Here is a 288,358-nt window from a genome sequence, read left to right as displayed (position 1 = left end):
CGGGTACAAGTTAATTCCATGACTTCCCGAGAATTTGAGCTACAGAGGGGGACTAGACAGGGCAGCCCACTGTCCCCGCTTCTGTATACCCTGGCTCTGGAGCCACTGGCAGCGTGACTACGAAAGGACCCCCTGATCTGGGCATCCCCATCGGGGATGACTGGGAGGAACACATCTCACTTTATGCAGACGATAAACTATTATATGTTGAAAGACCCAGGCAATCAGTTAGCAGAGCACTGCAAATATTCTGGATATATAGAGACTATTCTGGATACTGCATCAATTGAAACAAGTTGTTGCTGTTTCCACTGGTGGGGGTGCCCCAGACCTGACCTCCAGGTGTAAAATACCTGCAGAAACGGCCTGCTTTAAATATATGGGAAATACACATTACCCGAGAAAAAGGGGTTAATGTCCTGAGCAATAAATGTCCAAAGTATTGAGAACAGTCCACAATTGTCGTTGTCACAGAATTCTACTGTTCTTTATTTTCATTTGATGCAGTTCAACAAAGATGTGGATTCTAGCCAACATGTGTTTTTCGTCTATTTGGAGTGTTCCCTTCTTTTCAAGCTAATGGGCCGTGCTGCGCTCTTCAAGATGATGACCCTTCCACGGCTGCTGTAATACAATACAGAACACATCATATGAGATACCCAGGCAATTTTTTCAGAAAATTGACCCTGAAGTGAAGGCACTTGTATGGAATGGGCGAGCGCCTCGCACAGCCCTACATAAACTATAAAAAGGAGTCTATGAGGGGAGACTAGCCATACCAGACGTCAGGTCCAACTACTGGGCCTCCCAGATGGTCTGTATTAACAACTGGATCTTCACTGATAGGTCAGAACCGGCACACGGGGTGGACAGGACAGCGATGGGACCTGGAGGCTACCACTCTCTCATATACAACAGTCCGAAACTGAAAGACCTGTCGCCCCAAAATAGAACAATGTTAAGAGTGTGGCAGCTAGCTACCAAATATCTGGGGTGGGAAGGGAGGCTAAATGGGGATGACCCCACTTTGGCAGAAGTGGGCCAACTCAAAGATTTTGAGAAGTGGAGATTACTGGGTATGGAAAAATTGGAGAATGTTTGGAGAGGACAAGAGTTTATCGCATACAAAAAGCTGCAAGAGAAATTTTAAATGAGGTAGGAAGAATGGCTAAGATACCTCCAATTGGGACATGCCCTGAGGCTCTATTTACGTGAAGGGGAGGCCCTAGTGGAGGCCTCTCCGTTAGAAGACAGGTTGCTCACAGACCCGTTAAGTGAAAAGTCAATCTCACTAATATAGCAAAAAATCCTTAACAACTCCCTTGACCCACTAACAGAATTAAGGACCACCTGGGAGCGCGACATAGGGAATATAGAGGATGAGGAATGGATCGATGCACTTCAAGGCCCCCAAGAAGTAGCAATCCGTACCAGATTCCGTCTGATCCAACTAAAGGTGCTTCATCAGGTTTACTACCCCAGGCAATTACTTCAAAGACTGGGCCAAGCAGAGTAGCCTCTGCCAAAGGGGCTGTGGACAAAAGGGGATCTTCCTACATATACTATGGGAATGCCCAAAAATACAAAGTTATTGGACCAAAATCAGGGATCCCATGGCCGGGGTGGCGGGAGTGGAAATCCCTCTAGGACACAAGTGGTTTGTGCTAAGGATTTCAGGAGATGAAGACTGGCCCAGATATATGAGAATATGGTTGACCCTGGCCTTGGTGGTAGTGAAGCGTAATATAGTAAAATATTGGGGAGCAGTACAGGCCCCCAAACTGTCAGAGTGGAAAACTGACCTGGACTGGTGCCAACAGGCAGAACAAACTATATACAAAGCCAAGGGATATTCACAGAAATGGGAAAAAATGTGGGGTCGTTGGCGGGCGTTTCGCAGTCTGTAGGCTGAGAGGAGGGAGGTGAGGGGGAGACTCTTTACCATATGTATAATAATGATCATGTTTTTATGAACCTTGTCCGTTTATCCTCCTGTAACCAAAGGAAAAACTCAGACATTTGTGTTCCATTATGTATCTGCCAAGTTTTTTTTACGGAACACAAAATAATAAAAAGAATTTCTTTTTTTTTTTAAATCCTTCTATGGTGAAGCCAGATTTTGAATTACAATTTTGAAAATGCCACTTTGCATTTTCCTGCCCTAGCCAATTATTGCTTGCAGCCCGTCTATGGGTTACATTCATGATGGTGTAGTTGGCAGTTGGTCGTTTTGTAATCCCCTAGACAGCCACACGCAATAGAGAGCCTAGGCGTGCCTCGATGGGCCATCATTGGAAGGATGGGAGGGCTGAGTTAGGCGCAGTAGAACTTGCACCTGAATAGGCTATGTCCTGCCTTCACACAAAGGAATGAATACCCCCTGTAGTTAGACTGGAGGCAGGAAACCTGAGCAGTTCAAAGGGAATCCTCTAGACGTTTCTCCCACTCCAAAGAAAGCACCAGGTATAAATATTGGACCTCAGACATCAACCCTTCAGTACCCCTCTGGATATTACAGAAGGAGGACTGCTGTGCTGCTTTGCTGCCAGCAAGACAGCCACTCTGCTGCCCTGCAACTCTGCCTGCTGAGGAAGAAGTTTGGATCTGCACCCTTCATTACAGGCTGAAGTGACTCCAAGGGTCAACCAGCTGCCCTCTGGTTCTGAGCTACAAGGACATTAGGTCTAGGCTCCCCTGCAACTGCCTAAGCTGACCTGCTGTCTGAACCTGCCAGAGCCCTGCTGGCCTATGCTAGAGAGATTTCCTGACCCCCAAATGACACCACTCAGGTCTGCACCCTTGGTGTGACCTCTGTTGAGCTCCCCTGAAGGTCTTGGGCTCTTCACAAATAGGGCAGTTCACAGCAAGATCTTGCTGCCCGTGCTTACCACCAATAAGAAGTTCAAGGGAACCAGACTCTTTGCGTTACAGCGACTGGTAACAACGCCCAGCAGAGCTCGTGGGGACCACCATTTTGAAGTCCAAGCAATGACCGTTGTGACGCTGACTGTAACTTTGCGATACAGCAACAACAGTCCACAATGCCCGGCCTGCCCTTTGGGATACATCAATGGCCATCCGTGTCGTTCTCCCTGCTCCATGCGGCCCTTACACTGTGAACGGAACTCTATCACCGGACTTTGAAGGTATATCTTTCAACGCGACTAACTTGGTCCCTGTTTTCGGCCTGAGTTCCATTGTGGTCAGCCTGAAATTGTGATTTTCTCCGGTCTTGCATGGCCCGATAGCCACGAGTGGCGCTTTGTGCTTTTAGGCGCATTACTTACCTGACATCTTTAAAACTGCAAATCTTCAGTTTTTGTTGCGTTTTCACTTTAGTTTGAAGTGTTACCTAAATACATTACACATTGTCTTTCAATTATGCTGAATGCTCTGCGTCAAGCTACAATAAGGTTGAGCACAGGTTTATTTGGGGTTGCTTGTAGCTTCACCCCAACAAAGATTGGGATTGCTGTTTGAGAAGGGTTTCACTCCACCCCCCAAACCTGTAATCCAATTTCTTACAGCTGGAAAGCAGTACATCCAGCGTGCATTGTAGGGGACTCCCCGCAATGCTCGGGCAGAGGTAGGGATCAGGAGAACTCAAAGGCCACAGTGACAGACTTGGTTTCTGAATCTGCAGACAGTGCTAGGTTACAAGTGTGAAGCTGTGCTTGTAAATGAGACATCAATACTTGCAGCATGGGGTGTGTGGCCACAGAAGACGATTTTGATTCCTAAAACCAGTTTCTCAGGATTGCCCTGCCCATCTGCTCCTCTTGCTTTCTTTAGGTTGCTCACGTAGAGTCTGCAGACAAGTCCAATGAGGAAAACAATACATGGTCACCACACCGGTTTTTTTCTCTCCTGCCTTTGGCATGGAGAAGAGAGATAATTGGTGTGCCTGATGCCACAAATTTATTGCATGGGCCTGGCAGGATTTTTTTCTTTCCAAGGCTGGAGTGCGGACTCTGGCAGGAAACCCTAAACATTTTGGGGAGCAAGGGGGGTATGGATGCTTCCCTCTCCCCCACCAAATATCATCATTGATGGAGAGTGGGGCCTACCAAGACAGGCCTGAGACCCATGTGCTCCTTTACAGAGGCCAAAACTCCAGAGGTCCAGAACAATCGCTTACAACCTAAAAATATCAGGTCACTTCCACATTTGTAGACAACGCCAGTTCTGATGCAGGATGAGGACTAAAAAAGAAAAGGAAGCTATTTAGCACGACCTAGACCTACCTGTTCTTGTAATTTAGGCAGTTCTAATTAAATACTTCAAAAAATTAAAGAATGCATCTTTCAGTAATGTTGTCTCGCAGAAGCTACAGGCTTGTAAATGCAGGATCATGAATACAACTGCATCAGAAACCTAAAGTGTGACAACTGATGAAGTGGAGGCAACTTAAGTTCAGTCATTAACCAATGTGAGATCTTTTGCTGAGTTGAGTGACCTTGAAGCCAGCGCCAGTCACTACTTTAATCAGAACTGCTGTGGATGGAGGAAGGCAGAGGTACAGCCACACTAATGTTGCTAATCTTATTCATTATAATCCAGCATCCAGTGAAATCAGAGTTCGAAGGAAGGGCGAGAAATGAAGGGCTGAACGCCGCCTGCTTTATCCATGACGTGTTAACCCAGAACACACCCACTCTTCTGTGATTGCAGAGCAGCGACCAATCAGTATTGTGTAGTGAAGAAGTCCACAACCAGCTCAATATAGGGAAAGGTGGAAGGAAGTTTATTTCAGTCTTAAAAGGCCCCTTAAAAATTATCAAACCTCTTCTGATTAGCCCAGATCTGATTTTAACCCAATCACTTACTCTCAGATTATCACTTACATCTGCCCTTGTCCTTTTTGTTTCAACATCATCATTCAACATTCACTTCTTCAACCATACTGGGACCAGATTTGTTCTCAGGAGTGACGTACAAATGTAGATTTCAGAGTAACATCATTACTTGTAGTAGGTTAGGTCCACACCATCTCTGAAAATATTGTGTCCATATCATGGCCATCTGCAAAAGCCATTTGTATATTTCCTTTAACCAATCTATTGTCCCGTCCCACAATTCCATTGGCTTTTAAACTGAAGTAGGATTGTGTCTAACACCACAAAATGAAATAAACGTTTGCATTTCACTGGCTGTGAGTTGGGTCCTATTATCAGTTATAATTACTCACTGAATCCCTTCTTCTGCAAATATTAATTGAAGGTTACGAATGGTCGCCATAGTAGTAACCGCTTTCATAAATCTCACAATCATCCATTTAGAATAAGTATCAAATACCACTAAGACAACCCTCAAATTATTCTGGAGTTCATTCATAGGTCCAATGAAATCCAAACACACTGTGTTCCACAGTTTCCCTGGATCAGCAATAGGACCAATATCTGACTGCACTCCAAGATTCAATTGTTTCTCACCTTCTTTGCAATCTTCCTACCTTTCCACCCATGATGTTACTTGATCCTCTAAGCCAGGCCACCAAAGTTCAGATTTATGCCTTTTCTTTGTCAAAGTTTGCCCTAGATGCCCTTCATGTGCTAGATTAATTAATCTTAGACATAGACAAACTGGGGGCATAAACCTCTCATCAATAATTTCTCACTACAAACCGTTAGTTCCTCTAAAATTTTAGCATATTGCCTCACAGGATGCAAAACAGTGCTCTCGCTCCTACTGCCCAATAAGACCAAACATACAACATAGCATCAGAATCCATTTCATTCACACAGTCAGTAGTAAACACTAGAGCACCCCAACTTGCTGCATTCTACACAGAGGCCACAGCACCCTCACTTTCAATAGCAGTAACTGACAGTCCATTCACTACCTTCCAACCGATTGACATATGGGCAAGACAATCAGCCTGGGTATTCCTCCACCCCCTGAATATATTCTGAATGCAACTGAGAGACCAGGCAGTCACTCTGAGCCCTCCAGGCTCCCCATAGTAGCAAACTTTTGACCAATGTTTTATGGCCCATATGCAGCAACAATTGTCTTCCCCAGAAGTAAGTTTGAAAACATTCCTCCGCACAACCTGCTCCTCCCATTCAATACCAGAATAGTTCCTTTCAGAACTTGTCTAAGACCTTGATGCGAATGGAATAGTTCTTTCCATTTTACCATGTAATTTGCTCAGAACTGTGCCTACATCAGTGGCACTAGCATCATCTGCGAGAACAGATTTAAATTTGGTGGCAAACGTAATTAAATTACCTGCATTACATATCATTTAAAAAAAAAAAAAAAATTTAAACCTTTTATTTAGCTTTTCTTCAAAGTACACTTCACCAAATACATTTAGAATTAATCAATTAGTGATACAGTAGGTCGTTTCTGAACTTCTCAATACAGTGTAATTACAACAATCATGAACATCATCTTCTTGGTCGGGCCATTGCAATTTCTATACTGTATGTGATCATTCATGCACGGCTGGTTCCACCCTCCCCTCAGTCCCTACGTCATATAGTTCTCAGTGTTAGATCCCATCCTCGCGGTAGCGCGTCCCCTCCCTCCCCTCTTGAACAACATAAGTCCTACACAATCGTAATATGCTACTTCGACTTCCACCCTCTTATGGACTGGTGTCTGGATCCGACAGGTCCGGTGGGGGATCACATATCTGCCCTCGGTGTTCGTTCCATTTTCCCCAGATCTTGGACCATTTCTTGGGGCAACCCCTATGTACATAAACAGCCCTTTCAGCAACCATAGCTGTGTCCATGTCCTTTTCCCATTGCGCCCGAGATGGGACCATCCCAGATCCCCACTTTCGAGCGATATTGCGTTTCGCCAGTGCTAGACCCAGTGTAGCCCACGTTTGCAATCCCCGGTTCATATCAGTTGGCGACCACATATTTAACAAACAACATCTAGGTTCTCTCTGCAGTTCCACCCCTGCTGCCTCGGAGATTTCTGACAGTACTTGGTCCCAGTATCTCTCTATCTTCGGACAGCCCCATAATATATGATAGAATGTGCCAGGGGAGCCACATCCGCGCATGCAATTCGGGTCTTGTGAGCGGCCCAATTTATGTAGAAGTGTACGGGAATAGTAAACTCTGTGCACTATTTTCAGTTGTATCAGTTTAAGCCGCGACGGAATGGAGGCCTCCCTGGCCGATGCTAGGGCATGTAACCAGTCTTCGTCCTCGATGTCTCCTATTTCCACCTCCCATTTGCTACGAAGCACTACTGTGGGGTCCGGGAGATTGTTGATCAGTTTCTGGTAGGTAAGTGAGATTGCCCTCTTGTCTATCTGGTCCGTAAGTAGTCTGTCTTCTAGGGGGGAAGATTCTGCAAGTGTCGTACCTGTCGGGATGGCGCTCTGTAGTGCGTGCGTGATTTGCATATATCTGTATTTCTCTGTCTGCCATTCCGTATTGCTCTTGAAGGACGGGGAAAGAGATAACAGCCCCCCTTTTCCACAGATCACCTATCTTAGAAATGCCAATAAGGTCCCATTGGCGGAAGCCCTTCGTGTTCCCTAGTGTGCCGAGACGGCACGTGTCCCAAAGGGGTGTGGCTAGTGTAAGTACACCGTCCCACCCTAGTGCTCTCTGCGCTGCGTGCCATAGTTTGACCGTGAGGGCCGTAGGGCCCGTCAATGTGTGGCGTCTTTTGTTGGAATATAGCGCCTTCAGTAATTGATCGTGGGGTAGTACCGCTCTGTCAAGACGAAAGGCCGGGTCCTGTTGTGGGGCATGTAGCCAACGGTTTACTACCATCAACTGTGCCGCCCAGTAGTATAGTTTCGTATTTGGCAGGGCAATACCCCCGTCATACCAAGAACGGGACAGTTTGGAGTGCGAGATGCGGGGAGGTTTTCCGTCCCACAGGAGCGAAGAGACCTCTGCGTTTATAGCTTTGAAGTATTGCAGTGGGACCGGGAACAGTGCGTTCTGTAGTGTGTATAGGAATCTGGGGAGTGCCAACATCTTAAAGAGTGCAGCCCTCCCCAGTAGTGTCAGCGGTAGAGATCACCAATGGGTAACGTCCGCTTTCAGCCTCAGTAGAGGTTTCTGCAGATTTTCTTCCATAAAAATCGATTCTTGAGGTGTTATGTAGATTCCTAGGTATTTGAACCCTCTGGTGACCGTTTGGATCTCACAGCCTGGTGGCAGTACGGGTGGGCCACCCCATAGGACATATAGCAAAGACTTCGTCCAATTAATGGTGTAGCCCGACACCTCACCATAGGCGGTGAGTATGTCCAGTAGGACAGCCAGGGATGCGGAAGGGGATGTCAGGTAGATTAAGACGTCGTCCGCATATAAGGAAATGCGGTCTTCCCAACCCGCCTCCCAGGCTATCCCCCTGATTTGAGTGTCCAGCCGTATTTTCACCGCTAGCGGCTCTAGAAGTAGCGCAAATAGGAGTGGGGAGAGCGGGCATCCCTGTCTTGTTCCACGCCCCAATGTTATTACTCGCGATGTTACAGACTCCTGTGGGCCAGCATAGAGGAGTCTGACCCATCCACAGAACCGTGGTCCAAACCCCAGTTTTTTTAACACCGCGAAGAGGAATGGCCACTCTACCAGGTCAAACGCCATTTTCGCATCAAGTGAGAGAACGGCTGCATCTTCTCGCAGTAGAGGTATACGGTGCATGACCCCGTGAATACGCCTCAGGTTAAGGGATGTGTTCCTTCCAGGCATGAAGCCGGATTGGTCCGGGTGAACCAGATTCGTGAGGTGGGGTTGTAAGCGGAGGGCTAGGATCTTCGCCAGGACTTTTGTATCAACATTCATCAGGGAGATTGGTCTATAAGAGGATGGTTGGTCAGGAGGTTTGCCCGGTTTGTGCACCGATATGATGGTAGCTAGCCTCTGGTCTGGTGTGAGTGTACCCTTTTCCATACCTTCATTATACATTGCAAGCATATGTGGAGTGAGCTGCTTAGACAGCGTTTTATAAAGTTCTACTGGTAGCCCGTTCGGACCAAGGGCCTTTCCGGTGTGCAGTGCTGCTAGGGCCTTCCCCAATTCCTCCCCTGTTAAGTCCTTCTCTAGTGCCTGTGTGTCCTCTGGAGCTAATGTGGTCATGGGAGTGTCTTGGAGGAATGTCGTACCGTCTTCCTCCGTCACCTCACTACGTGCGGCATATACAGTTTCATAGTGGGTGGCCAGTACTTCCACTATATGTGCGGGAGAGGTCGTGTGTGTGCCATCTGGGAGTTCCATCGTAGCAATCCATCGATTTGCTCTGTCCTTTCGCTCAAGCCATGCGAGCATTCTCCCCGTTTTATCCCCCAGTTCGTACACCCTGTGCAATGTGTCAGTAAGTCTCGTTTTGGTCATAGCTTCTGCGTACGCCCTGTATTCGTGCTTAGCCAGCCCAAGGGTGTGGGTGGTATCGTCAGTGGTGTCTAGGGCGTGTGCCCTCTCAGCAGTGTGTAAGGCAGTTTCTAAGGACTCTAGGGTTGCCCTCTGTTCCCGTTTGTGGTTAGTGATCGAGGATATGGCCTGCCCTCTAATCACCGACTTGTACGCCTCCCAAAGGGTTGAGGGGGAGTCCACAGAGTCAGGGTTTTCGTCGAAGTAGTGAGTGGTAGAGGTCGTAACGGTCTTCAGGATCGATCTATTTTTTAAATATCCCGGATAGATCGGGAATATTCTCTGCCGTCTCGCGGCCTGCACTGTGTAACTAAACTGTATGGGGGAATGGTCCGAGATCCCCCGGGGGAGGTGCTCTATCGCCGACACCCTCTCCGGTGGGACTGTCTGCGTTAGTATGTAGTCAATCCTAGAGAGACTATGCTAAGCTACGGTGCCGGCGTTGCGCTCCAGCGCTCGGATCTGGCCGTGTCTTCTCGCTCTGCACAGCACTTCCGCAAATGCCGGTGGCCGCCCAACGCGGAGGAGCCTGAGCGCAGCAGGTGGGAGGGGCGCCGCAACTGGTGTGCCGCGCAGGAGACAGCGTAGTCGGCGGTGGTGGTACGCTGCCGGGGAACTCTGTACTCGAGTCCCCGGTTCCAACCATCGAGTAGGCCCCACAGGTGCACACGGGGTATCTCCGCGAGGGAGGCTCGTAGAGAGTCGCCGCAAACAGCCGGGTGCACCGGAGCAGGTGGCGCTGCAGGTCAGACCGTTCAGACAGTGCAAGGAGTGCGGATGAATGTTCGGATCGTTTGAGGGAGGCTCGTTACTCACAGAGCTCGCTCAGTGTGCGGCCATCTTGGCTGTTGGCTAGCCACGCCCCCTACATATCATTTTTGATTTATTCAAAACATTTATGTTCATCAATCTACCCACATGTCCTTAGACATTCCATCTCTAAACTTAAATGTAAATGATATTCAATGAGACACATGAATGATCTCAACTAATCTTTGTCTGTTGTGGAAGGAGCCAGCTTGATTGCACTTAACAAAATTTCCTTAGGTTTCACTCCTTCAGCTGATCTGGTGTAACCGAGATAATCAAACTGTTCCACTAGAAAATAGCATTTGTGCTGACGGAAAGTAAGAACTGCATCTGAAAACCTATGCAATACTTGGTTTAGTACCAAATTATGTTGTTCAAAAATATCACCAAAAACTAAAATATCATCCTGGAAATAGACAATATTCTGCATCCCTTTGAAAATATCGGCCATCATCCCTTTAAACATATTGGCCGCTGAAGGTGAACCAAAGAGCATGAACCCGAATGTTCCTTCCATAGTGATAAAAGCAGCAAGTGGAGTAGAATAATCGTGTAGTCTAATCTGCTGATAATCATAATTTAAGTCCAATTTTTGAAAATATTTACTATCTTTTAAAGACAAAACAAGTTCATTGATTGGTTGAAATATCTGAGGTCTACACAGATTCTTAATCAACCATCAGAGTTCTCAGTAAGGACTACAAGTAAAACCCAAACTAGGTGCCTTTACGTTTTCAATTATGTCTTCCCTAAGCATCTCTTCCAACATTTTCTACACCATATCACATGCTACAATAGGTACCCTTCTCACTTTGTGCTATTTGGGAAAATGCTATGCACATACCCTTTCATGTATCCCAATTTCTTAGCGAAAACATTTCTTGCCCCATTTATGTCAGACATTTCCATGTTTTCAACAACTATTAGTTGATTATGCGCTCTTGAATGCATGACAATGTGTAGGTGCATCTATCCAAGGATGAGAGGACCATTTTTTGCCAAATACACCTTTGCTTGAATTTCCCTCTGCTCAAATATCATGGTAGCAGACATGTACCTTAAAATATGAATAGTCTCTCCTTGGTAACCACCTGGGCTGATGTCCTTGGGTAACAAAGTGATATTGGGCCATTGCCTACTGAATAATTTCTCTGGTAGGATCGCATACACAGACTCCGTGTACCATAAGCTTAACCTCCTTAGTAATTATCAAACATTTTGCTTTTGGCCTGCACATCTTTCCTTTGTCAACATGTTCATTGCCCACACTCAATATTACTAACTAATAACTGGCTCGCTGGCATGATCTTTGCCCACAGCACCAATTCTACTCTTAATGACTCACTGACATATGCATGAAAATTTCCTCTGCGACCACATTTTCTAAAATCCTTGATTATAGATATACAATTCCTAGACTCTGACCCATGGTAAGTGCTGCCACATCTATTGCATCAAGTGCTTCATTGCTTAAGTGGAGTACTACTACTTGAAGGTTTGTTGCTTGATTTCAGAATAGCATTAACATCAAAATTAACATGAATATTTGTCCCAACAGCTGTTATATCGTTGTTCGATATTTTTTTTCCCTCACTTCCTTCAAATAATATTCAGATTTCTCCACCACCTAGGCAATGTCATCGATATCCTTAAGAGTCTGTTTTTTCAGTGGCCACAGCAGCTCGTGCAACTTTTTGCTCTTCCACAGTGTAAAGAGCTAATCACAAATGAGTTAATCAGTCAAAGCTACAAGATGACTTTTCAGACTTTAAAGACCAGAGTCTCAAACTCATCAACCGACTCATTCTCATTTGGAGATTGGGTATAAAATATAGATCTTATCCTATAGGCCTTGTCCCAACCATGTTATCGATACCACTTGCGGGATGGATTCCAATATGATTTATTGGCAAGGTATGGACGCCTAGAGATGGAAAATATATGATAGCAAGTCATAACTCTCTACCTTTTGTAGGTTACCACTCCACTCCCAAGATACCTTGATATAAATGGACATTTGTTCATAATTTTCATCATTTGTTTTTTATTAAAAATTACAATTACAGTAAATCTAATTATATGAATTGATAATTATAAAAGTAATTATGATTATATGAAGTACACCAAGTAAAATGTATAAATGTTTTTTTTTTCCAGAGCTGGTGGTGAACCACTGTGCAGCATCATGAAGACTGAAACAAGCACATCCTGTCCCTCTGATCCCCAGTGTTCAATTCATTTGTGGTCAAATGTCCAACATGCAGTTACGCTGACGAGCCGAGCCAGCAGGACTACGTATCAAGGAAAACTTAGTGAAAGGCAGCTCAAGTAAGGAATCACATTCCACTGTTAGACATATCGAGAAATGTAGAAAGCAACACAGTTCCTAAAGTATTTTACCAGGGGAAATGCAGGAGCCTATTTACTATGAAGAGAGATTTACCGACTAGAAAGCGAAAAGCTGAAGCAAGTGTCTGTGATAATGCTGGAACGAGTGAGTGCATGTGTAAACCCTTAAACAAAAGAAAATCATTAAATGTAAACGTGTATGCTGAAGAATGTACATTTTGTGGAAAGATAAAATGCTACAAGGGAACATCAAAGCAAGATAAATTAAAAAAGGCCTTGGTGCTTAGAGTCGGCAAAAGGCTTTGAGAGTGTACAACCGTTAATTGTGATTTAAAGATCTTAGCAGTTTGTAGTAGGACATAGTGGCTGCAGAAGCCCATTATCATGCATCTTGTTATAGGAACTATACAAGGGTTCAAGCAAAGAAGGAAAATCATACATCTAGCATTCAAAAATATGAGAGAGGAAGGGATGTATGTCATTACATCGCATACTAATACCAGGCGTGCCATTACAACGCAGGTATTACTACGGGATGTCAATGACATCGCATGCCATTACATCGCATACTTTTACCACGAGTATGCCTTTACCACGCATGCCATTACAACTCAAAGGCATGCGTGGTAAAGCTATACTTGTGGTAAAAGTATGCAAGGTAAGTGACAACCCTATCCCTACACAACATACCCCTACACTACCCCTAACCCTAAAACACTACTACACTACAACACCACCCCCACCCCTACACTACCCTAAACCACTACAACACTACCCACACTACTCCCACCCATACACTACCCCTTACCCTAAAACACTACTACACTACAACACTACCCACACTACTCCCCCTTACACTAACCCAAACCCTTAAACACTATGACACTATGACACTACAACACTACCCACACTACTCCCACTCCTAAACTATCCTAAACCCTAAAACACTACTACACTACCAACACTACTCCCACCCCGACACTACCCTAAACCCTAAAACACTATAAAACTACCCACACTACTCCCATCCCTAAAACACTACTACACTACAAAACTACCCACACTAATCCCACCCCCACACTAGCCTAAACCCTAAAACACTACAACACTACCCACACTACTCCCACCCCTACACTAAACCCTAAAACACTATTACACTACCCACACTACTCCCAACCCTACACTACCCTAAACCCTAAAACACTACAACACTACCCAGACTACTCCCACCCCTGCACTACCCTAAACCCTAAAACACTACTACACTACAACACTACCCACACTACTTCCACCCCTACACTACCCTAAAACACTACTACACTACCGACACTACTCCCACCCCTAAACCCTAAAACAGTACTACACTATCCACATTACTCCCACCCCTACACTACCCTAAACCCTAAAATACTACAACACTACCCACACTACTGCCACCCCTAGACTACCCTAAACCACAACTACACTACCCAACCTACTACCACCCCTACACTACCCTAAGCCCTAAAACACTACCACACTACAACACTACCCAGACTACTCCCACCCCTGCACTACCCTAAACCCTAAAAGACTACAACACTACCCACACTACTCTCACCCCTACACTACCCTAAACCCTAAAACACTACTACACTACCCACACTACTCCCACCCCTAAACCCTAAAACACTACTACACTACAACACTACCCACACTACTCCCACCAGTACACTACCCTAAAGCAGTACTACACTACCCACACTACTCCCACCCCTACACTACCCTAAAACACTACTAAACTACAACACTACCCACACTACTCTCACCACTACAGTACCTTAAACCCTAAAACACTACTACAATATCCACATTACTCCCACCCCTACACTACCCTAAACCCTAAAACACTACAATACTACCCACACTACTCCCACCCCTACACTACCCTAAACCCTAAAACACTACTACACTACCCACACTACTCCCACCCCTAAACCCTAAAACACTACTACACTACAACACTACTCCCACCAGTACACTACCCTAAACCCTAAAACAGTACTACACTACCGTCCACTACTCCCACCCCTACACTACCCTAAACCCTAAAACACTACTACACTACAACACGGGACACACTACTCCCACCACTATCCTAAACCCTAATACACTACTACACTACCCCCACCCATACACTACCCCTAACACTAAAACACTACAACACTGCCCACACTACTCCCACCCCTACACTACCCCTAACCCTAAAACACATCTACACTACCCACACTACTCCCACCCCTAACCCTAAAACACTACCCACACTACTCCCACCCCTACACTACACTACCCTAAACCTCTACCCCCGCCCCAAGCACAATCAGCCATACCGCTTTCCTCGTGGTTCCAGCGTCGCCGTCTTTGCTCCCGGTTCCTGCATCCTGCGTCGTTAGAGGTCCACGTCGTTGTGAGGAAACAGCCTCAGTTTCCTAACAACGATGTGTATAGCCATTACATCGCATGCGTTGTAAAAGCGCATGCGATGTAATGGCATGCGTGGTTATCACCACGTGTTGTAACATCGCATGCGTTGTAACGTATGCAATGTAATTGCAACACGTGGTAAAAACCGCTTTGAAATGGCTGTTCCGCGAGAGGAAGCATATGATATGATGAACTATTTCGATACATTAGAAATGTGATTATTCCTATCAAAGAGGTAATACGTTTGATGACTCACTGAAAAGCTTGAAACCCTCATGACATGCATAGGAATACAAGGAATAGACGAATCAATCAATCACCACCATGGCCATATCATCCTTCATATCCAAACAATAAGAGAGAACAGGGTCAAAGTGTTACTCTTATACCCCTATATTAATTATATCAAACAACAAAAGAGTAACCAAACAATCAAAATAGTATTACCACTAGCCAAGCAGAAGGTAAAGCAAGGGGTTAGTAGGAGTCACTGTGAAAAAAGAACCCTCAGGCACCAACAGTGTCGGTGACCATTTTTCATCATTGGGTTCTAGTTGAAGGCAAGTGTATTAGTGCCCTAAGTGTTGATGAGTAAATTAAAACTAGGTATCTCTGAGCCCCAATCAAATTTTAATAAGGGACCAGTATTACCTAAAGATAAAAACAAAGTGAAAGTGGATACTAGATGGTTAAGTAAATTTGAACCACCGTGTCCTTAAAAAATCATCAAGTGGTCAACATGTTTCTGCTATCATGTGCTTGTTATGCACAGCATTCATCAGGACCATATATCTCCCAGCCCATAGTCCGCGCACCCTAAAGCGCAAACTCCAAGGCGTGAGAAGGAAACTTCTTTGTATACTACAACAACTCACAAAACTGTTGTGGATTTGAACTTCTTTCAGTTTATAAATCTCCAATTAGGAGAAAGTAGTGAGATTGCCTCATAGGCTCGTGGCAGGGGAAACCTTCACGCCAGTAAACTTTCAGTCCCGGCGACCGCCCGCAGGGTAACCTACTGCTTGCACATCCACGGCCCGAACGTATCATCCTTCAGACATTGATAAAGATTCCTTTACAGTGCCTGATTACCTAAAACATTTCCTATTAGGACGTCTCACAGGAGATTCAGCAAACACAATCATGAGAATACAACACTGTTCCCTCATAAATGGTTGATATTTGCCTGGAAGTGAAGAGTCCTTAACAAAGGTTGAAAAATAGACGTGTTCTCCCCTTCAGACTTATTTTACTTTGTCACCACCATAATATGAAGCACAAACACAGAAAATTACAAACAGTTATAAAAATCTTTAGGTGAATTCAATTGTTGGTACATATAGGAAAAGGGAAATTCACAAACAATAGGTGTGCACATCACCATGTAAGCTTGACAACTGTAGACAAGACAAGAGAACATAACTCAGCTCTGACACTTTTCCACGAATGGTGCATTCACGTTGTCCCACTAGACGCATTAAACATGAAACTCAGCAATCGCACATATACAGGAGTGCGGTTCACTGCCTGATCCATGATGGCTAGGCTGACCAACCGTCTGTAAATTTCACGGACCGTCCGTAAATTGGACCTCACGTCCGTTGTCCGTGAGGGTCCCTTTTACGGACGACTTTTGTCTGTAATTATGGCCTTGCAGGAAACAGCACTGCTCCCCTGCGAGAAGCCTCAGCCCCCTGATGGCGCCGCCTCGCACTCCTAGAGCACAAGAGCAGCCCCACCCCGCCCATTGTCATTTTATATGGGTCTGATGATTACAACATACAGAATGACAACGGGGCTGTCTTGGCTGTTGTGGTGGCCTCCTCAGTGTACAGCAGGGCATGCTGTAATAAGATAGATAAAAGGTAAAACGCCCATGCTGCAACGTGAGAATACAGTTAATATAAAGAAGCCTGTGAAACAAGTAAACATCAATATTATATTCAACAAAGCCATGGTTGCTGTTTTTTTATTTTAAGCAACTAACAACCATTGACAAAGCCAATGGCTTATTGCTGTAATGATACTTGCTGTATTATATATCTGGTACAATGACTGAAACAGCATAATCCAATCGGGCGGAACACTATGCGAAGCACAGATTTTGAGCCTAGGTGTTTTAACCCACGCCCTTAATTACATCGAACACCCCCTTTGAAGAGCACCTCCAGGTTGTTTTACCCCACTTAAAGTCCTGGAAACACCACCATGTCACAGTCACCTCACGTCCTGGCAGTTTACTTCATGCATGACTTATGACTTCTAAGTTTTCAGGTTGCCTATGTGCAGGGGCATAGTAAACCCTCAACCACCGCACCCCTTGCTTTCTGAACTATAGCAAAGCTGAAGTTCTTGATGGGCCTCCTCTCTCTCTGCAACTCTGCAGACAAAGGTTCCGCTCATAATGTGAAAAGGTGGGTGAGTAAATAAGTGAAGGAATGGGTGAATGGCTGGATGGATTAGTGAAAGGATGAAAGAAAGGGTGAATGGATAATGAAAAAGGATAGATGAGTGAGTGGAAGGATGGATGAGAGAAAAGCTAAATAGATGGATGTATGGGTGAAAGGGTGGATGAGAGTGAATGGGTGGATGGATGAGTGAAAGAATGGATGGATTGATGAATTGATAAGTGAAAGGGTGAATGGATGAGTGAAAGAGTGCATGTAAGGATTGATGAGTGAGTGAAAGGGGTAGACCGACAAAAGGATGGATAGATAAGTGAAGAAGTGAAAGGCTGGGTGGGTGGATGAGAGGGTGGGTGGATGAGAGGATGGATGAATAATAGGGTCAATAGATGGATTCATGAACGGATAAGTAGATGGGTGGGCGGAAGGATGGATAAGTGAAAGGGGGATGGAGAGAGAAAGGGAGAATGAATGACTGGAAGGACAAGTGACTGGGTGGATGGAGGAGTAAGTGAAAGAATGACTAGATGGGTGAAAAAGTAAATGGCTGGATGGATGAGTAAATAGATGGGTGGAAGAGTGGATGGATGAGTGTACAGATGGATGGGGTGAAAGGGTAGATAGATGAATACTGGATGGATGACTGAAAGGGTGGATGGAGGGATGGATGAGTGAAAGGGTGGATGGAAGGATACATGGTGGATAGGTTTGCAAATGGTTGAATATGTTAGGATATAGATGGTCACACCGATGGAAGAACAGAATGAATGGTGAAAGACTGAATGATAGATGAAAGAATTACACCTTGTAGCACCCATTATCTTAAGTAACATTTTCTATACATTGACTTTCACATTTATGTGAGTCATTGTCTCTATATAATGTGTGTGTGTGTGAGATGTATCGCACTCCAACACCCTGCCCTACATACTTGGAATGAGTAACACTATAAAGGAAATTAAATACACCTGAGCGACAGTCTATGTGAAGATGAGGGGCACCATTGGAGGGTGGTGACAAGGCCGGACTGGCCGGATCGGGGATTCGGTGTTTCCCTGGTAGGCTGGAAAGGGGGATGAGGCAGTTTAGTTACTGGGGGCCGGCACTGCAAAGTTCCTAGTATATCCAGAAGTTTTCAATCAACAATAAAAGCGGCCTCACTTATATTCAGGTGTGGTTCACCATTGTCTAATGACTAATGTACCTGCTGGAGCGAGATGCGAGTTTTGAATCGTCTAAGGTAGCAAGGTGCGTGCATACTGATAACCCGTGAAGTGCACGATTGTCTCTACCTAATATAAACTTATTTTGACTTGTACTTAAGTGGTTGTCTATTTACGTACTTCTATATTATTGCGCGAACTCCTCTGATGTGTTTTTAAAACTTACCTTTTGTCCCAAAGTTTTGTCCTGAATTTTGACCTCCTGTCCTGAATTTTAAAACTCACCATCCTGAATTTGCACCAATGCCAGTAAGTCACCCTAATGATGGCACCTGTGATGACATCGCACAGTCATGCACAACATGAACAGAACGATGCTGGGTAGGCTTTTGGCTAAAAGCCTACCCAGCTGGCTTTAGCCAGTTTCTTCTGAGCCGAAGAAACTGGCTAAATGGAATACTCTCCCTCTGAGATTTCAGGTGAAAACTCGAAAAGTGAAGGAGAGTATTCTTGGCCATTGGTTTGGTGAAGAGTTCAACCTCTAACAAGCCATTAGTATTTTTATTAGAGATATCTAAAAAGTCCACCTTGGTAGTACTAAAATAAGAGGTGAATTTAAGATTAGGATCACCTAGGTTGAGCCACTCTAAAAAATCCTCCAACACTTCAATCCACCCTTCCCAAATGAGAAGGATGTCATCAATGTAGCGGTACCAGCCCGCTACATTCTCATAGAAGGGGGCGATTTCATTCTCGATGTGCTTGGCTTCGAATTCACCAACATAGAGGCATGCCAGACTAGGGGCACAAGTGGCCCCCATGCTGGTCCCCTTAAGCTGCTTGAAATATTCTTTTTTTAAAAGAAAAACATTATTTGTAAGGATCAATTTTACACAGTCTACTATAAAGTCCCTATTGGCGCCTCCAAGGTCATAGGAGTCCAGGATATTATAGATAACATTCACTGTGTCCATCTGTGGTATGTTCGTGTAAAGAGACTCAATGTCAAGAGTAACCAGACACTGAGTCTCTTCACAAAAAGGACGGCCCTCAATAAGGGAGATGATATGTGCCGAGTCCCTAACATATGATTTAAGACCACAAACTATCGGCCTCAAAAAATGATCAACATATTTACTGACCGGCTCCAATAGGGAATCAATACTACTCACAATTGGCCTCATTGGTGGATCAGTGCTGTGCTTATGCACCTTGGGGAGGCCATAAATGGCTGGAACTTTAGACTCTAAGTTGTTAAGGAAGTTGAATTCATCCTCGCATATATAGCCAGCTTCTTTAGCATCAGTCAGGAGAGTCAGACATTCCCTGGCTATCTCATCAAGAGATGCAGCATTAGTGCGAGTATAATGTTCACTCACGTTTAACAAACTATACATCCTCCTCTCATAATCCGCGGTGTCGAACACCACCACTCCACCGCCTTTATCAGCAGGCTTTATGGTTAGAGAACAATCCTCCTTCAGTTTATTAATTGCTGCTCTCTCCTCCTTACTGATATTAAAGATGGTGGATTTCTTATCATTAGTTATGATCCTCTGAATACCACTTTCTACTGCTACCTCAAAGGATTCAATATTTTTGCCAACCATGCCCAATGTGGGTGTAAATAAGGTATTTGGCTTAAGTCCCGAGACATTCTCACGTGTCCTGCTTTCCCTATTCTCAAAAAACCTACGGAGTCTAACCTTCCTAAAGAAAGATCGAAGATTTTTTTCAAGTTGGAATTTATCTAGCCCAGTTGATGGTACAAAGCTAAACCCTTTTCCTAAGATCCCTACCTTAACCTCACTAAGGTCCCTATGTGATAGATTAATTACTGGTATTCCATTGGTTGCCAGTAACGTTTGTTCCTGGTCCTTATGTATTCCTGTTGAGGAGGGCCCCGGCTGTACTGTTGTTGTTGCGGTGGGCCCCGATTGTATTGGCCTCTCCCAGAGTTCCCATTGAATCTTTGACCTCTCCTCGGGCGGGACTCTAAAAAAGGCCCCTGATCTCGAATGTTGCTACCCTGATGATCATCCATCTAGTCAGCATCTTCCTCACTACTGGAGCCGGAAGATTCTGAGAAGGTAATCTGTTTCTTACCTCCTCTCGTTTACATCTGCTTATTTTGAGGCCTTTCCCAATTTCCTTCATATCTTTGTTGGTAGTAGTTTTCTTTAAGGTATAGGTAAATTTTCTCATCAGAAAAGCGTTCGATATCTTCTTTGAGTTTATTTGTTTTTTTGTTAAATAAATAGTCACTGTATCCCTCTACATCTCTATTGATATCTTCAAGCTTTTTCTTTGCCTCTTCTAATGCAGGACAATTTTATAATTCAATCTCCAACTTGTCAATAGCCTCTCTTTCAATAATAATCAGCTCTTGCGCTGTCTCAGTAATCAAGATTCAGAAAAGGGGGTGGTGATGGACAGAGCATCTGAATTAAGCAGAACACTCCTACCCAGTCAAAAGATCAGGGCTTGATCCATCACCGTTTTTTAGCTCACTGCACCATCCCAGTTCAGAACCTGGCTACATGCAAATTAGTCTGTCCCTGGCCCAGTGCATCATGGGAACAGGGCAGACCAAACTACCAAGCCAATTCTTTACTGGAAAGGAAACAAGCTTCAGGGGACCGGTTTCTGGCATTACAGCCGTCTTCGGCCCGGCTTGCTTGAATCCTGATGGTGCAGTGAGCAAGGGACTCACATCTGAGCATACCCTTCCACACTTGTGGTGGCCAAAACGAATCAAAAGGGGGTGGTGATGGACAGAGTATCTGAATTAAGCAGAACACTCCTACCCAGTCAAAAGATCGATTATGTATGTATAATTGAGTGGATAGTTGATCGGTAACGCTGAGCAGTCGCCTTTTGATGACGTTTTCACCGCCAGCATTGTTTCACCGTCAATGTATTTTAATGTACGCTTTTTTCGATCTACGGGAGCCGGTATAGTGGCTGCCGCTGCGGCTGTTTCAGCCAATGAATTCCCTACAACGTGAACGCCATCACGCTGATGACTCAGTGAGTGTGTCACGTGAGTCTTTGGTAGTTCTTTTTGTAAAAGAGCTATTTGTTCCCAGAGCAATTTCTGCTTTATTGGTGCATCTGTGTCATCTTTGTAACCGTTCTGAATCCATGTCTGCAAATCCTTGTTATATGCTTTGACGCAGTAATATGAATCTGACACTATAAGTGTCGGGAATTCGCGATCCGCATTATCCAGCGCCATTTTTAATGCTATTATTTCAGTTTGTAGTTCTGAATTAGTTTCTACTGAGTGTGATTTTGTTAATAGAGGTCTTAGTTTACCTCCGCGCCACACTTCTTTTGTAATCTCACATGTGGGGTTGTATGCATGTTCTCCCCAAACGGAGGGTTGAGCATGTCCGTCTGTATAGATTACACAGGCGTAATGTCGTAGAGGCAGAATGTCGATTGGCAGAGGATACGTCTTTTCATATTTTAGATTTTTTAATTCTTCTAGTTCTGGATCAAAGTAGTAGTATACTTTGTCCGTTGTGATTGAATTCACCCATTGTATCCATTCCGGATTCAATGTTGTTGTTGGTAAATTACACGGTGTTGTTAGTGACTCAAAGGCTGATTCTGCTGTTCTGACTGTGATATGTCTACCGTCAGCTATGTCTTTTTCTCTAGCTATTGCGGTTTGAACTGCACGAATGATTTTTTCTGTATTACTGAATTTCTGTTCAGCTTCTGTGTATAAGTGTGATTTGAATGCAATTGGTACCTTTTCTCCCTCATTTGAGGTTAGGTATGTGAATCCGCATCTCCCTGGGATGACTCGAATCACAAGATTGCGTGTGTTATCACGTGTTTCTAATTTTGTTTTAATTAGCATGTCTGTTTGTAAGGATCTCAAAATTTCTGTGTGTGTTTGAGTCCAATTGGATCTTTTAAAGTCTGGTTTAATTAGATCATAAAGGGGTTTGACCCTTTCTGCGTAATTTGCAATGTATGTTCTTCCGAAATTTAGGAAGCCTAGAATTGACTGTAGGTTTTTTAGTGTTTTAGGAGCTTGGATTACGGCACATTTCTCTAGGAAATTGTCAGCCAGGCTTTTACCTTCACTTGATAACTCATATCCTAAGAACAGGACTGTCAGATGGGCAATTCTAGACTTTTTAAAGTTGAATTTGTAACCCTCTGCTGCGAACCCAAGTATTATAGTGTTCACTCTTTTCAAGTGAGTATCCAAGTCATCATCTGTTAAGTAAATGTCATCGACATAAGATAATGCTTCATCATCATATAGTTGTAGTAATTCTGTTACTCTCGCTGAGAATACCCCCGGGCTGTTCTTGTACCCCTGGGCTAACCGACAGAATTTCTTTTGAGTGCCATTTACTGAGAATGCAGTTAAATATCTGCTCTCTGGTGCTATGTTTTGACAAAAGAATCCATTGGAGATGTCCAAGGTTGTTTTGTATTTTTTGCGCACTATGTTATTCATTAGTGCAGCACTGTGTGAGTTTTGCACTGCAAAGGTTTTGCAACATGTGTTAAGGTGTCGGTAATCCAAAACTAGACGATATGAATTGTCTGGTTTGGAGACCGGAAACAAAGGATTGTTCATTTGTGAGGTGCAAGTTTCAATCACCCCCTGGTATTCTAGCTGATCTAGTATTTCATTTACCTGTTTTTTAGCTTCTTGCTTAATTGGGTACTGCCTTTGTGTAGTAGGTTGTGATTTTAACTGGATTTTGTGAGGAGGAGAATCCTCATCCCATCCTACATGATTTTTATATAAAGCAGGTGCTAAGGCCACTGCCCACTTTCTAGCAAGTGTGTATTTTTTATGAATCGGGATTTGATTCGAGAAGGCAGGCATAATTACTTCTTCGCCATGAGGGCACTCCCTGACAAACTCTGGTGGCCAGTCTTTTTCAGCTAGAAGGATATCATAGCCCTTGGAGAGGTTATCCCAAAATAGTCCCCTTATTTTCCTAGTCTTATCTCCCTCTATACGTAATGTTATCTCGTATATCTTGTGGGGTTTGCTAACTCTGGTGTCTGCAGTTTCCACTTGAAGGTATTCATTCGTGTCCACTGTCTCCAGATGATTCATAAGGACTTTGCGAGCTATGCTCACTTCTGCTGCGCTGTCTAGCATTGTCTGAGCCCACTCTCCGTTTTTCAGTTGTGTCCTCAGTATTCTCGGCATTGTTAACTACCTTGATACTGGCTACCTTCTTTTTTGGAAATTTTAATTTCTTTTTTTGTTGAGCAGGTTCCTTGTCTTTGGACTTGGCGTGCTCTTCTCTTTGTTCTGATCGTCCTCTTCTTTCCGATTTCTGCGAGGAAGTCTGAAAAGATTGAGAGGGACGTGTATCAATGTCTTGATATCTATTAGGTTTTTTAATATTATCCCTATTTCTAAGGTTATATCTTTTCCCAGAGGGGTCACTCTGGGGTGACCTGTGTCTCTGGTTCGGAGATTTCTCCCTTCGCCTAGGAGGCCTTCCTCGGGACTGGAATTTCTTTTCTTTTGGATTGGATTGTTTGTTTCCATCCCAGTTCTTTTTTGGTGAATTATTATTAAAAAATATTTTTTCTGGACTTTCAGTCAGTTGCGGTTTTACTGGTATTCCACCTAAACTATCTCTACCTAGTTCTTCATAAGATTTTTCTATGATTCTGGCAATTTCAGCTGGTTGGTCTGCTAGATCTGTCTCTTTTAACCTCTGGCGGATCGCCACGTTTGCTGCTTCACCTTTTATATTGGCTAATAATATAGCCGAGACCTGCTTGAAGTCTTTCAGTAATTTCATACCAAGAGTTAAAGCTGGTTCTGGACCGTATTCATCTTGAATTTGTTTTAGCACATCTGGTATTACTGAAATGGATGGAACACCGTGCGTTTTTGTGTAGATTGAAGCAAAGACTGTACCCCAAGTGTCACAGTCCTCTATGTGTGGTGCGATTCCCATTGGGAGACATATAGTCAGAATCCTGTGTTTTTCTAGCGGGGTGGTGTCAGGAAACACCGCCTCTATTTGGGTGATTTTCTGTGCCAACCAGAATGGTATCTGTTCCCGTTTAGCCGGAACTTTACCTAGGCAGGATTGAATGTTCTGTGGTGTGATTTTATTTGTGTTCCCCTGGTGAGGGGTCAGCTGTGGAAGTTTAATCGCTGGCTGAATTGTTGAAGTCCGCATTACATACTGGACTAATTGTCTATGAATTTTTAGTAACTGTTTTAGCTGTATTAACAGCTCTCCTGTAGACATTCCTTCGATGTCTGGGTGTGGTGTGTATCCGGCTAAGACCGGCCACGTTGCTCCTGGTCTACCTAAAGGACCGAGCCTTGTAATGTGATTGTTATGTATTAGGGCGCCATCAAATAAGAGCAAATGCTCTTGGAATTTGAGTGGTACTTCCACCTCCTCGAAAGGAGTGTAAATGTCGGGTGGAACCTCTATTTTGTAATAGTGGAAGTACTTTGTTACAGCATTTGCTGCTGGAAAATGTATCCATGTATAGTATACCTCTGTCTGCCGATATTCGTGTGCCTCAATTACGAATATGACTGTGCCACCTCTAGGTGTCAGTCCATTTTCTATAAGTTTTAAGGTTATAGATTTCCTTTTGGCGACCGGGATGAGTATTATATCCCCGTCCGCATCTAGTGCTGCAGTATCAGCTGCTACTATTTCAGCTGCTAATCTAACTGCCTCTCTTTCTTCATCACTTTCTGACATTTTACTGTTAGAAAGGTTATTCTTTTTGTTTGCAGATCAGGTTTCTTATGGAACAAAGATTAGATGCACAATATTTTGGAACAGTGTATCCTTCAACGTTGACTAAACCAAGAACCTTACATAGGAGTTCCCTCCTGCGAGGTTTTGGAGGATATTACCTTTCACCCACTCCAGACGTCTTTGGAGTATTTGGGAAAAGGGGTCCGAGTGAGAAAGCACGACTGAGTTACTCTAAATGTCTTACGTTAGTTTTATCGCCCTTTCCAAACGCGTTGGGCGCCATGTAGTGTAGTTCCTATCTTCCCAATAGGCTCTGCGCATTGGAATAATACCTACAGCAGTAAAGGCCTAGGCCAGACGTTAACTAGGTCTACTACTGTCGATACTAGACTTAAGTTTTGGGTTTGCCAGCGTAGCTCAGAGTTCGCTAGAAACTTTCTCGAATGTTCAGGAAAGAATTAACTCCCCTGATTAGACAAGAAGGGATTTAGTTTCTGACAACCATAGAACATGACAACTTTGCTCTCCCCTAATCAAGAGTGTATCTCCAGAGTCGTGTGAGCACAAGGCAATTATTTTACTCAGTCAGTACGTGCATTCTTAGTCTCATCAGTTTGTAGAGAAAAGGAAGAGACGGGCGTGTTCAATAAAAAGGTGTTATTTATTGATCAGTCTCTTTTCTCGTACAAGAGAAATGGATCGATATTATTGCAATACTTATAGTTAAGTAAAGTGCATACATTAAAAGCAATAGTATAAAATAATACTGTAAAAACATTGATATGGTTTCTGAGCCATATGATGTTTAAAATGATTAAAATATATTTACATACACCTATACATTTGACTAAACGTACTCAACTGGTGTTTCTAAATACGCCTACCCCGTGTACCTGACCTAAGTCTAATGCGTGGGCGGGAATAGAAAGTTACAGTTTAAGTTAAGTTTGTTTTTGCCAAGTGAATAACTAAAGAATTCTCTGTGAGGGGTTATTCAGTTCTGTACCTGGAAGTTAGGATGAATGAGGAATGGTATCTCTTTCTCTGCTCTCGATATTCCAGGCTGCCTGCGAGGGCTGCCCGAAAGCGCCGGTGCTGGGTCTCTCGGTAGGAGATAGCAGCGCGTCTCTCAGCGCGTCAGGAAGGCTGGGCTGCTGCCAGCGGGGTCTGCTCTGCTTCTGGGCTTCGGCAAGTATGGCTGCTCCGTCTCGTCACCACGCGTGTGTTTGCATAGGGCAAGATCGGCAATATTTATACCTTAAAGGTGCCGAGATTGACGTAAGGATGGACATAGATACGTCAATAAAGATGTCATACGACTTGCTCGTTAGCACATTCTTTTACTGAAGTTCTCTGTGAAATCAAAACAATGGCCGCACGGATTTTCCAGGTTGTCATAGGTTTGATTTGTTATGAGAACGTCGTATGCCTTATCAGGGGCTGGAGGAATGTCGCTTGTCTAATTAGATCTCAAGCGTTATGACCTAATCAGATAACACGTTCCTGTGCCGTAGTGTGACTGCGCCAGATAACGGTATCTGCATCATGGGGGCTTTTCTTGCCTGATGGGCTGACTGTTAGTTAACTTGATAGTTAGTTTAACCAGAATAGGGTCAGGAATAGGGGGATCGATTCAGAACCTATAGGAATACATGACAACACGGTACCAAGAGGCAATTCCTCTGAGGACTGTCACTGCACCTGTAGTGGCTAGGGCCCTGATTGAGATGTTTACCCGAGTGGGTTTCCCCAAGGAGGTTGTGTCCGACAGGGGGACCGACTTCATGTCAGCGTACATGCGGGCTATGTGGAAGGAGTGTGGAGTTACCTACCGGTTTACCACTCCTTATCACCCCCAGGCCAATGGCCTGGTAGAAAGGTTCAACAAGACCTTTAAAGGCATGATAAGAAGTCTGCCTGAGAGCCTGCGGAGGAAATGGGACGTCCTCCTACCCTGTTTGCTATTTTCCTACAGGGAAGTGCCACAGAAAGGAGTGGGCTTCAGCCCCTTCGAGCTTCTGTATGGGCACCCTGTACGTGGACCTCTCAGCCTGGTGAAGGATGGATGGGAAAAGTCTCCCAGAAAGCCTCCCCAGGATGTGGTGAGCTACATGCTGGCCTTCCGGAGCCAAATGGCAAAGTTGTGGAAGCAAGCTTCTGACAACTTGGAAGCCAGTCAGGCAGTAATGAAAGAGTGGTATGACCACAACGCTCACCCGGTGGAGTTGGAGCCTGGCCAGAAAGTGTGGGTGATGGAACCTGGAGAGTTGAGCGCTCTCCAGGATCGCTGGACAGGCCTCTTTGAGGTGTTAGAGAAGAAGGGTAAGGCCACCTACCTGGTGGATCTTAAGACCCCTCGACAGCCCCTACGGGTGTTGCATGCTAATCGCCTCAAACCCCACCATGAGAGGCCCGAGGTCATCTTGATGATGGTGACTGATGGAGGAGAGGAAGCGGAAAGCGAACCTCTCCCAGACCTTTTTTCGTCTCAGGAAAAGGATGGGTCGGTGGATGGAGTGATTCTCTCCCCATCCCTAACTCCTGAGCAGCGGGAGGACTGCCGCCAGATATTGGAGCAGTACTCTACGTTGTTCTCCCTTGCCCCGGGAAGGACCCACCTGTGTACCCATGATGTGGACACAGGAGACAGCCCACCAGTGAAGTCAAACACCTACCGGCTGTCAGACAAGGTGAAGGCCAGCATCCACGGTGAGGTTACCAAGATGCTGGAGCTAGGAGTCACTGAACCTTCCAGTAGCCCCAGGTCCAGTCCGGTGGTTTTGGTACCAAACGCTGCTCCACCAGGCACCACTCCAGAACTAAGGTTCTGTGTGGATTACCGGGGACTGAACTCAGTGACCAAGACTGACGCTCATCCGATCCCTAGGGCGGATGAATTGATTGACCGGCTGGGAGCTGCCCAATACCTGAGTACTTTTAACCTTACTTCAGGGTACTGGCAGATCTCCCTTACAGATGGAGCAAAGGAAAGGCCAGCCTTCTCCACGCCTGAGGGACACTTCCAGTTCTGTGTGATGCCCTTTGGGCTCAAGAACGCCCCTGCCACTTTTCAGCGGCTGGTGAACCAGGTCCTCTCTGGAATGGAGGCATTCTCCGCTGCTTACCTGGATGACATTGCCGTCTTCAGCAGCAGTTGGGAGGATCATTTGCGTCACTTGCAAGCTGTTCTCCAGGCCCTGAAACAGACTGGCTTGACAATCAAGGCCAGTAAATGTCAGATTGGGCAGGGGTCGGTTGTGTACCTAGGCCACTTGGTGGGTAGGGGAGCAGTGCAGCCCCTCCAGGCAAAGATTGAGGCAATCATGGCCTGGGAACCCCCCCAAGACCCAGACTGAGGTTCGAGCCTTCCTGGGCCTCACAGGTTACTACCGTCGCTTTGTGAAGGGGTATGGCACTATTGTAGCGCCCCTCAAAGAGCTCACATCCAAGAAACAACCTCGACGGGTAGTCTGGACAGAGGCTTGTCAGCAAGCCTTTGTGAAATTGAAACAGGCAATGTGTGCAGCACCAGTCCTGAGGGCCCCAGACTTCTCCAAGGAGTTTATTGTCCAGACAGACGTATCAGAGCATGGCATTGGGGCAGTGTTATCGCAACTCAATGAAGAGGGTCTGGATCAGCCTGTAGTCTTCCTGTCCAGGAGACTGCTTCCCAGGGAACAGAAGTGGAGTGCAATTGAGCGGGAAGCTTTTGCAGTGGTATGGGCTCTGAAGAAGTTGTGGCCATACCTGTTTGGCTCGCACTTCCTGGTTCAGACCGACCACCGACCCCTCAGTTGGCTGATGCAAATGAAGGGGGAAAATCCCAAGCTGTTGAGATGGTCCATCTCCCTACAGGGAATGGACTTCCGGGTGGAACACCGGCCTGGAGTGGACCATGCCAATGCAGACGGTCTCTCTAGGTATTTCCGCCTTAGTGATGAGGACTCCCAAGGGGTTGGATAGCTCTCCCCACTTTCAGCTGGGTGGGACGCGTGTTAGACCTGTCTGTCCTTTGGGTAGTCCCTCCTAATTATTTATTTATTTTTGTCCCCTTTTTGCCCCTCAAACCTTTTTACTTTTTATGTCCACCGGATTTTTGAGGTATTGACCAAGGGATTAGGTGTTCTTTGCCCTCAGTCTTTTCTTGAGGCCTTGGTGCCTTCCTGACAAGATTTACTAGACCCACAAAATGGTCGCCATTAACTGCCATAACGGTCATCTCAAGACAGGACCCATAGGTTAGAATAGGGACCTTCCAGAACCTTCTGGTCCCTTCTGGACCTTCTGAGGCCAGCCTATAAAAGGTCAGCTGCGGAGCAGCCATTTTGTCTTTTCAGAGAGAGTCAGCTGGAGTACAGGCAGTAGCATAAGGCGGGGGTAGGACATCCAGAGGGTTGACCTCCCACTGTAGGGTTGCTTCCTTACTGCTTCACCACCCTTCTCCCCTTGTAGCTACTGACTTGACCCTGCCACGTTGTATTCCTGAAGACCCTGGGCGCCTGACCCGACCCAAAACCTAGAGTAAGGAATAGGAGTGGTGGAGGGAGACTGAACCGGAGGGTAGCCCAGTCTATTGCCCAGTGGGAAAGCCCTCATTGAGACTCTGGGAGTGTATGTCCAGGAAGAAGGAAGGTCCGAAGTTGAGGAGTCGAGTCTTGTGTCCTCCCCTTTCGGTTCTCTACTTGAACTGAGGGCCTAATTGCTCCACCCGGCAAATCAAACCCCCCCCCGTACCTGAGGTAAAAGACTGCCATGCTGAGAGTAGCGGTTCACACGGGAATGAAGACTGGGTCCAGGTGACTGGGGCAGTACCAGCAGGTGGTGTGGCCGTGAAGTGGAAGCAGCCCGATTACTGCCTGGGCCGGCGGAAGGTGTTTAAGGACATTGTGACAGGAAAGTACTTTCCAGGACTGCGCAGGCTCGGCGGAGCGAACGCTGGTCCTGGAGAGGGGCGGAGCGAGGAAAGGAGATCTGCCAGAGCTGAGCGGGCTCGGTCATGGAGCCACTGATCCCCTGCGCCTGCTCAGTAGTGCCGCTTCTTCCCAAGAGAGGCGGAGACAGCGCACGGAGAGGAAACGGGTGTGAGGCGATCATCGAATCTCCTCAATCTGTGCAGCCTTTTTCCCCCCCGGCACCGGCACTGTGACTGAGTAGCTGGTCCGGCGGGTGAGGTTGGGCAGAGGGCGGACAAATACCTGCAGGTTCCGCTGGTTCCCTCGGCGATCAGAGACTTTGGCCACCGTGGCCCAACACAAAGTAAGGAGCGAGTTGGGGGCAAGTCAAAGAGCGGGAATCTACCGACGGGGGGTCCCGAAGTGTGGTTCCTCCCCACTTTCCTAAATTAAGAAGTGGATAGTCAATCCAAGAGGCCTTTGAGACTTCTACAAGTGGCCCTAACATCCCAAGCGTATATGAAAGTTTCTAACGGCTGTGTTGATATATAACCCTTCTGTTACAGGGGAGGTGGAGAGAACCCTTGATAAAGTCAATGTGGGGTTAATAACCATTGTTCCTTGGTGCAGCAGGAGGAATAACCAGTAACACCCTCTCTAGGAAGCACAGAGGATGCTTGAACATACATAGTGGACAGACTGTGTTCTTTGAGAGCCCTTTTATTGGTTCCTATTGCATATAAACTGAGAAGTGACTGATCATCTCCAACATTAAGTAGAGTATAGCAGCAATGTTTAAGGTGTATTATTACTGTACTGACAAATAATATAAAGAAGTAGGAGAGTAAATCATTATTTTTATAAACCAGAACGTATTTTCCTACAAATTGTGGTGTAGTGTCATTTTTGTATGGAAGGATGCTGAGTTACTTCAGGGTGGAACGCAAGCTTAACACTTTTGCCTCTAGGATTTGACTGTCTTACCCTGGGCCAGGCTACCCTATGTGACTTGGCAACCTCAGGTCCAACAATCCCAAAAAGACATAAATAGCGGGAAAGATTTCATAAACTTACTATGCCGATATCACATATTCTTTTGGTGATATCAAGCCTTAAATGCTGCCACAGTTGGCCGGTGAGTATACAGCTACGTGCTCACGCCTTAAACTTCCTAGCACGTTCGTTACTAAAAGTAATTAAAACAGCGGGCCTTCTAATTGTTCAGACATCAACCTGCGTTACAAAGCCCCAACTGCTCGCTCTATTAGCCTTATGTACCTTTAAGATCCTTAGCACACTGGCAACAACATGGTCCCTGTTTCTCATTAGTATGGAGAGGACGCCATATCGTTATGCTGTGTATTTATACACATCCGCACATGCTACCCGAAAAAATTACTGTCACATTCATGTAAAAGAGCTAGGTTCTACGACCGAGATGCCCTTATAAATAAACCCACTAAAACATAGGAGCCCCCTAAAAAGGTGGTTTTTGTGAGCAAATTCTCTAGTGTGAGTAACCAAATAAAAACTGTTATCAATAGAAATTGGCACATTTTAAATCATGATGAGGTGACCATACTAGAAAAACCATTGTTTGCCTACAAAAAGAACAAGAATCTACGTGATCTTTTAGTTCATACATATAGGGATGAAGCCGGTGACATTCAGAGAACCATTGATAATGTTAAAGTTGTAGGCAATACGAGATGTGGTACCTGCAATATGTGCCCGCAATGTATTGTGGGTTCAGAAATTACACATAATGGAGTTACTCCAAAAAGCAGAACCCACAATAACTGTAGGAGCAAAGATATTATCTATTTGCTTATGTGCCCCTGTGGTCTAGCCTATGTGGGGGAGACGGGCAGAGAGGCCAGAACCAGATTTCAGGATCATCGCTCTGCGATTAAAACGAAGAAGCTTACTGCCTCTCAGGTGCCTCATTTTTTGGAACACAAACACGGAGAGAATGATTTCAGGTGGTTTGTTCTAGAGAAGGTCAAATTTGGGAAAAGGGGTGGGAATATACAGCTTGTACGGAAACGTCGGGAACAATGGTATATTTCCGTTCTTAATAATGTTAGGAAAGGACTTAACTCTAGGGAGGAATGGGAGCGCATCATTGGAGCTATCTGATGGGTTATGACTATTCACCTTAATTGTGTGGAAATGAAAAATGTCTCATTTGAGCAGCGCTGTCTTAAGCAGTGGTGGTTTCAGTATTGACATTTTTATATATAGGACTAGAATATTGCTTCTGAGTCAGTTCAATTTATAGGGCCATTTTGAACTACGATCTTTATATATATGTAATGTATTTGATTTATTGCGAACGTATTGTTCGGAATGTGATGACATATACGTGGAGATAGATATATATATTCCAACTAAGTCAGTCTTCGATGACTTTGATTCCATGAGCTACTAATTTTGCAGAGTTTTTCGCTTATTATATTTTTAATAGTAAGTTTTGAAGTGCATTCCTTAAACTCAGCGTTAGTTGCTGTCTGTAACGATAGATGTTCTTTGGCCGTTGTTAGCTATGTGGGTCAGTGTAACATTACCAAAGTAGTCTTTCTTTGATTTTTCCGCCATTATGTGGCAGTTCAGCACTCTAGTCGTTGTTTACGATAGAGAGCATGACGCACTTGAGTCTGATTTTTCCGCGCATGTGCGGATGTGTATAAATACACAGCATAACGATATGGCGTCCTCTCCATACGAATTAGAAACACGGACCATGTTGTTGCCAGTGTGCTAATGATCTTAAAGGTACGTAAGGCTAATAGAGCGAGCAGTTGGGGCTTTGTAACGCAGGTTGATGCCTGAACAATTAGACTGACCCGCTGTTTTAATTACTTTTAGTAACGAACGTGCTAGGAAGTTTAAGGCGTGAGCACGTAGCTGTATACTCACCGGCCGACTGTGGCAGCATTTAAGGCCTGATATCGCCAAAAGAATATGTGATATTGGCATAGTACGTTTATGACATCTTTCCTGCTATTTATGTCTTTTTGGGATATTTCTGACTCCTGCTGTAATTATATACTCTACTGTTGTATGCTCAGGGGTCCGTGTTCAGCGTATTCCATCTACAAGCAGATTTTGTACCGCAGCATCGGGAGACGGGTTCCCCGATTCTTGAGTGAACAATTTTTAAAGGTGCGTTTATCAAGGTTTACTCGTATCAGCTCTTTGAACTTTCAGATTTGGAGATAGAGTTATTAAAGGGGGCTCTATTACTAGTAAAGTCTATACCTGTTTTTTTAGAATTTTGCCGTTGCACGCAGACAGGGTCATGTCCCTGATTTGACCTGAAGAAATAAGAACAACATAGTGCGGAGGCGCCCTTTGATGAATGCGTGAATCTTAATATGATACTTCGTATAAGGTACGCTTCTGTTTTTAATCTTTGGGGTCTTTTGCTGATACGCATTTTGCGCTCAGCAGACTACGATTTTGACATAGAATAGATTTTGGGTATGTACCATTGGCCTTCTTTTGTGCAAACCACAGTGTATTAAACCTATGGTTATACTTTTCTTCATGGTAGGCGTGTTCACTAATGAGGCCACCAGTTGTCTGTTTTTAATGCCTGTCAATGTTTTTATTTAAACATTTCACTCCAATATACATAATACTGGGCTATTTCCTAAGCCTATTTTACCTTAAGGAAGGAAATGTTATATGAATACCAATTGTGATGATGAGATAACGCATATCACATTTATGTATATTAATGTTTGTTAAATTGTTTTTATGTGTTTTGAGATCTAATATGTGATCAATGTTTGTATAACATGGTATATCATTTAGTGGCTCTATGTGTGTTACAAATGTACTGTATAGGGATATGTAGTAATATTGAGGCTTTGCTGTAAGTGAATATAAGATGCATTAGTTATGTTGAGCAGACCATGAAAAACATTATATATATATATATATATATATATATATATATATATTTTTTTTTTTAATATTACAGATTTTAAGGGATGGTAATACATTTTCCTGAAGAAGGTGATGATATCTGTGTGGTTCACCAAAACGCGTCGATGCTTAAGGAGAAACACATTATAACTTGAGAGAAAACAATTTTGACGCAAAGCTGAATTGTGCTAATCATTTTTCTGTGTCTCCTTTTTTACTAATAGGAACAAAAAAAAATGTTTTCCTTATATTTCTGTCCCGTTGAAATGTATTCTATATGATTTAACTTTGTTATTTTGATGTATTATGATGTGTTTTTTCTGATATGTACCATATTGGTCTTTTTAATGTCTGCTATATCTAATAAATTTGTGATACGTATTTAGTATACTTAAAATGTTTGCATTGCCTTCTTTTGATTACTACATATATACCTATTGTATTGTGATTTGTAATTTGATGTGAGTAGTTTTACTCAGATTTATGTACCCAAGGGGACTTCTACTTTTTGACTTTTAATAGTCACTACATTAGGTTATCACAGAGTTACATTCATCCCAAATAAACCTTTCTTGTAGGCTTTTTCGTGAAGCGACATAGGTTTTATCCAAGAGAGTATGTTCCCAAATCTAGGCCCAAGTAGCACAGTGATCCTTAACCTACATTCGTCCTACCTTGCTCTGCATAATGGTTATAGTCAGGAACTTTTACCCAGTTATGTGCTGAATAAATTTCGATTGGCTTCCTTGAAACTATCCTGATTTATTATGCTTAAGGATTCTTAATATCATATCTTAATCCTCCGCACATACCAGGATTAACGTACTCTGTACAAAAGTCATCGCTATCTTCATCCTTGAGTGACAGGACTACTTTGCATAGTTACAATGTTTGATTTAGGCTCATTTACATAATCGTACTCACAACATATCGATTGTGGTAGAACCCCAAGGCTACCTTTTTGGTAAAAAAGAACCTCACCGTCACTAGGTAAGGGGAGGAGATGCTTCTATGCGGACACTGAGGACCAGCATGCTGAAGCTTCAACATGCAGGGATCTGACATCCCTTGCGGAGTGTCTGACCTGTGACTAAGACGGTCCTTCATTCTTTCCCAGCACGTAATGGGGTTGGCACTTTCCTAGGGGATTTTTAGCTTCACACCCTCATACATGCTAGGTACACTTAAGTAGGGTCCGCATCATAGGAGTACGCTCGATTACTGTTATGTTTTTATGCCTGCATATATTAACTGTTTTACAACCATGGTTGAACTGGATTTACTATTAACTCAATTGGTGCTTGTAATCTTTTCTATTTGCTTCTGTCTATTCATTGACACAGCGAACATGTTTTATACTAGAATGATGCTGGCTCCATAAATACTTATTGAAAATGTCCCCAATGTTTATTCTGAGTGTCTCTGGGAGAGTGAGTAAGCACAAATGACTGAGCGAAAAGTACTGTACTGTTTCCACGATCACTGAAGAATCAAGGGTTGTCATGTTCAGTGGTTGCCAGAAACTATTCACTCCTTGGTAGAGGTTTGGGAGCTCATAGTGGCACTGTGAACTATCTAGTCTATAGGCTAACATATCCTGTGGGGGAATCAGGAATTAGTCTAGAGACCAATCCCTTAGTTTACGTTATCTAAAAAAACACACATATCCTATATATTTTTAGGACTACATGACATGGCGCCCAAGGTAGGTTTGGTTCTTATTTAACGGGCAAATCTGAGTAGGTCAGTCGAGCTTTCTCAGAGACCCTACTCACATTTAACACCAGAGACATCTGGAGTGGGGAAGGAGAATCCGCTGCAGCTAAGTAGGTATATCCCATGTATTGGCTGTAGGTTTTCCAAGCTTGAAGGATTATAGTTCCCGAAACTGTGCAAAATGTTCTCTTTTCCTTACTACTTCCTTACACAATGTGAGTCACTGGAGACGGCGTTGCGGGTACAAGGGAAGACGAGCAGGAAGGTGCTCTTAACATTACAGACAATTTCCGATATGCAGTTATAGATTAATACAATATGGCCTCCTGGCAACGGGTGGTAGTGTTACCTTCGTGATAGAGGCACACAATGCTTTCCGGACAGAGGTATTCTATTCTTGGGTTAGATTCCCCACCTGCAGATGCACAAACACAGCTGTTTCATACTTACAAAGATGACACACCTGAAGAATACTCTCCATACATGGACGTAGAAGTCCTGTTAACTTACCAAGAATATATTAATTGGTTTAAAGGTACCCTCCCCCACACCACAACAAATGTGAGACTCGGTCTGCTCAGCAGAGGAGCGTCCTGGCCGGTCCTAGCTGCTTACACCGCACCAAAAATTAATGCACAGAAACCTTCACACAGTTCATAATGCGAACACTTATGATCCAACCTGCAAGGATGGCTCAAGCTGGTCAACCTCAAGTAAATACCACAAATATCAGCACAAAAACGCTAAACATGATTATGGGAAGAATGCCCACTAAACGTAAGCAAATGCTGTTCTGGAGAGCACACAAAATAGCACAGCTTGAAGCAATATTTTCTCATAAGGGCCAGCAGGAAAAACACAAAATACTAACAATTTGCTTGCGAATGGGGATAGCTCCCCAGATAAAGGACTGTACCACTTGGGGTACGGTCTTCACTGCCGTTTATACCAGAACTCATGGTACCCCCCCCCTCACAGCAGTTATACCAGATGTATTGAAACAAATACAGAATGAGTACGGGGCAGAACCTGCCCTGGACTTGGGGATGAAACTGATGGGTTATTTTGCCCAAATATCAGCAATTATGATAGGTAACATAAAATGGGAGGCAGCAGTGATGGCTATAAGCCAACACCTGAGTGAAGTCACTACTGCACAACATAAGCGAGAACTACCCAAGATTATCGAAGAAACCTATGCTTCAGTGGGGAGAGATAACTTGGGAGCAAGACTTGGGAAACCACAAATAACGAGTAATACTGAAAAGGGTAACTCAAAGCAAGCACTTGATTCTTGTAAAAGGAAATAGGATAAAAAACAATCATAAAATAATAAGCAGAATGCATCACAATCACTGGGCGAGTCTCCTCAACAGGAACACTCTGAAAAAAGATATAATCTTAGATACTGTGATAATATTAAAAAACCTGACCGGGCAGGATACTGATACACTTTCCTCTCATTCCTTTCAGAGTTTATCAAAAGACTCAGAGCGGGAAGGACAGTCAGAACAGAGACCAGAAGAGCGAATTAAGCTGAAAAAAGAGACACATCACACTTCGGACTATATTATCAAATAAGAAGATAAACCCAAAACTAAACCACAATTTAAAAAGAAGACAGTAGCTGACCTTAAAATAAGAAATGCCCAGACTACTGAGGACTCTGCTTCTGAATGGGGAATGGGCTTGGACGATGCTAGACAGCGCAGCAGAAGTAATAGTTCACTAAAAGCTGATGGAATTTCTGGTGAGAGCAACGTTGAATGAACATATATCACGATGGAGACACCCGATACAAGGGAAAGTGCCCCTCATCGCTTATACAAAATTACACTCCAAATAAGGGGGACATACACAGAAAAGTGAAAGGTCTCTTTTGGGAGAACTTGACATATGGTTACGATATTATCTTGGCTGAAAGAGATTGGCCACCTGAGGTTGCTATGGAGTGCCAAAAGGGGGAGATGTAATTTTACCAGCTTTTTCAGACCTCCTTCCAGTCACTTAAAAATTCATACGTGCAGGAGTGGGCGTTAGCACTAGCTCCGGCACTTTATCGCAATCATGTTGGGGGTTGCTGAGTCACCTCATCATGAAATACCATTAAAACCAACTTCTGAGGGGGCGTGGCTATCAGCCGATCAAGATGGCTGTGTAGTCCGAGAGCTCCGGAGACAACGCGGCCCTTCGCATTAATCAATAAGCTGATCCGGCACAAAGTATAACTCCGAGGGCAGTGACTGACGTCCAGGACCAGGCGGCGTTGACTGGGTGAAATCCGAACCCGATACGGAGCCGGGAACCGTCGTAAACAGAAAGCGGTGATTTGAGGCCTAACCCACTGCCGGGAACCGCGCCCTAAAGTACCTCGAGATCCGCGGCGGCAGAAGAGGTCTACCAGGCTACAACGGGACAGCACAACACGGCAACCCCAGAGCAGTTGGAGCAGGCGGTAATTATTGGCTCCTGACCGGAGCGTCGTAGCAGCGATCGCTAGGGGTGGGAGGGAAGGCTGGAACCCCCCAGACAATGCAACGAGGAGGGCGGACGCCGGAGACCCACCGGTTCCACTGCGCACGGCGGAGTGAATTCACAGCATATCCGGGGGAGTGTGGTGTTGCTGTCAGCGCACGACGATTGAGCTCCGGGCCCCCCGCCGTATCACCCCTCCTGCCGAAGGTGGGCAGACTGTGGCGCTTGCGGTGGGGCCCCTGTGTGCAGCACAGGGGTGAACAACAACCGGAGGCTGGTGAAGGAGGGGTGTGGACGCAGAGACAAGATAGCGGCGGCGGGGACGGGGATGAGCGCCCCAGCAACGGGGTGCCCGAGGCGGGGGGTGTGAGTGGATTGGTGCGGGTGGAAGGCCCGGTGTGGATTACAAGCCTAGGAAGGGGCAAAGAGTGACTGACACAAACTGCAAGCAACAAGCGCAACAAAACGACCGGCAGTAGATGTCCCAGTGGCGGTGAACATCGTTAGAAGTTGGGAACGGCCTCCCCTCAACCCCCCGTTAATAAAGGTTTCACCAATGATTGAGGTGTCCGGTGGTGGCACTGCTTGCGGCACAGATACGCAGCACTACGCTACAGTGGCGTAACCAGGACGGTGATATAGGGGAATCGGGCCAGCACTATACCAAGGCAGGCCAGCATATCTCAAGGCTGAACTCAGCGGCAGTCAATTACCAGGACCCATAGTAGTGCATGGCTCATCAATCGGTCTCCCCACGGAGCTATATATAGTGGCAGAAAGCACAACTGACAACTAGCGCACCCCAGGAAACTAGCGAATAATCATCTGTGGAGGGACTACAGGAGTAATCACCTGACAGGACTGACATGGCTGGAAGGGGGCCCAGAAATCAAACGACACAGTAGAAACTGGACAAGTATGCATTCGACAAAAATTTCCCGCCCCTGACGGAGAGTCGCCCTTCCACAGGAAAGACACCTGATAGCGATGGGACAAAGAAGGTGACACTAGAGGATATTATGAAAACGCTATCCAGTGTTCAAACGACGGTGGGAACAATATCGACAGACGTCTCACTACTGCGGGCGGACTTCCACAAAATGACTGAACGGATTAAGGAGGTAGAGATCGTTACCAAGTCACTAGTGGAGGACACGTCAGAACTGCAGACAGCAATGGCCCGCGTTCAAGCAGTGAACAAGCAGTTGCAAGAGAAATTGGACGATCAGGAAGGGCGCTCAAGAAGGAACAATGTGCGTATTCTTGGGGTTCCCGAGATCGAAGGCACCCAAGCAATGGACCTTTACGTGGAGGAACTGATCAAGGCAAGACTACAACCCAAAGGCCTGTCGAGTTTCTTCTCCGTGGAAAGAGCGCATAGGGTCCTCGGTGGCAAACCAAAACCCGGAGCTGCCCCGAGGCCAGTGTTGGCCAGACTGTTTAATTTTAGAGACAGAGACGTGATCCTACAAACGGCAAGAATTTCCCCACCAATCAGAATACATAACTCTACGATTGCCTTTTTTCCTGACTACACGGCCGAAGTCGCCCGTCGCAGAAGAAGTTTCATGGAGGTAAAAAAGGCGCTCAGAGCACAAGAACTACCCTACTCAATGTTGTTCCCAGTGCGGCTCAGAGTAGTAGCCGACGGAAAAACGTGTTTTTTTGAGACGCCAGAAGCGGCTTATGAATGGCTAGAAGGCTGGAGAACAGTGGGGGGCCCCCGTCGTGGAAGCAACAATCGTCAACGCTGGAAGGATGACGATCACCCCAGATCTCAAGCTTCACAACAAGAAGGCCTGGACCGTTCGCCGAGTGCAATGAGGGAAAAGACTGGACAAGGGTAGAGCCCCTGAATGTCCTGCTCCCGAGGGACTAACTGCTGCAGTAAACAATAAGGTCGAGTCGGACATGGACACTGGACTGAGGCGGGCCTAGGAGGGCAAGAAGGGCCGCAGTTCTCACGGACCTTTTACCCCGACAAGTAAGCACTATGGGTTGGGGATGGGTAGAGCACTCTGCTAAGTTTGGGAGGCGGGCGGTTGCAGGTCCGTTAAGCAGGGAGGCAGGGAGGGGGGTAGGGATGAAGAGTGAAGTTAATATTGTTTTGTTATGTAGGTTTAGAGTTGCTCTCGACAGGGTAGACACATTACATACTTGGATACTTGACGGATGCACTAATGTCCTAGCAAGGAGGCGATTCCGCTTCCTCCAGCAGGTCACTCATGGCACGGGATTCACAACTTGATCATACCGATGCACTGATGCAGGAAAATCTGGTGGCCACCTTACGAATAATAACTTGGAATGTAAGGGGACTAGGCGATAAAATAAAAAGAGGCCTAGTATTACAGGCTCTAAAGCGACATGGCCCAGCACTAGTGCTTTTGCAAGAAACACACCTCACGGGGACAGCATGTAAGGCTCTAGATAGATGGGCGTACAAAATGGCAGCACACTCCGAATTTTCTGCAGGTTCAAGGGGGACGGGCATACTAGTCAAGAAAACCTCCACATTTATAATATTATAGAGTAAGATAGGTGACCAGGGACGTTTTGCGGCGATACAGGGACAATGGGAGGGCAGGCTTCTGAATATAGTGTCGGTGTATATACCACCGGCACTTCAGTCGGTGGCACTGCCTGCACTGGTAGAATTCCTACTAGTGCCACCAGAAGGTGATCTTATTATAGGAGTGGATTTCAACGCGACTATAGACACGATGATAGACAGGCTCCCGGGCTCGACCACAGACAGACGAATCTTCACGGATACAGGGGTTTTTAGAGGCTACGGGATTGGTAGATGTCTGGAGGTCCATGTATCCCACAGCTTAACAGTACACGTACTACTCTGCAGTGCACAAGAGTTTATCATGAATAGATTACTTCCTGATGTTGGCTGCTAGACTGCAAAGCGTCGACGAGATAGAAATACGGCCCAGGGGCATCTCGGATCATTCCCCAGTATTACTGACGCTCTCTTGCCGAGAGAAATCTCGTAAGAGGCTATATCCTATCTACCCTGCCTATCTTAGGATTCCCAGCATTAGGAAGGAACTTAAAAACACTACTAAACATTACTTTGAGGAAAACACAGCATCAGTAGACTCACCGTCCATAGTATGGGAAGCATACAAGACAGTCCTTAGAGGTCAGGCAATTGCTTCGATCACTGGGTATAAACGGGCACAACAGAGAGAATTAGTTGAATTAGAATCAAATCTACAGGAAGGGAACACGACACACATGACAGACCCCTCTCCAGAAGCGACACACTCCCTGAATATATGTCAGCAACAATACAAGGACCACCTAAAAAATATAACTGTTGGCAACATTACGGCGACAAAACATAAAATTTACAAAGTGGGAGATAAGGCAGGCAAAATGTTGGCTTGGCTGGACAAAAGGGGGGAAGGCTCCAGGGGAATACTGCAATTACAGACACGGGAGGGAAGGCTCCAGAAACACCCTGCAGAGTGTAGCGTGGGGGTGTGGACAGGTTGGAGACTTTCTACCGGGGGAGTATGAACAGGCTGGAGACTTGTTTTGTGTAATGAGGGTTTTATTCTAATAAAGGTTTTGCGAGTCCTGAAAGTCAGCCTTTCTCTTGCAAAGTCTGCGCGGTCCGTGATGGCGTCCGTTCTGGCCGAGGATGACGAGGCCGTCCTCTTTCAGGAGATGGTGTGTATTCCTCCAAGAGCCAGTACTGTGGGTTATTCCTCTGTTTCCTGCTCCGGGTCAGCTCCGAAAAGAGAAACCAACAGAGGGATATCGTCAGTTTCACTATCTGGCATTGGTTGCACCACGGGGACCGAGTGAAAGTGAGGGAACACCAGTGCTACACAATCTTGCCGGTGCTCTGTGCTCTAGGAGAGAGTGAGGTAGGAGGGGGGGGAATAGGAGGATAGGATATGCGGGAAAGGAAAATGAAGGTGAGGACTATTTACACTATTACACACGGGCCCCCTTACCCCTGACCCAAGCTGCCCAATGCCGCCGTACCTGTGACAGCCACACTCCTCCCTCGGGAGTGTGGCACGGCGGTTCACCGGGTCGTTGGCCTCCTGGCTCTCCACCGTCTTCCGCTCTCTCTTCTCCGGTCTTTCCACGTCCTCCCCACTGCTCTCCATCCTCCTTGCTCCGATGCTAGTCTCCCGTCTTCCGCTCCCCTTCCTCCTGGGTGTAGACACACACCGAATAGAGGGCTTCCGGGCTTTTGTCCAGTCCGGGTCCTCCTTCGTCATGAGGGGGCGTGGTTCCGTCATCTCCGAAGGCCCAGTTAAAGGCGCCCTCCTGCATTTCACCTCCGGTGTCGGAAAGTAATGGACTGGCGTCCCAGTCAGACTGAGGGGAAGGAGGGGAGGGACAATCAGCAATCCACCACTTTACAGGGGTTTCCGTTCCCACCCCGTTACATCCCTCCCCCCCTGGCTTCTCCCGATCAGGGAGAACAGGAGTTCTGGACAGGTAGTCCGCGTTACCATTCTCCGATCCCTTTCTATGTACAACAGTGAAGGCATATGGCTGCAAGAAGAGGAACCATCGTAGCACTCTTGAGTTCTGGGACTTGTTCCTCTGCATCCATTGGAGGGGAGCATGGTCTGTATACAACATGAACGGCTGCCCCTCTAAATAGTATCTCAGTTTCTCTACAGACCAGTGAATCGCTAGGCACTCTTTTCTACTGTAGGATATTTGCGCTCCCTAGGGTGTAGCTTCCTACTGATGTACAGTATCGGGTGCTCTAACCCGTCCTCCCCCTCTTGAGACAACACCGCCCCTATCCCTGTGTCAGAGGCGTCTGTGGCTAGGGAGAACGGTTTCTCAAAGTCTGGGGGGATCAACACTGGGCTAGATGTGATTGCGTTCTTTAGAGTCTCAAACGCCCTTCTCGCTTCTTCTGGGGGTGGTTTTACGAGGGTGTTTTTGACATTCTTTTTCAGGAGGTCCGTCAAAGGCGAGGCTACGTTTGCGAAGTTCTCAATGAACCTCCTATAATAGCCGATGAGGCCTAAAAACGCCCTTAGGTCTCTTTTGGTGGAGGGGAAGGGGGTATTGGTTATAGCCCTGATCTTCTCCTCCTGTGGTGCTATTACCCCCTCGCCTAGCATAAAACCCAGATATTTGATTTTGGGAAAAGCAGCTCTTGATTTCTTTGCGTTTACGTGTAGTCCAGCTTGCTGTAGGGCTGTTAGGACTTTGGTTATGTGGTCCAAGTGTTCCCTCCATGTCGTACTAAAGATGACAATGTCGTCTAGATAGACTGAACTGTACGGGGTATTGGGGGCCAACACCTCAGTCATCAGCCTCTGGAAGGTTGCTGGGGCCCCATGGAGGACGAAAGGTAGGACGTTAAACTCGAACAGGCCATCTTCTGTAGCGAAAGCCGTCTTATGCTTATCCTTTTCTCTCAACGGTACCTGCCAGTAGCCCTTGGTCAGGTCCAATGTGGTAATGTATCGGGCCCCGCCTATTATTTCAATGAGTTCATCCACTCTTGGGATGGGGAAGGCATTGAACGTGGATATCTCGTTTAGGGCCCTGAAGTCCATACAAAACCTGGTGGACCCATCTGGTTTGGGGACCATTACAATAGGCGAGGACCAGTTACTCCTGGACGGCCTTATGACCCCAAGATCCAGCATGTCCCTTACTTCCTTTTTTACGTCTGCTCTTCTGGCAGCGGGTATTCTGTAGGCCCTCAGTTTTATCACCCTTCCCTCTTCAGTATCAATGCAGTGTTCTGCCATATGGGTGAGACCTGGAGTGTCAGAAAACATGTTGGAAAAGGGACGTAAGGAGTGTAGCAATTCTCCTTGTTCGACCTCGGACAACTCCGGGTTGATGGGGAGGAGCTTTAGTGTCGAGCCCTCACCCCGTGTTGGCAACACCAAGTGGGTTGTTTTTTGGGGGGGGCCTATCCATTTTTTTAACATGTTTATGTGAAATGTCTGTTGGCGACTAGGTGTGATCTGCATTTTATAGGTGGTCCTGCCTATGGTCTCTATGATTTTATACGGTCCCATCCATTCACTCCTGAACTTCTGCGTTGATGAAGGAAAGTACCAAGGCCCAGTCGCCTTTCTCCATAGTCCTCCACTTTTTTTCTTTGTCGTAATACTGTTTTTGTTTTTGTTTTTGCTGGGCTCGCTCTAGGTTTGAATAGGCTAGATCCCTAAGTTTACCCAACCTGGATTGTAACTGTTGTGTATATTCCAACAGCGATCTCGGATCGTTGGCTTCTTCCCGCTCCCAGGCTTCCTTGGTGATGTCCAGGAGGGATCGTGGCCGACGACCATAGAGAAGCTCAAATGGGGAGTATACTAAACTACTCTGCACCTGTGCTCGCAGGACGTATAGAGCCAGAGGCAGAAGCCTGTCCCACTCCTTGTTTTCGGCAGACATCTTTTTTTAGCGTGGTTTTTAGAGTCCTGTTGTATCGCTCTACCAACCCATCTGTTTGTGGGTGGTAGGCAGAGGTGCGTATATGTCGTAGGTCTAGGGTTTTACATACCTCCTTCATTAACCTCGAGACAAAGGGTGTCCCCTGGTCCGTGAGGATCTCCCGGGGAAAACCCACCCGTGAAAAAAGTTCTACCAACTTCTCTGCCACTTTCTTTGTAGTCGGGGAACTGAGTGCAAAGGCCTCGGGGAACCGGGTATTGTAGTCCACCACTACCAAGGCATAAGTATGTCCCCTTGGGGTACGTTGAAGGGGCCCGATTAGGTCCATTCCCACCCTTTCGAATGGGTTCCCTATTACGGGCAAAGGTTGGAGGGGAACTGCTGTTGGTCTACTCATGTTTTTCTTTTGACATACCTTACATTGTTTACAGTAAGTTTCGGCTTCTTTATATATACCGGGCCAAAAGAACAGTTTTACTATGTTGTGGGTTGTCTTCTCAGGCCCCGAATGACCGGCGGTCAAATGGGTGTGGGCATAAAAGAGGATTTGTTCCCTGAAGTCCTATGGCACCACCAGCTGAGGAGGATCACATGCTTTCCCTTCCCTATACAAGAGATCGTTGTCTATCCTAAAACGCGGATATGGAGTGTCCGGGTTGTCCTGAGCTATGTGAGCCGCTTCCCAGGCATTAAGAAGGGTAGGGTCATTGACCTGAGCACATTTAAAGCTACGATCTAAAACCCAGGGTTCTGTTGTCAGATAGGTACTCGGAGGTTGCTTTTCATTCTGTTCTTTTATCTCCCTCCTGAATAGCGACAAAAAGTCAGGGTTATCTACCCTAAGGATAAGGTCCTCTGGTAGTGAGTCCACTACCCCTACCCGTACCGTACAGGGACGCCTGCCTACAGGATGGAGGGTGAGATGGGCCACCGGGTATGGTTTTACGTCCCCGTGAACGCATCTAATGTATACCAAGACATTAGGACCCAGTTGGGACGAATGAACCAGTCTTTTCTGAATTACTGACTGCCTCCATCCTGAATCCAAGAGCGCCTTTACCCATCTGTTATTGACCAGAACCCTTACGTAGAAAGATGGCTCCATCTCTGCGGTGTACAGCACAGCCTTGGGGATGTATCCGACCTCCATGGGTTCTTTACTGCTTCTTTTCCGAGGGCAGAGACGCGCTATGCGTCCCCACTCCCCACACTCGAAGCACTGGGGGCCCTTCACTGGTGGCATAATGTCCATTTTGAGAGGTCTTGTCTTCATGGGTTCAGAAACAGGGTTGGTTTTCTTTTCTTGCCTAGCTACGGGAACAGGTTTGACTCCCTTGTCTGTTTCCCAAGGGAAGGTTCGTGGCTGAGCCCTAGCATAGTTGGACGCCATCTCAATGGCCTGAGCGGGGGTGAGGCCCGAGTGTTGCCTCAGCCACCGTTGAGTGCCCAAAGGCAGAGCCTCCATGAACTGCTCCAAGTAGATACTGGACATAATCTCTTCCTTACTGCGGCTTTCTGGTTTCAACCACTTATCAGCAGCCATTTTGAGACGCAGAAACAACGTTTTCGGGGTTTCCCCCCCCCCCGAGGTCCCTTTCTCCTTTCTGAACCGTAGCCTGTGAGCCTCTGCGTCTAGTCCCAAGTGGTCCAGTATCACCTCTTTAATATCAGGGTATGATGTGGTTCCTGCGTGGTTTGCTACTTGATACGCCGCTTGTGCTTCTGCAGACAATAGCGGAGCCAGAAAGAAGGGCCACTTTTCTTCTGGCCAACCACAGGCATGGGCTGTCCTTTCGATGTTGGTGAGAAAAGCATCAGGGTCTTCTCCCGGCACATACTTTTGGAGAGAGACCCCAGCAGGATGGGGTGAGTAATTCCTCCTTTCAACCGGCACTAGGATGCTGGGGCTCTGTACCACTTTTTGCAGGCCTTCTATCTGAGCTGTAATAGTATTCCTGAACAGAGTCCTATCGGCATCGGCAGTAGAAATTTGCTGGCTGATAGCCCACTCCAGCTTCTGTTGCCCCTCTATCAGGTGTTGAATTACCCGATCCATCTGGGGTTTCTGAATGGAACGGGCGGATCCCACTTCTGACACCAATTGTAGCGTGGGGGGTGTGGACAGGTTGGAGACTTTCTACCGGGGGAGTATGAACAGGCTGGAGACTTGTTTAGCGTAATGAGGGTTTTATTCTAATAAAGGTTTTGCGAGTCCTGAAAGTCAGCCTTTCTCTTGCAAAGTCTGCGCAGTCCGTGATGGCGTCCGTTCTGTCCGAGGATGACGAGGCCGTCCTCTTTCAGGAGATGGTTTGTATTCCTCCAAGAGCCAGTACTGTGGGTTATTCCTCGGTTTCCTGCTCCGGGTCAGCTCCGAAAAGAGAAACCAACAGAGGGATATCGTCAGTTTCACTATCTGGCATTGGTTGCACCACGGGGACCGAGTGAAAGTGAGGGAACACCAGTGCTACACAATCTTGCCGGTGCTCTGTGCTCTAGGAGAGAGTGAGGTAGGAGGGGGGGGAATAGGAGGATAGGATATGCGGGAAAGGAAAATGAAGGTGAGGACTATTTACACTATTACACATGGGCCCCCTTACCCCCGACCCAAGCTGCCCAACGCCGCCGTACCTGTGACAGCCACACTCCTCCCTCGGGAGTGTGGCACGGCGGTTCACCGGGTCGTTGGCCTCCTGGCTCTCCACCGTCTTCCGCTCTCTCTCCTCCGGTCTTCCCACGTCCTCTCCACTGCTCTCCGTTCTCCTTGCTTTGATGCTCGTCTCCCGTCTTCCTCCTGGGTGTAGACACACACCGTATAGAGGGCTTCCGGCTTTTGTCCAGTCCGGGTCCTCCTACGTCATGAGGGGGCGTGGTTCCGTCATCTCCAAAGGCCCAGTTAAAGACACCCTCCTGCATTTCACCTCCGGCTCCGGAAAGCAATGGACTGGTGTCCCAGTCAGACTGAGGGGAAGGAGGGGAGGGACAATCAGCGATCCACCACTTTACAAGGGTTTCCGTTCCCACCCCGTTACACAGAGATAGTACATACGCTGGCGGAATATTTTAGTGCGGTTTATAAAACCAAGTCAGACCTTATCGGAGACTGATGCAACGGAATCACTCAGATACATCGAAACACAGACGCTCACACCTGAAGCAGCCCTCGAATTAGAAGCAGACGTGACACAGGACGAAATTCATACGGCAATTCGTTCAGTTCAATCTGGAAAAGCCCTGGGCTCCAATGGGATCCCAATAGAATGGTACAAGCTTATGACCGAGACTATAAGTGCACCCCTGTTGGCAATGTATAATGACAGTTTGAAGAATGCGGTGCTCCCACTAGATCAAAGAATAGCGACAATAGTGGCGATTCCAAAACCAGGTAAACCCCCGACAGAGTGCAGTTCCTACCGCCCGATATCGTTATTGAATGCAGAAGCAAAAATCTTAGCTAAACTATTAGCGAATAGGTTAATGTCCCATCTCCCACAATTGATTCACCCGGACCAGTCGGGTTTCATGCCAAATAGGAACACTGCTCTAAATATCAGGCGCGTCCATGGAGTGCTCGCACGGGCTTCGAAGTTGTCGGAACCGGCGATGATATTATCGTTGGATGCGAAAATGGCATTTGACATGGTAAATTGGCAATATCTCTTTGCTGTACTGACTCATATGGGTTTCGACCCGAAATTTAAAGCTTGGATCTGATTACTGTATTCGGCACCACTGGCTCAGGTTACGGCTAACGGCCATATATCGCACACGATAGAACTGGCGAGGGGAATGCGCCAGGGGTGCCCACTGTCGCCGTTGCGGTTTGCAATAGTACTAGAGCCACTGGCGACGTTAATTAGGTCAACCCCACTGTTGAAGGGAATTAGCTGGGGAGGGGGATGGGAAGACCGTCTCTCACTCTATGCTGACGACATGTTAGTCTGTCTGATGAACCCAGATCACGGTATTCCAGAGCTCCTTAAATTGTGTGACACGCACGGGAAGGTATCGGGATATACGATAAACTGGTCCAAGTCAGTACTTTACACACTGCATGGACCAGAGCCCTCCCTCCCCGTGGAGTGCCCATTGGTGCTGACAGGTAACGCCTTTAAATACTTAGGTATTCACATTACTAAAGACGCAGCGGACTTCTTTGCGAAAAATCTGGTTCCACCTCTGGAACAATTGAAATGCGATGTCGCGCACTGGGCGTCGTTGCCCCTGACGCTTCTGGGGAGAGCAGCATTATACAAAATGATGGCGCTGCCGAGATTTCTCTACGCACTTGACAATGCGCCATATCCAATTCCACCCAGGTACTTTAAACAAATAGCAACACAAGTATCGACCCTGCTGTGGGGTGCCTGACCAGCACGTATAGCGCAGGTTAAGCTGCACCGAAGTTGGTATGACGGCGGGATAGCGCTACCAAACCTACAATTGTATTACTGGGCAGCGCAACTAAAAACCCTCAATCTATGGATACACGCTCCCCAAGATGATCCAGCATATAGGGCAGATAGGGTGCAGCTGGGCTCGAATAATATGCTAGCTGTGCTCTAAAACAGAGGACTTGCCTCGAAATTAGAGGGGCCCACAAAACAAACAGTTGCCATATGGTACATAGCACAGGCGAAGCTGGGGTGGAAAGTGGTGATAACTAATCTTACCCCACTTTGGGACACCAAGGCCCTGGGACAACTACGACGCAGTAGAGGTTTTACGCAGTGGGATAATATTGGTATCTCCACAGTGGGTGACTTATGGGATAAAGGCACGGTCCTTCCGTTTACCCAACTACAGCGACAATATGAATTAGGCCCAAATGAAACATATAGATATATACAAATTAGACATGCGTTGTTAACAGCACTTCCCCCAGATACAGAAGTACCGGAGGCCTCTCCATTAGAGGACCGTCTGCTCACTGACTTCATGCAAAAACGAGCAACGTCGCTCACATACCGAAAATTACTCAACAACCTGCCTGACCCTACAGCAACACTGCGGGAGAAGTGGGCGACAGAAATAGGAGACATGGACGACTCGAAATGATTGGAAGCATTGGCATCTCCTAGAGAGGTGGGAGTCTCAGCCAAGCTTAGACTAGTGCAGCTCAAGATAGTACATCGCATATACTACACTAGAACCACATTACATAAACTACAGAGAGCACATCATCCATACTGTCTTCGAGGATGTGGGGAGGAGGGTACCTTTCTTCACACTCTGTGGGAATGTCCAGCAATAGTAGACTACTGGAGACAGGTGTTACATACAATCTCACAAACATTGGAACTATCCCTTTTGCCAGAGCCACGCAAATGTCTCTTAAACATATGGGACCCTAACGATCTTACACGCCATGGACAGATCGGGGTCACACTGGGTTTCATGATTGCCAAAAGAGACATAGTGCAGAAATGGGGGGCAGTGGACCTACCAACGTTGGCGATGTGGTGTGGGAACATGGACCTCTCAATGATTACGGAACGAACAGTATATGCGAATAGGGGAAGCCCGCGTAAATGGAATAAAATCTGGGCGGCCTGAAATAGCTTCCGGGGAGACCTGTGTGACCTGCTGCCGGAATCTGTAGTAGAAAGCTCAGACGAGGAGATGGAGGGGGAATAGGATAGTGACGCAACTGCGAGAAATGATATAACTGTGTCCGGAAAAATGTGATATTAATATAATGGTAACAAATGTTTATCCAACGGTGTACAATGGTAGAAATGTACAATCACTGTTTAATTGCTGTCATGACTGTCGATGAGACGTTTGATTTAATAAAAACATTTAAGAAAAAAAAAAAAACTTCTACTCCGCAGAGGCAGTACCCTGTATATCATAACGCAAAGAAACAAGTCAGCGAGATCTTAGACCAACTTGAGTACCAGGGTGTGATTGAAAATTGCACCTCTTCCATGAATAATCCTTCGTTTGCCATTATGAAACTAGACAATTCATGCCATCTAGTTTTAGACTACAGGCATTTAAACACATGCACACAAACATTTGCAGTTCAAGATGCACACAGTGGCACATTAATGAATAACTTTGTGCACAAAAAATACAAAACATTGGATATCTGGATGTTTCTTCTGTCAAAATATAGCACCTGGAAGCGGATACTTGACAGCATTCTCGGCTCTAGTGTTGAAATTGGCATTATATATACACATAAGCGGCGTTCATTTGTGTTCACTGTACCCCTTGTTGTAAGCAGAACGGATATCGCTAAAACATTGACTGTGTTATCCCGCTAGCATAGACCCATGCACACACGTACACGACAGCCATTTTAGGTATCATGGTCTCCCAGTTTGCGATCGATCACCAGCGCCCCTTCCCTGACCCTGCAAGCTTCCCCCATGTACCCTGACTGCCCCCGCTCTCACACGCACAAGTCATGAGCCCTCCCCTCCCGCATGACTCTGTCTCTGAGAAATCGCACCCCGCGCCTGACCAAACCCCTCCTGTCCCTCCATGAATACCCCTCCTTTGATGACCTCTTCCTCTGAACCTAATTGTTTGCACGGACCGCTGGTCATCCCTTAGCCCGAGGATACAGTTTATTGCCCACTACTGTATGCACTCGCCTCTCTTGAAAGTAGCCACTATTGATCATGACCACCCCACCCCCTGAGATTCGATCAGGAGCACACATTCCAACGGAATCAACAGCACACTCAGCTGCATGACAGCCCCCTCCTATTGTGTGGAGGATAAGGGCCCCTACTGTAGCCACGTGTTGGAATATCTTCGTACTTTACAATGTCTTGATTGTAATGAAGGATGTGTGTGTGTCATAAACCTGTGTATAAAAGACGAAGCCTCAGAGAAACTTGTTAGAGCACCTCCCGAAGACACTATGCGAGTGTCCCAAATGACATGCTCTCCTCATGAGTAATAAACTCTGTTCTTGTTTTCCTACTTCCAGTGCCCGTCTCTTCATTTGGTAATTATTTATGATGGGAACGAAGAGTCGCCCTGCACCAGCAGCCTGGGCATCGGGTGCGATATGGGCTGACTTTTCTACAATTGGCGCCCAACGTGGGGCCCATCAGCGACATAAGGTCCGGTAAGAGAGGTCCAGATGATGGGGTGAACATCTAAATGATTGGAGTATACCTGCCTTGAGAGGGCCCTCGTCCGGCTGCCGATTGAATGAACTTCACCGATTCCGAACGGACCTCTCTCAAGTGACCTATTGTCCTGACTGGAATCCCACAGGACTGCTGCGGTAAAAACATGGAGAAAAGAGAACGATCGGGCGCTGGAAAAAAGGAAGGCGAAGAACTGTCCACATGGTCCGGTCCGGGTAAGGTCGTGACACACGACAAATTGCGAAATTGATTGATTGATTGTTTGAAAATACTAGTATTACTTATTGATTGTTTCTGAGAGATTCTCTATTTGCAAACAAGCACAGAGTCGCCATACTCTGTTTAGTCTTTGCAGATAGTGAAGGATAGGTAATGCAGACTTTTGTCCCCATTGTAATCCGTCATACCTATTTTTCTCCCCATTGATTGATTGATTGAATCGAGCATTGAATTGTTCGAAGTTGGTTCTCTTAAGGATCTTCTCTGTCTGCAAACGGGGAAGAATAGGAATATTCTCTCTCCCTTTACAGATAGTGAAGGGTAGGTAACGCAAACCTTTAACACGTCGTACCTATTTCATTCCTCATTGATTGATTGTTTGCCCGAACATTGACTGTTTGGAATTGGTTCTTTTTGGAGGTATTCTCTATTTACAAACAAGCACAGAGTCGCCATACTCTGTCTAGTCTTTGCAAGTAGTGAAGGGTAGGTAATGCGGACCTTTGTCCCCCATTGTAATATGTCATGCCTATCTACTCCCCACTGATTGATGCACCAGTCTCACCCGGACCATTTACTAGAGATAGGTCATCTGGCCCGACCAGAGAGCACCCCTAGTGAAAAGGACATATACAATAATAACAAAGTGATCACTGTATCCTGTTAACAGAAACTTTAGCATGAAACAACCTGGAAAGAAAGGAATAGGAAAACGAAAATCAGTAGGCCACTGATGAACTTTTATTAAATAACGAACAAGAAAACGATAACAATACTTAATGATAAAATCTATTATTGTCTTAGAAACAAGAAACGTTAGAAATAAGCCCGTAATAAGAAACCTGAGAACAGTAAGAGAAACCAAGCGTGGCATTGCAACGGCCACAAGGCAACGAGGTTTCATCGCCCCTCACTGCCCCAAACATGTCTGTCCCACCACCTGCCATGCCCAATAACGGCAAACTGGGAAAGATACAAAGCAACAGACATCCGCCCCATTCTGGAAACTTCCAAAGTGCAACAGGGTTGCGGCTACGCCCAGCCGGAAGCAACACATATAGGGCGGGTCCTGCTGCCAACAGTCGGCCGGAGATCATCACATAGGGTGTAGCCGAAGGAGAGGCCGAGGCCGAAGGGACCCGGCCAAGGGGACTGCTACGACAACCCTGGAGAGTTGCAGGGGGGGGAATGTCTATGTCCTCGACCCTCCCCTCTCTCTCCCAGTCTGGACCAGCATCCATGGAGGGCCTGGGAGTGGAGAGGCCACTGCACGAAAGGCCCAGGAGAGGCGTCACACACCAAGGCTTACCCCACCGGATGAACCAAGGAACCCGTTCCTGGGGCCAGGGCGAAGAGCGTCCGGCCGCCATCAATCGGAGGCCCGACCCGAAAACATGCCAGGCGCCACTTCTTTCTTTTTTCTTCCATAATGGCAGCAACAACACTGGGGGGGGGAATGTCTTGCACATGCCTCCGACCCCCCCCCTCGTCCTCATCGCCTGGTCCGGCCATAACAAATGTCAAGCGAGACGCCGTGGGGTGCACTGGGAGGGAGAGACGGTGCGAACAAGTCTCTCCCGCCTCCCCAGGTGGAGGTTTCCCAGCTGCACCCTCAGCTCTCCAGGCGCCCGGAAAAGGGTTCTTCCACTGTGGCGATGCTGCAACGCCTCGCCCGGCAGGGTGGAGCCCGTCCGCTCATTTGACCCCGCGATCGCCGGTAGCTGCCGAACTCTCAAAATGGCGATCGACCTGGCAAGAGCGGGCCCTGCATGAAGGAATGGCCCGGTCACTTGTTGACTCCACCATCATAGTTCTCCACGACCTTGAAGATTCTAGAGGAGCCACGGGAGTCCCCGACCCCCGCAGATACCCCCGATGGGGAATGACTGCCATGATTGCCCACGGAACAATGGAAATGTAGCCGCAGGACGTCGGCGCTTCCATGCTGTCGCCAGCCTCAGTTTGAATGACTAGAATCCTGCAGACTACAGTTCGGATCAGTTCCGGTGAAAGCACAGTATGACCCGGTAGGAACATTGTTGCCTCCCTCCCCTTTTGATTGATGGTTCAGACCACCGATCCTTTCTTTTGCCCTTTAACGGAACTTTTGGACTGCCAACAGAAGCTCTGGGCCAACCACGAGTTATTAGAAATTTAGACTATGCCTGGTTCTGCCTGACCACACCCAAAATGGCGCCGATGCAAATGAAACTTTCAACTCCTTGTTGTACCCCGATTGTTCAGCCCTGGTGTCATGAGATATGTATGAAGGTTTTTTTTAACCACATGAATTGATATAGGATGTGTACTAATTATATGCTCGGACAATTAATTGATTCAGGATGTGTACTGTCAGTTCGGGAAATGAATTGATATGGGATGGGTACTGGCTATATGTTCGGACAATGAATTGATATTGGGTGGGTACTGATTATGTGTTCAGACGGTAAATTGACATCAGATGGGTATTAATTGAACATTCGGACAATGAATTGTTGTTAAGTTTGGCGCATCATGATTATTGAAAGTTGGAAGCCCAACACTCATGACACTCGCTCACACTGAAGTCTCGACATGATTTTGTTGCACTTGTCGCACTTTTAGATTATGAAATAAACGACCACCGACTCCATTAAAGTTTTCCGCTAATAAGTATCCCCACATATAACAGTTCCAGCCTGCTCCGTGGCCGGCCCACGGGGTTGTAGGCCCATATTTATGCACCGACATTCTTATTAAAGATTTTCTGGAAAAAGCAAACGTAGTTGTCACGTGTGAATTAGTAAGTTTCGAATAAATGACCACTGTTTAAGGATTAAAAGGTATAGTGCGCAGAGATACTGCAAAAATGAATGGAACAGGTTTTTGTTGTATTTACTTTGCACATTTTTGTGCAGCCAAAAAGCAACTGCTAAAAATCCTGGTGTTCAGTCTATACTTTATATGCTACCTGTATCAGAAAAATTGTGCTAAAATGCCCCTAAGTCGCTCCAAAGGAGTGCCATCTGGCCTCCCTACATACGATCCGTAATACCACACTTGGGTGACCTATGCTATCCACCGGCTTCCGATAATCATCTCTCGCACACTAAAAGGTTCATCTGGGCTTAAATGCCGAATTGGCAAGAACTGCGTTCCGGGGAGATAGACCGCGTATGTAGTAAGTAAAAGCCTTTTCGGGTTTATGCGCACTGATGTATTCTTAAATGCTGCCCCCGCCCCCTTCTTTTTCCCTCTTTTCTGCAGGTCACTTTGGAACATCGGTTAAAAATACGAGAAAAAGAAAAATGGTGATCTAACGGACGAAGAGACGGGAAAAAGGCGTTCGATTATGGTGCACACGCACTCCGAATAATACAATCTAAACTAATGTGCGCACATGATTAAACCCTCCACAATTAAATAGGGAAAGTTAAGGAATATTTTGGGGTGAGGTACATTTAAAATCTACTGCATCCTTCTTCGCACCCTCCTAGACATGTAACTCCAAGCTGCCCCATTGTTCTCCAACTGACACCAACCGTTGTCTCAGCCTGGAAACGCATTTGCTAAAAAATGACTCGAATAAACCACCGTGAGCATTAGCCCGACCAGGTTAGTTCATGACCAATTGCCAAAGGCGTAAGTGTGTACAAACAAAACCACCAGTAAGGGCAGCCGACGGTTAAAAGAGAAGAAAAAGGTAAAAAGAGCTTAGGATGCTAAGAATGCACAGCATACAGAAAGGGATAATTTTGGCCAATAACTGTTTTATGTTTTGTCTTGGATTTTCGTACGTAATACATGTACTGTCTCCTCCGCCTGAGTTTGTGTATACGTGATGCATGGATCTACGTCATCCCTCTGTCTGTATTTCCGTAGTACTTAATCCCCGTTGTTCTGTGTGCACTGGATGGCCCATTATTGTACACGTCTCTCTCTCTCGCTCCATGCCATGCGTGTACAGAATGGACGATTTAGAGTGCGATCTCTCTCTCTCTCTCTCTCTCTCTCTCTCTCTAAAACCCCCCTGTTCCCTCTTTTCTTGTAATGGTAACGTTGTGCCCCTCCCGGCACAACACCTAATTGGGTTTCCTCGAACACAAAGGTGTTTGGAAAAATTGACAGGAACTAAAACGACTAACTTGCCATATTACTACCTCTCCTTTCTGCAAAACAATAGAACCCAAGTTGGTCATGAAAGAAAGGACGGGTCAGACGACTAACGTCCCCTAATCTGGCCTTTATAGAGGGACTATAACGTCAATGGCCTCCTGTTTCTCAGTTCGCTAAAAATGCAATTCCCAATGCACAGATTACTTCGCTCCTCTGCACTTAAGTGTGGATGTCCAGAGTACCCCACTTCTCCCGATCGATCCCAGCTCCCTGCCCAAAACGTCCCCGTTTCCCCCGATTAACCCCAGCTTCATGTCATCTACCCTCGAAAGCAAAATTGATGACCTTGATTAACGTTCACTCCCCAAGAAGAGCATGTTTTACGTCCACCCCCTCCTCCTTCTTCATGACGATAACGCCCCACTTACAAGAGTTAGCCGACCCCGAAGGGAGATGTAAGATTGTCGATACTTGGGTTAAAGGGAAGGGCGAGTCTCTACATAAGGACTCGACCTTGTGTTTGCTATAATACACTGTGTATAAAAGTCCAATTTCTCTCCACGTACGTCACGAATGAACGCCGAACAGGGTTATGAATTCCATAAGCAATACACTCCTACAGACTCCATAAATGACGACTTCTGACTGTGACCGATGAACTTATCCCCCACCTACATAGGATTGGGGACGGAATTGAGATGTATAAATGTCTTCTCCTGCCAGTTTTTCTAAAACTTGTGTTCTACCCATTCAAAGATATAATCACCGGAGGAGAGGAGCTGGACGTAACGCACAGCCTGGCCACAGATCATGGAGCACGTGTGACGACCAAAGATGGAGCCGCAGAGCAACGAGACGCGGGACGAGGCATAACTTTCAAACTCAGCAGATGGAGGAATGAAGGGCTGCCTTGAAGCCCTCGACTCGCTGACCCACTTGTGCCTGAAGTCCCCCGTCCCCTTTTGAGTCCGACTGTTGGGCTTGCCTGCTCATTGTCCTTTGCTCCCTTGGTCTCTTGGTGTGTTCGAAGATCTGGCCCCACTCCGCCCTCTCTTCCCTCGATTATCCAACAAACTTTTTCATATAAACTTTGACTATGGACTGGGATTTTGCCACGGAAAAAGAAAGACACGCAGGTGCCCAGCACGAGGCACCCCTAAGAAAATGAGTTAGGAAACAGGACTGTGATCTAACAGCAGAGGACTGATCGCACCCTGCAACGCGTAAGGATGATTCCGAGCTGGACTTATAGCTCCACCGCCGGTGCTCAAAAGCGCCAACGAAAAGAAAAAACGGACTAACAGAGTTTACCTGTGGTGGCTCGTCGTTGAAAAAGACATTTTCACTAAGACCCCCTTCCTGAACTTTCTCCCTCAATTCTTGTTGCTTTCAAAAAAATTTTTTGGTCACTTAAGTCCAAAAGTCTCATATAGCACTTTTTACTATATGTTGATGTCATTGAAAAGAAAGTCAGAACCTGAGTCTACAATATGTCGGAACGTTTTTCCTGATTGCCCTCGACTACGTGTTATGCCGATCTATGAATAACGCAGCGAATGTAAATTCATATGTACCATCTTCCGCCAATTGTATCGACTGCATATGGCTACACGCAATTTGCTAGCATTCGACGAACGTTATTTCATTGGCCACACATGACTATATGTACACTCCATCAGTTGGGGTAAACACAAATGTACTAGCTATGTTTAAAAGCGGCGACTGTTGAAATTGGCATTATATATACACATAAGCGGCGTTCATTTGTGTTCACTGTACCCCTTGTTGTAAGCAGAACGGATATCGCTAAAACATTGACTGTGTTATCCCGCTAGCATAGACCCATGCACACACGTACACGACAGCCATTTTAGGTATCATGGTCTCCCAGTTTGCGATCGATCACCAGCGCCCCTTCCCTGACCCTGCAAGCTTCCCCCATGTACCCTGACTGCCCCCGCTCTCACACGCACAAGTCATGAGCCCTCCCCTCCCGCATGACTCTGTCTCTGAGAATTCGCACCCCGCGCCTGACCAAACCCCTCCTGTCCCTCCATGAATACCCCTCCTTTGATGACCTCTTCCTCTGAACCTAATTGTTTGCACGGACCGCTGGTCATCCCTTAGCCCGAGGATACAGTTTATTGCTCACTACTGTATGCACTCGCCTCTCTTGAAAGTAGCCACTATTGATCATGACCACCCCACCCCCTGAGATTCGATCAGGAGCACACATTCCACCGGAATCAACAGCACACTCAGCTGCATGACAGCCCCCTCCTATTGTGTGGAGGATAAGGGCCCCTACTGTAGCCACGTGTTGGAATATCTTCGTACTTTACAATGTCTTGATTGTAATGAAGGATGTGTGTGTGTCATAAACCTGTGTATAAAAGACGAAGCCTCAGAGAAACTTGTTAGAGCACCTCCCGAAGACACTATGCAAGTGTCCCAAATGACATGCTCTCCTCATGAGTAATAAACTCTGTTCTTGTTTTCCTACTTCCAGTGCCCGTCTCTTCATTTGGTAATTATTTATGATGGGAACGAAGAGTCGCCCTGCACCAGCAGCCTGGGCATCGGGTGCGATATGGGCTGACTTTTCTACACTAGGCACTCAGTTACTTCAAACTAGATGATATTTATCTGACGGACGATGAGTTATTGGAACACTTGAACAGGGTGAAAAACATAATTCTGGGGTTCCCAAATGTAAGATACAAATTTAACATAATTGTTTTTTTTTTAAATTGCCCACTTCAATGCCCTATTTTTGGGATATGAGCTATCAAGTGAAAACAAAAAAGCCTGGCAGCTAATTTTTTAGGAAAGTGTGCGCTGCTCCAACCTCCAAAGACTCTGAAAGTTTTACAATCCATTTTAGGTTTCCTAAATGTTGGTAGAACATACATTTTGGATTACGTTTAAAGGGTTAAACCTTTCTATGACCTAATCAGACCTGATTTTTCAGTCCAACATTCGACACAGGAACACACAGAATTCTCTGTTTCGTACAAGCTGACATGATAGCTTCCAAACATTAACCACATGTGTCAATACCACTAATTTAGTGATCCGTGTATACTTACATCACCTTCAATGAAGGTGAAACGGTACACCTAGCATACAAATCGCACTTGTACACAAACGCTGAAATGCATTTTGCATCCATGGAAAAGATACTGACAGCAGTACAAACTGCTGTAGTGAGAGAAAGGTAATCCATTAAAGTAATGGGGTAACCCAAAAAGGTACTGGACCTGGGTTTCTTACGATATAGAAAAGTGGTCCAAGACCTCTATATTTTAGAATAGCTGAATTGATCAGTAACTTTTTTGAGTCAACAAATTTCAGGAGCATGTCACTCAAGATCAGCTCTATTCAAATAAATGTATTCTCGTTCTTCATAACAACAAAATGCGAAAAAGGCAACAGCAAACCTCATATCCAACCTGGAGAATTATTTAATGTCTCAAGGTCAACATGTTCATCATTGCAAACATTGATTTGAATTATATAACAAAAGTTACCCCAATTGGAGCGTGCAGATAGAAAAGGTATAGGTAAAAAAGTGTGTGCAATTTAAGGAGGAAAGGAATTCACAGAAAAAATATTGTGACATAAAATATTCGCAATAATTGATTAAATAACAGACGATAAATCAATTGACCGTACTGTTCAACCTGGCCAAGGTGAGACACATTTACTGAAGCTATTATTAAATGTTCATGACTCATCAGTGTCAAAATTGTCTGCACATCAATATACAGAAACAAAAAGTTGGTCCAGGTTTTTAACTAAATACGTCAATGTTTCGACTCGTCTTTACGGCCTGTCGGTCATTTAAACCTGAGCCATGCGAGTCTTCTTCAGGACGAAAAAGTGGGGGTAACCAGGGATCATGGATGACCCTACAAAACAAGAGATGATAGTTCTATAAACTGCTGCCGCAAAAACTTTATTTGATGAAGGTAAGACCCTACCAAGTATGGGTGGCTTACCCTTCCAGATGATGGGGGGTGGTGCTTATTCCCACGTTCCCAAGGCTTATTCTTTAGTCCTACAACAATAAATATTAAAATACATGTAGAAAAACTTTACTCTTAAACAGAAAAAGTCCATGGCTTACCCTTCCAGATGATGGGGGTGGTGCTTATTCCCACGTTCCCAAGGCTTATTCTTTAGTCCTACAACAATAAATATTAAAATACATGTAGAAAAACTTTACTCTTAAACAGAAAAAGTCCATTGATAAAAGGGGGGCACTCCAAAATCAATATTTACCAATTCATCAGAAGCGAGGAATTACTCCATAGAGAATTGATGTGGAATACGATAAACGCGATCTCAATAGCGAAAAAAGGGCGAGAGCACTGGAAAGAAAATTATATTTATCAGTGCCTGCAACAACCCGCAGTGATTATATTCGTATGATTATTGAAAAAATGGGGGTTCTAATATACCTTGTTTTAATCAGGATATCCTTGATGCTCAATCCCCAAAGTGTATTACGTGCATTTGAAGAAACACTGGTTCTGGCTGGAATCACTGACTGGGGGCCACTCTATGTTGCAGAGTCCTGCAAAATAATACAGAGACAAGGGAGCCTCTATTATACCCTCCATCTCTGTCTGCACAATATCTACAAGATCCGCACAACAATGCGTAGTACCTGTATTCAGAATTCAAGTCGGATGATTCTCCTCATTGTGCCTTAGTCACCAAACGTAGTGTGGACCATCTGTTCCACATTCTATATCTGAAAATACACTCGGAGCATAATCATGCAAGCCCTAAGCCTAAGTGTCACAAAATGAGCAATTACGCTTACCGAATGCCAGCGTTAAGCTCTCCTAACCGCCTGTGTGTATGCATACACACCGCAAAGAAGCCACCTCAATTAACGACCCACTTGGCTTCCGCATTGCAGGTAATAGAAATTCCCACTACTCGGTGGCAACATTCAATAGCCGATATCTGTATATTCGCCTAATGAATAGGTTGAAAGATTGTAGACACTTTTACACTAAATGAGCGAATTCAGAAATTAAGAATAATAAAAGCAAAGATTATGTCGGGAGTTCCATCTTAGTGCCATCTTAGATCGGGACTATATGGTTGAATGTAACGCTTGACGGACCCCCCGGGAAGACCAATTATATCGGGTTGTGGGTCATTGATTGAGCCTTTATGTAAATATGTAGATGTTTTTCTGAAGCCTATAGCTACATCCACGCCTACATATTTGCGTGATACAACTCACACAATTCAGCTGGTTGATGGACGAGTGTATGATCCGGAGACATGTCTTCTAGTAACCATGGACATTACGTCCTTGTATACTAACATCCCCCATCAAGCTGCTTTAGTTTGCATAGAAACCATTTTGAACCGCAGGCCGACCCCATAGAGGGTCCCAACGGAGTTTATCATACAACTCCTGACAGTAGCCATGACTCACAACTTTTTATGTTCTAAGGGATGCATTATGTGCAAACGAAGGGCGTGGCAATGGGGGCAAGTTTTGCCCCAAATTTGGCAATCATATTTATGAGTGAGTATGAACAGGACTATGTATTAAATCAGAATAACCCATACCAAAATCATATATCGTTATGGGCCAGGTACATCGACGATGTCCTTATGATTTGGGATGGAAACAAGGAGACCGTGGTCCAATTCCATGGGTGGCTTAATACATGCCTAGAAGATATTCAATTCACACTGGAATGCGATAACATCTTAATTAACTTCTTGGACATTCAAATTAAAGCTGACGCAGGCAGCCTCTATACAAGTTTATACAGAAAAAGTAGTGAACGAAATACCCTTCTTAGATACACAAGTCACCATCCCCTTAACCTAAGGGACAACCTGCCCTTTGGGCAATTCCTGAGGTTACGGCGGAATTGTACTAAGAAAGAAGATTTCTTTGATGAATCTTCACTACCAATTGCACGTTTGAGTGAACGAGGGTATCCAATACGTCTACTTAAGAAGGCCCGTAAACGGGCGTGGTACAACCACCGGGAACATCTGTTGAATGTACAACAAAAAACAAGTGGTGAAGAAAGATTGGTGTGTGTAACCACCTTCAATACAAAGAGTAATGTTATCAAAAAGGCTATAAATCGACATTGGCACTTAGTGAAGGAAGAAGTAGGTGGATTGGGACCTCCACTACATGCCTTCCGTAAGGGGAGAAACAGAGATCATCTAATAAAATCTCTTACCTTTTGTCCAGATAGAGCAACAAACCACACTATGGGGTCTCCCCCCAGTGATAGGCCACACGAAATGTAGCATATGTAAAGCATGCCCCTTGACTACAGAATGCCCCTCATTTACTCACAATGAGCAGACATATGTGTTGAAAGACCACAGTAACTGCAACACAACTGGGATTATTTATGCCATCTTGTGCCCCTGTGGGCTGATGTATGTAGGCCAGACGATACAGAGAGTTAAATGTCGTATCTTACAGCACACAAGCCGCATACGTTGCAGCACACCAGGTGCCCCCTTGGTCGAACACTTCACTACCTTCAAACATGAGGCCAATAGCTTAAGATGGTGGGTCATCGAGAAGGTAAAGGCCAATCCCAGAGGTGGGGACCTGAGTGGCATTCTAAGTAGAAGGGAATGTAAATGGATACACCGACTGGATACGGTGAACAAAGGATTAAACGAACTAGGGGAGCTTAATAGACAAGTGTCACTGTTGAGGGTATGATGAAATCCTGATTGATCACACTGATCCATGTCTTTGGTGATATAATATGACGGGTGCTCCATATTTGAGATGCACTTTTTTTTCGTGATGAAGAGAATACAGGTCAACCAGTAGCTTGGTAAAACTATACTAGAATATAGCATATTTTTTGACTGTTTAACAATTTTTCTGACTATTTATTTCAATTTGTTTTTTGTATAATGATTGTATATTTCCCAATGTAATTTGGTTTTGTTTAATGATTGTAGATCTCCAAGAAGAACTGTGAAATATATGTGTTGCTAAGTACTCGTGAATGTGATCCCAAAAGTAAGATACACAATTGGCCCGATAACGCTATATGATTAGCCCGGTATATGTTTATGTAATGACACTAAAATAGTGAGTAGATTGAATTGATATGGGCTACGAAGAAAAAGAGTATGATGTATGACCGGGTTTCATCAAATTACGCGGTCTCGCTTCAAAAGAAAAAAAAACCCAAGACGATGTTTATTCAAATAATAATGTGCCCTCTCCATTGGAATATTGTTTCCAATATGAATTAGGCGATCAAATATATATTGGCGATTGAATGTTGCACCCGAATAACTGGATACATTATGTGTGTCCTAAGTATTCGGGAGTGATTCTAAAGCGACATGGCGCCCTCATACATAACTGGTATGATAATACCATATGACTCTCCTTGAATATACTTTGGCGTTTTAATTTGATCCTTTTTGACCTTTTGAACTTATGGATTTTTTGAACTTCTGGATCAAATAATGTATAGACAAAAATGATGGGACTATAAATATAAGTAGAATAGTATGGGGATAAGGTTACATTCAACCATATAGTCCCGATCTAAGATGGCGGACCCGGAACTCCCGACATAATCTTTGTTTTTATTATTCTTAATTTCTGAATTTGCTCATTTAGTGTAAAAGTGTCTACAATCTTTCAACCTATTCATTAGGCGAATATACAGATATCGGCTATTGAATGTTGCCACCGAGTAGTGGGAACACTAGTCCGTTGTTTATTTCTATTACCGGCAATGCGGAAGCCAAGTGGGTCGTTAATTGAGGCGGCTTCTTTGCGGTGTGTATGCATACACACAGACGGTTTGGAGAGCTTAACGCTGGCATTCGGTAAGCGTAATTGCTCATTTTGTGACACTTAGGCTTAGGGTTTGCATGATTAGGCTCCGAGTGTAATGTCGTCTCGTTATTTTCAGATATAGAATGTGGAACAGATGGTCCACACTTCGTTTGGTGACTAAGGCACAATGAGGAGAATCATCCGACTTGAATTCTGAATACAGGTACTACGCATTGTTGTGCGGATCTTGTAGATATTGTGCAGACAGAGATGGAGGGTATAATAGAGGCTCCCTTGTCTCTGTATTATTTTGTGGGACTCCGCAACATTGAGTGGCCCCCAGTCAGTCATTCGAGCCAGAACCAGTGTTTCTTCAAATGCACGTAATACACTTTGGGGATTGAGCATCAAGGATATCCCGATTAAAACAAGGTATATTAGAACCCCCCTTTTTTCAATAATCATCATACGAATATAATCACTGCGGGTTGTTGCAGGCACTGATAGATATAATTTTCTTTCTAGTGCTCTCGCCCTTTTTTCGCTATAGAGATCGCGTTTATCGTATTCCACATCAATTCTCTACGGAGTAATTCCTCGCTTCTGATGAATTGGTAAATATTGATTTTGGAGTGCCCCCCTTTTATCAATGGACTTTTTCTGTTTAAGAGTAAAGTTTTTCTACATGTATTTTAATATTTATTGTTGTAGGCCTAAAGAATAAGCCTTGGGAACGTGGGAATAAGCACCACCCCCCATCATCTGGAAGGGTAAGCCACCCATACTTGGTAGGGTCTTACCTTCATCAAATAAAGTTTTTGCGGCAGCAGTTTATAGAACTATCATCTCTTGTTTTGTAGGGTCATCCATGATCCCTGGTTACCCCCACTTTTTCGTCCTGAAGAAGACTCGCATGGCTCAGGTTTAAATGACCGACAGGCCGTAAAGACGAGTCGAAACGTCGACGTATTTAGTTAAAAACCTGGACCAACTTTTTGTTTCTGTATATTGATGTGCAGACAATTTTGACACTGATGAGTCATGAACATTTAATAATAGCTTCAGTAAATGTGTCTCACCTTGGCCAGGTTGAACAGTACGGTCAATTGATTTATCGTCTGTAGTTTAATCAATTATTGCGAATATTTTATGTCGCAATATTTTTTCTGTGAATTCCTTTCCTCCTTAAATTGCACACACTTTTTTACCTATACCTTTTCTATCTGCACGCTCCAATTGGGGTAACTTTTGTTATATAATTCAAATCAATGTTTGCAATGATGAACATGTTGACCTTGAGACATTAAATAATTCTCCAGGTTGGATATGAGGTTTGCTGTTGCCTTTTTCGCATTTTGTTGTTATGAAGAACGAGAATACATTTATTTGAATGGAGCTGATCTCGAGTGACATGCTCCTGAAATTTGTTGATCAAAAAAGTTACTGATCAATTCAGCTATTATAAAATATAGAGGTCTTGGACCACTTTTCTATATCGTAGTGAGAGAAAGAGCATTAGTACAGGGGAAACATAATAGTCGTGACTCCAGTACCAACCTTAGAGGCTGTTACTAAAGCAAGTGTTCCAAATGCAAAAGCACTGCATCCACGATGGACACAATGGGATAATTCTCACTCCAACAGATGTGGATTACAGGTGGGATTCTATACTGAAAACACAAGCATTTGTGCAGCAAGAATATCCTCTCCCGAATGAAATCCTGCCTCTCGATCAGTATCAATGGATCATTTATACTGATGGATCTGCTGGGCCCACTACAGGATCTAAACAGCAACACTCAGCAGCTTGCACTATCGTTAATGGGCGCATGCATGACAGAAAGTTCAGACCTGGTAAAACGCACATGCAGTCCCTAGGGGACTGCACAGTGCAGCTGGCAGAACTAAAAGCCCTGATACTGGTACCACAAAATACGGGTCCGGAATTTCCAACTCCCATTGTGTGTGATTTGTTGTCATACAATGAATATCTTTACTATTGGGGCCAGAATGGGTTTATAGATACCAAAGGTTGCACAATAAAGCACAAGCTGCTTTGGGAACAGGTTGTAAAGCTGAAATAATGCTAGTCACAGGCTCATGTATTCACACATTGAGTTATCAGCGTGTTGGTGTGCATGTTGAAGGGAATTCATTGGCTGATAAAGCCACCTAGGTGACAATGCGAACTGCTGCCTTTGCTGCAATCACTCATTCTAGCATGAGGATAGACTGACAAATAAGACATCTGTAAATACCATGCACAACAGCACAGCCTTGCCAAAAGGTTTTCCACTCAAGTACTCCAACAAGTTAGATGCGCAAAACATTCCATATACTCAAATTCCAGGAGTGGGGGTTAGAGTAATACCAAACATGGATTGCAGGTTAGGATTCGTTCTAGCTGCGCAAGAGGGTCTGAGTTCAGCACACGCAGGTATCGCTACGACGGTTTCAGTACTAAAGCAGCGTTATTGGTGGCCAGGTCTTGCTAAACAGACCAAGCGTTTTGTCCTCAAGTGTGACATCTGTCAGCAGATTAAAGGTTCCACTGAAGCATGTCCAACGCAAACACCACTACTTATATCAGACAGACCTCTTGCATGTGTCTAGTTGGACCACTGCAGCCCCTTGCAATCTGGCGAGACTTACAAGCACATCTTGGTGGCAGTGGATTCATGCTCTAAATTCCTGTAGGGTTGGCCTCAGCTTTCGGCTGACGACAAAACTGTACTAAATAATTTGCAAGTCTTCATAGGGACAAGAGCAATTGGCACATTACATTCCAACCGTGGCCCTGCATTTAGCTCATGGGCTTAAAAAGTAGCCATGGGAAGTTTGGGTGTAGCATTGCGGTACTCCTCAGCTTATCATCCCAAGGGAAATTCGATCGTGGAGAGGAAGAACCAGGACTTAAAACCAATCCATAACAGCAAGGGTATTAGGCTCCGATGGCAGTTGGGTCGATCACCTATATGGGGTCCAGTGGGTACTTAACATGCCAAGAAAATCCCTTGGGGGCCGTACTCCATATGAAGTCCTGTTCAGGATAAGAATGTGGGTACCTGGGGGCGTGGCTAGCAGCCGGAAAGATTGCTGTGTGCTAGAGAGGCTCCGGCGAAGCGGGACCCTCCCGACAAAATCCGTACAATAATCCGATACCTAGCTGAGTTGTAGAACTCTCTGCGACGGCCGGTGACCTAGCGGCTGAACCTGCAGAAACACTGGAGCCAATCGGTTGCTCCATCCCGGAGCTTTGGAGGTGACGTGATTGCGGCCCGCAACGCATAGAAAGCCCGGACCTGGATTACTCCGAGGCCCGGGCAGAAGTGGCGAAGGGCGGAAGCAGAGGCAGCGGCTTCACTGCGGCCCGGACTAGGGCACCACTATCGACGCTGCGGACCTCCGGAGGGCTCAGGGTGTGCCCGCAGCACTGCAGCCTGATCGGGGCCCGCGGGGACCGCACGCAGTGCCCCCCCCCTACGGACCAACGAAGCAGCAGAGAACACTGGTGAGCGAGGGGGCCTGGTGGCGGTCACGGGGCTGTCGTGCGGCCTGACACCTGCAAGGACGAGGGGCGGATTCGAGACCTGCTGACCCCCCCCCCCCCCTCCCTTAAGATAAATCCGGTGGCGGGACTCCAGCTTGGCGGTGGCCCCGTGGTGCTCACAGCTCTGAGACTGACCTGGCCATAAGAATACCGTGCACACCCAGCGCGGCCTACATCAGCCCTGGGGCCCGACTCACCCCCACCCCCCCCACAGAAGCCAAAGGGGGAACAGCTGTTTTGCAGCTTTAAACCCGATTTCGACTGCGCGAGGTTGTCAGGCCCGCCCTTCCCATTGGCCTCGACAGTACTGTTGATTGCCGAGGAGTGCACCCCCCCCACAGATTCAAGAGGGGATACTGGGCACAGGGGTCACACAGGTCTATCCATCTACGTAGTGGACACGCAGCAAGGCCAGGTGCGACGCGACTCCCGAGAAGACCCCTAGACACATCTTGAGTGGCCATCATGTCTGGTAGGGTGGTCAGGAACCAAAACTCCCAGGCGCGTCTGGACAAGTACGCCTATTCGAAGGACTTTCCCCCGCTTCCGGCGGGGCAGGGAGCACCAGGGGGCGCCGCAGGGACAGATGCTGCCGCAAAAGTGACCCTGGAAGATATAATGGCGGCGCTTACCAACCTGCAGACCAAGGTGGGCTCTATATCCACTGACGTCTCCCTACTCAGGGCGGACTTTCAAAAAATCACGACTAGAAGAGTCACAGGAATTGAAAAGACGGGGAAAACCCTGACCACAGAAACTGCAGCCTTGCAAAAAACTGTAACTTGCCTAGAGGAAGAAAATAAAGTGTTATTCGACAAGCTGGATGGCAAGAAGGACAATCGCGACGCAATAACGTGCGCATCCTTGGCATTCCGGAAAGTGAGGGCTCGCAAGCGATGGACGTATATGTCGAGGACCTCATTAAAACGCGGCTGCAGCCTAAGGGACTATCCACTTTCTTTACCATAGAGCGGGCACACAGGGTGCCGGGTGGCAGAGCCAAGCCAGGTATGGCCCCACGGCCTGTGCTAGCCCGCCTGTTCAACTTTCAGGATCGCGACGTGATCCTCCAAACAGCACGAATCTCCCCACAAATTTGTGTGTTAAACTCAGCAATTTCATTCTTCCCAGACTATACGGCTGCGGTGTCCCGACTCCGTCACAGTTTCATTGAAGTGAAGAAGACGTTGAGGGCTCGGGAGGTGCCTTACTCGATGTTTTTCCCCGCTAGACTGAGAGTCGTGGGGGGGGGAAAGACTTGGTTTTTTGAGACACCGGGAGAAGCGTATAATTTGGCTCGAGGGATGGCGGACGGCGAGCAGCACCAAACGCAGAAACAAGGATCTCCACCGCAGGACTAACGATGAAGCGGCGAGCAGTCAAGACCTTTTTCAACAGGAAGATGACCCCTCGCAAAGAGTGGATGCAGAAGACTTGGGCAAGGGATGAACTGAGCCAGTAGGCGACGCACTTACAACACTTTTCCCCCACTAATTGAACATTTTGCTTATACCACTCTTGGACGCTGGGCTGGAGCAGACCCTAACGGGAATGGGAGGGTGTACCCTCGCATAGACCTCTCGCCCCCTTACACGCAAGTACATGTTCTGGATTGGGAAGAAGCACTCTGCTGAGTTGAGGTGGCGGGCAGTTGAAGGTCCGTTAGGCAGGGAGGCAGGGAGGTGGGGAGGTGGGTGGGCTCTGGGGTTTGGGTTCCTCTGTTTTTTTGTTTTTTGGTTGTAGTTTTGTTTCACGTTGACAAGGCAGCATGGTCTCTACAACTTAACTGGTTACGGCTTGCTATGGCACACTCGCTACCCCCATTTGCATCCAAAACCCCTGATGGCTACAGACACACTACACACTAATATCGATGGCAGGACCCCGATGAAGCCAGTGACGCCGCTTACACTAATGATGTGGAATGTGCACGGGCTGGGCGACAAAATTAAGCGTGGGTTGGTGTTTAGGTCACTAAAGCGACAGACCCCCACTCTGGCACTCTTACAAGGGACTCACCTCACAGGTTTGGCATGCAGGGCGATAGATAGATGGGGGTTCAAAATGATAGTCCACTCGGAATTCACCACTGGGTCAAGGGGCACAGGTATTTTACTCCGAAAGAACTCTCAGTTTTTAGTCCTACACACCAAACACGACGAACAGGGACGCTTTGCAGCGGTACATGGTCAATGGGAAGGCAGACTGCTTAAGGTGGTGTCGGTCTATATTCCTCCCGCTTTGCACACGGTGGCACTCCCGGCCCTTAGCGAATTTATCTTAGCTCTTCCGGAGGCAGACCTCATCGGAGGTGACTTTAATGCGGCAATGGATGTAGGGATGGACCGACACCCAGTGCGTCAGCAGCCGTCGGACATTTCCCGTCTACAGAGTTTTGCAGATGCGCTAGGCCTAATAGATGTGTGGAGACGACGGCACCCAGAAACCAAATAATACACTTTCCAATCCTCTGTTCACAACAGTCTCTCACGCATAGATTATTTTTTTACCTCGGAGTCCTGCCTACCACACATACCTGACGTAGCTATAGGACCTAGGGGTGTATCTAACCACTCACCGAAAGTTTTGACTTATGCCTCACAACACACCACCCGCAAACGACTGTATCCCATCTACCCCGGTTACTTGCATGTCCCTCTGGTGCGAAAGGAGTTACGCCGGACCACACAGCATTTCTTTACTGAAAACTGATCTACGCCGGACCACACAGCATTTCTTGACTGAAAACATAGCCTCAGTTACCTCCGCATCCACCCTCTGGAAGGCATACAAGACAGTATTGCGAGGGCAGGCCATAGCCGCGATCACGGGTCACAAGCGGTCCAAACACCAGGACCTGACGACTTTAGAGCACGAACTACAATTAGCAGACTCCGCACACTCCAATGACTCCACACCCGAAAGCACGCGCATTCTAGATTTGAAACAACAACATAGGGAATATCTTAGGCAAGAGACGAAGGCGTCCCTGACAGCGACTAGGCACAGGATATACGAATTGGGCGACAAAGCAGGAAAGCTACTGGCCTGGCTTGATAGGAAAGAACGCAGCTCCAGAACGATTGCATGTTTACAGACGGTGGAGGGCCAGATAGTATCAGAACCCAGCGCCATTGCACATACACTAGCAGAACATTTCCTGGCGGTGTACACCTCCTCCTCAGGTGCCACATTGGCGGACGCAGAGGAACTATTACAAACCATAGTGATGCCGAGCCTAGACTCGGAAGCTGTGGCAGAGTTGGAGTCGGATCTAACATCGGACGAAATAGGTGCGGCCATTAAATCCTTGCAGTCCGGAAAAGCATTAGGACCCAACGGAATTCCAGTGGAACTTTACAAGCGCTTCGCGGAATCCCTTGGCCCGCACCTACTGGCAATGTATAATGATAGTCATGAACAGGGTATGTTACCACTTGACCAGAGAACGGCCACGATCATGGTGATTCTTAAGCCCGGAAAGCCCCCTTCGGACTGCCACTCATATCGTCCCATCTCACTGCTCAATGTGGAAGCTAATATCCTTGCTAAATTGCTCGCTAATAGGCTGCAAGCTCACTTGCCCGAATTAATTCATCCGGATCAGTCCGGCTTTATGCCCCACAGAAACACTGTTCTCAACCTTCGATGTCTACATAATGTATTGGCTCGAGGCATTTACTAACTGAACCCTCAGCAGTCCTGTCGTTGGACGCACGAATGGCGTTCGATATGGTGGAGTGGGGATATCTCTTCTCGACGCTTCGGCGCTTAGGTTTCGGCCCGAACTTCTGTGCATGGGTCCGGCTCCTTTACACGGCTCCAGTGGCGCGTGTAGCGGCCAACGGTAACCTGTCAGAGACGATACCGCTGACGAGGGGGACCAGGCAGGGATGCCCCTTGTCTCCACTCCTGTTCGCATTGGTGTTGGAGCCCCTGGCGGCTAGGGTCAGGCAGGCCCAGTTAATGCGAGGTATACGTTGGACGGAGGACTGGGAGGACCGCATCTCCCTCTACGCTGATGATATCCTGATATATCTTACAGACCCGGAGAGCTCGTTGCCAGCGCTCCTTGAGATCTGCCGCACTTTCGGACCCATCTCCGGATATACAATCAATTGGTCTAAGTCGGTTCTCCACCCCTTGAATAGTCCAGTGCCTAGACTCCCCAGGGATTGTCCCTTAAAACTCGCACTGGACTCCTTTAAATACTTGGGCATTGTCGTTACAGCTGACCCGGCCGCATTCCACGACAACAATTTAGCCCCACCCTGGAGCGCGTGCGAAGGGATGTGGTCCATTGAGCAGCTCTGCCCCTGACATTACTGGGGAAAGCAGCATTATTTAAAATGATGGCCCTGCCTCGCTTCTTATATGCACTTGAAAATACACCCTTCCCAGTGTCATTGCGATATTTTAAACAGGTGGTGGCAATGGTGTCCACGCTACTTTGGGGTAACAAACCACCGCGTATTGCACAGACAAAGCTACATCGTAGCTGGTGTGATGGCGGTATAGCGCTCCCCAATGTCCAATTTAACTACTGGGCGGCTCATCTTAAGACCATTAACCAATGGCTACACGTCCCCCACACAGGCCCGGCTTTCATGGCCGATCGAGCGCAACTCGGGATGGACAATATGTTGGCGGCCCTATACAACCCAAAACGTGTGCAGTCACTAGAAGGCCCAACACGGCACACAGTCACATTATGGTACATAGCGCAGGCTCGTCTAGGGTGGAAAGGTGTCATTACCAAACTTACCCCACTCTGGGACTCGAAACAATTCGTCACACTTCGGAATAGTAAGGGATTCCGGCACTGGGATGCCATTGGTATCTCCACAGTGGGCGACCTCTGGGAAAGGGGAACAGTCATTCCCTTCGATAGACTGCAGCAACAGTACGAACTTGCACCCACTCAAACATTTCGCTACCTACAAATCCGCCACGCTCTCATGACACTCCTACCACAGGACACTGAGGTACCTGAGGCCTCCCCCCTGGAGGACAGACTCCTTACAGACTTCATGCAACAACGTGCCACATCACTCACGTACCGTAAGTTGCTCAACAACATCCCTGATCCCACGACATCCCTAAAAGGTAAATGGGTCGCGAATATTCAAGACATGGACGAGACAGAAGGGCAGGAGGCCCTGGCCTCGCCCCGAGAGGTGGGAATCCCAGCTAGACTCAGGTTGGTGCAACTAAAAATTCTTCACCATTCCTACCTCACTAGGCCTACACTTCATAAAATTGGCAGAACACAACACCCATACTGTTTACGCGGCTGCGGGGAGGAGGGTACCTTTTTCCATACGGTTTGGGACTATCCATTTATGGTGGATTATTGGCGCAAAGTCCTTCGTAAGATATCCCAGACCCTACACGTCTCTTTACTACCTGAGCCGAGGAGAGGCCTCCTTAACATGTGGGAACCAAATGATCTGACGAGACATGGTCAAACTTGGGCGACACTGGGCTTCATGGTTGCAAAACGTAACATAGCACAAAAATGGGGAGCCACTGACCGACCATTTTTGGAGTCTTGGTGTAAGGATATGGATGCCACAATGATCACGGAAAGAACAGTATATGTAAACAGAAATTGCCCTGGGAAGTGGACAAAGGTATGGGCGGCCTGGAACACTTATAGAGGGGACATATGCGAGCCTATTGCTAATATAGATCATGATGACTCTGATGATGACTCCGGAGATGATTAAGCGGGTGGGGTTTGGGTTGTTATATCTTAGATTATTAATACCTACCAGAAATGAGAATGTGCAAGGGTATAGTCATTGCCGGATTGTTGTATTGAAGATGATATGGGACCCTTTTATATATGAAGACAGCTGCTCCTTTTCATGTTGTAAAACCAATAAAAACATGTTTAAAAAAAAAAGAAAAAAAAAAAAGAATGTGGGTACCTGACCTCGATTGTGGCAGCACAGTGGCGGATGAAAAACCATTTAACATCAATGATAGTTTGGCTGTTTTACAGAAACTCAATGAATTCCGGGCATTACAAAGCAAAGTCCAAGTAAAACGCACCACCACTGGAGAAGTGAAAGCTGTTCCGACAAGACCTGCCTGGGTCCAAAATGTAGGGGACCTAGTCAAAGAAAAGATTGCGAACAAAAAAGATTTTGGGCCACTCATACAGAGCGCCTGTACCTGTCCTGGCTGTTGAAGGAACAAGAACAGTACTTCTTCTGCCTCTTGCCAGCTGTAAAGACAAGAGATTCTGCTCAATTGAGCTGATCAAACCACACTATGTGGCCGATATTCAACACTAGGCTGCGTGGGCTTTTGGGTAACAACTGATTTCCTCTCACTACCATTTAGGAAGTTCAGATGGAAAGATGAATAACTTTTGAAGGCTTCACTCTGAAAAGTGAAGGCGTTAACAACAACGGAATGCAACTTGTACCTGTTGAAATTGAACATCAAAGTACAAATGACACACGGATCTCCAATTCGGCCAAATACCGACATCTATGTGAATATGTCTTGAACATAGGCATTTGCCAGTTCCATGAAACCTGCTGAGCTACCAAAGATAGATCGAACTGCATTTGGCTACTTCACCAATTTTGACAATTTCTCTTCGGATCCAAGTGAACCTGAGTTAACGCCACCACCACTGTCTGTTCCCCACAAACAACAAATACGTTGTTTCTACCTTAGGCTGAAAAATACTTACTTTATTTCTCCCTAGCTACAGCTCTGGATTGCAATTGGTCTACTGTTCCTAGTCCTTTGGATTGGTATAGTGGCTGTCTTTTTCCTGCTCCTGAATTGACATTACTTTCCAGAACGCTCTGCAGTACAACGTGAACTTGGTTCTGAAACCGCATGCATCAGCACACCTTGAACAGAGAGGCTTCTCCTTAGTGAACATTACAGCAGTTTTAGTTCATGAAGGAATAGTTTGGAACAGAGTTTCTTATGATGTTTATGGTCCTACTGAACTTTTAATAATTCCAAATCAATTCAAAATTTCTCTTAATGAGATCACCTCTAGTACCAACTCTGAGGATTGGGATATGAAAACTGTGCATACTATACTATCTGATTTAGAACAGTCTGCTGCATTTTCAAATGATTAAGTGTAGGAGGATACTTCTAATTTTGGCAACATGTTCTGTTACCAACACTATGGTCACCATTTTTTACACAAAGCAAATATCCCACTTAATGTTTTCACTTACTATCAATGGCCCAACATCACCAATAGGTAGTTCAACAACATTTGCACAGAAGTTTGCTTATTTTTCTGGGTTTAACAGTTCAGACATGGCCTCTTATCACTATAGGCTTGCACCTACATCTGCAACAGAAAATATGCTTTCTAATACTAAGCTGATATACTCTTCTTCCTCCATTTCCCAACTGTCTTTACAGGTTTTCGACTTCTGGAGGGACACTATAGAGACATCTGTAAGGGGGATTAAAGATTGGCAAGCTGAGGGAACTGAGGCCCTGGTTAGAGCATGCCTCATACTACATCAAATGATTTTCCTGAAGAAGACCGTGCAACAGGCTTCCTGTCTTGGGCTAGCCAAGATTAAGGATTTGAACACACATCAGATTCCCTCACTTACACACTTTGAGGGATGGCAAAACTATACACCTCATATTGAGGATACATTAGATGCCATGGTGCATAACGGTTCTTACACTTTATCAGACCCCAATTGGAAGGGATTGTTGTAAATATTGACAGACACAAATAGGTGTCAGTCAAGATTTAAGGGTACCATAGAAGGCTATAGTATCTATATGCCTGATCAGTGCTATGTACAATTGGGAACACTCGGGGTGGTGACATCTTTCAGTGTTAGGAAGTTATGCCTAGAGTGGCTAAAGACCTAGACACTGTCCCAAGTAAAACAACACCCATCTCTTCTCTCAGATGACATGGATCTTAGGGATTTTTTGTTCGGTCCCCAGAAGCCACGTCAAAAGCGCTTCTTGTATGCGATTTACAATGAGCTATGGAAAATCTCTTAACAGGAGGCTGCTGAGAGACTACGTGAAATAGGTAAGGTTAACCTTGAAATGGCTTTGGTCGACAATGGTATGACCACACTGTTTTCTAAAATTGCGATTCTTAAAGGGTTTACTGAATAAAGAATCAAGATTTTATTAAAGACAAGGAGGCTAGCAGTAAGCATTATACTTGTATTCGCCACCTCTGAGCAGCAAGCATTAAAAGCTCAATAGAACTCAAAAACAACTCAATAACCAAAAGAATGTTGAGTTCCATGATTAGCATGTGAACTCCATCTTCCTCCTCTTTTCGTTTGCGCTTCTTCCTTTTTGTATCCAATCTTTATTCCTGGCCATCCTCTTAATTCTCTATAAAATCAAACATGTACTTTGTCCCCATATTTGTCCCAATTCTTTATTCTTAAAACACTCAACTTCATCATAATCACAACATATAATTTTTGAAATCCAACAATTACCACACCTCCCAAAAGGGCGTGTGGGAGGGATAATGCTAGCCTCCTTGTATTTAATAAAATCTTGATTCTTTATACAGTAAACCTTTTGAAATCGCAATTTTATGTCAAGACACGAGGCTAACATTATGCATGTTCAAAGCATTTATAAAACACATTTTGAAACATAATCTATCCATTTAAAATAAAATAAAACTTCCAGAAAGTCTCAATAGGGGACCAATCAGCGGCTTTCATAATATCTTTCAATCTTTCGCCTAGCATACACTTACTGGCCATTGCTCCTTTCGCTGGATGAGCCATAAACTTAGATGCATCCACACCTGCTTCTTTCATTGCACATTTAACCAATCTTGCACTACAAACTGCCTTTACAAACTAAATCAACACCTGTTCAACCCAGGCAGCTCTTTTCTACAACAATCTATTTTCATATTGCTTAAGGCAACTCACCACACACAACTTCAGATATTCATCAAACATGGGATAGAAGATAGAACCAGGCATGGTTTTAGTGTTCCTGCATATCTAGAAAAAAAACTACTTCATTTGGTTGATAAAACCGATGAGATAATTCCAACGCCTGCACATCTGCAACCCTCCGAAAATATATAATCACAACAAGGAAGCTAACTTCCAAGACAATTCTCTCGCCCCTAAATACTTATTGCTTGGCCACCATTAAAAAATCTTTAAGACTAAATCCACATCCCCTAAAGTCTTATACTTCGGATTCAGGAGTCTCCACAATCGGATAACTTACATCACTCTACACACTAAAGGACTTTTAACAACTGTAACACTTTGTATGAGAGAATATCCAGCAGACACAGCTGATCTGTAACAATTCACTGTCCATTAAGATATTACTCTTCCAAATAACTCGGCCAAAAGGTTTGCTACCTAAACATCATCAGCTTCCAAGGGATCAAAACCCCTTTCCATGAACCAACTAAGCCACACCGTCCATGCGCCTCTATACCTCTTTCTTGTACCAAGATTCTTTGAGTAATTGTACAGCTGTGCCTGAAAGTTCCTGGAATGCCCCTGAACACCTGATATCTTCCATACTAGAAGGTTGATAGAACCCAATTCTACCAACTGATGCTCTCCCTCTTCCACGTTCTTAAGAAGACCTTTGAAACATTCTTAAGAAGACCTTTGAAGGCCACCACCAAAAGATGCTCCTCCACTACTAATTCCAACACTGATGGAAACCGTAGTTGAGTTTTCCAAAAGGGAGTACCCAAAACAATTTAACATTTCTGCCTCCTCACCAGCACTAGAATCCTCTGGATCACGGAGAAAGGGGTGAAACTCATACCCCTTCAACCCTTTCCAATTCTGTAAAAAAGCATTCACTGCCATCGCCCCTGGATCCGGTCTCCAACTCACATACCTTGTTAACTGGTTGGTCAACCTTGAAGCAAACAGATCCTCTTCCAAAGGACCCCATCAACCTCTAATATTTTCTGAAAATCTTCTTCTTTCAGCTTCCAATTGCTGTAATCTCTCATGTACCTCGAATTCCAATCCGCTAATAGATTCTGTTTTCCCGGGAAATACGCCACCCTCAATTCTTTCTTTTGTTCTAAACAACACTCCCATATTTTCCTTCGCCAAATCCCCTAATCCCTTTGACCGTGTTCCTCCCAGTCTCTTTATGTATGCTACAGCAGTTATATTGTCAATCTTCCACAGCACAGACTTCCCTTGTAAGCCTGATTTGAAACTTCAAAGCAAACAAACCTTCTTTCATTTACAAACAAGTGAAAAGTTTTTCCTTCTCCAACGAAGTCCAAAGATTTCAGGTCTCCAGACCTAAACCAATTGCTACCCAACTTGAATTGCTCACATCTGTTTCCAATACAAAATCTGGAGCGATCCCAAAAATTGATCAGCCATTCCATGGAAATTGATGTCTTGTCTCCATTCCACACACTTTTCGCTAAGCCTGCAATTTTTAAACGTTGTAAGGTCCTGTAATGTAATGGCCCTGGAAAGATGGCCTGAATAGATGAAGATAGGAAGCCAATCACTTGTGCTAAATCTTTTAATTTCACCCTTTCTTTCCTCATTACCGATTGTACTTCCGGTTTTATCTTCTTCATCTTCTTCTCTGTAAGACATGACTGCCTTGATACAGTGTCTACTACAAATCCTAAAAATTCTAAACTACACAGTTCTCAATATTGACTTTTCCATATTCACCACAAATCCTAAACTCTCCAACAGTGCTTTCACCATAACCAATTGTTTTTTCTAATTCTATAATCTCCCGACTCATCAATATTATATTGAGAAAAATTATCATTCTTACTCCTCTCCCTTTTAGAAAACCAACTACCGGTCTCATCACCTTGTAAAACACCACGGGGCCGATTAAAACCCAAATGGTAAACTCTGAGACCGATTTAATTTACCTCTTCAACAAAACTGCAGAAACTGCGGACTCTTTTTTGCCACCCGGATTTGTGAAATATGCATCTTTTAGATCCATGTTCACCATTCAATCTTTCACTTGGAGTATATCTCGTAAAAGATGAATTCCTTCCTAAGAGGGGCTGATAACGTAACTCTCCAGAACTCGTCGTGGTAATCTTCTACCAGGCTTATTTGGGACACTCTTGATCTACACCTTAGCTCACACAAACCGCCATGAATCACACCAAACGTGTTAAACCAATTACCCCATGAGATCTGATTATTACGACAGGGTCCATTAGTTAAGACAGTTACCCCAGTCGTTCCGATCCCTGTGCTAGAACTCTTCCTGCTTTTCATTTGGTCACACCTCTTGTCACCATTAATCTGCTCAGTCGCCTTCATGCAACTACACTTGACGTTACATATTTTTAAAATGTGTTTAAATTGTGATTTATTGCTATACCAACTTGTACACTGATGTTATCTGCTTTGCCATTTTAGTTATTGTTTTCTTCTGTGTTTATTTTTGTATGTCTATTCCGTATGTCCTCCTGATGTATTGTATGTACTGCTTAATTTGGAAACAATCAACAAAAAACTTTTTTGGGGGGGGAAAAAAGATGAAATCCTTCCATCTTGAAAAGAGGATACGTCACATATGGATTCAAATCCTTAGGTTTATTACTGGTCTCCACCCTTTGTCCTTTTTCTCCACTAGGAACTAAGTGCTTAAAAAAACCCTCTTTCTTGTCCACTGTGTAATAACATTTTTTGCAACATCTGTAAAACTTCCTCTTGTACTATTTGCATTAGTTCTTCTTGTAAAACCAATTTGTGAGGTTTGTATACTTGAACCGGCTCTGTATTAAAATCTATTAAACAACCCTCTATAGTTCTTAGAACCCAAACAACTTGGGTAATTGTTTTGCACTATTCTGAAATACTTTAATCTTCCTCCTATGCCTGTCAGGATAGAAACAGAAAAAAATCTTCATACTCACACTGGTTCTGTCCTCGTCCTGTAATGTGACCCCTTCCTCTGTATGTATGGCCTGGTGACCTTCCCCTTTGTGGAAAGAATAATAACCATAGCCCTGGTAATAATATTGGGCTCTGTAGTTTGCACAACTGGTAGTTTGCCCTCCCCTACTAGCCTGCCCATAAAAACTATTGTTTGCAAGCACTCTCCTTATTGAAGTCTACGGCTTATCCAGGCTCGTGAAGGTACATACATAATTTGTTAAAGACTTCACCATCCCATCACCAAACAGTAAACCACAAGCATCCTCACTGGACTCTATTAGCTAAATCGCCTAGCTTAGGGTTTATGCACATAAGCACAGTTTTCCTTCTTTCTGCTAAAAGCCCTGCATTTGCATTTCCTAAAAGGCAAATGGCTCTCGGACATCATCCACGCACCAGACTCAAATCCAACTGTATATTCTTCATGTAAGCCTCTTTCACAGCATCAACAATTTTGGCCAAAGGTCCCAAAATAGCAAGCACTTTATCTGAAAATCGTTTTAGGGATTTTTCTAACCCCTTTTCTAGGATCCTTGCCCATATTAAACAGATAAGTTATTAGCTCTGGATCCAAATTTGGTGTCATAGAAACTTTTCCGTCAGTAATCGGTCTCAAGCATTCTGCCCGCATAACATTTCTCTCATCATTCTAGAACGGTTTATTTAATTTTGCCTTTATGTAAACCGAAACATGGTCTAAAGGCCACCAATCCTTCCCTCTAAAGTGTCTAATCTCTTTTGGACTAAAAAAAAGAACTATAGATTCTTTAATTTTTAACTCTACCACTAATTTCATTTTCATCCTCCAACCCATCCTTATATTCCAAATCAAGGATATATTCATCTATGTCCATGTTATCAGTATTGCTCCTATCCTCCGATGTGTTTCCTCCATTCTCAGTGTGAAGCTGACCTCTCTTTGCACCGCAACCGGAACCCTCGCTTTGAGAGCCACCTTTGACTCCACTCTGCGTTGCTTTAACTTCTAAAAATGCTTTTTCTTTGAACAACATATCCTTTCTGCGTCTCTCACTATTCTCATCTGAAACAGAGTAACATTCTACTTCATCTGTATTTTTCCTCTTGCCCATAGCCTAGACTTTTGGTTAACAGGAATATTACAGACCCTTTCAAGATCACAAGAGGGACCAGGCAGGACTGCCCACTCTCCCCTCTTCTTTTTTACTTTTACATCGAGCCATTTGCTCAACGGCTTAAGGAAGACTCTAATATTCAGCCTTTTAAGTATGGGGAGGGGGGAGGAAGGTAGCCCTGTACGCTGCTATTTTGGTTTTATCTGCTAACTTTCAGTCAGCCTTCCCAGTGGTCATCAGTTTGGCCCGAGAGTTTGGTTCGGTCTCCGGATATGAAATCAACACTTTGAAGACGGAGATCATGACCTGGAATCTTGTAGAGACCCAACATCAGAGCCAGCTTAATTCCAGAATGAGATATTTGGGAGTCCATGTGGTTTAGGGCATCACTAAAATCGCTGATACCAACATGGTTATAGTGGCAAGAGACTACCAGAGGCTAATGAGATCTTGGGCCCTACTTCCTATATTTATCTTAGGCAGAATCAATTTGATTAAGATGTCAATACTCCCGAAGATTACTTTTCTTTTAAACTGTATCCACCTGTATTTTGAAACAGCTATGATTGAGAAGTTGCAGAGCGAAATTAATTCATTTGTTTGGGCATCCAAGTCACCTAGGATTGCCTGGAAAAAGCTGAGGCGGAGAAGAGAAAAGGGAGTCTTAGCCTTACCAGATCTTCAGTTGCATGCCTGAGCTTTCCAACTCTCACACTCGGGCATTTTATTAAGAATGCCCATGAATACAGGTGCTGGAGGGATGTTTCTGGCTATGCTTAGGGAAGCCAAATTATCAGAAGAGGGTTTCTTGTTTAAATTTGGTGATTCCAATTTTTAAAAAAAGGTTACGCTGAAGGTTCTCCAGGGAGTGGCTAAAACTTGGGCTAAACGGAGGTGTTTGGTGGCGATTGAGTACTTTTCCAGCTTGGCCCCCTTTGGGATTCTCCAGGAGCTCCAGAGTGTTTAAAAGACATGTTGGCAAAACCTTTGAGAGACGCTGGGTTGACCGTTTGGGAAGACCTCCTCCCTGGAGGTACTCTTATTTCCTGGGAACATCTTGAACACAGAGTGGGAGCAGGCCTTTCCGGATTTAAATCATTTCAATTGGCAAGCTGAGTTCAATCCCACCCACAATTACATTGTAAGAACATAGTGGATTGTGGTAGTGTTTTAGAACGCCAGCTTGTAACAAAACCCCCAGGAAGGAAGGAAGTTTCTTTTTGGTACCAATCTCTGTTAGAGGAAGTAGATGGTGGAATTCAACCTAGCTTAGGAACAGTGGGGTGGCTCTCTACCTGCACAGGACTGTGTTCAACTATGGGTGAATTCTTGTAAGATCTTACACCAAGTTTTGAAACCAGCTTGGTTAAAAAGAAACCACATGTTTACCATTCACAGGGCCTACTTCACCCCTCATAAACTGCCAAAAATCAGCAAGAGGCCACCGGTGAGTTGCAAGAAATGTGGTCAGGTTGCTGCTACCAACATCCACTTGTTCAAGGAGTGTCCATCTCCAGCTGCCTTCTGGGGAAGTGTTGGCGATTTTTTTAACAAACACCTTGGGTTGCCCCATCAACATAGATTTACCCCTAATTATATTCGGCCCTGCAGAAAAAAGTTTCTGGCCCCGCGTGAGCTTTACTCTATGCTATCCTCCTAGCTAGGAGGCAAATTTGTATAACATGGACAGAATCAACTCCTCTCACCTTTTTAGACTAGCAGTCTTCAGTTTTGGCAGTTTCCAAAATGGATCTTGCCAGATCAGGAAGTAATAAGAGAGCATTTTGGATCCTTCTACAATTTAGATGGGGTGCAGAGTCGATGTAATGATCGGGGTTCCCTCTCCCCCCCACGAGTCCTATGATTTTTATTTTTGATTTTTTTTCGTAAATATGTTTTTATTGCAGGAATCAAATATAATCACATCATTGGCACCTGAGACGAAAATAAACCAGCATTGGTGGTATTGATCAGAACACTATACACGGCCATTCAGCCCACAACCCGGGGGTCGGGCGGCGGTTGCCACTTTTGTTTTTCTTTGCAGTGTTCATGTCCACCCTTTCGCCATGTAACATAGGTGGTATAAGGAAATTTCGTCTGCTTTCTTAAACACCCCCAACAAGTTCCCCACCCTCCCTTCGGTCAATTCCCCGCCCCAGAGGATTAAAGTGTCATTCAGCACTATGTATGACCCCACCGGTTGGTGGAAACGACTGTCATTCCTCTAACCCCCCACCCTCCACCCCTCTCGTCATCGGTAGGTCGTCTCGTGGTCGATTATCATGAAATGTAAGCTGTAATTCTCCAGCCTGGGTACAATCCAGGAGTAGTCTTTCAGTGGGGACCAGGCTGTTCCTCATCTGCACTGTCTGAGTCAGTATGTGTAGTATGGTCGCGCAGAGCCTGCACTAACGTCTCCCAGGCCTGCGCCGCCTCTAGGGCCCTCTCATCCTGTCGCCGCCTCGCCTGCTGGAATCTTAATGTGCTCTCACTCCCCGCCCACTTGAGAAGCTCACTGCGCCATTTATTGCCCGTCGGACCAACCCGCGCCTTCCAATGTCTAGTTAGTTTCCGTTTGGCCAGAAGTAATCCTAAATCTATAAATTTACTGGTGATTTTATTTTTAGAGGTGTGTGGAAACCAATGCAGGATCCCCACAGCCGCATCTATCTGCAATGATCTTCCCGTCACTGCGGTCAGCGTTTCATCCACCATCAACCAGTAGGATGTCAGCACAGGGCAGGACCACAACATATGGAGCAGGTCCGCTCCGTCCGTTCTACACCTAGGACAGGCTGCAGTCTCCAGGTCGAAATATTTCTGCAGTTTCTCCGGGGTTAGATAAGCTCTATGTAAGATATAGAAGTGGACCAATTGGAATCGGGCGCTCCGCGTTCCCTTCCAGGTCCGCTGCAGTAGCTGGGACCACGTGGACTCAGGATCTCCTTCCCTATATCAACCTCCCAACGGGCCTTGAGGACCGCCAAGGTGGTCAACCTCTCATCCACCATCCTGGAGTATAAACAGGACACTGCTTTGAGTGTCCCTGCGGACATCATGACATATTGACATGCCATCGACAGCTGCGGTTCCTCGTGTCCAGTTCTCCAGTGTGCCTGGAGTGCTCTAGTAATCGCCGCATGAAGTAAAAAGTCGCCTCGGGGGACGTCATAACGGTCCAGAAGTGCCTGAAAGGGCAGCAATGCTCCATCTTCGTAAAGGTCGCCTACAATCTGCACACCCAGTTCCTCCCAAACACCCAGTCGAGACCAGTCTCCACCATGGGGCAACGCAGTAAGCATCCCCAGCGGGATTTCTGGGGCATAAGGACGCGGTCTGCCCGGACTGCGGTGCAGTCGATTCCAGCATAACCGTATGGTGCGCTCCTCTTGCGTGAGGTCCTTCAACTCTAGCTTCTGTTGCAGTGCAATATACGATAGGACGTGCCTGGGTATTCCACTGCCTCTTGTTTCCTCCGGACCGCGGAATTCACGCGCCACCTCCTGAGTGTAACATTGCAGCTGGGCAGCCAAATAGTACGCCTCGAAATCAGGCGCTGCCAACCCTCCCTCTGCTCTCGGCCTCATCAAGGTCTTAAGCGCCACCCTGCGGCGGCCCGAGCCCCACAGGAACGCCACTATTGTGGAATCCAGGCCCCGAAAGATGGATCTGGGGATCCATACTGGTAGTGTCCTGAAGTAGTACAACAGTCGGGGTAGCGCCACCATCTTCAACAGTGCTATTCGCCCCGCCACTGAGAGAGGCAGGGTGGACCAGAAGGATATGCTACCCTTGAGCGCCCGGATGCCCCTGGAGATGTTACCCTCCAATACGTCCACAGGACGATGGTAAACATGCACCCCCAGGTATCTAAAACAAGCCGACTCCCATCTGATCGCCCTGTGTATGTCCGGCTGAGGGCTATCTCTGCGGACCGGAAACAAGCAGGTCTTAGTCCAATTCACCCGGAGCCCCAATATCTCCCCAAAAGTCGTGAGTACTGAATCTGCCCCAGTCAGGGCTGCTCCAGCGTCCTAGAGAAAAAGCAGCAGGTCATCAGCATACAGGGAGATATACTGGTGGCCCATCGGAGATTGCAACCCCCTGTAGTGGGCCCCCGTACGTATCGAGATAGCCAGCGGCTCCACCGCAAGGGCAAACAGCAAGGGGGATAATGAACAGCCCTGTCTTGTTCCCCGTTCCACCGGATATTGTTGGGATATCAGCGGGCCCGATTTCACCCTAGCTACCGCCGAGGCGTACAGCACTGTGGTCCATTTCAGGAATCCCTCCCCTAGACCGAATCGCTCAAGGACCCTATGGAGATAAATCCATTCTAGGCTGTCGAAGGCTTTCTCCAGGTCAACTGAGAGGATCATAGGATCGGAAGCGTCTGTATGATCTCCTTCCAACAATCTAAAGAGTCGACGGATGTTCATTGTGGTGTTGCGCTTGGGGATAAAGCCCGCCTGGTCAGAAAAAAATTAGGGACCCCATGTGTCCCAGCAGTCGGGCGGCCAGTACGCTGCTCAAAATCTTATAAATCGACCGTGAGCATCGAGAGCGGCCTGTAAGATGCAGGTTCCGCTACCTCCCGGTCCGGTTTAAGGAGAGGTATCACCAGGGCCTCTCGCATCGAACTCGGTAGGTGTCCTATAGATTTTGCCTCATTATAAACCCGCAGGAGTTTGGGGGCTAGAATATCTATGTACGTGGAATAAAACTCCACAGGTAGGCCGTCAAGGCCCGGCGTTTTATTACGTGCCATGCTCCTAATCGCGCATCTTATCTCACCTAGTTCCACATCACGTCCTAGATCTTTCGCCTGTTCCGAATCCAGTGTGGGAATCGGCAGATCCTTCAGGAAGGAGTCCATCGGGGAAGTGTCCGGCGGTAGCCGGCTGCAATACAACTCCCTGTAATAACTCCAGAAGCATTGAAGGATCTCAGGTTGAGTGTAAACTTCCTCATTCCCATCAGTCCTCATCCCCACAATGGGCGAGGTACGTCTCGTGGGGTTAGCAAGCCAAGCCAGTAGTGCACTCGACTTGTCACCCTCCGCCAGCGATCTAGTCAAGTATATCTTGTGGTCATAGCTGCGCAATCGTTCAACCTCTACAGCCACCGCCTCTTTTGCCGCCAGGATCTGCTGTTGGAGTTCTGGATGGCCAGGACGGGCGATCTCTAAGTCGCGGAGGTCTTGGTCAGCTCTGGCCAAGTCATCCAGAAGCACGCGGCGTACTCCAACGTTTTGCGTTATACAATAGCCTCTAACCACTACCTTGAAGGCGTCCCATTCTGTAGCCCTCTCTGTAGTCGTGCCCTCGTTTATCCCGAAGTAGCCCGAGATCTTGTCCTCTAGGTCCCCGCGAAACACCTGGTCTTCCAGCAGCTCGGGCCTCAATTTCCAGGTGGGCACACAAGGGGCGCACCGAAGCCAGCACAGGGTGATCAACAATGGATTGTGGTCGGAAATTGTTCTCGCCAGGTATTCCGACCGCATAGCCGAGGAAGCTACCTCAACCGATCCCAATAAACCGTCCAGTCGCACATGCAATTCATGCATGCCAGAAAAGTGGGAGTAATCTCGAGTGCGTGGGTGGTGCGCTCGCCAAATGTCCGACAGTCCCCACTTCGCCTGCCAGTTTAACCTACCTGTAGCAACCCGATTCGCCGGGGAGTCCGGGAGGGGTGGATGAGATCTAAGTTCACGTCGAGCACCGCATTGAAGTCACCCCCTAACAGGATGGGTCCCGAGAGGTACCGGGCTAAAGAGCCCGACAGCACATTGAGAAAGGCGAGCTGGTCCGTGTTTGGCACGTAAATGCAGCAAATATTCAACTCCCTTTCCCCTAATTTCCCTGCCAACGCGACGTACCTCCCCTCTGGATCTACAGTGTGGCTATTAACCTGCAGAGGTACCCCCGCCTTTATCCATATGAGCGCGCCCCTTGCGTAAGCTGAATAGGTAGTGCAGTATACCTGCCCACGCCATCTACGCTGCAGCGCAAGTCCCTCAGTTTTGTTGAGATGTGTTTCCTGTAGCAGCGCGATCTGTACTCCCCTACGCACTAGGTAAGCGTGGACCTTGTGTCGTCTGGTCATAGTGTGCAGATTTCAGATTTGACAAGTCAGCCATAGTCCCATGTCTCGTCCACCCGCCATACTGAACACATTACAGCTATGAAGAAGTACCCACTGAAACCCACTCCGATGACGAGTCCCCCCCTCAACAACAGTAAATCAACTTGTAAACATGAACCCCCTTCCCTCCCCCCCAGAACAGGTACCAAATAGTGCCATCTAGTCCCCATCCAAACTAATCTCTCCAAAACCTCCCTCCCTACTAACCTAACGGTGGTCACCGTAGGTGTGCCTTAAGGCCAATGTGGGGGCCTAGCGTCGACGCGGGGTCCCGCTGCTAGCCGCATCGCGGCCGAGCTCGATAACATCAGGGCTCATAAGAAGAATTCCCGCAACCCCTCCCACCGTCAGCGAGTAACCAATTCTCCCCCATAAGTCTCATCAGCCACATGTGCCCGTCCCCCCCCCCAGCAACCCAACCAGAACCGTCTCACCCTAAGGCATCATTGTTCGTCTAACAGGCCTTCTGCCGTCTCAGGGGTGACCTCCGGGAACTTCACACTGTCCGATTCAGATCCCTCGGTGTCCGAGCGGCCCCCGCTCTCTCCGGGCTCCGAAAGCCCAGCTCCATGGTCGTCCTGAGGGCCAGACATATTAGAGACCATCTCCAGCGCTCCCTGCCGCTCCGCCGCAGTCTCCATTGTGGAGGGGCGAGCAGTCCTGCCCCTTCGGTGCCTGAACCTCTTGGGTTTCCTCTGTATCATGTTCTCCATCGTGGGATGAGAGGAAGTTCCGAAGCCATCCTTGCCCGCCCTGTATAATTCAAGCCAATTACACACCTCATCCGGGGTCTCAAAGAACTTAGTGGAGTCGTCCACAATGATGCGGAGTCGTGCTGGGAATAGTAGGGAGTACTGGATGCCCTCGGCGCGGAGTTCTCGCTTGACGGCCAGGAAGGATGAGCGACGCCTCTGCGTCTCGTAGGTATAGTCCGGGAAAATGTTCACTCGGCTGTTGTCCACCTGATAAGGACCCTTCTGTCTGGCAGCCTGCAATAGGAGGTCTCTGTCGCGAAAATGGAGCAGCCGTGCCACCACTGGGCGTGGCGGGCGGCCCTGTTGTGGCGGCCTGGCCGGCACTCTGTGCGCCCGTTCCAGTGTGTAGAAGGGGGACAACCCCTCCGGTGCCACAGCCGTCCGTAGCCAATTTTCAAGGAACGTCACCATGTCCCCCCTTCAATTTTTTCCGGAAGGCCAACTATCCGAATGTTATTTCTCCTGTTGCGCCCCTCTGCATCCTCCGCCCACTTCTCCAGCGCTTCTATACGGGACAGAGCGTCTTTCATCGTTGCGTCCAAAGCTTTTTGCGCTAGTTCCAGGTGTCGCACCGACCCTTCGACCTCCTTCATTCTGTCGGAGAGCTTGCCATGATCCGCTCGGAGAAGGCCCAAGCCCGTCGCCACCTGAGCAATGTCTTCCCGAAGGGCCGATCTGGTCTCCGTGATGGCCAGTAGGATTTTATCGAGTTGTTCTTGAATAAGGGGGCTCCCTGGCCCCTCCGCGTGAAGGCGCTCCTCATTGTCCGGCGGCTCTGCGTCAGAGTGCCTCCCTTGGGCCCTCTTGGTTTCCCCATGATGGGCAGGGTTCACTGCACAGCCTCAGCAGGAGCGGGGGCGGTCGAGCCGGGGCCACCCTCAGTGCGTCGCGGCCCTCAGAATCAACGCCGCTCAGTTATCCGTTTCTCCGTGTTTCCCCGGCACCTTCCAAGACCAGCAGGGCTCCAAATGTCGACCAGGTCGGCCGTCCGAGTGCGGGCCAGTTCTGGGTCAAGATGGCGGACAGAGGGTCCTCACACCCAGAAACCCCTGTGCATAGGTGAGTTCCCCGGCTCCGTAGTAATGGCAGCACCGCCCCAGCTGAGCGTGGTGGCAGTTTCGAGGGCAGCGGGACCCCACCTCGCCTTGGGTCCGCCCTCTGCCACCCGGCTCACCTGAAAGACCCCACAGCCTTATGACGACGAAGCCAGCCCGCAGATCTCAGCAATGTTGGAGCGGCGGGCCCCTCCTCCAGGCACCCCCCCCGCAGCGGTCGCGCTGTCCGCTCCCCCTCCTCCAGCAAGTTTCTTCATGCAATGAGAGTCTTAGTGCAGGGTGCTCGGCAGCCACCTCCGGTTCCCTTCTGGGCGCTCTTCACTCCCTCAACACAGCGCCAGTCCATGCAGCACAATCACGGTGGAGGGGGGTGGGGGTGGGGGTGTCGCACCCTCCGTGCAGCACGCTCACCTCCGGTCCGGGCGTCAGGGTCCCCGCCGCGGCCTCCGCCTCACTGTCCGCTCGGCCGCGAGCAGGCTCCTCCGGCCCCTCCCCCACTCCAGTCCGATCAGCGTCTCCCGGCCACCGGTCGTCGGCGGCCCCCTCGGGGATCAGCAGGGAACAGGCCGCCGGAAGCCGCCCCAGCAGGGGATGAGTCACCTGGTTCTCCGGGGGCCTCAGGTCGTCCGCCTCTCCCGGGTCTCGGTCTGTCTCAGCTCCGGGGCCGCAGATGAGGAGCAGGCGCCATCTTGGAATGTTCCTCGGGACCTCGCTTCTCTTCTCTTCTCCGCCGGTTTCCCCAGTCCCGAGGCCGCCTCCGGTCTCGACTCACAGGAGGGGGAGCCCAGGGCACCGGGCGATCAATGTCAGGGTGCAGTTGTCCTCAGGACCCCTATCCAAACAGGATTAATGTGAGCTCGGCCGCGGAGCCGAGATGCTAGACGACCTCCGCCATCAGCGATCAAGCCACGACCCACGAGTCCTATGATTATGCCATTATCACTCTTCGGGCTAAGTTGGGAAGTGCCCGATATGGCAATTCTTCGACGAAAGTCATCTAGCTCCTAGAGCTTGGCAGAAGAGGGATCTCAGTGGTTCCTTCATTGATCCCCAAGATGTTCTGGTACTAGTAGGTGGGTCTACCTCTCCAATAGCCTACGCCTCTCAGCTGTCTGAGTGTGAGTACAGACATTTAGGGTGTGATTTGAAGCGACTTCGGAGGCGAATGAGAACAAAAAATAAATTAAAAAAACATGTATGCCGCATGATGGAAAAACAATGGTCCCATCTCCATGCGCTCACACTCTATCTCAATTCAGCTCGAGTATTCAGGTACGCCACGCGATGGAAAACAACGGATCCATCTACAAGTGCTGCTGCTCCTATGTTAGCCATAACGCATCCTAACTACAAAAAAAGATTGCTTTTTGTTATCACTACTTTTTATCAGATCTACAAATTACCTTAAAATACCTTCTTATTTTTCAAAATATCTTCAAACTATTATTTTCCGTAATACCAAGAATCACTTAGCTACTATATTCCACTCATACTAATTACTCACTTAAAAATCTAAAATATTTTCAACACATTGTATCCCAAACATACAACCATGAATTGAGTATCCAACAGTCTTCAACAATCAATCAGACATATTTTCTTAAAATACACATCTAAATTAAATAATTTGCATATACTTATCTGCTCAGCAACTAAAAGAGGAGGAAGATGGAGGTCACATGCTATTTATGGAAATGAACATTCTTTTGGTTATTGTAAAGTTTTTGAGTTCTATTAAGCTTTTAATGGTGCTGCTCAGAGGTGGTGAATAAAAGTATAATGCATAATGCTAGCCTCCTAGTCTTTAATAAAATCTAGATTCTTTATACAGTCAACCTTTTAGAATCGAAACTCTAGATGAGTGTGGTCATACCATTGCATTTCAATACGGTCTCAAATACCATCAGGTAGGCTGATGTGAAGCGCTAGGAGAAGGATATATACACATGTACTCGGAATTACTGTACAGATTTAGATGCAGGAATGGGGACACTGAAGTTTTTCTCAGCGGTTCAAACTGTGGCACAAGTTACTACTTGTGTAACGATATATCTGTAAAAGACATTAGTTAGTGATAGATTCCTTACCTCAGAATATTCCCCAGGCGTCAGACTGGAACCGGAAAGTTTTCTGCTTAGCAATACCCCTGCACGCCGGTAAGGGGCATCGTGCGGCTCCGCGTCCGTCACTGGCGACATAAGCGCCGAGATGACGTCACAGAAGCTACTTCGGCGCCACACATGCGCGCTGACATCAGTTCTGTAAACTACTTTCCGCGCCGAAATGCAGAGCCATGCAAGAGACTGACCATTGATGCATAAAACTAGGGACCTAAAAAGGATATGACCTTAACCCTAGTAATCAGTATGCAGAACAGGGAGGATGGGTGGGGGGGTAAGGAATCTATCACTAACTAATGTCTTTTACAGATATATCGTTACACAAGTAGTAACTTGTGCATCTGAAAGAGACACGTTAGTGATAGATTCCTTACCTTAGAATAGATACCCCAGCAATACTAACCCCGGTGCTGGGTCTGCGAACAGGATTACACCAAAAAGTCACGGAGCACAGAACGGCCAAAAAAGCAGTCTCTTCTGACCGGACTGTCAAGGCAGTAGTGTTTGGTAAACGTGTGCAGCGAGGCCCACGTAACTGCCTGACAAATGTCTTGCAAGGGAATGCCACGTCCCAAGGCAGTAGTGGCTGCATTCGCCCTGGTTGAATGGGCACGCAACCCCACAGGAGACTCCTTCTTGGCCAACGAGTAACAAGCTTTGTTGCACAGAACGTCCCACTGGGAAATGGTTTGTTTGTGCACAGCCCGACCTTTTTTGGCATCCACGTAGCCAACAAAGAGCTGATCATCCACCCAGAACCGTTATGTATGCTGCAGATAGAACACGTTTTTGGTCCAGACAGTGGAGCCTCTCCTCTTCCCTGGAAGGATGTAAAGACGGAAAGAAGGTGGGCAAAGTGATGGTCTGCTCGATGTGGAAGGGCGTGACAACCTTTGCAAAGAAAGACGGGTCCTCAAAACCACCTTGTCCAGATGAACGGAAAGGAAAGGAGGTTTAGAAGAAAGAGCCTGGAGCTCACTCACTCTTCTGGCAGAGGTGATAGCTACCAGGAAGGCCATCTTTAACTCCTTCGGTGCTTATGACGAGCTCAGTTCGTCATGAGGCACAGTGGAGCTGTGCTCATCATAACTGCCGCGGAACGCCCACGCTAATTCCTCGCCTGTGCGGGCTTCCACAGGAGTGGGCGGATTCATGACGAGCTCAGCTCGTCATGAGGACCATGCGCCACCCCCCTCCCACCCACGCCGCGGGGAAATTAGCCCAGCAGCGAAGGGGTTAAGGTGATAAGACGTAAGGGACAGTTATGAAGGGACTCAAAAGGAGCACACATCAGAAAAGTCAAGACAAGATTCAAGTCCCACTGAGGCATTATGAAGGGCACAGGTGGAAACGTATGGGTAATGCCTTTAAGGAAATGGTTAACAACCGGAGACTTAAAAAGAGAAGGCTGATCAGGAAGCCTCAGGAAGGAAGAAACCACAGAAAGATAACCTTTGATGGTGCCCAGAGCAGAGCCCTGCTGGGCCAAAGACAGAAGAAACAGAAGAACCTCAGAAAGAGGAGCCGAAAGGGGGTCTACAGCTTTTGCTGTGCACCATGCCATTAAACTATTCCATAGGCAGGCGTATACTGTTTTAGTGGAGGGACGCCTGGCTGCCAGAATGATATCACATACTTCGGAAGATCGAAAGATGTCAACTGCCGCCGCTCAATCTCCATGCATGGAGGTGGATGCTGGACAGGTTCGGGTGGGGGACCGTCCCCTGCTGCTGCGACAGAAGATCCTCCCGAAGAGGCTGACGGATCGGGGGAAATCAATGCTCATACTGAGTAGCTCGGGATACCAAACTCTTCTAGCCCAGTCCAGGGCCACAAGGATGACTTGGGCCCGGTCGCGCCTGATCATCTCCAGCACTCTGGGCAGAAGTGGTATAGGCGGAAAGGCGTACAATAGACAGCAGCTCCACTCGACGACGAAGAGCATCTCCGAGGGAGTGCCGCCTTGGAAATTCCAACACACAGAACTGATGACATTGCGCGTTCTCTTCGGTGGCGAATAGATCTAACAAAGGTTCTCCCCACTGCAGAAAGAGACCTTGCGCCACGCCAGAGTTCAGACGCCATTGGTGATCCACCATGCACCGGCAGCTGAGTTCGTCCGCGCTGGCGTTTAGAGAACCTGCCAGGTGTTGAACCACCAAGGTAATGCCTTGAAGTTCCAGCCATGTCCAGAGGCGCAGAGCCTCCTGACAAAGGGTCCAGGACCCCACCAGGCGCTGTTTGTTGAAATACTACATGGCGGCTGTGTTGTACGTGAACACCTGCACAACACTTCTCCGGACAGAGGGAAGGAATGCCTTCAGTGCAAGCTGGATCGCCCGCAGCTCCAGAAGGTTGACATGGAGCCAGGACTCAGTCGGAGACCAGAGGCCTCTAATCTCTGCCTCTCCCATGTGGCCACCCCTTCCCAGAAGGGACGCATTCGTCACCACTGTGTGCTCCGGTTGGGCAAGGGAAAGGGATCTTCTACTGACCCAATCGCGGTTCCTGAGCCACCAGTGCAACTGTCGTGCAGCGCCCTCCGAGATCTGGACGCGATCGGACAGGTTGCCCTGATGCTGTGCCCACTGGAACTTCAGGTCCCACTGCAGAGCCCGCATATGCCATTTGGCATGCGTCACCAGCAGGAGGCCATCTGGCCCAGAAGCCGGAGGGTCATCCTGACTGAAACTCAGGATAGAGGCTGGAAGAGCAGAATCATAGACTGAATATCCCGGACTCGCTGCTCAGGAGGATAAACCCGAAACAGCATTGAATCCAGAACCGCTCAGATGAAAGGGAGCTTCTGAGAGGGACTCAGGTGCGACTTTGGCACATTGATGGAGAACCCCAGCAAATGCAGGAGGCCGGGCGTAGTCTGGTGGTGGGAGACGACTGCCTGGGGAGAGCCCGCCTTCAACAGCCAGTCGTCGAGGTAGGGGAAGACTGACATCCCTGACCTGCGCAGATGAGCTGCGACCACCGTTATCACTTTTGTGAACACCGAGGGGTGCTTGTAAGGCCGAAGGGGAGCATGGCAAACTGAAGATGCTCCTGGCCTACCATGAACCGCAGGCAACGCCGGTGGGCCTGCAGGACAGGGATGTGAAAATAAGCATCCTGCAAGTTCAACGCTACCATCCAGTCTCCAGGGTCCAGGGCAGTCAGGACCTGAGCCAGAGTCAGCATCTTGAACTTCTCCTTCCGAAAGAAGCGATTGACGTCCCGGAGGTCCAAGATGGGGCGCAAGTTCCCCTTCTCCGGAACCAGAAAGTAGTGAGAATAACAACCACTCCCTACTTCCTGATCTGTAACGTACTCGATGGCCCCCTTGGCCAGGAGGGCCAAGACTTCCTGACGGAGAAGAGTCAAATGAGTCCCTGACATGCAGTGGTACCGAGGTGGCATGGCTGGAGGAGAGGACAGAAAAGGGAAAGAGTAACCTTGGCAGATTATGTGAAGCACCCTCTTGTCCAATGTGATTTCGCGCCAGTGACGGACCCTGCCTCCTACCGGCGTGGGGTGCCCCCTGAAGCTCGGATTAGGAAGGCTTGGAGGTGGAAACAGCGGGGGTAGAGGTAGACTGACCCGCTCGCTGGTTACCTGACCCTACGGAAGCCACATCCGCGGTCACGCTGAGGCAGGTTCTGCTCAGGCTTTGTGGAGGAGCGCGCCTGGGCGCTTTCACCCTGGCCACGAAAGGAACGAAACCCAGGCGTGGCAGGGCGCTTTGCGGAAAGACCCAAAGACTTTACCGTGGCCCATGAGTCTTTAAAGCGCTCCAGGGAATGGTCAGCCTCGTCGTCAAAGAGGTGAGAGCCATCAAAGGGCATGTCCATGAGCGAGCTCTGGACATCAAGTGAGAACCAGGTAGACCGCAACCAGGCATGGCACCGCAATGCCACAGTAGTTGAAATCGCCCGCCCAAGGAATCAGCCGTGTCCAGACCACACCTGATGGCAAACTTCGCCGCATCCTTGCCCTCCGCAATCGCTTGGGAAAGGACGGTCTGGACCTCTGCTACCGAATCCCACACAGCGTGGGAGTAACGGCCTAATAAGCAGGCGGTATTAACCGACCGCAACCCCAAGCTGGCCGAGGAGAACAACCTCTTGCCATATTGGTCCAGCTTCTTGTGAGTCCTTATCCGGCGGAACCGTGGGAAAGGCACGCTGCGACGTCGAAGCCTGAATGTCCAGGCTCTCAGGCGTGGGGTGAGTGGTCAAGAAGGCAGGTTCACCAGGCACCGGGCGATGATGCCTAGCGACGTTCTTACCCACCGGTGCCACGAGGCTAGCCGCAACCAAGTGCCCAAGAGGACTTCGGTAAGGGCCTCATTAAAAGGGAGCAGCGGTTCCAATGACTTAGACACCGTCTGGAGCAAATCCGTAAGGAGGTTGGTCTTAAGGGTCACCATAGGGAGGTCAAGATGGAGAGCTTCTGCAGCTCAACGCAGCACCATAGTGTAGGAAGGGCCCTCCTCCACAGTAAGCAGAGGGGAGGCAAACCCCCGGTCAGAAGACACATCAAGTTCACCCGCATTTTGAAGGTCATCCACCCAATCCTGCTCGGAGTCACACTGCTGCGCAAGGGGGTCCTCAAAGCAGTCAGTCCTCATCCGGCTCCAGAGTAGAAGGAGCCGGAGCCGCATCCCAATGTGGATCCCAGGTCGGAACAAAATGGTCTGAGAACCGGGGCAGGGGCGGGATAAACGGCACCCAGTGCAGCGCCTGTGGCGGCACTGGGGCCGGAGTCAAGGGCAGCGCTGGGGCCGGAGCCAGCAGTGCTGCACCTTGTGGCGCCAGGACCAGAGCAGAGCACGCTGGATCCAGTGGCTCCAGGGTCGGCCCCAGAGGCGGTGCCGCCGGGCCAACAGGATCTGGACACGGGACCTGCAGGCACGCCGGCAGGAGCCCGAGGCCTAAACAGGCGATCCATGGCAGCAAGAAACTCTTGCATCCGTTTGGGAGTCACCGACGGACCCGGGTATAGCAGGTAGGCCGCAGGACTCCCAGGCTCCGGAGGAGCTGCAGGGGCCGAGCCCCTGTCCCCCTCATCCACCTCCGAGGAGCGACGGGGGGGACGTTGGAGAGCGAACACGCTTCTTAGACTACTTCTTATGGCGTCGCTTACCGAAATCTGAAGGCTTAGAGCCCGAGGAGCGAGGCTCCGGTCCCTAGACCCGGAGCGGTGGTGAGAGAAGTGCCGGACCTCCAGCAACTTCAGGCACCACTCCTGCAAGGCCTTCGGAGCCATGGCATGGCAGTCCCGACAGTCCCGGGAGTCATGGTCAGTCTCCAGGCAGTAGAGGCAGACATCATGGGGGTCCGCCACCAACATATTACGGCGGCACGACCCACAAGACTTGAAGCCGGGCATCCCTACGTGCACCAGGAGACAAGAGGAGACAAAAGTCTCCAAAAAGCAGTCAAAAAATGACCGAGGTACGTGCTCAATCCGGATCTGCGCTTTCGGCGTGAAAAAAGAAAGAACTGCGCATGAGTGGCGTCTAAGTAGTCTCCGTGACGTCATCACGGCGCTCACATCGCCAGTGACAGACGAGAAGCCGCACGATGCCACCTACCGGCGCGCAGGGGTACTGCTAAGCAGAAAACTTTCCGGATCCAGTCGGACGCCTTGGGAATATTCTAAGGTAAGGAATCTATCAGTAATATGTCTCTTTCAGATAAAGTGCTTTGAGTGGGTCTTTAGTTTGCCAGGACATTTTGCTTCACAGGGCCTGTAATGCTTCGGTTGCAAACTTGTCCTGTTACTTGAAGGTTTCCCCAGCTGCCACGATTCATCCGCTGTTCGAGCTGCTCTTGCATTGAAGCTATTTGATGCTGAATGATCAAGGCTGTTGTGGGATGGTATCAGGCATCACATATCTGGTCACATTAGTTCCAGGGTTATTCATTGTATGCAAGTATTGTTTCCACCGGCCCACACAGTTAGGGACCCTTGACCCTGTTCTCCAGGCAGGTCGCTCCCCATGCCGCGCAGCTCCACCAGATTGCACCCTTGCTCCGTGACCTGCCGCCACTCCTGAGGATGTTCGAGGCCCGCCTCCAGCCGCAGGCTACCACCTGCGCCTCATCCCTGATGGCCAGTGGTAGGCCTTAGGTTTCCCTGTGCCCACTCGTTTTTCTGCCCGGGACCACTGTTTCCTGCACTGTATATTACTGCTTTGTGACCTCATTGCACTGCTTTTGTATTTCCTGTATTTGCTTCTGCCTTGTCCCCTGCCTTTGCCGGTGCTTGTTCCCCCTCCGTGCCCGCTCCCAGCTGATCCCTCTCCCCGCCCCCCCCCTTGGCTTTGTGACCTCATTGTACTGCTCTTTGAATCTCCTGTATTTGCCCCCATTGGTTTTGTGACCTCATTGTACTGCTTCTTGTATTTCTGGTATTTGCCTCTGCCTTTGCCTGTGCTTGTTCCCCCTCCGTGCCCGCTCCCCGCCGCTGCATCCCCTGCGGCCCCGCCCCCATTGGCCCTCTCCCCCCAACCAGCTGCTCGGCCCTCCCACCTCCCCTTCTTATGTCGGCCGCGCGCGCCAAAGGCAAGCCAGTCTGCGCCCGTACCACGCCCAGCGCCAGTACCCCTGTACCCCGAAGACACCCCCACACCGACTGCACTACGACGCCAGCACCCTCCACGCACTCAACCCCGGACGAGAACACGCCTGCTACCGGGCCACACCAAAGCGCACCCATGGACCCTTCTCCTGCCGGAACTGCAGCCTCACCAGCGTCCAGCCCACCAAACCAGCAAGAAAAGATCCCAACCACCTCCAGTGCATCCTCCTCAACACCCGCTCCGCTCGCAAACACGCCATCTAACTCTGGGACCTCCTCGACTCCACCACCCCGACGTCGCCTTCCTCCGGAGACCTGGCTGAACACCACCTCAGCACCAGACATCGCCATAGCCATCCCAGAAGGCTACAAGATCTCCCGCAGTGACCGCACCAACAGAGTGGGAGGGGGAATCGCCATCGTCGACACCTTCAACACCGCCGAGCACAGGCACTTCCAGATACACACCGACCCCAACCTTCGTCTACAGACCACCCAGACCACGACCACAGATCAGCGATTCCATCGCCGACCACATCAGCACCCACGCCCTCCTCTCTACGGACTACATCCTCCTCGGGGACCAGAACTTCCACCTCGAGGAAAACGACACCAACACCACCACCTTAATCAACAACCTTGGACTCAGACAGTTCGTAACACCCACCCATGCCGCTGGACACACAATTGACCCCATCTTCTCCGCAAGTCCCCACGTCTCCTCCAACCACACCAACAAACCCCACTGGACCGACCTCAGATGCGTCCACTTCACCTTCAGGAAACGCACCACCGCACCCAACAGATGCCTGCCGCTGCAAGGTCACCGTAGACCAAGTGACCACCACCCTCGCCCGGAGACCACCCACTGACCCCGAAACCGCCACTCTCAACCTTAGTGGATCAACGACTGCACCAACACACTCGCTCCGCTCAGGACCCCCACCGCCAACCACTCCAGCAAGAAAGCTTCCTGGTTCACCGAAGACCTCCAAAACTCCAGACGCACCTGCCAAAAACTGGAAAAGAACTGGCTCTGCAAACGTACACCAAACAGCTACACGGCCCACAAGAACGCCACCCGCAGACACCACCGGCTCATCAGGACCGCCAAGAGGGCCGCTTTCAAGGACCACCTAGACAACAACACACACAACAGCAAAGAGCTCTTCAACATCGTGAAGGAACTCTCCAACCCCAGCTCCAACACTAACGACATCCCCCCCCCCCCTCTCAGGACCTGTGAGACTCGCTGGCCAACTTCTTCTACCGCAAGATCGCAGACATCCACAACAGCTTCAACGCCACGACCCCCACATCCACCGCCGAGCCCACCACCACCCCTGCGACCACCATGCGCACCAGCCGCCTGATCACCTGGTCCAACGTCAGCGACGAAGACACCATCAAAACCATGAACTCCATCCACTCCGGATCCCCGTCTGACCCATGCCCACACCAAGTCTTCAACAAAGCCAGCACAGCCATCGCCCCCCATCTCCGGAAAACGATCAACATCTCCTTCGAGACAGCAACCTTCCCGGAAAGCTGGAAGCATGTCGAGATCAACGCCTTACTGAAGAAACCCAAGGCAGACCCCAAGGACCTCAAGAATTTCCGGCCCATCTCCCTGCAAAAGTCAGAGAAAATTGCCAACAAACAACTGACCCTATACCTCGAAGACAACATCCTGGACGCATCCCAGTCCGGCTTCCGCAGCAACCACAGCACCGAAACCACCCTCATCGCCGCCACCGACGACATCAGGACCCTAATGGACAAAGGAGAAACAGCCGCCCTCATCCTTCTGGACCTCTCAGCCGCCTTCGACACGGTCTGCCACCGCACCCTAACAGCTCGCCTCCACAACACCGGAATTCAAGAGGACGCCCTGGCCTGGACCACATCCTTCCTCTCCGGCAGAACCCAGAGCGTCCACCTCCCACCCTTCCGCTCCAAGACCACCGAGATCATCTGCGGGGTTCTGCAAGGATCCTCTCTCAGCCCAACGCTGTTCAATATCTACATGGCTCCACTCGTCCAAGTCGCCCGCCAGCACCGCCTCAACATCATCTCCTACGCCGACACCCAGCTGATCATCTCCCTCACTGAAGACCCTTTCACCGCCAAAGCAAACCTCCACAGGGGAACGAAGGCCGTCGCCGAATGGATGAAGGACAGCAGGCTGCAGCTGAATTCTGACAAGACAGAGGTACTCATCCTCGGCTCCACCCCCTCAGCCTAGGACGACTACTGGTGGCCTACCTCGCTGGGTACAGCCTTAGCACCCACCAACATTGCATGCAACCTGGGGGTCATCCTCGACTCCTCCCTCTCCATGACCAAGCAGGTCAACGCCGTCTCCACATCCTGCTTCAACACCTCCGAATGCTCCACAGGATCTTCAAGTAGATCCCCTCCGAAATGAGAAAAACAGTCACCCAGGCCCTGGTCACCAGCAGACTGGACTAAGGAAACGCCCCCTACGCAGGAACAACAACCAAGCTCCTGAGACTGCTGCAACGCATCCAGAACGCCTCAGCACGTCTGGTCCTCGACATCCCCCGACTTAGCCTCATCACCCCCCACCTGAGAGACCTACACTGGCTCCCCATCAACAAGAGGATTACCTTCAAACTCCTCATCCACGCACACAAAGCCCTACACAACGCCGGACCAGCATACCTCAACGGACAACTCAGCGTCTACACCCCCACCCGCACCCTCCGCTCAGCCAGCCTTGCCCTCACCACGGTCCCACGCATCCGGAAAACGACCAGCGGCAGCAGATCCTTCTCCCACCTCACCGCCAAGACCTGGAACACCCTCCCCACCAACCTTTGGCAAACCCAAGACCTGCTGACCTTCAGAAAACTTCTGAAGACCTGGCTCTTCGATCAGTAGGGCCTGGAGACCCTCACGGGTATGTAGTGCGCTTTACAAATTCCCTGATTGATTGATTAGGGAGGCAACGCTACAGTCTTCGTTGGTTGTTTCCTTTATACGGTTTGATTCTCTGAGCAGACAGAAAGCCATGTTTTTTCATAAAGATGTGGCCTTAACCTCAGCCCAAAAAACTTTTGATCTCCAGGTTGCAAGGTCTAGATCTGAGATACAGTCACTGGTCCATACAAACGTCCCGCTTTATTTCCGGGAAATGGTTTATGGTATCTTTAACATGTCTGATATGATGAGGATTGTGCACCTATTTAAACGTATAGGTTCTGGAATATTGAGTTATTTCAGACAATGTTTGGAGTCATTCCAGCATTCAAACACTCTGTATTGGGAAGCGTTTTAGGAGGGCTTCTGCTGGTCCTACTACTTGTAGTGGGCATCCAGGTTTTAATTTCCCGGCTTCCCAATGGACGTCCCAGTTCAAGAGATGGAAAAAAAAACCATTGCTAGTGCAATGTTGTGAACGCATGGTGCTTCAACTGGGCATACCTTGGCTTCGGGAGCTAAGCGAGCATTGGTTCCTATCCTTCGGATACTTCATTCACATTGTCATCACATATTACTATGGCCTCAACGTAATCTTAATCTAGTTCATCATCATAATGTTCGTCAATATCTTGTGTTCTTACAACATTTACGGAACGTTTCGAACTTTAGTTATTCCCTGTTTTGCACCATCTGGAAAAATGAGCTCGTTTTTTTCACATTTTAAACACGTAACTTTAGAAGTTGGGCACCTTTCAAAATCAGCAATGTGTTTGGGACTTCCACACCTGTAACATGAGTTTGTTCGTATATGGCTGACCTCTCTCCACAAATGGTTTAGAACGATTAGTGTTGTTTTGTTCAACTTTTTCTCCATTATTTACCACACTAACATTAGGAGTATCAACTTTATCTTTATGCTGCTCATTATTAAGCTCCTTAACATAACAGGATGTGTTTTCTATTCTTCTAGCAGTGTCTATGGTTTTTTTGTAAAGAAGGATTTTTAAGTTCCAGTAATCGTTCTTGGATTTTCATATTAGTACGATTGATAAATTGATCTCTAATAATCTCTTCATGCAAGTCTCTAAATTTGCATGTGGCAGCTAATGTTCTTAAAATTGTGACATAATGTTCGACACTTTCACCTGTCAGCTCTTGAAAAAAATGTGTGTCTACGACGATACTTGTTTTTTTACCGTAATTTTCTTCTAAAGCTTTTAAAGCTTCAACATATTCATCAATAGATGCATCATTAGAACTTGTTTCATTTCCCTCACAATCAGCTTCTAAAATAGCAAAAATAGCATGTAATGGTTTAGGTAGGTAGGGTTTTTTTTTTTAAACTTTTCTACCTTCTACATCTAAATTAGGTTTTAACAATGAGAGTTTGAGATGGTAAGAAAGCTTCTCCACCTATAGCCTCTAGGTAGGTTTAGAAAGATTCACACCAATCTTCACATACCATGGCAGGAACTCCAGGCCCTTGTAAAAATTTAGGTGGAGGCAACACAGACGATGTGGAATCCATTGATCATTAAATTATACTTGAACTTACTGTAACCCAATACAGCATCAACGTTATTACAAAATATATATATATATATATATATATATATATATATATATATATTTCTCACTCCTCCGCCAACCGACGAAAGTAATGGGCGCACTCGCAAAGAATTTCCACAGTTGATTTATTGTTTATATCTTTAGCATGAAAACAAACTAATGATCTACGCGTTTCAGTGCTCCTGGCACCTTGCTCACGATCACTTTGTTAACATTTTTTCATGATATTTAAACTAACCAATAACGATGGATGTTACCTCACATCCTGTTTTACTCAAGGCATTGTGGTATTCGTAGTTTTAATTAAAAAGAGTCTTTTTGGTGAAGTCAACCATTACGTGTTACATGGCGACAATCTCAGGTACCCCCTCATTAACTCATTAATTCATGAACATTTTGTCTGTTATTCTATTATATGTACATTTTAACTGTTTTTCTCCCTCTGTGAGGAGGTAAGAGTGTGGCTGTGTTGGGAGAGCGAAGCTGTGAAAAACGTGCAGATTGAAGTGCAAAGTCAGTTTTTGTGCCACGAAGTTACACATTGGGAATTAAAACAACGCGACTTTAAATTCATCACAGAAATGAAACGCGCGGAAGGTTCCTATTTGTTGAATGTATAACAGAACGGGCTCTGATTTTCCACGTGCCACGATAAAAATTCAATACTATATAGCAAGTTGAAAACAAAAATGGAACAAAGGGCAGCAAAAAGAGATGAAATGCTAACAACGATGTTTGTGAAGGGCAATGTTGAAAAAGACAAAGGTGACAAACAAACGAAATCTGACACCCCAAAATCGGATGTAAAAGGAAAATTGAGATTGTGGGAAAAACTAAGCCTCAAAGAGATAAATAAGTCCTGGGAATTCATAACATTACAGAAATACTTGGAAGTAAAAATGATACCAAGAGGATTGCGAATAATGTTGATGCCCAGCCATCAGGATACATCAAATGAACTCCTGGAGGAATGGGGAGAGTTCATTCTACATTCTTCTCTAGGACTGGTGGCAATTCTGGTGAAACATATACAAATCAGTTTAAATAAAATACAGGAGGAACTTAAGGAAATGGAAAAGGAAATTGCCTCATTAAAACTGAACAGTGAAATGATGAAATTTAAGGAAGAATTGGATAGCCAAATTGCAAAACATGAAGATACCGTGCGAGAGCGCAAACATAACAAATTCATAAGGGACACGGTGGACTATGAGGAGGGTTGCATTTTTACCTTCTCTAGAAAATATGATTTCTTCAAACAAATGTCCCCACAAAAACGAGGATCCAACCTATCGAGTAGTGCCTCCTCCTCATGCTCATTAATATCAACTGAAGGGAATGAAGGAGAACCAAGTACGTCCCTAAATACAGAAAGGATGCCTTTTTTAGGGGATATGCGCCTCGTGCTACAACAAAGACAGTGGGAACAGAGCCGGGGCGCACAAAATCAATCAAGGGGAAGAGGAAGAGGACGACGTTGGAACACAAACAGAATAATAATAATAATAATAATATGAAATTTATAATGCGCTCAGCTTACCCGGGGGCATCCCGGCGCAAAGACAAGAAGGGGCAACCGCAACAGATCAAACAACCGAGAAGATAGGCACGGAAACAAGGAGCATGCGCCAGAAGAAGTAATGGATGAATTACAAATCATAAATCTTTCAAAAAGAACTATCACCGAAACGGAAACTAAGCTTCTAAAACGAGGCATAAACTTCTGCCCAAAAAGGAAAATGAATATCGCTCAAGCAAGGATAGATCTATAGCTATATGTGAGAAAAATTAAACTAGCCAAGTTCTTTGAGGAAAATAAGAACAAAAACATCACGCCTAAAACCCAGGAAAATCAAGGAACCACAAACCTTTGTGTAAGAGATGCAGAGGCCTTCACCACACTTTTGAATCTGGATATAACAGAAGAAGACGAAATAACAGTGAGCCAAGCAATTACACAAAAGGGAGCGGGCATCAGCAAATTAAAACCAAAATCTAAATTCTATCCCCAGTTACCACCGGGAAATAAGGTAGATACCTTCCAAGAAGCAGTAATACAGGACCTATATAAAATCAAGGGATCCAACTATCAAGATAACTTGACCCAGGAAGAACGAAAAGCATTAGAAAACCTTTGCAATGATGATCAGATTGAAATAAAAATGGCCGATAAGGGCGGAAATATCGTGATCTGGGACAAAAGCTCATATATCATTGAGGCACACCGTCAATTGAAAGACACCAGATTTTACGAAAGACTAAAAACCAATCCAACTCAAGAAGTTAAATCAAAATTAGATGAGAAATTGAGACAATGGAAATTAAATAATCTCATTGACAGTGATGAAGAAAAATATCTTACCACCAGTCATCCAGTCACGGCAACAATATATTTCCTGCCAAAAGTGCATAAAGACCGCAACAAACCACCAGGCAGACCAATTCTATCTGCAAAGGGCTCTTTACTGGAACCAATCTCAAACTACATAGATCATTTCCTGAAACCACACGTAACGCAGTTAAGTTCCTACATTCAGGACACCAACGATCTTTTGAGACGTCTAGAAAACACACCATGGCAGGAAAATTATCAACTGATATCCATGGATGTTGTATCCCTTTATACAAAACGACATTGGAATAAAAGCATGCAACTATTTCCTGCAACAAAGAGACATCCAATATAAAAACCATAATCAAATGCTGCAAGACATGATGGAACTATGTCTATCACAAAACATTTTTCTATTCGGTGAAGAAATATACAGACAATGCAAAGGAACCGCGATGGGTTTTTCATTCAGTCCTAACTATGCCTGCCTCACAATGGGATATTGGGAAAAGGAAATAGCATGGGCCCCTGAACACGACCAATTCACAAGTAAGATCATGTGCTGGATAAGGTTTATAGACGACCTGTTGATAATTTGGGACGGTACTAAAGATGAATTCCAGGACTACTACAAAATCATGAATGCCAGTATGATAGGACTAACATTTACATACGAAATCAACAACACAGAGGTAACTTTCCTGGACACCCGCATCTATATCAAAAACAACCACATCCACACAACATTGCATAGAAAAGAGACGGCAACCAATGCAACACTGGAAGCAACCAGCGGCCACCAAGCCTCCCTTATATCCAGTATCCCATATGGAGAATTCCTCCGGATCAGAAGGATATGCAGTGAAGACACTGAATGCCAGGAACACAGCATCAAAACTAAACAAAGGTTCAAAAACCGCAAATACAATCAGGGAAACATTGAAAAATGTTGGAAAAGGGCAAATGACAAAACAAGAATGCTTGAAAAAAATGGTTGAAAATAATGATAAAACGGAACCTGAACCCATCCGATTCATCATGGATTATTCGGAAAACAGCAAAGATCTTGTGAGAATCATGAGAAAAAACTGGAAGATACTACATTTGGATGACACAGTAGGAAAAATAGTGGGCCCACACCCAGTTGTAACGTATAGAAGAGCACCAAACCTGAAAGACCAGCTGATTCACAGCCACTGTAAAACAAGCAAAAAGAAAGACTGGTTGAAAACTACAGGTTTTGTAAAATGTTACAACTGCAAAATGTGCCAAATTGCAAAACCAACAAAGGAGATACCATTGCCCAATAACAAAAAATGGCAAATACGACAACTGATCTCATGTACGACAGAATTTACAATCTATGGCATAGTGTGTCCTTGTCCTCTGATGTATGTGGGGAGCACTAAAGGTGAACTGAAAAAAAGAATAATGGAACATGTCAGAGCCACAACACATAAAGACAGAGCGAATGTGGTGGCAAAACATATGGAGCAGAAACACAACGGAGACTGGCTGAAACTGAAATTCTTTGGAATTGAAACGGTACCCAAGAACATACGCGGAGGAGATCGCGAGAAAATCATGCGCAAAAAAGAATCTCGCCACATACTAAACTTCAGAACCCTAAATCCTTATGGCCTGAATCAGTCGGAGGAGTTGTATATTCATCTCTTGTAATAGACGAAAATGAGCTTGTGAAGTTCAAATTACATCAAACAACTAAACCATCAAGAAAACAAATCCCACTGGAGGGATGTAATAGAATTATAAAATATACAAAGTAACAAGAGGCAGCAAAGATGAACATTTGTGGCTCGATCAAAGAGAATTATAAATGACTAATCCCACTAGAGGGAGAAAAACAGTTAAAATGTACATATAATAGAATAACAGACAAAATGTTCATGAATTAATGAGTTAATGAGGGGGTACCTGAGATTGTCGCCATGTAACACGTAATGGTTGACTTCACCAAAAAGACTCTTTTTAATTAAAACTATGAATACCACAATGCCTTGAGTAAAACAGGATGTGAGGTAACATCCATCGTTATTGGTTAGTTTAAATATCATGAAAAAATGTGAAAAAAGTGATCGTGAGCAAGGTGCCAGGAGCACTGAAACGCGTAGATCATTAGTTTGTTTTCATGCTAAAGATATAAACAATAAATCAACTGTGGAAATTCTTTGCGAGTGCGCCCATTACTTTCGTCGGTTGGCGGAGGAGTGAGAAATACTTAACGGCGAGGTTCCGCCGTAGGGCACGCACCCACATTGAGCGCTCGTAAGGCTGGGAAACCAGGAACCGGCGTGTGAAGATATATATATATATATATATATATATATCTCAAAAGGAAAGTTCCACAAAAACGCCGCACTCACTTTGGATGGTTAAACACAGGTTTATTTCACTCGAGTGAAATAAACCTGTGTTTAACCATCCAAAGTGAGTGCGGCGTTTTTGTGGAACTTTGCTTTTGACAAATCTTGCGGGCTTGTCTCTGCCTCGCCGCAGGGAACCAGCTAATTGCTGCTCCTCCCCGAAGGGACATTTGCTTCTTCACACACATATACATATGCATATACATATACATTTATATTAGCAGTAAAATGTCATTGTGATTTATAATCTCAAAAGTGTCAGTATTTAATAACAACAAAATAAAGAAGTGTTCACCGTTTGTGGTATTGTGCCTTACCTTTATTTCTATGGTATTATGTTAGAATTTAGATTACCTCATAAAGGTTCTTAGAGTGTAATGGTGTATAGGATTCTGGAGGGGTCTTTATTTATCACTTTAATAAAAGGTGTATTTTTGTATTTTCCGGTCTCCCTCTCGTCTTTACACCGTTGTCAACAGACTAAAATGTCAGTGTTATTTATAATCTCAAAGGTGTCAGTATTTCATAACACAATAAGAACATAAAAAAAAAAAAAAAAGAAGTGGTCAACCTTGTCAACATCGACAGTGGAGTACAAATCAGGCCATTTCAAATTGTGTAGAGTAGTTTCATGAATGTGCAGCAATGGTTTGTTTCACTACGCGTGTGCTCGGGCAGCAGCAGCAAATGAAGATTCATTTGCCTCAAGCTACCTCAGCACATCATGGTATCCATAATGATCACGTTACACTCTGCTCTAGCAAGATCAAGACGCAAATGGGATGACGCACACACCCACAGTGCACTTCGTCTTCAGTGCTACCAGCGTAATGAAGGACGGAGCAGAGGAAGATTCAGATCGGACACCACAAAGCACGGTAAGAATTCAGGAATCAGTGGCGATAATTTTAATGGTCAACAAGTAGCCAAACCGTTTCCTTTTCAGTTTCCAATTTCCTTGTTAACTTCAATTACGGACTTCAGATTAGTCCTCTGAAGCTTGGCACACAGGGATTTCAAACAGTTAGGCACACACAGATTATGAGCATGTCGAATACCAGCCAAAATAAAGAGTAGCACGCATCCACTTCAAAGAATAATTTAGTTTAAATGGTCGCATAAAACTGAAAGTCTAATTCTAGATCAAAATAATCAAACTTTACCACCAGCAATCGCGTAGGAGTCCACATACAAAAGACCTGTAGAATAAGAGTTGAAAGTTGCGACACGCCTCAGGGGTTGTTGATTTCCATAAAAACGGAGAAGAAAAAGAAAATTTCTTCTTGCTTGATATGACAGCCTCATCAATGAGATCCCATCCTCGTCACCCCTATTTAAGTTCACAGGAGGCATTATGGAGGCAATACATAGTTTAGTTGTAGGGTACAACCCCTGGGCACAGAGGTCCTTCTTCCCTCAGTAACTGCTGGTCTGCCCTGTGTCCCCTGGATTCTACAATCCAGAATCCAGTGAACATGTCATCCAGCAACAAGGTAACCAACGTACAGTTGCTAAGATACAACAAATGTAAGTAGGTTCAGCTCAACAACTCTACTGGAGAGAACCCGTATTGGTTATCGTTCGGTCTCTGGTGACAGCAAAAGGGGCCTCATAAAATTGTACCTCTGCAACGATACACAGTGATCACTGTGCAGCTTCTTGACTTTCAATGACTCAGATGTAGACCACAAAATACGATCAAACAGCCTCCCAATCTAGGTATTACTAGATTGAAAAAGTGAATGTTAATGCCAGACTGACAAACGTACATAAAGTAACCCTGACAAGCATACACACATTTTTTAAAAGTTTAATTTTTCCAATTTCAGGTCAGCCGAGTAGTACAAAAATACAATACAGTGAAAAGACCAGGATCCTTCAATGAGGCTACATTTGGGTCACTTGCTGTTAAAGTACAGTTATCTTTACAGATACTGAAGCTCAATGAAACACCAGCTGGAGTTAAGGTGCAGGAACAAAAGAGTCTATGGAACAAGGAAAACATTGAAAACATACACATAAATGCATGTACGGTATATATTTATATACTGTAACCATTTACCTTTCTTTGCAGGGTACTAATATGGCTTTAGAGCCTGCCTTTGGCTTGGGCCTTTAACGCTGGAGAAGTCCTTTAATGGCCGGCAGGGTCCACTACAGAGGGCTCTAAGGCTATCAGAACATTCCGCCCCTAGAGGGCAGAATGTTCTAATATGTCAAACAAAGGCTTCACAGAGCCCAAGGGTGTTGAAAACCCCTTGGGCTCCTTGAGGCTTTTGTTAAACATTGGAATGTTGATGCTCCGGGATTCTACAGCCATCCGAAGCTTTGAACACATTGTTTTCAAAGGAGCACTCGACAACCCAATGTTCTAATGCCATTCAGATGTATTAAAAATTCTGTATTGCTTAAAGAATATACACTTATATTAATGCTCGCTAATGTTTTCTCATAATACTAAAAACAACAAGTGCCAATTCTTGACCCTAATATGGAGAACATTTTTATGTACATTTGTGGCATTGGTTGTCAAAAGTGATCTGCTGCAACCCACATCTTTGTAATACATTGAAGGAAAATCCAAACTCGCCAAGGATCGAGTGCCTTCTACCGAGGCCTGTCACAGCACCCGCCAAGGGGAGACCAATTCTCAAAAACAGATGAGAAGCTGGGAGAGAAGTGGCAGGGAGCATGCTGTGTTTTTTCAATTAAACATCTCAGAACATACCTTTACTTATGAATGCCCAAATAAATGATATCTATACAGATAAGATATAAATGCCAAAACCTATGAAATCTTGGCAGACTAGCAATATATTACTTTCCTGTATTGAGGTTTTTCCAGTTTTTCATACTGTACAGTTTCCTTTTGTTTGTGTATGTTTACATCACCCTTCAAATGGTTACCCAGTATCGGAAACTAAAATACCTAGTATCTCCTTCACTTCTCAAAGCAAGCCTTGTGTATAGGTAAAGTATAGGCAGACTTCTGAATGGAAGTGCACCATCCTGCCATTATTAAAAAACAAAAAACAAGAGTAACCTTTATCTCACGTTGGTGCTGTTCTGCAGGGGAGAGAAGTCAGATCTTAAACAGACAAATGGTCATTGAAACATCAATGTAACAGGAAAGCAGAAAACACTAGCAACGTTGAGACAGTTCCCCCCCAAAAATCATGGTTCGGAAGAAATGGCAGTTCTTATATTTATTTTACTCCAGCTTCACTCCCAGATGACCAAACTCAATGCTGCAGTGACCAGTAACTCTAGATAAGTGGCACTCCGCTGTGGTACATTTTTTAAAGTGTAGAGTTGGATGCTGGGAAGCCGGCAGTGAGATAGTATGAAGAAATTGGTCTGCTCCAGTAAACACTGAACTCCAAAAACAGTCAAAGTAAACACATTTTCAAAACAATAAGTAACAATTTCATGTTGAAAGAAAGTAAATTAGTGTTAGATACAATCTTGGCAGAAAAGTTATTTCTGCTGTATTTTAAAGGGTTTAACATAGCAGTTGTTACTTAGCCCATTATCTCTCAATAATAAACTTCCACAGTCGCAATTCGGGGGTGTATGTGCATGAGGCGATGCCTTCAACACTTCTCCAGTTGGATAAGGTATTTAAAAAAAAAAGAAAAAAACAAAAAAAAGAAGGTAGTCATAACACTACTATAACTCGTCTTCAAGGTGCCTACGGAATTCGTCCCCAGTCAACTTCTCCTGCGCTTCCTTCATGCTGTGAACAACTGAAATACATATTTAAAAATGCTTTAAAGAATACAGCATCTGCAACAGAGGTTAGAACAAGTGGTCAAAAAATAAAGAGGTCACAGACAAGATGCCACTTCAGCAGGCAAACGGAAATTCTAAATAGAAACACGTGCAACTGAATATTTCACCCTGCTGGTTGCCCACTGTATGAACAGTGTGTAAGCCCTGCTATTTTGGTTCATAAATGCTCAAACTGGCAGTATTAAATGTGGCAGCACAACTTCTGAATTGCAGAAAGTTGCTGGCAGGCAATCATCCTTGGTTAGACTGTGAGGACCATTAGGTGGTTCCTAGTCGAGTTTGTTCATGTGTATCTCAAGATAGTAAACATGTTCTGTGGCACTGCAAGGTCAATAAGAATGATTTTTAGGCTAGGATTATCCATGTAAATGGTATGCAGATCTCACGGACTACCGCCTCGACTGCAACTCTTGGGTTGATCTTCTAAGCTCTAAGATACTTGAGCATAAGATCTGAGCCACAAATTAAGATGCTGAAACAAACTAAAATAACACAATCTTATATTTGGCACAATGCAGACTTTTCAACGGCTGAGATTATGCAAGCTAACGGGGTACACAATGGTAGACCTGACCACAAAACGAGCCAATTCAGTAGCAAAGCTTTGCTCACTCGTGACATCATTTAAGCGCACTTATGTCCTCTAAAGTTTTCACTGAGTCACTGCAGCCTCACCACACTACATGCTTGCTTGACAAGGCCAAGAAACCTCATCATGTTCTCCAGCCTCAAAAAAACAAAAACATTAGCAAACACATTGAAAGTTCAAAGTAAAGGACACAATAAGAAATGACACCAGTAAAAGTGAATTCTCAAAGGATCAACAAAATCACCATGAAATCTATGTGCGTATAAAATTGTGTGCTATTGTAGCATTCTCTACATTAAAGTCTCCACATGCAGAATAGAAATGCTGCCTTCCCTGTGCACACCATGTGTTCCCTTGTAGCATTGACATATAGACTAACAGCACCAGAGACAAACATGAAGCTTATCAAAAGGTAGGAAACAAACACACAAATGTGGAGTTTATGGATAAAATTGCCAAGAAAATATTTCACAGGACATGCAATACCTCTCCACACCTGACCTAATCAACCTTTGTAACTCCTACCTCCCCAAACCTCTGATGACTAATCCGCCCCCCCTTACTCCAACATCCCAGTTATCCTAGGCACAAATAGAGTCCCTGCCTCACCCAGTTCACCCAGACCTCCTTCACAACTCACCACCATGCACTCGCTTAAGCCCGTCAATGACAACCCAATTCTCCTTTCTTGCATGCTTGTCAACTTCAGATCGTCTGTCAGACATGCTACTGAATTATCAGAAACCATTCTCAGTGAGGCTATTGAAATCGCCTTCCTCACTGAAACCTGGCTTAATAACCACTCTACCTCCTGGCTACTCCATCATTAGACAAGACAGAAAAGGAGGTGGACTAGCAATAATTCATAAGACTGAATTTCAAGTCTCCCTTTTACAGAACAGGGTTCACCTAACTTTCTAATACCTTGGCATTGAACTCACGGTTAAGGGCTCCTCCCGGATTGGATTACATAACATCACCAACCACACCCCGGGTGAACCTCAACACGATCATCTCCGACACTGAGGCCTCCCTCTCCAACATCATCCCTATTAACTGGTCAGACCATCGCCTGTTTCTATTTAAAATCGCAACCAGTGCCTTTCCTCCCACTACTATAAATAATAACCCCATGAAGTGGATCAGAAACCTTAAACAAATACCTCCTGGAGAACTTGAGTATATAAACTATAAGCTCAACTTCCTCTCACTCCACTCTCCCAAAATGGTACCGAACAATTCAATAAGACCGTGACGTTCTGGACCAAGTTGCCCCCCCCTAAACAAAAGAGAAAAATTCAATCCAAATCATGGTTCATTCCTGAACATCGAAAGACGACAGCTTAGACTGGTAGAAAGAACATGGAGACAACACCCTTCTCACTCACACCTTGACCTCCTCAGATCTGCCAGACCTACTTATAAGAAACACATTTTTAATGAAAAGGCTTCCTCCGAGCACAACTTGATCGTGCCAAAAACAGGCCTAGAGAACTTTTTAACATTGTTAGAAAATAAACCTCATCAGCCCCTCTAGAGATGACGGTGTCAATCGCAAGATGTGAAGAAATTGCCAGTCTTCCTCTCAGAAAAAATTGTCAAAATGGACCAAACTTTCCCTCAAATCCAGTACCCGCTCAACCCCCAATTTGCCTCGGACTGCCATGGACATATCCTCGGGTTCAGCACCACCCCTACCACCTCATTCTATCAACCACCTACCCACTCCAACCTCACCCGTTACCATACCTCCTAATTTTCAAATGAAAAATAACGCCTCCTGGCATAATTTCCACCCCATGCTCGAAGTCTTTAATATCATAGCCAAACTAAAGCAGACTTCACACACTAAAGACCCTCTCCCCTAGTTCACAATCTTAACCACATCATTGCCCCTTACTGTACCAAAATCATTAATACCTTCCTCGCCACTGGATGTGTCCCTGACTCCCTCCAACTCTGACAAATCACACCCATTCCTAAAAACCTCACTCCTGACGCAAACGATCCAAACAATCTCTGCCCCATCTCTACCTCCCACTTCTTGCTAAAGCCCTTGAAAAATGTGCTTTGCTCCAATTGGACAATCACATAGGTAATTTCAACCTACTTGACTCCCTTCAATCTGGTTTCAGGAAAGGCTGCAGTACAGGAACCGCAATGTTGAACATTGTTGAAGACATCCACAAATCCCTTGATAAATGGAGAGGCTTGCCTTCTCATACTCATCGACCTCTGCAGCATTTGATAGAGTTAATCACTCTTCCTTACTTAATTCGTTTCAAACGCGCTTTGGCATTAATGGTGTGGTCCTCAAATGGTTCACCTCTTTCCTCCACCACAGAACACAACAAACCAAAATCAACACCTGCCTCTCTATCCCTACAACGGTCTCCTTGGGCGTACCCCAGGGCTCTATCCTCTCCCCTCTCCAACCTTTTTATGGAACCCCTCACCCTCATTCTGAAACAAGATGGAGTTAACTATCACCTCTACACTGACGACATTCAACTCTACTACAAAATTAAATTACACTCTGGTATTCTGCACTTAAACAATACCCTGAGTAAGATCCAATCCTGGTTCTACTCCAACCATCTTGAAGTGAACCCTAAAAAACATTAAATTATTCTCTTCTCATCAAAATATTTACAGCTCCCCATCAAAGACTGGATCAGGGATCTAAATGCCCTGAATTGCACACTCTCCCTATCTGATTCGGCATAATCCCTAGGTTTCACTCTTAATAAAAACCTGGATCCCAAAATCCATATAAAAAAACTCGGCCAAAGGTGTATTCATCACTCTCCATCACCTTAAGAAAATTAAACCCTTCATTCCTTCGGACGACTTCAAATCAGTTGTCCAATCTCTAGTTCTCTCGAAATTGGACTATGGCAACGCTATCCTCACGGGAACCCCATAAGTTCACCTGGCACCACATAGAGCTGTTCTCAACTTGGCGGCCAGACTCATCACTGATTGTAAACGATTTGACCACATCTCCCCAGCCCTCAAAGCCCTAAATTGGCTCCCCATCGAAGGAAGATGCTTTTACAAGACTGCATGAATCACGCACAAAGCTCTTCACCAACAAACGCCTCTATACCTAAGAAACAAACTCAATAAGGCGGGCTGTACCAGACTGATGAGGAGCACAAATTTGCTGCTCCTCGTCCCCCCACTTCATAAAATAAAACCCACCAAATCTCGCTCCTTCTCCGGGAACGCCCCGAAGATCTGTAATGCCCGCGTACTCTACCTGCGCTGTAACCCCTCCTACCTCAACTGTAAAAAAATTTAAAAAAAAAAAAAACAGACCTTAAACATCACCTGCTCTACTTATACTGGGGTCCTTAATCTCCAAATGGATTGTACGTTCCTCTTCTCCCTGCTGGGGTTTTTGTTAGTTTCTTTCCTATTGCTCTTTTCACTCACCCTCGGCTCATTTGATCCTCTCTTCTCGGACGCTAAATGCTACTTCCATGTATATTATTTTTATAAACATTACCCGCAAACCACCTGGAATTCCTAACCCCCCGTTTCTTAATATTTAATAGTACTAGCATGTTTTTATTATCCTAATAATCGCCTTTTTTTTTTTACCCATTTATAACCTTATATTGTTATGTATTTGCTTGCTTTATTTGTTATCCTGTACAACAGTCTTCTTCGATTTCCTCTGTTCATGTAAAGCGCTCTGATACCCCCGGGGTCTAGCCAGTGCTATATAAAACCTTTCAAATAAATAAATCTTGTGGCAGTAAAACGAAGACCTAAAACAAGTCTACTATGACCTAAAAGTGATAAACAAAACTGTTACTATTATTGCAAAAATGCTGATTATGTTTACATGCCTGGTTTTGCCCTACTTTAACCAGATAGCTTCTTCACTGCAGAAAAGCCAAACAATCACAGATTATAAAATGCATTTTATGGTTGCTCTATAGCATTAATTAAATAATTTCATCAAATAGGTGCAGCTGTGATGTTATCGGTGAAGTAAAGTATGAAGTTAAAAGTGATGATCTTGAGCATGGTAGAGATAAGGTTCCATAAAATGCCTTATAGGTCTAATAATCAGACTCTTGATGTTATAACAGTGTTGTTGTGGCCAACGTGGCTACGGAGGCGACCAAGATGGCCGCACCCGCTTAGAGCTCCGCCGATCAGGCAATTACACTGGCCCCGATCCTGCGATGTGAGAGCCTCTTCAGGGGTGTTTTCCAGTCTCCAAAGCTCGCGAGGCCCTGCTGCAGCGACCGATGCCGCCATAGCTGCAGAGACCATCTCCAGCCGCCGGCGGTGCCCGATACCAGCTGGGCCCGGTTCGGGCCTACATCCGCCATGTTGGTGTTGGCGAGTCCGCGCCCCTAGCCGCCCCCTTCCCCGGTCCTCCTCCCGGTTCCCGCCCGGCCTGCGGTCTGCTCGGGTGACCCGCCCGCTGCCTGCCGCTCCCCTACCCGGCCGCCGCCGCGTGTATTCTGGCCCTCGGGGCTGCCGTGAGCCGAGGCCTCGGGCGGGTGGGCTGGCCGGCCTCGCGCTCCGGTCTCCGGGGTAGTGTTGTGGGTCGTTAGTGGTGGTGCGGGTGGGGTCGGGGTTAGGGGGTGGTCGGTGCCTGGCTCTGCCCCCCCTTGGCGCCTGGTGGACGCTCCGCGACCGCCTGAAGGGTCGGAACTCCCTTGGGCCCTCCTCCTTTCCGGTCTGGGGCCTCGCTTGGTTCACCTTCGGCCCTGCCTGCCCAGATAAGCTGACTACTGCCTTCTCTGCTGGTTTCCCGTCTTTGCCATATGGATGGTCCTACCTGCTCCTCTTGCCTTACCGACCTGGCCGCTGCATGACTTGGCCGTCCGGTGTCCGGAGGCCTGCTGTCCACCTCCTCTCACCGCGTGCTGCCTCCTGAGAGCCTCCTGGATATCCTACCATTGCTCTGTTGGGGAATACTGGCCCAGTGTGCCGCGTTCTCACGTCTCCTTGTCTCGGATGCACTGGGGAGTCCCCTGATGACGCACTTTGGAATCCCATCATTTTGGCCACCTTCATAGCTGTTGCGACCATCCCGCCAAGATGGTCAAGAAAGACCCTCGACAGTCTAAGATCCAATTTGACAAGACCCCCGGGGCCATGGCGGTCCCTGCCGCGGGCACGACTGTGGAGGCTGCCCCTCCTGAGTCGCCTGGCTCAGGAGACCCTGGCCGCTGCCATGCTCGCCGAAATGAGGGCGGGATTCAAGGCCCTGGACACTCGATTTGATAATCTGGACAAAAAAACTTGCTGATGTGAGCTCCAAGATCCAGGGTCATGATCGCATGCTAGATAGGGTGTCAGATATTGAGGACGGGGCCTCCTCCTCTCTTAAACGGTATAGAAAGAATGGAAAAGATCCTTAAAGAGGTGGCTATAAAGAACGAGGATTTGGAGGCCAGGGGGCGCCGCAATAACATTCGTATTCTGGGCGTGCCGGAGACGACCGCTACTGGAAAAATTGATATATTTGTAGAGCAGCTCCTCTCCGATTTGTTCGGTAGGGAGTCCTTCACCCAGGGTTTCGTGGTTGAACGTGCACATCGATCCTTAGGCCCTCGCCCCAGACCGGGCTTGCCTCCCAGACCGATTGTGGCCAGACTTATGAACTTTAGAGACCGGGACACTGCTTTTCGAGAGGCCCGTGATAGGGGTGAACTCCAATGGCAAGGTAACATCTCCTTCTTCCCGGACTTCACTGCCATGGTCCAGGAGGCCCGACGCAAATATCAGAGTGTCAAGGCCATGCTCAGGAATCTGGGTCTTCGATATGGCATGCTCTATCCTGCGCGCCTCAAGGTGGACGTGGATGGCCATCCTAGAATCTTCGACGCGCCGAGTGCAGCCCAGGAGTTTTTCCGTGACTTTAAGAACAACTCCGGCTGGGCATCGAACAGTTCCTGGCCCACCTCCCCGCAGCACCAGGCTTCACAAAACAGCGTTGATCTCTTCTCTCCGACTGGGAATGGATGATAGCACTCTTTTTGCCTCGTTTCTTTTTTCCTTCGCTCTCTTCATTGAGCGCAGCACTATTATCTAGTTTGGGTTATTCGCATATGCTAGCATATGCTAACATATCCAGTTTTTTTTTTATATTTCATGGTTGGTTTGCCGGCCCGGCGTAGCGTCGCCATGCCCCATGGTGGACGCCTCCATGGTTTATTTTTTGGGTGTCGATGTAGGGATGTTCCTCTTATTGGTATTTGAGAGGTTGGGTGGAGGGGGGGGGGGGTTATTTTCTTTTTTATTGGATGCTTCAATTTGTCAGAGATGAGACTTGCTCTGTGTGTGGTGTGGCTTTTTTGCACTAATTTGTATTTTTCGATACAGCATAAATGGTACAGTTAGGAAATGTGCCCGGTCCTTCCGGGCTTTCGTTATTAACGTGGAATGTACGTGGGTTAACAATAACAGGAAACGTAGACAGGTGTTAAATTATGTTATGCGTCATCATGTTGATGTTCTTTTTATGTAGAAGACGCATTTGGCGGGTTCAGAGGGTGATTCGATGGCCTCTGCTTGGGGTCCACACAGATTTTTTTCTAATTATAGTTCTTACTCCAGGGGTGTAGCCATTCTGATACACAAAATAATCCAATTTGCACACTGTTTTATACACCGGGACCCTGAGGGCCGGTTTTTGATAGTAACAGGTTTATTGATGGGCCATAGGGTCTCCTTTGTATGTATTTATGGTCCGAACACCGACTCTCCTTCCTTTTATCACTCCCTATCGATTTAGCGGCAGACACTGGGCTTTTGATCGTTGGCGGGGATTTTAATCTCCTTTTGAATCATCCTAGAGACAGCCCGGCCTCTACACCTGACTCCAAGCCCCATTCCAGACTGGCCCTGCGTGAGATATGCACACATTACTTGTGGACGTCGAGGCTCATCTGAACGCACACCATCCTTCCTTCACACATTATTCAGGCTTCCACAACACATGGACGAGATTGGATTATTGGCTTGTCTCTCCCGAGGTGGCTGGTTGGCTGGAGGCTGTTCAGACTCTTCCACGCACTCTCTGATCATTCCCCGGTTCCACTTCAGCTTTCCATTCCCCGCGAGGGAGGGTATGAGAGACAGTGGCGCTTCCCTGGTCGGGTCTTATTAGACCCCGTCTTCTCCGAAGACATTAGGCAGGCAATAGCGGATTATTTTTAACTAACCACCGGTTCGGTCGACACCTATGCAGTGCTGTGGGAAGGTTTTAAGGCATATATTAGGGGGGTCTGCATCTCGAAACATGCCGGGGTACTTCGTGACTTTCACTCCACTCTGGACCGGGTTGAGGAAAAAATAGCAACACTGGATCGTGACATGCTTAGCTCTCCTTCTGATTCTCTGGCCGCGCGTCGGTTGGAGTTATGCGTCGAATTTCGGGACGCCGCCGAGAGGGAACTACTTTTCCTTACTAAACAATGCGTGGCTCGGCGGTATGGTGAGGGTGAGAGGCCGGGCCGGTTATTGGCCAAAACACTTCGTCCTCCCCGAAGCCCCACGTACATCATAGCTATGTCCGGAGTGGACGGCTCCCCAGTCCACTCAACCCCCGCGGTCTGCGACCTGTTCCTCACTTACTATAAAGACCTTTATACCTCTCGTCTCTCCGGGGACTTGGTGGGAAGAGGATTTATCCGAAGTGGCTTTGGTCTACCTCGAACGTTACATGCAGGAGTTCCTCCTGACCCCGATTACCTGGGACAGTATTGTGGAGGAGATAGATGCCCTCCGTGCCTATTCGGCTCCTGGGTTGGATGGCTTCTCTGCGGACTTTTACAAGGAATACAAGGACTTGTTGGTCCAGAGGTTGGTAGAGGTATATGCCGAGGCTCTTGAGGTGGGAGTCCTCCACCCAACATTGAGCGAAGCAGTAATTATATTGTTACCCAAACCAGGGAAAGATCCTATGCAATGCCGCTCGTACCGGCCGCTTTCCCTCTGAAACGACTATAAAATCCTGCCCAAAGTCATTACCATTACACTTTCTCTGTTGATGGAGTCCATTATTTCACCGGTGCAATCGGGCTTTGTCCCGCACAGATCCACCTCGCTTAACCTACGCACGCTGTTCACTGTTCTACATCGCATGGATCCCTCCGGCCTGCCGGCACCATTTTGTTGGACGCCAAAAAGGCCTTTGACTCTCTCGAGTGGCCTTTTTTTCTGTCGGTTATGCGCCGTATGGGCATGCCGGAATGTTTCGTGGCTACAGTGGCCCTTTTATATAATAAACCCATGGCCCGGCTACGCCTCTATGGCAACCTCTCCGACCCTTTCCCTTTATATCGTGGTACAAGGCAGGGATGCCTCCTATCCCCTCTCCTTTTTATTTTAGCCATGGACCCTCTAGCTCGACAGTTTCATGAGAAACATCTCCAGCGTGGCCTGCAGTTTCTTACGGGACCTCTGTTGCTTTCCATGTATGCGGACGATATGGTTCTATATGTCCGTCTGCCCCAAGACAATTTATCGCCGCTAATTCGAGAGATCATACGTTTTGGTAATTATTCTGGACTTCATATTAACTGGCAGAAGTGTTATATTTCCATTGACGCCCAGGACTGTGCCTTGGGCTTTTGAGTTTCCGTTAGAGTGGTGCACCGATTCCGTTAAGTATTTAGGCATCCATATTCACCTTGACACTGCCTCGGTCATTCGTCTCAACTATGGCACTGCGGTTGCTGCGCTGGAGACTCGGGTCACCCGGTGGCTACGCTTACCTTTGTCCATGGCGGGCAGAATTGCAATCATCAAAATGATCGTTTTGCCCCGGTTTTTATATTTGTTTAACAACATTCCTATTCCGTTGACCAAAGTCTTCTTTTCGCAACTTCGCTCTCACTTAATCCGTCTGGTATGGGGAGACAAGACCCCTCGAGTCAGCTGGAAGGTCTTGACTTTGCCCCCCGAGAGGGGTGGGCTGGGTGTACCAGATCTATATTTGTATTTTTTAGTGGCTCAATGCTGCTATGCATACGCCTGGTTCCATCCTGATGCCCGCATCCCCTATTTACGCCCGGAGTCTGATCTGGTCTTACCTAGACAATTACTCACGATCCTTCCTACAGGCTTCCCTAGGGACCCCCAGGACATTCAAACGGTTTCCACCACCTGCTGGGCTTGGATTAGATTGCGTAGACTGTTGGGTTTGGATCTATTGTATTCCCCTGCCCAACTCCTCTCGGTTTCCTATTACGGGCAAAGCTCTGGTAGTGCGCACACAGGCGAAATTTAATATTAGCACCATGTCAGGGGGTCCCTGCCTGCCACGAGTCCGATGCTGATTACTGTCCCTCTTCCTTTCCGCCTCGACGACTGCAGGACGACCACGCTCCCTTTAAGGCGGCTTGGGCTTCCCTGGAAGGCGGAGCATCCTCTCTGACGTCACCCCCATCTCGCCAATCGGATTGGACCCCAACGCTGATAGTGGGAGGCCGGGAGAGGACTGGCGCGAACGCGGCCGGAGAGGAGGAAGTGCCCCAGGAGTTCGTGTCCACGGAGGAAGATGTCGGAGCCGGATTGCTGTCCTCGGAGACAAGGGTAGAACCAGCCAGGAGGTCACCGCCGGAAAAGCCGGGAGGCCAACGTTTCCACGCTTCGCCCAGCCACACTTCAACCGGAGAAGTGTGGCTCCGCAAGGTACGGGCTAAAATACGGGGAGTGTTTTATTCCGAGGGAGGGACTGGCTAGAGGGCGGCTGGGCGGTCACGGAACGGGAGTGCATGACTGTAAGCGCTACCACCCTCACTAAAGAGAAAGTGCACCGAACGGTTGTGGTCCCGGGTGATTCCCTTCACGTCCTCCCTTTCCCCTCCTGCCATTTCTTCTTATGGTTCTCGCCAGTAACTCGGCGTATTCTTTCCTTTTCTTTTTGTCGAGGGGCTCCACAACTCAGAAGACCTTCTGCTGAACTCAACCACTGGAGTCTCGAAAAGAAGTCAGCCAGGATAAGACTGTCTTTGTTCTCGGAACCACAAGAGTTTGTTTTGTGTATTGGACCTCGGCCTTCATTCAATAAATCTCAAATAACTGCACCAGACGTCTCAGTTTTCCCTATACGTCATTGGTCCTACAAATCATAGTTCCTAACCCCCCCCTCCCCAGTCAAGCCTTACACACCACTGGTGACTTGTTCCCAGATGGGCACGTCTTCTCTCTGTCGGAAGAGGCCAGATTCAGTGATCGGTCATTCATGGACACTTTAATACCACCCGGTTGTGGTCGGCATTGCGGGCTACGTATTCCTCCTTCCCATTGGCGCCTGAGGAGCTCCCTCCTCTCTCTTTATTGATTCAAAGCCCAACTAACGCACATTTGATTTCCAAACTATATAAACAATGTTTAACACTCAAACCGATGCAAGTTTCTAGGATCCGTGCTGCTTGGGAGGGTGACTTGGGTGGGCCCATCTCGGATGATCAGTGGGCTTTCTGTTGCAGGGCCACATCCGACATCTCTTTAAACAGTCGACACAAACTGCTGCACTTCAAATTCCTTAGAAGGATGTATTTTACCCCGACACATACATACCATACTGACAACTCTAGGCCTCACCATTGCCGTAAATGCCTTGCCCCATTCGCGGTCTTCGCACACTTAACCTGGACCTGTCCTAAAATACACGACTATTGGCTGGATATTCACACCACCTTAGGAGACATATTATCGTTACCTCTCACTCCTTTACCTGAAATCGCACTCTTGGGGTTTGTATTAAAATTCCCCAAGACAGTACACCGCCTGCCGGCCTTGGGCTTCCTTCTGGCCAAACGTGAGATTGCACTGCTATGGGGTAGTAAACGTGCCCCGACATTCGTGCCTGGTTAAACAATATGGCGTTCTGCAGCATGAATAGCGAGGAATATAGCACGTTACTTCCTACCTCCTCCCGACCTGTCGATATATGGGGCCCATACAGAGAGTACATATCCCGATGCCAGCTTTTAAATGAATCTCCAACACAATCTGGCATTACCCCCTCAGGAATAGGATAAATCCCACTTTGTCGCATATAACGGTTATGACAATGGGGTATGCAGTATATGTATTTGGTTTATTGATTTTTTTGTCTCGGTCTTTGTTCCGAGATGTATAGATTTGTTTGTTCCACATGTCCATTTCACGCTGTTTATCATTAGTGTTGGTGCAGGAGTATCACACCTATCTGTCTTCAGTGTGGTCTATTGGCTATTTTGTGTTTTTTGGTATGATTGTAATGTTTTCCTTGATTCAATAATTTTTTTTATTTGACATTGCATGTACACACATCAGTTTCATGAATATTATTTGGTTTGATTTGTTTTCTGTTTCTTGTTTATGTAAAATGGAAAAAGAAAGGTTTAAAAAAAAAAAAGTTGGGTTTTGCACCTACAGCATCTGAAGAGTGAGAGTCAAGGAGGCAAAATATAAAAGTGAATCGTTATTAAACTATTGTGTCATTGACCTTTCTTTAAAATAAAAAAAGGACTTTTTGTACAATAATAAAAGAGCCAGTCTTAAAATAACAACAACTTGCTTGTGTGTTAGTAGAGAATGCTTGCATGCGAATTTGGTGATGACATCTTCTCAATCTCGTGGTGTAGAAACCATGCAAGATGTGCCAACGTGTACATTACTTTGATCTACTGTAGTTACTGAAGTGACAAAGACAACCACCTATTACACCACATACTCAACATACAATCCCCAAGGCATCCTCCTGTGGGTACTACAGACCTTGATCGGCACTGCTGTAGAAGTACTTGTAGTTCGGGTTCCCTTTGGTGTTGGTGATTTCCGGATGAATTACGCCACTGGGATCTGCAACATCAAGGAGACCCAATGAATGTCAGGTCCAATAAAATAAAGAAGACGCGCTGTACATGTTCACTTGTAGGGGATGCTCTACTCACCCATATAAAGGATTCTCGGTATGTAGCCTCCATCAGGACTAAAGGCCTCGTCCTTGGGTTCTTCTTCATCCTGCGGATCACAAGAAACATTGGTTCCCAGCACTGATAAAAATTTTAGACAGAATATTGACTGATCTGAAAGTACTTTAGACTCTGAAATGGCTGGAATCGTGCATACACTGCACACCACAAGTAAAATTGTGTCTTCACACTTTAAGTAGTAGCGGTTTCCATCAATCTAGCTCAGTGGCACATATTCCATTCATCTGAAAGAATTAAAAGATGCTGGGGAAAATCCATCCTGTGACATGCAGGCTACACACAGATTTCTGCAGCAGGCACTAAACCTAATGAGCTACACGATTACTAGACGGCATTTTCTACTACTACAATGGGACTAAGACTAGAAGTACACAGAAAATAGCCTCATTTACGGCTTTCCCTCCAATATCGGATTCTAGTCTTTAAATAGTATACTTAACAGTGTGCATCTCACAGCTAACTTAAGGGGAGGCGGCATGCGCAAGTCAATAAAACTTTAAAGATTTAAATCAAAGCTGAAATAGTTTTTTTGTCAAGTCACGGTTAAACCCAACTTTTGAAGATATAAAATTACAATCTGTTCTACAAATGAAATTATTCTGAGAATTAAGTATTTATCACCATGTCTGAAATCTAAATCTTTTTGGATCTTTTAATCTGAAACAGCAATCTGTAATTGATCCCAACAACCAAAACGTCATTATGTTGCAGTCGACAAAAAAAAATAACACTCCATTTCTATGATTTTATTTTTGTATCATTTTATTTTTCCCATTTCAATACAGACAAAAATCATAAAGACAGAAAAAACAATAGTAAATAAGATCAATCATCATACAATAAAACAATGGCAAAAATAAAGACAATCATCAGAAACGTTCCTCTCAAGAGTGTAAATAGTACTCTACCATGATGACAGGTCACTAAGAAAAACTATCAGTTCTTTCAATGCGTGACTTCACAATACACGCAATCTTCCATAGTTCAATAAGGTCTTCCTACCAATATCACTACTGCCTTTAGTAGTTACATCATATTTACCAACTTATGTATACAGGAACCAAGCAAGGTATTTATGTCTGTTGTGGCAATCGATGCTCCTCCACCAGTGGTAGTGTTACCGAGTGCTCTGTAGTTCGAGTCTCAATCTAAGTGGTATATAGGCTCCAAAAATTCTTCTGGGGAGAAGCTCACTAGGTTTCTGGTTGCGTGTTGCAACACAGCATATCTCTAGCCCAGTGTTTCAGTGTGGGCGGGGAGGGCCTCTGGACCAATGTATCTCCAATACTTTGTTGGCGACCAGTAGCAGCATGTCAACTAAGCGCCGAATGGGTTTCTGTATCTGTTTCAAATATCCCAGAAGTGCCAGTACCGGGTTTGGGTTTGTCTACCTGTGTTATCGTTTGGAGTTCTGCAAATATCTGTGTCTAGTAGTTTGCTATAGGTGGGCAGAGCCATGAGGCACATCATAGGTGGGCAGAGCCATGAGGCACATCTTAACAAGCATCTCGCTATCTTTGTGGAAAGCTCGGGATGTTTGGACTCCTCCCAGCATGGATTCAGGAGGGAACACAGCACCGAGTCAGCCCTCACCATCGTGCTTGATAAGATCCGCACGACAGTAGATGGGGGCCAGACCACCCTCCTGGTCCTGCTAGATCTAACAGCGGCCTTCGACACCCTCTCCCCCTCAGTGCTTACATCTCGCCTGAGGGAGGTGGGGGTGAGGGGGGCAGCCTTGGATCTTTTGACCTCCTTCCTCACTGGGAGGGAACAAAGAGTCAAGCTGGGAGAGTTCCTATCTCCATCCCGACCAGTGCTGTGTGGGGTCCCTCAAGGGTCGGCGCTTAGTCCGACCCTTTTCAACATCTATGTGACCCCACTAGCCAGATTAATAAGATCTTTCGGGATGGAGGTAGTTTCTTATGCAGACGACACCCAAATACTCGTCTCTCTCCCCCATTCTGATGTGCTTACCGCCTCCAAGTTTAGATCTTGTATGGAGGCGGTTGGTCACTGGATGATTCAGAACTCTCTCAAACTGAATGGGGAGAAGACTGAGGTGTTGGTGTTCGGGGGAAAAGAAAACATCTGGTCAGCCCATTGGTGGCCTGACTCACTAGGAATATGTCCCTCCCCCACAACTTCTGCTAAGAACCTCGGGGTGATGTTAGATCCAGCCCTTGATATGGGCGCTCAGGTAAGCAGAACTGTCTCCACCTGTTGGGGCTTGATTCACACCCTGCGAAGGATCAGGAAATATCTTTCCCTGCAGGCAAGAAAGCAAATTGCTGTTGCATTGATTGGCTCTCGTTTGGACTACTGCAATGCGCTGTATGCTGGGCTAAACCGGAGCCACCTGCAGCGCTTGCAGGTAGTCCAAAACGCTATAGCCAGATTTGTTCTGGATATTCCCAGACGCTCCTCAGCCACTGCGGCCAAGAAATCGCTGCATTGGTTACCGGTGGAATTCCGAATCCGGTTCAAAGTGCTATGTATGACCTACAGAGCCATCGCTAAAAATAGCGACACAGGTATCGGGTCTATTATTTCCCAGTATACCCCTGGTAGGAGCCTGCGTTCCTCCGGGAAATTGCTTCTTAAAGCCCCCCGTGTACGAAGAGCTAAATGGGGTGGCAGGGCTTTTTCCACGCTAGCCCCCAAATGGTGGAATGACCTTCCGCTTGATTTGAGATCCCTTCCATCTCTACAGAATTTCCGCAATGCTTTAAAAACTCACTTCTTTCGAGAAGCCTATATGTAAGGACGTCTGTTTCAATTTGATTGTATTGTTAGGCGCCTTGATACCTGCGGGTTATTGTTCATGCGCATTATAAATTTTTATCATATCATATCATGCTAGGTGCAGGAAATCAGCCTCAGGAGCTCCGCAGCGGTCACACTTTGGCACATCATATATAAAGGCACATATTTATAAAGGCATGTTCTAAATGCGGTTTAAAATTTTAAACTCTATGAGCCTATGTCGGCCATTGAGTGAGATAAGTTGAGTTGCTTCGCGGCAATAGCGCCACATGGCGTCATCTATGGTCAATTCCAAGTTCGCCTGCCATTCCAGTCTGGCTTTATTGTGTCGTTCTCTGTACAGCTCCTGTGTCTGAGAGTACAGCCTTGCAACTATGCGTTTAGGGGATGTTGCCTGTATCAATGCGGAGAATGAATGCACCTCCGGGGGCTCCAGCATCTAGTCTCCTAGCATCGCCTTTGCGCACTTCGGGCTTTGTAGTAATGATACGTAATTTAAGGCAAGGGCCGAAGTTCGCTCTCCAGAAAGTCTGTCCATTCCCTGCCCCTACCGTCACTGAAAAAGTCTCCTATCCTGTCCAGCCCTAAAGTGTGCAGCGCCGCTATCATTTCTGGGGAGGCTAGTGTCGGTAAATATTCGCACCAGGCTATAGGTGTTTTAGGGGGGAGTATAATATAGCAGCCGCTTGCCAATTTAATAGGTTGCGCCATGCATGAACCGTAGTGTTAATGGAGTCCAGGATGATGGTATTTCTGCTTGGCGGGTGGTGCAGAGCAGTCGCCAAATGGGCTGGAGCCTGTGAGATGCGTTCTATGTCCAAATTCGGTGGGGGGAGTCTGCTGATGCAGCCAAAAGTACGTAGCTTGGGCTGCCCGATATATAGGTCAAGATCTGGTGTACCCAACCCACCCATAGAGTAAGGCAAAAACCAGGAGTTTCCAGCTTGCGCGGGCTGTTTGTTGGCCCAGGCCAGTTTAATTAACAATGAAAGTAGATGTTTGAAGAACTGGGCTCGCAGGCCCACGGGTATAATAATAAAAAGGAAGCTGGGTAGGACAACCATTTTCATCAGTGATATTCTACCCAGTAGGGAGAAGGGTAGGCGTATCCAGCGTGCAATGTCATCTCCTAGTTTAGTAACAGCACGGCCATAGTTTTCATGGAAAACAAGGTCTGAATCGGTGTGTACCTGGATCCCTAAGTAGCGTACCGAGTCATCAGACCACTAACAGAAAGTTTAATTCCTCAGGGGTAGTCGCTGGAGTTCGGGGGAATATCACGGACTTAGTCTAGTTTATCCTCAGACCCGATAGTTCGCCAAAGAGTACTATTTCGCGCAGCACAGGGGATACATTAATGGCTGGATCCCTGATATACAGGAGCGTATCGTCTGCGTATGAGGACACAATGAGGTTGTAGCTCGGAAATCGTATCCCCCTATGGCAATGATACTCCCGCATTGCGCAGGCCAATTGCTCGGCCACCAGGGCATATAGCAGCGGTGACAAGGGGCAGCCCTGTCGGGTGCCCTTAGATATACCCAATGGGGCGGTGACCACGTCACCCACTCTCACCCTAGCAGTGTGATTCGTATAGAGTGAATTAGGCTAACAGACACTTCCCAACCCCATACGCTCCAGCGTCTGCATCATGAATCTCCATTCCATTGAAACAAATGCTTTTTCAGCATCTAAAAAGATTGCCGCCGCTTTAGTAGCAGGGGTACTGTGCTGTATAGCACCACAGACTGTGCGCAAATTAGAAGTAAGAGTGCGTCCCGGTATAAAACCCGCCTGTTCCATTCCCACCAAGGTTGGCATTAACGGGGCAAGTCTATTCGCCAGCACTTTGGCGAATATCTTCGTGTCGACATTCAACAGAGAAAGCGGGCGGTAAGAGGAGCAACTAGTTGGGGGGGTTTACTGGGCTTCAGTATAATCACTAGGAGCGCCTCTCTCATTGTGGGCGGCATCTGCCATTTCTTCGAAAGAAATGTTAGCAAATGCGGCACCAGCAGTTCCTGGAATTCTTTTTAGAACCCCACTGTAAGCTCTTCTTGTCCCGGCGCACTACCTGCACGCATTGCGGAAATAGCCGCTTTTATTTCCCATGTTTCCAGTGGGCTCATTAAATATACCCTATGATAATCTAGTAGCCAGGGCAATTTGATATATTCCAGATATTCAAATATATCAGTTTGTGTAGTATTGGACCTAGATTGGTAAAGATCAGCATAATACTCCCGAAAACGTTCTGCACTGCCAGCACCTCGCCAATATCTGTCGTCAATTCTATAGTGTGCGAGGTCACTCTACGACCTTTTATTAGATTGGTGAGAGCAGTACCTGGACATTTACACTCCCCATATACCCTTGCCGTTGCATATTTACCCAGAAGCTTTACTTCCCTATCTGCCTCATTGTGTGGTTTTTATCGTGGCTTGCAGATTGTGGTCATCATCAGTAATAGTCTCTCTTTCCAGACCTGCTAGCATTTGTTCTAATCGCTGCAACCGGTCTCGAATTGATCTGAGTACTCCAGAGTGGTTGGATATCGCTACACCCCGTGTATAGACCTTGAACGTCTCCCATAAAGTAGTGTAGTGTGGAACAGAGCCTATGTTTACCTCAAAGAAGGTTTCCATAGCCTCCAACATCTCCGCCCTAAAGAGCTCATCCAGTTATGCATAAGGAGGAAAGCACCAAGTAAACGGGGGGCTGGGTTGATCAAAGCAAGGTACAACCGGGAAGGGTCAGAGTAGGTTCGGGGGAACACCTCTACTTCTCTAATAGAGCTTTGTAGTGACCTGGATAGGAACCAGTAATCTATTCTGGTGTGTAGATTATGGGGTGCAGAGTAATGCGTGAAGCCGCCAACTAGGGGTGACCCTGAACGCCAGCCATCGAACATGTTTAATGCCGTGAGAGCATGCAGAATGGCCTCTGCAGCCTGTGAGCGGCGTCTTGATGGGCCTCCCGAGTGATCTCAGTCTGGGTGAAGTGTGAGGTTCAAGTCACCTCCCCCGCCCCCAAATCTGTGGTGTGCCAGGAAAATGTCTAGCTATATTCAGGAGATCTAAGTAAAATTGTGGGCAATCATGGTTGGGGCCATACACGTTTCTCAATAAATAATCTGCGCCTACCCCTCTACAACTGGACGCCACATATCAACAATTCGCATCTGTATGTAATTATTCGAGCACAAGTCTGGATGCGGGGTTTACCCATTTTCATTACGCCTCTGGCATGTGAGGTGAATCCTGCTGCGTGGAATGTTACCCAAATCCTGTTTACGTGTTGCGGGAGATCTGCCACTGGGAGATGCGTCTCCTAGAGGGCCACATCTACGTTGTGTCGTTTGAGGTAGGACATAACCTTCCTAGTCTTACGTTGGTCTTGGAGGCATCTAACATTCCAAGTCAGGAACCTCAGTTTAGTGTCCATTAACTACAGTTTTGTTATAGAATTCTGCAAGCATTGACTCCCCAATTTACATAGCTAATCCAGTCTACTGAGTGACAGGGTCATGGTGTATCCTTTGTGGCACGAGAACGCACCCTTTCGTCATAGAGGTACTTATGTGAGGAACAGAAATAGTGATAAAGAGCAAAATCGAAACAAAAATATACATACACACAGGGGCGGATGTTGCCTAGTCGCCGCAATGGAGCCATCCGCAACATTCCACATATAAATGAAGATAACTTTTGTTTTCATCTATGTCCTCTACCTTGTAAAAACGTGGAGTGAAACAGTATGCCTATACGTATTGCTTAAGAGTCACCCACAAATACTTCCCTAAGTATCCTACGCGGAGCGTCCTCCTCCCCATCTCAATATCCGTCACAGTTATCATACATTACAAATTGTCCCATTTTACTTGCGGTGTCAGACTTCTGCTCTCCATTTAGCTGCGCTCCAATATCGGGAGTTATAGAGCGCTGCAGCGCCCCTTGCATCGAGTCTCCGGCACAGCAAGAATATCTCAACACTAAGAGGAGTTTGGTATAGAGGGATAGGAACTAGCAGCCAGTGTTCAGGTCATTGTCCGCAAGGGAACTCCCTCTTGCTTCCGCCTCCGCCGCTTCATCCTGCTTCGATTCAGTTCTCGCCTTTTTGAGTAAGTCCTTTATTGCTTTTTGCAACTACTTCGGATCTATGAATATGCGTGCAGTTCCATTCATGTTGACCCTCAACTTGGCAGGATAGAGCACGGCGTACATTATGATGCGATCCCGGAGTTGTCTTTTGAGGGGGTTGAATTGGCGGCGTGCCTCTTGTACTCGCGCTGAGAAATCTGGATAGAGGGAGATGCCAGATACCTCGTATCTATGTTCTCCCAGGTCTCTGGTGCGTCTTAGCGCTGAGTCACAGTCCCGGTAATTCAGGAGTTTAGCTATCACCGGATGTGGTGGAGAACCCGGTGCAGTTCTCGGACCCCAGCGAGCGGTGGGCTCTTTTAACCACAAATATGTCCAAGAATCTTTCACGACCTAACAGAGATATCAGGAGTTTTTCGATGAATGGTTCTACATGGAGTAGTGTGGCTCACTGGTTAGAGGCGGCAGGCCTGAGAGCAGAAGTCAGCCTGGGACCAGGGTTCAATTCCCGACGCGGCAGGGTCATGGACCCTGGTCAGCGGACTCGATAATTCTCGCTTCGGTGCTTACTCTAATCAGGGGTTCCACTCGGCAACTCTGGGCATTAGCTTGCCTAATCTCCACAACGGCCCCACCAATTCCGGGGATGCCTGGCTCCACCTTGGGGACTCCCAGCAAGGGACCATCCCACAGGGAAAGCCAGGACGGGTTCCCCAGAGTTATACAGCGCCGGGACGCCCCGTTGCTGGGGCAGCTGTGCGCTTTACAAGTATATTACATTTACATTTCCCATCAGGGTAGTCTCCGGAAGGCGCGTTATGCGTAAATTCCTGTGGCGTGAGCGGGTCTCCAAATCCTCGGTCTTATCTTATAAGTCAGTGATAGTTTTGGCCATTTGCCTCTGTAGTTGGTACGTTTCAGTTTGGGCCTCTTCAACCTCCGTTATGCGTCTCTCCGCCATGTCTGTGCGCTCCGCCTGTTTGTCGAGCCTCTCGGTCATCCAGTCCATACAATAGACTAGTAAGTCTATTTTCCCGTCCATTGTCATCAGGCTTTTTTGGATAGTGGCGAACATTTGTTTCACATCTCCAGCCTCCTCTTCTGATACATTCGTTCTGGTGTCCGCAGACCTCACCCGATCCGTTTCTTTAGGTCTGGTGGCTTTAGAGTCAAAGGGTAGTTTGGTTTGTGTTTTGTCTACCCTTATCATGGTTCCAGCTATTTTTTCCATATTGAGGCTATGCAAGGTCCTATTCGCAGGGGAAGTAGTCGATGTGCCGCGGTAAAATCCCAATTATGTTCCATCAGCTAGCGAATTGGTCAGGGGTGATGTGCTCCTCTCATGTGTCGAGTAGGCGATGTAGGCTATGCCTCCTCTGCAGATGCCCGGGCCTGCAAAAAACAGCGAGCAGTTTGGTGTGCAATGGCTTTGTTGTGTTATCATGTGAATGCACAGGCAGGGCTTCTGTCTCTAAGGCCCCCCCTCTCCTCATGGGCGGTGTTCCGATTGGGAGCAGTATGGTGCTGATCTGCTGGCAACAACCAATGTGTGGGGCTCTCATGGGACGCAAGCACGCAGTGCACTGCAGTAGGGGACCCCACACCCCGTACTGCTTATCAATTAGGCCACAGTCCGTAATCCGCTCAGGACCACCGGGGCAGCTGCGCGCCCTTCCCCACTCACCAGCACCACACGTCCGGTGGAAGGACCAGCAGCTAGGCAGTATATATTCGCATCAGCCCCAATGCAATATGGTAGGCCGCAGTCCAGGAGCTTTCCAATCGGCGCACCCTTGAGCGCTAGTGCCCAGTCCCAGGGGCCCACCCGCAGTCAACCCGGAGTGGTCTCTATTCACACGTGGTCGCGGCCTTTAGGTAGAAGGTTACTGGCTCGTGTGAGGAGGGCAGCGTCCAGTATCCATGAGGGGGCCGGGTGGTCAAAGCACTCGATCCGCACTCCGCTGCAGCATGTGAAGGCCCAGTCCCGTAAGCAGCCCAGTCGCGACTGATTTACAGCCTCTCCGCTTCCGCCTCTGAATGCCGCTGCACGCGCCCCATGCAGGGGGACATTGGCAGGGCAGCCACATTAGTGGCCACTAGTCTTAGCCCCCCCCCCTGTCCAGGGTTTCGAAGGCGGCGCGGCGAGCCTCGTCTGCCCCTCCCCGGGGTCTCCATGACGCGCGGTCAGGGGAGGGCTTACCAGTGGGGGCGGGCCAGTTACTTAAACTCCGGCCGCCCCTACCTCTGCTCCCGCTTCTGTCCTGTTTGCTAATGTATTTCACCCCCGTGGTGTGGGGATGTGCAGGCCGCCCTTCTCCAGTCGCTGCACGGATTATCCGCCTCGCAAGCCTGTCATAAATAAATTTAACGTGGCCCACAATCTTGGCGCTGATTGGTGTTTACCGTATTACAGAGACCTGCCCGTTGCAGTTCTAATCATGTACTCACCCTTCTTTTTGCCCGGATTAGCGCGGATTGTACCCGAAGGTGTCAGAGCGCTTCACAGAGGGAACAGAACTGACCAGGAGAGCACGACGATTAACACATTACGCAAGCAGACGCTAAGCTACATGTAGCAAAGTGACATACGTGAGCAAACAGTTCAAGAGGTAGCGAACGGTGCAGTGTGGGTGGGAAAAGTGGCAGGCAGGTAAGTTTCAAATGAGTACAATGTACAAGTAGAGGGATATTAGTGCAATGCAGGGCAAACACTCAAACACAAGAACAAACGTAATTAAGGCAATGGTGGCACTGGGGCACGTACGGGAAGCAAAGACATTGTAAGGGGTAGCATACAGCGTGTTGCAAGAAGAAGTGACGTGTGCTTGTTACAATAGCGTACCATACACAAGTAGGACAATACTGCTACAATTGGCAGACTCTCCAACTACAAGTAACACACTGGGAAGACGCTTCTGTAGTCAAGGAGAATAGGATATTCTATGTTAAAAAGGTCTTCCTGAGAGGAGGAGGTGTTGATGAGAGGGATAGTAAGGAGACGAGTTAAGAAGTGACTCCAAATCACACACCCCTAAGTGCAATGGTCATTAGCAAACTCAGCATGTGCATATCTGACTTAGTTTCAAGACACCACACACCTGCAGCAGGTGCTGGCGGTATGCAAGTAGGTGCCCCACCAAACTCCTTATGAGAAGGTATTGTGGGCAAAATAGTTCTCGTAACTCAGGGTGCAAGTTACAAAAGGGTACAAAGTACAAGTAGAGGTACAATACTGCAATACACGGCAGGCAGTCAAACACACGGACATACGTTACATAGGCAATGGTGGCACCTGTGCAAGTACCAGTAGCAAGGACTATGGGAGAGGTAGCAAACAGTTTGTGACAAGAGAGGTTGCAGGTTACACAAAAGCGCCAAACACAGGTAGAAGGATAATACTGCAATACATGGCGGACACTAACCACAAGAGGTACAAGTGGGGAATAGTACTGCGATACATATCAGACTGCCAAACATAAGAACAAACGTTACGTACGCTATGGGGCCATTCGTGCAAGTGGCGAAACAAACACAATGTAAGAGGTAGCAAACAGTCTAGTACCAGAGAATAGTGACGGGTGCATGCCACTCAGAGTACCAACCTCAGGGTGAGGGATATCACTGCAACGAGGGGCAGACTATCGAACCACTGGAATACACTCGGAAAACACCTACAGAGGCAGGGAGATTAGAATTCTATTTGAAACGTCTTCCTCCAGATAATAAAGACCCACGTTAAATTCGGTAATGTGAAGGTAATGTTGACAAACCAGTTCACTGTCCCTGGGTCGGGGCGGACCGATTACACTCATGAATCGTGATAAAAGTTATGCCAGTGATTGAATACCTAGAACAAATTATGATGGTACTGGTGTTATATCCGCTGCTACTTGTGTGAGGATTCTGCTACACCTGCACAACATCACACATATTGGGCTTTTGGGGCACATGCTATATGTTCCACCTACATGGATGAGAGGTAACCACACATCTTCAGCATGGCCAACCATGACCTGTCTAGAGGGGTGGGTAGTGGGTACAACAAGACACCGCCATCTGTGAATGCTGCTAGGCGGCAAGGAGAGGAAGGATGTGTATGACTCATCACCCACTCCTTCTTGGTATACACTAACAGTGGTGTGGTGTGGCGCAGGGCATCGCACCCCAGGGCTCGGTCAGGAACAAGGTGACTCAGCAGCTATGGACCGCTATAAGGTGGCGTGGGACCGCCAGCCTAGGACAAGAATAAGGCGGAGGCTAGTTGTGCGGCTTAAATTTCCGAGTGTCCCACCAGCCAAATGCACCTTGTCATGACAAAGGTAGCGCAATAGGGGGTTCAGCAACCTAGCACTTCAAAGTTTCCAGGACCAACGGTCATGTGAAGAGGTGAGAGTGGCTAGCTGTATAAGATGGAGTGCAGTGCCCGTTAGGATGCCAGCAGCTAGGTCTGTGCTAGAAAGGGAGGCACGCGCGAACCCAGCTTAAGGGAAGCTGCCGCCCACCACTGAGCTAGTTTGGTTGGGAGCCGCAGCATGCGCTGGAACAGCTTGCGATAGCAACTTCAACAATCTTTGGGGGGAGGGGGGTAGTGTTCCCCCTCCCCACCAAATTGACCATACACTGGGGAGGCAGGACTTTACTTTCCTGGGTAGGGCGGCACCGCGGTAAGCAACGTGGTCCTCCTTGGGTACAACGAGCGGCAATGTTGTTGAGTGTTAGTAATGGAGCAATAACTAAGGTGCGCAGTGTTCGCGAACAATTACACAAGTGTGACAAGGTGGCCTTTGGTGGGGAGTGTTCCCCCTCCCCACCAAATTGACCATACACTGGGGAGGCAGGACTTCACTTTCCTGGGTAGGGCGGCACCGCGGTAAGCAACGTGGTCTTCCTTGGGTACAACGAGCGGCAATGTTGTTGAGTGTTAGTAATGGAGCAATAACTAAGGTGCGCAGTGTTCGCGAACAATTACACAAGTGTGACAAGGTGGCCTTTTACCCATCAGGTTGTCAGGTGTGCTGCGGGAACACTCACACGCTGCCAGGTTGGCATAGCGGGCAACGCACGGGGACTGGACCCAGGGTTTCACACGGATGCAGTTGTATGTGGGCTACCCCGGGACGGGATGGAAGAGCAGGCGAACAACAGCTCTCATTAGGACACCCCCTCCCATGTCCTGGTTACCCATGCAGGGGGCAAGGACTTAGTAACCATGGGGAGAAGGGCACTTCTACAGGCCATGCAAATTGATATAGCGGGCTATCAGCAATAATTGAGGCCATGCGAGCTTGTGTGGTCATAGATTGTTCCACGGAGGGAACGGCAGGGTGCCAGGTCCATAGCTGCGGTAGAGCATTCATGCAAAAGGGCTCTACGTGGCCACGCAGAGGTCACAGAAGGGGAAGGCTGGGGGTCACCAAGCAGGCTCTATTGCAGAGGCACTATTGCAGGCAGAGTGGAAGGCTATTATCAAAGGATGGCGTGCACTCGTCCTAAGTCGGGACGGATATGTCTCTCCTCGATATACGGATGCACGGGAAGCTGCGAGATGGAAGTAGGGAGCTCAGAGGTGGGGGGCTCTCATCGACGGTAGTCTCTGTCTCTGGGCCGGTCACTCCTCCACGCACTGCGCACACTCCCCGTGGGTGTGCCCTGCTGCCCGTTCCCGCCGCTGCTCGCAGCTGTGCCCCTGACCACGAGGCGTGGTCTCTGCTTCTGAAGCGCAGCGCCGCCTCTGCTGCCTGCGTGACCTTTTCTTTTCCTGCCTCTGCCTCTGCACTCTGGTCTGTCCCCCCTGTGTTGGGACTGCTTTCCCCCGCTTTGCCCAGCTTTTTTCTTCCTGCCAGTCTCTTGCCCAGTCCGCCGCTTTTCCCGCCGTTTTTACTCCCGCTGTGCCCCCGCCACATCCCCGCTCCCCGCCGCTGATCCCCTGCGGCCCCGCCCCCCTCCACCAGGAGCCTTCCCATTCGCCGCCCCGCTCCCGCCTCCCAGCTGCCCCTCCCTCGCTCCGCCCCCCCACTCTCCTCTTATGGCAGAGTGGCCAACGCGCAGCGTGCACGCGCAGCGGGCGCGCCGATTGTGCTCCGAAGGCGCGCCAAAGGTAAGCCCGTCTGCGCCCGTCCGCGCCCAGTGCCAGGAACCCTGGCCCTCGCAGACCCCAGCCCTCCCGCCGGACCTACGACGCCGCCACCATCAACGCACTCAACACCGGCCGAATCCCAGGCTGCTACCGAGCCACCCCGAAACGGACCCACGGACCCTTCAGCTGCCACGCCTGCAAGTTCACCTGCATCCGGACCTGCCCCGCACCAACACCCGCCAAGCCGAACCGCAGCAGCAACCACCTGAAGTGCATCCTCCTCAACACCCGTTCCGTCCACAGACACGCCATCGAACTCTGGAACCTCCTCGACACCACAGCTCCTGACGTCGCCTTCCTCACGGAAACCTGGATGAACGACTCCTCAGCGCCCGACATCGCCATCGCCATCCCAGAGGGCTACAAGATCATCCGAAGGGATCGCATCAACAACACAGGAGGAGGCATCGCCATCATCCACAGGGACACCATCCGCATCACGACCAACACCGACGACACCCTGACAACCGCCGAACACCTGCACTTCCAGATCCACACCGACCCGAAGACCACCCTCAGAGGCACCCTGATCTACCGACCCCCGGGACCACGCACACAATTCAGCGAGGACATCGCCGACTTCATCAGCCCGCAGGCCCTCCCCTCCGCTGACTACATCCTCCTGGGGGACATCAACTTCCACCTGGAGAACAACAACGACCGCAACACCATCACCCTGCTCGACAACCTAGCCAACCTCGGCCTCAAGCAGCTGGTGTCCACCCCCACCCACCTCGCCGGACACACACTCGACGCTGTCTTCTCATCCAGCAAAGACATCGCCTTCAGCCACGCCACCGGACTCCACTGGACGGACCACAGCTGCGTCCACTTCACCTTCAAAAGAACGACGATCCACCACCACCTGCAACAGGTTGCTCGAAGAAGCTGGAACAAGATCACAGCCGACCAGCTCGCCGCGTCCCTGAGCCAGCACCCTCCCTCCAGCTCAGCGAACCCCAGCCAGGCCGCCGACAACCTCACGAAGTGGATCAGCAACTGCGCGGACGAACTCGCCCCACTGAGGACCCCGCCCAGCAGACCCGGCAGCAAGAAGGCCCCATGGTTCACCGACGAACTCAAGAGCTCCAAGAAGAACTGCCGAGCCCTCGAGAAAGCCTGGAGAAGAGAACCAACACCGGACAACATGACCACCCTCAAGCTTGCCACCCGGAAGCACCACCAACTGATCCACGCCACCAAGAAAACTGCATTCAAGGACCGGCTGGACAACAACGCACACAACAGCAAGGAACTCTTCAACATCGTGAAAGAGCTCTCCAACCCCAACGCCGGAAACAACAACATCACCCCATCGCAAGACCTCTGCAACTCCCTCGCCTCCTACTTCCACAACAAGATCGCAGACATACACAACAGCTTCAGCACCCAACCGACGCACGCCACGACCGAACCACCGCCCCCCACCACCACCCTCCGCGCCTGGACTCCGATCAGCACCGATGACACCGTCCGCATGATGAACTCTATCCACTCCGGATCTCCAACTGACCCATGCCCTCACCACGTCTTCAACAAGGCCGACGCCGTCATCGCACCCCACCTGCGGGACATCATCAACACCTCCTTCGACACCGCCACCTTCCCGGAGAGCTGGAAGCACGCCGAACTCAGCGCCCTACTCAAGAAACCTACAGCGGACCCCACCGAACTCAAGAATTACCGCCCCATCTCGCTCCTCCCGTTTCCAGCCAAAGTCATCGAGAAGACCGTCAACAAACAGCTGGCCGCCTTCCTCGAGACGAATGGATCCCTCGACCCCTCCCAGTCTGGCTTCCGAGCCAACCACAGCACCGAGACCGCCCTCATCGCTGCCACCGATGACATCCGAGCCCTGATGGACAACGGAGAAACAGCGGCCCTCATCCTCCTAGACCTCTCCGCGGCTTTCGACACTGTCTGCCACCGCACCCTAGTGCAGCGCCTCAGCAACGTCGGAATCCAGGAGAAAGCACTGGAATGGATCATCTCCTTCCTCGACGGAAGAACACAGAGAGTCCGCCTACCACCGTACAAGTCAGAGGCCACCGAAGTCATCTGCGGCGTCCCTCAAGGATCCTCGCTGAGCCCCACCCTCTTCAACGTCTACATGAGCCCCCTCGCGGCCATCGCACGCCAGCACAACCTCAACATCATCTCCTACGCGGACGACACCCGGCTGATCCTCTCCCTGACCAACGACCCCGCCGCCGCCAGAGCCAACCTTCACGAAGGGATGAAAGACGTAGCCGAGTGGATGACGACCAGCCGCCTGAAACTGAACTCAGACAAGACGGAAGTCCTCATCCTGGGCTCCTCGCCCTCCGCCTGGGACGACTCCTGGTGGCCCCCCGCCCTGGGCACCGCACCCAAACCGACAGACCACGCACGCAACCTGGGCTTCATCCTGGACTCCTCCCTCTCCATGACCAGACAAGTCAACGCCGTCTCCTCGTCGTGCTTCAACATCCTGCGCATGCTACGGAAGATCTTCCGGTGGATCCCCACCGAGACCAGGAAGACGGTCACCCAGGCCCTCGTCACCAGCCGTCTGGACTACGGCAACGCCCTCTACGCCGGAACCACCGCCAAGCTCCAGAAGAGACTCCAGCGGATCCAGAACACCTCAGCCAGACTCATCCTCGACATCCCACGACACAGCCACATCTCCGGACATCTGAGAGACCTCCATTGGCTCCCCGTCAACAAAAGAATCACCTTCCGTCTCCTCACCCACGCACACAAAGCCCTTCACGATCAGGGCCCGAGCTACCTCAACAACCGCATCAACTTCTACGCTCCCAAACGCCACCTCCGATCAGCCAGTCACGCCCTCGCCGCCGTTCCCCGCATCCGAAGAGCGACAACAGGAGGAAGGTCCTTCTCCTACCTGGCCGCCAAGACCTGGAACTCCCTCCCGACCGACCTGCGCCTGACCCAAGACCACCTCTCCTTCAGGAAGAAGCTCAAGACCTGGCTGTTCGAGCAGTAGCAGCACCCCCCCCCCCTTCCCCAAGCGCCTTGAGACCCTCCGGGTAAGTAGTGCGCTCTACAAATGTCTTGATTGATTGATTGATTAGCCTCCTCCAGAGCTGTGGCGGAGTTACAGGGCGATCTGGAGGCAGACGGGTACAGTAAGGGTACCTCTGCGGCAGACTGGTACAGTAAGGGTACCTCTGCCTGGCACAGTAAGGGCGCCTGAGCCAAGGACCTGGAGCAGCAGGAGGTTCCGGGAAACCGCAACAGCGCCCCATTAGTCCTTCGCGCAGCCGGGGGCCTGAACAGACCGGGGGTGTGCCATACTGCTCCGCCCTGAAAGGGGGGTTGGGAGTATAAGATAAGGATCTACAAGGGCTGCACTGTCCGAGCGTCGACTCACCGTGCTGGCTGGCTCATTAGGCAGGCGGGACAGCGAGGATCGCCCGTAAGATAACCCATCAAACGTCATACGCTTGTTGTATGAAAATAAACCTGCAGCAGTTCTTACCCATAAGCAATGTGTCCAGTGTAATCATTATATGGGCAACATGTGTATGATATTGGGTGGGAGCGGATGACTGTGTGGGCACTATGGTCTTCAGGAGCGCTCTGGGATACTAATCATTCCCCGTTACAGGCCCAGGTGCTGCTTCTCCGTGGACTCTGCCCGCAGAGCACCGACTTCAGTTTGCAGGCAAGTCTTGTGCAAGGGATCGTAAAGTGTCTGACCGTGTCTTTCCACAAACCAGCGGCCAGGCCTCTCACGACAGCAAGTTCCGGGCCCACGGGAAGAGGGTAGCGCACACAGGATATAGGAATGGGCTGAACAGTCAGGACGCTCGCTTCACACTCTGCCGCGTCGCCGCAGCACGCAGAGGACAGGCCCTACAAGCAGCCCCGTCAAGGCTGTTCTGCAGTTTCTCGGCACCCTCCTAGCAATTTTCGGGGGCTCAGACCGTTCCCAGTCACTGGCCCAGTGGACTCAGCCCGCAATGCACAGACTCCGGGTCACAGGCAGGTCTTCAGTAAGGGATCGGAGGAAGTCTGGTCTTGTCTCTCTGCAGCTCCGCGTCAGGCCTCTCCTCTTGGCGCCGCTCTTGCGGTTGTTTCAGCAGACCCAGAGCATCTCAAATCACACCGCCGCCACCATGGAGCATTTCTCTGCCGGTTAGTGTACAGGATTGGCTTGATGTGGCGCGGATGGCTCGTGGAGCTCTCCTTCTACGCGGCCTTCTTGCTTCGCGGCAAGCTCCGCCCCCAGAAATGCAGTGTTAATAGCTTAAAATGTCAAACACATTTGTACAGATGTCACACAACATGATATTTTCACAGGGTGTCGGGACTCCGGGTGAACTGGGCTAAGACCTGCCTATTTCCGGTCCACAGTGATAGTCCGGACATTCACAGAGAAATCCGATGGGAGCCGGCTTGTTTTAAGTACCTGGGGGTACATGTTTACCATCGCCCTGCTGACACACTTGAGGGTAACATCTCCAGAGGCGTCCGAGCGCTCACGGGTAGCATGTCCTTTTGGTCCACCCTACCCCTTTCGGTAGCGGGACGAATAGCACTACTGAAGATGGTGGCACTACCCCGCCTACTGTACTACTTCCGGACACTCCCGATATGGATCCCTAGATCTAGCTTCCAGGGCCTAGACTCTATGATAGTGGCGTTCCTATGGGGCTCGGGCCGCCGCAGAGTGGCGCTCAGGACCTTATTGAGACCAAAGGCGGAAGGGGGGCAGGCGGCGCCCGACTTTGAGACGTATTATTTGGCTGCCCAGCTACAGACCTATACCCAGGAGGTGACGCGAGAGTTTCGGGGCCCGGAAGAATCACGGGGCAGTGGCATACCCAGACATGTCTTATCATATATTGCGCTGCAACAGAGGCTCGACTTGAGGGACCTCACACAGGAGGAACGCACCATACGCTCGTGCTGGAACAGAGTGCATCGCAAACTGGGAAGGCCGCGACCCTATGCCCCGGAGATCCCATTGGGAATGCTCACTGCATTGCCCCATGGCGGCGACTGGTCTCGACTGGGGGCTTGGGAAGAGGTAGGTATACAGACCATAGGTGACCTCTACGAGAACGGAGCGTTGCTGCCCTTCCAGGCGCTTCTGGACCGCTACGACGTCCCTCGAGGCGACTTCTTGCTCCACGCGGCGGTCACAAGGGCACTCCAGGCACACTGGAAAACTGGTCATGAGGAACCACAGCTGTCGGCAGCATGCCAGTACGTCATGATGTCCGCGGGGACGGTTAAAGCAGTGTCATGCTTATATTCCAGAATGATTGATGAGAGGCTGACCCCCCTAGCGGTTCTTAAGGCCCGATGGGAGGCTGACATAGGGAAGGAAATTCCAGAACCCACGTGGTCCCAGCTACTGCGGCGGGCCTGGAAGGGCACGCGCAGTGCCCGATTCCAATTGGTCCACTTCTATATATTGCATAGAGCTTATCTGACCCCGGAGAAATTACAGAAATATTTCGACCTGGAGTCGGCAGCCTGCCCTAGATGCAGGACAGCCGGAGCGGACCTTTTTCACATGCTGTGGTCCTGTTCTATGCTGACCTCCTACTGGTTGATTGTAGGAGACACGCTATCTGAAGTGACCGGAAGATCGTTGCAGATAGATGCGTCTGTAGGGATTCTACACTGGTTCCCACATACCCCTAAAACTAAACTTACTAGTAAATTTATCGATTTAGGATTGCTTCTGGCCAAACGAGAAATCACCAGACACTGGAAGGCGCGAGTTGGTCCAACAGGCACTAAGTGGCGCAATGAACTTCTCAAGTGGGCGGGGAGTGAGAGCACGTTGAGATACCAACAGGCGAGGCGACGACGAGATGAGAGGGCTCTAGAGGCGGCGCAAGCCTGGGAGATATTAGTGCAGGCCCTGCGCGACCATAACACACATACTGACTCAGACAGTACGGATGAGGGACAGCCTAGATCCCGATGACATGCTATTGGTGAATTAAACCCAATGAGGAGAACTACGTCTCTTATCACATACTATTCGACCATAAGATAGACTACCGATGACGAGAGGGGAGGGGGATAGAGGAAGGGGAGCGACATTCGCTTTCATCAAGCATCAGAGTTCGGTACCATAGCGAATGACAATTTAATCCTCTGGGGGGGGGGTAAGATTGTTTAAGGAAGGGAGGGTATTTCAATTGGGTTGTTTGGCAAAGCAGAGGAGACTTATCCCTACTACCTGATGTACCCTGCCAGAAGGGGGGGATATGCACTGCAAAAGACTGGCACACGCCGCCCGACCCCCGGGTTGTGGGCTGAATGGCCGTGTATAGAGTTCGTACCAGTGCCGCCGGCACTGCTTTACATCACTTACCAGGTGCCAATAATGTGATTTCATTTGTTTCCTGCAATCAAAACATATTTCCAAAAAAAAAACAAAAAAAAACATGATATTTTCACAGAACACACATATTAAACATTTACAGTGGGAAATTGAGGTTTTGGGGGTTTATTCAATGAATAGATATTTGCAACTTTGATGGTAGCTCCCTTCACTTCTCCAGGTTTGTGGCTATATTATTTAAAATGGCCTGAATTGTCATACTTTCTAGTAAATGTGATAGATTTGGGAATGGTTCCTTCTGTGCTATGAATGTGAATATTTCTTTGAAGAACAGTGTAGGAAACCGGCTATTTCTGGTAGGCTAAGGCTGATGCCAAAGCCAGGCAGAAACCACCATTCCAGTCAGGGCAAGGAAGTCACACGCCAAGATAACCCCTGCTCGCCCTCTAGGTAGCATGGCGCGGGCAGTCTAGGCTAAACTCGGAGGCGATGTGTAAAGCATTTGCTTCAGCGCACAACAGCAACAACATACTAGGTACACCACAAAAGAGACTCCACACAAGGTTATATTAAAATAACTTTTGTATTGTCAAAACATATCAGATAGAAATCACACATGTACATTGTGCCAACTGGCACGGCAATATTCACAAGGGATTATTTACAAGACCGGGCCACATGGGCCACTGTCTGAATCAACACTTTGCAGATATAGAAATACTTGTCAGAAATTAGAATAAAAGTATATAAACTTCACTGTAACACAAAGCAACAGTTATAGATCACACCCAGTAACTACTGGGAACAGGTAAGTACCACCTACGCAACCCTAAACCCTTAGGAGACTGTCACGCAGGGGACCAGGACCTCACTAGGACCACCTGTACTAAAAAGAACAACCACCTAAGTATCACACAGCATTTAGGGGTCTAAGAAAGAACACATTACCCATGATGTATGAAACACATTCAGAGGAGTAGTAAAGAAAAACACATAATGCATAAACCTACACATTCAGCGGGGTTAAGAATAAGGCACATGATGCAATAAAATACATTCAGGGGTGCAGCGCAAGAAGACACATGATGACTAAACATTCAGAGGTGCAGCGCAGGAGAAGAAAGACACATAATGCATAAAAACACATTCAGCGGGGTTAAGAATAAGGCACATGATGCAATAAAATACATTCAGGGGTGCAGCGCAAGAAGACACATGATGACTAAACATTCAGAGGTGCAGCGCAGGAAAAGAAAGACACATAATGCATAAAAACATTCAGAGGTGCCAGAGCAATACAATAGCGCAAGAATCACATGATGTCTAAAAACATTCAGGGGTGCAGGAATAACACATGATGCAAGAGAACACATTCAGAGGTGCAAGAACCATATAATTGCGCAAAGACTCACATAAGCCACCACCTGTGGCAGTCCCTAGGCCAACTGGCCTTGTTGGGGCTCAGACACCCTGAGTCTCAGTGTCAGGGTGCGCTGCCATGCAGCGCCAGTCTCAAAGTACAAAAAGCCTAAACGTGGCAGCTGCCCACGAAGTGCTGGGCAACTGTGTACCAGAAGCTGTGGCAGGGCTCTCAGTAGCCCCTAGAACAGATCTGCGCCACCTGAGCCACACAGGCTCTAAAACAAACACTGCGCACGTTGGAGCCACACAGGCCCTGGCCAACACGGGTCAAACGTTGGAGCCACACTGGCTCTAAAGCAACATGCCCCCTGGAGCCTCCCTGGACACGAGCTTCTCCCAGGCAGGAGGGGACGGGCACCGACAATATGCCCCGACGCCCCTACTTATCTAACATGGCCCCCAAGAGCCTCAACAGGCTCTGAACACGACTTAGGGCAGTTGGAGTCCCTCACGGGGGACTCGAGTCAAGAAAACGCCCTCCTGAGCCTCAACAGGCTCACCAAACAACATGCGGGCACGAGCCTCTCACAGGGCTCCAAGTAATATGCCCCGCGATCGTCGGGGCGGCCCTCTGCCAAGCGGGGCCGCCCAAAGCATCCTCGCTCCGTTGGAGTCCCTCACGGGGGACTCTGGCACAAATACTGCCCCCGGGTTGTGGGAGCCTCTACAGGCTCTGTGCGACGTTGGGGCGGCCCACTGCCATCGGGGGCCGCCCTGCATACACCAGCGTCTTAGGGCCGGTCAAACGCCCGCACCCCACTCACCGGTCTCCGGAGGCGGCGGCTGCACGCGGGGGCTCTCTGCTCCTGCCGCCGGAGCCCCGCCTGCTCCTCCAGACGGCAGCTCCTCCCGCCAGCCTCGATGTGGCGGCTTCCACTGGCGGCGGGGGAATCTCCGGTCTCCCTCTCCACACGGGAGACCGGCAACGACAACCCAGAGCTTCTCCCCAGACAGGGGGAAGCGGGAACAGCCCTCTCCCGGCCACCATGCGTCCTTCCTCTTCTTCGGCTCCACCACCACGTCACGCAGCTTCCAGGAGTCAGCCAACCACAGCGCGGCTCCTGGACCAGGCTCCCGTCCAAGGACCAATCAGAGCACGGCTCTCCTCGGGTCCCGGCCAATCCGGTCGCGGCCCCTTCGTGGTTGTTTTCTCCGCGGCAGATCGAGGTGGGCACTCGTAAATAATTAAATAAATACGGGCAAGAAGCCTCAGCGCGTCCAGCGCTATAAGTGAGCATAAAAGCGCTCCTAAGCGCTAGGAAGTCCAGAGAAAGCGCTCTCAACAGGAAAAGGCAGCCTCTCCATGCTGCCACGGTCCCAGAGCCTCCCAGGGGTAAAGCCAAGTCCCCTCCTCAGCCCAGGCAGGGCAGAGGGGTCCCCCAGGAGTCCAGGCATCCAGGAGCTGGGCAGCACCCACCCCTGGTCGATTCAACTCCAGAGAAAGAAGAACCTTTTGGAAGGGGCAGAGCCCCTTCTTATCCACAGAAAAAGCTTTGAAGTCTTTAGAAGTCTTTGTGTAGGCGAGCCCTAAGCTCTGGGAGTATCTGGTTTCCCTCGCCTGTCAGCCTCAGGTCAGAGGTGACAGGGGGCCATCGGGAGGGAGAGTCATCCAGGGTGGGCCGACAGACACAGCCTGGCACCACCAGAGCTCTTTCCACTCCCCCCTAACAGCAGATGGGGGGCCTTTCATCTACGGCTTGACTCAGACCCCCTCCTCCAGACAGTCCATCTACCAACAGGCCCAGGCATGCCTGGGCCAGGCCCATCAGCCAATCACGTGCTAGCAGACTCACTACACAATTATGCCAACTTCTAAAAGTGGCGCTTCTAGACTACACACAGCCATGCCACATACACCATTCTGCAGCATTCATTCTCACGAGTTCATACATATCAAACTCGCCCCTGCACTCCCCATGCATCAGGAATCTACCATGGGCATACATATTCCCCATTCATTCCTATGGGAGGGCAGGTCACTCACCATCCATACACAGAAAGCACACGCACTTTACACTGTACCACAGTGAAAAAGTGCGCAGAGGCCTACAATCACCAATCCAGGTTCCAAAAACAGGCTAGGAAAAAGCAAAAAGTCACGGGGTAAACCTGCCCAAAGGACCGGGTCCAACAAACAGTAATCCACTTTTCTGTTTGCCTTCCTACCAAAACCACGTTTAAACGCACATTTTTACATTATGTGGATTGAGCTATTGACATTGCTGTTGCAATGTGAAGTGCGTCAATCTCAAACCCATGCGAAATTCGGGTGCAAAGATCATCCCTCACAATCTGGCACTGAGTGGGCCCACTTGTGATGTTGCCTTCCAACTGGCACGGTTGTGGAATTCAGAGTGAGATTCTAAAACCCTTCAGCGTCTGGATACCCTCCTGGGTGACAAGCAGCACTCTACAAATCCACCTAACATCACATTGCAACCCAGTGAACTCCTTCCCACCAGGTTAAATTTGGTGAGGCTTTGAGACATTCTGAACTTGCAGCACTGGTAACGATGGACAACCAAATAGTGTTCACAGCTGGACAGATGAGTCATGTGGGGTAGCATTACTAAATCATGTCTTGCGCCATGATCCCCATAGGGCTGCTATATTATAGTGGTATTATTGCGATTCAGCTAAACATTAATTTCAAACGCTCTTTAGAAAGGTCCTCCCATGTTTGGTTCTCTGGGTGTTCTCAAGTTCAGGAGTTCTTGCAGGCACATCCCACACTAGTGCCAGACAAATAAAATCCGGTCCCGAGGACTCAAAAGGTTTTCTATGCAATCCGACTAATCTACTGAATATGGTGCTCTCTCTGTCCCTCCACCAGTACTAGGAGTGCCTCCCAGGGAGCAAAAGCTAGATACAGAATCAGACCACCACCCTGTACTACCAACTCTCAGCTGAGCACATTTAGCGGTTGGGATGGTGTATTTGATGAGCACATTAAAAAAAAATATGTTCATTTGTTTAAGGGACGCACTGCAAATTACTTCGTTGGCTACCCGGTTCAACTCTTACCTCCAAGTTAACCATGATAAAGTTGTGGGCTAGTTCTGAGATATCCTGGGATTCTGCAAATTTAGGTTTCAGTGCTAAGAGAAAAAGAATGAGAACACACATGAAAGACTAACCAAGTTTGCATTCAGGAATTGGTCACTACCAGATTAACAATGCACTGCAAGCTTTGAAGTATTAGAAGGGTATCAAAAGGGAGCACAATTGCCGCAAGAGCAAGGAACTTCTTGGTTACCGCGCTCTTACTCCAAGCAGCTCTAACACTACTTAACTTGCTGGTCGAGCAGACACTTACCTCTTATAGACGACCGGAAGTACCTTTCTGTATGGTGATTTTTTTAAGCAAACTATTTAATAGGAAGTGTTTGTTTGCAAAACGTAAAAATATGCATGCGTGGGTAAAAGTCTGTCTTGCCAGCTCCCAAATAAAGCAGACAGAAGTAAAAAAACTGAGGCAACACTGCAACAGACTTCCTAAGTTAAAAAGAGTTCACCTCCAGATACCAAAGGGTGGTGCTTCTCACCAGCACTGGAGTTCACATCTATGTCTGGCGCACTCAATCATTTTATACAGTAGTATACTACATGTAGATGATTCCTACCTGCTGCCTTTGTTCAAACGTTATGAGCTTACACTTCACTAACCACAGCAAATAGATAGACCTCCCACTACTAAGTGTAAGCTGAAGAAGCTTTTTTTTTTTTTCATCTCAGCAAGTGTGGCGTGGATAGCTAGTTAATCGTTTCAGGAACATTGCTGTTCATCATGTCTTGATGAACAAGTTATTTACCGTCAGTAATGCACTTTCTGGTAGAGACTATCTAGCCGCAGATTCCTCACCTTTTAAATATTACCTAGGTATCAGACTGAATTTGAATTTACAGAAATTTATAAAGCGCACATTTACCATGCGGTTTCTTGGCGCTGGGGGGGGGGGGGGGGGGGGGGGGGGGAAGGTGTAAACCCAGTGAACGGGGCGCAGGATTTAGGATGGGAAGGCTTGGTGAAAAAGATGGGTCTTGAGAGCCTTTCGGAACTCAATAGAGGAGGGGGCGGATCCAACAGCTTTGGGGAGAGCATTCCAAAAGGTGGGGGCAAGTACTGAGAATTTCAAGCCTCCCGACCTGCTTTTCTTAAAGCGGGATACAGAAAGGAGGGACTTAGTGGAAGAGCGTAGTTCTCTGCCAGGGCGGTAGACAGTAATGGCAGAGGAAATGAACGCGGGGGCGGACCCCGCTAGGGCCTGAAAGATTGTACAGCCCAGCTTGAAGAGGGCCCGTTCTTTAATAGGTAACCAGTGAAGTGATTTGAGGGTGGAAGTGATATGGGAAGATTTGGGTAGCCCGAAAATCAGGCAGGCCGCCTGATTTTGCACCAGTTGGAGGCGACGAAGGGCACTGGCGGGGACACCGTTCTATACAATATTCCCATAATCCAGGCACGATAGAACCATCGCCATCAAAATCAGTTTTAGTGCATAGGGAGAAAAGAAACGAGAAATTTTGCGGATAGTGCGAAGGGTAAAGAAACAGGAGGAGACTACAGAACTGATCTGGGCGTGAAGTGTGAGGTGTTGATCTAGAGTGATCCCAAGTGTTTTGGCGATGGTGAAGGTGAGGGTGGGGGACCTAGGGAAGGTGGCCAGAAGCTGGGGGACCAGGGGCTGCGACTGCCTCCGGTAAGAACCAATTCGGTCTTATCCGGGTTTAGTTTTAAATGATTAGAGTTCATCCAGTCCCTGATATACAGCATTACAGAGTGAATATTGTGGGCGGTGATAGGGGAGTGAGAAAGATTGAAGATGAGCTGGAGGTCGTCGGCGTAGTACACCGTGACCTCCATCTCTTGAAGTGCAGAAATAAGGGGGAGAATGTAGAGGTTAAACAATAAAGGGGAAAGGGAGGATCCCTGAGGGACACCGCACTGAACCTTACGTAAGGAGGCAGTGAAATCGGCCAGGCGAACTGCTGGAGTACGCTCGCTCAAGAAGGAACTGATCCAAACCAACATCAGGCCTCCTATGCCCGCCGCCCTGACACGGGAAAGAAGGATGGAATGGTCAACCGTGTCAAAAGCAGCAGACAGATCTAAAAGAATGAGGGCCTGATGGGTATTGGAGTCCAGTCCCTCTCGTAATTCGTCTAAGACCGAGACAACAAGCTTCTCAGTAGAATGTCGAGGCCGGAAACCTGCCTGACATGGTGCGAGGAGACCGCTATCCTCGACAAAGGAACTGAGCATCTTGGTGACATAGGACTCAAGGACTTTGCCCAGGAAAGGGAGAAGGGAAATGGGGCGGTAATTTAAAGGGGCAGAGGGATCTAATCCAGACTTTTTTAGAATGGGGATGATAGTGGCTGCTTTGTAAGTGGCGGGGACAATGCCCTGCCGGAGTGAGTCATTGAGAAGGGAGAGAGAGGGCATGTAACAATCTGAAAAGGCCCTACGCAGCACGTGGGCCGGACAGGGGTCAGTGGGAGAACCTGACTTGACCCGGGCTAATAGAGGGAGATAGGTTTCTTTAGTCAGTAGGGGTATTTGAGTCAAGTTGGACTGATTAGGTGACAGCGAGAAGTCACAGAAGGCAGGGGAAGTGGGGGTATGTTGGCCTTGATTAATGCGACTTTTTCAATGAAGAAATCATTGAGTAGGTCGCAGAAGGATTGGGACTGAGGGGTCCTGGAAGATGTCCTGTCAGAGGACGCCAACTCTTGAACTGAGGCAAAGATTTCTCTTGGTTGATTCTCAGCTGCAAGAATCCTGCCCGAGAAGTATTCGGTCTTGGCGGTAAGGATGGCTCTTTTGTATTCGTTAAAGACTGGATTTGGAACCTTTTTTGCACACCAGAAGGGAATGCCTTACCCCTCCACACTGATGCATTTCCGCTCCGGAAGGGACGAGTTCGGCCTATATAAAAGCCACTCCAGCATGCGGACATCAGTTGCTTTCGAGACTGTCTGCATCCCCAGAAGCAGTGTGTCGGAAAGTGTCCTTTTTGTATGGTCACCCCACTTTTTGCTCTAATTCGGATGGTTAAAACTCTGAAAGTGCATTGGAGCCTGCTGACCAGAGCCCAATGCACTCTCTCTTTAACAGATATATGTGAATTGTTAACCCCAATTGGTAAGGACTTAAACCCCCTTATAAGTCCCCAGTATATGGTACCAGTGGTACCCAGGGGATGGGTGCTAAAGCGATCACCAGGGCCTGAAGCACTGTTTATGCCACCCTGATTAACCCAAGTAATCCGATGACAGCAGGCCTGTCATTGAAGACTGCAGGAGCAGTACAAACTGCTCAAACTCGACTTTGCCCTCACCATGTTTGGCAAAGTCAATGCACTCTTTTTAATATATGCCAGTCACCCCCAAGGAAGGCCTCCTGAGCGCAGGGTGCATTATGTTAAAGGTGAGGATATATCAGTGCAAGCTTGTATGTCCCTATAATGCTTTTACCATTAAATGCTACTCTAAGTGATAGGTGATCCAAAAAAATAACATAGGCTGGCACCCGGGCGAACTCTAAGTCGCCAGCTCCATTATGGTACTGCCAAAATAGGTCTAGTTTGGTATCAAACATGCCTCCGCACCCCTTAGATGAATCTTGTGAAGAGGAGAATGTGGCATGCACCCAGGTGGCTACCTTAGAGGTTGCCCACCTGGTTGACCCAGCCTTCCTGCGCTCTGGCTGCCAGCCCGCAGCTGTTGCCACCAAGACATCAATCTTGACCCTCTGCCATGAGGTGTGAAGTCTCCCAGGAGTCAGAAACAATGGCCTAGACAGGAAGGTCGTCACACCTCCCTCACTGGCAGAATGCCTAATGAAGTGCCACATCAAGGCGGTGAGCTTCAAAGCCTTTCACTGGCTGTGATATGCAACCAAGCTGCCTCCCAAAGGAGAAAACAGCCTTCCTCCAGCATCCCCCTCCCCCCCCCCCCCAGCACACTTTGCTCCTGGACAGGTGGAAAATTAGGTATTCAGGAAGTGTACACCCGCAAAAGGCTGGCCACACTCTAGGGTGGGCTACCTGGTCTGTACAGCTGAGGAACACTTCTGCCATTTTTAAAAGTGATAGAATAAACGGTTCTGTGTAGACCATGTGACACTCTCCACCTGCCCCAATGTGGTCACCTCAATGGTGGATAAGCTGCATTTGCCACTTGCACCCACACCCCTAAATCTAGGATTTAAGGCCTACCCCCGACACCAGAATCTCAGTTCTGATCTGACTTGCAACAAAGGACACAAGAGGCCTGAATCTGCTACAGCAAGAGCTGCACAAGCCAAAGGCGTGATATTCTGCACCTGTGGAAATCCTTCATGGAGCCACACGATTGCGGCTCGTCTTGGACCAAAGCTTGGTTACCCCAGACAGAGGGACCCTTTTGAGAGCCAATGGCAACTCCAGATCACTGGACTAGTGTCACCAGTCCCTTGCACAACGCAGGAAAAAGCAATGTCCCGGAACCAAAGAGTCGCTGGATATCGGGCCCTCCGAGGGAATGGCCAAAAACAGATGGTCCAGTGCATTGTGGTAAACATAGTCCGGACCTCCAGCAAGGTTCAGGCTGCTAACGTTTTCTCCAGGAGCTTCATACAGAGAAACAACTCTGCTGATCTTACCACTGCCTAGGCTTGTTGGGTGCCAGTCCAGCAACCACCACCTTTACTCGATGCTGCACCTCGAGGGAACTCTGCAAAATCTTCACCCAAACATCAGCATTGGCTTCATAGTTGGCTTTTTCACCAGAACCATGAAAGCTGTAAAACCAGCTCCACAGCGGCTCCCGCTTCAGCACCATGGACAGCCAGGACAACTCTACACCAGGGCTTCTCGAGCCAGGTAAAATCAAACACTGTCAAGGCTTGGTCCTGGGACCAACATCACCTGTACCCTCTTTGGGTTCCACGCAACTCAACCTCCAAATGATCGATGGTCACTAGTGCTTTTTCCTATTGACCGCAATTAAAACATTTAGCAGTACTGTTTAGCATGGATTTCATTTTGCTTCTAAAATTCCATATCTCCGGTTATACTTATCCGATTGACTTCATTTTGGTGTCTAAAATTTATAGAAGTCTGCTTTAAGTTTATAAATTGGTGTTGGATTTGTTTTGAGTCGTGTCAATTACTGATCGCCCAGGTTGGCACTCTGAAATGCTTAACATATGTTCCTCTAGTAAAGCCTGAACGCTCTTTGCCACTCTACCCAGCCTAACCTGGATCACATGGGACTTAATATACAGAGCCCCAAAGCGAATTGGTAGACAGTGTACAGATTCCTAGACTTCGGATCCTATTAATGGACAGAGTCCAAACACAGAACGGGGAGGTTTGGAGGGTCAGTGAGGATTCTGCAGGTAGAGTCTCTACCAGAGACAGTGAATGTAAGAAACATACTCTTCCGATTGAGACTTCTAGTGCAGAGATTCCTCACCTTTTGAATAGACACCAAAGCAGTCTCTATTTGGAGGTGGGTCTTTGAGAGGAACCCAAACAAGAAAGTCCTGCAGGACCAAGCTGGCAAAATTCCCTATCCCGGCAAAGCTGAATGTCCAGACTATTGTCTTTTGTAATGGTATAGCGGGACGCACATGTAGCTGTCTTGTATGTGTCTAATAAAGGATCTCTGTGTGCTGAAGAGGTAGTAGCAGCTTTAGCCCTAGTTGATTCAGCATGCAGTCCTTGGGGAGACTGCTTTTTCGCCACAGCGTATTAAATCTTCATGCAGAGCACGATCCAGCAGGAGGTTTATGTACTGCTTAGCTTTCTCCCAGCAGAGACCCCCACAAAAAGCTGATCGACCAACTGGTGGTATTTGGTACAATCAATGTTATTCTATTTATTGAAACATCAATTACAGCTCATAACTTGACCAGTATCACGATGATTTATTTAATTTCGATACAGTGCTTTTCGATCACATAACAGCAGTGAATGCCCAGTAGATCTCTGAAACAATGGGTTACTCTCGCTAACATATGCCACAGCAGGTGCAGTGCATTTACGTTGGTGTCTCTGTCCTATCACCTTGTGGCCATCTGCGTACGCTTGGGGCACAGCCGTCTCAGAGGGGTGTCCCTTTGCTTGGAGCTTATATAGATCACTGTGCGCCATTCTTCCCTGGTTACTCTATATCTGGTTTGTTACTCCGTCCTCCTCTCCAGTCTCCTTATGGCAGTGTGATGGTTTGACGGACGTGGAATGGCGTCAAAAAGTTCACCAGTAAGGATGCCAGAGTTCACTGAACTAGTTTGTCAGGTAAGAAGGTCATAAGTGAATTAACAGAAAGAGCCTGAAGCCCACGCATTCACCATGCTAAGGTAATGGCATTGAGGAACACACTCTTTATGGTGCGGAGCCGTAAAGGACAGCTGTGAAGCAACTCGAACGGAATGCAAATCAGATAAGTCAGGACCAGATTAAGGTCCAACTGGAGCATCACAAAGGGAAAATATGCTGTAGCTCTTCCAAAAAACGCATCAAAACTGCTAATTTAAACAGGGAGGGCTGATCTGGCAACCGTAAGAGGAACGAAATAGAACCATTAACTGTGCCCAAAGTTAGGCCTTGCCAGGCAAGAGAGAGAACAAGCAGCACCAGAACCTATAATTAAGGGGGCAATCTGGCATGTACCGCACCAAACCACAATTTGGTCCAGACAAAAGATGTATACAGTTTTTGTCAGGATGCCTGGCTGCCAGAATGACATCCAGCGAGAGGTCGAAGGTGTTCAGCTGTCATCGCTCAATCTCCAAGCATGAATGCGGAGATTGCGAAGGGTCAGGTACATAACTTGGTCATGTTGCTAGAACAGCAGGTCCTCCTCGAAGGGCATATGCTGAAGCACAGAAGTTCAAGATACCATACTCTCCTTGCCCAATTCATAGCCACTAGGATGACATTAGGACCCCATTAGAGCCCAGTCTGACCTGATGATCTTTAGAACACGGGGCAGATGTGGCATTAGCTGAAAGGCATATAATGGAAAAGAACTCCTAGGCAACGGAACAGTTTAAAATATCACTCAATATTATTAAGTTTAATGAAACAGATCAAAAAATGCTCATATATTTCAAATTATTTAATAATCAAATGTTAAAATCATCTTCATGGTTTAAAAATATCCCCCAAAAAATGTATTCATAACCTAATTTCTTTTCATGAAAATACATAAACCAAAATGTGGCAATGGTAAGTCTTCAAGACAACCATTACCACGTTAAATAATTTGAAATATATCTGAGCATTTGTTGATCGGTTACATTAAACTTAATAATATTGAGTGATATTTTAAACTGTTCAGTTGCGTAGGAGTTCTTTTCCATTATAAATTTACCATGTCCTAAGAATTGTCTTACCAATTTTTCCAGGGGGTCCTTGTTTTTTTTACATCTATCAGCCGAAAGGCATACAGGAGTACAGAGTTCCACTCGATATGGAATCGGTCTTCAAGCGAGAAAATCCCACCTGCAGAAGTGTGGACATTGCGAGTTTTCTGCAGTGGTGAACAGCTCTAGCCAAAATTCTCCTGATTTGCGGAAGAGACCTTGGACCACCTTTGGGTCCAACAGCCACTCATGATCCTCGATCCTCTATGCACCAACGGCTGAGCTTATCCCCCAGGAATTCAATGATACTGCCAGGATTTTCACCACCAGGAAAATTCCTTGGCGGTCCAGCCATTTCCAGAGGTGCAAGGCCTCCTGACACATGGTCCATGACCCCACCACGCCCTTTTTGTTGCAGTAACAATTGGCGGAAGTATTCCCTGGGAGCACCGGTCCCAGCCTCCCTTTGTGAAATGGACGTCATGAAGGTTTTCAGCTCCCAGCAGATGGCCCTCCGCTCCAGAAGATTGTGTGTTGAGGTTTCAGGCCTCAACCGCCCTACGCAACACCACTGCATATGAAGCACCCTCCACCGTAGCCACGGTAGGCGGGGATAGCATGCCAAGGTCTGGGGAGGTTTCCAGACCACTGGCTTCACCCAACTCAGCTCTCCAGTTCGGTTTTTCCAACTGGTCAGACAGAGGGTCTACAGACCCCTCCCAATCCTCCTCATCCTCCTCTGGTAGCCATTCAGGGTGATAGGGAACACCAGGGGAAAACCATGGTACAAAAGTACCGGTTCGCACCGGTCCAGACGTCGGTCGACGCCGGTTCGGCTCTGTGTCCACATTGAGGGGGAGGCTGGGGCTGACGTCAGCTGGGGACACAACGGGCATCGAAGGATGTGTCACTGGATACGGAGGAGGTGTCACAAGGTCAACTGGCGCCGATCCGGATCCAGGCCTGGATCCCTGGGGGCCCTGCGGCGCTGGAACCGAAGCCGCCAGCATCAAAGGCCTAAAGCCCCAGCCGAGTTCGCAGGGCCCAAAGTCACGCCAGAGGAGTTGGGCTGCCCAAAGATCAAATGGAGGGCTTCGTAAAAACAACGAAGTTGGGCAGAGGTTGCCCCGGTCCCTGGGAAGGGAGGGAGGATTGGGGTCAACCCAACAGGCTCCGCGGGCAGAGTTGGATGACTACCTTCCTCTACCCAGGTCGCATCGCCTTCTTTTTGTGCTTCAACTTATCCAAAGACTTCGACAAGGAATGGTAGTGGTGATGACTCCGCGACCGGTCCCGCAACCTCCCTCTCAACCACAACATTGAGCGGCGCGGACTGCCGGGCCTCAAGAAGCTTTCGGGACGGCTCCCGAAAAGACTTCGGGTTCATGGCCTGGCAGTCAGAGCACGACTTTGGGTCGTGGTCACGCTCCAAACACCAAAGGCTCACAAGGTATGGGTACATTACCGACATCAATTTGTGACAGGAGCCGCAAGCCTTGAAGTCGGTTCGAGGAAGGGACAACCCTGGGCGCACCAGAACTCGTGAGGACTCGAAAAGACGTCGACAAAAAGAGTCTCAAAAAGTGACTCTCTGTACCGCTCTTTGAGGATCTGCGCTGGCTGGCGCGGAAAAAGAAAGAACTGAGGTCAGCGAACAGGGACGGATTCTAAGTAGATACCGCAACGTCATTCCGGCGACCACGATGACGACGAACGCGGACTCTACCGACGCTACCGACTAGCATGGGTACTGCTAAAAAAGTTCTCCAGCTCCAGTCGGACGCCTGGGGGTAATTCTAAGATGAGGAATCCATAACGAATTGTCTCTTTCAGATATATTTCAAAAGAGGTTTAACAAATAAATGTTTCCTAAATATTGGTTACAAAAACATGGTCTCATTGGTTGTAGAAGTTCTATTAACTTCAATGGTGCAATACATTTGTAGACTAGATTTACAACATGAACTTTCTCGGCTTCAATATGATGTGGTGTCGAATTTCAGCAAAGCAACAGGGCTGAAAGCAATAAAGTAATTTTGCCAGGTCTTCATGTACCACATCCCAGCAAAGCTGAAGCACTTGAGAGCAATTTTTGTTTTCTTTTAAAATACCCAATCCTGCTGGGAAAGAAAAGTCCCACAGGAAAATCCCACTGGAAAGTGCTGTATTAACTAAAAAAAAAAATAAAAAAAACAACACGTGGCTAAGGTAGGCTTCTGCTGGCCATCAAGAAATTTATTTATATGTGGATACACAAGAAAGCAAAGCACAGCACTGCAATTTGCCTTCTATCGTCATCAAAACACACAACACACGCCGTAACGCCCGACATGTGCTATGTTCTCCTGGTAACTGTTTTGGAGTTTCTGTGCCATTGGCAAATTTCTTTTTTGAGTATGGCACATGCAATGAGTTGTGTGTGTTTTTAATTGTGGCTTTTATTCCTGATAATTTCATTATTTTTTTATAATGCAATTAATTAACAACTCCTGTTGGGCACTGCCAAAGTTGGGTGCAGCACTTGTCCATAAGCCAGGCCCTGCATACAACCTGCCCACAGCCTTTGTCCATAGTGGTTAGGTGAAAGCCCTGATTCCAACCAGCCGCAGGCCTCGAACCACCTTAGTGCAAGGTCTCCGGTTGTGCATACCATGGGTTGGGGGCAGAACCTGTCCTTTGACTAATGCACAAGGGTTCGCCCATAGTGCTTGGTCTTAGGCCAGGCCCTTTTTTTGGGGGGGGGGGGGGGGGGGGGAATTTGCAAACCCTAACTAAGATCTGTGAATCCAAAGCCCCACCCTAAAGCTTGCCTTCGGATTTAAGTATGATTTCTGACTTGCGACTCTCCAACTCCTAAAAATGGCAGCTAGGTACCGTTTTAGGGCAGTGGATTCGTGACTTGGAAATTTGACAAGCGAATCCTGTAATTGTTTGCTTTTTTTTTTATTTAACCAAAGAAGGCCACTCCGAGTCCCTTCCTCTCTCACCTCCCCAGCCCAAAAACAATTTTCCTCCCACCCTCACTGTGGTCTGGGGGTTAGGATGTGCCTATATTCCCCCTTATAAGCCCTATTTATGGGTGCGTATTGTACTAAGAGTCCTGTAATGGCTGCTCAAAGAGAACTCTCTCTTGTGCCAGCCAAACCGATCTCTCGGATCTGCAGAACCAACTCTGGAACTGTTAATCCAAAAGGTACAACAGAATAAAATGCTTCCTCGTTCAGTCAGCTTCTTTGATTTTTTTGTATTTTTTTTTATTTCCCGACTGGCAAATTATTTACTAGTCGCCAATGGCTGAGCTATACAAAGTGTTAACCCTTTAGAACCCACACAGCAACTTTTTAAAATGCTAATATCTTTAAAACTTCTGAACTGATTAACAATAAACCAACAAAAGCAAGCTTGGTAAGTAAAGGTCTACTTTCATGTCAAATGTGGTGTAAATCCATTCATCTGTTCAGGCTGTGGATGTGAGCAACTTTTAATTTGGCAGCTCAATTGGCAAAACTCTTCTTCCCCCCCCACAGCCCCAACATATTTCTCCCGTGGACGGTCTTTCTTGCAATATGGCATGTCGTAACTTAGCTGACTAAGATAATAAATTGCCACATTTCGATAAAAGCCATTCATAGGCTATAAAGTTATAGACAAATTTTTAAAAAATGCATTTTTGGGGGGATTTGCAGTTGAACCATTACTACAGTGGTGACTGCAACTGTATAATTAAATTTGTCAAGCATGCGGTTGTGGTGTCACTCTGCGTGAAGCGGTGTGCTTCTGCAGGCTGCAGCTGATCAGCTCTAAATTCTTAGGTGGAAAGTGGTTGATCGTGGGTGCAAATAGAGGCAGACTGTAGTACATGTTATCTTTGGTAAGTGTATTGCTTTAATTCATTCTAGTGTTAGTATCGCTTTAATTTAATGTGCTCATTTGAATGTGCTTAATATTCTGTATTCTTTATGGGAGTTGGTTTGGAATGTAACTGGACAGTTTGTCCTGCTTGCTGACCTGATCAGATGTGCTCTATTTACCACCGGAATAAATCCACTTTTCAAGTATTTATTGGATCTTCACTTCTTTGAATACTACACAGACCTTGTGTCCTTCTCAACAGGAAGGTATTTCCGGGTATGTGATGCAAGCATTAAAAAAAAAACGAAGAAAGATTTTACATTTTTGCCAAGATCTATAACCCCGAGGGTCATCATTCTACCTTCCCCACCACTGAAGCAAAAGAAAAACATGTAATATAAGGAGAAAATATTTTGAAAGTTGGCTTTGTCTACATCTTTCAGCTCACTGGGTCCCTCTTATAGGTTCCTTGGTAATCAGTTGTAGTTTTTGAGCAACAGGAGGAAAGGAGTTACTGTCAACAGTCCTCTTTGACCGGAGTGCAGATTCTCAATGCAGAATATGCACCTCCTGCAGATGTCTCCAGAATGCAATGTAATTACACAAGAACGTGTAGCCACTGTGTAGACAGTTTCAGCAAACGTACAGAACATTGATGAGCAAACAATGTTATTCTACGCAAAACATTCTTCTAAAACCCTGTTAGTTCGGATAACTAATAATTCTGCTCAAGTTTTTTAATCTGCTGGAAAACAAGATCATCAGTCACACCCATGGTTTGTCAATATTTGGATTTTACATGTGACCAGAACGTCCCAATCGTAGAACAAGATGTAAAAACACAAGGTCCATCCGTCTCGTATACAAACTAGGAATGGCTGTAATTGCTATTCCATGAAAATGCATTTACAGCTGCTAACACGGGAGTAAAAGCAAGAAGCTCTTTAGTTAGGCCAGGCTTAAACACATCACGTATAATTCACAAAACAGAACGTACAAATGTGCCATAGGGCAAATTCACGAAAAAGAGCACACATGCAAAAAACAGTACATGTCTGCAACTTGTGTTTCACACTTGCATCTGTCAAAAGGGCAAAAATTGTTTGCCATGTGGCAAGTGCAGATTTCCAGAGCAGCTCTACTTCAATAAGGGATACAATGAAATCTGCACCTAAACCACATATGTTCTCCTAAAATAACCCTAAAACAATCGAAGACCTGGAGAAAATGTAGCGAACAGCAACACCCTTCCCTTACATAGAAAATAATGGACGCAGGGAATTATAATAAAAACCCATAGGAAATAATTTTGAAAATAAATAAATGTCTTTCGAGATATATAGATATATATATATCTATATATATCCATCCTAGTTTCATGTGTTTAATTTCGCTAATAACTTTGGCACCATTTGACGAATCCTCATGAAAATTTCAAAACTAGTTTGCCACTAACTTGAGCTGCTATATTGAACGTTTTGGGGTTACTCAAAGTGGCGCAGAGGGGGGAAAAAAGGGGGGTCCTTAAAATGCGTTTTCCCCATGCAATTTGCCACAGGGATTTTGAACAGGACTACAGTCCGAACGCAATTACACCAAATTTGGCAGAAAGCTAGATCTTGGTACAGAAAGATCTCTCTCTGTGATTGTGTGAATCTCTTCAGTAGACTGAGTTATTAAAGGGAAAAGAAATGTGTATATCTATGGATGTGGATCCACTGTGAGGGCTTTGCAGATCCAGAGGAAAATCAAGGCCTGATTTGCTGGCCACAACCTGGCTAGAAAGTTACGCCTGCCTTTTCAATTATCGGGGAAGGGTTGTGGTGTACGAAATTTGGACTGAAATGTAACAGTAGGGATCATAGTAGATGTTCCCTGACCTCATGGATGTAATATAGGGTTCTGGGAGGGACCCGGAAGGGAAGAAAATGCACCCAAACAGTGGTGTAGGAAGCGGGGTGCGGACCCCCGCTGGTGTCATCCCTGAGGGGGTGACAAAATGGCAAAAATATGTTTTAAACACATTTTTGCCATTTTTTCGAAGCCATGGTGACGGGAAAGTTTCTGCACCGGGTACCACCTGACCTTACTACGCCGCTGCACCCAAACAATTTTCCCCCCACATGCGTGGCTTTGTGGATCCTTTGGACGCTCAGTGCTCCCCGTGTAAAATCGTGGCAGATCCACAAATTCGGACTTCATTTTTTTATTTCACAAACACACTCAGTCACTCACCAACCCAATCACAAACCCATACAGCCACTCACAGATCCACACAATGACTCAAACATTCATACGCTCACACAATTAAGAATATGTTCTTGGAACATAAACGGCCTAGGGAATAAAGCAGACGACACTGAGCTTCTACTTTACATCCAGAAATTTGATATAATTGCCCTTCAAGAGACCTGGTCAGATCAACCATATCAAATACAGGGCTTTAAAGCATATCATCTACCAGCTACAAGAAACGCCAAATACGGCCACTTCAAAGGAGGCCAAACAATATACACCTCAATAAAGAGTATTAATGAAATAAAGAAAAAAGATGTCAAACAGTTAGGTAACAACAGCATAAAAACAATAGAGCTGACGGGAGGAGCCTAGCTCGAGGACGGAATGGCCGCCTTTTAGCTCGGCTCCGTCGGCCCTCCGGCTAACCTCGACTATCCTGCAACATATCCTGCACTGCTACGATACTTCAATACAGAATTTGAAATTTAAAGATCCACTCTTACTCACCGTCTGGTCCGGCGGTTCCTGTGTGCTGTGGGTCCGCAGCTGTGCCCTCGGTGAGATTGGGGCCTCCGGGCACCCGAGACGGGGACCTCGCCTGCGGGACCCGACCGGCGGAGAAGAGATTGCCGGCCCCGGCCGCGAATGTGAGCCACTGGTGGGAACCGTTATGCGTGTGCCCCGGAGATCCTGAACCGGCCCCGACGACTGGGCCGTGCGGCTGGAGGGGGACGAGATGTGTTGGGGGCTGACCGTGTGAAGGGGTCCCTTCGCCTTTGTCCTGTCCGGCGGCCCTGAACCCCGCGCCTGGCTCTCGCCTGTGGGGCCTGCCACTGTTCGGAGGGGACCCCCCCATCGGGCGCTCGCCCATCCTGTGCCGGTGAGGCCGTTGTTGGGAGCCTCCGGAGGTCTGTAAAGTCCTCCATTTGGGAACTGTTTGGGGGCCCACGGTGGAGTGTGGGGCGGCGAAACTCACAAGATGGCTACCGACAACGCGGGGGATGCTCCGCTCTGCATCGGCGCTCCTTACCGGCTGGACTGTGCGGAGGCCTGGGTGTGTACTCGAGCGCCCACGCCCGGAGAGGTCCTGGACGCCTTGATGTCATTGTACGCTGTCTTGGCCCCCGGTGCCTCTGCCGACCCCATGCGGCTCGCCGCCATTTTGGGCCGCCGCTCTTCCATGCACCCCTATCGTTCTGATGCCGCCATTGCTTCGCCCCCTTCGGCTGCGCCAGGAGTTGCTGTTGTTATTCTTCGGCCGACTGATGGGCCGGTGACTTTTGACCCTCTGCCTTCTCACCGCCTGGATTTCGAGGACTTCCACACGCCGCGGAGATCTGCTCCTTCCCGGGTACCTGGGACTTATGGTGGGCCGCTGTTTGATCCCGCTTCGTTGGATTCGAACTTTTGTCCTGGGGGGTACCTTTGTATTGTCGAATTGCGCATCTGGACTCCGGCTTGCCTTTGCTTGCCCTGTCGTTGCTACTACAATTGACTTGCTTTATTGACTTTTTGTATTCCCTCCGTACGAAGGCTCTCCCTGATTTATATCACTGCCGTGACTCTGGACAACATTACGATTATTTTGTGCTGGGTGGTCCGCTCCACATTCTCCTTTATTGGGTTGGCTTCGTGGTTAGGAAGGGTTTGGGGTGAGTTGTACGACATGATAGTTTGCTGGTTTACCTGCCCGTTGCACTGATGGATGTACTCCGTGATACGGTGAATCGTTACAATCTCTTCCTCCTCCCTGTGATTTTTGCTGTATGTGAAGATGTAGTATTGACTTGATGCTTATTCATTCGTTGGTCGGGGGAGGGTCGCGGCCAAATGTGTTTGCTCATATCCTCTAGCTCCTCCCACATTTATTTTTGTTTTGTATTTCCTCTCCTCCTCTTTTTGTCTTCTTTCTCTACTTTCTTTTTTCACTATATTTCGGGTTTCGGATTAGGGCGACAGGCACGCTGTTTGGAGGGTAGGCCGTAGCCTTCTGCAGGGGTGCGGGGTGGGACGGGTGGGTGGGGTCTTTTAGATGTTTTCTTTTGGTTCTATAGCCCTTTTCTATTCCTTTATAGCGGTGCCGCTTCTGTCCTCGCTTCTCAGGCATGAGTGGGTTGGGGTCTGTTGCTATGCCACTTTTATCGGTTTCGATGCTTCGTCGTGACTGCCATGCCCTTCTTTTCGCCAGCTCTCCACTTTCTTCTGTACTATTAGCTGCGGGTTGCCTGGCCCGGGGTGGCGCCCATCTTGCACGATTGTGTTTCTCCTTTTATATTTCTTTGTTTTGCTCTTTCTCCTTCCTTTCCCCCCCCTTTCTGTCCCCCCCTTTTTTGGTTTCCTCCCCTTTGTTTCCCCCCCTATTTTTCCCCCCTTCCCCTTCCCTATCCTTTTTCCCCCGCCCCCTCCCCCCCCCCCCTTTTTCCCAGGCTCGTATTGTTAGAAGTGGGTTTGGTTCGTACAGTTTATCCGTTCCCCTTGCCTCTGTTAGCGTGTTATTGGGTGGGGGACATAAGATCTTGGTAGCACTTGTATGCTTCTCCACTATATTTTACGTTTATTTTGTGCTGCGATCGACTCGTGCCCTTACATCCTCCCCCCCCCCCAAACCCCCCCCTCCTTTCGTTTCAGCATGGGTGTATTCCTGTTTCTGGGTTATCCCTTGTTTGTGAGTCAGTCATGAGCCTTGTCCCCTTATCATAAAATGGACCTCATTGATCCTGATATTGGGCCGTTATTGCCGCTTATCCCATTTCTAGCATTGTTTAATTATGTTTGCTTGCCTGCCAACTGGCCTTGTGTCGCTTATTTTGATTTCTTTGATCGTCTTTGACTTGTGGCCGGCCGGATTGGTTGTAGGCCCGCACATGTTTATCCTAATGATGCAAATAAAGGTCTTCAAAAAAAAAACAAAAAAACAATGGAGCTGGATCTAGGGGAAAAAGATAAAAAACAAAAGCTAATATTGCTAAATGTATACGTACACCCTCGAGAGAAAAAAGCCGGGATGAAACTACTGACTGCAGAAGTGACAAAAATACTGTCAGAGGAGTTAACATCGAACCTCATAGTAACAGTGGATTTCAACATGTACTTAGGAGGGCCCCAGACAAGGGATTCAAGTCTGGAAGAACATTTTTGTGCCTGGGGCATCCCATAACAGGAGGCAAGCAAATGGGGCAAACAAAACAGACTGTCCAGAGACAGCCTAAAGGACTTAGAACATCTTAATCTTGTAGCTTTAAATGGCCGTTTCACAAACGACAGCCCATCGGCAGCCATTACGATTACGGCTGGGTATCCTACCATCACAAAACCATCTTCCCCCATGGAAACGACCACAATCGTCAACAAATTCCAGTTTATGTGGGGACCCAAAAGAGGATATCCTTCACTTAATATGCATCTGCAAAGGACTGGATAAGGAGCGCAGTCACCATCTAAAACCAATTCTAAAAAAATTGGGAATAAGAACATGCCGGCAGGCGGTCAAAGCGGCAGAAACATCCAATTCGCTAACCATCTTGTCAAATTTCTGGAAAAAGCGGAAAAGAAGCAGAATGCCAGAAGGGAGAAACCGAAAAACACGAACTTACACGGCATATAAGTTCAACTGCCCTATTCGGCAATGAAAAAGAAACAATCATCTTAACGATGATGCTAAAAAGATTAAAAAAAACAACAAAAAAACTTCGGTCTCTTCTAAACTTTGATGCTGATACGAAGGGGTCTTTTGAATCCGGCTTCCGTCACAAAATAATAAAAGCAGCGCGCCTACACATTCTGGATGCTCCTACTACAAATTTAAAATATCACATTTTTCCTCTGTAAAAAAGCCAGAATACTTCCGTCTGGCCATAATGTCAAGAAACTGCATAAGCCGTTCGTAACCTAAGGGCTTCCTTTTAATTTGTCACGTCCATTAGACGGTGCTGCACAAAAACTGCTCCAAGAACCAGTTGCCGTTTGAATCTGAACATAGACTCCTTTAGTCCGCATAACGATTCGTTTTTTTGTGTATGGAAAGTATTTGACACGCCATCTGTACCTTTCAGCCTTATGAAATGTTTTCAAATATTTTAAAGCAAATTTTAACTAAATTGACAAAAAGGCTGCTCTATATAAAATTATAGGTTACGTTTTTAATATGTATAAATGCTGATTGCAATGGTTTTAATTAACTGAGCAATAAAGAATTACTTACTTACTCACATTCACTCAGACTTGCACGCTCATTCAGAGACACACACCCACCATAAAGCAACACCTGCGCGAACTTCACTGGCACCCACTCAGCGCCGCAGCTTATGACGGTCATTCCTCGGTTTCGCCAGACGAAAACCGGCTGTAGTTCTCTGGCATACAAGGCAGCGGTGGCCTGGAATAAGCTTCCCCTGGACCTTCGCAGTATCCAGGACCCTAAGCTCTTCAGGAAATGGCTGAAAACTGCTTTTTAGGGCTCGGCCTACGTCACCACTTCGTCAGAAGTGGGGCGGAGCTCCGAGCCGTATTGTTAAGGGGGTCAGAATCGTGAAGTAAAAATTCCTCAGTGCGCGAGAATTTTTCGTGGTGTTGTGTGCCATCTGCATGGCCATTGGCCCTCTCACGGCTGTGTTTTTGTAAGTGTTCACGCAATAGGCCCTAGGAATTTTTCTCTCTCCACTTCCTGCATATTTCCGTGCTAACACGTGCATGAGAATGCCATAAATTCCCAATTACCAGATGTCAGGGTCCGTTGAGAGTGAGTGCAGAGTGAGAGTGAGTGCAGAGTGCGAGTGAGTGCAGAGTGAGCGTGAGTGCAGAGTGAGCGTGAGTGCAGAGTGAGCGTGAGTGCAGAGTGAGCGTGAGTGCAGAGTGAGCGTGAGTGCAGAGTGAGCGTGAGTGCAGAGTGAGCGTGAGCGCAGAGTGAGAGTGAGTGCAGAATGACAGAAGTGAGTGCAGAATGACAGAAGTGAGTGCAGAATGACAGAAGTGAGTGCAGAATAAGTGCAAAGATAAAGTAGAACGACTGCAAAATGAGAGTGAGTGAGTACAGAGTGTGAGTTAGTGCAGAGCGCATGCATAATGAGTGCAGAGTGGCAGTGAGTGCTGAGTGCACAGTGAGTGCACAGTGAGTGCAGTGGCTAAGTGAATGCAGTTGCAGAGTGAGTGCAGGGTGAGTGCAGGTGCACAGTAAGTGAGTGCAAAGTGAGAGCAGATGCAGAGTGCAGAAAGTGAGTACAGAATGAGTGCAGAGTGGCAGTGAGTGCAGAATGCGGAGTGCAGAGTGAGTGCACAGTGAGTGCAGGGGCAAAGTGAATGCAGTTGCAGAGTGAGTGCAGTTGCAGAGTGAGTGCAGGTGCACAGTGAGTGAGTGCAAAGTGAGAGCAGGTGCACAGTGCAGAGAAAGTGAGTGCAGAAAGAGTGAGAGCAAGTGCAGAATGACTGCAGAGTGAGAGCAAGTGCAGAATGACTGCAGAGTGAGTGCAAGTGCAGAATGACTGCAGAGTGAGTGTGACTGCAGAGTGACTGCAGAGTGAGTGTGACTGCATAGTGACTGCAGAGTGAGTGTGATTAGAGAGTGAGTGTAGAGTGATTGCAGGTGCAAAGTGAGTGCAGAGTGAGATCAGGTACGAGTGAGTGCAGAGTGAGTGTGAGTGCAGAATGACTGCAGAGTAAGTGTGACTCCAGAGTTACTGCAGCGTGAGTGTCACTGCAGAGTGACTGCCGAGTGACTGCAGAGTGAGTGTGACTACAGAGTAACAGTGACTGCAGAGTGACAGTGACTGCAGCTGTGAGTGTGCAAGGTAAACAGTGTGTGAGTATGTGAGTATGCAGGGTGAACAGTGTGTGCAGGGTGCAAAGTGTATGTGTGTAGGGACACTGTCTGAGTGTACGGGAGACAAACACTAAAACTAAGTTCACCACACACATACATAGGACCACAGACAAACCCACACACCACACACACACCACATACACATCACACACATACCACACCCACACCCACACCCTAAACACACACCAGCCTCTCACCAGCACACACTCATCACTACACAAAAAAACACACAAAACACCTCCAGCCGTCAGTGCATACTTTCACCAGGCACAAATACCAACAGCCATATATGTACGCTTTCACCAAACACAAACACGACAATGCATCAGTGCCGCAAATCCACCACACACACAACACACAATGTCAGTACATGCTTTCACCAAACACACAGACACACCAGCAGCTGTCACTGCACACTTTCATCAGTCACACACAACACCACCAAAGTTCACTCTTTCAGTAAGCACACTCATCAACAGCTGTCAGTGCACTCTTTTACAAAGCACACGCATTACCATCCATCTCTGTACTCTTCACAGCCACACAAGCACACACACCCACAGCCATCACTGCACAATTCCTACAGGCACACACATCCACCACCCATCAATGCACCTATCAATTGTTAATGCATCCACCATAAAATATTGTAGCAATCGCTCTATGCTACACTTTACCTTTTCAAGATAATGCGTTAAAGCACAGCACGCCACCATTGCTAATATTCAAATGCAAAACACATTTTTCCAACACACCACATGCTCACACTCCAAGACACATGCCAAAAATACATTGCCATTTACAAGGCCATTTTCTCTAACTCAAAAAAACCCGAGACCTATTGCATTTCTAATGCTTGTTTTCTAATGATCTGCTCTTTACCACACCCGTTTGGTTTCGCGCCGAGACACTCTGAGTAGCTGTCAGCGTTACAAGTGTTCATAACATAACATAATCAGGTAACTAGAACTGCTGAATTTTTATGGTTTTGTGTGTATGAAATCTGAAACCAACTATAATGTCCCTGTAACATTTAATTTGTTTTTTTTCAGTAAAGGGGGTCTGAACACTGATGAAAAAATCTATACACACTTAAAAATTCAAGTAGCCAGTATTCCTAAATCCCATTGTAGCTCCTTTTTTTGCTTTGTTTAAAACGGGTAGGTCTGTTAGACTTTGTCACAATACGTTAGGTATTTGCCCGGGCATGATTTTTTTTAGATTAGATCAGGCCTATATTAGTGCTAATTTTTAAGTGCAATGTCCCAATTAATTAATTGGGTCCTGAAACTTCTGTTTTTTTTCAGAACATACATGTCAGCACACAATGTGTATAAAGAACGTCTGCATATAGTCGGTGGGGTTAAATTAACCACACCACACATGTACTGTTTTAACGTAGAACAACAATATCATAGGCCCACTAGGGCTGGATTGAAAGGGGCATTTTTGCACTATGCAATGTCCTCTACCAGTAATTTATGAAATCTTTTCCTGGGTACTTCCCTGACAATTTATTAGAAATGTATGCCCACTTGGGCTGGAAAACTACGTGGATAAAAAAAAGAATTCATATATGCCTTTGGCATTTTGAGGTCATGAGTTTTTCATGAGCAATACTCGAATTGTGTTAATAACAATTGGGCAATGTATTGTAATTGCCTGCATAATAAGGTGGTTGTTCACTTTCACAGTTTTTCAATTTTGTTTGCAATTTTAATTCAACAGTGAACTGAAGTTAAATCAGGTACAAACATGAATCAGCATGAAAGACTCCGTGATTACTAGCTGGTCTAGTAGGTATACTATGCCTATTGCAAGCATTGTGGTGCTGTAGTGACTATGAATAGAAAGTGTATCCAATATGGTGGCTACCACGATGTGACCAAGACTTTTCAAAGCCAAAACGCGTTATTGCCGACATTGATAAAAACGAACAAGCAAGACTTTGATAGTGGATGTCTGGTGTTACGAACATACAGACGAAAAATAAACATCTTAATAAATAGCCAGTAAATAGTTATACTTAGGACCAACTTTTCCTATCGATGAAGTGTTTTGTTTTGCTAATACCTTTGGGGCCATTTGTCGAATCTTCATGAAATTTCCTAAAAGAAAGTGCCCTACTTTCCCTAGTTCTGCATGGAAAGTTGTGGGGTGATCTGCCATTTGAGGGGAGGAGGGAGAGGGAATAAAAAGGGGAAGTCCCAAAGCGCTTTTTACACATTCAATGTCTAGGGAGATTTTGCAGTTTGTAGATGCAGCTACAGTCAAACTGCTGAACGTAATTATAACACATTTGGCAGAAAGCGAGATCTTGGTCCAGAAAGATCAATTTTTGTAATTTGGTGTAAATCTGTTCAGTAGTTTGGGAATTATTAAAGACAGAAATGTATAGATATCTAGGGACGTGGATTCTCTGTTGATCAGAGTGTACCCGCAGGGGATCCACAGGTACCCGTGGATCCAAAGCCCAATGGAGGAGAAAAAAAAATACTATACCTCCACCACACAAGGCCAAAGGCCATGTGCGGCATGGGGTTGGGTGCATGCGAGGAGGTTGGCCGCAGGTCAGGCCCTGCGGCTAACCACAGCCGCGCACAGCTTTACGTTAATTAAAAACAAAACATTCACTGAAAAATACAAATGTTACAGGGACGTTATAGTTCGGTTCAAGTGTTACCCACACAAAACCATAGAAATTCAGTAGTTATGACATAATTGTATTTGTTGTGAGCTCCAGGCATATTAAATATGACTTCTTGTAGTCAAAAAATTCATTGAGAACAATATTTCATTTGACATACAGGTTATTGGCACTGTCAATACAAAATGCAATTTCAGCAATCTTAAAAGCATTTCACATGAGAATAACAAAAATGTTGATAGTGTGTTGTACAAATCAAGCACAGCTTTAACATATCGGATTAAAACTGGTAATCTGCGTCAGTAAATATCTGGTATCAATCGTCCACGGAGCGTAGAGCCAGGGGCTGCATTGTTTACTTAAGGGGTGGGGGCAGCTGGCCCCTCTCTTCAAGCCATTATAAGCCCTGGTGAGCCCACCCACGGGGCAGGGCCACATTACATGAGGGAAGGGGGGCACACTGCCTCCTTCCCCAGGCCTTTTTTGGTCCTAGGGTCCTCATCCCCCAAGAGCTCAAAGTATTTCCTTATGGGTGGGGGCACATGGCTCCCCTTCCAAGGCCGCTTTTGATTCTGAGGGGCCCATCACCTGGGGCCCAATCTAATACATTTTATGCCCCGGGAGCACACCCTCTGGGCTAAATTATGCCAAAAAGGGGAAGAGGCCATCCTCACAGAGCCTTCAAAGGCCCGGGCCAATAAACTTTTAAAATGGGAGGGAGGCCGCACGGTCTCCTTTCAGAGCTGTTGTTGGTCCTGGTCCGGGGACACCATCCCCCAAGCCCAGCTCACTTGCTGTGTACGGGAGAACCCATCCACAGGAAACAGCAGTGAGCCTGCCCACACAAACTAAGACAGGAAAACGTGTTTGCTCCCTCCTGTCGGTAGCCAGTTCAAAATTACCATCAAACGGGAGCAAACACAAAGTCTGCTCCCAGCGAGCGGGAGCTTTGAAAATGCTTTGCCAGCTAGGAGCAGACTTTTGATCAGATTTTTTGCTTGCACGGATGTAGGCAGGGGAGCAGAGCAAGAGGTTGCTCCCACCCGGAAGGAGCAGCATAAATAGATGCTCCCTGAAGGCAGGAGTAATGCAGGCTCCTGCAGCATGAGGGGAACCGGCTTTAGCACCAGGGCCATTGGGCTTCGCCCGTGGTATATGTTGTGTACCCTTGGTAGGCACCAGGGCACCCACTTATATTAAAAACAGACCCCCAGGGGATGGGTACAGAATAGGCTCGGGTGGGTGGCTGGGCTTTGCGGCACCCATCCCCTTAAAAATAAAAAATAATAAAAACAAAAAGGCCCTGGGGAAAGGGTCGACAGGGCCTAATAAGGTTTGGAGAGGTGGGCCACACAGTCCCCCCTACTACCTTTACAAAACGAGCATTTGCAATGCAATTGGTCTCGCATTAACGCAAGTTTAAGCTATTGGCATTGCCTTTTATTTTTGTTTTGCTTTTTTAAAACATAAAAGGCATTATAATTTACAATGCCAATAGCTTAAACTCGAGACCTATTGCATTGCAAATGCTTGTGTGTTCCGGGTAATAAGTTTGCATTCCTCTGAAGATTCCGTCAGAGCAGCAGGGCTAATTATTCTAACATTATGACACTGTGGCACAGCCGCGAGCAGACATCCGTATACTGTGCAGCCCCTGCTCGGCCTTGTGATTGTCGGAGCTTGTCATAGTCATCACAGCGTGTAGCAAACCGGGCGAACGCCCAGCACACTGCGATTGTTGAGCATTTTTTAGAGAAATCTGCCTTGACACTGGGGATATGAAATGTTTCTGGGCAGCCTGTTGGGTACTTGTTGAAGGGAAGGGCGAGTGTTCTTTTGTTCACATTCTAATATCCGCGCCTTATACAAGTGCCGTGATTAAAAACCTGTGAAGTGTCCATTATTGGTGTGAGAGTAGAGAGGCCTTAGTTGGGTGGGAGGGAGGTATGAACATTTATGTGAGAGAGAATGGCATGGGAGGGAGGTATGAACATTTATGTGAGAGAGAATGGCAGTTCTATAGATTATGCATGGGGACAACTTGGTAATTCACCTGTTTGCCTCTTATGCTGCGTCCCCCTCAGAGGCTGGAGGCAGTAAATGGGAAGAGATTTAATTGCACCCTGAACCACCGCAGGTTCCTGTAACCCGGTCAGACGGGGCCTTTAAGAGAATGTTCTTTCTTTAAAAAGGTTGTCATTGTTGGGGGAGGAGAGCAACACGTCACAGCAGACCGATCACGGAGTTTGCTGTTGTACATTTTTTTACAAGACATCACATATCTTTAAGGTTTAAAAGAGTAGTGAGAGTGGCTCCTGGACAAAGAGCAGCATGATGTGGGGAGTGGGGATAGGGCGGGAGAAGCGTGGAGGGCGGTAGCTGCTAAACAAACCATCTGCCCCATCATTAAAATCACCATTCCAATTGCACTAATTGGTCGTCTGGCTTCCTCAGCAAGGAGGCGGAGAGTGAGACTTGAGTAAACATGTGATATTAACCCCCCCCCCCCAGCTCTCCCTCCAACGCCCCCCCCGCCCGCCTAAACGGAATTATTAATATTGGAAGATCATCGTGGTGGCTGCTGATGCAAGCGTGTTAGTTCTAAATCCAAAGCATAATGTGCGCCATCTTCTTACGAGTTATAATGCATAAGGTGATCTCTACCGGACACCAGTTCAAGGAGTGTGGGTCAGGGCATCACTTGTCCGTACTTTTCCTGATGTGCTCGGCAAAATGTTTGATACAGCAAGCACTGGAGATTTCCAGTGCGCTCAGCATTAGTGGGAAGCGCCTCCATGGGGAGCAGTGTTAATGAGGCGCTGTGGCGCACCATTCCGTGGGGACTCGCCTTCACGCGCTCTAGCTCAGGGCAGCGGACATTCCTGGTCGACAAGTGGGGCGACTGCTAACAAAGTTTAACTTTAATGTTGCTACAAAAATATACAGATACAGTGAAATCAAGTGCCTTGCAACTTTGAGTCTTCGAGTCCTCACCATATTGCAATACTGGTTTAGCTGACTGAGTGTATATGAAAAACGAGGACAGAACTCACACTAAAACCACAAAGCCGGTTAGCTGCAGCCACTAACGCCTCATCAGCAGGGACACAGTTTCACAGTTTGGCTCTCAGTCCTCCTGCTAAAACTCTTCATTTCTGCATGCAGAAGCTACCCCTGGAGCCTGTCGCACCCAACCGATGCACAGCATGCGGGAAGGCAGCCGCTGTTTATTTTTGCATCGCGATGCAAAAATAAGCACACAGAGCCCAGTCTCATTTTGGGACGACCCATCCGGACAGCTCATTTCCAAAGGCAGCCCACTGTTAGCATAAACAGTGACGCCAGCCAATGGAAATGAGGGGCGGGGCTTCAAGCCCACTTCTGAAATCCCTCTCTCACAATATCTCTTGCCAGTGTGCAGCGCATGCGCTGCAACGCTAGGCGACACATAAAAAATGTAAAAGGCCTTTGGGAGATTAGATCCCTTGGGCCCAATGAGACTCAGGGACGGGGGCCATGTGGCGACCCCCCAATGAGACTCAGGGACGGGGGCCATGTGGCGACCCCTACCTCTTTAAAATGCTTAAAGACCTGAAGGATGGGGTTCCTAGTGTCTAATAAGCTTGAGGAAGGGCCCTGCTCCACCTTTAAAAATAATGTGGCCCTGGGGGATGGGGTCCCCAGAGCTTAATGAGGCTCTGGGAGGGGCACCACATGACCCCCCTCCTCTTGTAAATATTTAAGGCCCTGGGGAAGGGGTCCTCAGGGCCTATTGAGGCTCGGAGAGGGGGGAAATGTGCCCATCTCCCCATTAAAATACATAGAGCCATGGCAGATGGGGTCCCCAAGGCCTGAGACTCAGGGAGGAAGCTGCACGTCCCCCCCCCCCCCCATCACTTAGATTCACCCGGAGGTCCTTGGGTGCCTAAGAAAGCGTTGGAAGGGGGTTCCATTTCCCCCTCCCCTTTTTACTGGAAATGGCCCCAGTGATTGGGTCCACAGGGCCAATTAAGGGTCTGGGACGGGGCTGCATGCCTCTGTCCCCTTAATATAGGTTTGTCACCAGGGGATGGGGGACCCGGGCCCCAAGGCTAACCCTATGTGCGTACCCCTGAGGCTGTGCGTGGTGTGAAGTGTGTAGAGGTTTGGCCACATCGCCTAGCAGCAGGCCAAACCCTGTGGCCAACATGCCACCATGCTCGGCCAAATACTGTTTGCAGTGTGGGGTTGGCTGCCTGCAGGGAGTTGGAAACAGGGCACTGCTGCAAGACAAGCCCTGTGGTTAAACACACGCCACGCATGACCAAAGGCCATGCGAGGCATGGTGTTTGCCCCCAGGTGGCTGCCTGTGGGGAGTAGGATGCACGGCGTGGGCGCAGGTCAGTTCGTGTTGCCAACTGCAATAAAATATTTCTTTACTGTAAAAAAAAAAAAAAAAAAAAATTATATATATATATATATATATACACACACACACACACACACACACACACAGAAATTCACTGGAAAAAAAGGTTAAAGTGTTGTTATAGTTCAGTCAACATGTCACTGTCATTAACATTTTGGATTAAAAAAACCAAAAAGAAACACAAATTCACCAGTTATAGTTGGCAGAGCTAACTAGAACTTGTGCCCCACTATGCACTGCTTAGGACCTCACATATAACATCACTTAAGACATGTTCTATGACATCATTGGTGACATCACTGATGACATCATTCAATGAGTGTTAGTTTTTTTTTTTTGTTTACATAGTGGCGTGTAGTGACAATATTACTTTTCTACATAATTTTCAACAGCCTGTGTTCAGCTAATGGGTGCAAGTGTTTAAAAATGCACGTGCGTCTAATGTATCATAGGTGTGTAGAGGTATTGAACATGTTATAAATCTTTGTATTTAAGAGCAACTCTGTGTGCAGATGACAGTTGACGACTTGCATCGATCATGTTCCACACAAATGTTTTGGTTTTGCAGAAAAACAGGGCAAATATTCTATGTACTACATACTAAGTACTGTAAGTAGCTTTGAGTTATTAGACAAAATCATCTCAACAGAACAATTTCTACTTAACATACTAACCTGTGTGCACAAGCTTGTTTTTCTTCATAAGATGGGCTATCTGTAAAGTTCTCACGACAGTATGAAGGCTGCAGGTAATATGCTCTTTAGCACCTTCAGACCTTGCTTATTTTAAGCGAATAGCGTCTTTTCTGACAAGTGTTCTTAGTAGATACTTTTTACTACTCTGTGGTGTATTTTCCATGAGAGTTTCGCTGTCTACGGTGTGGTATAGAGTAAATTCTCTCCATAGAGAGAACACTGTTTACAGTACATACTTCTCTGCTCATAACTTAAATTTCTCAATGTAGTTTCGGCAACTGTAAGGGGTTTGATAGATACAGATTAAAAGCGTTCTGTAGTACAGCATTAATTTTGGGACAGACATGGGAGTATCTGGGTTTTCTCTGAATAGTTGTATACATATTGAACACTGTGTGTAATGGGGATTTCCCATATATCTGTGGTTGATTGTTGATGTGAACTAGGCTTCCAGTGAAGTGTATGATTATAGGGTCAGTGGTGCACATATAACACATAAGGAAATTGTATCTGTAATGGCATTAATGAGGCTACGTTTTATTCTGAGCTATTTTGTATTTACTTTCAGGCAGAACTCTTCTGCCCAGACTTATTTTTCCCATGGACGGTTCTTCTTGAACCTTGGCATGCCAAAGTTAAGCTGACTAAGCAATTATGTTGCCAAATTTCGAGGAAGTCCGTCCATAGGATCAAAAGTTAAAGAAATCAAAAAATGCATTTTCAGTGGGACGTGCAGCTGAACCATTACTACACAGTGGTGAGTGCCACTGTAGTAATAATATTGATCAAGCATGCTGTTGTAGATCCACTCAGCGCGAATCTGTGCGCTTCGGCAGCCTGCAACGGAGAAAAGTGGTTGATCGGGTGAGAGTAGAGGCAGACCATGCGCTGTTCTCATCAGGAAGGTATTTCCAGTATGTGATGCAAGCTTAAAACAAAAAAAAACAAAAAAAAAACAGAAGTCGACGACTAGAGATTTATTTTACATTTTGGCCAAGGTCTATGACCCAAGGGTCATCATCCCACCTTAACCACCACTGAAGCAAAAATGTATGTAGTGTAAGGGGAAAATGTTTTCAATCTGTCCATCTCTTTTCCAGCTAGCTGGATCACTCTTCCAGCTCCTTGGTAATGCAGTTGCAGTCTCTGAGCAATAGGAGGAAAGCAGATTTACTGTCAATAGTCCTCTTTGACCCGAGTGCAGACTCTCAATGCACAATATGCATCCCCTGCAGATAACTCCAGAATGCAATGTAACACAAGAACGTGTAGCCACTGTTTAGACAGTTGAGGCAAACATGCATAACCTTCTGTAGAATACATGATTTATCAGCAGATGGGGTTAATCTGCGCAAAACATTCTTTTAAAACATTGTTAGTTAGGATAACTAATAATTCTGCTCAAGTTTTAAATCTGCTGGAAAACTAGAACAACCTAGGCCACACAATTGGTTTGTCAATATTTTGATTTTCTGTACGCCCAGAACGTCCCAATCTTAGAACAAGATGTGAAAACACAAGGTCCATCCGTCTCTTATACAAACTAGGAGTAGCTGTAATTTAGTTTCATTAAAATGAATTTACAGCTGCCAACACAGGATTGAAAGCTAGAAGCTCTTTAGTGAGGTCAGGCTTAAAAACAGAAAGCCTAATTCACAAAACAGAACGTACAAGGTTGCTCATGTGCCATTTCACGAATTGAAGATGATGGATTTGACATTTCTGAAGGTATATTTATAAGGCATGACTGTTGTAAAGACAGGAGCCTATAAATCGCTTAAATGGCCTTAAAGCGGGCAGATAACAGAAATAAAGGCAATTCTGAAGACAGAAGAAACACATACTTGTAGCTTTGCAATTTGAGTACAGTCTGGATGAAGGATAAAGCCCTAATCGTGGGGGACCTATGTGGAGGGGCCCAACTGGGCAGTTTCGATTTTTCAACAACAGTGAGAGACAGTTTGATGGAACTGGGTTAGAGTTCGAAAGTGGGAATTGATTGGGTGTTACTCATTTTCCTAACTTTTTTACAAATGTTTTTTTTTTTTTAAACCTCATGTTAAATACATACTTTTGCAAAGATCTGCATGTCAATACAATTGTCAAGTTCGTGGAACATTTGCTAGATACAAAAACATTGGTCAACCCCTCCAGAGCCTCCTGAGGATCCACCATAGGAGTTCCTACGTTTATTGCCAACTTTAAATATATGTGAGACAGGAGAAATCAATTATGCATCCATTTTTGCTATTTGCATTTATGGGTATTTCAACTCCCACTGTTGCGCCTAGGAGTCCAGAACTGATCACATTTTATTTTTTGAACTATATAAAACATTACAACCCAACAATGCAATACCAAGCCAATGTGAAAACGAAACCTTGCAGCTTTGCCAAGTCACCTGGTAAAACAAGTCTATCAGCATGGCATCGGGTGTCTCGAAACCACCAAAACACAAATAAATACATCTAGACTTCTGAATACATATTGTGTCCCGACGTCAATGCAAGTTCAATACAATCTAGCTTTCTTAAAAATTTGGCCAAACATGAGTGGTCAGTCGCTGTAATGTTTGAGACTGTCTAAAAAATAGAGTCATTTAGACTTTTTACAAGGCTATTGCAGCTGTTGCATAGTGCCTGGATTCAACTAGATTTAAATCGGTGCTGGACAGCATTTTCGATCTGCTTAAAACAGTGTTCATTGTCTTCTCCCAAAACTGTTTGCCCTAGTTATCGACTTGTAATCGCAAATCATTTTTCTCTACCTTCCTGAGTTTTTCACTCGCTCTCTCTTCCACCACTTAGCTTCTAGTTGTCTCCATCTCGGTTTAAAAAGTGTAAATTTAGGTTGTGAACTCAAGGGCATGGTGTGGCTGACATCTGGAGTTAGTGACGGTTTCTTAGTCACAAGTGAAGGCATTCCATTCCTGGCCCAGGGTAACACGTTGCTGCTCAAGGGGTCATTCTTCTGGCTTTACTAAATACTCTCCCAGCCATTCCTGCAATAATTCTACAGTTACCGTTTCTTTATTCCGTTTCAATACCGAATTGTGGGGTAGAAAATGGAATTGTGAATCTTAGTGGTCTCAGCAAAAAAGAGTGCATGCTCAAGTTTGTATAAACTATGTTTTTCAAGAATTAGTCCTCCGAGATGCCATTTTTGCTTGTGGCTTGTTTTTCTAGGTTGAGCCTAGCGCAGCGCTCATGCGCTGTTCTAGGAGATGTCCTTTATAAACTGGTCAGCTCTTTTCCACTCACTCGTGCATGTGGTGGCATCCACCTTGCGGGTGCGAGCAGCGGCGCGTGCAGGGGCCATCTGTTTTTCTAATGTGCTTTCACTTTCGTGTTTTTTCGATCAGAGGCACGTTCAGAAGCCATCTGTTTTTTTCCTATTAAGCTTTAACTTTTGTGCTGGTGCTTGATCGAGCAGCGGCACGCGCAGGTGCCATTTGTTTTTTCGGTCGTAGCTGCCGGTTCTTCACTTTTCCTCCACTTTTGGGTGAACAGTCACTCTGTACAAGCCCAGTTTGATTGTCACTCAGCACCTGCCGACATGTTCAGCATGGAGGTAAACCACATTAATGAATAGGAGTTGCTGTACATGTACTACGGGACCCGAAGCCGACATATATTGCCGAACGTATAGCAAATGATGGAAACGCTTACGTTATTCTTAGCCAGTGTAAGTAAGCATGACTGCACTCCCTTTCATCGTTTTTGCCTCGGGACAGCATTCTTTTGCGTATGTTTTGTGCTCACTAGGTCATTACAAGCAGGGACAGCCATATGGAAATGGTTCTAGTGCCCACAGCTTGGATGTGCACAGATGTGGAGCCCGAACTTGTTCTACCAGAGACTCAGGTTTCACTTCACTGAAGAGGCCCGGAATGCCCGAAAGGAGTTCGTTGGTTCTTATCTACCCTTCGGGAGTCGTGATTTAACAGTTCAATCTAGACTGCGACATTTGTGATTAACCAAGTCTGGTTTCGAAAGTGGTGGTTCCTCTTTGTACTAGCACGTATGAGTTTAAAACAATTGCATTAAAAGAGCCCATCATCAGTGATTCACATTAAGCCCCTATTCGTGCGGTCCTGTATAACCCACCCAATCCCCATCATTTTTAGCTCGCCCCGTAATGTATGAAGCAGGCCGTGACTTAGCATACACAACGACCTTTATACTGCTGGGGTCACATGGTTGAGTGTACCCCCGCCCTGCCGGTCTTCCAGGGGCAAATTGTTGTGGGAGAAATGCCCGCTTTGCCCTAGAGGCAAGATCATCTCTACCTCAGGGAAATTAAGGTGAGCCGGCAGGGCTACCCAGTTACGGTTATATAGGGTTGTTAACTGCATTCACTTGCCAGTTCGGACAACCATGTTGGTTCAAATAATGTGGGACATTGTGATGCAATTTTATCTTGATAATCATATTTGGGAGCATGATAATCTAGTTCCAGCACATGGTGTTGACTGATCTTTTATTAATGGCATTTCGACCACTTGAATCGCTTGGTCTTAAAATGAGCGTGTTTGATATGTTGTATTTCTATCTAGGACCCTAATTCGATATTCCTGATTTATGCCCTTATGTGGTTATAATAAATAATATCCTTATAAAGGCATAAGAATCATATCCATATTTAGTCGTAGCCCATGCAGTCCAAATTAAGCAAGGCCACTTCCCCTGACTCCTAGAGAGTACAACGCGTTCTTTAAACAAAGCAAACCTCCAGCAACCTGGGAAATCCCCATGCTTCTGTTTCGATTGGTCCTAGAACTCCTGCGAACACTGAAAGAACGGCCAGTTCTTAGTGACATCTTTATTGACGTCTTATGTCCAACCTTACGTCAAACCCGGCACCTTTCAGGTATAAATATACCAACGTTGCCTTAAGCAAACACACGGTGGTTTGGAGCAGAGCGGCTATCTACTTGCCCGAGAGCCCAGCTGATGCGAGAGCCCACGGAAGCCGCCCCTCCCTTTTGACGCACTGAGAGAGACGCTGTCTTTTCTCCTGCCGAGAAATCCAGCTCCGGTGTTTCCAGATACCCTTGCGGGTTGCTGGGATATCGAGTCCTGAGATAGAGATACCAGACCTCCTGCATTCTATTACCAAGGTACGGAGCTGACTAAACCCTTAAGAGAATTCTTGACTCAGATTCTTGGCAAAAACCAACTTAACTTAAACTGCTACTTACTTACTCCTTCCCACGTATTAGGCTTAGGTCAGGTACACCGGGGTAGGCGTATTTAGAAGCACCAGTTGAGTACGTTAGTCAATGTATTTATGTATGTATATATTTTATCCATTTTAAAAGTATCATATGGCTAAGAATCCATATCAATGCTTTTACAGTATTATTTCATAATACTCCTTTTACTGTACGCACTTTACTTTACATTAAGTATTGCAATTATGGCAATTCATTTCTCTTGCATGAGAAAGAGGACTGCTCAATAACACCTTTTATTGAAAACCCCCGTCTCTTTTCTCTGCACTCTGGTGAAACTAAGTATGAAATGCGTTACTTACCTGTAACAGCAGTTATCCAGTATTGGTGTCTTTCATAGATTCACATGCCTGAATCATTCCCCGTCGTCGAGATGGGAGCCCCGGTAATAGAAAAGTAATGTCCTATAGACATACATAGAGAAAAATAGGCCTAAGGGCCTTGCCTTAGTAGCCTATCTATGTCCTTTTGTAAAAAGGACCAAATTTCCAAAGGTAGCCAATCAGCTACCACCTCCCTCTAGAACCTTCCTGCCAGGAGCCTCAGTCTCAGATTTTCGTACGCACCAAGCTAGGTAGACGTAACATATGCTCTGTAGTGAGAGATGAGTCCTTCCTGGGGAGGTGGGAGGGTTGCATGTGAATCTATGAAAGACACCAATACTGGATAACTGCTGTTACAGGTAAGTAACGCATTTCTTATCCAGTATTATGGGTGTCTTTCATAGATTCACATGCCTGAATCAGAATAGCAAGCAATACATTATGCACATATGCGATGGAATATAACAGTCTGAGATAATACAGATCATGTGACTAGATACCATCAGTAATATAAAGAGTAAAGTAAATAAATGTGCATACCATTGCAGGACGGTGGGAAGTAGGAAGGCTCATCTTACTGGAAGAGATGGCGAAGTACAGCTTGGCCCACAGCTGCATCCTGCATCAGTTCCGTGTCCAGGCAGTAGTGTCTGGTAAAGGTGTGCGGCGATTTCCAGGTGGCCGCTCTGCAGATATCCAGAATCGGTACACCAGCGAATAGTGCTGCCGATGTGGACACAGCTCTCGTGGAATGTGCTCGGACTGAGGAATGTAATGGACGTCCGGCTTTGTCATGACAAAATGCAATTGCTGCCGATATCCATCTGGAAATGGATTGTTTGGAGAGTGGCATGCCTTTTCTCGGCCTGCTGAAGGCAACGAAAAGTTGTTTGGTCTTTCTGAAAGCTTTCGTTTTGTCCAGGTAAAATTTTAGACATCTCTTAATGTCCAAAGAGTGAAGAGATCTTTCCGCCACTGTGCCTGGGTTCGGGAAGAATGAGCGAAGCACAAGCGGTTCATTGAGATGGAAGTCCGAGGGGACTTTAGGAATGAAACGGGGGTTGGTTCTTAAGATGACTCTGTCTTCTCTAAATTGCAAGAAAGGATCCTGTATCGAAAGAGCTTGCAACTCACTGACTCTTCTGGCTGATGTTAGAGCTAAGAGAAGTGCAGTTTTCCAGGAAATGTATTTGAGTTCAGCCCTATGGATAGGTTCAAATGGATGTTTCATTAATTGATTGAGTACAATATTCAGATGCCACGTTGGTGGTATTCGTCTTGGTCTAGGGAAAGATCTGTAAAGCCCTTTAAGAAACTGTTTTATCAGTCTGTTGGACCATAGTGAAGGGCCTTTTGAAGACCTGGTGAAGCGAGAGATTGCTGCCAGGTGTACCCTGATGGAAGCATGCGCAAGACCTGTTTGGGCCAGATGCAGGAGATAAGGCAGTATCTGCTCTGGAGTGATCCTGAAAGGGTGTATATTGTTGTCTTTACACCAAATACAAAATCGCTTCCATTTCAAGGAATAAGTTTTGTTCGTGCCAACTGCTCTTGCTTTAGCTAGGACTTCCTTGCACTCCTGCGGGATGCTTAGGTGACAGAATTCTCGGTACTCAGGAGCCAAGCCGATAATCTGAGAGATGTCAGATTCGGGTGGAGTATCTGGCCTTTGGACATCGAGAGTAGAGAAGGATGTTGAGGCAGTTGGATTGATGGACGGACTGAGAGGCGTCGGAGGTCCGCGAACCAATGTTGTCTCGGCCAGTATGGGGCCATGAGAATCAATGTGCAATGCTCCATTTTCATCTTCCGGATGACTCTGCTGATCAGGGGAAATGGCGGAAATGCGTACGCAAACACGTTGCGCCATGCGATGGAAAATGCATTTCCTAATGACCCCTGTTGGGGATGCCAACTTGCGAAGCTGTGGCATTTTTTGTTCTCCTTGGTGGCGAAGAGGTCTATTTGAGGTGTTCCCCATGCCGAGAAGATGTTGTCTAGAACTTGCTGGTTCAGTTCCCATTCGTGGGACATTGACCTCTGTCTGCTGAGAGCGTCTGCTATGACGTTGTCTTTTCCTGGGACATACTCCGATGTTAATGTGATGTTGTTGAGCAGTAGCCAGTTCCAAATTTTTTGTGATTCGCGAGACAGCGTCAGCGAGCGTGTCCCTCCCTGCTTGTTCAAGTAGTGCATTGTGGTCGTGTTGTCTGTCCTCACTAGCACTGCAGAACTTTTGATGCGAGGGAGGAATGCCTGTAGGGAGTGAAGGACTGCACGTAGTTCTAGGAGGTTGATATGCAGAGCCTTCTCTTGCTCCGACCATCTGCCGCTGATTTGTAAGTCTTGAAGGACTGCACCCCAGCCTTCGAGAGATGCGTCCGTCGTTATGACGTGTGGAGTTTCTGGTAACAAGAACGTGAGACCTTTGGATAGGTTCTTGTGCTTCATCCACCAGCCCAGCGTCTCGGATATTTGTCGAGTGACGACTATGTGATCCTCGAAGGAATCTGTACATTGGGTCCACTGTTTGGTCAGGGCCTCCTGAAGGGGGCGCATTCTGAGCCGACAGTGAGGGATGAGTAGAATGCAGGAAGACATCATCCCTAGAAGAGATTTGAAAATCCTTACTTTGATGGTTGGTTTTGAAGATATCGCGGTAGCTAGAGTCATCAGTTTGTTTTTTCTTTCCAGAGACGGGAAAGCTTTGGAGGAAATGGTGTTTATAGTGGCCCCCAGAAATGTTATTATCCTGGTGGGTTGTAAAGTAGATTTTTCGAAGTTGAGAGTCAAACCCAGGTTCCGGAAAATGTCGAGACAGGCGTTGGAAGACAGCTGTGCGTCCGTGAGAGACGGTGCTTTCACCAGCCAGTCGTCTAGGTAGGGGAAGACCTGGTGATTTTGTTGTCTCAGGTAAGCTGCCACAGGAGCCAGGCACTTTGTAAAAATGCGAGGTGCTGATTTGAGGCCAAATGGGAGGACACAAAATTGGTAATGGAGACCTGCTACTTCGAATCGTAGGAATTTTTTGTGTCGTTTGTGTATTGGGACATGGTAATATGCATCTTGCAGGTCCAAAGATGTCATAAAGTCTCCTTCCTCCAGGGAGCCTAAGATTTCCTGGATAGTCACCATACGAAACGATTGGCTTTTCAGGAAGGCATTGAGCGCCCTGAGATCTAGAATGGGCCTCCATTTCTTCTTTTTCTGTTGGATTAAAAAGAAGCGGGAATAAAATCCCTTTCCCTTTTGAGCTGATGGGACTCGCTCTATTGCTCCCTTTTTTATCATGGAAGAGATTTCCTGCAGTAACAGACGAAGGTGTTTGTGATGATGTTTGTGAGGAGGGGTGAACGGTGGGATGGAGTTGAATTCCAAGGTGTGACCGTGTTGAATCAATTGTAGTACCCACCGATCCGTCGTAATCATTTTCCAATTTTGGAGGAAATGTGTCAGCTTGCCACCAATTTTGAGCGGACCGGACGGTGGGGGGACTGGCTGCGGGAATTGGTCATTGTCTTCCGCCAGCCGTTTTCTTTTGCGATTTGCCCCTGAAGTTCGGTCTCCCGTAGGGGGTCTGACGACTTTGTTGTTGCTGCCGCTGTGGATATTGGGAGCGATTTTGATTATATGTGGATTTGCCTTGATAAGATCCTCTGTACGTGGATTGTCCTCGTCCTCTGTGCCCTCGAAAGGACTGGTTCCTGAATTGTAAAGTCCCGAGAGCCCTTGCAGTATCGGTGTCTTTCTTTATCGTCTGCAAGGCTTCATCTATTTTAGCTCCAAATAGTAGTTGTCCGTCATAGGGCATATCTACAACTTTGGTTTGTACTTCCTGTCTGAAGGACGTCGCTTTGAGCCAACCTTGCCTGCGCAAAACTGTGGCGCCTGCAAGCTGTCTGAAGCCTGTCATGGCGACATCGACAGCTGAATCTATGATTTCTGATGCCGACATTTGACCTTCATGAAGGAGTGCCTGGACCTCATTTTTCAAGTCATCAGGCACGTGCGTGAGATATGGAGCAATATCTTCCCATAGTTGCCTATTGTATCTGCCCAGCAGAGCAATGGCGTTGGCCACTTTGACCGTCATGGCTGACGTTGTGGAGAAGCGTTTGCCTATGCCATCCAATTTCCTGCCCTCCTTGTCTGGTGGTGCTGAGAGTGGCGAGGATGGGTTTCTGGAGTTCTTCTGGGCGGCTTGAGTGACGACCGAATCAGGTTTTGGATGTGAATTAAAACAAGTGGGTGCCGTTGACGGAGCCCTATATTTTTTGTCCAGTCTAGGGACCACTATGGAAACAGATGCAGGTGTTTGCATGAGTTGTAGCCCCTGTTCCCAGATATGTTCTATTATGGGAATGGATCGTGCCTCCTTCCTTATGGGGTCTTTGAAGTCATACAAGAAACAATCCGTTACCTTTGTTTCCATTGCCATGTGAAATCTAGTGGCCGCTCTCTCTATTAAATTGTGGAATCCACCGATATCCACTGGTGGAGAGTCTGATGTGCTGGGTTCCGGTGTGGCCGGAGAATGAGCAACGTAATCCTCATCATCTCTGTTTTGAGAGAGGTCATCTCTAACCTCACCTTCCTCAGGAGGTTCGTCGTCATCATCAGAGGATTGTATGTTGTGAACCTGTTCAGTATCTTGAGGAATAACCAAAGGCGTTGGTCTTGCCCTTGGTGATCTTTGCTGTGTGGAAGATTCTTGAGAATTGCCATGTGATGGTGTCGCTGACGATTCTGGGAACCGCTTTTTATAGTCTGTGATCAGGAATTGAAGATCATGAACTATCTCAGCCGGCAATACGATCATTGGAGTGACTTGAGTATTTACCTGAGCCCGAACAGTTTCTTCCGTAAATATAACATCATCTCCGTCATCGTCAGTACTCTGGCATTTGACATTGAGATCTGACGGGCTAGTAGCTTGTTCGAAGTGGTCATCATCTGATTCGTCAGCTTGTAGTATGTGAGAAGGAAGCAGTGATGGAACCCTACTGGGTGATGTTAATTCGGGCGTAATAGGGAGTTTGGTGACCTTTTTTGATGGAATTAACTCCGCTTTTTTCCATGGCGTCGATGATGTCGTCGTCGACGAGGTCGTCGACGAGGTAGTCGACGGTATTGCCGTCGATCGCTTTTCAAGCGTCGAGTGTCCCTTCGCCGATGAAGCTGTCGTCGACGAGGCGGTCGTCGACGGAGCGGCTGTCGACGGTGCCTTCGCCGTCGTCGATGCGGCTGTCGACGGTGCCTTCGCCGTCGTCGATGCGGTCGTCGACGGTACCTTCGCCGTCGTCGTGGACGTCGACGGCAGTTTTGTCGTCGGCGGCGTAGTAGCCGTCGACGGTGCATTTGTCGTCGGCGGTGCTCCTACCGTCGTCGGTGTCTTCGTCGACGATGCGGTGGACGTCGACTGAATTCTCGTCGACGATGTCGGTGTTTTCTGTTTTGTCGACGTCGACGGAGATGACAACGGAGTTTTGACAAACGATTGCTGTTTTTTAATAAGTACAATCGACGATATTGGCTTACCCGTCGTCGACGAGTGGGTGGTCGTCGTCGTTGAAGTCAAGGCTGACTATGCCACCGTTGTCGAGATTGTCGTCGTCGATGTGGAAACATAGTTCGTTTTCCTTGAAGAGAATGTCATGGAAGTAGACGACGAGGACTGCGATGGCTTTCTGAAGGTTGCAGCATCCTTCACAGACGTGTCAGATCTTGCCTCAGAAGACTTTGAAGTAGTCTTTTTGTGAGGGACGTCTGGATGGCCAGGGGAAGCCTCCCTTGGCCTTTTTAAGGACAGTTTTGAGGAAACTGAAGCCATTTCACTGCCCTCCGAGGAGAGCACCTCAACATCTCTGGTTTTTAGTCTGTTTAACCAGAGGAGCAGTCTGCCTTCTCTATCCTTAAGTGTTTTGGTAGAGAATGTTCTACATACCCTGCAGTCCTTTACTGTGTGGTCAGGGTAGAGGCAGTAGAGGCAAGTCTCATGCTTGTCGTCGACGTGCAGTCTCTTCTTGCCACAAGAAGAACAAGCTCTGAATAGTCCTCTTTTCTGTTGTTCAGCCATAGTTGAAGTAGAATCCAAGTTTTTTGAAGAAAAGTAAAGAATTTGAAGAAACCTGAGGAGAGCTCAGGTGGGGACTCCCTAGCACAACGTGCGGTAGAAAATCTGAGAGACTGAGGCTCCTGGCAGGAAGGTTCTAGAGGGAGGTGGTAGCTGATTGGCTACCTTGGGAAATTTGGTCCTTTTTACAAAAGGACATAGATAGGCTACTAAGGCAAGGCCCTTAGGCCTATTTTTCTCTATGTATGTCTATAGGACATTACTTTTCTATTACCGGGGCTCCCATCTCGACGACGGGGAATGATTCAGGCATGTGAATCTATGAAAGACACCCATAATACTGGATAAGCACGATTGACTGAGTAAAATAGCTGCCTATTGTTTTCACACGACTCTAGAGATACACTCTTATTCTGAGGGAGCAAAGGTGTCATGTTTATGGTTGTCAGAAGCTAATCCCTTCTTGTCTATACAGGGAAGTTAAACTTCTCCTTGTTTATTCGAGAAAGTTTCTAGTGACCTCTGAGCTAGCTGGCAAAAAACTAATTAAGTCTAATATAGTCAGTAGAGACCTAGTCGACCTCAGTCCTATGTCTACACTGCTGTTTATATTATTCCAATGCGCAGAGCCTATTGGGAATATAGGAACTACACTACATGGCGCCCAACGTTTGGTAAGGCGATAATCTAACGCAAGACACTAGTGTAACTCAGTCGTGCTTTATCACACAGAACCCTTTTTCCCGTAAATACTCCAAAAGACGTCTGGAGTGGGTAAAAGGTTAAAATCCGCCGGAACTTAGTAGAGATTCCTATGTATAGTTTTTGGTTTAGTCAACGTTGAAGGATACAGTGTTCCAAAATATTGTGCACCTAATCTTGGTTTCCCTTGAAACTTGATCTGCAACAAAAAACGGTCAGTAAAATGCCTGACGGAGACGAAGAAAGAGATGCTACAGCGTCTCAACAGTTGTTGGATGACACGAATATCCAACAGAATGACCCGAATGCTATTTACATTCCGACAAATATAAGAAGAACTATAACTATAAAACTTATAGAAAATGGACTGGCATCACGAGGTGGTACAGTCATATTCGTGGTAGAGGCCCATGAATATCGGCAGACAGAGGTATTCTATTCATGGATACACTTTCCAGCAGCAAACGCTGTAACAAGAGAATTCCACTATTACAAAATAGAGGAACCTCCGGATGAATACACTCCTTTCGAGGAGGTTGAAATCCCATTAAATTACCAAGAGCACCTGCTCTGGTTTAAAGGCGCCCTAAAACATAAAAATCACATCACCAGGCTCGGTCCACTAGGTAGACCAGGAGCAACGTGGCCGGTTCTAGCCAGCTACACACCTCACCCAGACATTGATAAAATGTCAGACCAGGAACTTTTAGCTCAGCTAAAAATACTAATTAAAATACACAGACAATTGGTCCAATATGTAATGCGGACTTCAACAGTCCAACCAGCAATTAACATTCCACAGCTGACCCCTCATCAGGGGAACACAAACAAAATAACACCACAGAACATACAATCATGTCTTGGTAAAACACCCGCAAAACGGGAACAATTTCCATTCTGGTTAGCACATCCTACCAGAGTAGGATGGAGGGACGGAGGAAGGCTCACCTTACTGAAATAGATGGAGTAACACTGCTTGTCCCACTGCTGCATCATTCATCAGCTCCGTATCCAGGCAGTAGTGCCTAGTGAAGGTATGCGGCGACTTACATGTTGCCGCCCTGCAAATGCCAATGACTGGCGCCCCTGCAAAGAGAGCCATAGAAGTGGACATAGCTCTCGTGGAGTGTGCTCTCACTTTGGAATGCAATGGCTGTCCAGCTTGGTCATGACAGAAAGCAATGGCTGCAGAAATCCATCTGGAGATGCTCTGCTTGGTAAGTGGTAGACCTTTCCTAGGTATACTGTAAGCTACGAATAGCTGGTTAGATTTCCTGAATGTTTTCTTTTTGTCAATGTAAAACTTCAAGCATTGTTTGAGCTCCAAAGAAAGCAGCGATCTTTCAGCTGCCGTGCTTGGGTTTGGAAAGAAGGAACGCAGAACCACAGGTTCATTTAGGTGGAAGTCCGACGGGACTTTTGGGATAAACCTAGGATTGGTTCTCAGGATTACTCTGTCGTTTTTTAAACTGTAGAAAAGGATCCTGGATTGAAAACGCCTGTAGCTCACTGACCCTCCTTGCAGATGTGAGAGCCAGGAGGAGTGCTGTTGTCCACGAGACATACTTCAGGTCAGCTCTGTGTACTGGTTCACACGGATGTTTCATGAGCTGGTTAAGAACCGCATTGAGATGCCAGGAAGGTGGCAACACACTTACTGGCGGGAAAGATCTGTATAATCCTTTTAGAAATTGCTTAATCAACCTGCTTGACCAGATAGATGGACTCGTTGAAGTTCTTTTATAACGAGATAGTGCTGCTAAGTGTACTTTAATGGAGGAGTGGGCTAGGCCCGACTGTGCCAGATGTAATAGATAAGGTAAGATTTGCTCTGGTGAGGAGAAAGGCCGAATGCTTTGATCTGCACACCAAACACAAAAGCGCTTCCATTTCAGGGAATACGTTTTGGCCGTGCTACCCGCCCTTGCGCTGGCAAGAATGTCTCTACAGTCTTGTGGAATATTCAGATTGTGGAACTCTCGGAACTCAGGAGCCCGGTAGCTAACCTGAGAGACTTCAGATCCGGATGTTGAACTTGATTGTTGTTCATTGTGAGCAGAGATGGATACTGCCGCAGGTGGATCGGCGGCTCCAGGGATAGCCTCGGGAATAGCGGAAAGGCGTACGCAAAGACGTTGCGCCATGCGATGGAAAATGCATTCCCTAGAGACCCTGACTGGGGATGCCAACTTGCGAAGTGTGGGCATTTGGCGTTCATTCTCGTCGCAAATAGATCGATTAGCGGCGTGCCCCATCTGGAGAAGATCTGGTCGATAATTTATTGATCTAGCTCCCACTCGTGTGACGATGTTTTCTGCCTGCTCAACGCGTCGGCGAGCACATTGTCCGCGCCTGGGACATATTCCGCCCTTAGGGTTACATTGTGGAGTAAGAGCCAATTCCAGATTTTTTTGCGACTCGCGAGAGAGTGTCAGCGAGCGTGTTCCTCCCAGTTTGTTGAGGTAGTGCATAGTCGTGGTGTTGTCTGTCCGGACGAGCACCAGGGAATGTTTGATTCTTGGCAGGAAAACTTGAAGGGCCAGGAAGACCGCCCGCAATTCGAGCAGATTGATATGTAGTTTCTTCTCCATAGGAGACCACTACCCGCTTATCTGTAGCTCTTGCAGAAAAGCTCCCCAGCCTTCCAAGGAGGCGCCTGTTGTGACAACATGAGGAGCAGCCGAAGCAGGAATGACAAGCCTTGAGATGACATCCACCATTGCAGGGCTCCAACCATCTGAGTATTCACTTTTATGTGGTCGTCGAATGACCCTGTGCATTGGACCCACTGCTTCGAGAGCGCCTCCTGTAGATTCCTCATTCGTAGTCGACAGTGAGGAATCAGGAGGATACACGCTGACATCATCCCCAGGAGGGATTTGAAGAGGCGGACTGTCAAGACTTTCTTCGAGGCTACTATAGCAGCTAGTGCAAGGGACTTGTTCATCCTCTCTCTGGATGGGAAAGCTTTTGCTGACCGTGTGTCCAGGGTTGCACCTAGGAAACTGATGCACTGAGAAGGTTGTAGGACCGATTTTTCCTGATTGAGGGTGAGACCTAAGCAATCGAAAAGCTTTAAACAGGCGTTGGAAGACCTGGACGCGTCTTCTAAGGATGGAGCCTTGACCAGCCAGTCATTCAGATACGGAAAGACTTGGTGATGGCACTGTCTGAGATATGCCGCTACCGGGGTATGACATTTCGTGAATATGCGCGGTGCAGACTTGAGCCCGAAGGGCAGAACGCAAAACTGTAAGTGTCTGCCCGCTACTGCAAATCGCAAGTACCTTTTTGTGATTTCTGTGAATTGGGATATGGAAGTAAGCGTCCTGTATGTCTAGGGACGCCCTAAAATCCTGCACTTACAGTAGTTGCAAGACCTCCTGGATCGTTACCATGCGAAACTACTGCTTCTTAGGAATTTGTTGAGGGCCCTGAGGTCCAAGATTGGTCTCCACTTCTTGTCATTTTTCTGGATCAAAAGAAGCGGGAATAAAACCCTTTTCCCTTCTGAGATGTAGGTACTCTCTCTATTGCTCCTTTCTGCAGCATAATCGAGATCTCTCATAGAAGCAGCCGTAGATTTGTGTTATTTCCGCTGTCCTTTACCTTGAAAGGACGACCTCCCAAAAGAGGATTGCTTGTTTTGCTGTTTTGGGCGCTGCTGGTATTGCGGTCTACTCTGGCCTGAAGAGCAGGAAGACTTGTATTGATAATTTCCTCTGTAGGAAGACTCTCCTCTTCCTCTATTTCTACTAAAGGACTGGTTCTTATACTGAAGAGTGCCCAAAGCTCTCGCAGTGTCTGCTTCGTCAATTTTTTGTGCCAAATAGTAACTGGCTATCATATGGCATGTCCAAAATCTTTGTTTGCACCTCAGGACGGAAAGAGGTTGCCTTTAGCCACCCTTGGAGCCGCAAGACTGCTGCTCCAGCCAACTGGCAGAACCCTGTCATAGCGATATCCATCGCGCAGTCTATAGCTTGACGCCGATGCTTCACCATCTAGCAGAATCCTCTTTACTTCCTCTTTGGATGAATCTGGCAATTCCGACAGGTATGGGGCTATGTGTGCCCACAATTGCCTATTATAGCGTCCCAAGAGCGCTAGGGCGTTCGCGGCCTTTACCATCATTGCGACATTAAGGAAAACCTGTTCCCAACGTTGTCCACTCTTCTTACCTCCTTATCAGGAGGAAGCGACAAAGGGGCCGAAGGATTCCTGGAGGTCTTCTGGGACACCTGTGTCACCACGGAGTCCGGCTTAGGATGTCCTGTTAAACACGCCGGTGCTGTATCTGGCGCCCTATACTTCTTATCCAACTGAGGGATCACTGGTGATACAGAGGAGGGATTCTGCATGACCTTTACCCCTTCGGACTATAGGTAATCGATAATTGGTATTGACCTTACGGCCTTCTTGAGAGGTTCTGTGAAGTCATACAATAAGCAGACCTGTTCTTGAGAGACCATTGAGATCTTAAAACGTTGAGCAGCCCTCTCTACCACATTCTAAGATTCCAGAATTGTCGGAATTTCTTTCGTCGACGAGACTAGGCCGTCGTAGGCGATGCCGTCGTAGACGAGCAGTCATAGACTAGGCCGTCGTAGGCGACGCCATAGACGGGCAGTCATAGACTAGGACGTCGTAGGCGACGCCATAGACGAGCAGTCATAGACTAGGCCGTCGTAGGCGACGCCATAGACGAGCCGTCATAGACTAGGCCGTCATAGACTAGGCCGTCGTAGGCGACGCCATAGACGAGCCGTCATAGACTAGGCCGTCGTAGGCGACGCCATAGACGAGCCGTCATAGACTAGGCCGTCGTAGGCGACGCCATAGACGAGCCGTCATAGACGAGCCGTCATAGACGAGACAGTAGACGACGCCGCCGTAGAGGAGCAACCGTAGACGAGGCCATGGTAGACGAGGCCATGGTAGACGAGGCCATGGTAGACGAGGCCACGGTAGACGAGGCCACCGAAGACGAGGCCACCGAAGACGAGGCCACCGAAGACGAGGCCACCGAAGACGAGGCCACCGAAGACGAGGCCACCGTCGACAGGCCGTCGTAGACTAGCACTCATAGACGAGGCCGTCGATGACTATGCAGTCGTAGATGAGCCATAGAAGACGAGCCCATCGCAGACGAGGCCATCGTTGATGCCATAGACGAGCAGTCATAGACGAGGCCATCGTTGACGCCATAGACGAGCCCATCGCAGACGAGGCCATCGTTGATGCCATAGACGAGCAGTCATAGACGAGGCCATCGTTGACGCCATAGACGAGCAGTCATAGACGAGGCCATCGTTGACGCCATAGACGAGCAGTCATAGACGAGCAGTCATAGACGAGGCCGTCGTCGTAGACGAGTCCATCGTAGACGAGTCCATCGTAGACGAGTCCATCGTAGACGAGTCCATCGTAGACGCCGTAAACAGGCCATCGTAGACGAGCAGTCATAGACTAGGTCGTCGACGAGCCATCGTAGACGAGCCGTAGACCAGGCCATCGTAGACCAGGCCATCGTAGACCAGGCCATCGTAGACCAGGCCATCGTAGACCAGGCCATCGTAGACGAAGAGGCTGTAATAGGCAATGACAATGGTTTCTTCGTCGACAATCCTGTTGACGATGTTGGCTTCTTAGTCTTTACCTCAGGAGGTATAGAGGACGCCTTCCTGAAGGGTCCTATGACCAGAAGAGGTGATTTTGACGGCTCAGAAGTCTTCTTTTTTACATGACTTTTCTCCAAAAGCAAGTCCTTTACTCTCCTTTTCCACAGAGTGAGGAGATTTTTAAGAACTGCGCCCAAAAGACCCATGAGTGGTCTTTTTGAGGGCCTTCTCAAGACGTTGCCCTGAGGAATGAGTTTGAGGAGATTTTCTTCTCTTTTGAGATCTCCTAGATGTTGAGGTCAAGGCCTCATCACGGTCACTGGAGAAAATAAAAAAACCTCCTTTCTGGTCTTAGTGCTCCTTACCAGACCTTCTTTAAAGAATGTATTTGAAGATAATCCATAATAGAAAGAATCCTTAACAACCAAGTTATTTAATGAAATGAAAAAAACACAGAATCTGAGCAGGGCTCAGAGGAGACTCCCTTAGCACAACGTGCGGTAGAAAATCTGAGGGACTGAGGCTCCTGCGTGGAAGGTTCTAGAGGGAGGTGATAGCTGATTGGCTCTTGTTTAGAGTTTGGTCCTTTTTACAAAAGGACATGGATATGTTACTAAGGTGAGGCCTTTAGGCCTACTATTCTCTATGTATGTCTATAGGACATTACTTTTCTATGTACCGGAGACTCCCGTCTCGACGACAGGGGAATGATACAGGCATGTGAATCTATAAAAGACACCCATAATACTGGATAAAATAAAATTACTGGATTGTTCTGGGATGCAGTATGGTGGGTCACTCAATGCACCCAAGAAAAACGTTTTATGTGGGATTTCCCATTCAAAGCCTCTAGTATCCTTAAAGACCTGTCACTCTGTGGTGCTATAGCCAGAAGGGCTAGTAAGGATGACCTCATATAAATACGAAGACCGCACTCACGACAACACATTTCTAAGATGCAGCCTTTCATGCACATTTTTACATGTTCAACTGGTGCAAATCAAGCAATACAGCCATGAACACTAAACCTACCTTTGCAGGCACCGCACCATGTCTTGTGGATTAGGACCATCAAAGGCAAACCACTGGAAGACAAAGAGCAGGCATCAGTAGATTTCCTTCACAAAACTGAAAAGCACAGTAAGAATCATACTATTACCAGAGGACGCCTTCTGAATCGCACAACGTTGAGAAGCTTGAAATGCTACCAGAGCCCAGAGATTACTGCGGATGCTTGGCGTGTGTGGCAACACCATGGCATGGGTGCAGATCAAGACTTTCTCTAGGTGTAACAGATTTTTAGGGTGACAAATTTTCACTTAGCAGAGTTACACTTGTCATGGTATGATACCAAATCTAGTCATGTTCAGAAAAGGAGTCTTTCAATAAAGGGGATCCCCACGGTCCTATGGTGGGTTGTAGGGTGTGCTTCTATAATGGTTGAAGATATTTGCCACCAGTCTGGCACCAAAACGGACATAATTAACATAAATAAGCGTCTTCCCCTCAATAAGTGCTTAACATGAACTTTTAATAGAGATCACTAAACAAATACAGGCAGACAATGAAAGAATTCACATTTGCTATCGCTTAAGTATCACCAAAAACATCTACACCCTTATGAGTTAAATCTGAACGCAGTGCCTGCCCCCCGATGCTTTCTGTTCCTGAATCAAATAAGAAAAAGGGAAAGATCACCCCCAGCACCCCGACTCGTGGAGAAGACACTACATAAGCAGTTTGTGTGAGGGGCAGCGAGAGAGAAAACCCTTTCATCAGAAGGAGTAGCAGCAGCACCCAGTGAGACCGGGCAGGATCACAAGGCAGATCCATCCTATAACGATTTGCTACCTGCATTCTCCTTCCCAACACTAGGGGGCCTGCCCGTAGGCCTTTTTAGTGTTCAACTAAGTGTCCTGACCATCCACATATATCAAGCCTCTTGGACAATTTTCTGAAATTCCTGTTATTTCAGATCCAGGTCAGGTTATGGGATAGTCGGCATTTATTCCCTACAAAGTATACATTTTTCAGATGATTGGCCATATAGCCTTTCACAATACTGAATCAGCACTTCTTTGAAAAGGCCAAGGTTGGGTTGAGGAATCAGCACACAGGTGGATGGCTGGTGCGAGCTTGATCACACCATAGGCACATGATCACTAGTCAGCCTTTATAGCACGTCGGATCCCTTCAATCCAGCATTTGTCATTGTTACAGTGGTCCTGTACATTGGAACTCTGTTTTCAGAAGATTCCACGATTCTGATCTGTAGAAGAATCCTAGATTCCTTAAACCACTATTGTCACGAACCACATCCTTGTTTACCACGTTAGCACTAATCATTGCATCATTATTTCTTGAAATTGCACTATAACAGCAGTTACCGATTTCCTACTTCTTGCCTTGGCTTCCTTCTTCCTTAGTGCCAGGGTGTTACCTTCCTATCCCTGATCCTTTTGTTCCCAGTTCCCTAGTGTATTTAGTTTATTTGCTTTCTGACACGTGTTATGTACATTTTCCCTTCTTTCCTGTTAAGCACTAGCCCTCTCGAACTCCTGGTCTACGCCTTGTATTTCGTTTTCAACCTGTTATCACATTGAATGTGCTTGTGTGATCACCTGGGGTCCTGACAACTGCTGACAAGCTTGGCGGTTCTTGTCCTCTGTAAGCCGTCTTTATGTTACTTTGATAACATAATCAAAGGTACCAGCTCCACAGACCATGCCCTTGCATGTATATGCGAAGCGTGGAATTAGCTTCAGTCTTGCCGTGTGAAGCTCCCAGGTGCTTTACGCAACATTCACACTATTGCAAATGGTATTATAGGCTTTTTCTTTCGCATCCTGGGTCTTGGTTATTCTGAATACCAAGAACATTTGCAAAGGGGGCTTACAAAAAGGAACAGTCCGGGCAGACTTCGGAAAGGAATAACCCATAATCTGGAAAGTAAAGGAACCACAGATGTTTCTCAAAGGGAAGAAACATAACCAAAAAAAGAGCAGAGCTAGTATTGAAACCATTCAGGCGCATACTAGAATGAGCTGGTTTCAACTGTGGCACAACAAAAGGTGGACAGACGTCAAAACAGACTGGCAAACAGCATCTCTGCAGGGAACAAATACTGAATGCACTACCAATGTTTGGAGCAACTGTGTTGCAAACCATCTATGCTTGGATTTGATATTGCATTTAATGCCTGCATAATTCATGGAATTAAATTTGCGTTCTTTTATCAGATTCAAGCTCTAAGTGGTGAATGTTTTTTCATTATATGCGATTTTAAAGAAGCACTACCACGACAACTTCTATAGCATACTGCATTACTGACCCAGGTCGGGTAGTTTTTCATGGGTTTAACCCGTTAAAACTCACTGATAATTATTGGGCACATCCCACAAATGTCTTTGAATACAGGACTCCATCTCAGCCTCCTCATACACCCCCCCCACCCCCTACCCCCGAATGTCTCACAGTAACTTCTTCTATGGAGCGATGTGTGCCAAGACTTCTACACAGGCTGCAGCGAAGAGGACCCCCCAGAGGCTTTACTACAAGGGTTTACAAATCCAGACTGTCAAACTTAATATGGACGGCCTTCCTGTTCCCAGCACGTTCATGGCAGGTCATCTTAGGCCGTTTGCGATACGGACGCCTTCAGTCAGTTCTTGCTTTTCAACAGCACTTTGCCACCTGGGACATGAAAGTTCCAACATAGGAGTAAAATCTGAAAGCAAACCTTAGCATGCAAAGTGCAGGTAGCTTACAAGTCAGGACTGGCTAAACAGGACAAAAGCGATACAGGGATATTTGACAGCTATGTCAGCACATCCCTGTAATCCAGACGCAATCGTTTCCCCAGCTCCTCTCACACAGAAAATAGACAGTCTCCCCATTAGGCTGTAGAGCCCTCAAATGAGGGCAGATCTGAAGAGAGATGCCAAAAATATGGGAAAAGTGCAGAGGAAGGAGAAAGAGGAGACAAATAACACTATAAGAGCTTTTGATGCGGACATTAAAAGGTCACAAATTTCGCTTTTATATGCAACAAAACAAAAAAAGTTGGTTTTAGATTGGATGCAACAATGGCTGAGAATACCAAAAAATAAATACTGACCGGATCCCTTTATTATACTACAGAGTTGTGCAGTTCCGTACGGAAACGAAGGCAAGTTGCTCCAGGTCATACCCTTAGCTACTCTGCCTTGTTAGCAAAGAGAACCAAGTAGCCAACGTATAGAATAATCAAAGCGAAATGACAAAACCAGAATGTAAAGTGCTGCTGATTAAAAAGCTGGGACTTGCGCAAAGCGACATACATACCAGTGAACCTGGCAGAACAGTCACAGAAGGAAGTGAATGCCCGTTTTAAGCTTAGAGGAAGGCAAAACTGCCATCTCCGCAAGATGAACAAGCAAGGGCAATGCAATAGGTCTCGCATTTACAAATGTTTGAGCTATTGGCACTGTAAATGACAAAGCCTTTTATTTAGGTGTTGTTTTTAAAACAGATATATAAAAGGTATTGTCATTTACAATGCCAAGAGCTCAAACTCTCGGGTGGAGTCTAAAAACAATAAAATGCCTACTGCTGTAAAACAAGCATTTGCAATGCAATAGGTCTCGCATTAGGAAAGTTTGAGCTATTGGTATTGTAAATGACCATTTTTTTATGTGTTGGTTTTGAAAATTGCTTTGTCATTTACAATGCCAATAGTTATAAATGTTGCAAATGTGACACCTATAGCATTTGTAATGCAATGTGTGTTGTATTTATGAAGGTATGTACAAGATTTGCTTTTGAAGCAATACATCTCTGGTGTAACTATGTAAGCACGTGGATTATTGGAACATTTCAGAAATTAATTTAAAGAACAGCCCGTAAAAACCATAGCTGTTTTATTCATAGTTTTGGGAAATAGTGCTGTAAAATGGATAATTTGGTAGTAGTTAAACAGTCAATTAAGCACTGAAAACACTCCCAAGTCATTGGCCTTCTTTGCAGGATAGGGCTATGGAAGAGAAAGTAGGTGGTCAGGGAATAACAGTAAGTGTCGAGTAGCAACCAACTAACTTCTCAAATATTCTAGACTACCAGAACACTAACACTTCATTAAACTGAGAAACCCATCATTCAGCCAAGTCTGATGACTTAATGGAAGAGTTATTAGCTATGATGGAACCGTAAACTACATATACCCTAACTGGATAGAGGAGAAGGAAAAATAAACAAAGAAAGAGTGTACGAAGGACAGAAAGAAGGAAACAACCATGAAAAAGTGCTCACAAATAGACCAAACGGAGATCGATAAAGGAAAGATGGAAGCAGAGAAAAGAAAACCGCAATTAGAGACAGCAAAAAGGCAAAACTGAAAGGAGAAAAAGGAAAAATGGTGACAAAGGAGAAGAAAAAGAAAAAAGGAAACGAAAAAGAAACAAAAGGGAAAGGAAGAGACAAAGGATAAAGGAGGAGAGAATGGAAGAAATGATGTGAGAAAAGAAAGATGAGAGAAAGAAACACGGAAAGAAGAGAATAAAAGCAGGAAATAGAAATAAAGAGGGAAGAAGAAAGAAAGGAGCGAGAAAGGAATGAAACCAGGAACAGTGCAGCTTTGAAAATAACCCTCTAAGTGTTTTAACACCGATCTTAATGAAAGAAGTTCACGAGAGGTAAAAAAAATGTTAAAGTGTGCTCTCGGCATTATCGTCTGTCTCCATGCATGCGGGCAGGCAGAGCGGTAAACATCTCACATGGCTTCCCATTGATGTGGCAGCAGATTCAACCCAGAGGGGGCCTGGAACCCTGAGGCGGGTTTCAAGGAGCAGATAAAGACGTAAATGAGTGGAAAGAGCGTCCCAGCGGCGACCAAAAAGAAAGCAAGAAAAGTCGCTTCCATGCAAAGAAGGAAACAACCATGAACAAGTATCACATGGGCTTAATTACAAGCCACTTGACCCCAATGTGTCAATTTTACTATGGGAAAAGTGAGGTACAAGCAATGCAATGTTAAAAAGTACTACAAAGTGCCATGAAGCAGTGCAGACCTGTGTTGAGAGTAGAGTTAGAGTGTCTTTGCTCTGAGCGTCTCAGTGCAGAGAAGGAGAGAAGTGAGCATCAACACCTGTGCCGTGAAGTGGTTCAAATGTGAGTGAGTGCTAAATCCGAAGGTGAGTGAGTGCGAATGATGGAGAGGGGGGTGTACTAATCACTGACTGAGTGAGAAGCCGTTCTTCGCTGCTACATTTAGGCGGCCTGTGTTGACAAGGCAGTGAGGGCCCCTCCTGAGCCAAGGTTCTGTCTCCGGAAGGTTTTATCTGCTCTCCCTGGAGTACCGTCCTGATTAATCGAAGTGGTCCTCGTCTCAGCTGATGTCCGTGACTTCCAGTGCAGGAGCTGCATTTACCACAGCGTAGGGCTCAGAGGCTTTCACTCTTCTCGTGTTCCGTTTCGCGAAGCAGGATTTGTCAAATGCTTCCAAGGTCTCTCAGGAAGACGTTGCAATTTACGAGCAGAACAAATTAATTTTATAAAAAAAAATTTTTTAAAAAAAAGAGGGGAGGCCTAATTATTTTCAGATTTGAGGCAGTAGCGTGCAGCTATTTTTCCTACAGGCCTGCCAAACCCAAGACAGTGCGTTTAAATAAAGGTGGAGGGAATTACGTCAGACGCTGGCAGGAGCGTTACCCCGGGAGCCTGCTCTTTCTCCGCTTTCGGGATTCCATGGAGTTGGACGTCTCCAACAGGAAGAGCCGCAAACCCAGGTGTCCTGGCCATACTCCAATAACAATCATACGCTTGGCTTTGACCTTTCCGCCCGTGTGAGAAAAACGGTAATGCAGCCTGAAAGGTGCAATGCAGTGACAATTTGCCGTCTAAGCGTGTGCGCGAGCATGTCCTGATCAGTACCGTCCGGAGCATGGCCCCATCAGTACCGTCCGCCCCAGGGGCGCACGAGCATGTCCCTATCAGTGCCAGTACCCTACGTCCCCAAGTGGACGGGCGAGCATGTCTCTAGCTAGCAGTCCCAAGCATGCTTGGCGGACATCAAGGCATCACTCCCGCGTCTCTTGTGAGGCATGGGAGCGAGTCTCGAAAGGCAGCTGGCCCTCGCACGCACAAAGCAATTGCTTTGCTGCCTATTTATCATTCCCAAGTAGGAAGAGAAAATGTGCACCAGACTTCAAAGAAATAGATGGCCGTAGGGAAGGGGTGGAGGCCGTTCACTTTTTCTGAAGGTTCCTTGAAAAGCGCTTCCTAAATTGCGCTACCTAATCGAATCAAGATGGATGCACAGATCAGGCTCCTGATTGCACTGGTAATCCGGTGTTCCGCTGTGAACACTAGCACGGTAACAGTGGGTTAAACACATCTGCCGTTCCCCGTTATTATGACGAACAGCTGGATTTACCAACACACCAATATCGGGTGGCCCGGCTACGTCACAGTAAGCAGACGCAAAGGCTCACGCAGGGATCATTCAACACATCGACAGGACCTGTGGAAATACCACCGCTAGGACAAGATTACTGAATATAACGCTTGCGATAAGAAACAAGCAAACTCACCGCCGCAGCACGGCTTCAACAGGAAGCCAGGCAACCTTTGTTGGGACAGGGGCGGGGCCGGACAAAAAGAGGAAGCAGGCGCTCCTGTGCCCGCCGGAGGATTTCCGTGTTAGCTAGCAGGGCTCCCGTGCTCGTGGAGAGCCCCGCGGCCCCCGCCTGTTAACCGGAATGACCCGCTGGCTGCCGAGGGACACGCAAGAAGAACCTGGTGAGTGGGGTGTGAGGGGGGGATGTGTGCGCGTGTGTGTGTGTGTGTGCGCGTGTGCACGTGTATGTATGCGTGTGTGTGTGTGTGTATGTATGTGTGTGTGTGTGTGTATGTATGTATGCGTGTGTGTGTGTATGTATGAGAGTGTGTGTGTGTGTGTATGTGTGTGTGTGTGTGTATGTGTGTGTGTGTGTGTATGTAGGAGTGTGTGTGTATGTAGGAGTGTGTGTGTATGTAGGAGTGTGTGTGTATGTAGGAGTGTGTGTGTGTGTGTGCGTGCACATGTGTATGTATGTGTGTATGTGTGTGTGGGTGTGTGGGTGTGTTAAAATAGCACGATGACTGGTTGGTGGTGGGGGGGGGGGTAGGTGGTGTGTAGGTGAGTGTCTGTCTGCCCGTTTGTCTGTATGCACGCGAAAGCAAGCGAAACAGTGCGCAAGCAGCCAGCAGCAAAGGCGCGCTCACGAGGAGAAATCCGAGACAGCAGAGGCTCGTGGTCGAACGCTGTCTCAGATTCACCCGAAAGTAACAGCTATAGGTCCTGAGCTAGACAGCACATGCTACGCATGCGCAGCTCTACGCTCGACCTAAAAAAGAAGAAAAAAATATATAATCTCTTCATGGCTTGCAATTTTTACTCTGACCACTATATAGTATTTTGTGATTGCTCAATCATTGATCTATAGAGACTTGTTTGTCTTTCATATTTGCAATGCAAGCACACCATAGAATGATCTACCAAGCAGCCAAAAACACAAGGAGAGAGAAATACTTTTCTGGATAGACGTAAGCACAGTCTATGTGTATTTCTAAAAATTGGTAAAACTAGGTATAGCAAGTAACTTTGCGGTCAAGGCAGACCTAACTAGATCTTGGCATAAGATGAGAAAGGCCTCTAGACCTCCACAGAAGTTATCAGAAACAGACTGGGCCACCTTCAATACCGTTTCTCACCACACCCTATGCACAAGACTCCACGACACAAACATCCGCAACAAAGCCCTGGAATGTGTCCACTCCTTCCAGCTTACTACCGCCGTTCCTCTCTGAACCTGCAGAGAACAGCTGCAGAGTACCTCAGGGCTACCCCTAAGCCCCACTCTTCCTCATCTACATGGCCCCGCTCACAGCCATCGTCAGGAACCAAGGAATTAACATAGTCTCCTAAGCCTTCGACACCCAGCTGATTCTCTTCCTCACCAACTAACCCTCAGTCGCCACGAACAACTTTCACAACGGGATGAATGCTGTTGCAACCTGGATGAAGAACAGCTGCCCCACCAGATACCTCTGCTATGCCCAACTGGCCCTACCTACCATCACACGTATCTGCAAGACCACAGCTGGAGAAAGATCCTTCTCCTACCTCGCAGCAAAGACCTGGAACACACTACCTCTCCAGCTCAGGCAATCACTATCACTGCCTCACTTCAGGAAGGGCCTCAAGACCTGGCTCTACGCCTGAACCTCTGTGCCATGGGGGACCAGCAGTTAACCGTGGTAAACAGCTGACCAAAGGTTTAAAATCGAAGGCTGAACGCTCACACGATAACAGTGTAGAGCTGCCTACTTCAGAGCTGGTGAACCAGGTTTCAATTCTCAGTGTTGGCTCACCATCCTGTGATTCGGTGCAAATCACTTCATAGTCCCGTGCCTAAAATAAAATCATATTTAATGTAACTAGTGCTCAGGTAAAGCACAACTTCTGGTATGGTTTGCAATAAATGTGAACAACTTTATACAGAAGAGGACAGTGCATGTCTAGCACCTCGAAGGCCCTAAATGTTACATTTGCCAGGCAGGGTTCAAGGGAGGCCACTGTGTATGCAACAAGCAAAAGCACAATAATTGTGTTTAATTCTTCTTGTTTGAAAGTTAACAGAAGAAACTGGGCTCAGATATTCAGTGTGTACCAAGTTCCACTTCTAATAACGGCTCACAGGGGCGTGTGGAAAGAGATCCTCGGGCAGCTTGCTCCGTCTACAGGAGTGCTGGCATAAATAGTTGACTAGTGTAAACTGTACAAGCTCTATTACGATTTGGTTTCTCAAATATCCAAGTAGAAGAGCCATTATTGGGGCCAATAACAAATAAGCTGCTCAATATATTCTATAAAAGACCAAAAAAGTAGCTGCATACAGGGTAGATAAAGATCTATATAAAGGGAACAACAATGATTAAAGAAAAGGATAATTCTAGTACACTGCACTGAATTTCACATTGTTTTTGTGATACTGACCCTTGTAAAAGCAAATTAAGGCAGAGGCAACTTCTAGTGCCTCGACAGACTAGTAATTGCAAAAATACGGAGGGGAGTGCATGCAACGAAACAGCCTTTCCTTAATTGCCATTTGCATGATTAAATCATTAATGCATGATTAAATGTTTAAAAAATACTACCAATCTGCAATACAATCACGGAACATACCTTACCCGAAAAGTAGTGCTTCTGAAGGTAACGTTTATTATACTTTTTTGGATCATGCAGTTGATGAGGCTATTAAATGGACGATTGATTGCTAGGTCCGGGGTGTGTTTTGCCGTAGCATGCTGTTCTAGCAGAACTTCAGGGGAATGCTTCTCACGGCGGATTAACATTTTCATTGCCAAGGTTTAGGTTCTGTGTGGCATTGCATATCTGTATCCACAGCGCTGCGAGGCCTCCGGGTGGTTATGCGCTATATAAGTGGAATTTTTCATTTCATTCATTTAACATTGCCTCTCACTCTTGGTGTGACCGTGTTCAACTAGTGGTGCAACACCATTTACTTTGAAATGTATATACACTTACCCTGCAAAAGTATATGCATGAAATTTCCCCGCCCATTCTGTATTGTTCAGTGCTCCATCAAACCCCAATACAGCATGAAGCCACCAAATAGACTTAATTCAGTCAGTCAAGGGGTGTAGCCAAAACCAACTTTATTTTGGCAGTCTTGCTTTGCCCTCTATATAGGTCAACGGGGGAAATTCATTCACCAGATTATTTTTTTTTAAATCTCCAACTCTCCACTTCTAAAGTATGCACATGCCACTAGAAGCCTCGGGCAAGCATAAAATATCTGAACCTCACTTACCATGAGGTTTTTGCTGCTCTACTGAGCATAATGCTGGGATGGATTTAAATCATTAAGAGCTGGGCTGTATGCTTGATCACAAGATCACATTCCTATTTTACGCACGGGGAGATTAAGTATTGTGCCCAGAACCACAGGATGTGCAGCTGACACCAAGACATTACCCTACTTCCCCAGTTCCAAAGCCCGGAGCTCTGCCCGTAATCACATCTCCTTGCTTCATCCTCAGAGTAAAAAACCTTGGGACAGTTTTACAGCAAGCAACAAATGTTTTATGTCCTCTTTGAAGCCAAAACAAATACCTGGTAAAGTCAATCAACCTCTTTTTATTACAGTCATATTGCGAGATACAAACACTGCCACTTACAATAATTTCATGATCAATAATAACAATCCAAAACACGGCACTGCTACATTAACACTAAATAATTGTAAAAAGGATGTTGTCTTTGTTTTTAAACTAAATTACACGGCCAAAAGTCATTGACAAAGCTAATAGCTCTCGCGCAGGCGAGACCTATTCGCTTTGCCAATGCTTGTTAGACAGACGAGGCGCTAAGAACAACCATGACTGGCTCAGGGAAGAGCTGTCCTGCAGCAACACTATTTTGGGCTGTGCCAATACCAAATACTCCCATTACTTCCTACTCAGACTCAAAGCCAAGCGACAGGCTCAGGATGAGTGTCAGCCTGGCGCAGCCGGAGGACACTAGACTCCATCAGGGTCCCCAGGACTCAGAAGCAGGATCCCCACTATCATTTTCAACACTTCATATTGTACAATGTTAATTTGTCACGTCATCTGAGCACTATATATCATAGAAAAGAGATGGTGGATTACAGTAGAGTTTCATCAATTTCCAAAAATTGGAAAAATTACAAACTTTTTTCTTCCAAGATTAAGTAAATTCAAAAGTTTTCAGCCTCTACCAAAAAATGTTTAGTCCAGAGATTGGCTTGAGAATTCCAGGGATCTCTAGGAGTAATTGTTCCTTAAAACAAAGGTTTTCCTTGATGGTACACAAGCTATATTTTTCTTTAGAAAGCCTGGGACATTGCAGCAATTTGCCTTCTGTACTGTGAAAGTGTTGAACAGAATTGTGGCATGAATAGTTGACCAGTGTAAACTGTACAATCTCTATTACGATTTGTTTTCTCAAATATCCAAGTAGAAGAGCCATTATTGGGGCCAATAACAAATAAGATGCTCAATATATTCTATAAAAGACCAAAAAAGTTGCTGTCTGTGACACGACTAGAGCTGCACCTCGGTGAGGAACAACAAGGCTGACACAATATGGTCTTGTTTGTACTTTCCCTTGCAGAGGATTTGTTGCTTAGTATTTCAAGCAGAACTATTCCTATCGGAGCAGGACAAGGACTGATAAAATGGGACCATCAGTGCCATAGTCGGCACAAAAAGGCAGGGTTGAAATACGACTCAGACTAATTATCATTTATTGATATCACTTCAACCAATTCCACGCATCCCCTGGTTTTCTTCAGTTGTTTTGCATTAGGAACAGTGAGAACACTTGCATCAACATGCTTGTTCATAGACCTGCTCTAGCACACTCCCATTTTAAACTGCCAAAGGGTACCGTTTTTCATAATAAAGCCTTACGTTACTTATTTCATTCTGTACGCTAACAACAGAAATTCAACTTTGGAGAGGTCCCTATCATTTTTTAACCCAAGTCTCACGGTCCGCTATTGGGTGTCAATACTGGGCAAAGGGGTTCTGAAAGTTTGAACACTACTTAATGTCATCTCTGGTCACTGGTCCAATGCTGTGACAACTCGGTTATAAATCATACGGTCAGGTTCTCGTCGCAATTGCGATCCAAGGAATTATTGTATACCTCAGCACAGTCCCGTCGTGAGAAGTCGTTTTGTACCATTAGAAGCAAGGGACATACCCGTTTGATAGGTTAATGGTTGTAAATCTCTGACTTATTATTTAAAAACAGGAGTGAAAAGCAGGAAAGAAAGACTACCAGTCTCTATGGAGAAACAAAGGGGAAAAAAGCAGGAAATATGAAGATTGTTTTAAGTAGGTGTACGGCAAGCAAGGCAAAAAATAATATTTTTTTAATTACATTTGCCTTCATTTTTACTTGTGGCATTTTGAAGACTGCCTGCCTTTGCGATACAGACTTTTTCCTCATAACTATTTGTTCTTAAGTCAGAGGAATAACAATCTAAATGCAAACTGAAAGGGATTCCAAAATAAGTGACATTTTGCGTGTTTTATTAATATTTAGGAGATTAATTATGCAAATCAGAATTCCCCTTTCACCTATTGTTCAGTTTGTGGGTAAAAAAAAAACACACCCCTTAGAGTAACCACCGTGCAGTGTTCTAGTACAGCAGCTTCCGAAGAAGGTAGTAGCTTCAGGTGCTGCAGAATTCATTGTGATTGAGAGCACAGCAGGCTGCTGCAGCAAGGGGAAACCGATATCCTGCGCCAATGACACCGTGCATGCAGTAGAGGCGTTAAATGCTTACTTAGGCTTATTTAATGGTTTTGTGGCATTCATTTAAATAAACCAAGCAGTCTCTAATTCTGCCATTTTCAGCCCAGCCTGATCATGGGCTAGGAATGCAGGAAAGACATTTGGCATAAATAAGCTAACTTTTTATAATTAATACATATAACATTACACAAAAGATGAAGTGGTACAATGGTGAAGTGACTTAATGCACCTGCAGCAAAATATCCGAGTTTAACCTGGATGCTACGGGTTAGAATATACCATGCGGCTCAATCAATCTTTCATTTATATTAGGTAAAGGATAGGGGTACTAGAGAGTCAGGCAACAGTATCAGTTTTAAGTCCTAGACTGTAGTGTGTGCTCTGCAAATGAAAAGTATTTGTTATGTTGTTGAGAACCTGACAACAGTAGGCCAAACCAGACGGTAATAAGTATGGATCTACGCAGTGGGCGAGTTTTCAAGATAAAATGTATTCCATACAATCAATTACCCACAGTGTCATATCCGGCTGGTTCGGATGCCCAACAGCAACTGAAGCTCGCAGTTAGTACCCTCACCAGAGTCTGCTACACATGCAAGCCTTAACCTAGGTGTCCAATGTCAGCGTCGCCTCCTTTACCCTTAGGTAGTTGGTCAATCACTTGCTACTCTTTGTGATCCACCATCTATCCCCCGCACTTCCCGAGATTCCCCTCCTTGCATGTGCCATATAAGGGGCGCAGTTGTTGATGGCACAAATGATGGATGTGCTAAAGGTATCACAGCTTGCTGCTTTTACCAAAACCTATCTATTCTAGAGCCCCAGCTCCCATATTCTCTTGTGATATGCATACTCAAATACAATAAGTAGTAGCTTGTATAACATTAGCATGTTCCTATACTCTGTATAATGTATGCACTATCGAAGTGCAAATCTGCCATTCTGAAAAGACGACTTCAAATTTAGCTGCTTGGTTTTTACACTTCTATGCAAGCCACGTTCTCTCTTTATTCTCAATTTCCAATTCATTCACATGTATCCATGCAATTGTCAGTTTAAAGCAAAGCCATAGCACACATAAAATTTTAAATACAGACCAAAAAATATATATTATTTGTCTACATATCAGGTGCTACTACTGTTGCTTCATCTCAGCAATGACAACTGAAACAGTACCTGGCTGCAGCTTCTTGCTTGCCATCATCCAGAGATCTCCAATGAATGTGGTCCCCGAACCCTAGAGAGAAAAAAAAAAACAGTCAAATCACTTATTTTACACTATGAAGAAATACAACTTGTGCAAATACAACAGTTGCCTTATACAAGACAGAAAACGTACCTTTTAAACCTAGAAAATTAGCTCGGACTTTGTTAGCTTAGTTGGTCTTGAATAACTGACTGGATCAAACTGAGATACACTTGTATGTATACTAAAGGGTTGAAATATCTCTGATTTTCAGTGTGCACATAATGATGCACTATGGGTTAAGCATAAGCTCTCTACAGGGATGTTAACGTCCTGTTATCACGACACTCATATACCAGCATGCAAATGTCTCCAGGTGCGGTATCGTGATGTGCATACGTTTTACCAAGATTGACAGGCATCAGGGTGTCTTCTGGATTGGTGAGGCGGTCAATCCGCACTACTCACTACACTCGAAAGACAGGTGGGAGTATGCAAATCAATTAAAATGCCCAGGACACACCTCCTTGTGTGTCCAATAATGGGACCGCCACAATAAGACTAGGTAGGGCCTTGACCGATCTGAAAGCCTGTATCACTGTACCTTATAGGGGTCCCCTGGTGGAGTACATTTATATGCATGTATGAATATACACTAGCCATTCCTAAACGTGAACCTTCAGGTTGATTGGGAGGAAACAACTACAATTGGCACTTTCAATTCTCAGTGGCCTGAACATTTCAGAGCTATAGACGGACATCTGATGGTGTTCCCATTCAGTATACGACCTTAACTCTCCCTACTGGTTACAAACCTTAGCTGTCAAACACCATCCTTCCCCGGCACACCAAAAGTCCTATAAACTTCATGCACATCCAGTCCAGCTAGACAGAGTCTCAGAACAGGTCAGGATCGGAGCCTCGCTCATGAGGGCAGCGAGGATAGAATATACGTATCCAACCCTCATTAGATCCTAACTTGGGATACACAATATTTTGGTCAAACTCTTTGCTCTAATCAACAAAATGATGTACGATAAAGGAAATAAATGAATGTAAGCTGATACAGGGTGTCAATATGGCTTGGTATTCCAGTTGTACTACTGAGAAGGTAGGAGGCGGGACTGCCATCATATATAAAGATACATTGAATATTAGAGTCTTAGAACAAGTGATGTTACCTACCATGGAAGTAATAATTTTTCATTTAAAAATCAGCCCCAAGACCTTTAGCCCCATGTGGCCCGGTGACCCCGTTTCCCACACACACGATTGCCACATCAGGACTTTGCATCGGCACAGTGCGTACACACATGCATGGGGTTAGGGTGGGTTCCAGGGAGGGTTCTGGGAGTTGGGTGGGTAAGTAACCGAAAAGATAAAGAAGGGGGAAATGTTTCTTTGTATCCTTGAGTTGCATTGGTTCCTCGACTGGACACTCAGTCCTATTTCATGATTGTGTCGGTATGTTGGTGGTACCATCCTGACTGTGGGGTGCCACTCTATTTCATATGCTCATCTTTATCAATAAAATTGTTGTGAAAAAAAAAAAAAATCAGCCCCAAGGTACATTGGAAAGGAGCATTAGTCTACCGCCCGCCTGGACCTAATGCTGGATTCTCTCTTGCCCTCACAGAACTGTTAGCCCCCTACATGAAAGCTAACGGGAATTTTATTTTACTTGGAGATTTTAACTTTCACACTGACATTGATGATCACCATGATACGAATGTATTCTTAACAGATCTTGCTCTTTTAGGTCTGCACCTTCGAAATAGTGGACCTACTCATTCAGGTGGTCACACCCTGGATTTGATTTTTACCACCCATCCCAATGTTTACTGTTACCCCCCTAAGCACATTTATTGGTCTGACCATAAAATGATAGATTTCTCTCTGCTACATTTAGCCAATCCCATAAATAACCTTGCTACTCAGTCCACTAAACGTAGATCATGGCATAAAATCACTCCTGCCAGGTTCACACAAACCTGGAAACAGCCTATATTCTCTAATTCCGACAACATCGATACTGCCCTCTCTAAATTTAACTCCACACTAACGACAGCTATTGACACTCTGGCTCCTCAGAAAAATGTGAAAAAACCTACCATAGCTAAAAGGGAAGCATGGTATACTGAGGCCCTTAAAACAGAAAAGCAGGGATGTCGAAAGTTGGAGAAACTTTGGAGACGGACAGGCAATGGGGAAGATAAGAATCGGTATTTGGAGGCTATGAGTACTTATTACAAAAATATTAAAAAAAAGCAAGAAAAACAAGCCTCACCACCCAAATTGCAGAGGCGGGCAACTCTACAAGAGAGCTATTTAAAATCATTCAGACCTTCACTAAACCTGTAGTGTGCGAGAGCCCAGATACTTTCACTCAAGTTCTATGTGATGAAATATCTCAGTTCTTGGAGGACAAAATAGAAGGGATATATAAGAAAATTACTGCAGTCTCGGGTCCCTGGGATACTGAGGCCCTTGAAATTTTCCCAACGGTGACCTCTGGGGAAACCCTTCGTGTTATCCCAGAAATAACCATTAAAGACCTGACTGCGCTTATCAACCAAATAAAGACAGGCTCTCCTACTGATCTGATACCCGCCAAACTAATTTCCCCTCTGAACGAGATATTAGGACCCTCTATTCAGAAATTGCTCAATCTCTCCTTTGCCGAGGGACTACTCCCACAATCCTGGAAGGAAGCGGTAGTGAACCCTATACGCAAAAATTCCACCTTGCCCTGGTCAGAACTCTCCAACCTTCGCCCGATTTCTCTCCTTCCTTTCATCAGCAAACTGGCAGAGAAACACGTTAACACCATCCTCTCCAGCTTTATCGAGGCGACAGGGGGCCTGGACCAATCTCAATCTGGGTTCAGGCCCAACCACAGCACTGAATCGGCCCTTCTTTCTGTGACAGATAAGATCAAAATGTCACAGGATAGAGGCGGCTCCATGATTCTAGTGCTGTTGGACCTGTCCGCAGCCTTTGATACCGTGTCTCATAACATTCTTCTCAGCCGTTTGCAGGGAGTAGGAATTGGAGGCTTAGTGTTATCATGGTTGGAGAGCTTCCTTTCCGGGAGATCACAATCTATCAGCCTGGGCCCCTTTCGTTCCATCTCCAGGGTGCTCACGAAGGGGGTGCCACAGGGCTCATGCCTTAGCCCTACATTGTTTAATGTATATGTGGCCCCCCTTGCTGAGATTGTGCGGAAATATGGGTTCATACCGGTTTCCTACGCTGATGACACCCAGCTCCTCTACCCTTTCAGCTCCCTTGGCCCCAAAGTCAAGGAGAACTTTGCTGAGGGTATGAGGGCAGTGTCACATTGGATGGCTGTGAACTGCCTCCAATGTAATGTGGGAAAAACTGAGGTTATGCTCTTTGGCAAAGCGAGTTTTCTCTGGTCCCCAGACTGGTGGCCAATAGATCTTGGCCAAGTACCTACATCCAAACCTCATGTAAAGAATTTAGGGGTTAAGTTGGACCAAAAGCTGACTTTGAAGGAACACACCAATTACATCGCAGGGTTGTGTTTTCATACCATTGGCCTCCTTAGACGTGTCTTCCCCTATCTCCCTGCCATCTATAGGAAGACACTGGTACAGGCCTTGGTTACCAGCCGTCTGGACTACTGCAACGGCCTGCTGACATTAGCAAACGCAGATGCAGTAGGTCGTTTGCAGGTAGTGCAGAACACAGCAGCAAGACTGGTCATGAGTGCACCGGCCAGGACCCCCTCTAAGCCCTTGTTGAAAGAACTACATTGGCTCCCCATACGGCAGCGTATCAACTTTAAGATATGCTGCACGGTCCACAAATGTCTTTATGGAGCAAGTCCTAAATACCTGTCACAATCCCTTGAGTTATACCAGCCTAGCAGGTCTCTCCGCTCAAGCAATCAAGCCCTTCTAAAACCCCCTGCCACAAAGAAATTCAGACAAGGAGACCGTGCATTCTCCTCGGTTGGACCTGCCTTATGGAATAAACTCCCCACTGACGTAAGAATGACCACTAACCATATGTCTTTTAGAAAGACATTAAAGACCCTTCTTTATCAAGAAGCATTTCTGTCCTTTTAACCTCTCATGTCACACTATCTGATGATTCTTAGCTGGCAAAGCGCGGAGATACCCTTACGGGATTGATTCCAGCGCTATAGAAGAAATTAAATAAATAAATAAATAAAGTTAGATGACTGTGCACTTGCCTCATGGGATACTCTCTGGATGTCTGAACATGGGTCTAGTTACAGTACTAAGAAGAAAAAAATAGCGTGTAACTTAAGTCTTCATAGGGAGCCATGAAGCAGTCTTTAGCTTAGCCAAGGTGACTCGGAATACAACATAACAGATAAGGAATAAACAGGCAGACCAGCAAGATATATCAGCGGGCTGTAAGGCATTTCAGCAGTATGCCACACTCCTTACACTCTAAAACGAAGAAAAAAAAAAAAATCAGTACAGCCGAGTCCTTATTCTTTTACAGTGAAAAATTTTTCAGCTATTTTTTTTTTTTAACATAAGGATATTTTGGAGCGGGAAGTTAAGCATGCTGCCATGACATTGCAGAAGAACTGCAGTACCTGAACGCTAGAACAGCTGCAGGACTTGAAGGCATCAAAAACTGTGCAAAGAAAACACTTTGTGTGCTGGAGCCACAAAGCCAACTGGTCTAGCAACTTTGCCATTCATTAATGACGACAATGACACATAATGGGGTTTTCTTTAGAGCCTGGCTGATGCAACACTAGAAAGAGACCGGCATGGCAAATAGTACTATACTATTAGAAACAATGACCCAGATTCTCAAAAGACATTTTTGAGTACTTAATGTTGTACTCCAGTAGTAACACTTCACATACTACAAAATGCAATCAACAAATCTATGACTGGCAAACTCGACCTCTCATATCTTTTCTGTGCAGAGATCTCCGCACACATAGATATACAGGTTTACTACTAAAAGTGGGAAGGACAAGGGGGAGTGGTGGAAAAATATGAAGTAATTAGAACTAAATGGGAGAGGGTTAGAGAAGGACAAACTAATATAAAAAAAACACACCCAAGCAAGTGTAAGAACATTTCCACAAAATACACTTTTAAGTCTACTACAGCCCTAAAAGTGACTGCTACAGCCCAGTCTTAGAGTAAATTAAGCTGCATTTAAAGCCAACCTCTGGTACTGGAACTCATCATCATAAAAAACAATTTATCTTAAGTTTAAAAAGTCTAAACATTTTAAAAATCTGCTAAAAATATAACTTCTACCCAAGTTTGTTTACAATTAAATAAAAGTAAAAGTGAGTGAGCAATTTTAATTTTTAAAGAATTGTGCAAAAAAATGTACAGCAGTAATTTCATCTATTTAAATCAATTTATAAATATAAAGTTAAGTTTAGATGACAGGAAGTTTTTACATTAATTTTTCTATTATTTTTAATTAATGTTATTAAATGTCCCTATATTTTCCTATAGTGAGAGCTCTGTCGCAGTGGCTGAGATCTGCACAAACAGGTGAAAAAGTACACGAGTAAATTCAGTCATAGAAGTCTCCAACTCCTCAGCCACGGGGGAGCTGATACTGAAGTCAGTATTTTAAAAACATCTTTTTATTAACTAACAGAAAATGCTTCCATTAAGATGGTACAATATACTCAGCATTGGATTAGAATATACAAAAACATAGCAGCGTTCACCATGTACAGTTCCCGCAGTTCACTGTTGTCCCCAAGGCGATCTCATTCGACCCAGTAATTGCTTGCTGGTGCTTCTCAATCGGTCAACACATCCCCCCATAGGCCATCCAGTCCCCCCAGATCTTTTCCCCATTTCCGTAGGCACCCTCTACTCTGGTACACAGCGTGCTCCGCCTTTTGACACCAGTCTAGATCCTTTTTCCAGCCCTCCACCGATGGGACGGTCTCACCAGTGCCCCATAGTCGAGTAATATTACATTTTTCCACTGCACCTGCTAATGCAAGCCAAACTGTGGCTCATTTTCGCAATTCCAAATTCTATAGAACACGACACGCGCGGAGTTACTCTAGGGGATGAATATCTCGAACCCCCAGAACTACTAGCCTTAAACACCATGCAGGGAAAATCCCCAATACGAATAGTATCTACAATTTATAACTTATCCATGTCATATAGAGCGATCCCTTACATCAAGGCCCGTTTAGCATGGCAACGGTACTTGAATATAGTAATAGCTGACACTATGTGGACTTACTGCTGCACCAGCCCCCAACATATCTCACTTAATGGGAGGCATAGATTTATACACTTTAAATACCTCAATAGGGTATATTACACCCCAGAGAGACTGCACAGAAACGGAGTACGGGAAGACCCAGCCTGCGACAGCTGTGCAGCACAAATAGCCGATTTCCTCCATTTAGCCTGGACCTGCCCTGGTATCTTTGCTTTCTGGGTTTCAGTCTTCAAAGAACTTGGACAAATTACTATGCTAGTCCTAGATCCAGACCCAGCGTTGGCCTGATTAGGCTACTCTAAATACCCAAAGGGGTCCGACGTCTGGTTGATATGGGACTGCTGATGGCCAAACGCAGGGTGGCGATCAACTGGTCTGGCGGTCCAGTCCCCACGATCACTCAATGGACGCGAGACATGACATACTGTATGTAGTACATGGACGGAACTTTTCAGCAAATTACTCCCCTCACGTAATAGACCTAAAAACTTCTGTGAATTATACAAAATTTACCTAGACACCACAGCTAGCGACGTAAACGTGGCACCGACTGAACACAGGACACGATCATGCATTTATTTACATCAACTGCTAACCACTCTGCAGAGGTAACCACTTAACCCCCAGCTTAATACAGCCTTAACATGATGAGCTAACAGTCAGGAACGCAAGGGATGTGGGAGTGCCTCCGGGGATGTCTAAATTTAAGCAATGATGACTAGATGTTTATTTTGTCTACAACAGTCACCTACTGTCTTCTCTCTGTATAATGTGTGAAATGTACAATGCAGGCCTGTCATACGGAGTCTCATTGTTGTCTGTTCTAAGAAAATCAATAAAATAAATTAAAAAATAAAACTGACCCATTTGGGCCATACCACATCTCTAGTCACTCCTAAGATACGCCACCAAGCGTCTACCGGGACCGTGGTGCCCACCACTTCAGACATCACCTGGGCTACGGTCTCCCAGTACCTTTGTATCCTAGGGCATGCCCACAGGATATGAAAGAATGTCTCAGACTCATCACAGCCATGCATACATTTAAATTGGACTCACAATAACTAATGCGGTACTGCACTGTCCTAGGAACAGATGACCGATGGAGAAATCTGAGCTGGACTAAGCGAAATCATGCCCTTATTGCTATTTCTCTATGGGTTTGTAGAGCCTCTGCCCAGTCGTCATCCTAGACGAGGCCAAGATCTGACTTACATGCCTCTCGTAATGGCCACAGGGGATCCGTGTGTTATTTATCAGTTCTTTATACACGAGTGAAATGACCTTGTCGATCATTGGGTCAAGAAATAGCCCATCTTCCAGTGGAGCATATTCTGGCAATTGGTCCCCCTCCTTCAAATGGCAGTGTAGTGCATGTCGCAGCTTTACATATCGCAAAAATTGACCCTCCCCCATCCGATATTCCGATTGCATGGAAGCAAAGTCTAGCATCTTCCCCTTTTTCCAAACATCGCTCAGGAGACCTATACCAATGTTACTTCAGCCACAGAAGTCCGGTAAGCACACAGTTTCCCTCATAAAATCCCCGTCCCATAATGGGATTCGCGCTGTGAGTTTGGCTTCCCACCCAGTCATCTTGGTTGCAGTGTGGCAGAAAGCAACCACTGCCTGTGTTAGTTGGGAGGATTGAGCCGCCCCTTCGTTTCTTGTAGAGGGCCGAGAGATAGCCGCCCCTCCCCAGGACCATACGGTCCACACTGAAGTCTATATTTAGGAGTAAATCCCAACTCAGAAAAGCCCAAGAACATGAAAAGTGGAGATTTACACCTATGTGTAGGACTAGATCCACTATGCATTCAAGCTTACCTTAGTAAATCAGTCCCTATGTCTAGAGTTTAGAACTAGCAAAACCATACAGAACAAGAAAATCTAAAAATAAACACCTCTAGCTTTTACATCCTCATTCGCCAAAACCTGCCAAAAGAAAGCTCTTCCTGCAATTAATCGGAAATGCAAACTAGGGCAGGAGGACTTCAAACCCCTTTCCAAGTGAAAGAAATGCAAGAGATTATTCAGAGTTATATTAAAAACCTACAGGGGTTTACAAAAAAACAATTACAATTAGCACGATTATATTTCAGGTTATTAACGGCACCAATAAAAGCTAAAATAAGATAAGCATGTGGACACTGGGTTTTAGGCGTCCTTCCTGGCAGATCTAGCCAGTTAAGAAGGAAGCTACCTTTCTCAAGTTAACTGCCACCATAACGTAGGACAGATTACTTTTTAACAGCACGTAGCAGTACTTTGTAGCATGCTCATTACTTTTGTCCGTAATGAATAGCCACTAGCCGAAACTTTAAATCAAATCTGAAACTGGACTATTCACGTTAAAAGTGCTTCCCGCCTTAGTCATTGTATGAGATCGCATACGGTTTCCTTCTAGACAATGACATTTCTCAAGAAACTGGAACAGTCTGACCTACACATGGAGCTCATTGTGTGATGAATGCCAAAGGCCAGGTGCTTATACAATGCAGGGTGTGTACCTGTATGTGCAAGGCACCCACACCAATCTGTCCATGGCCCTTTATACGTAGACTTCTTTTATCCTGTGGCATGATCCCCCGCCAGTGCTGCATCACAGATGCAAGAGCGGCAGGGTCTTTCAGAAGTCTATGGGTCTTTACTAAGTTAGGACCATTTACATTGCCCACCGCCTCTCAGAAACCAATGGGACTGAGCAATGGATACCACACTGGCCATTGTGGCACCACAAACTTGCCAGCAGTCTTCAAAGAGCGTGACAATGAAGGATAAAGAGGGGGTGTGCATGTTTTAACGCAAGCAAATCCACTCCCACAAATTAGCTTCTTTAACGGAAGGTTAGACCTAGAAATACGGTGATGCGGACCCACCAGGCAGCCCTAGCCCATTCTAGTCCCCTGCAAACCTGCAGAACTGTTGCTCTGCTCATCTGGATAGGATAGCCCAGTGTTTCCTAAACTGTGGTCCGCGGACCCCCAGGGGTTCCTGACACATTCCCAGGGGGTCCACAGGCAGCAGTTTTAAAAGCACTGCAAAGTATCTTGTTTAATTAGCAGTTTTCAAAGAACAATAAAAGTGTCAAGATAACAACAGTGATTAATTTCCCTGCTGGAGAGACATAAGAGTTTTGTCCAGTGGCAGCTGTGACTGTACTAATGTAACACAGAGGGTTAATATGCCTACTGCAAAGAAGTGTACCATGCATTTTAAAAAACAGTATTTGATATGCATCGGTCAGTGGGTTACTGCTTTTGTCAGAGAGATTCTTTTGTTACAGTGCAGTTCATAAGTGACAATCGTAATCTAGCACAATGACCAAAAAACTGTCATCAAACAGCTGCTTGCAAACTTCAAGGTACAAGTTAGTGACATGTTTTTTTTCACTCTTTCAGTATCCTGATGCTTCTAAAAAGGTTTCTTTGGGTGGAAATACATTTGTATTGTTAAAGTCAATGCTAACCACTGTGTTATGTTCTGAATCCTGAGTCTGTGCTTCTCCAGACCAGCACTCCTCGAGTTTGTGCTTCTCCAGACCAGCCTCCTTGGCTTAACAACACACTCTACTACTTCAGAAACGCACGGCTGCACCATATTTACAAGAATATGGTGCAGCCCTGCGTTTCCCCTGCGCTGGTGCTACATTTAACAGGGGAAGATTGTTTATGTGCAGGAAGGTCCTTCTTCCTGCACATAAACAATCTTGAAATATCATTTTCTCACTTCTATGTGTACTGCTTAATGCATCACACATGGAAGTTACAAAATGTCTTTTTTTTTTAAGATTGTTTATGTGCAGGAAGGTTCGCCTTCCTGCACATAAACAATCCAAGGCGTTTTACAAAAACGAGGAGAAATTAAGCATTTCTCATTGTTTCGCCAAGGTAAGACCAGGTTTTCCCTGGCCTTAATTTTGGCGCTGCTTCCCATTTACGCTGCTCTTGTAAATAGGGGGCAGCGTCAAAATCAATGGGTGTCGCAGGGGAAACGACCACCACAGCACGCACTGCCCACCCCTTTCATGATAAAGCATTGTGTCAAAGGGGGTCTTATTTACAAGGGACCGTTAAGCCACATTAAGTGGCTTAACGTTGCCTTGTAAATAAGGCAAAGCCCCTATCGCCACGGGAACGTCTCAGAAAGTGATGTTCCCATGGTGATAGGGGCTTGTAAATATGCCACTAAAATCATTAGTAATTTGAGTATTTGTTTTGTGTGCACATGTGTGTTAATTTTTTCCGAATTACTGTTTTAATGTTTGAAATTTAAATCCTACAAATTGCTTGGGGGTCCCCGGCTTCCAGTGGTCCAATGGGGGTCCGCAGGAGTCAAAAGTTTGGGAACCACTGGGATAGCCCATATTAATGGTCAGCTGCTGACATCTGTTATAAAAAAGAAAAACAGATAAAGTTCTTGCATTTTAACTGTATAACTCTGCAATTAGAATGGATAGAATAGTTTGTAGCAGAATTCAAAAATAAATTGTGTGATGGCCGAGAGTAGAAAAAGACTTTAGGGCAATCAAATAGCTGAGCCAAACCTCCTCGTCCTCAGAATAAAGTAGAAAACAAGTAAAGTATTGGTTAAAGTAGAGACTAAGCAATAATTGTTTAGCCTTACGTGGACGTCATTTTTTTTTTTTTAAGAAGAAAGAAAAGCGCACCGTGGTGGAAGAAGTTCAGCAAATGCGTAAGAAATAACTGAACATGAATAAACTCACAGGAGGGAGGCTGCACAGATCTAGTGGATGCAATTAGTGGGTTGTTTAAGAAATTACAAAGGAGATACAGAAGGCCTTTCATCTAACTCAGAATGGATTGCTCTTTCATGAATGCTCAATCCTGTGTTTAGAAAAATAAATAAGAAATAGTAGGCAAATAGCCATGGCAGTTTTTAACGTAATTTGGTGTAATCCTATCCTAGGAGGTGTGTTTGTCAGTCAAAACTGTAATATTGCAAGTATCGCACATATCCAAGAGCAGTGTGGGTGCTGAAGCTTCGCATGATTAATGTGGCCGCTGGAAAGTGCTAGGATGGTGTTCATCTGCCAGAGATACACAGAGGGCTATATTTCCAGATAGAGGCCAATCAACGTCCATTTACACAAGAAAGAAACTGGTGCTCGAGTCATTGTGCAATGGCCCACCCACATTACATATAATCAACAACCAAATAATCATTGTGCAATGCTGGAGCCCCCGCTACTGTTGACTTTAAGAACTCTTCATCATGTGGATCAATGTCATTAACAATACAGAACTCAAAGAACATTCCCCAAAATACCTTTGCCACCACCTGTATCAATTGGTACTCAAATTACCTAGAATATCTTCTGCTTCGGCTGCGCTCCGGACACTACATTGGCTTCCCCTTCATAAGAGGATCTTGTTTAAAATTCTGCTGACCACCTTTAGAGCCCTCAATATGACAGGGCCGAAGTATCTTTCAAGGCGGTTCACCCGGTATGACCCTCCAAGAAGTCTGAGGTCATCAGGCGTTAATCTGATCAATATCCCTAAATTCCATTTTAAAACAAAGGGGGGGAAAGACCCTTACTGTACTGGCCTCCAAGGCGTGGAATGCATGGATCTTAGACTCCTGGATAAGGAGAATGTCTTCAGGAAGCAATTAAAAACTTGGATCTACAGCTTGTCTGATGTTATTGTAATGGCTGCCATTTAGATCTCATCGATGTATTGTACACTATTTCAGCGCCAGGATGCTCCTTTCGGAGCGATAGTTTGCGCTTTATAAATATCCCATACAAATACAAATCCTACATGCTTCCCCTAAATCCCCACCTCGCTATTTACCCCACACCCTCCCAGATGACTCACAAATAGTTTGGTGCCGGATTCAACAAACAACATGTATTCCAATGACACAACTCATTTCCTTGACCCTGTAAAGGAGGTCCATCCATATGCACCCCTTGGAGGATCTTTGGACATGATGCAGCAAAGCCCAGGACATATTGTTTGGGGTCAAGGGCAACAAGTTTTCATGTGTATTTTGTCCTTGGGACAGGTAGGCCCAACCCACTGCAGCACAAACCCTTTGGCTGCCAGTGCAGTACCACATTATGGATCAGGGAAGGGTACTCCCAGATGTTAAAGCTGTTCAAACTTGTATTTATGGTTCATTAATTGAAAGCCTTTATTATTAGGCTGAACGCTCTAAGTAAATGTTGTGAGCTCCAACTGCATTATAGACAGTGGTTCTACAGGGGTGTGGAATTTAATAAAATATCTACTTGTCTATGGGGCAGGTTGCTTCATAAATCCACTTGTCCTGTAACAAAATCCACTTGCCCCTTTGGTGCCATGTAGTGCGGCGTCAAATTATGGCAGCAATCTCATTTATAAAAGAGTTCTGATATATGGGTCAGACACCTATAAAGTACAAAACACTACCGCCAAGGGTCTGAATTAACTAGGGTGACTTCATTCACATATTTAGGGGTCCTGTTTGATGAGAAGGACTTGTGGGTCCAGCAACGGAAAGCAAAAAAGGATGCTTTGTCAAGATCTACAGCAGCTCCCCTTTGTTTTGCACAGAGACTTGGAGCTAAGCCAATTGAAGCTATGCTTAACATCTACGGATCGAAATGTATTGCCATCTCCAAGTATGGTTCTGCAATCTGGGGCTATAAGCCGGTGGGAGATTTACAAATAGTGGAAAACACATTTTAGGAATCTGCTCTCAGTTCTGCAATCCACTACCTCATATTATTCACCAAGAATTAGGTTGTGGCTTTGTATCCGATAGGTCTGGCTCCCCTTGTATGTTGGCCCACAATTTGGACTACTCCTGAATTGCTGATGAATAGAGAGATTGTTCGGGATTGTTTAGCCCTACTCAGAACTAGTTGCATCCTGTGGCTACAGTATGTAAAGTTACTAACAAACAAATTAGGACGTCCTGATCCCTTTGACTCCCCAGACAACGTCAGGAATACAGACCTGCCGTGGGTTAAAAAACTTTTTCTACACATGATTGATATGTAGAGAGAGCCTAAAGAGATAATGAAACCCATGGTACGACCTACCTTTTGTTAAAAACATCTCCAATGACAGAACCATACGTGAAAGTAGTAGCAAAACCATACCATCGCTTTCTTTTAATCATATTTCGTTTTAACCGTCTGCACTGTATTTTGGCCGAACCTCAGGGTTGGAGCAAGGTGAAAGATTTAGGTCCATGCACATGTGATAATGTTTCCACCCAAGACACTATGCACTTTAATATGTTCTGTGACCATTTTCATGAAAGTTGTAGAAAGTTCTTAGGTAAGTTGGGGGTGTTCGGGTGTCTCTCCCACCACCCCCACAAATACATTGTTTTTATATATAAAAAAATGTGTGGTATTTGCATGCGATTCAATAGCATAATCGCGGTAAAAACATGCATGCTAAAAAATTCTAGGCAGAGGCATACGTTGCATTTATCGGCGTTGTACCGTCGTACAACCCTTGCAATCCCCTTATTTACCACATTTCTGCAGATCTACATACTGGAGATGAAGGTAGTGCTAAGCAATAGTTCTAGGGTCAGAATGCCCTTTTGAGTCTGTGCAAACCTACTAACTTACATGTTTTAAGGTTTTCAACAACTCTTCTATAATCTTTTCCCATCTCGAGAAATGTACTCTCGACATTGGCAGTAAACTAAGAAGTAAATCTTTTTCCACAGTTGGGGGAAAAAAGTGGTTGGAGGGAACTTGCAAACACTTGGATTTTCGCATGAGCAAATCTACACATGCATATTTGCTCATGCTAAAATGTGGTTCACAAATATTTTCTAAGAGTACTGTTTCTTGCCCTACTTCTGTAATTTCTTTGGAATTCACTAAAGCCGTATAGCTGCACTTAATGCAAGGACATATACCATGGGCGCACTTTTGAGACTTTCTTTAATAATTGGACCCCTAGTTTGGTCTGGCGTGGACTGATCTTTTGTGTTTATTAAAATTCTGTCTTTCTGTATTAGCTGACTTCACTGTCAGTGACCGCATTCTGCTCTTTCACATGGAGTATATGGGAACACAAAGTAGTTTTGTTCAGTGCCAGTAACTGCTGTGGCAGTGGTGTGCTTTTTGAGGCCAAAAAAATAATTTTTGCGTTTGTCAATGTTTATTATAATGTTTGGGCCTGGCAGCTCCCACCGCCAATAAGGTTTTACAAAAAAAACATTTTGATAAACTACTGTAAATTTTCAGGTACCCTTTCTTTGCGGCATCATTTAGTAACATATTAATGCATGCTGGTATTTCCCAAAAACATTCATAATGGAAAATCAGTGTAACCAGTTTCAATAAGATTATGTGGGAAGAAAAATAAACAAACATTGGCAAAGCTAATAGGTCTGAAATTGGTGGTAAGCTTTTTAGTTTTGTCTATGTGCGACTTGTTTTGGCATGGTTTTTGTAAAACCTTATCGGTGTGGGAGCTGTCGGGCCCTCACCATTATAACAAATAGTAGCAAAAGCAAAACTTGTTTTTTGGTCTCAAAAAGCACACACTGCCACAGTAGTTCCTGGCACTGAACAAAACTACTTTGTGTGCCGATATGCTCCTAGTGAAAGAGCAGAATGCTGTCACTCACAGTGAAGCCAGGGGAGAGGGAGAATTTTAATAAACAAAAAAAAAAGGATCACGGTCTACGCCAGACCAAATCAGGGGACCAATTATTAAAGAAAGTCTCAAAAGTGCACCCATGGTATATGTCCTTGCATTAAGTGCAGCTATACTGCTTTCGTGAATTCCCAAGAATTTACATAAGTAGGACAAGAAATAGTACTCCTAAAATATATATGTGTAAACTGCATTTTAGCATGAGCAAATAGCATTTGTAGATTTGATCATGCGAAAATCTGAGTGTTTGCAAGCTCCCTTTCCCTCCAACCACTTTTTTCTAGGTCTGGGCATAACTCGCAGAGTTTTGCTATGTGGAACTCAGCGAAGTTATAAAAAAAACTCCACGAAGTTCCACGAGTGGCGGACTCAAGTGCAAACTGCAGTTTGTGCTGGAATTTATGCCACTCTGGTAGAAATTCTACCCGAGCGGGGAAAAAACTCTGCTGCACATTGCGAAGCAGAGTTTTCTGCACTTCGCGAGCTCCGCGGCGTGCAGAAAACTCTGCGAATAGAGCAAAGTTCACCGCCCAGGCCTACTTTTTTCCCCAACATTGGAAGAAGGTTTACGTCTGCCATTGTGCGGAGTAAATTTCCAACATTTCTCAGTATGGGAAAAGATTAGCGAAGATTTGTTGAAAACCCTTAAAACATGCAAGTTAGTAGGTTTGCACAGACTCAAAAGGAAATTCTAACCCTATTGTTTACCACTACCTTCAGCCCCAGTATGTCAATCTGCGGAAACATAAGGGGATTGCAAGTATTCAAACACTACTATGGTATAAGCCATGGCATAATCAGAGAGGCTATATCACATATCTTTTATAATGAGATTGCTCCCATGATTTGTCGCTGCACTACATGGCACCAAAGGGACACGTGGATTTTGTTACAGGACAAGTAGATTTATGAAGCAACCCACCCCATGGACAAGTAGATATTTTATTAAATTCCATACCCCTAAAAATGTGAGCCAGTAATGCTCCCACATTGCTTCTGGGCATCATGGAACTCATGTAACAAAGTGTGAGCATTTTGCCATGGCTTATGCTTACTTTGGAAAGTAAGCCCAGACAGTTTTGTAGCTGGGAGCCAACCTGAGAAACCACCCCTACCTTCCTCACACATCTTCTACAGTAGTGCTTGATGAGATGATGGCTATATTCTCTATACCCAGTCGATTTACCAGCGGGGATATAGCTTCTCAAACCAGTAATGGGTGCAAGAGTCTAGACTGCTGCAAGTAGATAGAGGAATTGTGATGCATGCCTAAGGGGGCACATGCTGCTAAGTATTTCATCTGTAGAGGCCATGCGGGTAGGCGAAAGTAAACATTCTGTTGGGTAGAGAGAGGCTAAAAGAATATCACATTCTTTAGGGGTTCCCGGGTAAAAGATCACACACTGCTGTGACGCCTTAACGTCTTTTTTAATTGCTCAAGCAAAAACATCAATAGGATTCTCTGACTCAAACTGTAATGCCTGGAGCGACTGCCCATTATATTCTAATTACTCGAGGCCTGGCTATTGCGCCGTACAAAATACAATGAGTCGTTCACTGTCCGCTTTAGAAAGCCAGTTGTGGCAATAGTCTTCTTGCTCAGTCCGAGCTCTTTATGGCTGGTTTAAGGGCTATTCTGTTAAGTCCTTGATGCATGTGATCCGTTTTGGGTCATTGTTACCAAATCTATATGATTTGAGTTTTCTATGATAATTTGGTATGAGGGCCTTATTCAGTGGTCTACATAGTTAGAATCACCATGAGAGACTGCTAAGGATCTCGGAAGACTACTTTTTGGCTAGTGAGTCTTGGTCCGGGTGTTTTAAATGTATGCATTGGGTACGTTTCACTAGACGAGGAAGGAGGCTAGTGCAAGTAGACTGGTGGATTCAAAAAGTAATCTATTCACTCACTCACCCGGACATCCATGTGTGCACACAATCTCTTTTTACCAACTCATTCTTGCATCCATTGACTGATTATCAGATTCACCCACTCACCACACCACCTAACTTACCATCCACAGAAGAGGCACGTTCACGTGAAAGAAAAACACAAACTGGCTTTGCCAATGCTTTTTCTCGATGCAGACCATAAAGCCGGTCGTGTTTTATGTTGCAGTGCTAGGACACATGGCCTTGCCGAGAGGGTATATGATGCTGTTCGCTTGGATTGGGTGACTACTAACCAACCTCTTTCCTCGCTGGTCAGGTCTCCGAGTATATGTGTAGGAATTCAATAAAAAGGACGTGGTTTACTTTTTATTAAACATTCAAGCTGCTTTTACAAGTGACTGCACATCACAAGCGCGTGTGCTCCCGGCGGCCCCCTGGGTCTGGATTGCTGCAGTGCTTAGCTCAGCTGCGAGTGGCCTTGAGTGTCCCTCAGGCCGGGCTCCTCTGCAGACGCCGCCGCTGGGATGAACCCTGCAAGTTCAAGGGCAGGACACCCGGCCTCCCACGACACCTGCTGTTACATGACATTTCTTTACCCCTTTAACATTATATTCTTCTGACTAAACTGTACTTGGGCAATGTTCCTGAATAAATGTAACAATTCCTCCACAACTGCCCTCATTTGGGTGACTCCATGCTGGCAGCCCTGCATTTTAGCATGCGCGCGGACGGTAAACAAATACACAAGTAAAAAGCCTCGCTTACCCCTCCCGAGCGACTCTCTGCTTGAGGATGAGGAGGCTGAGGATGAAGATGAAGATGAGGAGGAGGAGGCGGTGGCGGCTGCAGGGTGCAGGCAGGGCAGGAGGAGCAGGGCCAGGGTCTGCAGCAGGCAGAGAGAGGACCAGGCGGCCCCGCGCAGCTTCATGGCAACAACAGCAGCTGCTACAACTTCAATGAGAGAGCCTGCCTCGCGGCCGGGCCGGGTATTTTTTTTTTCAACTGTAGAAGGAAGTGAGGTTGGACGGATGTGGGCGGGGCCAGCGTGTCCTGATTTTGAATGCCAAATAACAGCCTCGCGTACACGAATACACCTCAGCTCCAAAGTAGAGACCAGAGGGGCAGCTAATTGTAATCTTCCCGCACGGGGGCGCTGCAGGCTGCATCGGCAGATATATTTGAGGCGGAGTTTGGGGGTTTCTGTCTCTATTCTGCCTGATATATATTAGCACTATGCATCCCGCCCCTCTAACACGCTTAGCAACGGCGTAGCTCAGACGTCCCCCGAGTGTCCAGGGGGGGTCCTGCTTGTTAACATTTGACAGGGAGGAAGGGGGAGATTAAAAAAATATAAATCAAGGGATTGTATTTTCTCCATTGACTTCTATTCTTCTTAAGTGAGGCAATTCCAGGCGGGTTAAACAAGCATTCGAAATGCAATAGGTCTCGCAATAGAAAAGTTTGAGGTTTTGGTGTGGAAAATGTAAATATTTTTTAATTTTTGTTTATGTTTTTCAAAATATAAAAGTATTAATTTTGTTATTAGAAATGCCAATAGTTATAAAATTAGCAAATGTTACATCTATAGCATTAGTAAAGGTACATGTTTAGTTTTCCCCTGTCTTACATGTATTGATCTGACAAATCACAATGTTTTAACAAGAACAGAAGTGGAAACATTTAACATCTTTTTATGAGATTTGTAATAAAGCTTGAAACATTGACAGAAAATATTTGAACCAGTTGCTGTTGAATGGTTGCACAGATTGATGCTGTGGTGGCGCTGAGTGATGTTGTTTTGGCGACAAGTGATTTTGTGGCGTTCAGTGATGCTGTGCAATAGATAGATAGAGGGAGGGTGATAGATAGAGGGAGGGCGATAGAGGGAGAGCGATAGAGGGAGGGCGATAGAGGCAGGGCGATAGAGGGAGGGCGATAGAGGGAGGGAGGGTGATAGAGTGATGGAGGGCGGTAGAGTGATGGAGGGCGATAGTGTGATGGAGGGCGATAGAGTGAGGGAGGGCGATAGAGTGAGGGAGGGCGGTAGAGTGAGGAAGAGTGATAGAGTGAGTGAGGGCGGTAGAATGGGGGGCGGTAGAATGAGGGCGGTAGACTGAGGGCGGTAGAGTGAGGGCGGTAGAGTGAGGGTGTTAGAGTGAGGGCGGTTGAGTGAGGGCTGTAGAGTGGTAGGGTGAGGGCGGTAGAGTGGTAGAGTGAGGGCGGTAGAGTGAGGGCGGTAGAGTGGTAGGGTGAGGGCAGTAGAGTGGTATAGTGAGTGCGGTAGATTGAGGGCGTGAGGGCGGTAGAGTGGTAAAGTGAGGGCGGTAGAGTGAGGGCGGTAGAGTGGTAAAGTGAGGGCGGTAGAGTGGTAGAGTTAGTGCGGTAGTGTGAGGGCGGTAGAGTGGTAGAGGAAGGGCAGTAGAGTTGTAGAGGGAGGGCGGTAGAGTTGATGGAGCAAGGATTCGCATATTACGCGACTTGCTTGAATTCATGAACCTCGAGTAATATGTAACAAAGTAATCCAACCTGTTTATCTCACTAATTTCCCTGTTGTTCTGACATTTTGGGTGTCCCAGTGAAGCTTGCCTATGTGTTTACTAACTTTAATACGCTTGCCACTGAGAATGGCCGCTGCTTGGCGGGGTTTCTTCTGCGCATCCGTTAGTCACACTCACGTGACGTGACGTACTCGCAGTTCTGGTGGGAAATGTTTGCTCATGCGCAATACAGCTAATATGGCCGCTTTGTCTTCTCATATGCTCTGTGCTTGCAAAGCTGCTTTTGCAAAGTCGTTTGTACCGCATTTACCCTAACGCTATCGATATTATAAAGTAAGGGGTATAGAGTAGCTATTCATGGTATACAGTGTATTCATTTATTTCTGTGTTTTAATTTGTTTTCGCTTACTTTTCATGTACCGCGTTCTTGAGGGTCTGCGAGACACTCGTGAATCCATATTGAGTTACCGTTCTGCGCATGACAGTCTTCTGCCGGTGGCATTGAATGATTGCCAACCAGAGGTCTCAGCCAATACATGCCTGGGAAGATGCACCCTCACCTAGCAAAGAAGCTGAACTGTTCTGCAAATGATACATTTGTAATTTTTCCATTGTATTCTCTAGAGCATGTCATGGGAACCCCAAAATCAATAGGCGGTCCCAGAAATGTTAATATAGGCTTGTAGAATTGAAATGTGATTGGTGTGTTGACCTATCCTACTTGGGGACCAATCGAAATTGGGGATTCTGACACTTGCAACATTTGGGTGGGTGGTACACTGACCCTAAAACAGTATAACTAGCCTAGGTTTAGCTAGAGAAATTGTCCGACTTGTCCGAATAGCTGACCTGTCACTGACCCAACGCACTCAATAGGTGACTTGATACAGAGGGCTGCGGAGCACTCTGTCCAAACTTTTCATAGACTCTAGAGGTTTTGAACCTTAAGAGCTGGCGGAGCACTTTGCTGGGGAAATCGATAACCCAATCGGGGTTCTGGCCGATAGCTGCAGAGAGGGTGGAGCACAGGCGTTTCTTCCAAACTGCGGGTGCTGGTCTTATCCTGGTGGTCCTGTCCTGATCCTAATCTGGGTTTCCTGTCCTGTCCTGGGGTGTCCATTCTGCACCTGCTGTCCTGCTAATGACGGGTTTCCTTTGGGGTCCCTCCTGTTCTTAACTGACCTGTGGCCAGGGTTGGTCTTCACACCATTCTAGGTAAATATAGTGCTGAAACTCTATACTGCACCTTTCTATTGTTCTGTCTTTTGCTTCAATAAAGACATATCTTTGCATATATTGATTCTCCATGCTTTTTCGCAAAACCACTGAATGAAAAGCTCATACGTTATTGTCGTTATTCTAGCATGCTCCATTTTCTACCCATCCCTTGAGTACATTTCCTTTTCAGGTCATGATATACAGATGTTCTTTGTTTTACCCATCTTTTAGTTGATTCAAGTAATCGCACCAGTTTATTAGTACGGTCTAATTTCACCTTATTTGTAGTTCCTCTTCATGGGGAAATATTTTACTGTGAAGTTTCTAGTATGATTGTGATTCTTCCCCGCCCTTTAGTCTGACATTATTTGCCTAGCGGTTTCCTCATTCTCACCTTACTGTAGACTCATAAATGATCAGCTTGATATATTTCCTTTATGGATATGTACTCTTCATTATCTTGGTTATTGATTGTTTACTGGTTATAAATTTTATGCTGTCCGAATCTGAAATCTAGATAAAATCTTTAAAACTTCCCCGGAGTCTGTGGTCTTTATGAAATACAGAAGGATAAAGTTGGTATTGTGTTTGTTTTGCCTTTTCTTCACAGCTAGCTCCCTGATTCATCGTAGTCATTAGTACCTGTGACGGTGGATTGGTAAATCGGGTACAATAGAAATATATAGGAAGGAACTGGGTTACTGGTAGTAGAGTGTATGGTCGCCCGATTAATAAATAATGGTGTATTGAAATATATGGGCCCGATACGTGTATGGTAAATCTGTTGGTTGGGTGACCTGCGCGCTCTATCAGTAATTTTCTGGTAGCCAGAGGATGGTTAGGGACTAGTTAAAGAAATGGTTAGGGACTAGTTAAAGAAATGGTTATAGGGACTAGTTACAGTTAGGTAGGACTAGTTAAGATAGGTAGGTAGGTCGGATGCTGCTAAAAAGTTATTGCTGCTAATTGTGAAAAGTTTGCTGCTAAACGCATTTGCAAATGATTTATTGCTTTGAAAATTATGAAATGTTTAAACTGTTTTTCTTGCTGTTGTATTGATAAATGTACTAATATTACTCGTTAGTTAATGTTACATGTTGTCTGGAATCCCCGGGGAATTGAATAGCGAGTGGTGAGGAGAATCCACTTCGCTTTGAGGTCATTGGCTAGAGGAAAATTGGTGCAGGTTAGGCAGAACTGGAAGCACTAATTAGGGTTTTTTGAATGTATGTTTGAAATAAATGATAGCAAAGAGTTCGCTGGCAAAACTTCTATTGTGATATAACCTAGCAAGGGTCACACGGAAGGAGTAGCAGGTTCATCGGAGCTTAGGTGATAGCAAAAGGGTTCGCTGGTGAAATTTTAGACTTAGTATATATCCCGAAAAGAAGTGGATGAGTCAAAGAAGTAACAGGTTCTCTGATGCTTGAGTGAAGGGTAGGCAGAAGAGATCTACTCGTAGTATTTGAAAAGTAGACAGAAGAAGTTTACTTGCAGTAAAACAAATCTTTCTTTCTAGACACTCTAGTACAGTGGCGATGGTTTCCAAGTTGTAAAATAAATAACGCACTTGCACTTTAAGAAAGAAATAAAAGTTTCCGTTACCTTGTGAAGGAGGGAGTCAGTTGCGGAGCTGCTCTGACGTCAGTCTGTGCCGCGCTGGTATTGGTCAAAACCGCGGGTGTGTAGCGGAGCTGGAATTGTAAAGGAGGGGTGAGTGCCGAAGCGTGAGAACCTGTCTCGCGAAAAGGCCGTGCACCCATTGGTCGAAATTATTTGAAATCGTGCATTTGATTGGTTGCACGAAAATAAAAGCCGCATTTGGATTGGGAGTGATTTTGTAAACAGAATCGCTTGCGGAAAGATATATGTGGCATACGTATACTCCGGAAACTAGACCTGATCCAAGATATCTAGGGTTTGGAAAAGATAAGTGGAAAAGTAATAGATGCGACATTATGTACGGAAACAAGAGGAAAATGACTTTAGTAGACAAAGTAAAGAATTATTTAAAAAAAGACAAGCCTATCAAAACTAGAGAAGGTGTTGTCATTCCGCCACCTAATACTCCGGCATCTTTCATGATGTTTGATAAGGGGTATCATTCATGTGTATGGTTGGAGAATTGAGCGGAGTACACAAAGGATGACGGAATTTTGGCTTTTCCGTTAGAAGGTACATTTAATGGAAGGATTTTATTTAATTTGAGAACGCGAATGAATGATTTACATCCCAGACCTAGATTGACACAGTACGAAGCATTAGAGGAGTGGGAGATAGAGGCTTTTGAAAGAGATAAGCCCCGAATGGATAAAGGGTTAACCAAATGGTATCCGAAATTGAAGCAAGAGACCCGTGATAAAAAGATGAAACAGTGGAGACAGAATATGATTGTAGAAGGACTGTATCCAATGATGGCAATGGGTGGTCCTGCGGGAGAGAAAAAGACAGAAAAGACCAAGCATTGGGTGTCCAGTGGGGATTCAGATGATGATTTGTTGGATGACATGTTTATGACAAAAACCGCCTCCTTATAATGAAGGACCCAGATCCTCTAGTGTAGAGGATACTTCCCAACGACCCCCGTGTCAGGAAGGGAATAGATCTGTAAACGCAAGAGACAGCTGTCAAATACCTTCCTATAACGAGGGCCTAGGACCCATAGGTGCCAGAGACACCTGTCTAAGACCACCATTTAGTGGAGAATCAAGATATTCAGGTGAAAGAGGCTTTTGTCCAAGACCTCCTTATGAGGAAGGACCGAGATCCGTAAACACAGGAAGCCTGTTCCCAAAACCTAATTATGGTGAAGGACCAAGTATGACGCATCCAACTGCCCCAACATTGAGTCCGCAAATAGTACCTGAAATAAGCCTGGAAAGAATGCTGCAGGAAAGAGAGCGAGAGGCTCTAGCCAAACAAAGAACCAAAATAATTCAGAAACTCTCCCAGTTAAATACAAGCCCCGAAGCCTTGACAATCCCAGTAACTATTGGACCAGTTGTTCCTTTGTATGGGGATAGACAAGGGAGTCCAAAAGCCCCAATTATTACCCCAACTGTAGTACAGCCAAGAAAAGAGCCCTTAATTGTAGATGATCAGACGAGTGAATGTGAATCTGAAGCTTCTTTAATGGATTTACCGATTAGGAACTCAGGAAGGAGTTTGCAGAAGAGACATAATCCTTTCAATACGAGGAAGATTCAAATGGAATCGACTTCAGGAACCAAGAGTGTCACCTTGGTGACTCCTGAAGAGATTGAGAGATGGAGTCGAGAATTAGAGAGACAAACTCCTCAGACCAAACCATTAGATATTTACAAATTGAGAATTGAAATGGAAGACCTGACAACCGGAAACGTGGGGTTAGACAGATTAAATACCTATTCTGAGGAAGAGCTGCTGTTTATCTGCAAGAGTCTTACCCGTAATACCAGAGGGCTCCATGAGAAATTAACAGACACTGCAGCTAGTATGGGAATAGATATTTCGAAATCAAAGCCATTACAAAAACCCTATAGAGCTGACTTCTCAGACAGAGATCTGGAAAATATGAATGTGTCAGGGAAAAAGGTGCAGATCAAAGAATTGTTGACCGTGTTGCAAAAATGGGGAGACTTAGAAAAGTGGAAGGCCAGGTGGGCAAAGAAAAAGGAAGCGGTTAGGTCCAAACAGACGACTTCTGAGTTTGTTTTAAAGGAAGCTGACAAGCCAGAACAGCTTTACCCCATGCGAGAAGTGCCTGGTTTGAAGTATGAGCACGTTCCATGGTCCAGACAGGATATTGTGTCCTTTACAAATGATTTCCCTAAATTGCGGGAGAAGCCTGTAGATTGGTACCGACAGGTTGAGAGGTTCGTGAAAGTACAAAAATGCCTGTGGAAAGATCTGGATGAGTTTTCCGACATAGTTGTTCCTGTAGATTTGTGGACAGAATGTAAAATTGCGATTGGTTTGCCTAGTGAGGAATACGCGAGGGATCCTGTTTCAGGGGCTCCTTCTGATGAGGTAATGAAAAAATACCAGCAAGTAATGTTATACCTGAAGGGAAAGGTGCCTGCAAAGGAAACTGATTGGACCAAAATAGATAGAACTACACAGGAAAGAGATGAGACTGTGCATTCCTTTTATGAAAGACTGTTACAGGTGTTTAAAACATACAGCGGTATAGATAACATCGAGATGAAGGATATGACCCACTTCATTTACAGGTTTGTAAACGGTTTAAGACCTGAAATTTGTCAATGGATCAAAGACAATAAAATCTGTTGGCAGTCTAAGAAAATAGATGAAGTTTTGCGATACGCAAAGTATTGCGAAGACGAGATGGCTGATAAGCGAAAAGCCTTGAAGGAAAAGGTCATGTGGGCACAAGTAAAACTAGCGGAACAGCAGGAAAAGCAATTGGGTAAAATGAATAAGAATTTCCAAAATCAAGGTTCTGGGGGTAGAGGGAAGCCCAGAGTGAAAATGAGTCGAGAAGAAGCCAAAAAGAAGTTCCCCTGTCACCAGTGCGGAGAAATAGGGCACTGGAGAGACGAGTGTCCATAAGCACAAAATAATAACCCTCAAAACCCATATTTAAATCCACAGACGCAGAATGAAAAACCAAGAAAGAACCCGCAACAGGTAAAAGCGAGTCAGTTGCCTCGGGCACCTAAACCGAATTATAAGGGAAAGACACTGCAAGGTGAAGACATAGAAATCTGGGGAGGAAAGGAGGATAGAAATGCAGCAACTTCGCAATTTTTATTGAATGATACTTTCCTCTGTGACGACCAATACTGACGGGGCCTGAGGGGGGAGGACGAACAGTGCGTACTTGGCGCCTCCTTGCCGGTAGACCAGTCAGGTCCATACATTGAAGGAAAAGTTGAAGGCAATGATGTCACCTTTCTGTTGGACACTGGAGCTACCCGGTCTACTGTAAGAACAGCAGACGTTCCAAACCTACCCCTCTCGGGAGAAGCAATCCAAGTAGTGGGTGTGTCTAATCAATTGATTAGTACCCCAGTTACAGAACTCATGGAGATTACAATAGGGAATTTCAAAGAAATGCATAGATTTGTGGTCTGTGATACCAGTCCTGTAAACTTATTAGGACGTGATTTGCTGTGTAAAATGAACTGCACCATCTTTTTCACACCAAAGAGCGTCGAAATTCAAACCCCAGACGAAGATGGAATATACAAATTAATGTTAGTCCGACCTGACTCAGAAATTAAACGACTGACTATACAAGACTTACCTGAAGAACTCCAACAGACAGTGAAACCAGAAGTATGGGATTTTACTGGAAAAGATGTAGGACTAATGGCAAATGTAGACCCAATTAAAATAGCCATAAAAGAAGATGCCGTTTACCCCAATACTAAGCCATACAAAATGAGTGCAGAAGTGAGAGCAGGAGTTGCCATTGAAATAAAAAGATTGCTAGAAGCGAACATCATATAAGAAGTGTTGAGTAGCCCATGTAACTCACCCATAATTGGAATCAAGAAACCTAGTGGCACGTACAGGGTAGTACAGGACCTGAGAAAGGTAAACAAAATTGTTGTTCCCTGCTGCCCTATTGTTCCGAACCCAGCAGTAATACTGTATCAGATCCCCTGGGATGCTGAGTGGTTCACCGTGATTGACCTATGTCACGCATTCTTTTCGATCCCCTTGCATCCAGACAGCAAATTTCTTTTCTCATTTGCATTCGACAGTCACGTGTTCATTTGGAATCGTGTCCCCCAGGGGTACACAGAAAGCCCCTCAATCTTTAATCAGATTCTGAAAAAGTGCCTTGAATCCCTAGTCTTGCCTGGAAATTCAGTTTTGGTGCAATATATAGACGACCTCTTGGTGGCGTCTAAAAATCAGAAAGACTGTGTTGTTGACACCATTGCCTTACTGAACCACTTAGGTGACGGGGGACATAAAGTATCACCTGACAAACTACAGTTCTGTACCAATTCAGTAAAATATCTGGGGCACCAGATAGAGAAGGGTATCAGGAAAGTTACTTCAGAAAGAATTAGGATAATTCAAAACACGCAGTTACCTAATACTCAGAAAGAAATCAGAATGTTCCTTGGAGTTGTAGGATACTGCAGGCAATGGATTGTGGGATTTGCAGTCCTAGCAAAACCATTGATAAAAATGACAAAGAAAGGAGCAAAAGACCCAGTAGAATGGGACGAGGAAAGCCTGACAGCATTCACAAAATTACGAGAATGCCTCTGTACAGCCCCTGCTTTAGGAATGCCTGATTATTCGAAAGAATTTGCACTGTTTTGTGACACACGAGATAATTGTGCATTGTCAGTCTTAACTAAGGAGTTTGGTCTGACTAGACGTCCAGTAGCATACTTTTCTGCTACTCTGGATCCAGTGGCTGCTGGATTACCTGGATGTCTGAAAGCAGTAGCTGCAACTTGCATGAGTCTTGAACAGAGCGAATCCATCGTTATGGGACATCATGTAACTGTGTATGTTCCGCATGCAGTTGTAATCCTACTGACCAGAACTAAAACCCAGTATCTCACACCTAGTCGGCTAACTAAGTATGAAAGGATCCTTGTAGGTGCTGCAAATGTAGTCATTACTCGGTGTAACATATTGAATCCAGCAACATTGTTGCCTGAGTCACTGATTGCGGAAGCAAAGGGAGAGGTCGAGCATGACTGCATTGACCTGACTGAATTTAGTACCAAACCATGACCAGATATCAAGGAAATGCCCCTGCCTGTAGAAGATTATGAGTTGTTTGTGGATGGCTCATGTCTGAGACATGAAACTGCAGGCCTAAGTGCTGCTTCTGCTGTAGTCACGGTATCATGCACTATAGAAGCATCCTGTTTATTTGGAGTAAAGTCTGCACAAGTAGCTGAATTGGTTGCATTGGCAAGAGCCTGCAAAATTGGGAAAAATAAAAGAGTAACCGTATATACTGACAGTCAATATGGTTATGGAGTTGTGCATGACTTCGGCCAATTGTGGCTGCAAAGGGAGTTTCTGACTTCTTCAGGTACTCCTATCAGAAATGGGAAAGTTGTACAAGAATTACTGCACGCAATCCAGTTACCAAAAGAATTGGCAGTGGTCAAGTGTGCTGCTCACAAATCTGGCAATGACCATGTGACAGTAGGAAATAAATATGCTGACCAAGTAGCCCAACATTGTGCCAGACATCGAATGTCTGTCAATATCAAATTGGGGGGATACGGAAACAGCTGCCAACTTAAGGTGTTTGAGGATGTGCCTACATGGGAAGAATTGAGAGATTGGCAGCATGCTGCGACACCAAAGGAAAAGGGAAAATGGAGAAAGCTTGGTTGTCAACAGAGAAGCGAGGATGGTGTCATTGTGGGCCCTGATGGTATGCCTGTGTTGCCTAACCGCTTGCTTGCTTCTATGGCCAGACTTATACATGGAGATACACACATTGGTAGGGATGCCATGATACGTGTTTTCCAACAGACATGGTACAGCTCGAAGTTCAGGAAAGTAGCAGAGTCTCTCTGCCAGAGGTGCTTGACATGTCAGCAGTTCAACGCTGGAAAGAAAACAGTAGTTGAAATGGGTAAAATAGGAAAGTCAGGAGGTCCTTTTGTAAGCTTGCAGATTGATTTCATTCAGTTGCCCCTTTGTAAAGGAATGAGCTATGTCCTTGTCATTGTCTCCTATTTTCAAAATGGGTAGAAGCTTACCCAGCCAAAAAGAATGATGCCATCACTGTAGCCAAGTTGTTACTACGAGAGCTAATACCTAGGTACGGGGTTCCAAGTCACAATTGAATCAGATAGAGGTGGGCATTTTTAGAATGAAATAATTGACCAGCTCTGTAAAGCCTTCAAGATTACACAAAAGCTGCACTGTGCATATCGTCCAGAGGCTTCTGGAGTGGTGGAACAAGTAAATGGCACTATCAAGTCGAGATTAGGGAAAATGTGTGAATCTACTGGCATGAACTGGATAGAGGCTTTACCTCTTGTTCTGATGGGAATCCGAAGTATTCCAGACCAAAATACAGGCCTGAGTCCCCATGAGATCCTAATGGGAAGAGTGATGAGACAAGCATGGGTACCAGGACACAAACTGATAAGCATTTCTGATGATTTGGTACTTGAGTACTGCAAGCAACTGGGTGACCAAGTGCGTTCTATCTCTCGCCAGATTGGGGAAGACGCCGTCGCCAGTCCAGCAACTCCAGTCCATAAATTGATTCCAGGCGATTGGGTGGTACTCAAGAAGCACACCCGTTCGAATTGCCTTGCACCGAAGTGGGGAAAGCCAAGACAGGTGATCCTGGTGACCACGACAGCGGTGAAGTGTGCAGGAGTACCCAAGTGGATCCATGTCAGCCATACCAAGAGGGTAACAGAGGACGAAAAGAAGACTGACGCTGAAGGTTGTCCAGCTGAGGGGTCTCCAGACGTTGGTCCTGAAGTAGCTGATGACGAACAACCGAGCACCAGTCAAGATGAGTGGATACCCATAATCGACCTGACAGATGATCCCATAAGAACAAGAAGCCAAACCTAAGCAGACAGAGAGTGGAATAGTGAGGAAGAGACAGGAATAGGAGAAGACAATCAGATTATCGAAATCCATGTAAAATCTGAAGAAGAAGATCAGATAGGGACAGAACAAGTAATCGACACACCTCCAAGAACACCTGAAATTGAAAAGGGACAGACATATACTAGGGCGAAAGTTCAAGCGGAAGAAAATCAAAGGTTCGAAGTGCTTGAACAGGATCAGATAGAAATAGATGAATGTGTTCAGGATACAGAAATTGAAACACCCAACAGTCAAACCCAGTCTACACCTGAACAAGGCCAGCTTAGTGACCAGGCAGAAGAAACAGAGATAAGACCTGGGACTAGTCAGACAGGAAGGGAAGAAGCGGAAGCAGAAGTGCCACAATTGAACGAAAACAAAAGATCTTTAGACGAAAGCCCAACCACAGTGCCAGTTAAAAGACTCAAGAAAAAGAAAAATACAGAGCCAAGGTACATTAAGAGACTGAGACTGAAAACAGTAGAAGAAAAACTTGAGCAAAGGAAACAAGCTTTAAGTAAGGCAGAGCCGACTGGAGAAAACACTAAGCGAAGAAGTGCCCGAGTAAAAAGACAGAACGAAAAGTACCAGGATCCTGAATGGACATTCCTGGTGTTGGAGGAATTTGGGGATCTTGAAATAAGTGACGAAAATGACGAAGAAGTGACAGCTGATCAGTCTGCCGAAGAAGACGAACCAACCTGAAATTGCTCAGTGTAAGCTACCTGTGCAAAGTTACAAAGAGGGGTTGAGAGAAGCTTCTTTTGAGCAGAAATGTCTGATTCAAATATGAATGGAAGACCTAGACGTAATTGCTGTAAAACATGCTGTAAAGTATGTATATGTAGTGTAGCCTTAGTGTTAACATTATGGATAGGACTAACAATTACTATTCCTTATATGATGAGCAAAAGTACTAATACTGACACCACAGAGACGGTAACGAAAAATGCAGGAGAAACGACATCACAAAGTGTAGAAGGACATGAGAAAGCACTTAGCATTAGACAAACTAAACCGGACTTAGAAGCATCAGATGAGGAAGGACTGCATTATCATGGAGTAAAGAACCAGACTCATTTAAATGTATTCGCTAACCTTCTAGTGCATTATGTAGAAACCATGGAAATAGAGGGCTGTTATGTTTGCATGAAGCTACCTACTTCTGTAGCTGAGGGAGTGACCTACCATCACTTGCCACTAATATATGGAATTTCCTGTAGTATTTTAGCTAGTTTATTTTACAAAAGAGGACCGTTACAGTCCTATTACTCTAACTCAGACGTGATATTTTCTGAACTTCCTATACGTGGAAATCTGAACCCTGTACATACCAAAAGTGACGTGACACGTTATATGGGAGAATACTTCCTGACTATAGGTACCATAGATTTAGGTGAAGCACATAGAGATAACTTGACCTGTTCATTACATGAACAAGAGAAAATGTTTCTAAACATGGCAGAGAAAAGAAGAGAAAGTTTCCAAAGAAAGGCGAATGATAAAAAGCAGAGAATTCCTAAGTGGGCTGAAAACATGGGGAGCACCTCAAATGGTGGGGCTAGTCCTCCTTTGTTGCTGGATTTTGAAAGAAAAGGGAAGCTTTGTCTTCACCGAGAAAAGACTGGTTATTATAATAACATTTTCATTGGTTCCAGTCAATGTGAACACAATTACAAGGTAATTGGAGGTTGGGGTTTCAAAAATGGGTCAGAACCTGTGTTTCCCGGGATTTATTACATATTTGGAAACAAGGCTTATTTCAAATTGCCGGAATACTGGTATGGAAGCTGCTATTTTGGCATTGTCTTCCCGAAAATATACCATGTGAATGAAATTGCTGGAAGCAATGAAAACACTAACAGTTTAGTGCGTAGTAAAAGAGAAAGTGTAGGTGAGATAATGGGTAGTATTTTTAGTGCATTGATACCTGCAGTGGGAGTGGTTCTGAACACACACAGAATTTGCAAATTGTCAACTATAATGGATCGGTTGTCTACTGACACTGCAAGTGGATTTCTGATGGTCAATACCGAAATGGTTGCGATCAGATCTATGGTTTTGCAAAACAGACTTGCTCTTGACACCTTATTAGCAAAAGAGGGCGGAGTCTGCCGAATGCTAAAAGCGCAACATTGTTGCACTTACATACCGGATAAAAGTGTGCAAATCAAAAGGTATGTAAGGAACATTACAAATTTGGAAAAGGAACTCAAACCACTGGAGGTTGATAGTGCCTGGAAGAGGCTTACTGATGGTCTCTCCTCTGTAGGTCATTGGTTTTCTAATTTAGGTAAAGGTTTGTTGTACAAGGTACTGATGTCAATTGCAGTAGTAGGTTTTATCATATTCCTTATATTTGTCTGTTGCAAATGTCGCAAACACCAAAAGAAGTATACTGTGAATAAAAGAGGTGTGAAACGGAGTGTGGATGAACTTGAATTGGAGGAACTGAATAATCAGATTTCTAAAAGGGGTGAAGAATTCTCACCCTAACAAAGAAGTTAAAGAAAAGTTTAATCGAATGTTAGAAGAAATTGAAATAAACAAAGTGTGAGAAAAAAAGTTGGCATCTGATTCCATTGGTTGTGTGATGATAGTAAATATCATCAAAGAGGGGATTGATGGAGCAAGGATTCGCATATTACGCGACTTGCTTGAATTCATGAACCTCGAGTAATATGTAACAAAGTAATCCAACCTGTTTATCTTACTAATTTCCCTGTTATTCTGACATTTTGGGTGTCCCAGTGAAGCTTGCCTATGTGTTTACTAACATTAATACGCTTGCCACTGAAAATGGCCGCTGCTTGGCGGGGTTTCTTCTGCGCATGCGTTAGTCACACTCACGTGACGTGACGTACTCGCAGTTCTGGTGGGAAATGTTTGCTCATGCGCAATACAGCTAATATGGCCGCTTTGTCTTCTCATATGCTCTGTGCTTGCAAAGCTGCTTTTGCAAAGTCGTTTGTACCGCATTTACCCTAACGCTACAGATATTATAAAGTAAGGGGTATAGAGTAGCTATTCATGGTATACAGTGTATTCATTTATTTCTGTGTTTTAATTTGTTTTCGCTTACTTTTCATGTACCACGTTCTTGAGGGTCTGTGAGACACTCGTGAATCCATATTGAGTTACCATTCTGCGCATGACAGTATTCTGCCGGTGGCATTGAATTATTGCCAACCAGAGGTCTCAGCCAATACGTGCCTGGGAAGATGCACCCTCACCTAGCAAAGAAGCTGAACTGTTCTGCAAATTATACATTTGTAATTTATCCATTGTATTCTGTAGAGCATGTCATGGGAACCCCAAAATCAATAGGCGGTCCCAGAAATGTTAATATAGGCTTGTAGAATTGAAATGTGATTGGTGTGTTGACCTATCCTACTTGGGGACCAATCGAAATTGGGGATTCTGACACTTGCAACATTTGGGGGGTGGTACACTGACCTGAAAACAGTATAACTAGCCTAGGTTTAGCTAGAGAAATTGTCCGACTTGTCCGAATAGCTGACCTGTCACTGACCCAACGCACTCAATAGGTGACTTGATACAGAGGGCTGCGGAGCACTCTGTCCGAACTTTCCATAGACTCTACAGGTTTTCAACCTTAAGTGCTGGCGGAGCACTTTGCTGGGGAAATCGATAACCCAATCGGGGTTCTGGCCGATAGCTGCAGAGAGGGTGGAGCGCAGGCGTTTCTTCCAAACTGCGGGTGCTGGTCTTATCCTGGTGGTCCTGTCCTGATCCTAATCTGGGTTTCCTGTCCTGTCCTGGGGTGTCCATTCTGCACCTGCTGTCCTGCTGATGACGGGTTTCCTTTGCGGTCCCTCCTGTTCTTAACTGACCTGTGGCCAGGGTTGGTCTTCACACCATTCTAGGTAAATATAGTGCTGAAACTCTATACTGCACCTTTCTATTTTTCTGTCTTTTGCTTCAATAAAGACATATCTTTGCATATATTGATTCTCCATGCTTTTTCGCAAAACCACTGAATGAAAAGCTCATACGTTATTGTCGTTATTCTAGCATGCTCCATTTTCTACCCATCCCTTGAGTACATTTCCTTTTCAGGTCATGATATACAGATGTTCTTTGTTTTACCCATCTTTTAGTTGATTCAAGTAATTGCACCAGTTTATTAGTACGGTCTAATTTCACCTTACTTGTAGTTCCTCTTCATGGGGAAATATTTTACTGTGAAGTTTCTAGTATGATTGTGATTCTTCCCCGCCCTTTAGTGTGACATTATTTGCCTAGCGGTTTCCTCATTCTCACCTTACTGTAGAGTCATAAATGATCAGCTTGATATATTTCCTTTCTGGATATGTACTCTTCATTATCTTGGTTATTGATTGTTTACTGGTTATAAATCTTATGCTGTCCGAATCTGAAATCTAGATAAAATCTTTAAAACTTCCCCGGAGTCTGTGGTCTCTATGAAATACAGAAGGATAAAGTTGGTATTGTGTTTGTTTTGCCTTTTCTTCACAGCTAGCTCCCTGATTCATCGTAGTCATTAGGTACCTGTGACGGTGGATTGGTAAGTCGGGTATAATAGAAATATATAGGAAGGAACTGGGTTACTGATAGTAGAGTGTATGGTCGCCCGATTAATAAATAATGGTGTATTGAAATATATGGGCCCGATACGTGTATGGTAAATCTGTTGGTTGGGTGACCTGCGCGCTCTATCAGAGTGAGGGCGTGAGGGCAGTAGAGTGAGGGAGGTAGAGTGGTAGAGTGGTAGAGTGAGGGTGGTAGAGTAGTAGAGTGAGGGTGGTAGAGTGAGGGCGTTAGAGTGGTAGAGTGAGGGCGGTAGAGTGGTAGAGTGAGGGCGGTAGAGTGGTAGGGTGAGGGCTGTAGAGTGGTAGAGTGAGGGCGGTAGAGTGAGTGCGGTAGAGTGGTAGAGTGAGGGCGGTAGAGTGGTAGAAAAAGGGTGGTAGAGTGGTAGAGTGAGGGCGGTAGAGTGAGGGCGGTAGAGTCCGGCCAAGGAAAAGTAACAAAGGAAGCTAAGCATGCATGCAGAGAGGCGAGTGAGAGACTAGCGCTGCCTGCTCCGTAAGCATTAGAAAGAAAAGTGTGTCGCAGAAGTACAGGCTACCTGACTTCGCACGCACCCATTCAGATGTTGGCCTCTCAGCGGAGTCTGCCAACTAGACAAACAAGTGCTGAGTTGCAGATTAATGTAGGTATTAACTCTGCCTCAACCAGAAGACAGCCGAGCTGATACCTGCCGCTCTCTAAACGGTCACAAAGTACAGCAACGTTATAAGGATTCAGCGTTTGAGTTTCAGAGCCATATATAGCATCCTGTGTGCTGTCATGCACCTTATTTAAGGCAAAGGAGTCTGCTCAAACAAGCAAGGGTTACTGTGTTTTGCTCAACAAACCATTTCTAACAGACATTGGCCTTTTCTGAAATAGCTTGTAGGTCACTATGATCCATTGCCAACAAGGAATTAGACTCCAGTAGCAAACCACATGCATTTCTAAGAACTACCCACAAACAATATCACTTTTTCTGTCCAGCTCTGTGAACCAGCGGGAGCCTAATAGCAGCTCTAAAGCGTACTCCAGTGCATGACGCTGGCAGTTTATCAGGACAAATATCCACATTGATATTGCTGTTCATCAAATGTAAACACAACAGTGTCGGCTAGGCAGGAGCTTTTGTTGGTTCACGTACCTATAGTTTTAAAAGAAAAGGTACAATAGGGAAAAGAGGGGCCGTTTCCACGTAATGTGCGCCAATGATCCAGTAACTTCACCTTAGCTTAAAGATCAGCAGGGGAAACGCCAGTTGGTCTAGCACAAATGGAAGTTGCCTGACATGCTGCTTCACACGCAGGCTGGCTGACACATAACAGTGATCCGCACATAGGGCCTCATTATGATGGAGGATTTTCCGCATCCTCTGAGCCGGCGGAAGCCACCGCCGGCCCGGAGGATGCGGAAAATCCTCTGCGGACCCACCAAAGACCCACTGCCACATTAGGATGGCTGGTGGGTCCTGGTTTCCGCCCGCTGCTTTTCCGCCGCGGTTGGCTTACAACCGCGGCGGAAAAGCACTAATATGGTGCCGGTGTCTCTCAGACACCGTCAGCCAGATTAGGATGGGCTCAGAAACATGCTTTTCCGCGGCGGCTTTTCCGCCGTGGAAAAGCATGTGTAACTTCACTGCGGGGGCCCGTTGCGGGCCCCCTAGGTGAAGGGGGTGTGGGGTGCACATGGGGGGTACCTATGGTACCCCCCTGCATTTGTATGCAGAAAGCAGCAGGCACCACGCGGTGCCTGCCACTTTCTACATACAAATGCAAAGCGTGCATTTTTAACATTGCTGCGGGTGCAGCTTGAAGCCGCACCCGCCGCAATGTTAAAAATAGAGGATGTGACCGCCAGGGTGGCGGTCACATCCTAATTGCACTGGAGTGACCTCCGCAGGCCATGCGGAGGTTCCCTCCAACTCTATGGTGGCGGACGGACTCAGGTCCGTCCGACATCATAATGTGCCCCATAATGTGGGGGTAGACGGACAAAAACTAGCATGCAGGGAGGCAGGAGGAGAAACAGTCTGGCATGCAAAGGTAACATATACCAAGAATCTAATATAGAACTTTAGTATCGCAAGCAGAAGAAGATGCCATTCAGAGTGAGAGATGATGGTACATATGAAAGAGGCTTGCAAGCAGCGGACAGAGAAGTGCAAGTAGAGCAGTTAGCATGCACAGGAAGTGGGGGGCGCAGAATGGAATTTTTTAAAAAACCAAGGAGAGAGCTGGAGTGGGAGGAATGGTGACGAGACGCACGGGGAGCAGCAGGCCGTGCAGTGAATAATTAGAGGAGGAGAAATGCCGGCCTGAGGCAGAGCGCACGCTGGGAGAAGCTTGTGGGAGGGAGGCTGAGCTGCCTTTGATGTGGTGATGCGAGGCAAGCAGGCAGGCGGCTGGTGGCATTTAAATTAGAAATTTCGTAACAAAAAATCAAGAACGTACACAACTTCCCTTAATGTCCAGATGAAAATAACATGCTAGATCTAAAAACAAATATAAGTGTGATGTGTACTTTAAAATGGCCAGCATTGTCATATATAGAGCAAATTTATGTTCTTTCAAATTATATACAAAGGAGGATTTTGTATCTGTATTTGTTCACATTCTATATAGAATTACGGTATGCTTTTAAATGTGCATTCTAGGAAAAGTAGGCTTATAGAGGCAAAGCAATTTTCCTAACGCCACGTAACATCTGCAAGGGAGAGTGAGGATTTTAGTTCAGCTGCTAAATCGCCCTAGATAGGAAAGATGCATTTATATAAAATAAACTATTTTTAGAAGCACTAACTAGATAAGTCCTGTGTCATTGATTAAAATGTCACAGCAACAGCACTGCAAGAGTAGAACTAAAGCTAGATGTGAAAGCACACAAAAGAAGCCGTACCACTGCACTCATTTACTAAAGGGACCGTGCTTCCTGCTAAAGGCGGCAACTAAATAAGGCACAAGTTTTGTTAATGGTGATCAGGCTCACATAATAAAGACAAGCCCGGAGTTGTGTTTAAAGTAAAAAAAAAAACGAGACATGGCCTTCCGGCCGTGAAAGTGAAAGTATGGCCGGCCGGCCATGAATAATTAGGGGAGGAGAAATGCTTTGAAGAGCTGCTGGAGGCACCAAGCTGGTGAACAGATGGCTGGCGATTTGATGCTGTGCACGCGCATTTTAGCTCAATGCGCTTGCGCATTGAACTAAAAGCGCACGGGCACAGCATCAAATCGCCAGTTTGGCTAAACTTTGGATAAGCCCCTTTATCTCTCGCCAGCTTGAATGCGCAAGTGCATCGGCAGGCGAGACCTAAAAAAGATCCAGGGTTCCTCCTGAATCGAGTGTATAAACTTCAGGAGTCTTTTTTTAAAGTTTAAAATGTATAAAGTAAACATAATATTCAAATCAGTACAATTCAAGTAGGGTGAATAAAAGAAATACATGCAAGCTTAACAGTTCAATATACCCGAGCTCGAATTAAAAACTATAAACTAATTACAAAACAATATGCATTTTTAGGAGATTTTGTAAGAGAAGAAAAGAGGGAGAAGGAAAGAAAAAGAAAAAAAGAGAAGAGAGGAAAAGAGGAAAATGAAATGATAAGCAACTTCAGGAGTCTTAACAGGCCAATCTGGCTGCCTGGAAAGAAAGAAAACAGGCATCTTGAACATAGAGTGGGACATAAAAAAAAACAGGTGAATGTATTCTCCCAATTGATTTTTATTGAAACAGGTACAATTGTAGAGAGAGACACCGAAAATAAAGTAATTTTTGGCCTAAAAAATCAGGAGTCTCCTGCCTGAATCGGGTCCGTTGGCATGTATGTAGGGTGGTTTGTGCATACATTTTGAAACTAGAAAGAGGGAGATTTGGAGAAATAATCGGGGGCTTAATTTTCCCCATCGACATACCTTAAAGGAAAGACAATTTCCGATGGGAAAAAGCTAACATTTAGCCATTTTTAGGTAAAAAAAAAAGAAGTCTCCCACCTAAATCGGGTCTATATGTTTGTTCTGTGATAAGAAACAGCCTTGACTAGTTTGAAAAAATGACACTAAAGGTGTCAGAATCCCTTTGAGAGACCCATGGGGCACGCACCAGTTACTGGGCCCAACCCAGCTTTTACTCCTGATGTCCTGGAGCTCGATCTACTATGAATTTTGAGCAATTGGGCCAAGTACCCTCAGTTCTCAGTGGTAGCTGTGGACGAGCAGTCAAAGGCATGCTCGGGGGTGGGGAGAGTGTAGATACAGATTAGTGAACATGACTCATAAAAGGGGAGAGGATCTAGCCTAATGGCTAGGGCAGTTGAACTCAAATCTGAAGAACTGGGATCAAGTCTCGGGAACGACACTCAACATCCTGTGATTCTGGGCAAATCACTTAATCTCCCTGTCCCTAACAAAACACAAATGGATGTGTCCTTGTGTAACGCAACTGGTGCACATGTAAAGCAGCCTGATACCTTCTGGTCAAGTTTGCACTATATAAAACGCGGGAGAAAAAAACCTCATGTATAATGATAATAAATCAATGTCCAGTCAAATACTTGTTTTTTTATTGAAAATAAGTATTTTATTTCGAACTGTACGCATTCAAAGAGAAAGCGATATTCGTAAGCAATAACACAAACTCCTTGAAGATGGGCCTCTAGTGTTTGGCTGGTAAATTCCAGTCCCACCCTCATCCTTGTGATTTGGTCGGGGTTATTTCCCATTCACTGGTGCCCACTTCCAGGGAATGCTCACTAGTATGTCTTACTCAAGAGTCCCCCTTTGACTCTTTGGAAATAGTCAAAAGTGTCTATGGTGCTGCAGCACCTTCAGCAGAGAATCCCCCGGGGCTCAACAGGCCTGATTCAATAAGGTCATAATTGCTCCTGCAGCACAGAAGCAGTCAACATTTCAGTGGGTGTCCCGGACGCTGGCACTTGCTAGCTCTGGTCTGGCTCGGAGAAACAGACACACTGTAGCACCTGGCAAGCGCTGGCTTTCTCCTGAGTAGCTTTGCCGGCTTCCTCAGTGATCGGAGATGCTCCCAATTTCCAGAGGCGCCGTAAGTCTGTTTTCATCGAGCAGAAGGAAGGGGGTTCATCTTCAGGCTCCTAACTAGATACTAGCGATGGTGTTATGTCCTCGTCGGCATACTCCAAAGTCCTCAGGGTCAGTCAGAGGCAGATCTTAATGCACGGCTCGACCCGCAGGTTGCAGCTAATACTTTCTCGGGCAATGGCCCGAACGTCTAAAAACAATAACACTTGGATTTATATAGTACAGCTAATTACCCGCAAGGGTCTCTAGACGCTGTTCTTAGGCACTGGGAGATTACGCGATTTTGCTCGGGATTTCAGGATGCTTGAGCCGACGCAGAGCCTTGAACCTGGATCTCCAGCTGTGATGTCGGCAGCTCTGGCCGTTACACCACACCGTCTTCTGGCAAACTCACTACGGGCAGCCCATCCTAGCATTCTGTGTTGCCACAGTACTTGCAGGCAAAGCACAGACTCCTCTGGTGCAATCACCCAAAACCTGGCTGCACCTCCTGTAATGCGGGTTGCCACTAAGGCATAAATGAGTCTTGGTGTGCTTGTTGGCACAATCAGTACAATGGTGGCCCTTCTGGCATACAGGGTAACTACAACGAGGCAGTATGTACTTGGCGCTCCCCTCACAGCACTCAAAGCACAGCTCAGACCACAACGGACCTCTACTGGCATACGGGGGTTGCCAAATCACTCCTGCACATGGGTAATTACCCGATCTGTGCACAGGTATCTCCTCACACCTTGCACAGGGTGTTCTCTCTATAGGGCTCCCCACTGAACTTCGATCCTTAAACAACATGGGCCATGGATGTAACTAGAATTCAAACCTGGACGTCAGCCACCATCATATGTACATCAAAAGGATAATCCCAGGGTACAAGCCCTACTCTTTATGATCACCTTATCAGCCCGTTCTCCTTCCTGAAATGTGACCAGGCAGCTTTTTTGTGATCTATCACTGAACTAGAGAGCACCCTCTTCCTCCAGTGTGTCCCACCCAGCTCACAGGAATGCAGCAATACAAAATCTGTCTGGGAGGATTCCTTTATTCCTCATGTCTTCACCAGGCAAGCCTGGGCTTCCAAAAATGGAACCCAGGGTCCTCCATGTAATGTGGAATTGTAGGCATACTTGCACTCAGTCTATATACACTGCACACATACCTTCTAGTACTATCACCTCCATCTATTGTGCCACTCCAGGTGCACATACATCCAGCACACACAATCACTGTGTGCACACTGCTCAGTACTGGATCCTTTCTGTACTGTGTCAAGGTGTGCTACTTGCAATTGCACACACTGCTAGCACACACACTCACCATGCCCTCATGCTGCACAACACATCATCCTTAATGTATTGAACTTCTCGCAAGCACACATGCACCCAGCACATGCTTCCATTGTGCAGGTACTGCACAGCACTACATCTCTCATGTAATGTATACCTCGCAGGCATACATACACTCAGCACATGCACTAACCATGGTTGTACTGCACAGCACTACTCTATCCCTGTATTATACACTTCCCAGACACACATACTTCCAGCGCAGAGTCGCCACTCCTACGCTGTGCAGCACTCTACAACCAACTGATGTTGACCAAGGGTGAGTTAAGCACAGGTCAGAATAACTTTTAAAAAGGTGAGTAAGCCTGTAGGCCTCACTCCAGTGACACAGCATAAAAAGGACCTGTTCACTGCTGCTGATTACTACATGGTATACTGCCATCACTGCGCCGCTCATGCTGCTTAACTCTTCGTGAAGGTGGTAGCTTTCCACCATTATAAAGGTGGCACTTTGGGCACCCCTCTTAGTCCAACAAGACCGCAATATGTGGGACAGGCCTATTTCATGGCTCACATGCATGATCCATGTTTTCCTATGACAACAAAAATCAGCATTAGGGATCCAGACAACAGTACAGATGGGCCGTGAGGGCAGCGGTACACGTCTTTTATCATGCAGAGGACTTTTCCATCCCTTCAGAAGGTAGCACGTTAACGCTTGCATCAAAATTCCATATGTGGGAGTTGTTAGAAATGGTAGGTGTCTAGTTGGCAGAGGTTTGCACCCAGTCCAAGTTGGGATCCTAATTCTAGTCAAGGTAAGGGAGTCACACAGCTAAGATAACGCCTGCTCATCCCCTTCGTAGCTTGGAACGAGCAGTCAGGCTGGCCTCAGAGGCAATGTGTAAAGCAGTTGTACAAACACACACAGTAACACAGTGAAAACCCTAAAAAAGGACAGCACACCAGTTTAGAAAAATAGCCAATATTTATCTGAATAAAACAAGACAAACATGCCCAAAATCTAACATACACAAACAAAGACATCACTTTTAAAAGGTTAAAAACAGTTCAGTCCATAGGAAACTATGGATGCGTCACTCTTATGACACAGTGCCTGGGATGCATCAAAATCAAAGACGAAAACAGGCGCTGGGGAGATGAGGCACCGGAAGAGGAAAGCAATGCTTTCATTCCTTACTCCCATGGGAGGTGATGTGTCGATTCCTATCTGCAAAGCAGGGGAGGTGATGCATCGATTCCATACTGCGAGGGGAGGTGATGCGTCGATGTCTGGAGATGCGACCTCGGTTCCTTACTGCTGGGCCACGTTGATGAAGAACTTGGTGCACAGATTCGATCTGTCGAAAATCCAGATGCGCTGGACAGATGCAGCAGCTGCGAAACAGGCACTGCATCGATTTTCCGGCTGTGCGGCAGGTGATTCATCGATTTCTTCAACTGCACAGTGGGACCTGCCTCAGAGTCGGAGCGGGTGCCACAATCAGGGCAGCAGGCCCACTAGTACCATTTGAATTACAGGCCCTGGGCGCACACAGTGCACTTTACTAGGGACTTACCGGTAAATCAAATATGCCAATCATGATAACCAATCATAATCACAATTTACACGGGGAGCACTTGCACTTTAGCATGGATTAGCAGTGATAAAGTGCCCAGAGTTCTAAAACCAGCAAAAACTAAATGCAGCACACAGTCAAAAACAAGATCTCTGAAGCAAAAAAAAAAACCAGAGGAAAAACAGGCCGAAGATGTCATGTCTAACAGGAGTAATATTGACTAATTTATTAAATACAGCTTACTAATGTTGTTTTTCCACTTCATGGTGCAGTAAAGGACTTAATGGTGCCTAATTAGATGCTCATGAATGGTTTTACCTCTGAAAGCTGACTGACTGGCTGTGTTAAACTATGATGTGTTCACCCACATTGCTTGATTCACTAACCCATCGGACTCGCAGAAACAGGGAAATACTTAAGTCCAAGAAAAAGTTTGTGGTGATGAAAGAATACAACACTGTAGGAAGTAGATGCCTTTACGAAGGAACCCACACTCCACACAGCAAGTGGGCCAGCTAGCAGGAAGCAACGGCTGTGGAACATGAAATGCATACTAGAAACAACATGTGCCTAAGAAATCATGACATAGCGTGGAACAAATGCACATAAAGGTTCTAAACTTACAAGTGTACAGATTAGCAGATACCACTCACCTCCTCCCTTACAAAAGTAAAAAAGAGCGGAAGGAGGGTTAGAAAATGCAAACTATTATGAGTAAAAATGGAAAATACAAGGTTTAAACAGTTTATAAAGACTTAATTGATGACACTTGGAAATTCATTCCCATAATAAAATCCTTAAATCTTACAAGCACACCGTTTTTCTGGTTGGTCAGGAAGAACTTGACAAGTATTACAATGTTATAGGGAAAGAGATACGAAGTCCATCATGGAATAATAATATAAAGAAGTATATTTATTGTAAGCTACAAGTATCGGCTGGTGTCCCTCTCCAAGCTAGCAGGCAACTGCCACACCAAGCAAAGAGAAAGAACACGAGAGTAAGGAAGGATCCAAAAGGAATGTACAGGTTAAAGGAACAGTGTCAAGAAAGTAATACAACAGAAAAATAAGATACAACATATTCATTATCCATAAGTCCTTTGTCCCCGCCCAAATCAATTACTTGTGAGATGAAGTGAACCCGCCTCATTCACAAGACCAAAATCAGGAACTAGGAATAGAGTTGACCTAATTTTGCCATATGTTATACCCTCATTTTTGCGGTGGTATAAGATATGGCAAATCCCACCACTCTTGATGTTGTTAGTGTCTCATGGACTGAGATGGGGAGATAGAACAGGGATCCCTGCCAGTCAGGGGTCTGTGATGGTGACAGGGGAAGATTATGTCTTGCCATGCTTTAGCATGTTTCCTCTGTCCTACTTGAGAACATTGGGAATGTAGGGAGGAGATATGCAACTCCATCAGGATATTTTCTTCAAGTTCTCCTCCTTTTCCCTGAAGCAGTGCAGTTGGGGAAAGAAGGATATTCTGGCCTGAGTGCTCTCACCTGCACAATCTAATGGATCACAGGATATTTGTGAGCTTTTCTTGGTGGCAGTCACATTTACGGGTGCGACTGGCACTGTTTATTATAAACATTTTTCTCTTGTCTGAACGTGCGGGCATGCATGAGGAGAGCACTTCAAATCACAAATACCTTCGCTATCTGTTCATCAATCATCATCAACCATCAACATGTGTGTGAGAGAATGGAAAGACCCAGATAGGATTGTGATGTCTTGCTTCATGTCTAAGCTCTACCCTCAAGAAGATGTCAAAAAGACGTTTCCAAAACTCAGTTTGAGTCGACTCCTTGGTGGCCAGTGTAGTTGGACATACCTCAATGGTTGAGGAAAATATGATTAAAGGTCATATTAATAAAAACAATGATTCAGCTTTAAAAAAAGCGTACGAAGGTTTAAGTTGGCAAAGTATGCATGTATTAATGGAGCATATACCACCCAATCTATTCTTGCTGATTGTAAGGAACTTTTTAATGCAGTTCAGGAGTAAGTTGAATGCTTGTGTCTCAATGAAAGTCTAGAGAGACAATCAGAGTTTATGCCCAACATTTCCTTTGATGTTGTAGGGCAGCATCTTTATGAGAAGGGGCGACAGTCACTGCAAGAAGAAATGCTTTTCTCAGGAACTGGCATACAGATTATGCACAAAGAACCCACCCTATAAATGCCCTTTGAAAGTACGTAACTCTTTGGCCCACAAGTGGATGAGAAGCTGCAAACAAATATTTAAAGAGCAGAAACATTCTTCTTTCACGCAATCTCAATCTTCTTCATCAGTCTCCTGTAGTTTAAAGTCTAACAATTGTTTAGTCAGCCATCTCAGCAGCAATGTAATCAAGCTCTGAAAAGACAGAAGGGGAAACCTTCAAACCCCAAAATGATAATGAGAATGAGAGCAAATCCCCTTCAGTGAATAACAGATATCCTAACTATGCAGGAAATGGCCCAAATTGGAAAGTTGGAGGAAGGATTACTTGCTTTCTGGAAGCTTGGAAACAATCCACTTCTGATGCTTGGATCTACAAATAGTGGAGGAAGGCTACAGGATAGAGTTCCTCTCCACTCCTCCAGACACAGGGACCATTCCTACAAGAGAATCTCTGACCAAAAATAATTTAGAGACTTTGAAATCATCAGTACAAGCGCTGTTTAAAAAGAACACTGTAATTCAAGTTCCACAAGATCCGCAGGGAAAGGAAACTAACACAATTGATTCTTGTTCAAAAGGTAAAAGGTGGTTTCCGTCTTGTAATAGAACTGAAGAATATGAACAAATGGGTAAAAAAACAAACGTTTCAAGATGGAGCCAATACACAAAATAATTCAGATGATTTCCCCTACAAATTTTCTAATTACCATAGACCTGACGGATGCCAGTTTGATAGGATAGGGAGCAACTGTGGGGGAATTATCAGCTATGGGGCAGTGGTCATGGAGTCAAAAACAACAATCTTTGAACTGGAGAGAACTGTTGGTGATTTCGGAAGCTGTAAAATCATTCCAGAAGCACCTAAAACATCATCATATGCTGATTCAAACATACAATCATGTAGCAATAGCCTACACCAACAGCTGGGGGATCATAATCCTTCAAGTTGAATCTGTTAGCAGTGAAGATAGGAAATTGGGCAGAACAATTTGGATGCAGGATATATCAAGGGGATGGACAATGTTCAAGCACACTCTCTGAGCAGAAAGTTTGTGGCATCTCGAGATCTATATCTGTCGACGTGGACATTAAGGGAAATATGTCACTGATTTAGAGAACCTTACCTGGACCTGTTTGCATCCCCAAAACACAACTGGAGACATTTAGCTACATATGGCAACTCTAGGGGCATGGGGAGCAGATGCTTTATCTATTATTTGGCCTCTGAAACATTTTTTAAGCCTTTCCCCCTTTCCTCTTATTCCCAAATGTTTATTGAGGATTCTGAGGAAGGGAGCTGAGGTAAATGTAATGGTCCCTTTCTGGCCCAGGAGATCATGGTTCCCTCTACGCCTGTCAATGTCTCTTCTTCCTCATTGCAAGACTTCCTGTATTCTGCAGCCTCTGATACCGTCCCTCATAGCCGACTCCTACTGAGACTCCGGGAGTCCGGCTTTGGAGGGACGGTACTCAAATGGTTTGCCTCCTTTCTGTCAGGGCGCAAACAGATTGTCTGGACCCCCCCTTTTTCGGCCCTCATTCTCCCTCTGGAGGTGGGGGTTCCTCAGGGCTCAATCCTCAGCCCTACTTTATTCAATTTGTACATGTCTCCCCTCGCGAGCCTAGTCGAGTCACATGGGGCTAAAATAGTATCGTATGCCAACGATACTCAACTACTCTTTACATGCGACAAAGACTCTGAGTTTGAGGGAGAAGGTATTAAGACCTGTCTTTCGGCAGTGTTTTCTTGGTTTCAACAGAATTAACTTAAATGCAACTCCAACAAGTCTGAAATCATTTTCTTTGGTGGCCCACCAAACAACTTGTGGTAGAGTTGGTGGCCTCTGGATATGCACCCTCCTGCCAACGCGGTTTTATCCGTAAAAAATGTAGACGTAAAATTGGACAACTCTTTGAGTATGAAGCTACAGGTCCAGGCTGTAGCCGGACAGTGTTTTGGATTCCTGAAAATGCTCAAACAATTCCTGCCTCTACTTCAGATCCCATACAGGAAAACTGTGGTCCAGGCCCTGATTGGCTCCAGGCTGGATTATGTAAATATACTATACCTTGGCCTCCCAGAATACCTGCTCACCCGCCTTCAGGTGGTGCAAAATGCGGCGGCCAGGGCTATTTTTTTACTTGGCCCGAGGACCCGGATGTCGGAACATCTGAGCTCTCTTCACTGGGTGCCGATCCGCAAGCGGATACAGTCTAAGGCCCTTGTTCTGGCTTTTAAGACTTTGCATGGCTTGGAGGCCCCTTATCTAAGGAAGAGAGTTCAATTCTGTTACCCTCGCCGCTCTCTTCGCTCCGCCTCATTGGCGCTAGTGTGCACTCCGGCGGTCCAGCGCTCCCAAATAGGAGGATGCTCTTTTCAGTTCCTAGTGGCTAAGCTATGGAACAATTTACCACCTGCTCTGAGACTCTTACGGGATCTGCTTCCCTTCCAGAAGGCTCTCAAGACATGGTTATTTCAGCAATAACTGAGACCTTTGCTTTTCTTTTTTTCTTTTCCCCTGTTTGGTTAGTTTTCACTCACCTAGCGCCGGGACACTCAGTAGAGTAGCTCTGCGCTCTAAAAAAACCCCATTAACATAACATAACATATTCCCACCTCTTCGGGTATCTTTGGGGTTTATTCCTCTCACTCACCTGACTCTTCCAGTCTGGAAATTGAAAGAGTTGGGTTGAGGGGAAAGGGAGTTCTTGAGCCCCTAAGCAGTTTGAATTCAACAGTCTAGATCTCCTTCCATGTTGTCTTCTTACTTGAAGCACTGGAAAAAGTGGTGTGAGGTGAAACAGCATTTACCTTCTGCTTGTGAAACTGGAACAGTCTTACAGTTCCTATTTGATGGTTACATTAAAGGCCTTTCAGTTGCAACATTAATAGCTCGATGGGCAGCTATCAGAGCCTTTCAAAATCTGAGGGGAGGACTACCTGATACTAGAAACATAATCTTGTGGCTTCTAAGGAGTTTTGCCATTTCTAGACCTGTGGGGCAATGTTGTCCCTGTTTGGATTTACCACTAGTACTTAAATTGTTACAAAGCTTTCCATTTGAGCCGTTATACCTGGTTGAGTCGAGAGGGTCAACCTTGAAAATTGTCTACGTAGTTGCATTCATCTCAGCTAGAAGGATGAGGGGTTAGGAGCTTTATTATGCAAAGCTCCTGGTTCGAGGATTCTGGAAGATTTAATTATTCGAGGCCTGATTCAAGTTATTTGACTAAAGTTCTTACGTTAACTCACATGGAAGAATATTTTTCCCCCTTCATTATTCCCTAGCCCTTCTTCAAAGAGTGAAACATTGCTTCATTAACTTGATGTAAAAAGAGCAATATTGATCTACTTAGATCATACTAAGTCATTTAGAAAAAACAGACAGGTTATTTGTTACCTTCGGTGGAGCTAACCAGGGTAGCAAAACATTTAGTATTTCTATAAGTAGATGGATTAGAGAGACCATCTCTTTATCCTATGAGTCTGACAATATTTCTCCCCGTGAGGTTATCCAAGGTCGATCAACAAGAGGGGTGCCTGCTTCTTAGGTGCAGGAACTGGGATACTCCTCACACTTTGTTGAGTCACTTCAGTTTGGGTGTGGTTGTGGATCCTTGTGGTCACAACATTTTGGAATCAGTATTAAATGTTTAAATTCTTATTTGCTTTTCTTTTTTTCTTTTTCATTTCACTATTAAATGAAACATGTATGTGCAGTAATGGCGATTCTTGTGATTCTTCGGCCCGTATTCCTCACAAGTAACTGATTGGGGTGAGGACGTAGGAAAAATGCCCTGGTTACTTATTGGTAATCTTCATTATTCTTAATCTGTAGAGTCCTTGTCAAATTCATTACATTCTGATCTCAGCAGAAGGCTTGGTATTTAGTAACAAGGGTGGTATAGGCCATATCTTATACAATCGAATGAACTTCCACCAACCTATCAGGAAACTTTGCTCCGAATCCCTCTCCCTAGCAACCACCCGATGCATCAGCCAGACAAACAGTGGAGGCCGCTCCTTCTCCCACCTTGTGGCAAGGCCTAGGACAACCTCCCCCCCTGCACCTTCGAGCCTTATCATCGCTCCAGCAGTTCAGGAAGGACCTCAAGACCTGGATGTTCAACCAATAGGAGAACAAGCAGCTTGATCTCCCAGTGCCCAGAGACCCTCACAGGTGATGCAACTGCGCTCTACAAATCCTGATTGACTGATTGATACCACCCCAAATGAGGATGAGATTAGGTCAAGTACACTTCTACTTCCTGGTTTTGGTTCTATAAATGAGAAATCTGTTCATTTCACCTCACAGGTAATTGACTGTGACAAAGACACAATGGACTAATGTTAATGAAGTATTAGTCATATTGTGTGTCATCCTGGTTGGTTGGCCAGTAACTGGCTTACAATCATTGATAACAGATTCCCTAAACAAATATATGTTATGATTCAGGCCAACTATGCTTACTCTGCTGATAAACATAAAGAGTTAATCTATCCAGGATAGATTAACTCTTTATATCTATCAGCAGAGTAGTAATATTTATTTTTTCTGCATACTTAGTATTCCCCTTGATCCTGCCTCTCTATTGTAATTTCCAGGGGCCCTCCTTTCTTCTTCAAAGTTACAATTCAGACCAACATCAACAAAGCACTTCTTACATTTACCAAATGAATCCGACTTGCAGCTTGCAAAATTTATCATCAACCAAACTGGGATAGATCTCTTGACTGTCTTCAATGCGAATATCTCCATAGTATTTCACAATGCGGGAGAAACTCCACCATGATCCATTGTTCAATAAGATAGAAGTTTTGTCCAGCCTCACAATTGTCAAACTTTGGACACATTTTTTTTTTTTTTTTAACTAACTTTGGGTTGCACACCTTAACAAGGTCACTCATGTTAAGCGTGTGCCTCTAGGTAATATCTTTCTCAGAATGACTTTTAGCTTGTTTGGTCTGAACATTCTCACTTGACAAATTAAACATGTTATCGTTATTTTCAGTGAACCACTTTGACATTCTGGATTCAAAGTGGTGCAAGGTTTTCTGCTCTTGAGAAATTAAAAAATTGTAAAACCTGTGCTGCTTTGTGCGATACAAAGTAAGTCCAAATAAGATTTGACATATGTTCCTTTACATCACATGAGAGCCAGTAGCATACCTTCACAACAACCTTATTAAATCTCTCAACCACTACATTCATATTGGGTACTACAAAACGACATATATGCTTAATGCCTAGACCTCTGAAAAAAAGTATTCAACATATGAGAAGTAACGTGTTCTCCATTATCCAAAATAATACAAAAGAGAATGCCGTACTCCACAAAACACTTTTCAAAACATTCAAACACAGAGTCCGTATTAGGTATACTCAACCACAAAAACTCAATCTATTTAGAAAAGTAATGAGTAATCACAGTGGGATATACTTTATTCAATGTTCAACCTTCATATAGCCCTAGCAAATTCATTTCCAGTTCTTTCCCTGGAGCTTCAAGAAACTTGTGAGATAATCGTTCAGGGGTGCTTTTTGACACATTATTAGAACAATATCTACATAACTTCACAAAATTTGAAATGTGTTCGACCATATAAGGTCACCAATAAAAATCTCTGACCCGCTTTTTTAGTGATATATTAACCAATATGCCCATTAGGAGTCGAGGTAAGGATTTGATTAGGTATTATTTTTGGAGGAACAAAACATGACACATTCAAATATTAAACCTCCTACAAGCAAATCTCATTTCTTATTTTGCAAAATAACCTCATCTCTGATCCCAACATTTTTTCTTTAAGCCATTCCAAAAAAAAAACTTTGACTTTTATTCTACGTATCATCCTCCTGTGAGCCTTTCCTCCACATTTCTTCATTTCAAGAATCGTTGACATCTGCTAAAGCATCATTTATGGTGGGAAGCATACACTCCTTGCCATTCTGCAAAATACTCTTACGGTCATCTTGTAAAATCAACCTAGACAATCTAGCTCTAACATTAAAAGAGCCAGGAATATAAGCAATCGAAAAATCACACTCGTACAACTTGTATAATATTCTGACCAAACGACTACAAGCTTGCCTTGTACTATTGCTGTTAAACAGCGAAATAAGAGACTTGTGATTAGTTATAACAACACATGATCTTCCACGTATATAAGTCTTGTAATGTTGCACCTCCCATGCGCAAGCGAGTGCTGATCTTTCTATAGTAGAATAGTTACTTTCAGCTTGAGATAAAAGTCTTGAAGCAAAGCCAATAGTAATTTGTTCATCACCTTTCATTTGTTTTACAACAGCCTCCACCTCTAAAGAAAAACATCAACTAAAATAATGCTTGTGGCAGTATCACAGAAGGGACTTAAAGGACAAGCAATCACTATTGGATTCTTTATATTTTGGATACACTTTATTGTGTTCTTTTGTCTAAATGAACGTAGCTTATTTTTGAATAAGTTTCTCAAAGGATAGGCAAGTTGAGAAAAATTCTCAATAAAACGACAACAGAATTTGCATAAACCTAAATAGAACCTGAGTTGGTCTTTGTCAGTTGGCTCAGCGACTTCTTTTATTGTCTTATGTAAATCATCTTGTAGAACAATTTCATCTTCTAAAATTGTATGACTGTGGGAGGGATGGGCGGAAACAGAATTAAGAGGCCTGATATTGTTTGTCAATTTTGACTTATTTTATTAGACTGCCTTGAATTCTGGCGAAATGTAATGATATTGAGTCTGAGTTCTCCTTCGATGCAGTGATGAATTCTATTACAGGACCGGATGCTTCGGATTATGCTTCTCCTTCTTTTATTTGCTACTCGCAGCAGCCAATGAAAATCATTAGGTATGCAAATAAAACTACATTTCCCATGATGCTCATGTATACATCACATCCTGTATAGCCCTATAAGAGCCACCGTATCCTGTTTCTGCTCCTCTTTCTTTGCTGCTCACGCAGGAAGTTACGTGTTTTGATCAGTATTATTGAATTTCCCTATATTCATTGTTTACTATGCTAATTATTATTTGAATGCACTATTCGCGCTTTGTTTAAGTTGCTTTGGCTGTTCACATTATTGTTTTCTCAATATGGCATTACAGCGGCTCGGTCACCTGACGAGACCCCCGCTGGGAGCTGGTGATCTCCGCTGCGGCAGCGTGTGACCTCCAAGATAACTTCTCAAATTTCCTTCCTAGGCTGCATTTGGCAGCGGTCATTAACTAATTATTTTTACCGCCCAGGTCGGGATAGTTGCGGACATCGCGGCCCCTCGGCCGCTTCCTTTAGGTTCCCGCTTGGAGTCCGGGTGTTGCGCTGTCTTGGCAGCGATTACTACATAATTATTTCCCGCCTAGGTGGGGATAGTTATGGGCATCGCGGCCTGCTCGACCGCATTCCTTAAGGCTCCCGCTTGGAGCCCGGGTGTTGCGCTGCTTTGGCAATGATTACCACATAATTATTTCCCGCCTAGGTCGGGTTGGTTACGGACATCGCGGCCCGCTCGGCCGCATCTCTTTATTTTTTGTTTGAATATCTTTTATTGCATTTCTTATTTGGATTGCATTACATATCAAAGTACCTGTAATGAAAACATATCTCGACAAATCGCAATCATGTATATATACACTGTAGAGACAACCGTTTGCTACGATGGTATTACTCATGTTCCACATTTTACACATCAAATATGTGGCCTAAGGTACTTATACCAATAAGTCAAGATGTGGTGGGCGTACAAAAAAGAAATTAGGAAGATACAATTCAAGATAAATCAGCGCCACATTGCCTAAGGTGCCGAGAGGTGCAGGGGATACATGAGACAAAAGAAATGCAAGGTGTGTATGGCATCGTAATCTGTTTAGTCATTCGTCCTAGCAGCCGATGATTCTGTTCCAAAGGTGTATTCTCATCCATGTGCCTCTAGTAATGTGTATCACCATACAGCTATAGAATCAGTGTGAAGGAATCCGCTAGTATAGTCAGCGGGACCAGCCCAAAGGGGTACTTGTACAATTCAATATTCAAAAACATTATATTTCTTCAGTAACTGCAACAACAACATGATAAATGAGAATAAAATAAAATATATACGAAATCAAAAGGAAAGAGAAAAAGAAAGAAGAAAGAAGAAAAAAGAGGCTGGTTGTCAATGTTGTGCTACCGCTAATGTAAAGTGTCTAGTGCGTGGTGTGGCTTTTCTGAGAGCCGGGGGGATACAAAGGTGACGCGGTCCGAGGGGGTGTGGGGAGGGGGGTCCAGCGGGGGGGTGTAGAGGGTCAATAGCGGTCTCAGCCTCAGCAGTGGGATTTCAGCATGTTGGGAACCGAGCTATCGGGATTCAATGTGTGGGCATTTCAATGCTGCTCCGTTAAAGGCTATTCCCCCAGGTGGGATCCAAACGCAAAGTGATAGCACTGGGCCACTTCTTGTGATAGTGATTCGCTTGAGGGCTGGGTCAAAGGGGGTGCGTCTATGTGATTCCACTTTGAAGGCACGCCCGATGAAAGGCATCCAAGGTGTCATCCCAGGACTGTGCTATGGGATATGTACGGAGTCCTGCCGTTTCTTCCCTATGTAGTGTTATGCTTTCCGCTCTCGCCCAGTTATCAAAAGAGCTGCGCCAGTGTGCCGCCTGTGGGGGCTCTCTGTTTTTCCAGCGTTTAGTAATTAACCTTTTCGCCGTAATTAAACCAAGGTCCCAAAATCTAGTGGGAACTCTTGTCTGCTTCGTCCTTTTGTAGAGACCCAGGATGCATGTTTCCCATGTGTGTTGCAATTCCCCACCCACTCCTGCAGCCAAGGAGGCTGTCACTGCGCGCCAATAGTCATGTAGCGAGGGACAGGACCAAAGCATGTGCAAAAGGTCTGCAGCGACTAGTGCGCATCTTGGGCACGCAGACGTTGGGAGCCCGAAATAGCGATTGATCTTGTCTGGAGACAAATATGCACGGTGTATGATGTAGAATTGAATGAGTTTAAAGCGGGAGTTGCGTGGTATGTTTGTTGCGCCAGCCAAAATCACCGCCCATTCCTTATCTGTCCATTCCTGTCCCCTGTCCTCCGCCCACCTGTCCCACAGGCGCTGGGAAGAAAACTGCGTGTGGATGTGTAGGGCCTGTGCAAGCCAGTGCACCACGTGAGACCCGTTCCCCATGACGTGCAAATATTGTATTAGCAAATGAGTTGGTAGCTCTTCAGAAAGGTCGCCCCAAGCCTGTGTTAATGTGTGTATGAGTGTTGCATGTAGCAGAAACTGCCCTACCGTGAGGCCCGTGTCAGCGGCTAGCGTTCCAAAAGGGATCAACACCCCCTCCGCATATAGATCTCCCACCGCATCCACGCCACCTTGCGCCCAACTGCCCAGTACCGTCTCTGTGATCATGCCACTCTCCCAGGGTGTCCCCATCAGGGGTAGGATCGGGGCATACGGCCTCGTGGAGCTGGTGAGCTTCAAGCTTCTCATATAGCACCTACGCGCTACTGCTAAGTGCAACTGTGGTGGACAACGGGTTTTGGCCAAAGGGTGGAACAGCGCGTGAATTTGTGTGAGCGTCATAACAGTGGCATCTGTGGCGGTATCTGCCAAGTGTTTTCTGCTCAGCCAGCCGGCTACCCATTGCAGCTGTGCCGCTAAATAGTAAAGTTCCTGGTTGGGAACCGCCAGGCCCCCTGCGTCTGTGGAGGCATATAGCGTCCTCAAAGCCACTCGGGGCCTTCCCGCGTTCCAAATAAGATTCCGAACCGAGGTTTCTAATTCCCGAAATATGCGTGTGGGAACATATACCGGGAGGTTAGCGTAATAATACAGTAATCGGGGTAGCGCTATCATCTTAGTCAAGGTGACTCGGCTAGACACATTCAGGGGGAGAGTCTTCCAGAAAGTCATCTGCGCCTGAAAGGAGGAGATTGCCCATACTAGATTACCCTCCAACACATCCATGAGGCTCCTATAAATATACACTCCGAGGTAACGGAACGTGGTCGGGTACCAGTTGAGCCTTTCTCCGTGGATGGTAATGGCACATTCCGGTGTGGCAGCATCAAAGGAATACACGCCAGACTTAGCCCAGTTGACTTTGAGCTACGACATTGTGTTGAAGGTACGGAATATGGTAGTGAATGCCAATGGGAAGCAGGTCAGGTTCCTGACATAAAGCAATAGGTCATCAGCATACAGCAATACTGTGTGTAGGCCATCAGCTAGGGGGATACCCCACTCCGTGCCGGAGGCTCTCAACTGCGCCGCCAGGGGCTCCATCACTAGTGAAAAGAGTAAAGGGGACAGGGGGCATCCCTGTCGGGTCCCTCTGCGCACTCGGATAGTGTCCAATAGCAGCTTGCCCGTACGAACCCGCACGGTGGGCCTCTGATATAACAGCTCCACCATTTGGAGATAGTCATCACCTAGGTCGTATTTCTGCAACACCGACATTAGGTAAGGGCATTCTACAGAATCAAAAGCCTTGTCAAGGTTGAGCACCAGGCATCCAGAATGGGGCCATCGATTCGTGGCAAAGCTCTGTACCCTGAACAAACACCGGATGTTGTGTGAGGTGCTACGATCCAGCATGAAGCCATTCTGGTCGGTGTGAACAAGGTTAGGTACCAGGGGAGCTAAACATTGGGCCAGTGTGGAAGCTAAAATTTTGTAATCCGTGTTGAGGAGGGCCAATGGGCGGTACGATCCAATGGGGCACCGTCACTGCCAGGCTTCGGGAGGGAGATCAAGTTGGCCTCATTCAGTGTGGGCGGGAGTGCAGAGTCAGCAAAGGCCGCCTCGTACATCCGCAATAGCTCCGGAATCAAGATAATAGAGTAAGCTTTATGAAATTCAGCAGGCAGCCCGTCGGGACCCGGGGATTTGCCATTGGAGAGGGAAAAAATGGCTATGCGCAGTTCTTCGGGCGTTAGCAGAGCGTCTAGTTCGTTGCGCTGTGCGTCATCTATCACGGGTAAGGGTATATCAGAAAGATATTCCGTTATGTCAGTGGTAGAAGCCTGCAGTCTGGACCGATAAAGGTCTGCATAATGATCCGCAAAGGCGCCATGAATGGCTCTGTGCGTGTATACCGTGGTGCCATGTTTAGTGCATATTGATGTCACCGGTGTGGTCTGGGCGTCTTGCTTGATCAGCCATGTCAGCAGTTTGCCTGGTTTATCCCCTAGGTGATGAGTGCGTGCTGAATGAGATGTATAGTTCAAATGCCTTAGCCTATCTAGCAGTCGCGCGTGTGCCTCTCTAGCTTCTGACAGCGACTCCCCGTCACCCTCCACCGCCTCCCGCTTCCTTTGCAGCAGATCAGACTTGATGCGCATCAGTTCTCCATCTATTTGTTTCTGCATGCCTGCTTGTGTGCCTAGGCAGTGGCCCCTAGTGACAACCTTGAACGCATCCCATTCGAGCTGCGGGGTAGATGCAGTGTGATTATTTTCTTCAAAATATTGTACAGACGCACCAAGAGCGCGTCGCGGAATGGAGCATCTAATAACAGATCAGGTTGGAGTCTCCAGGTGGGTTTCGGCGGGTGTGGGCGCTCCCATGCTATCTCTAGGACATGAGGGTTATGGTCTGAGGGCCATATATATCACCAAACTATTTTGCATTTCCTAAATAGCGAATTTTAAGGAATCGCTATTTAGGAATTGCAAAATGGTATGTATGAAAAAAATCGCTTTTAATTTGCGATTCCTTAAGCTTCCTTATTTGCGAATTCGCAATTAAGGAATAATTTCCAATGCATTCCTGTGGGCCAGGAGGCACATAGGAATGAATGCAAAATAATTCTCAAATTGCGAATTCGCAATTTGCTTATCGCAATTTGAGAATTATAGCAAGGGTGCAGAGGTATCTCAAAGACACCCTGCTGCACCCCTGAAAAGAACATGTGTGTGTATATGGCGCACATACATGCGCTATGGGCATGTGTGTGCATCACATGCCACCCTTAAAAATGCCAAATTGTGCATTTTTGGAAGATTTCGCAAGTTACCATCAACTACAAGTTGGTGGTAATTTGCGAATTCTTAACCAAAATTCGCAAGCCAAAAATGCTACATAAATAGCATTTAAGGAATCGCAAAATTGCGATTCCCTGAATGCTATGGAAAAATAAGGAATCGCACAAGTTTGCAATTCCTTATTTTGGGAATGTTTCATACATCCCAAAACATGCAAAAAGGCCGTTTGCGATTCCGATGGCGGAACAGCTAGTTGGGGTCTTTGGTTCTTCCCTTCTGGGCTCACCTCTATTCTCTAGTGCTTCACCATCTGACTACCTTCAGAGATTTCTCCCTTAAGAGTAGAGGGCAGCCTTCTGTTCGTGTTTTCGGGATATACATATATTCACTTTGAGTCAGACATTGGTCTTAAGCTTTGCTAAAAATTCCCAACGTCAGATCTCCTCTTCAGCTTCCCTTCCTTTCGGATAGACAATATGTAATTGTCGGTTCCGACTCTAAAATCGGTATCTTTGTCTTTTTTGGGTTAAAACTTTCCAAGATTATCTCATTCCTTTGTCCGTCACGGACAGTGGATTTCTAATTTGATTATAACTTGTCATAGTAATGGTGACATTGGCACCTCCTTTCAAACGGTCTTCCGGGACACTTCCGATTCCACATGCGATGCAGCACTGTAGCCTAGTGGATAACACTGCAGACTCCCAATCCAAAGATCATATGTTCAATCCTGATGTTTTCTCTGATTTTCAATATCTGGGCAGTGAGGCCCACCAACAAGTTAGAAGGTATGTGGTCATCTTCCTAGTGGAGCTAGTGAAGGACTTCGGGCATTCTGCCTCGGTCACCAGTTTTAGGTCATTGCAGAATACATTCATAACAATCAGCATTCTGTGGCAGACTGATATCCCAGGTAGCTCCAAGATTACAGCAATTCGCAACCCAACTGAATGAAATTCAGTGGTTGTTGGCTTTTCAAGGTCCTTGACCTACAGACCTTTTAGCATCAAGACGAATTGGTCATTTTCAACTATTTTCAGCTGGAGATCGGATCCATTAGGGAACCGATGAACGTCCTGTCCCACGTCTGTCGGTGGGACTAATTGATGTTTCCATCCGTTCATTTCAATTGTCGGAAAAGCGGATATATATATCATGTTAAGTAGCGGGGTCGATATTAGCATCTCCCGTAGGGAAATTCCCATTTTGGTTTCCAGTACTTCTTGAGACTGGCTGCAACCTGTTCGGAGTGCTCCGTGCTTCTCCACAATATTCCAGGGCCATCATGCACAGCGCCCAATGGTCAATAGAGCAGTTTTTCTTTATGGCGTAGTGATTTTTTCCGGCTTCAATGGAACTGGCCGAGAGTCGTATGTGCTGCAGGCGTTCATTTCACAAACTTGGTCCTTCCCATAACCCTTACTATTAATTAATCATGGGAAGGCTGGGTTTGTTGGTAAGCATCTGATGCGTTGTTCTCTGTGGGGGCTGAATCTCCCCACATTGTGAGTGATTTTTCAGCAATAATGTCATAGGACTTGGCGTATTGTTCGGTTCGCCACGGCCGTTCGGCCGCTTTTCTCTGGAAAGCATCCTCGGATGGACAAGCCAATGGTCTTGCACTGGTATTATGTTAGTTATTTAAAGATATTAGGGTAAAGAAACCTCCCAAACCACAATATTCCCCTCTGTGGCATGTTTCTATAGTTCTTTATTTATTTGATATATGGCCAACTGTTACTATGTTGACAGCTATTATCGTCCAACATACGTTTCTGAACCTATCTACCTGTCGGTGTTTCTATGACGAAAGCCCTAGATTTTACAGACAGTACAGTAGCTACTCCAGAAGGAGTTTCATTTCGTAGTAATGTCAGTATTACACTTTTGTCAAGCACTGTTACAAATTATGTTTTTCCAGCTACTGCAAATTATGTGGGCTCATTGCCTTAAGGCTTACGAAGGGGCACACCCTGATTGGTGATCACATTACATACGGTTTTAAACCTGTATCTGTGGCATATAACGAGGAGGATAAGTTAGTTGACAGAAGTCGGTATTCATACCCAAAAGTTGGGGCACCTTCAGTTTGTGGTGCCATGGCATCTCAATGTTGTATGGTGATTTCTACTGTTCCAGACATCTTGAGTTCTGTTGACTGGTTTTCTCAGTCTACAATTGAACAGTTTATTGTAAACCAATGGGTGATATAGCTGTAGTTGTGTTTTGATAAGCTTTAAACTAGCATAATCCGAAGCCTCCGGTCCTGTAATAGAATACAAAATTAGCTAGCATTCGCGCCAAGAATTTTCAATTCTATTAAGGACACGGAGCCGAGGATTATCCCACCCGGTTTTATTACAATTTGGTAATAATTACTCACCCACATGTACTTGATATTCTGTATAAGAAGAAGTTACGAGTTTTCCCTGTCTCATTACTTTCAGGTTCTGAAAAAGAAGATGGAGCAGAAGTACTTCTGGTTTAGAGAACAAACTTTCCAGTTTGGTTATGGTACTTCCATGTTGGAGGATGATTGTTGGGACTCATGTTCTTTATTTTGGTCTGAAATTGTTAAGGTTATTGACTGTCAATGTTCGAGCAAAGAAAGAGGAGCAGAAACAGGATACGGTGGCTCTTATAGGGCTATAAAGGATGTGATGTATACACAAGCATCATGGGAATTGTAGTTTTATTTGCATACAAAATTATTTTCATTGGCTGCTGTGAGTAGCAAATAAAAGAAAGAGAAGCATAATCCTCGCCTCCGTGTCCTTAATAGAATTGAAAATTCTTGGCGCAAATGCTAGCTAATTTTTTCTTCTTCTTCTTCTCTTATAGGATGGTCTTCAGGAGATAAAAATCGCCCCAGGAGGCTCAAAGAAAGGAGAAAGTGGCGGTAAGAATTTGAGCTTCCTTTCCCTGAGTAGCAGACACGGTACACTGCGTATCACTATAGGCGGATGACCTCCTAATGTATGTCCATAATACTACTAGGGTCCTAACACCTATCTGGTCGACATTATGGAAATTCGCGGAGGCCCCCGGCCTTAAAGTTAACTGGGAAAAATCCACTCTGTGTCACGATCTGAATGTGTGCCGCTGACTTTGTTTATGTTTTAGCTTCCATCGCGTCAATGCGGGACGCGAAACTACATTTCCCGACATGCTCAGGACGTCAGGGGCGTGACGCGTGTCTGCGCGCCCAAACCAGGAAATAAACTTGCATCGCGGAAGACGGACGGCGCCGATTATTCCACTATTTGTTCCGGAGCTTGTGGTGAGCAGTCAGCTTCTGTGAAGTAAGTGTTGAGCAGCTCTTTGAGCGTAAATAGGTACCCCGTGCTGGGTTGGGTACTTTCAACGGTCTCATCGGTCAGCTGCGAGGAGCGAGCTCCTTCTCGTCGTTGAACATTGCATTTTTCTTACAGTCTACAGTAGAAATCTCGAGGAGAAAGAGATTCCGCTTTTGGGTTTACTATACAGAACTATTGAAGAGTGTGAACTATTGATATTATTTCGTTATTTTTTCTATTGTATATACAAACTTTTGAACTGCCCGAAAGACGTTATTTGAGAACCAGACTTATATTATTGGTCTAAAGGAGTGACAATAGCGGGTTCCGCTGTTTTCAGGATAGTTCACTCACCTACAGAAACATTGTGTATGTACAAAGAATCTGTACAGAATAGGGTACCGATCTGATTAAGGCGTATTAATTAGATCTCCTTGCCCTCATCTTCATTTTCTCTCCGCAACCTTTTTTCTTGTTTTTGTCTCAACCTCAGAAGAGAGAATCACAGGGGATACAGGGGAACCTCGGACCTAAGACAAGTACCTGTTGATGATGGTATGATGCGAAGAACTTATTGCATGTTATTGTGTTAACCTTTCAGTATTCTTAGGTTGTTCTTTGTTTCTCACGATAGGTCTGGTCTTTGGTAATTCCCTTATCTCTTCTGGTATTGAGGCCACCACCTTTCCCCCTTCCAGGCAGGAACTTAGACGTACTTTAGTATAGAGGTAAAGGAAGGCACTTCTATGATATATGTTCGGTCCATGGTGTGTATACTTAGTGCACTTGTATTGTTGTTACAGCTCTCCCTCCCCGCTGTCCCCTTCCTTTCCCTCCCTCGCTCGACTGCCTTGGTGATCTGTATGCTTTCAGCTAGACACCGGGGACATCGGGTGGTGGAACCCACATATCTTCAGCACCATCCCGAAGACAGGAACGACTGAGCCTGACAGAATAATCGGCCCAAGTTATATCATCTTCTTGATTGTGCTGAGATATAGATATGTCTTCCCTTGATGATGTTATGGCGGCCCTGGCATTGGTACAATCGGAACTCGCTGCATCTATACAAGAAGTAGCTGATTCAAGGGCTGAAACTGCCCAATTACAGGCCAGAGTGGACAGGCTACAAGGAAACCCCTTTAGTGCTAGTGAGAATCAGGCCCCTCAAACATCCGTGGTAGTGGAAATGCCTGCCCAAATCCCTTTGGCTCCCCCAGAGTGCTTCTTAGGTGACAACAAGAAGGTGCAAGTCTTCATGACTCAAGTCCTGCTGCACTTCATGTGCAAGCCCAAGATGTTTGCCACCAATCAAGCCCGGGTGGCATTCGTTATCTCCTATCTAGGGGGAGACGCAGCACAGTGGGCAGTTCCCATAGTGAAACGAGAAGATCCGCTTTTATATGACTGGGATGAATTCCGTCGTAAGTTCGAAAAAACATTTGATAGAAGAGCAGAAACGTTTTCTGCTGACAGGGATCTTTTGCAATTGAAACAAGGCACGTCGGACTTGGTGACATACCTTAATCACTATCGTTGGTTGGTAGCCGAAACAGAATGGCCCCAGTCTAAACAGTCGGCGGTGTTTTATCAAGGGCCCAACGATGAGCTTAAGGACGCTTTGGCCCACATCGATCCTCAGCCACGCACGTGTAAGGCGCACATTGAGCTGACTCTTCGGCTTGATCATAGATTTAGAGACCGAACAGGGGATCATAAAACGAAAGACCGTCCGTTACAACCTTTTGATCGCGTGAGTCAGGGTGATAAAATACCCACGTCTGCCGAACCCATGGAGATTGGGGCGGTGAGAGCCTCCTTGACGCTGAGTGAACGGGACCATAGAAGAAAACAGGGGTTATGCCTTTATTGTGGAAAGAAAGGGCATTATCTCCGAGTACTACGCTAGACGGTGATAGCGCGTAGGATCAAATGTTTTGAATTAAGTAATAAGAGATCAATTTTTGAATAACTAATACCAGGACTCCAGTGAGAATGCAGTTGACATCTGAGTTACAACAATTGTCAATTTTCCCTACTATGAATAAAATATAAATTATTTCACTTGATTATAGATACAGAAATATTGATCGCTGCTGGACGAACCACCGCCAGCAGTATTAGTCACGGGCCCGGCTGGGTCGGAATTATCACCAGCTGAGTGGTAAGCCGGCGTGCAATTAGGGGCTTACAGTCTCATTTGGTGACCTTTTGCCTGAATATTACCGGAATCGCAGATAGTGATGAGATTTTTCGGTTTTTTCTTTCTTTTCTTGGATATATATAGACCTTCTGACATCGGTACGGCCTTCTAGGTATGTTTTTAGAAATGACACTTGTCTCTCACGACTTTCACTAAAGAACCAGCATGGATGATGCAAGAGCCGTTCACGATTAGGACACTTTAGCCATCAATATAGAGCATGTGTCATTGCTTGTTTTTAGAGATACAATGGTGATCTCGTCGCCGCACATGTCCAAATACCATCACTATCACATATAGGCACGTCATTATGTATAGTCGGTAGCATACACCGGAATTTCGACACGGATGTGTTGTGGTAGCACGAGTGAGTCAATACTTGTGAAATGATGCACTCACTATATGTCCACTGCAGGAGGAAGCTGTAGTGCATGCAACACAACGGCCAGATATTATGGCCCTGTATATAAATGTTTTTTGCTCACAGATTATGCTAGACGCTACTCATTTGTTTGTTTCAGCCCTGATGAATCGCGAAGGCGATGAAACACGTGTCGGCTGGCTGTAATCTCCATTAAAGACTCCAAGATTTACTCATCTTCTGGATATCTTGTCACTTCTGTCATACTTGGTGTTTGTTATTTTGTTAAATTGTAACTGGACATTGATTACTCACATGTGAGTGCTTCGGCAATCCACAAAGTATTTAGAAGTAGTTTGTTCTACTCTAGAGAGTGGTTTAGGTTTGTCCACTCGCCGTGAAGCACCGTAGACATCTTTATGAGCATAAGTAAATGCGTATAAACTGGCAGTGCACCCAACTTCAACTGTTTAAAAACCTTCCTGTTGTTTCAATTGGCATTATCTCCGAGATTGCCCAGTAAAACCAAAGACTGGGAGATTTAGATCTGGACAATCGGTTGCTGGTATTTCGGAAACGGAGTCGGAAAACTCCAAAGCTTGAGGGTGGAAGAAGGGGAACCCTCGAGCGTGAACATTATACCTTCATTAACTCCCGTTACTGCATATGAGAAACACCATGTGTTCCTGGCCATGTCTCTGGTGATTGATACTTTGGTGAAGGACATAAGAGCTATGGTGTATTCAGGAGCCACGAGGTGTTTTATGGATTATGATGTAGCCATAAGGTTGGAAGCAAGTCTAGTGACTAAAGACGTGCCTGAAACGGTATATGCGGTGGACGGCCAGGAGTTGGAAGCCGGTCCCATAAAACAACATACCCTTGATTACGTACTCATCTACGATGGATACCATCGAGAAACCCTATCGTTCAACATCATCAGAGCCCCTCAATACGGGGTGATCTTGGGCCTTCCATGGCTGCGAAAGCATGAACCATCGATACACTGGACCTCCGGTACGGTGGTGTTTGATTCAGAATACTGCATCACTAACTGTATCCTACCTCAGAACAAACCCTCCAGAGAACTTGCCTCCTTGCAACATATTGCCACAGCAGCCGAGAAGGAAGTGGTTTTACCCCCTGTTTACCACAACTACATAGACGTATTCAGCGATGCACCGGGGGAGATCCTCCCGCCTCACAGGGAATACGACTGTCGAATTGACCTTATCCCGGGTGCCGTGATTCCTAGCGGTAGAATATACGCTCTCACTCTCCCTGAAAACGAGCATCTTTGAAGTTACCTGGACAAGTATCTAGCGGCAGGATTCATTCGGCCGTCCAGATCCCCTGCCGCTTCCCCTCTCTTTTTTATCCCGAAGGCGAACGGAGAGAAGAGATGCTGCATTGATTACAGAGCGCTTAATGCCATAACAATAAGGAATCAATACCCGTTGCCATTAATCCCTGTTCTACTAGAACTAGTAAGGCAGGCGAAGATATATACCAAGCTGGACCTAAAGGGAGCCTACCACCTGGTTCGTATAAGACGGGGAGACGAATGGAAAACGACTTTCAAGACGCGGTATGGGCTCTATGAATATCTTGTGATGCCCTTTGGGCTTTGTAACGCCCCCGCCGCATTTCAATTCTTTTTGAATGAGGTTTTGCGAGAACATCTTGACCGATACGTAGTTGTCTACATAGACGACATTCTTATATACTCTGAGTCTACTGAAGAACACGTGGAACATGTGAAAAACACCTTACAGGCTTTGCAAAACAACCAGTTATACTGTAAGATCACGAAGTGCGAATTCCATGTCACCACGGTGGAGTTCCTGGGAGTTATGCTTACACCATCCGGTCAAGTGATGGCCACCCGAAAGGTCCAAGCGGTGAAAGAATGGCCTAGGCCTGAAACAGTGAAAGACATTCAGAGCCTCCTGGGCTTTGCTAATTTTTACCGTAGGTTCATACGAGGATTCTCCGAGATGGTAACTCCATTGACCCGCCTTACCAGGAAAAATGTTCCATTTGAGTGGACTGAAGACACTCAAAACGCATTCACACAGCTGAAGAGTGCGTTTTCCTCGGCTCCTGTCCTCGTGCATGCCAATCCGGACTTGCCCTTTATGGTGGAAGCAGACGCATCAGAGGTCGCATTGGGAGCGGTGTTATCCCAACGAAACGTAAACACCGGACAGCTTCACCCCATAGCGTTTATGTCCAGGAAGCTCAACTCAGCGGAGATGAATTACACGATAGTGGAGAAGGAACTCCTGGCTATAAGAGACGCCTTTTTTGGAATGGAGGCATTGGCTTATGGGAGCACGTCACCAAATTACCGTCTACACCGATCACCGAAACCTGCAGTTCATGCGAGACACTCGTCATCTTACTCCACGGCAATTACGCTGGATGCTGTTTTTCGAGGAATATCATTTTCTGCTGACCTGCAGACCAGGGGTGAACAACAAGAAGGCGGACACCTTAACTCATCAGGAGAATCCGACACTGCATGCCATCATGCCAAAAAGAGCCATTATCAAACCTTCCAAGGTGGTGTGTGCAACACACACTGACGATTTCCTGACGAAAGTCAGACAAAGGACACAGACTTGTGTGTGGAGAACGTAGCTCCGACACCATAAGGATTGGAAAATGATACATGGAATTCCTATGAAAGGGGCACAGGTGTTAATCCCTACCATCGTTTTGCGTAAGACGGTGTTTTCATGGTGCCACGACTCACCATGTGCTGGACATGTCGGATACGTTAAAACATTGGAAAAGGCATTGCGACAATTCTGGTGGCCTTCCATACGACCTGATCTACAAAGATGGGTGAAAGAGTGTTCCAAATGTGCCCAGATGAAATCCGACAGTCAACAACCCCAAGGATTGTTGCTTCCTATGCCCACTCCTGAACTGCCTTGGGAAAAAATTCTCTGTTGATTTCATAGTGGGCCTACCCAAAGACCAGGGCAAAACAGCCATAGTGGTAGTAATTGATTACCTGACTAAGATGGGTCATTTTATAGCCTGTAACCAAGTTCCCACAGCAGGTCAGTTGGCACAAATACTTCTGGTGCATGTAGTCTGTTTACATGGACTCCCGAGAGTCATAGTCTCAGATAGGGGTACACAATTCACCACTCGCTTTTGGAAGACCTGGTGCACAGCCTTACAGATTTCCTCATCTCTTTCCACTAGTTTTCACCCCCAAACAGACGGACAAACCGAACGTCTTAATCAGACTCTCAAACAATTCTTACGTTGTTATGTGCAGGATAACACTGATGCCTGGGTGGATTGGTTGTTGGTGGCGGAAATAGCATACAACAGCACACAACATTCATCGACACTTCACACCCCTTTCTTCAGCTCTTATGGGCATCATCTCCAGTTTAATCCGATGCTGATTCCCACTACCAATGCCAGACTGCCTGACGTCAGGGAAAGGATACTGAGGGTTCGCCGTATTCTCCTTGCCACGCGTGCGAACCTCATCAGAGCCAAGAGTAGGTACAAGGTCCAGGCGGATAGGCGGCGAAGGCCGGGCCCTGCATACAGTCCAGGGGACTGGGTGTGGTTGTCCACCAGGCATATACGTTTCAAGAAACATAGCGTGTTTAACCCTAGGTTTATTGGTCAGTATCGTGTCTTATGGCACATTAACCCTGTGGCGGTGAAGCTGCGCTTACCGGCGCAACTCAGGATACATCCTGAGTTCCACGTGTCTCTCCTGAAGCCCTCGCATTGTCCAGTACGGCGTGCCCCTTCACCTGTGTGGGTACAACAGGACTATCAGTATGAGGTTCAGAGGGTGCTTGATTCTAAGCTGGTGCGGGGTGGTGTGCAGTATCTCATTTCATGGAATGGGTATGGCCCTGAGGAAAATTCGTGGGTTTCGGCCCGTGAGGTGCATGCTCCCCGTTTGGTGGCAAGGTTCCATCGTATGTTCCCGGGTAAGCCCGGTGCCAGTCAGCGTCCCTCGTGAAGGGGGACGTACTGTCACGATCTGAATGTGTGCCGCTGACTTTGTTTATGTTTTAGCTTCCTTTGCGTCAATGCGGGATGCGAAACTACATTTCCCGACATGCTCAGGACGTCAGGGGCGTGACGCGCGTCTGCGCGCCGAAACCAGGAAATAAACTTGCATCACGGAAGACGGACGCCGCTGATTATTCCACTATTTGTTCCGGAGCTTGTGGTGAGCAGTCAGCTTCTGTGAAGTAAGTGTTGAGCAGCTCTTTGAGCATAAATAGGTACTCCGTGCTGGGTTGGGTACTTTCAACGGTCTCATCGGTCAGCTGCGAGGAGCGAGCTCCTTCTCGTCGTTGAACATTGCATTTTTCTTACAGTCTACAGTAGGAATCTCGAGGAGAAAGAGATTCCGCTTTTGGGTTTACTATACAGAACTATTGAAGAGTGTGAACTATTGATATTATTTCGTTATTTTTTCTATTGTATATACAAACTTTTGAACTGCCTGAAAGACGTTATTTGAGAACCAGACTTATGTTATTGGTCTAAAGGAGTGACAATAGCGGGTTCCGCTGTTTTCAGGATAGTTCACTCAACTACAGAAACATTGTGTATGTACAAAGAATCTGTACAGAAAAGGGTACCGATCTGATTAAGGCGTATTAATTAGATCTCCTTGCCCTCATCTTCATTTTCTCTCCGCAACCTTTTTTCTTGTTTTTGTCTCAACCTCAGAAGAGAGAATCACAGGGGATACAGGGGAACCTCGGACCTAAGACAAGTACCTGTTGATGATGGTATGATGCGAAGAACTTATTGCATGTTATTGTGTTAACCTTTCAGTATTCTTAGGTTGTTCTTTGTTTCTCACGATAGGTCTGGTCTTTGGTAATTCCCTTATCTCTTCTGGTATTGAGGCCACCACCTTTCCCCCTTCCAGGTAGGAACTTAGACGTACTTAAGTATAGAGGTTAAGGAAGGCACTTCTATGATATATGTTCGGTCCATGGTGTGTATACTTAGTGCACTTGTATTGTTGTTACAGCTCTCCCTCCCCGCTGTCCCCTTCCTTTCCCTCCCTCGCTCGACTGCCTTGGTGATCTGTATGCTTTCAGCTAGACACCGGGGACGTCGGGAGGTGGAACCCACATATCTTCAGCACCATCCCGAAGAACAGGAACGACTGAGCCTGACACTCTGTATCCACTGAGCCCTCACTTGGCCCCATTCGATGTTCATGTTGGAGCTCAGACACTTGCCTGGAGCGTCGAAGTGAGGTTGTACCACTCTCCTGAGGACCTGTACGAAGGGAATCACTGTGAAACGTTGGCGGGGATACGAACAGCAGTGGGGTTCTGGAAAACACTGACCCTAGCCCCCATTGGGTAAGTAGCCCTTGCAAAAATGATCAGGGTCCCCAGGCTGCTCTACCACTTCACCAATCTCCCAGTTATACTGCCGCGCCCGTTCTTTAAGGAACTAGATACCCTGCTCACCGAGCTGATCTGGGGAGGGGGTCGACACAGGGTGGCATTGTCTACACTATATTTGCCCACGAATCAGGGAGGATTGGGGGCGCCATCTTTTGAGGCATACATCCTGGCAGCTCAGCTTCAGTGGTTATCATACTGGACAGCAGAACGTCATACCGGCGAAACGATCACTGAGGAGGGCTGTATACCCCTCCCGGCAATCCACAGGATGCTCCTCCCGGGCCCTAAGCCAATGCGCACCCGACCTGTCTAGATGTCCATAGCTTGCACATGCAAGATGAGAATCCATCACATGTCCAAAGGAAGAACTCCATACTCACCCCTACTCCTGTTGGTAGGTTTCCCTCGAGAGGAGAAATACTATACTGCTGGTGCTCTCCAGATCTGGACTGACCATGCAGTTACGGAGGTAGAATCCCTGTTTGAGGAGGGCCAGCTCAGGACATATGCCCAGTTTACTGACCAATATGACCTCCCGCCAGGCCAGTTTTTACTACACAAGCAACTCATAGACAGCAGCAGCCGCTACTGGGGCCTAAACGAGGGGGAGCCTCGACACACCCAGTGATACACTCCATTCCGTACATGGGTGCGGGCAGGCACCTGGTCACATGGCTCAACAAAGTCGTCGTCCGAGAACTGATTTTCAACCCACTACATTCATTGCGTCAGACATGGGAAACTGAAATGGGGCAAGTGTTCAACGATAGGGAATGGGACATAGCATTAGAATACCCCAAAAAGTTCTCCAGGAACACGCGTTTCAGGAGCATTCAATTCAATGTCCTCCACAGAGCATACCTAAAACCACACTGTCTCCACCGGTTTTATCCAGACACGCACTTTGCATGCCTCCAATGTCAAACCCCCGAGGTAGAATTCAAGCACATGTTCTAGGACTGCCCCACTATTCGAGAATACTGGGATCGCGTACACCGAACACTTCGGGTGCCGACCAACATCACGACCATGTCCACATGGGAAGCATGCGCCCTTGGGATCTTCCGCAGGCGGAAGACCGAAAAAGTGCAGAACTGCTTTGTATCCCTAGCCATTCTCTTAGCAAAAAGAGGAATATCCATGCACTGGCGGACCCAGACGGGACCCCCAAAGGCATCTTGGGTAGGCGCCATGAAAAAATGGTGTATGGCGGAAGAAGAGGTGCTGAGAGAAGAGGAAGTGAAGGGAATCTGTAAACATCTCATATCTCTAGAATGGGCACAGTTACAACCCCGGCGGAAGCACCGGTAGACTCCCAATCCCAGACCCCACCACTATCCCCTTTAGGGCCGGTAGCAGATGACCCAAGACAGGACCCACTCGCCAAAATCCGATGCCCTACGAAAGTCATATCAGGTGAACCCAAAACGACACTAGGGTGACCTACCATGAGGCCCTCCCCACATAGGTAACACTACACTGTACAAAGGTAGCGCCACCGTCCACATTATCGATTTCTTAGACATACATTCCGATAGCTCCCCAACGTTTCCCCTAGTTTTACTCCCCTAGTTGGCAGTTTGTTTTTCTCATCTGCAGTTACGACTCCGATGATTGTTGGATGAGAACACATTCAGGTAAACTCAGACGCGATGACACAGGAAAAGAAAACCTGGGAGTAGAATATCTGTGCATACTCATTGGAATCAAGGCTAGCCAGATTATAGTAAACTACCACCGAGGAGCACAAACCGGTAGGAGAGTTCCTCCCAGGAACTTTTTACAATGTCTAGTTTTATGTTTGTAATGCAGTAAAGATGTGCATGCTATTCCTCACAATCATTTCACTCCTAATTGCAGACATGTGTCAATGCATTACAATGATATAGGATGTTAATATGTAATAAGAAATGTAAAAATTCCAATAAACAAATTTTAAACAAAAAAAAAATCTTGAGTCTATAGTAACGGGTGACATTCTACCAAATGCCTGCTTAATCACTGATCAAAGGTGGATAATCTAAGGACAACAGATTTCTTCTTAACTAAAACGATTAGAGACACCCAATCTGAGGCATCAACGGGGTTGCTAACCGCTGATTGAACCATTTCACACACATCTTTGAACACTCTTTACTAAAACTCATAGGTCTCATAGGCACACCCCTGCCTTTGTACGTAATAGGATTATCTCCTTGACTTAAAGCCACATTATGCATAAAGCCTTTTACTTTACCAAGCTCCTCTGGAAAAATGTCTCATGCTTATCAAATAGCAATTCTATTTTCTTCTCCTGAGTAATGGCACTTACTTCATGCTTACTTCCATATCCACACAAAACACAGAAATGTAGACATTGGGATTAAGAGAAACTGGGAATAACAAGACTCATAAGTGCATTTACAGTACGTCTCCAATACATAGATAAGGGAAGGAGAAGGGGGAGAGAAGAGGGGACAATAGGACATGATAACCATTCCGTATCTTACAGTCATAAGTGTCCATTGAAGCGTGAATATTAGTACAAGGTTACCACGCATGTGCGTGCACGTGTAACCTTGCAGAGCCAGCGGTTGTACTGGCGCTCAGGACCAGTTAGGCATCGATAATAGATTCACAGGCAAATAAAAGGGGGGGAGGGAGGGAAAATGGAACTTTGCATATATTAACTGCAGAAAGGAAGAGGGGAGAAGGAAGAGAGATGCAAAAATGTGTGCAACAAAACGGATAACCCGCAACGCCCACAGTTTTATAAAGAGTGTTACATGTGGTCCATACAATTACCAGCGGCCTTCCCATTTCTAAGATATGCATACGTGTAGTGTGTCAACCAGTATATGCCTGCCATTAAGAGAGTGACTCAGTGTATACGCTGCTTCAATCGGTACACGTACTAGTGGTCTACGGCTTGGACGTTGAATGGATCTACAGGCGGTGCGTTTGTATTGTATTGTTGTTCGGTGTAGATGGCTAAACAGTATGTGGCTATAGGGATCTTACGCAGCCCCAGGGTTTCCTCACGCTTGATGGCGAAAGTTTCCACTTTGGTCCATGCGAGCATGGAATTACGCCAATCGCATATATGGGGGGGCTGGGGGAGTGGGGGGTGGGGGGGCTTTCCACCTTTTACTAATCAGCCTCTTGGCCACTATCAATCCCAGATCTAGAAATCTGGACGTGACTTTTGTGTTGGGTGTCCTGCAAAACTAATGTAATAAATATGCAGGCCAATCGAACGGCAACTCCTGACCAGTACAAGCATGTACTGATGCTGCCACCTCCCTCCAGTATGTACCCACCCTATGGCAGCTCCAGAACATAATTATTAAGTCAGCCCCCAGTTCCTCGCACCTCGGGCATATGGCATCTCCACGATTAAAATATTGGTTACGTTTCGCAGACGTGAGGTATGTCCTATGTATTATGTACAACTGTATCTGCCGAAAGCGAAAGTTCCTGGGGATGCATGTCGGGCTCTCAAGTACTTGGACCCATTCCTTATCGGCGACCCAGATCTTGTTCCCACTTACGGCGAAGTATATCAAGGCTGATCGCTGCGTGAGTCCTGAGTGAGGCTGCAAACTAGTGTGTCAGATGTCTACCCTGTCCCATGATGTATAAATAGTGCATGGTGAAATGCGTCTGCTGCTCTGTAGTGATGTCCCCCCATTTTGCTGTGAGTGAGGCCACAAGCGCCCGATGAGTGAGGAACTGCCCAGGCGGTAGCCCCTCTTTGTCTACATGTGTTTTGTATGACGTAAATGCCCCCTCATGGTATAGATCTCCAAGAGTGTGAATGTCCTTTTCCTGCCACTCCCTGAGTGCAAGTTTTGTCAGTACTGCTTACACATTGGGAGTTACCTTCAGTGGTATCGCTGGTGCATAGGGGATCACGCTGGGCGGTATATATAGACTCCTACGGAAGCATTTGTAGCCCACAGCAAATAGCAGAGGTTCTGGTGGATGCAGGCGCGCTCCCGGATGGAACAGTTTGATCATATGTTCCAGGAGTTAGGTCTGCTGCGTAGTTGCAGTGTCTGCACAATGTCGGTCTGACAAGCACAGCGCAATCCATTGTAGTTGAGAGGCTAGGTAATAATTCTCAAAACAGTGAGCCGCCGGCCCGCCTTGGTCTGTCGGCAGATACAATTCTTTTAGTGCCATCCTATTTCTGGCATTGCCCAAAATGAAGTCTCTGATCTGTTTCTCTAAAAAAAAAAGGATTGTGGCACATAGAGCGGCAAATTCGTAAAATAGTACAGGAGCCGCAGGAGTATCACCATTTTAGTGAGTGCTATCCTACCCGCCACAGCCTGTGGCAGCGTGCTCCAGAATCGCATTTGCGACTTAATGGACGTCACCACCGTCCGTAGGTTCCCATCAAAAAGATCGTTTGGCTGTCTGTAGATCTGAATTCCTACGTAGCAGAACAAGTCAGGCTTACGTTGCACTAGTTTTCCACCCATGGTGAGTACCGAGTCACAAAGCCCATCCTTAAACAGGTGAAGGCAGGATTTATCCACATTTACTTTTAATCCGGAGAGCACAGCAAAAACCTCCAGTTACTGGGCAAGTTGGGCAGGAACACAGGTAATATCCCTGATGTAGATGAGGAGATCATCTGCGTATAGCGAAACCTGATGGGTTGCATCTCCCAAAGGTATCCCATCCCCCCACTGGGTGCGTAGCGCCTCCGCTAGTGCCTCCATGGCGAGCGCAAACAGGAGTGGGGAGAGAGGGCACCCCTGGCGCGTACCTCTCTGTATAGGGAAGGAATTGGAGATGTAGGGGCCCACTTTGACTCTGACGGTTGGGCCAGTGTAGAGAAGACGTGACAATTGTATAAAGGTTGGGCCAAGATCAAACTTTTCCAGTACTGCAAGGCCACTCTAAAGAATCGAAGGCTTTCTCTAGGTCCAGCACAAGACACCCCGCTCTTGGCCACTCCCCATCGCGTATGTGGCCACCCTGTAGAAACGCTGCAGATTGAGAGAGGTACTACGGGCGGGCACAAAGCCATTCTGGTCTGTATGGACCAATCCTGGAACTGCCTGTGCCAACCAGTCCGCCAACACTTTCACGAGTATTTTATAATCAGTGTTGAGCGGAGCCTTGGGTCTGTAGGAGCCCATCTGCCCCAGGTCTTTACCTGGCTTCAGCAATGATACCAAGTGGGCCTCGTGCATGGAGGGCGGGAGCTGCTGAGAGTCCAATGCAGTGGTGAGGACAGAACTAAGACGCTGCACCAATGAGATGGGATATGCCTTATAATACTCTGCTGGTAGCCCGTCCGGCCTTGGGGTATAAACCACTTGTATCATTTATATTAATGTCCAATGGTTTGTGTTGATCATTCTCAATCATTCCACTTTCTTTGGTCACAGCACTATGACCTGAAATAACTGCTGTAACTCCAACGATTAGATTTTCTCCTAATTCTTCCTCTTCAACATCCTCTTGCACCACTGACATGGTCCATGAAGAATTCCCTTTCATAAAGACATTTAAAAAGTGTCCTGCTTTTATATACTTAAAATATTCTTTTCAAATTGTAGTGCACCCATTAAATAAATAATTATGTGTTTGGAGCCACAATATGTACATTTCCATTTTGAGGAGGGATTTAATGCTTTATAGGATGAAATAACGTGTCCCACATTTTTTGCTATGTCAATAATTTCCAACATGGGATTCTGATGTGCAAGGCATTGCTCCTGATTTTTTTTAACACCTTATTACTTTGTTCCTAATATATGTACCAATATTGTTTCAAACCACAATTAGCAGCCAGTGCCCTCAAGGTGGAAACATATGAATGAGTAGGCTCATTGACTAACTGATGATGCGAGTAAAATGAAATCTCTCCATCACAATGCTCTGTAAAACAGTCCTACTATGCCGCATCCAACTCTTGTGAAGATTGTATCTGAGGTAGATGTGTACAATACACCTCACCTACGACATCTAATAGATTTAAGAGCAAGCCTTTTTCTTTCTTGTACAATGGCAAACATGTAGTTGTGAAACAACCTGAACCATTTTTCCCACATCATAGTTCATGGGCCGAGTTTAACCTTAAAAGGAGGAGGTTGATTTCCGCACTGTACAATGATAAAAGAGTAGAAAAAAGGTAAAGGAGAGTAAAACAAAGTTAGTAAGAAACTAAGACACCACAATGTTAATAAATACTGAACAGCGCTGCCTAGATATGTGCTCACATCAGAAGTGATATTGTAGCAAAGTGCAGGTATTCAATAGACACAAAAATATTGCTGCAGAACTGTTAACCAAAACAGGAAATGTGTCTGTAGGGGCGGAGTCTACACTCATCTTGGACTTTGAAGGAACACAGAGACAACCAAAAGCTGTAATTAAGAAGTTATTAAAACCAACACAGCAAGGTGTAGTGTCGTGCATGCAATAATGACAGACACTACTTGATGTTCAAGGAGCTTTATTAACACAGTCCTTCCTCGTCCCTGTCCCTACTCTAACTATCCCTTTCCTGTTCGTGCCCCGCCTCTTCCTCCACCCCATGACTCCACCCACGCCCAGCTACTAGAATGCTCAAAGACATAACACAAGGCTTACAATATGTACAATACACCTTGCCATGCTCGGCACATCCAAGCAGCTGATGCTTTCCAGGGTGATAGGCACGCTTGACTCCTTTTGATGTGCTGTGGCACTGCGATGTGGGCGGATGCTGCTGGCAAAGCACAACTCTGTAGCTACAATGACTGAGTTTTCCAGCTGCCTGAGGTTGCTAGGTGATGCAAGGATGCAGCTCGCCACAACAAGCCTCTTCTTTTTAGCTTCAGCATAACAATTAGTACTCGGAGTGCAGGAGTACTGAGACCAACTTCCTCCTCCCCGGTCAAAGCACCAATCTCGGGGATCTGCTAAGTATTGATCGGTACTCTGGCTTACAGCGGATCCGCCAGAATCAAAACACCGCCAGCGATGGGCTGGCACACTCCTGAATGCCGCGCCACAATGGGTTTGATGCAGGGTCTTCTTAAAAGATAAAAAGCACAAAAGGTGATGGGAGGATGCTTGCAATTTGTCTAACCACTGGCAATCGCTTGAGCCGCATCCCACCCTATCGTATTTTTGCCCCTCATGTCACCCCAGTTCGGATCCTGCCATATAAAATTCAGTCTTGACCCTGCACCTCATGGGAACAGTCCAGCCCAAACTGCCAGCCCAGTCCTCCCTGAACTGGAACTCAAGCGTGCCCAGTATGCCCAGACATGGGTCCCGTTCTCACTTTAACTAATCTGTACCTGGCTGATGAGCCATGCCCAGGGTGAAACCAGTCCCAGGATGTTTGTTTCTGGTCCAGGGAGGACCTGGCTTGGTCGTTGAGGCTGGACTGTTCCCATGAGGAGCAGGGTCATGACTGATTTGCATATAACTGGGCAGTCGCGGCCGGTGCAGGTAAGAGCGGTGGAGCAGGACGGAAGTCGACAGACAACGAATTAAGGAAAATAAAATGTAAAAAAAAGAAAAACAGTTACCTTGCACTCGCTACATCGCCAACTCAGCATGTGTGAGGTAAGTGGTTTTATTTTTATTTTATTTTATTTTCCCTATTCCTTCGTCTGTCAACTTCTGCCCCACCGCTCTCACCTGCATCGCCCACGACTGTAGCTGGGTCCATTCTGAGGTGGCATGGGGAGCAAAAGAACGATGGATTGGGATGCTACCCCGAGCGATTAGTGGGCTGATAAATAAAGCCAGCACAGAGCTCCGCTTAAGGATCGACATCTCGCCAAATATGGTGACTGTAGAAGGTAGAAGCCTTTAATAAGGAGTCCACACACCACACAACAGGTAAACCAGCCACCAGGAAGCAACTGCTGTGGAACATGGAATGCATACAGGAAACAACAATCGTGCATGAGAGAATATGATACACCGTGGAGCAAAGGCACATAAAGGTTCTAAACTTACACATATACAGAGTAGCAGCGACCACAGGGGTTTGGTGAGTGACAGCTTGCCAGCGTTTGACATCACCTACAGAAGGAGACAAGACGCTTAGATGTCCTCTGGAGTGACTGGCAGATGTGTGAAGTAGCAGTAGAAGCTGGAGCTACAGGAAGCAGGCTGGGGAGTAGCTAGCCCCTGAATTGAGACTGGGTCACCCTGACTAAGGAGAGGGGACTGGCTGCTTACACACAAGAAGCCTCTGCCTGGGGTGCAGAATGAGATGGCTCGTTTACTTCTGGCACATGCTACATCAAATACCAAAAACTCCTCTGAGCTCTTTGAAAACATGGGTGTACGCTCTTAAGTTAACAGATAATGAATAGTGTTTGTGACCTTCCCTTGAATTCCACAGGACTAACCCCAAAGGTTGCTGGAAAGCTGTCCAGGGCCCCGGAAATGCACCTGACAGTGTTTGAAGGCACAACATACTGGCCTACAAGTGTCCTTCTAGTCTCTAAATAAGCTTCCAGCTGTCATTTGGCCCACTCCTTACTTCATTTTGCAGCATTTACACCTTTCGGCTTGTACTGAAAACAACTAAAACCGTATTATTTTGTGATAAAATAGTTTGCATTAATATTTATCATATGGGCTATGGTACAATTCTATCAAAAGCAGGAATTGTAATCACAATATTAGAAGGTAGTTGCCTTACTATCGAGAGAGTGGTTTAACCTTGAGGTTTTTCAAATGTTTTTATTGAGTTTTTAACATATTGTGAACAGTCTGCATGATCCTTGTAGCACTCAAATCTGTGTCATGCTTGTGTGTATGCTATATGACAAAAGAACATTAAACTCGCTGTACAAATGGAATGAATATCCAGTATTCGCCATCTTGATGCACATGTGTGGGTTTCCCGTGTCTGGGGTTGATCTTCACCCTGTCTGCGCAGCTGGGATCATTCACAGGTAGGACTGTCATAAATTAACCCTTTATTCATCATTGTTCACACCGCTTACCTTACTGATTGTCCTACATACATCTCTGTTACTTTGTAACGTGCATGCAACTCTGTAATCGAGAGACTTCATCTGTATCTGACAGTAGTTTGTTGTCATCATACTCTGCCAGTTTCTGATGTACTGTGTCCCACCTTGTCATGAGCCTGTGTATGCCAATAGGGCTGTGTATTCAGCCTACTCCCATTTCAGGAGTTGCCTCATCCTGTGGTGATGTGTGCAATTTCTATTGAGTGATGATTTGTCTATTGGCCTGCATCAAGGCCAGGTTGTCAAACTTTCGTTCAAATTTCTTGTTTTCTGTATGAGGCATGAGCCCCAATAAACATGTCTTAGGTGACGTAGCCATTGGGTTGATGGTTAGCCGGCCTACCTCTCGAACGGAATCTTCCAGGTGTTGTTTTATGCGGTCGCAGTTCTATAGCATATGGATTGTGTCAGCATCCCCATCATGAAAGCTAGAGCATTGGTCCAGCACCTCGAGGAACATTCTATGGAGTTGTGTAGGGTAGTTACGCTGGCACTGCACAATATATTAAAGTGTATTATTTTGATTCTAGCATTCCTAGATTCCACCTTGGAGTACAATATGACCCACTGCCATTCTGTATCTGTTATTGCTTCTGCAAGATCCGCAGACCATGTCTCTCTCATTAGTTATATTGTTACCCTCATCATTTCTATCAGGCACTGGCAGTCCTCCATTTATGCTTGGCAGGAGCAGTGTGTTGATGGAAACTCTGTGTCCCCATTAGTATGTCCTTTAATGTGATCTCAATGTCATTGAACTGATGTATCAGTAAGCACAATGGGATTGCACTAAACACGTGTAAAATCAGGATAGTTCCACCATTTTAGTAATACCTACTCTGTCCATGACCAGAGAGGGGTGAGTTTATGCTTAAGGTCATAAAACATTGTTTACCAAAATGTTATTATTGTTCCAGCTTCTTTATGGTAACCAGTATCCCACTTCAATATAGAGAGTCTGAACGCAAGAGTTATTTTGAAGGTTTATTAGTTTTATAGTAAGGGATAGCTCAAGTGCTAACCACTTGTCTTGCCTTTAAATACCCTCTGCAATCCATAGGGGCTAATGCCAGCAGAATCTATAGGGGCCAATGCCAGCAGAATGATGAGTCACAGTGATGGCGTCCTGTCTGCTTTCTGCCCTTTCTCTTTCCCTGTGTCTGCAGTTTGCGTTCACATTGCAGTTCTGTGGGGTTGACTGTGGATGTAGTGAAGTGCAAAAACACACATCACTCCAGTTGGATCCAGACTACAGTAAGTAAGTAAGTAATTTTATTTAGCACAGTTACTTAAAACCGTTGCTGTACAAAACAGATTAAAAGAAAAATGTGTTAAAACTACACGTTTGATAAAAATCAGCATATCACAGTCACATATCCTCGATTCAATTATGCACAGGATGTCTTCCTTGTGCGGATACATTTAAAAAAAAAAATAATAATTTAAAGAAATTTGATTCTTTTTTTTCCTGTTATAAAATGTTTTTTTTTGGGGGTTTTTTGCTATCCCGATATCCTCATGTTCTTATGAAGTCAGCAATGACAGTGGATGATGTAATGTTTAGTCAATTATATCACACCCCTTAGAGATTAGTTTTTTGGCATCTTATTTTCCACTGCCTTCATAAATTTTACAAAACTGCAGTTCAGCTGAGGATCATGGGCTGAAAAGCAGGCGAGAACTGCATTCCTTCGTGTACGTATCCCTCGTTGGTTAAAGTGATGTTTCAGCAGATATTTCTGTTCGTCCAACAGTTTCTTGCAGGAGCAAATCAAGTGCAGCATGTCCTCTTGCGCTAAGCCGCATAACCGACAAAGGGAGCCAGCTTTGGTTTTTATCCAGCGTGGGAAGTTTTGAATGCAGGGTAGCAAGCCTAACCTATACTTTAAGAAGTACGTTTTGGTGGATTTTGCGTAGCCCACGCCAAAGTAGCTCTGTGGTGCTATCGTTGAATAAGAGTTCAGGGTCATCCAGCCGTGCGTTCTTGTTGAAAGGGCTGCCTTATCTTGAACCCACGATAGTTGTTTGATCGATTTCTTGACCAGTTTTTTGAGTGTTGTATGGTTTACTGGAGTGTCCCAGAGCTGCTTCAATCCCGGGTTCACCAGACTGCCCGTGAGGAACTTGGCTGCTGGTGAGGACGGATGTTTCGTTAGCTCCGTCCATAGGTGCTCGTTTAGTGTTCCCTGTTTAGATGTCCTCACTTTGTCCCAGGCTGAGATATAGGCTCCCTGTCTTGCCAAGAGCTGTTGTTCAATGCCAAATTCTAGCCTGATTTGTGCTGGTGAGGTTCGCTTGGGCAGGCTAAAAATAATTCTGTAAGCAGCTGTAATTGTGTTGTCAAGGATCTTGGCGTCCCTTCCTCTGAGTACCTTGCTCCCATAGGTGATTGTTGGAAGGAGTTTAGCGCGAATTACTTGCGCCAGAGAAAGAAGAGAGGGACCAGTAAGTTTGCTATTTAATGTTTTCAGTGAAATTGCCAAAGATAGCCCCTTTCCTCGTATACTTGTTCTCTGAGTAGAGAACTGCCCACCGTTATCGATCTTCACTCCTAGATATTTGTATACTGGGGTGTCTCCGATTTTTGTCTTGTTCCAGAACCATGATGTTAATTTTCTTTTATTCTTACTGATGGTCATCGTCTGGGTTTTCTCCAGATTTATTGTCAGCTCATTCTCGTTTGAATAGCTGTATGTTGCGTTCAGGAGATGTTGGAGCCCTACCTTTGTGTGGCTTATTAAGACAATATCGTCTACATATAGTAGACAAGGTAATTGGAGTCCTCCTAGCTTAGGAGCGTGGGAGTTGCAGCTGTTTAGAATCGGAACTAGGTCTCCTAAAAACAGGTCGAATAAAGTGGGGGCCAAGACGCAGCCCTTTTTCAGGCCCTTGTTGGTCCGTATGCGCCTGGACAAAACTGATCCGTCCCCTACCTTTATCTGTACCCAGGTCTCTGTATGAAGATTGATTAGCAGATCCACAGAGGTCTCGATATCCCCCAACCGTTCAGTTTGGGCCATAAAATATTCCGGTTTATGTGATCAAAGGCAGCCTTATAGTCTATAAAGCAGAAAGGGATGGGCATTTTGTTTGATTCTGCCTTGTCTATGAGCATGCCCATGGTCAAAATATTGGTCATTGTACCTACTAATTTGGCAAAGCCTGTCTGGTTGACAGGGATTAAGGATCTCTCTGTGGCCCATGACAACAATTCTTCTAGTAGGATGCCTGCAAAATATTTTGCCTCATTATCGATTAAAGCCACCAATCGATAGGTTTGAGGGGAAGCCTTGTCTCCTGCCTTATAGATTGGAGAAATGATGGAGCCCTTCCAGGAGCTTGGCAGGGTGTTGTAGCGTCTTATTTCCAGAAAAAGGGGTTCGAGAGCTGCTGCCCAGCCTTTCACGTCTTGTTTATAAAGAATTGGCGGGATACCATTTGGTCCCGGAGCTCCCTCACTTCTTCCTTTGTTAATTTGGCGCAGTATAGTATTTTGTAATTTCGGCTGATCATCATTTAGAGTCGAGTTATGGCATTCTTTGCGGCTGTTGTCGCTGTTAGGTGATAGTTTTTTATAAGTGTCCCTCTCGCGGTCCGATGTTAACACTTGGTTTTTTCCCGTTGCCTGGTTAAAATGTGTTCCGAGGAAGTTTGCCCATGACTCCTCTGTGATGTTAGATGAGACAAAGTATGAAAAGACCGCTGCACTCCAAGGTAAACAGTTTATGCGAGGTATTGAAGGTACTCAGTTATATAGGTGCACAGGAAGTCACCTTCTAGGTCCAAAAGGAGCGTACAAATATAAGAACAAAACAAGCCTTACAGGGGGTAAGGACAAATCCTGGGCACTCTGGTATGCACCGTGGTGCGTGGTTGTAATTAATAATGTTCCAAAATCAATTGTTCTACGTGAAGTTTTAGAGTTTATTTCAACAAGTCTTTCTCCATAGTGGTGGTTAAATTTGACAGTTCAATAATTCCATAATCATATTGCCGTCATATGATATATAATATGGATATCAAAGTTTATGCAGAACAGTGCAATCAAATAATCCCCGATGCATTTCGTGCAAAGGTGCACTTCTTCAGGGGGAATCTAGAAAGTAAAAGGAAACATATGTAGAACGCTACTACAGGAGTCGTAAATACACAACGCATGCTTGTGTGAAGTTAGTGGTAATAATAATCTACTTCGTAAATGGAAGATGATAGAAAACCAAATGTAGACCAAAACGCAATGCAAAAGTGAAGTGCCACGAATTAACTAAAATTTGATGAAGGAAATTGAAGTTAGAGACAAAAGTGTGAATCAAGAAAGTCACGAATGCCCAATGAAAAGATAGGTAAACCGAAGAAACCAACACCGGAATAAACGTGTTTCTAAAATATCGGCAGTAAGCGTTTGATTAGATGATAGCCTGTGAAACGAAAAGAAAACTGGGTAAATCGTGCATTCTTACCGATTAACCAAGGTGGAGATACATTCTATATGGTGTGAGCAGATAAGCTCCGAGTGAAAGTGTCCACAAACCCGGAAGACGCCGAGCATGCGCATAAGGTGTGCTATGTACACGAGGAGCAGAGAGAGTAAAGACGGACTAAAGCTAGAAGGAGACAGAATACGAAATGGAACATGAATGAGAAAAAACATAACCGAAGTAATAGAGAAACGGAATGTGATCAATAATAGGGAGGAGAGTATGGGGAGAGTTCCCAGAAGGAATAGGGTAAAATGAAAAAGAATGATAAATAACGCGAGAAGCGTCAGAAATTGAACTAACGTCTATAAGATGAATTGAAGAAATAGGGTAACAGGAAGGGAAAGTAAAACGTGCACAGTGGAACTATAATCTATCTTGTAAGATGCAAAAAGTCACAAAAGAAAAAGTGAGTGGAGAAGATTCAAAGATAGATAGGTGTAGTTATGTCAACAATCATAAACTCACAGTATAATTATTAAAACGAGGAAATATGTTGTAAACAATAATATCAAGACAATATGTAACCCGTGGCACATGTAAAACAATAAGACCCATGGAACGTAACACATGAATGGGTGCAGTGGAGGGTAAAATGAAGAGCTATAAGGGGGATCAAACAAATCTGCAGTTCATAGTACGAAGGGTGGAGGTACAGTACTGGGAAAATTCTAAAGGTAACAACTGTATTCCAATCTGTCATTTAATCCCTTCGGGTGCATGGCCAGAAGGCGGTGTATCCAGTACAGTTCACGACGCAGCAAGTTCTTGTTGTTGTCGATGTGTGGGTATTTGTCCACTACTTCCAGAATGAGGAAGCGAATTTGACTGGGATTGTGACCATGTTGAATGAAATGAGCCGCTACACAGGACTTGAGATTTTTAGTGCGTATGTTACTGCGGTGCTCAGTTAGTCTTATTTTAATTTTGCGTTCAGTCTTGCCCACATATGGTAGGCCACACGGGCATTTTAGCATGTATATAACGTTCATAGAGTCACAGGTAGCATTAACTCGAAGGCGGATAGGCGTCCCTTGTGTGGGGTGTGATAAGCAATTTCCTGAAATGATGCTACTGCAGTGGCCACAGTTGTGGCATGGTATAGTGCCCTTGTAGGCGATTTCCTCTTTAGTAGGTGTTTGCTTCAACATGGATGCAATGTTTTTAGAACGTTGGTGTGCGAAAATAGGTAGTTTGTCGAATATTTTATTGAAATCTGTTTCAAGTTGTAGCATTTGCCAGTGCTTGCGAATAGACTGTTTGATTTTGATAGATTGCGTGGAGTATTTGGAGACAAACACTACGCGGGTATCTGAGTCTGCTGGCTTTTCTCGGGGTTTCAGTAGCTCCTGTCTGAGTTTACTCGAGACTCTATTTTTTGCTGCTTCAGTAAGTTCATCGGGGTAACCCCGTTGTTTAAATTTGGTGATGATCGTAGCGCTGTTTTGAGCATAATTTTCTGGTGTGGATGCAATTCTTTTGGCCCGCAAAAGCTGCGAGTATGGCAAGTGACGTTTCAAGCTGGGTTGGTGGAAACTCCGGTAATGTAAGTAGTTGTTGCGGTCTGTGGTTTTGGTGTATATTGAGGTGACAAATTGATTATTGGATAGCGAAATCTGTACATCAAGGAAAGATATGGAATTAGAATCAGAACAGTATGTGAATTGGATGCGGTCGTCCACATCATTCAAATCGCAGATAGCTTGCTTTAGTTGAATTTCGTTACCTTTCCAAACAAGGAAAATGACATCAATATACCGATAGTAAGCATGTATGTATGGTTGCCACATCTGATGTTTCAATATATGTTGGTTCTCGAATGAGTGCATGAATAAGTTCGCATATGCTGGAGCTGCACAGTTTCCCATGGCAACTCCAGATAGTTGTTGGTAAAATTGACCAGTAGAAGATTTGAAGTAGCTGTGATGCAATGTGTATTGCATCAATTCCATGATGAAAACTTGTAGGTCTGTAGATTTTTGACTTTGTACCAGGGCAGTTTCTAGTGCTTCCAATCCCAA

At 46.2% G+C, this 288,358-nt stretch overlaps 1 protein-coding gene across 1 annotated transcript; it reads right to left on the bottom strand.

Moving 5' to 3' along the window:
- Positions 1 to 108,186: 108,186 nt before the first annotated feature.
- TXNDC12 (thioredoxin domain containing 12) lies at positions 108,187 to 223,735 on the bottom strand. The gene is made up of 7 exons (XM_078670689.1): positions 223,478 to 223,735; positions 205,941 to 206,001; positions 192,470 to 192,522; positions 146,501 to 146,574; positions 122,695 to 122,764; positions 122,519 to 122,602; positions 108,187 to 110,138 (listed from the first exon to the last, which is right to left on the bottom strand). Exons 1-7 carry the CDS (start codon positions 223,638 to 223,640, stop codon positions 110,062 to 110,064), a joined length of 582 nt encoding a protein of 193 aa, XP_078526815.1. The 5' UTR covers positions 223,641 to 223,735; the 3' UTR covers positions 108,187 to 110,061.
- Between the last annotated feature and the right edge of the window lie 64,623 nt (positions 223,736 to 288,358).

This window comes from Lissotriton helveticus, chromosome 1_2, assembly GCF_964261635.1.
Source record: "Lissotriton helveticus chromosome 1_2, aLisHel1.1, whole genome shotgun sequence".
NCBI lineage: Eukaryota > Metazoa > Chordata > Amphibia > Caudata > Salamandridae > Lissotriton > Lissotriton helveticus.
Note: the sequence above shows the minus strand (reverse complement) of the source record. Positions and strands in the feature narration are given on the sequence as shown.

Coding starts and splice junctions, on each gene's coding strand:
- TXNDC12 (XM_078670689.1), bottom strand. CDS start 223,640: ATGAAGCTGCGCGGGGCCGCCTGGTCCTCTCTCTGCCTGCTGCAGACC. Junction 146,575..192,469: donor ATGGTGCGGTGCCTGCAAAG/GTAGGTTTAGTG, acceptor TTTTTCTCTTAG/CACTGAAACCTAAATTTGCA. Junction 110,139..122,518: donor CTACAGCAGTGCCGATCAAG/GTCTGTAGTACC, acceptor TATGTATTTCAG/TTGTTCACAGCATGAAGGAA.